Below are 262422 nucleotides of genomic sequence, written 5' to 3' on the forward strand. Positions count from 1 at the left end.
ACTTTAAAGTTTTAGTTCTATTTAGTTGGAGTCTGCTGTACCTTGGAAAGTCTGAAGTCATGTCTTTTAAGTGCTTTTTAGAGAAAGGAAGTGGTTTTGCTATTCTACATGTGTGGTTATATATAAAAAGTGTAACATTAGATATTTGATTGATTAACTGAATTTTCAACTTGATGAGCAGTCATAATGGGGTTTTGAAGCAACGAAGAGCCAAACTAGAAGAAAATCTTGCTGTGTTCCTCTTGGGAGAAACTAGGTCTGGTACATGCACAAGTTCTGTAGTGAGGGTTTGTCTGTGTGACTCAACAGAGAGAAATGTAATGGCTCAACCACCAACATTAAGGGAAAACCTTCCTCCTCTTTGATTTAAAAAATTTTAAAGTCAGAGTAGTCATCCATGTAAAGTTGCTCAAGAACATAAGGTAACCTTTTGAACTGATGCTGATTTTACATTTGTGGAGTGGAGAGAAAAATTATTCAGGGGGAAAACATTGCTGGTTTTCAAATTTTACATTTTACAAATATGACTCTGATGTCAGTGTAACATTTCTCAGGGTCTATGTTTCTACATTCTCTGCTGCCTTCAGAACTGAGAACTTTTCTTTTGTATGTTAGCCAGGGAAAGGTTTGTATTGCTTAAAAACCTCAGTAAACTACTGAGTGAGTGAGTGCTAGAAAAGAACTGTACTCCTATTTGGTAAACTTAAGAGTAGTAATTAGTAGGATAAAGCATCTGAATATTCTGTTAAATCACAGAATCTGGTAACAGAGTTAAGTTATTCCAGCTGGAGTGTATCAAATCTTTCATGTGGTCAACTCCACTACTTGAAATAAGAGCAGAAGGTCAAGTCATTAATTTGTAAATGCTTGTTAATAATTTTTACAACCTTGCACATAATTGAGATGCTTCAGAGCTCATTAAAACTAGCAACAAAAGGGCTGGAAAGAATTCTATCATCTTTCCATTGTCGGCAACATATAATTCAGTCGTGGTATAAAATTTGTAAATGAAGAATGAATTAGAAGAATTTCACAGTTTGCTCATGTAAAATTCTTCCCTGCTCCATTGTTCAGCAAAAGGCACTTGGCTGGAAGGAGTAGACATTTTCTGGTGGGTGGCTGCTTTGGAAAACCACGTGGTGTGGAGACAGTTAAGGTGTGGTGGAGGAAACACCTATGCTCAGAGGCAGCTCTTGGAAGTGGGTGGTGGTGGGAGAGAGTGTTGGAACAGCTGTACCCAGCACATCAGGCTGGGGTTTGCTCCACAGTCAGCAGCATGAGAGATCAAATAGACCTGCTGGCCACAGTCACAGTTCTGGGAGTCCTGGAGCAAGGTAAATGTCCTTTGTACAATGCCAGTATTCAGCTAATTATGTTAAACTTTGTGGGATGTGGTTGCTGTGTTTTTCTCGGAGCGTCTGTGGAGTGAAAGTCACTGTTTTTCTGCATGGTAAAATGATACAAATTTTTGGCTGTTCATGGCAGAAGTGTCATGCCTGAGCGTGGTCATTATTTAAGAGGGACTAAAATGATCTTCAAAGCCAGCAAATCAAACTTTTACACTGAAAGCAATTTCAATGTGATGTTATTACAGTAAGGTAGTTTGTGATTGAATTTTAGCGGGCAATTTGTAACTTGCAGAGGCTGGAGGTAGCCAAAATAAAGGCAGGTTAGTAAATGTGCTGATGAGGAGGTCAGTGTACAGACAGGTGTGGATATAGGAAAGAGCCTCGTGCACATGGGTGTTTCTCTGTGACCTTGTATGTTTGTATGCCACAGAGCAGAGTACAGTAATTTGGAAACTAATGCAAGTTCTGGTCAGAAATAGACACAGAGCTCTTCAAAGGATCTCAGTGACTTCTAATTTAAATAGATGCATTGTGTTTAGATCATTTAGAAGGAGCAGTGTTGTTGCCAAGCTCTGTTTATTTGTGGGTCCTTTGGGCAAAGTCTCTCCCCCTTGAGCATCAGGGGGAGATGCCTCCCCTGCCTGGGATGGGGACAGAGCCCCAGTTTTATTAAAAACTTCACCATTCTATAAGGAAAGGTTTGTGGGGCTTGTTATTACTGTATTAATTCACCATACAGCTATCACACCTCTGCTTGCAAACAGATGTGAATCTCTGAGCAGCATCATGTGCTTTTAGCCATCAGATAATAAATCTCTTAATACAAGCATTATTTAAAACAAAATATGCCACTTTAAGAATAGAGCTCAAGACTTCTGAATTTTCAGTAATTTCCACTCAATTTAGAGACATACAACTACAAACGGAAGAAACTTTTGTACTATGATTTTTTTTTGTTATTAAACTAAGTGGGGGTGAAGCGAGTGTTTAGCATGCAAAGACAAGACATGAAGAAAACTTGAAACTGAGTTACAGAAATGCTGCTGAGCCCTTTTCCATTAGGAAACCCTCAGTAACAAATCCCTAGATAGCAGTTTTGTCTCAAATATTTTTGTTTAATGAGAATTTCAAGTACTTTTTAAAGGTTGCGGCATTAAGCATTTTACTTTGATGGCTTACAAGCCAGGTGTGAAGCCAGCAGATGAATAGCTGACGTTAGCACCCTCCTATCTGTTCGATCAGATGAGGTATCCTGGTTTTATGATGTCTGTGTGGGAAACCAAGGAGCAATTGCAAAATACTGTGTGTTTCCTCTCCATCTAGTCCTATGAAATACGTGTGCCCTTGTCACTGGGGTTCAGAGCTGTGCTTTCTCTGCATGTTTTGAAAGGGCATTCTGTAGGTGAGTTACAGGTCTGGGATTCCCTCTGAGCAGGGGAGCACTGAAGCATGGATGTGGGCTATCCCTACAGACACTCCTCCATCACATCCTGGTGCAGATGTCATTTAATGGCTGACCTTGGTACAGCGTTGGTTGATTTTTATGTTTCCTTTTGAATTTTCTGGGAGCCTGCAGTTTCTGCATTCTTTCAAGTAACTTTCCCCTTTTTAATTTAGTCATTCGCAGTTTAGTGAAACCCTGAGTTTAGCACTCCGTAGATGTGTGCCCCAGCCTTGTGGTCAACATTGTACCACAGAGCAAAATTATTCTACTCCAGTTTTTTCCCCCACTCCTTTATTTTACAGCTTCAAAGGAAAAAAAAAAAAAAACAACTTACGCAATGTCACTGTCAGGCCCCAAAGGGCTTGTTTGCCACGTTCACTCAAATGTGGAAGATAGCAGCTATGATGTGATTTGACAAGTTTGTGGACATAATCAAATAGAGAATGAAGAATATTTCCACTGAGGAGCAAAGTTCAGGGAGAGCTGAGCCCCTAAGCCACATGAGAATCCACACAGGTGATTAACCTCGAGACATGAATCACAAAAGGAAATGCTTTGAAAGATTCTACAGAGTAGATTGAACTTTTTTTCTCTAAGAGTCCGTGCTCGTGTGGGTTTTTTCAACACCTCATTCTGGGAAGTGCTTTTGTGGACTGGTTCTTTATCCTCGGTTCTTCACCCTTACACCAGGTTTGGGGAACAGCCAGCTGTCCTCCAAAAGGCTCCTGCTCCTCTTGGGTTTTCTGTTACCCATCCCTATGTATCAGGGATCTGTGTAGGACTTCTCTGAATATTAGGCCCTGTGTAGAAGCAAGATGCTAAGTGTAGAGCTGATGGAGAGATTTGATGTAAAATTACTCTTACCCATCAGTCACAAGAATCCTACCTTTGGAAAGGTGCAGATGGCACAAAGCAGGATGAAGAGCATTGCTCAGTGCAGTTGGACTTATGCCACAGGCCAGATCTGCTCATGATGCTGTAACTTCAGGTCAGTCCATTTCTGGAGAGGAGACTGGGGTGAAACCCTGAGAGCATCAGGGAGGAGGAGAGGTTACCAGATGGGTCATGGTTTCATCTTACTCCCAGAGCTCTCCAGCAGCTGCTGAATTCCAGTTGTGTGTCACACCTCTCTGGATTCACAGAAGGAAGGCTATGTCCTGTCCTGCTGGACCTCTGCTGAAGGTGACACCCTCACCCATGATCAACCTGCTACAAATGAATCAAAGAGGGGGGAACATTCTTGTTTCCTCCCTCTCTGCTCTGTCAGCACGCCTTGTTTAGGGCTGGGTCACTGTGGAAGATACTAGAACATGCTTAATTGTTCTTATATATGTTCTGAAAGGAATGACTGTATTTATGTTAGTAAAACCTTGTGATACACAAGTCACATAGCATCAGATTATTTACATTTCTAATTCCCTTCTACATATGTTCTAATGCTTTTCTGCAGGCACATGTCTTGTCTTTAATCTTGGAACATCTGTCCCTACTTCCCTTCCCCTTCTCTATCCTGCTGTTCTTTGCTACAATAGGACAGTCCCCAAGGCAGGCCTTGCACCCCGGCTCCTTGTCTCTCTATGTAATGCTCTGGAAATGTTGCTTTGTGAGGACTTTGCTCACTCAAGTGCCTCAGTGACACCACCACAGCCACCAAAGTAATTGTTTTTATAATTTAGTTTTCTCCTTTATGAAAATAGGAGTTTTCAATAAAGGCAGCAGTGTAGCAGTGCACCTAAATAAAACAGAGCATCAGCAATTGCCTGTGGGAGTAGGAGCTTTAATAAATAGTGAAACATTCCAAATCTTCATGTTAGCAAGTTTTCATTGTTTTGGGGTGACTTTCCATGTCTTTTACACATGCACAAAGGACTGATGTAGCAGACACTGAGTCAGTGTCTTGGCTCAAATGTGGCACAGGCTGATAGCAGGCATGGGCAGCACCTCTGCTCCTTGAACTGCTGGAGCCCTGGGGCTGTCCTGCAGGAGTGAAGAGCAAGAAATAGTCACCCTCTTCCCCATTTCCTTTTATTGCCATGATTAAGAGCATCTCCAATTGACTTAATGGTATCCTAGTGCTTGACAGTTTGGATGCTGCTCTGTGACATGGGCCATACTTTGCAGCCACCCAATAGCAGAAAGTGTTGCACATCATTCCCATCAGACTGGCTGAGGGTGCACACGTACTCTAAACACAACGTACAAGATTCAGAAATAATTCTGTGACTCAGTGTGGACTTGGTAAGGTTTTATGGTGTGTTTGATCTGCTGGGGAGCAGCACTGAGGGCTCTGCTGGGTGTGAGATGATGCAAAGTGTCATCCAGCACTAGCACTCAGCTGGGATAACCAAACCTGAATTTAAAGCATGAGAGTGAAATAAATGGCACATTTATTACGGGTCATGTGTGACACCCCTGGACTACGGACCTAGATCATATCAGCTCTTTCAGTCTAACCACTTGCTTGATTCCAAGCCAGATGACACTTGGCTAAATAAACATTGCTGGTTACCATCCCTGTGTTCTGTTTTCAGCCTATTTTGCAATGCAGGTGATCTACGCCCGTCGCAAGTACAAGATTTCCCCTCCTGAAACAACAGGTCACCCTGAATTTGAGCGGACCTTCAGAGCTCAGTAAGATTTTGAATTTTTGTGGTGACTTTGTCTAGATAAGACTTAAGTCAACTGTTGGGAGAGACTGGTCTCCCTCAATCACCTTTCCACTTACTGCTATTGTTATTATTTTTTTTTTTCAATGCTTTGTGTGCAAAGGTCTGCATTTTGATTTTGTGCAAAGGTCTGCATTTTGATTTGAAGCACTTTGGCTGGGGTGTTTCTGTCCATCCATGATAATTCTCCTTCTGGCATTGTGAGGCAGCCAAATTACAAATTAGTGGCCGTATGGAGGAGGTGTAGAGCATTCACAATTAGAATCATTAAATTTAATATTACTATTGGCTCCAAATGGTGAAAGCAGCCAAAGCTTTATTAATAACCTGATATTTTCTTGTAATGTTTTGCTGTTGAATTGACGCAAAGGGCCTTGCTTGCAGAATGAGCCACAAGGGCATTTTAATTTTTTCCCTTTCAGAAGCCATTGTACTGTGAGAATCAGCACTCGTGGGCCCCTGCTGAGGGCTGTTTCTTTTTGCTCTGTTCCTATGGAGAGAGCAATGCTGGAGCTAAACTGGAAACGTTCACAGATCCCTTCAGCTTCCAGCAAGCACCAGATTCCATCTTTCATCTCAGTCGTTCTGTTTTGTGAGCGATTGAAAGGAATTGGCTGGAGCTGGTGTGAAGGGTAATTCCAGCCCGGCACTAAATCCCGAACAAAGCAGCTGCGTTCCCTTGCCAGCGCACAGGAAACGTTTGTGGAGTGACAAAAACACCAGCTCCAGTCCTTCTGTGAGGCCATGGAAGGCCAGCCTGCCTGGAGACATCAGCCTCTGCGAGCTGGGGAGCTGCTGATGTGGCTTTTAATTAAATACTTAACTATTAAATGTGTGTTGACCAAGTCATGCCATGGGCTGCGGCAGGGAAGGTGACCTCAGGGAACTTGGACTTAAGAAGGACTTGCTTCTTTGTGGGTTTTTCTTCTCTTTTCCCTGTGGAACAGTATACAAATGGATAATTTGATATATTGAAAAAAAAAATGGGAAAAAATGTTATTGATGCATTACTCACTTGAAACCTGGCAGCCTCCCCTCTCTGAGGCTCAAACTGCATTTACAGAATAAGGTTCTTCAGACGTTTTCCAGCTCCCAGTCTGGCTCCATTCTCCAAAGGTTTGTATATTTTTGGCCAACATTAAGATTAAATTGCTTTGGGAATGGTAAAATGTGGGAGAAGCAAAACCAATGTCTTTAATAACACAGCTCCTTCTCTTGCAGAAAATCTGTAATTTTGTCACTAAAGAAAAAAGGAGGAAAACCTGGCTGTAAATCTGATCACCTCCTGCTGAATTTTATCTGAGAGAAGGCTCCTTCTTGGTGTGTGACTTGTGTGACTCCCATATTTGGGCTGTTCCCACCCAAGGGGAAGAGAAAGCTCCCTAAATACTGACAAGAAGGCTCTCCCCCAGCAGCTGGTGGTGCAGCAGCTGTCTGGGATGGTTCTGTGTGTGGGATGGAGCCTGTTGAGGGTCCAGCAAATTTCCATCTCAGCCACAGCTTGTCAATCCAGGGCCATGTGAATGCAGGAGAGGTGAATGTGTTGTTTGGCTGCTTTTTTTCTCTACAATACAGATATTGGATGTTCTTGATCACAGAAAAGCCTCCTTTCCCTCAGCACAATGGTTCTCATCAGCTCTTTTAGCTTGCTCTGATGTGCGTTTCCAATTCCCTTCTCCAGCCTTGGTTATCCAGGCTCTGATGTACAAGGAGGCAGTTTTAACTCTCATCTCTGGTTCTCACCAGGGCAAACTGCTCAGAGTACTTCCCAATCTTCATTTCCCTCCTCTGGGTTGCTGGAATCTTCTTCCATCAAGGTAAGAGGGATGTGGGGGGGAACTCCAACCCAAACTATGTGAACAAACCAAAAAACCCCAGCCCCAGTTTAAATCCCATTGTGACTCAGGCATTCTCTCTGTGCCTGTGAGGCTCTTGTTCATGGAAAGCAAATTTCCCCTTTAGCTGGATTGAGAAGCCTCAACTCCAGCTGGGAGCAGCTGAGCCCATTCCTGCCTGGAGGAGGAAGCACTGGCAGCCCCTGCTCCTTTGCTGGAGCCTGGCTGTTCCTTCGTGCTGCTTCTCCTGGACAAGGTCAGGCTGTCCCAGGGTGCCAGGGTGGCAGCAGCTGAGGCAGAGCTATGTCAGAACAAGAAACCATAACCCAAACATTTACTCATCCATTGTCTATCCCTACCAAGGGGATTTGGCTGCTGCCACCATTTAGTTGTGAGGAGAAACCACGTAAGGGAGCATTGCCAACCCAAGTCCCAGGGCAACTCTGTGGGGCAGAGAAGTTCATCCCTCACAAAAAGGGAAGGAAGAAAACTCATTTAAGCTCACACAGTGGTTTAAAGCCAAATCACCCTGTGTTTGGTTTTCTGGCCGTGCCCCATCTGCTGGGAGGACTGTGCTGGAATGCAGCTCCAGCAGTGTCAGGGATGCTGAGCCCCACCAGAACTCAGCTCCCCTGTTCCCCCAGGTGTGACTGCAGCGTGTGGGCTCTTGTACCTCTACACCCGCCTCAGGTACTTCCAGGGCTACGCCGTGGCGGCACAGGGACGGTAAGGACCTGAGCGGGACCTTGGGCACCCAAACCAGCCCAGGGACCTGGGAGCAGGACGAGGCCCCTGGAACAGGTTTCCTCCTATGGGTGGAATCTGCAGGCAGATTTTCACCACCTCCTCCTCCTCCCCTCCTGCCCCCATGTGTTCATGGCTGTGCCACCTCTTCCCTGACTGTCCCAAAGGGGGTGGGGACACTCAGCCCTGCCAGAGTGCCTTGTGCCCCGGCTGGGCTGGCAGTGCCTGATGGTGCTTTCTCCCACCCAGGTTGGGACCACTGTATGCCAGTGCCTGGCTGCTCTGGGCGCTGCTGGGGCTGGCACTGGCTGGGCTCCTGACACACTTCCTGAGGCTCAGCTCCTCCACATGGATGAGAGCATTGGTGTGGCCTCTCCAGCTCCGTGGTGCCTGGTGAGAGGGGCCACAGCTCTCCTAAAACCCACTGTTTGCCCCCGGCACAGGGGAGCCAGTCATGTGGCACCATCAGAGAGAGAATATTTCCTTGGCTCTGCATTCCCTGCTGAAGGGAGATGGATGCTGGCACTCCTCTGGTCTTCAGAGATAATTTCCCTTCTAGAAAGCAAATGCTTTCCAGCCCCTGCCCCTGCTGAGGAGCTTCACTGCTGGGCTTTGTAGCACTGCCTGCTCTAAAATGCCTCTGGCTCTGCCTCGTGGAGCACAGATTGACCCACATGCTGTCATCTCTCCTTCTTACTGCTGTAATGATCTATGTTGAAGAATCATACCATGGATATGAAAAATAAATTCTTGTTCTCACTAGAAATCACCTGTGATTGTCAAAGGTGCTCAGAGACTGGTGTGAGAACATCTGAGTTGTGGACTGGGTTTCATAGGAAAAGCTGCTGTGATTAACTGAAAAGGATGGGTAAGCTTGCCTAAAACCACATCCAAATATTGGGAGAAAAGCCTGACCCTAGCCCAAGTACTAAAGTCTGTTTGGCATTGATTAAATGACCTTTACTTTACCCCAGCTTCACTTATCACCAACTGTGCCACAGGATTTTGCCCTCCCTGGATTCCACCCTCCACTGTGAACTTGGGGTTCCCAGGTGCCTAAAGCAGCCCTGCTGCAAGTGACTCTCACTACTGCACCAAAGGTTTAAATTTAGCTTTTATTACAGTGCACATTGTTTTATATATTTATATAGAGAGATGTACTTGAAAAATCAAATGTATCCAATAATAAAAAATACAGAACATTAAAGTAGTATAATGCATTCCAGTGTATAGCTGAAAGAACATTGGGATTTACACTAATCCCTACTATTTTTGAACTGGGCTACCTCTGCTTTTATTTTTTCCGTCCCCAAAAAACCCACATCAATCAATAACTGAATTAGTTATTTAGAAGACAGTTTCTGCACTCAATCTCAAGGCATGAAGACACTGGAGACTTCACCGTGAGTTAAGGGGCTGTGTTCAATGCTGGCAGGCACAGTGTGGCATATTTTATTTTTTTTGTTTTCCCTGCCATAATCATAGCTCCAACCCCTTTGGATTCGTTCCTCCTCTGCTGAAGGAGGGTCAGTCTTTGCCCTCACTTAATCCTCAGCTGTGGCCAGGACTGCTGCCTGGGAGAGGGCAAGGCAGACCTCGGGCCCTGCCGCCTCCATCCCAGCGCGCCGGTGGGGTCAGCTGGCAGGACTCAGTGCGACCTGCTCTGTCCCCAGACACAGCCAAAGATTGCCCTGTCTGCGGCTGAAGGTGCTTTTTGTCCCCACGCTGGCTAAAGCTCGTCCCGACCCCAAACTGTCCCGTGTCCGTGTGTCCCGAGCGGCAGCAGCACCCCGAGGGAGCGGAGCAAAGCCACCCCTCTGCGCAGGGGGTTGGGTTCTGCTTTCTGCTCCTCTTCTGGAGAAGCCGATGCCTGTCCTGGCCCCGCAGCCCCGCCGGGGAAGGCGCAGCAGCAGCTTTGCCGCGGTCTGCGGGCGAGTGCCGCCTCCGGCAGCCGGCCCTGCGCTGTCCTGCTCCGGGCAAGGCGCCGCGGGGAGGAGGGAGCGGGAGGGAGGGAGCAGGACCAGGGATCCACGAGTGTGTCCGTTCTGCCTCATGCCTGTTTCACTCCGCTTTTTTGATAAAAATCTGAAAGAAGAGAGGGATGGGATCAGAGCGATGAGCAGGGCAGGGGTGGGGAGGTGCTGAGGGAGCTCGGCTTACCTCGCTCAGGATGATCCACACCGGGGAGTCGGTCTGGATGGACAGCCTGATGGCCTCCAGTGGCCCAAAAGATGGGTCCACCTCACCCTCTGCGACGCCCTTGGAGAACGAGCCTGGTGGGGAGAGCATGTGGCTGACACAGGGATGGTCCTCTGGCATTGCCCCTCCACTTCCCCTCTCCCCCAGGGCACCACCAACAGCCCCAGCAGCCCCTGCCTGCGGCTCCCCAACACAGAACAGGCTAAAAACCAGCAGTGTGGATGGCAATACAGTGCAAAATGCTACATTTTGGAGAACACAAATCAGGTAAACGAAACAAAATGTACTCGGAGTCTTTGGTGACATATCACTGCTGTATGAAAGGGGACAGAGTGGCCTGACATGCTTTTTGGTTGTGGGTTTTTTTTTTTTTTTTTTTTTGAAAATGCAACTGGGAGAAACCAGCCAGCATGCAGAGGAATGAGAAAATGGCAAAACGCTGCATGTGTCAGGAAATCTTTCTTTTATTTGTCTACTTAAAAAAACCTGACATCTTAGCAGGGACACCAGGGCTGTATCACACACTGGCAGCTCTCTGGGGGCTGCAATTGCTCATTCTTGTCCAAGGGCAGGGCAAGCACTTAAACAAGCTCAGGTGGCAAGAGACGAAGTCTGACCAGCAAGTGGTGTGAGTACAGAGATGGCAAAACTGCCCGTGGTGGAGGTTTTTAACTCCAGGGTAAGCAAACAAATAATTAGCATCATTTGATCCTGGCTCTGAGCAGAGACTGGCAGAAATGCAGGACTGAAAATGATCTAAGGAAAACCTGGTCTGAGAGCGAGGGCAGTGGAAGAGAGGAGACAGTAACAAATCCTGTTCAACCTGGCTCCTGGCAAGCAGAAATTACTCTTTGCCAAGCAAACAGCTCTCAGGTTCTTGAATGACATGCAGGTGAGGACATGGGCTGTGTTATCAAAGCCAGCAGGCACTTTACCACCCCACACCCCCCACACCTATCTGGATGTAGCCATCCGCTGTCCTGTGGTATTTGACGACTGTGCCTCTTCCCTCCTGCAAGGCTTCCTTATCTGACTGTAGACTCTGCAGAAGGAGAGGAGTTTTGTGCAAGACCAGAGGCAAGAGTCACCCAAAAGCCCCAAGGAAAAGCAGCAACCCCAGAGCTGCCCTTGCCAGCAAACCCTGGCATCTCGTCCCACACCTGGCACCCTGAGACACATGCCCAAAACAAGAGGACAGGGGCAGTCCTCACGCTGCTGTTTCCACTGCACCATTCTGGCTTCATCCCCTCCTCTGCAGCCATCCCACCCACTGGAGCATCCCCAGGCAGGGATGGCTCACACAGCCGTGCTCAGCAAAGCACCCAGCTCCTGAGGTGGCATCACACCAGGCATGACCCTCTGGCTCCCTGCCAGCACCGGTAAGAGGCACTCAAATCTTGTACAGATTTTCATGATGCTCCTGAGAGCAGTTCCCTCCTCTCAAGCCTCTTTTGCTTCCCACTCCACCCTCACCTCAAATCTCAATCAAACACTTACGTCAAACGGCAGAACCTCCACGGTCGTGTTGAAGAGTTTGTCTTCTGGGTGCTCGATGTTCCCGCTGCGGAAGAAGAACCTGTGACAGAGAACAAACCCACAGAAAGGCACAGTGAGCGAGGGGGCACATGATGGCTTTCACCCCATCTGAATCATCCAACAGCTCAACCTAACGGGCACCTTCCCAAAGAGCCCACAGCACGATTTGGCAGGAGACTTTCTGTGCCAGATTAGCTAAACCATGGACTGCTCACAAGTGCAGCAAAGAACTCTGGCAAAGGTGGCCCCACTGAGAAAGGGTGAAATGATCCTTCCCCTGGAAGTGCACTGCTCCCTCCTCCTGGGCAGCCAAGCAGGAAACAGGCAAGAAATTTAAGTTGCCAGGAGAGCAGAAGTCAAGTGTCTCCACGTGCTCTGGGCTGTCCCCACACCCCTGCTGACCCCTCAAGCACTGGCCTTTCAATACGGAGTGGTTTGAAGAATCTGAATCGGATGAAGTCTCCAGCAGTGGGAGTGAAGGCCCAGAAGAAGTCCTCCCGCAGGTAAGCCTTCTCCAAGGTGAAGTGCTGGTAGGTTTTCAGGCTGGTGCTCACCTCAGCAGGAGGGTTGACGTGCTCTTTCCGCAGTGCCTGTTTTCCAAAGTCCTTGTCCTTGGTGGGCAGAAAGCAAAAGGGCAGAGAAGGGCCATGAGCTGCTCTGGCCCATGAGGAACCAAGGCCCCAGCTACAAGGCACTGCAAATTAAAATTTTGTGATTTGCAAGGCACAGAAGAATGAGAGATGGAAGTGATTTGGGCAAGGCACCAGGCAGAGGAATGTGTGATTGGATCCCAGGACACTGCTTGAGGAGAGGCAGCTCAGAGAAGTACCCCTGCTCTGTGCTCTGATCCAGCACACCAAGGAGCCTTTCATTGTCCAAATGTCCCTGAACACCTGTCCACGCCCCAGGAGCTCTGGAAAGAGTCTTTGCACTTGAGGAGAAAGCAGCTGGGAGGCTGACAATAGCATAAAATGACTGGATTACATGGCCTGACAGCACTGCACTGGGATACAAACTGGATTATACCATCCATTTCCCCGGGGATCACACAGAGAGCACAGCCCAGGGATGTCTGTCCATGGATTCTGTACTTGTGGAAAGCTGCATTTTGTTCATGTTTAAACACACATCAACAATTCCAGCTCTTATACAGGGGAGTTATAATTTGTCCATCACCAAATCCAAGGAACGTGAAGTGGAGCGGGAAGGAAGTCAGACCAAACCAGGAGTCATCTCTCCAAGGTTTTTCAGTACATTCTTCGAAGTCACTTGCCTGGACCATGGCCTGGCCCTCAGGATGGGTGGCCAGGACTGTTACCAAGGCTTATAATCTTGGAGTGACTCTTGGTGCATGTCACTGCCATTCTGAGGAGCAGGAGCTACCTGAGCTCACTGTAATTCAGAATAAAACACAACCACTTCACAGAAATCCAGCTGCCACCAGCTGCTGTCACTGATGTCCCCACCCAAAAGCAGCCAGTTCCCAGGTGCCTGCAGGCCAGGCCACCTGTAGCTTGGACAGAGAGCTGGTACCCACCTTCAGCTTCTGTATTTTCCCAGCTAAGGAGGAGTGGGTTCCCACGTGCTGGAAGAGCGAGGGCTTGAAGCGGATCCTCAGGTTTGCCTTCTGCCTGTCGCAGTGTTTCTGAAACGAGACAGCCTCACAGTGCCCCAGGCTCAAACCTCTGCAGGCCACTGTGGCCAAAGAGTGATGGACAAGGGCACAAGCAGTGACAGACAAGTCCTCCATCTCTGTGCCCTTCTGTGGTATTTAGGCTCTAATCTGGCAAGAGGGCTTTTAACCACGCTTTGGAGAAACCGGACTGTGACTCTCTGCCACTTGCCCCCCAGGCTCTGCTGGGCAGGGTCCAGGTGCCAAATTTCTCCTTGCCAAGTACAGCTAAGAACGCTGAGCAAATCCCCTCTGTGCTGTCAGGGAGGAACAGCCAGAGAACTGAGTTTCCTTTGCCCCTTGGCTTATTGGGAAAGCCTTTTTCCTACAACTCAGAGCTTGGGATCCCTGATGTCTGAAGGTACAATAATCCTGGGATGACTCAGAGCCAGGTGAACAGGTCCCAAGTGTGGGCTCTCTCTGGATGGGCAGTTCCCAGTTTGCTGGCAGGAGTTGTGAGCAGATGTACAGCACGTGCCATTGTCAGAGCTGCTGGGCTGTTTCACGCCTATCCACTACATAAATAAACTTGGAGATGCAACTGTGATCCTGGCAGTGATTTACCATGGAGTGGAGGGAGAGAGACGATGGAGAGGGAATAAAGGACAAAAGGGAAAATCACTGAGAGCGTGGGGAGATGAGAGCTCACATTTTAAAATAGCTCATTTCTCTCAGTTTGGGGGAGCAGGACAAAAATACAGGTTAAAAGCTGTATGAAGAGGGTATTTGTTATCCAACTTTGGCTTTTTCTAAGAAAAGAAATGCATGCACATCCCTAATGCCATCTGCTCTTGCAGCCTCCCACCCAGCAGAAATCCCACGGTGGCTGCCTGGAACAGACAGGGTGTCACACCAAGCCCCCACCATGGGCCAGGAGCTGGGAAATTCCAGGCATGACCCCTGCAAGCTGCAAAAGAGATAATCCCGTAATCCAGCACACGTTACATTAGAAAATTAAAACTAGCCATGCTAATGGGACAGACCCTACTCACTGCCAGCAACTCTGGATGTAACTCCATCATGGCTATCCCACTCTGGATGGGGAGAGGAGGAGGAAGGGGAATGAAGGCAGCTACAGCATCTCCTGATTTATCTTTCTCCCCTTTTCCTGCACTGCTAAAGAAATGTTTCCTGAAAGCAGCCTTGTCACAGACAAGCCAGGAGGGGGAATAGCTCATGGTGGTAAGAAGGTCATCCTTTCACCTAGGTCTACCCCAGATAAATCTAAAATTAGTTAAAAAAGAAAGAGCAGAATATACCCAGAGCAGGCAAAGCACTTACCAAAAGCTCAGGTCAAACAAACTTTCAATCAAAAAGACAAATCCTCCTCGCTACCATTTGATTTTGCACAGTGGGATTTACAAGAGAAAGTCATGTTTGAAAGGGCGCTGTGCAGAGTTAATCATGCAAACAGCAGGGGAAAGGAGCCAGAAATCCACATGGAAAGTAGGTTAATTTTTAAAAAGGCAACATGTTTAAGAGGTTTGTGATTTCCCCTGAGAAAACCTTGGTTCTATCAGGTAGGAAAAGATGAGCACAGATGAGTTAAGGAGAAGATGATCCAGCCTAGCAGGATCTGCATTTAATCAGTGCTCAAGCTTAGGATTTTGAAGGTGGGGGCACAGACAGCAGCATCATTCCCAGCTCCATCCCAGCATCCCACCCATCTGGCTTTACCCACAGCTGTGAGGACTGTGGGGCTGCCAGACAGTCCTGGGGACTGCTCTGTCACAGCTGAGCACATGGTCTGAACTGCCAGGAGGATTCAGTGGACTTCATCTGAGACTGGTCCTGCTGCACAAGGGGTACTGGAGCCAGTGCCACGTCCTCTGCCAGGGATCAGGCCAAATTAAACCACATCCTTGCCCCAATTCTGCAGAGCTCTGAGGATGGTCCATCCCCCCAGCACATAAATACAACACTAATTCCCAGAGTGACCACTTGCTCTGGCATTTATCACCACAACATGGTTGTCACTATGAAGTCTGTTCTTAGCCCCTGGCTCTGAGCTCTGCACAGTGACTCTGCTGCTTGTTCTCCACTGAGGAGGAGGGCAAGCAAGAGTTTGAGTAAATACAGTATGTTCAGAGAGAAGACAGGAGAGTATCTGGTGCTGAGCTCATCTTACATCTGCTGCCACAGACACTCCTCCTCTGCCCTTCCCACTCGCTTTAGCCCCTTGCTGCTGGAGTTCAAACTCAACCTCCACAGGGCACGGGGGCTTATGGCTCTGCAAAAGGAGTGGCAGCACAAAAGCTGAGCCCATTTCACCTCTCTGCACCCTCCTAGAACCCCTGACAAGGGCTTTGTGTGATCTGGCTTCATTCTGGCAGACTGTGCAAGGAGGGTTTGCTCTGGGGTGAGCTCTCTGGGCAGTCTCCATGTGTGCTCCAGGTGGGTACAGCACATGGACCCAGAGTCAAAGGGTTATTCTGGGGATAGTCAGTGAGTGGGAGACGGCTTCAGGGAGAGAAGCACACCGGAATGCAGAACAACACAGAAGAATGGGGAATGACTCCTGTCCTCGAGGACTGCAGGAGGAATACCCTATTAGTGCTTAGATGCAGAAATAATGCCTTTCCTGGCAGCTGCAGACTACAAAAGCCTGAACTCCCGGGTCTCCGCTTACACAATCCACAAGGACACCCTGCAGCACGCTCCACAGGGGTGGCACAGCTCGGTGCAAAGTCACTTAGCACCAGAGCTCACAGAAAGGATCCTCTGGAGGCACAGCCAAGCGTACATTTGCCCACACACAACAGAACATTTCCCTTCAACAGAGGTTGTTTACGTACTGCGTCTTTCTCAGGGTTGCAGACTTTCACCCAGAGGATGTGATCCAGCAGCCAGTCAATGGGTTTGTCCTTATAGAACATCAGGATGAACTCCACTATCAAGCTCAGATCCAGAGACTTGAACATTTTTCCTAGAGCACAAAGAGAGAGAGATGAGCTATGGTATGAAATGGTCTAGAATCAGAGCTGGGAAAGAAAAAATTGGGAGACTGGGCTGTGGAGGTTAGATGTGTCTGTCTGTAAAGGAAGCAACATGTGGCCCCTGTTTATGTACCAGCAGTGCTGACATTGCTAATACACTTCCGGATTTAATATTTGTTGCAGAATTAGAAAGCATTAGAGTCTCACAGGTCATAACAGTATCAAAAGGTCTAAAACTCTCCCATTCAGTAAAGAGAAACAAGATGAAAAATGCAGCCAGCTGCAGGAGAGACCATTTCCTGCCCTGAAAACTACAAGTTTTAAGCCAATCAAACCAGTATCCAAAATAACAGATCAAGCTGCTACTGCAACCATGTACTGCCATTCCCAAAATAGTTCTGGGCTGATGCAAACTTCCTTTTGCACACTCTTAGGCAAATCCAGATCCCATCCAGCCTAAAAGCTACTGGCCATATCTAAGCTGTTTGGCTGTTGGCTGGGCCACTCACCAGGTTTATTTTTATTTAAAGTGAGCATCAGCAGTACCAGCTGTGAGGATCTTTCTCCCCTGTGCAAACACAAGGGTCACTGCAAAAATAGGAGGGGATCAAGTCCAAGTATTTTACCATCTTGTGGGGACAATTTCTTGGGCCAAGAATGTAGTGCTGGCAAGAGCCAGCAGGCTCTTGTGCCTTGTGTCTGACAGGACTGGGGTGAGTTGGGGAGAACGTTACCAATGAACCCCAGCTGAGAGAACTCCAGGATCATCCACTCTTCAGAGGGCTGCTGCAAGGCAAAGTTCTTCATTGTGCTGAGATAGTTTGGTTTGGCCACAATATCATCCTCCAGCTGCAAGACAAAAGGGCACAGAGGCAATGTCCCATCCAGGTCCCAGCAACAGTCTCTCTGTGCACAGCAATCACACCATAGACCAGAGGAAAGCTTTGGCACAGACCCAGTTTATTCTGGAAGGTGCTCCAAGCACTTTTTTTCATTCAGTCTAACAGGTAAGAGGATCAAGGACTTCTGCCTTCCTTAAGTGGGAGGTTTCCAAGTCTTAAAGTATTTTAGAAACCCAGCTTTTGAACCTATGTGGTTAAAACCTGCTCCCACTCTGCTGCATCACGGAATTGGATATGCTCTTTGCTCTCTCTCAGCTGGTACAAGCCAGTACAGTGAACTCACAGGTACATCCACCTTCCCTCCAGCACCAGCACCAAACCCACCTGCACGTAATAAATGCCTTTGGACTGGGCATACATCATCAAAAAGCAGTAGTCCAGGTTCTGCTTTGTCCTCCACCTGCAAGAGACAAAGACAATGGGACTGTTGGTGTCTCTTGGGATAGTGGCTGCTCCAGGGAGCCTGCCCAGGCTGGGTTGGAGATGGGAAGGCACAGCCCTGGGAGGCAGAGGGGATGGTATATGGCCTCTCACTTTGGTCCCTGGTCAACTAAGAGTTACTGGAAATCTCAAGGACTTCCAAAATGAAGGTAATTTGAGTTAAAATGAGCTCCTCACTTTGTGATGGAAACACTACAGCATGAGACAAGCCTGGCAAAGCTGGTGTCAGTTCATGCCCCTGTCACCAAATCATGTCCCTCCAGCTCTTCGATAATTCAAGTTTAAAGTCCTCACCTGGCCCTGCAAAGGAGCTTTCCCTGCTGGAGTCAGTGAGGAACTTGCTATAGCTCTTTAATTCAGGGCTTGATTGTTTATAAGGTCACTCATTCTTACCTGACTCTTTCCTTGGGGTCTCCAAAGGATTCCCGCAGGTGGGAGAAATCAGGATAGAAATGTGGAGATGGGGAAATTACCTCCAGGAGACCTGAGTGTATTTCCTTCGGGAATCTGAGGGAGAAAAGCAGCACTAAACAAATACCTCCATGTCTGACACAACGTTTTGTTGACCAAACCACTAGGTAAACACTGAGCCACAGAACCAAACAAAAAACACAGCCTCTAAGGTATAACTCCCCTGGTATCTAGTGCACCTCTGGGCCTCATCAGAAGACATCAGCAGGGCTTGACACGGACTTTTTAAGTTATCTTCTCCCTCCCACAGTCTCTAATAGCCCAGGTACACGTGCTCCCCACCAGCGTCCCCCTCCCTCCTGCACACACACACTGGTCAGCTTTAAAGACCAGCCCTGAGCACCATGTACTCTTTACAGGATTACATGACCCACAAACTGGTTCAGCAAAGAAAGGACTTGGCACTACAGGCATTTAGAGATTTTCCAAATGCATCAGTAATTAATTTTGCCGAGGTTGCGCTATACAATTCTGCTAAGTTCCTTAAAACACTGCTGTGCTGTAGTTCAGAGAGTCAGCAGGAAATCTACCTAGTTCTCTTATGCTGATAAAATCAGCATCTACTTTTCTCATAATGTGGCTAAGAAACCTTTAAAGAGTTGAACTCCAACAGAAAATAATGCCACCCATCTGAAAAGCAGGCACCTACATCAGCAAGCAAGACCCTGGGACTGCTCTAACTGTGAGAGATAAGCAGGAAAACCAGTTATTTTTATATTGCCTTTTCGAGAACATTTGGTGCAAGGCTGATTTCCTTTGTTTGTGCAGAGCCTGGAGGACATGAGATGGGGCACAGGGAGACAAAGCAGTGACACTGCCAAAAACTTCTCACTTCTTTTTCCCTTCCTTATTCCTTCCTTGGGACTGGCAGGTCCTTCAGCTAACATTTTCAAATCTTCCCTTTTTCAGGCAGCAGTGAAACAGCAGCTTCTCACTGAGCTGCAAAACATTGCAGTAAAGCAGCAACAGCTTCCTCCCTCCTGTGAGAGAAGCCCAGCCTGCCCTGGCCCCACACCACCTCAATTCAATTTGGAAGAAAAATAATTTCAGTGACTTAGGGAGGGGCAGGAGGCACTGGAGAGGGGGATGATGAGAAATCAAATCATTAAGTCAATTAAAGTTTCAGGACTTCTACGCAGAGGCACTCTCTGCAGCAGCGCCCGGTAATTTCATCAGGATCCATCGGACAATCAGTCCATTATCCCCCGATAAGTGCGTCCTCCTGCCTGCAGGCACAAGGAGGGGAGCCCTGCCAGCTCCTGCACTGCAAGATGGAGGGCTCTGCTTCAGCTCTCCTGCAAGGGCCCGGGAGCACAGCTCTCCCCTGGCTGGTCCCAGCCCCTCTCCCATCATTGGCTCGGGGACAAGGGGCGCTGGCAGGATGTGCTGCCCTTTCTCTTCTCCTTCGTGCGGCGACTGCGATCCTTTGGAAAGGAGCAACCGCAGGAGCTGGACGGGAGTCACCGCCCCTTCTCTCACCACCTCTTCTCTCCCTTTGCCTCCGAGCTCTGGTGCCGTTAGCGCCTGGACCGGCTCATGGTTGATAATCCATCACCGGCTTCTGCTTCAACAGCACAGCCGAAGCTGCAAAAGCCACTGAGGCTCCAGGACATAAACAGCAGCCAGCACGAGAGACAAATGTAACTAGAGCCTGGAACAAGGGGGAAAACAAACAGGCTGGAGCAGGAAGAAAGATGGATCACGGATTTTAAAGCAAAATAAGGCAGGAGCGTTTGTGTGTGCTGACTACACTGCCCAGACTGCACGGAGTAAGTACAGGGCTGCAGCAGACACTGAAACAACTGCCAGGACTGCTGTAAATCTAAACAATCCATCTCCTCACAATGCCCCAGGGCAGAAGGAGCAAAACAGAACGAAATGACCATGTGTGTTAAATACTTAGAGCACAAAGCAGTCTCCTGGAAGCTACATACGGAATGCATTTTAGAACAAGCAGAAAGTGGAAGCAGCATCAGCAACGAGAGCGCAAAGTTTAAAAGGAGGAAACAACCCCAAGCAACATCAACAAAATAAAAAAGGGAAGCAGAAAAGTGTGTATTTTTTCCTTAATGAAGCCGTTCCCTGGCCTTGCTGTAGGCACAGGCCATACACTGAAGCCACTTGGAAGCGCTTACAAGTTTTTGATATTCTCTGCCACTCCGGCTGTGTACTGTGGATCTGTCTGAAAACAAAAGAAAAGCAGTGTTAGACCCTTCAGCCTCAGCCTGTGTCCCCCATCGCTCAGAAATCTTCTTCAACACACCCCAGGGTACTGTCAGCACATCTGTATTATCTTCATTCACCTTCATGTCTCCTTTTATCCAGCCCTCCTATGCTGACAGGCTCCCAGGAGCCCTCCTCTGTGGTCAGTGCTAAGCAAAGGCATCACACCCCAAAATCCATCCCAAAGGACACAAGATCCTGCACATCTTTCCCATGTGCTCTCCTGGCACTTCTGCCCCTGCCAGCACCAAGTGTTTGTACAAGTTTTAACCTCTGGGCTATTTATTTTTTCCCTACACATGCTGGCTTGCATCCAAGAGAATATTCTTGGCAGTGAATACTCTGTACCCTTTGGTGAAAAAGAAGGGTCTATTTATAAGTTTTTCATTCCAGGTTCATTTTGACACTTTTCTTCCTAAAGCCCCACTTTGTTCCCACAATCAATGTGGCAACCCAAAACATTTGGGAGACAAAGGTCACCAGCGCCGCTCGCCGCTGTCTGCGGGTGAGATAAGCCAAGCACAGGGACGGGCACCGGACAGAAACCGTCTGCACAGTGATGGGAAAACAAACCCCCAGAACAAAGGGCAGGGACCCACGAGCAAAATCTGTTCCTGTTTCCTGGTGGTGGCATGGATTTGGGCAGCCACACGGATCGTGAGGCTGCACGTCCTGGGTGGATCTGCCGATGCAGCATCACAGAAGCCGGGACCAGCTGCTGCTGCACTCGGTGCCGGGTGAGGTGAGAATGAGACACTGGGATGTGTGTCACAGGCTGAGCACAGCACTTCTGTGCTGGCACAGAGACAAGGGAGGGTTTTCTCGAGAGGAAAAGGTCCCTTTCCTAAACAGGGCTCAGAGTCCCAGTGCTGGACTGATTTCTTACCTCAGGGTGCCAAGAAAACAGCAATGGGAAAAACAAAAGCAGGAAAGATGCTCGTGGCTTTGGCAGGAACTATGCAGCTCCACTCCAAGTGTCTGAAACAGTGGGTTGGTGACAGCCGAGCCAGGCATCTCACCCCAGAGCCCCCCCCAGGCAGCCAAGGAAGCCCTTGCTCCCCCAGGCAGCCCAGCCACTGTAGATGACACCTGCAGTGGCCAGCAGTGACACTTGGGAATGAGCAGTCCCTATCCCAGAAAGGACATTCAGTTGCTGCACTTGTGCCGAGTCTTCAAATTACTCAGCATTTGCTTCAGGTTCATACCACCCTCTCCACTCTTTATCCCATGCCCATGGAGCTCTAACAAGTGCAGGTACATAGAGAAACACTTTGGGAAGAGGCAGAGCAGGCACAGCAGTGGCAGACATTTGCCCAGGAGGATGTTGTGCAGCTCCAAGACCAAACTTGGCCAAAGGAATTTGCAACAACTTTATTTGTTGTTCACTTTCCTCATCATAGCTATATCCTGAAAATCAGGAGCTGCCATCACAGCATGCACCTTATTTTCAAGTCAACTAAAGTAGTATTACTACAGTCCAAAACAGGAGCTGGTCTGGGTCAAGTTGCTTAAAACTTCTCAGGCTTCAACTTACCCACTGCAAAAACAGTCACCAAACTTGTCCTGGCTCCAAGGGAGCCAAATGACAGCCAGGACCAAACCCTGTCCTGGGCCCCATCTGTGCACACCTTCTCCCTGTACAAAATACCAGCCAGAGTCCTGAAGGCCAAATGCTACTCAAAATGTCAAATTATGGGTAAACAGGCAGCAAACCCGGACATTCATCTTTGTTCCGCTCCCAGTAACAGGCTACTGAGGTTTATCTTTCTCACCGGATTTCTGGAAATTAAGACAAATGCACTTCAGGCTCAAGAAAATAATCCTGAGAGGAAAGCCATGGAGAAAAATAACCATCTAAACCCATAGATAAAAGCAGCTCCTGCGGATTAATGTATCAAGGCTTTTTAGCCCTTGGATTCAGCAACTGACTCCGGGCTCCAGGCACCAATACAAAGACGCATATCAGTCTCAACCCCAAATTACCAACTCTGGTTCAAGAGGGGTTTAGTGCTGTGTTACAGCTATGTGGAGAAACAGAGCTGCTGCAGTTCATTTTGTGGATATCCATTCAAGCACCCTGCAGGAGGCATCATGACTTAGGTAAGCTGTGCCACACCGGTAGCTGCTAATGGGACACATTTGCCTGCTCGCATCCTGATCCTCTCTGGCCCAAGCAGCATTTCATTTTGGGCAAGACACACCTGCTGATCCTGCTGGATGGCAGCCCAAGGCCAGGCTTATCTACCCAGCAAGTGGCAGAGCTGGTGTCCGGGTGGACAGCATCCTGTTTGGCACCGAGTCTGGCAGACAGTGGGATGGGGGCCAGGGAAACAGGGCAAACTGGCAAAGCTCTGTCTTACCTCAGCAATGAGGACAACGATGACAGAGTCCTCCTTCTCCTGCTGAGTGAGCTCTGAGATGAGGGAGTTGAGGGTGTCGGTGAGGTAGGAATGCACCTCCCGCTTCACGCTGGGGATTCCCATCACGACGGACACTGTCCAGGGCCACAGAGAGATTTTAGAGAGGGGGCTGTGTTGGACACTTTTCTCTGCTCCCATGACCAACTCATGGTTCACTGGTCAGTGCCAGGCTCTGTCATTAAAAACCAGCAGTGAGCAGCAGGTTGGTGGGTTCCTGGGCTATGCAGGGTTCCCACACTCCTGTCCTCAGCCCAGTGCCAGCCAGCAGCACCTCAGTGTGCTGGGCTGGCAGAGCACCCATGGGCAGTCAGATATGCTCTGCTTTTTCTCCCTGAAAGAATGATCTCTAAGGAAACACCACAAATCCCTCCCCCTCCCAGGGGCCAACTTGTGAACAGCAATTTGAAGACCACCTCTTGTTCTCCAAACCCCTCCCATGGCCAAAAGCACTCCAGTTTAGTAGGTGCAAGTCAGGTCTTTGGCACTGGGCTGGGACTGGGGAGCAGGGGGAATCATCAAGTAACCAAAGTCCTGCTACTAATGGGATTTGTCTCCTTCAATTACAGTCTCCATGAAGCACCCTACAAATTATGCTTTCATCTGAAGCCCTTCCAGGCAGTCTAGAGCACTCTGGATATGGAAAGCGGCAAACAACATCTGGCAGAAGCATCAAGAACATTTTAGGGCCAGTCACGAGCACAGACAGCACTCCCCTGTAGACTTGCAGATGTGACATGGCTCACCCACCCCACATGTCACCATAACCAAGGAAGCTTGCATGATGCATGCAGCCCTTCCTCCAGTCCTGCTCATATCTGTGCCACAGCCAGGCCCGGAGGAAAGGGGAGGGACAGGCACCAAGGTGAGGAAGAGCACCAGAAGCAGCACTAATTCCCATTTACCTCCAGTGCGCCCCTGTCCCACATGCACGGCTGGCTGCAGACTGTTCTCCTTTGACAGCAAATGTGGCAAATGATGGAAGATGGTGGGAAGGTGCAGCACATTCTTGTTGGTGATATTCCACAGTTTTAACTTGGTTTCGTCTTAAAAAGGAAAAGGGAATCAATTGCAAGGCACGGTAGGTAGGAAGAGACTGCAAGGCAAGAAGCCTTTTTACAGCAGCCTGGCCACCCGAGACTACTGCTGGGTTATAAAAAATCAGGCCAACCTTTAACATGCTACCACAAACCCAATTAAAGTTCAGCAGGAGCCAGGAGGGCCTTAAAGAAGTCCCAAAATATTTGGGAAGGAGAGGGGAGAATGAAGATAAAATGAAGGTCAAATCAGATCTTTCTGTAGAGATCCAATTTTCTTCAACCGAGCAACTTAAAAAAATAAAAAGAACAAATAAATTGGTGAGGGGTGCTCAGCCAGCCTAACTCCTTCCTCCCCACCTCTCTTTGGATACCCATTTTCCATATGGGTTGAATACAGCCATAGGAAACAGAGTGTATGACTTGCAAGGGAGAAAAAAAAGCTTGTAAGCAAGCAAATTGGCAAATATCCTCGGCAGAGGCAAATCCGTGTTTAATGATGCTTATGCACCTCTAATTAAACGGGAGTTTAAGAGCTCCCAAGTCTCTCTGAACTCCACAATTTGCTCACGCTGGGGGAGAGAAGAGCAGGTCCTGTCCGCAGCCCTGTGCACACGCATACACACACACACACCTCTCTACCTCCTCATCAGAAACAGCTTCAACACAGCCCCAGATCCTCAACGCCTGTTTATTCACCAGATAAGCTGCTCCAGGTCCGGTTTATGTCCCGCAGGGCCTGCTTCTCTGACAGGGCTCTCTTGATCTCCTCCAGGACCAGGTTGAGCTCCTTGGAGCGCTTCAGGCTCTCCTGCTCGGCCGTGTGCAGCCGGTCCCGGAGCGCGAGGAATTCCCGCTGGTAGATGTCCACAATGTCACCTGAGGATGGAGAAGAGAGAGAACCTTAGTCCTCTGTGCTCAGAAGGGTTTCACTCATACCTCCCTTGCCTCCCCAGTCCTTAAATTATGGATTTAGGGAGCTGTGGTCCAGCACGCACCCGCTGGCGAAAGGGTTGTGGGGAGGGCAGTTTAAGTCCAGAACCACAATAATAAAGCTACTTCCATTTCTGTTCTTTCAGCTTGGGTTTCTGGGTCATGTAGAAATAGAATCATAGAACAGTTAGGGCTGGAAAAAACCTCTAAGATCATTGAGTCCAACCATTAACCCAGCAATGCCAAGTCCACCACTAAACCACGTTCCCAAGTGCCACATCTACACATCTTCTACATCTCCTCAAGGATGCTGATTCCACCGTTTCCCTGGGCAGCTTGTGTGAATGATTGGCAGATTTCTCCTGAAGGATATTTTCCTAATATCCATTCTATCCTTTTCTACAGGTTGAGCCTTCCCCAGCTCATTTGCCTTTCTTTTCTTTTGTCCTCATAAATACAACCGCCTCCTGGAGGATCCCGAGTGACGGAAAGAGAGATGTTGGCAAGGGGGAATGGTGCCCTGCAGTGAGACAAAGGTGCAGACAGCACCTCCTCCAGCTTTGGAAGAGAACCCCAAATTTTAACAGTCAAAAGAGATTTTGGGACTCTAACCTCTCCAAAACATGTCAGGATAAAGAAAATCACATGGCAACAACTGCCTGGATGCTTACATGAATTCAAATGTTTGGACGTACACCTTTAGGATGCATCATAAATGTATAAAAAACCCCTTCTGATAGGGTAAAAAAGCTTTTAGTTTTGGAACAACATCTTATCCCATGCTCTGTAAACAGAGCAATAAAACTATCAAGAGCTTTCAGTCAGAACTAACTATACAACAGCTGGGAGTGGAATCAGTGAGCCACTAATTAACTTTCCCAGGACATTTTTTTCCCATTATTAATGAAACTGCTCATTAAAAATATACTTTCATCTGCGGTTATTAATTTGTTTTCAGTAAGATACCCAAAGCAGATTTATCCACTGAATAGTATACTCTTAACCCAAACACAACTAGGAGAGTTAATGCTCAAAAGTACTCCACAACACAGGGCTAAATATAAATCAAAGCAATTGAAAAATATACATTGACTGCATTAAAAAAAACTTCTATTTTGGGGTCCTTGAAGAAAAAGCAAAAGGAATTTTGAAAATCAGACATATCCAGCTTCAGTGCACAGAGTTTCCAAGACAACAGTGCTTCCCAGTCCAGGTACTGGTAATGCTTTTGCCTAGAAAAAGTTTCCCCTATTCAGTCTTTCTCCCAAGAAAAACCTCCTTAAAGACTCAGTGCTTCAGCACAAGGGACACGCTCAAGCAGTCTGGCTCCTATTAACCTTTTGACATTATTTTCAAAGCCACAGCACACGGGGAGGGAACAGAGGAAGTTACACCCATTTGATGACTCCGTCCATCTGACAACACGTTATTCAGAGGAATTCAAGGGAGAGACATAAACAAGACCAGTCCTTCCTTTTTCCTGTGCGGTGCTGCTCGCTTTCCACTCCCATCAAAAAAACATTTTCAAATATGCAGAAAAACAAGTTAACACCCAGCTTTGAGAGCTGCCACAGGAATTCTCAGGAGATGTCAGGCTCTAAAAACTCGTCCCACGATGAGTGAGACCTTTACCTGCTGCTACCTCTCAGACATAGGAATACAGTTACATTCAGCTTCCCAATACTCCACATTATAGGTTTTCCTACTTGTGTCTATTACTGGCTGTACCTGGGAACACCAGCAAGGAATAAGTCTCACTTTCTGTTTTTGCACAACATGATGGTTTGTGCAAGGCTGGAAGCATTTGGCTCTTGGCATCCTGGGGGGTTACTATCCTGTGGATGCTATCAAAGCCAAATCACAGCTAAAGGCTGCCATTAGATCTTGTTCTGCAATACCTGGAGCAGAGTAAAGGCGAGGCTTTGCACTTAATGGCTTTTTCCAGAGCACTGCACTTCATTTGTGTCAGATTTAGAAGGGAAATGTCACTGATTATTCAGTCACTAATGACCTGCCCACCGAAGCCAAGAGCTGTACTTTCCTTAGACTGCAATGGCGATGTGCAGTCAACCATTTGCTGCTTTTCTGGTTAATGGTTGGAAGTGAAATTGTATTTGCTTCCAGCTCTCTTGTCATATGATGTCTTCGTAGGCTTTCCATTCTTTAATTAAAATTTCATTAAATTTAAAAGCTGATCGATCGTGACTGGCTCTGATGACAGCCTGAACAATCCTAGACAAAGCCCGAGATGGGTGTACAGTTTCCCATGAATTCCCAGTAATTTTGCACTTGTCGGCCTGCAATGACACGTGTCTGCAGATCTGTGTCCTCACAAAAACCCTCACCTCTCAGCCAGGGAGGGCTCTGAAAACCCACGAAGGGCAGCAGAGGATAAGGAGGGGGAATTGGCTCCCATCTCTACAAGCAAAGTTGGACAGAGAAGTGATTTGCTGCTAATTAGGCTGAACAAATTTTTCAGCTAGTGTCAGTTCAGCACAGACCCTTTACATACCTTTCAAACCAGCAGTACTCCCTATCTACATATTTATTGTATTCCCTCCCAGCTCAAGATAACAGAGCTCTTAAAATATCCCTAGACTCAAGCACTGCAGGACAAAAACTCCTAGCTATAGCTAAAAAAAAAAAACAAAAAAAAAAAACCAAACCAACCAACTTTTCCTAAGAGATAACACATTGCTTTGGGCTTAAAATATACTGATGTAAGAAAGAAAGTCAGCCTTAGGTGACAGGCTGCAGGACTGACCTGGGAGACCAAAACCCTCTCAATCTTGCAGCACACATGTGCAAAGAACTCATTTCTCACCTTGCCAGGGCCCATATTTGCACTCAATGGTTTTTCACAATCTGTTTTTAGAAGCAGGCTGGCTGTGAGGCTCCAAGTGGGAATCAGGCATCCTCATACAAGCCGGTGCTCAGCAGGGCAGGGAAGCAGCGCTGGGCACAGCCGAGTGCCAGTCACCATCTGTCCCTGCCATGCCCACTGCAGCAGCTCTGAGAGGGGATCCCTGGAGGGGGGAGCAGCCCCAGACTGAGGGACAGTGGCCACAGGAAGGGTCTGGCTGAGCATCACTCACTGACCAATGTCCCACACGGCTGTGCCTGGACACAGCTGCCAGGCTTTGTGTTTTTAGCTGAGAAGCCTGGGCTGGGTTTGCTGAGCAACACAAACCACTGGGGAAGCAAAAGGCAGGGATGGCTTGAACAGGCCCTTTCAGGAGTTGGACTTTGATGATCTTAGTGGGTGCCTTCAAAGCCAGAGCATTCTGTGACTTCTCAGCAGTTGGGATGCAGCAGCATGCAAGGGATGGGCACAGGCTGGTGGGGCTTACAGGCTGCTCCCCAGGAGCCTGTGGGTGTCCCAAAGAGCTGAGCTCCTGCAGCCTTCCCAAAGGATTTACCCATCTAAGACAGCAACCCCTCAGTAAAAAGTATTTCTCCATTATGGAGAATTCTGTGTCTTCATTCTTATTCAAGTGACTCTTAAGTGCAAACTGTGTTTGCTAGCAGAGGTGAGGGCTGGGACACCTGCATCCACATCCATTTTCAGTTTCTGAGTGAAATCAAAATAATCTGATCCTAAACCAGAAGACAGAAACAAAATCAGACCAGTGCCAATAAAATCTCCACCCTGAAATCTCACATAGTCATCCATAAACACACACACACACACACACACATATATATACACATATATATACATACACACACACATACATACTATCACACACAGTCAGGAATGTTGTAATTCTGTATTTTGCATTCATCTTTCCAATCACACTCCAACCTCCCAGAGAGTCTGCAGTGCATTTTAAACACGTCCATATTTCAGTTCCAATTACTTTTGGTTTTGTTCTGTGCTGATAACCTCTCCCAGCAGAGTGGACCCATGGCTAATGCCAGAGATTTCCCTCCAATTCAATCTTTTCAAAAGCAAACACACAGTCTTTGCTAGCTGGACTTGCTTATCATTAGGAAGACTTTCAAGAGACTTGGTTTAAAAACTAAAAACAACCCTCAAACCTCTAAACTGTTTATCTCTACAAAATCTTGGCTTCTAGAGCATAACTGCACCTTTTGACCGCTGCTGCACGAATTCCCAAAGCCAAAAGAGCAAGAAGAAGTGCAGTTCCCTTACAATGTAAATGAAGTTGGAGCAGAAAATTCATCTGCCTACAGAAAATGTCTCTGTAATGACTGTTCTCCCTTATTTTATTTAAAGCACCCCTTTAAGAAACAAATGCTTCCCCCTCTAGGACTTGCAAGGGCCTGGGGGGACTGCAGAGCACACAAACAACCCTCTCCATGCTGGAGCATCTGTGTTATCCAAAAATGCTAACAGGCAAGAACAGGAACCAGGCTGGTGAGCCACTGTCTCCACCCCAGCCAGGCACCCATGCTGGCCCCAGCTTCCCAGCAGCTCCTGGAGTTAGATGATGATTAGGGAATTTTATTTTTTTTTTTTTTTTTACATTTTGATGTTTAATGATTTATATAATGCTGGCACCGCTCCACGCATTACACTCTAGATTGCCCTGATTGAATCGCAACATTCATTAGGTCTTTTGCTAACAGAATTTCACTGGACCATTAAAATGGATAGAAGGAGTTACTGTGCCGTATCGGTGAATTAAATTCTGCTCGTGAGATGCACAAAAGGAACAGTCCTGCTTTACATGGAAATCTGGTGGCTGGTGCAGCACACAGGTGTGAGGCACTTTGCACACAGAGGTTGCAGCAACTCCACAATAACCTATTTATACCATTAACAGCAAAATGTTGCCCTTTGCTTATCTGACTTTAAAAAGTAGAAACCAGCTCTAGAGACTCACCATAAACAAATCCCCAAACCATCCCTCAAAAAAACACTGCAAAGAGACTCTTAAGTAGCAGTAAGAAAGGATAGTTTAGCATCCAAAATACCCAAATATCAGCCCCTCCTCATCCCCCCACCAAAGGCAGGATGATGATCGAGGAGTCTTTTCCTTCAGATCTAAGGAAACACAAACGGTGCTCCTGTGAAATAAAAAAGCTGAGAGACACATCACCTTCCCTTCTGTGAACCAGCAGGTCACTGCTCCCAGTTTCAGACTCATCTTTTAAAATCATAAATATTTTGGCAGAATGGGATATATGCAGCCACTGAGAACCTGATTTGCATTAAGGAACTGAGCACCAAGACACGCCAAGCAGCAATTCAAACACTGTCAAGGGTAGAGTTTGGTGAGTGGGTGGTATCTGGCAGGGTGGACCTCCCAAAAGGCTCCAGCAGTTGCAATATCCCTGTTGGGGGCTGATTCATCTGCACAGAAAGTGTGTTTCAGCAGTGCCATCACCACACAGCAAACACGGATGCTCTACTCAGTAAACATTATGCGACATTTAATTCTTCACTGTGTCCCAAACCACCTGGATACTCAGTCAAAGCAGACATTTTACAGCTGCTGCTTATAAGTACACCCCAAGATTATTTATTATAAGGTTTTAACATGATTTTTTAAAGCAATAAAAAATTTAAAGTAAAAAAAGTTTTTAAAGAAACTTTTCCAAGTTTTTTAAATTATATTATGTTGTAATTTATAGCTACCACCAAGGCAAAAAGTAACATGGAAAGTGGACTCTAGTACCACTAGAAAGCTGATGATTATTGGGAAAATAGCTGCAAGTGTGAAGACCTTCAGGCAGGACAGGGACTAGGGAAGGAGAGGCATGTGGGTTTCCCACTCAAAGCAATCAGGCTGGGTTAGGTGGTGCTGGCACTGGCATTTACAGGGAGGCCCAATCACCAGAGTCATGGAATGATTTGGGTTGGAAAGAACTTTAAAGTTCATCTCATTCCACTCCCCTGCCATGGGCAGGGACACTTTCCACTAGACCAGGCTGCTCCAAGGCCCATCCACCCTGGCCTCAGACACTGCCAGGGACGGGGCGTAATGGGCACTGGTGGTCAAAACAGCTGTCACAAACCAGCTATGGTTTAGTTCCTTGTGTTCATCCTCCGCCCTTTATTTACTCTTTATTTCAGTCCAGTCAGTACCTAGAGCATGTGCTATCCTGAACTGGGGCTGAATAATGTATTTTGATGCCCCCACCACCCCGATGCACCCCTCAGTGCCACCACTATGCTCCAACTTGGAGCCTGTGCTCAAGAACTGTCCTGAGTGGATGCAGAGCTGTTCTGGAGCACCAGAGTCTGCAGCATCTCAGAAAAACAGTTCCCACCCTCCACACCCAGCAAAAGGCACTGGTTGCCCAGGTGGGTGATGGCAGCAGGAAAGATTCTCCACAGTGGAGTGGAGGCTCCTGTGCTGCCCCTGCGTTGGCTGCTGGGTTTCAGCATCCCACGGCATCAGCATCACGTTGAGAGAACTCATCAGCCAGGGCAAGAGGCTTATTAAAAGTCAGCCTGTCTGAAAAAATGATCCTCAAATAAAGCAAGAGCTTTCCCCAGCTCCAGCCTGGTGTGTTGTTTTCTTTAATATGGCCATTTAATAAGAGCCTGTGGTATATTTAACAGCATTTCAACCTTCAGCAGCTTCGTGTAATGAGATAGAAATGCAATGCCTCTCTCCACTGACAGTCCCTCCCCAGGGAACACGGGCACCTTTAAGTCACTATTTCTTTTTGCAGCAGTAGGTGTTGATCATATTTCTGTTGCACATCTCCTCGCTGGAGTTCAATGTTGTCTCAGCACATACGTCATCAGAAGGAGAGAGGAAAATTCATATCCCCCGTGCCCTGTTATTCCAAAGTATGAGCTACTGTTTGCATGGGAGAGTCAGTTCAGACAACCTGCACTCAGATATTTCAAAAAATAACCTTTTTGGTTTGCTTCTAAAGTCCTAGGTAGTAAGTTTTCAGATATGGGGACGAGTAGATTTCCCATTATGGGGATGCTGAAACACAACACAGATGGTGAACATTACAGTTCCCCATTCCAAGGAGGAGAGCAAGTCACAGGGGTGCCTGTGCCCAAATCCAAAGGCTCCCCAGGGGGGATGCAGGCTCCAAAGCACGGATGTAGAAACTCAGAAATTGGGAATGTAAACAGCAATGCCCATCACCTCTGCCTAAAATGCCTTGGATCAGGGCAGAGGAGGCAGCAGAAGCTGTCAGACTGCTCTTGGGTACCTGCAGAGCAGGTTTGGGATCTCTTTCTGCAGCTCTGTGGGTGAATCACAGTGAAGGATACAAAGGGCTCCTGAATCCCCTGGGCTTCACCTGCCAAACAAAAGCAGTGGCAGGAGAGGAAATTCCCCGCAGGTATAAACCACCATCAGCTTCTGACAAAGGAACCAGTTCTTCTGATTTGCCCTGGGGTTTTATCAACCCATTCAAGGGATTTACAAGATTAAGAAATCAGATGGCAATTCATTTTGCTGCAAAAAAGCTAAGGAGGAAAGGGGAAGAGGGCAAATGCTGCCATTGATCTAAAGAGAAGAAAGATGGGATTAAACAGTGAATTTTCATCATAGTAAAAGGTTAACCATCCAGAGGAAGCCATAAGGATTGGTATTAAACTCACCAGCTAATAGATTTAGTGAGGATCTGGGGAAGGAGATGAATTTGTGAAGTAGTCAAATACAGAGTAGACATGGAGATAAACTCATCAAAGCCAGAAAAGAAGCAAATCATCAGGAGAAGTCAACCAAATGGCAAAGTGACACCAAAACTGATAGATAAAATTTAACTGGGGGGGAATCAAGGTATTTTTCACATGGTTCTTAATTAGCAATATTAACTAGGGAGGAAACCACAGCATCAGTGTCTGCAGCCCAATCTGCAGCAATCCAAGGAAAAAAGGGGGGATAGGGAGGGAGGCAAACAAGATATTAGTGTGGTTAGTGAACAGGATGGGGAATAATAGTATGAAGATTATAACATTATTAAAATGATGCTGCCTAATCCCAGAATAGTTTCTCCTCATCTGAAAAAGAGTATTAATATAGACTTAAAAGGGGCTTTTGAGAGGGTGATAAGAATGATCAAAGGCTTGGGAAAAAATCCTGCTCTGTGAGGAAAGAAAAAATATATGACATAATTCATCTTAGGATGGGTATGATAATAGGGCTTATGATGAAAAGCATAAATAATAGAGTGATATAATGAAAATATACCACAGGCTTCCGTTCTCCCTGTTTCAAAACACAGCACTAAGTAACCATTTAATTCAAATATTAATTTGAAACTGAAAAGGATCTCTCTTGCACAGACAAAGTGTATTATTTCTCTGAATTCACTTAGGAATTTAAACAATATCAAAGAGCTGGAAGGTGCTGAGCCCAAGGTCAGGTAAAACACTGTCCTGCCAGTGGTCCCTGGTCTCAGCTGGGTTGGGAGCCCCCTTTTCCTTGGGAGAAAGACCATGCATTTCTATGTCTCTCCTCACAACCTAGTTAGGAACACTGAAGCTTTTGTCTTCAAAGCAAAGCTAATTCATTAGCAATCTAATTATTTACCTGTGTAGCACCAATACAGCTTTCGAAGCATTTTTCTCTCAAATGGAAAGTGAAGGCTTTGTACTTGGTGGGTTTTTTAATAGCCTTATTTAACTGGGGAATAAAAACATGCTGAAAGTGAACAAAATAAAGCATTATAGAAATCATGAGTCATTAAACCTCGAAATAATTGCAGCTTGACAGGATTTTTTAAGTGAGGACATTACACAGCCAAACCTGGGCGAGGGGTGGAAAGGAAGGGGGGAAAAGGGGAATGGGAAAAGCTGGGAGCTTGTACATGTGGTCAATCCTACCAAGAAAACCTGTGTATGGTTTAAAAGGAGATGCATTTGCCTGATGCACTTTCCTTACATGGCATGGGCATGAGGAATGCTCTTGGATGCACCTAAGGGCAGCAGGAACAGCCTGGCAGTGGAGAGGGTGCTGTTCTCCTGCTCCGAACATGAACATGCAGAAACCTGCAGCAGCCTTGTCTGTGCATCCCTGGAGTCCAGGCACAGCTCTGGGCATTTACCATGCCACGGGCCATGTCACTTGTCATGCTGGATTGTGAACCACCACAATGCAGGAAAAGCCCAAATTGCATTTGCTTGGCTCTCACCAAACCCTCCAGACTGCATTTCTCTCCCTTTCACCTCGTTCTCACAACAAGCAGCAAAGCCAGTGAGTAAAATCTCATGAACCAAAACAACCCCAAAGGAACAGCTGATGGCTGGAGCTGCAGGACCATGTCCCCATGGGTGCTGGCAAGGCCCAGCTCTGGAGCTTTACAGGAGCAGAAAACCCTAAAGCAGAGCAAATGCCTTGCAGTCCAATAGGAAAATCCTTTCTATTATAACCTAATTAAGTTAATAGTGAAACAGAGACCTTGTTTCACTAACAAAAACCCCATAGCTCCCACACATCCTGCTCTGTGCTTAGTGCTAATGGCTCGCAAGTCCATCCAGGAGGAATCCCTCAAGAAGGGAAGTCAATCCTTGCAAAGGTCACTGTGTTAATCATCACACCCTTTCTCTAGCAGCAGCTGTCGGTAATTGCCTGTGAAGGAGTCGAAATGAAATTCTTGTTAATCCTTCTCCCAACATTACTAAAATCAAACACCATCATTATCTCCCCCACAAATGACCCTGAGCCACCAGCACTTCTCAGCTGATGGACAAGCTCAGCCCATCTCAGGAGAGATGTGGCACTGACGGGTGGAAAAAGCAGCTCCACTTTGCGAGTTGAAGGTGAGTTTATTGATTAGCAGCAGTAAGTGCTGGTGCCTTGTATTTCCCCACCTCCTGTACAATCGACCATTGCACTCATCATTCCACTAAAGTTACCACCAGACTCAGAGCAGCCGAGATCCTGGAACAGTGGGAATTTGTTTAATCAATAACATATGAAGCTTTTGGCAGGGCTGAGTGTATGAAAGAATTTTACAACAGTGAAATAAAGTATTGCTGTGTTATAAATCAGAGAACACATACGGAAAAGTTAGAGTGATGTACTAAGAGGGATATCAAGGAAATCACAGAAGTTCTGGCTGGAGTCCCTGGCTCCGCTGATGTTAATAGATGAGAACTTCAATGCAAGTCAGGTTTGAGTTCTTTTTCCAAAAGAGTAACTCATTTGCAATGCATGTGACTGTATTGGAGTGAAAGGATATTGAGAGCACTCCCCTCACTCCGCTGTTTATGTAAATTGCACATCTTGTCTACCTGCAGATCCACAGCCACCACCAGATTCCAATTTCCCGATTGTACCAACGCCTGATCAGACGCACAACCATGCTGTTGGGTAGAGCAGATTTTAAAATCACCACATACTGATCACAGGATGAGCTGATCTAAATTGCATTTTGTTTTAGTAGTCTTAAATAATTTGCAGAATGCTCAAAATAAAATGCATGCAGAACCTTTTAAAAATTACTCAGCATTAATATTTGAAATATTTATCCCCTGGGGTGCAGGCTTGTAACATGAGCACTTAATGGGGTACATTTTCTTTTCTCCAGAGAAAAAACAAGAGATTGCCATAAAATAGCACACTTAGGCCAACTATAGTTGTTCATGCTATCTGAGGGCTCTTGTTTCATTTCATATGCTAGGATAGTTGCTGGGAAGAAAAACGTATCACCAAAATAGTGGGAAGACCCACTTCTCCCTTTTGTCATTCACCAGCCAAGAAAACATGAGAAAGGGTTATTAAATAATGTCAACACCTTCTCCCACAAACCCAGACCAGCTGCTCTAGAATGCATAAAACCCACCCTTATTTCTTCCAGAAAACACGTCACTGGAAGTACAAAGACAGAATTCCCCCAATAGCAGCCTGAAGTAAATTACATTTTCATTATTTCCAAGCGCAGGGAGTAACCCAGAACCAGGTGGCCTTGGTTGCACACCCCACAACAGCCCAGCTGCAGAGCTGCCTGCCAGCCCTGCCAGCAGCAGCAGCAGCAGCATTATTCCAGCAGATCAGCTCTGCTGAGAGGCAACACAGATGCTGGTGATGGCACAGCACAAGGTGGGGGTTGCAGGACATTTCAAGGATAGAAAATAAACAGCTGGAGGGGAGGAGGATGCTGACTACACGGGTGTCCTACGGCTAAGACCTTTGGTTGCTTATTAAATGATGCCTGAAAGCTTCTCAACAAGCTGCTGCTCTGAAATGTTACTGGCATCTCCCTCTCCCGCGTGCCGAGCTCCAGGCAAGGTGTCACAAGTGGCTTTCAGCAAGCCAGGAGTGCCAAAATGCGCAGGGTGCTCCCTGAACCTCCTCAGAGGGCACCAAAACCCAGTCAGCCCCACAGTCCCATGGCCTGATCCAGATGGAAAATTTAGCATCCTTGCTGCAGGCTTAGTTTTGGGTCAGATCATCCTGCTGACCGAGCCAGTGATAAAAAGTAAGCACATGGGAAACCAGGATGCCCTTTTGGACAACAGCCTGAAAGGAGAACAGTTTAAATGTCTGTGAAACCACATCCCTGGAGGTTTTGCTTTCTTGCAATGTCAGGTTTACCTAAAAGCTTAAAGACAGTGCACCGAGCCTTATAGCCTACTGCTCACCACCTCCAAAAATAGGTGTGATTCCGGGAGCCTGGACCACAGGACCATGGTATTTATGCTTAATTTCACAACTATTCTTAAAAAGTGCTGCTGAGTCCTGGCAGAAGACACTTCACGCTCCCTGTGAGCAAAGGCACGCTGTTCACATCTCACATTCCCTTTGAACATGTCTATTTAAATGGATTTGGCTCTTCAGTACTTCACACACCGTTACCTTTATTGGTAGAAGCCACGTATAAGATAACCTAAATGCTATGGGCTACTGTGGATCAGTTTTCCAGACCTTCCACCCCGAGGGAAACTTTGTTAGAGAAATTTGATGTTTAGGTGCTGCAAGAGAATGCAAGATGGGCTGCCAGAAGCTGTGCCCAGCAAACAGCGCTAAGAGCCCACAGGGAGAGTTTTCCATGATTAAACAGCTGCATCTCACGCAGCCCAGAAAGCACCAGTGCAGCTGCACATCCTCCCAGCAGCACGTCAAGGATGACATCGGATCAGGCTGTCAGCTCAAGGAGGTGTGAGGGAAACACAAAAGAGGGCACAGAGGGCTGGAGAGGCCACGGCTGCTCAGCAAGGGCATAGGAGGGAGACGGCTTTTGCACAAGAATCACCCCAGCACAGCTGAGCAAAGCCACAGTTGGTACTGAAGGAGTTAAACTGCAGAAATCACAGCAAGCTGCACCAGTGGGTGTGAGGGACTGCAGGGGCTGACCTGGCTCACTGCAACCCGCCTGTCCCAGAGGTGCCAGGAGGTCAAAACTCAGGGGAAATCTCACCACGGGGGAGTGAGGCTCAGCAGGCGTGACTCACCCACGGAACCTGCCCTGGTGGTACCTGCAGCACCACTATGGAGAGCAACATCTGAGCCCTTGTTCCCTCTCTGCAAAGAGGTTTATTGGACTTCAGTGTCCAGGGAGGTAATTTCTGCACTGAGGTGCTTTAGGTACCCCTGATGCACTCGAAACAGTCTCTCAGGGGCCATGGAGGCTGCTCAGCACCTCCTGGAAAGCCTTGCTGATATATCCATCAAGCAAATCACCCTGGGTGAGTCCCCAGTTAATAACCTATCCTCACACCCAGCTTCCCAAAGCTTCCTGCACACGGATCAGCTTTGTTACGCAGGATCACTGCTGTGCATAGCTGAGAAAAATCTAATCCAATTTCTTTCTTCTTTAGGAATAAAACATCAAGCGTGGGCAGTCAGTCAGATACAGCAGCAGTGTGGAAGTAGTGGCAGCACAGCTGTGTTATCATTGCCAGCAAACCCATGGATGAGAGCTCAGTGGAGATGGGGGAGCTCCAGTGCTGGCATGGGCTGGGAGGAGTGGTTCAAGACACATAGCCTCTTTTGGGGAACTCATTATTTAGTTTTATGACCATGGAAAACCCCAAAATGTGTAAACTATAACATCATGACTTTGCATGTAGGTATTAATGACTACAAAGACACTCCTACAAGGTTCCCATGGCCATGTCCAAAGCCTGGTGAGAGCAGGGGCATTCTGACAGCCTTATAAATGCATACACTGGAAGAAATATCATATTAGCCCTACATTGCTGCAGACTGGAGCAGCCCCAGCAGAGCCACCCAGTGCTCTGCACCACCTCCCTGGCTTGGAGGGTTTTGCCAAGGTACACATCCTTGTACACCACCCAGAACTGGCTAAACCACTTTAAAAGCCATCTGTGGGGAATGCCACAGAGCGCTGCCTCAGCACTGCTGTGCCCCAGCAATGTCCCCTCTTGGGACCAAAACACACCCTCTGCCAAACCACCTCCAGTACCTCTGCAGCTCTGGCACTGCTCATTGGCAGCCTGGCCAGTGCACACACTGCAGCCAATTCCCTGGGCATGTTTTACTGAGGACAAGCCCAGAAACTCTCAGTGTGTGTGTTTGATATCAGATTTCAGGGAGGTGATGTTTCTAAAACCCTTCCCCAGCACAGATTTGGAAGGTATTGGACAAGCAGCCATCCAAGCACCCAGAAACAGGCAGGACGTTGAGTGCTAAGCCAGCCCTGCACACCTGACAAATAAATTCTTTAAGGTTAGACAGCAGACTATAAAATGAAGCTATAAGCACATATCACTGCACATGAAGGAAAATGGATTCTGCTGCTAATGCCCATAACTTCCCTACTGACAGTAATGGATGCCAACAAAAGAAGAGACATCCAAGAATGCCAAAACATGCGCTGTTTTTTTTTTTTTTTCTAAGCTTGTGTTGGGCATGCTACTTGAAATACAGAATGGCTGAATTCTATTTTCTCCCCAACCCTCAAGCCCATGTTTTAATACTGTCATTAAGCATTAGGGCAAGTTACCAGGTTTATAATGAATTCTCAGAAAAAATAATTGTGTCTTCAGAGCTGTGTTCCAGTTGTACACCAAGCTGTATTTCAGATTAAATAAAAAGAAACTCCTATGATGGGTAGCAAATAAGAAGTCAGACTAAATAACGCTGGAGGTCCTTCCCACCTTTGAAATAAAAAAAAAAACCCACATGTGTTATTTATGATCAGTGTACTACAGGGACTGGCTGATCCTCTGGAGCTGAAAAGGAAAAGCTGGATGATCTTCCAAAGGAGAAGGGAGAGGAAGGAAAAAAGCCAGTTAAGTTTCCCAGCCAGGGAAACAATTTATGGATAGGAGCATTTTCTTCAACTTCTTCAGCAAGGAGACCGTGCACACTCATCTTGCTGTTCAAAGGACATCTTGTGCGTATGAGCAAATTTGTCCAAACCGTTCTGGCTGTGGCCGCGGCAGCATGTTTAGTATACTATTTCCAGATGTGCCTCCATCCCTGTCAGTCCAGCTGCTGCCTCAAGCCAAGAGAGTTATATAAGCTGCAAAGCTTAATTGGATTATTTAGCCCAAATCTTTGGCCAAGAGGCAGCAGGGCTGGAGAGCCGGACAGGCAGCCTGGAGAGGAGCTGCACCCCCCTTGGCTTGGGGGGGGAAAGGGAGGAGCAGAACCCAGCAAATAAAGAGTTCATAAAGCAAGACTGGCCTCCCTGTCTCCCTCCAATTTCTCACACCTCCTTGTCCCTTTTGCAGAGGGGGTAGTAGCTGGTATTTTATTAGAGCCATGCTTTCCTACTATAACAACAATTAAAAAGGAATGCAAGAAGCATTTAGAAGACATGAGCATTTCCTCTCTGCACTAACAAGCATTTCCTGACTGTGCAGCTCCACAACATGGAATAACACATTTAGCAACCTTGTTTTCCCACAATAATATTTTTTCCCCAAACTTTGGCTGTTGTGGTGGTTTATTTTCCATTTAAGGGCATAATCCTGCTTGTGGGATAACCCATCCCAGCGGATCTTTGCAGATGTAATTATTAGGGCAAAGTCCTAAAAAAGAAAGTGTTGTGACTATTCTTGGGAAGAAATCAGGAAAGAGAAGAGAGGAAAGCTGAAGAGTTTCCAAATGCTGTAGCTACCAAAGTGTGCCAGAATGATTTTACTCCTTTTATTTTTAATAGAACTGGATAGTTAAATCAGAAGTTAACACCAGGATATAAACGGACACTAAACTCTGAGCAGGTTGCCTGCTCCATCGCTTAAACAAAAAGTACATGCATGCTTGACAGCCACTCAAACCATTGTCATGAGGCCCTGGACGGACTTTGTATGGCTTTACTACAAATAATAATAAAAAAAAGCAGCCTGGCATCTTTCTCTGCCACTGCTGACAACATTCCCACCACTCTCCACCAGGCAAAGTGCCACAGATGAATTCAACAGATTAAAACAACCAGAACAGTACAACAGGCAGGGATGTGCTCAGTCCTGCTGGAAACAGCTCCACAAACACTGCAAATCACACATAGAGGGAGGATGCCTCTCACTGCTCCAGCTCTGGTCCCCAAAGCATCATGCACACAAGAACCCCAAAATCCAGAGCATCACTGCTGGAATCCACACTGCAATTCCTGATGAATATTCCCATGAATGAGGAGCTGCAATTAACAGAGTCACAGTAAACAGCAGCAGTGACCAAAAAGCCCTTTAGAAGGGCTCTCTGCTACAATACCATGATTACTAGTTATGGAAATATTTCAAAGAAGGCAGACAAAGAGATTTCCACAGGGCACAGCGAGCCATCCAATTTGTGCTGTGCTTGGACTTCGTAAATCAAAATCCAAGCGACATTTACAGCACTCTAGCTGTTCCTTAAACTTTATTTTTCTTTACTGCGTGCATTTTGTGCCCTCAGTGAGCTGCAGCTAAAGCTCTGCGTGACTGATGGGAAGGAGAAAGTTGACTCAGGCTGACCGGGCAAAGCAGGCTCACCCCCCTTCCCCATTATCTGCATTAAGAGCTTCAACAAATTTGTGTAATACCCAGCATTAGAGAAATGGATTTCCAACCAGAAGAGCAGTTGGCAGGATTAAACAAGTAGAAAAGCACATGCACATAAAAAACCAGGAGGTCTGCACACGAGCTAATGGAGCAAACAGAAAATCACTGGGCATGCTCCCTGGGCTGGAGAATCACTTCCTTTACAACAGACAGTAGCGTCTCATTACAGGAGAAACAAATACAATAAAGATGAATATTCCATCTTCCCCTGGCTACATTTTAAGTGTTAAGCCAATACAAATTCTCGGGTTGTATTTCACAAAAATAGCTACTCAAAAAAAACCCTGCTGGCAGCGCAGCAGAGCAAATTTCATTTGAAAGATAAATCCTACATTTTTCGTAGGCAGATGTGAAAATATATCAGACTTTATCATAACAGCCCCTCCCAGAAGCTGAAAAAGCCACAGAGTAAATTTGCAACAAAAAATTGGCTTCCTTTCCCTCTTTGGCCTATATTACTTAACTCAACACAGACAAAATTACGAGCAAATCCAGTTAACTTCATCTGGTAACAGAGGCCACACACTCTCCCAGCACCACGGCGCTCTGCAAAGTCAGTATGGCACCAACCCGGCACTTGGGATCATCAGTGAAACACTTGGACGGTGGAAGTGCAGGGCTGCTCTAATTGCTGTCATCACAAAATGACCATTCAGCTCCACTCCTCCAGCGAGGCAAGACCGTACCAACCCTCGGCGAACAAACGCGGCCTTGTCGGGCTGGCTGGGCACGAAGGCGCCTGACACCGGCCAGCGGCTGCCAGGAGAAGGCTGCTGGCAAGTTCAGGAACGCTGCCAAATGCTGAGCTGGAGCAGGACACTCTAGCATCCTGGCTATTTCTGGCTGATAGAAGGGCAATATCAAGCTACCGCCACAGTTTAGTGAAAACTCCTACAAAGATGACATGTGAAATGATCTTAAAGCTGCTCTTCAGTGCAGGGTTGTAACTCTGAATCAACACCACCTTCCCTCTCGCTGCAAGAATATTCCACTGAAGAGTGATTATCCATCTCTTACCAGGATGGGGCAGGGAGCAAAGGAAGAAGCATCTTTAATCAATTAAATCCCAGCTTGGTCTGAGCGAACCAATCCCTGCAAAGAACATCCTATGGCTTCTCCCACAAAGCAAATGAAGTTCCCTACAGAAGGTGTTGAAAATGGAAGGCAGAGAGGCACTACCCAGGAGTGTGCTGGATGCTTAATCATTACAACCTGTGGTTCCATACAGGTCTGCATCTGCAGTGTTCACCTACTCCCATGGGAGGGGATGGAAGCTGGAATTACCCCAGGCAGTGGTAGCACCAGGAGTCTGAGCGTGACTTCCAGTCTTGTGCCTCTTGCAATCTCAAGAAGACCCTTCTGGATTCAAAATATTTTTAATTATGACTAAATAGTTCATTATGACTAGTAATTTTAGCTTTAATTAAACTATGAAGCAGACAATCACTTTTAAGCCAATAACTAGGAAAAAATAAACCAAAACCCATATATTTAAAAGAAATCTCGTCTGCTTGGCAAAGCTTTCCTGCTGCCTAAACCAGGATCAGTGATGACCTGAAGTGCAACAGAGCTGTGCAAGGGGGGCAGCTCCTTAGATTTGTAGTTTTGGCCAAACTGTGACTACAGACTGGAAATCCTGCTGGCCTAAAATCCCCTGGATTCAAGCACTGGAAGCAAAGCTGCACCAAGAAGCAGCTGTTTCTATGGACTAGCTTGGAAGATGAGCTTAAGCTTTTGAGATTGCTTATTTTTCTTAAGGTCAGTTTACATATATTTATTCCTTCTATAATCTCCCCCTGCCTTGCATCTCAACTTTGAATTATTCATCATCAGGTATCACATTCATTTGCATACTTTATGAGGTGCCAACCAAGTGATTAGTCATTCCATATTAGACTTTCCTAAACCATCTGTGCCAGGCCCTGCAGCAGCTTGGTTTTGGTTTTCTTTAATACTTGGGGGGGAAATAAAAGTTCAAGGGAAAAATACTGGATTAACTTTAAAACACAGAGTAAAATAGTCCATGTTTGTGGATAGCAAAGCTTTATTACTCTGCTAGAGCTGTGCTCCTCCAGGAAGGTGCAGATGATCATCTTCATTGTAATTTAACCAGTGATACAAATTGCAAGCAGCATTATTTCAAAGGCCTCTGTTTATTGATTAGAAAAAAAAGTCCTTCTACTCTTCCTGCTCCCTCCTTGAGTGGTGCTGATTGCACACAATAGAGAGCTATCACTTAAAGAGCCAATTAAGTCAACTTCTGAAAGGTAATTGAATAGCTGGAATTCTTAGTGCACTATTGTACTGCATTATCTTGATTGCAATGAAGGAAAAACAAAGCAGCCAGAGCAACAAAAATTAGAAAATGAGGCTCTGGCCATAGGTAGGAATACTGAAATGGATAGGCCCATTAATGGTGCCCACTTTTCCACCCCCCCTCCCTCCGAATATTTTCTTTCTGTGATTACTTCTAACTCTTGCTAGAAGTGTGAGAAAGCACAAAAAACTTGGTCTTGTTTATTTTCTGTCTTGGCAGGACTTTACAGGGGATGGGCTGAGCTGCTGACCAGGCACAGAGAATGTTGCTGGCTACAGCCACCCCAACACACCCCACCCCCGGGGGGACCCAACATCTGTACATCTGGGCATCCTGTACTCAACCAAAAGCTTTGATTAAACAACTTCCTGTGGCTTGGGCTATGAAGAAAACACTTTCTGTACAGATTTACCCACACCTGACAGAACTACCAAGAGATCTCTTTTCTGCGCTCCTGTCTGCCTTCAAAATACCCAGAGGACTTTAGATAACCTCTGGGGTTTCCATACCATGGCCTAACTGGGCTGAAGTGAGACTAAGATTTTGAAAGCTGTTGGGAAGAAGGACATTGTTTTAGCCCCTTAGAAAAAACAAGCTTACCCCCCCCCCCCCCCCAGTTATTGTAAGCCTACCAGCACTCGGAATTTATATCAAATAACTCATTTAAATGCAGTAAAAAAATGCATCATAATCTGAGAGAAGAATCCTCAGAACTTGAAGGCACTGTCTGTATATGGTCAAAATTCACCACTAATTTTTCAGCAATTACTCAAAGCACTCACAGCACTTGGGTTATAAAGCATTTGCACAGACACATGAAATAAAAGCTTTTTCCAAAGTAGGAAAAGAGGCGCCACAAAACATAAAATTCTCCTTCATTCTCCTGCTCTGACAGCAGCCTGTGGTGTGACCTTCCACCCCTGTCCCCTGGCCCTGGGTTTCCACGGCAGCACAATCAATCCACCCAAGCTCTGAGCACGCTAATGGCCAACTGCTGCTCTCCTCGAGCAGCTTTGGCACCAGCTGCCTCCCCACACGTGTATTTTGTCTTGCATTGGAGCCTTGCTGAAGAACATAGGGCTGAGCAGGGTGAGATGCTGCAGAGAGGATGCTCTCTCTGTCCTCCTGGCACACCTCGAGGTTCCTGCCCCGAGTCCCACAGACTTCCCAGCCCAGAACAAGGGTAGATCTCATGGAAAAACCCAATAAATGCCATTCCTCCAGTAGCAAGAGAAATGCAAACCCATCCTTCTGTAGACATGGCTTTTGTGTTTGAGGGGCTGCAGGAAGGATGCTCAGAGGGAGGTTCCAAAGGGATTTGTGCACCTGGCAGGTTGGGAACCTCTCCTGTGCCCTGACTGCCCACCTATGAAACAGGCTGAGTGACACCCAGCCAGCCTTGTAGAGGGCTTTGCTTTTCATCAATGCACTCCCCTGTCTAGGAGTCAGATGACTCCTACTCTCACCTACTCCACCCTCACCCTACTGCTGTGGGGCCTCAGGAGCCCTCACTCTGAACAGAGGCATCCATTCATCCACCAGGAATCTGGCAGTGCCATGTAGGCAACCTCTCAGTCACACACGGTACCAACGCTGGGCACTGTGCACCACAAGTATGACTTTAGCACACCCGCCCAAACTTCTGCCTCATTCATTTTTGTCAGTCTCTCCTCAGTTTGCAATTATCTCTGCAATTCCCACTGAAAGACAGGACACAATTTAAGGGACTTGAGCAATTTTTTCAAACTTGAATGGTCTCTACCCAAAGGAAGCCAGAAGGAAGTCCAAGCACTCAAACACACCCCAAGAGCCTCAGTCCTCAGACATGCTGTGAAGTGGGAGCTTTAGGTTTTCTTCATCAGCAGACTTGAAAGCCCATCAAATACAGTAGGGCACCAGCCTCTCCCTGGCCATTCTCTACTTGAGACTTGTTCCATCTTTTCAAAATTCCTTTCAGTTACACAATCAAAAAATTCCTTAAGGACTATATCTAGAACAGCTCTCAAAATTGTACTTTCCCTGAGAGTTCACATCTACTTATTGGATGGAGGAGCCAAGAGGACAGAACAGATATTTCATGGAGCAGCCATTGCACATAAATATTGCCCCTGACACACACGTGCTGTGAATACAATTGCATTGTCACATCAGTTACCCTCCAGAAGCTATGTTTGTAGAAGTCAAATAAATAAACGCAAGCTTGAAATAAAAAAATTATTTAAATTTCTAGCAAGCCACTTCACCTTATAACCATACTTTCCTGTGACACGTTGCACTGGTTGCTATTCTAATAACTCATTCATGTACCTGCATAGGTACAAAGGATGTGTACAAATCACATCTTGCAAAACAACTGTTGGCAAAGAGAGGGATTTGAGTATTCATTACTCACTGCTCAACAGTTACATACATTTTAATTCTGACCTCAAAACATAATTTGGACCATGGCAGATGTTTCCTACAGCACAAGCTGGCTTTGGATGAGATTTAATTCAGTTTGAACATGGCAGCAATGAAGAAAGGGATTTAAACATTTTCTGCTCGTTCTCCAAGCTTAATGCTGCAGAGTAAAAATGAGGTAGGACTAAATTGAATTGCCTCTCTCAGCCTGAGCTGGTCCAGACCAGCCAGGTGAGGCTGCACCTCCCTGTCACCTCTGTGACATCAGCCTATGTCAAAAAGAAATTAAATTATTTTAATGAGGTTCTGCTGAATGCACACTGGTGGAACCCAGAGAAGAATAACCTCTAGTTTTAAGCTGCTTAATTTCCATCAGAAGGGGACAAATTCCTCTGCAAACTCTTCCTCCTCTCCCCTTGTTACCCTGAGCAGCTCCCTCCTGCTATTCGACATCAATAAGTAGATCATTACTTCACCAGCAGCACTTAAAATCTTCTGTAAGGTAAGATCCAATTGCAGTTTTACATCCACATAGTTGCCCGCACTGAAGAGCCCTGAAATGCTCTTAACGAGTTGTGTGCACAGGGATCGGCTCTTCACACATCAGCGGAACAGGCTTGGGAAGCGACAGCTGCTTCCACAGTGCACAGGCAGTGGAGCAGTTTAAGGGGAAAAGAAATGGTATAAATAATTGAAATCACAGCAAGAAATGTAGGCAGAGCAGAGGGAAGGAGGGCAACTCCAAAGAAGCTGGCAGCAGGAGAAGAGATAAGGACTTCTCCTGGAAGCCAAACTAAACATCAGTGCATGTATAAAATCCACACCTTGTCGGTGTGCTACGCCACACACCAGCAGACTAAAAAATTTCTTGACCTTTTCTGCACTGGCTGGCAATGATCTGAATTCTACCCACCTACAAGCTCTCTTGTCAACATCTTCCCTTTCCTCCTCTCCATGAAATCCTGAAGTCTGATGTAAATGATCCCCACATACATCCCAGCACTGCAGTGACCTTGGTAACCAAACAATGCTGATGAGTCAATGAGGATGTCAAATTCTGCCACTGACAATCACCTCACCCACAGGGACCCACTCCTCCTGGTCCAGCCTTTCATGGTGAAGCTCTCTGAGAGGGTTCCCAGAGCACCCAGGACATTCAGAGCACACTAGAGAGGATTCTGGTCTCAGCTGGGGCCTCTGAGCACCATCAGGTCACCGTCAGGGGTACCTGCAGAAATTGCCACCTTTGGTTTACAGGCTTGCAGAACAACTAACCATTTTTCTGGACAACAGAAAAATGCTGAAAGTTCCAATCCCAGGAGGAAAACACCTCCTTTGATGACCACAGCTGCTACAAAGGGTTAAAGGCTGTAATTTTGCCTGACCTTTTATTATTACAGCAATATTCCTTGACCTGCATTTTAGAAATTATGAACAGACAGCACGACCCAGGCTAAGTGACCTGCCACTGTCTTGACAGATTTCCAAAGAGACATGAAATATCTGCCTTTCTGTGTGTGTGTGTCGTGCAAGTCACTTGAGAGCTGTGCAGACACCCAGAAAAAAAACACAGTTTCTCTCTGGGTAGCGCTCACCCAAGCAGGAGATGGCAGGAGATCATTTATAATGCTCTGTGGAGGTAACACTTGGCATAACAGCCCCAGGAAAAGCTCCATCACAACACTGGGTTGAAGAAAGGACACTTCAATTAGCAACTCAGCTAACCAGACATCTTTAACAGAGCAAGTAATGAGATTTCTTAATAAGTGGTTCATCTGAAGGGTGTGCAGTGATACCAAGACCCAGGTGAAAATGCTCATCAAGATCTCTGTGGAAGTCACGAGTGTGTAGGATGGATATCTTATTTTAAACAGCAATCAATTGATTTTAAGGAATCAGCTGTTGGACCTTGCCAGAGTCCTCTTGCAGAATGTCAGTATTTTTAGGCAAAAGCCTGTACCAGGCATCACTGTTCAGTCCTGCTCCTAGAGCCACAGGACACACAACTGTGATCAGCAGGTGAAGAAACCTCAATACTGAATCTTCTGTGTGTGCATTTAAATTTAAGAGCTGCTGTTCAAGAAGCATGTCACCAAAACCAAAAATGACCACATTTTTAAAACGTGACTCGTTTCCTAAAGAATCTTCCAGAGGCTGCAAGGATCCCAGGTATCCTTTTCTCTACACACAGCCCTGCTTGGCAAGTGCCTTACTGGGGTGTGCCCAGCTGCACATCAAACTTGTGCAGCCTACCTGTCCCAAATCCAGGCCTGGTATGGAAGGGCTGTGCTTCGCGTGCCTCTAAGGATATCCTCCAGCTGGGACAGGCAAGTGACAGCTCACGGTGGTGTGAACATCAAGAGCAATGTGTGGTGTTCACAGCAAAGAGACACACCACCCCCCTGGATTTCAGGACAGAACTGGCCCTTGTAAACTCTCTCTGCTACATGAGGGAGATTGGAAACCCAAGTCCACCTTGGACAGGACAGAATTTCTTCTTTGACTTCTCACTAAGAACAAGGAAGCCCTTCTGTATTTCTAAAGACAAATGAGCCTTAACAAGGCTGCCATGCCAACAAGTAAATATGGGAACCTTGTGGTTTCAGAGGGTCTGCTACTGAGAAGCTGCATTTGGGCACTCTCCAAATGAATGATGGGACTCTTTCCCTGACAAAAGAGCCATGAACAGCATCTGTCCTCTGGAGTGCAAAGGAATGGTGCCAACTGCCAATCCTCCTCTTCCAGCTGGAAGACAGCTCATGGGCAGCCGTCTTCAGCTGAGAGTCTGCAGATTGCTCCCATTGTGGGACACAGCCTGGCTCACCAAAAGATGCTGCAGCCAGCTCAGACATGCCTCAGTTCACTTGGGGAACACTTGATGTGAGGCTGCAGAGAAATGGCTCTCTGACAGCTGGAAAATGCACTGGCCTGAGCTGCTGGGAGATAATGAAGAATCAGCCACTTCCTAGAGGTGCTTTTCTGTCACCCACATTATTAGAGATGCGTTTGTGGCACCCTTTCCTCTGACCATGGGGTCTCAGAGTACAGTTTCTGTAACGCAAAGCTTTGAACACGGTTAACTGAGCCAACCCCATCTAAATGTCACGGTCTCAGTCACTACAAAACTGTTCTTTTCTCTTTCTGCCATCCTCCATTCCATCCATGGGGTGTCCATTAGATTCAAACACAAAGAGCCTACCACAAGAGCCTCATTAGCTGACTGTACAACTGGATTTGTTTTGTAGCACAGTGCCGTCCCCCACACTGCAAGGCAGAGATCTTGACGGGGGGGAGGAAAAATGGATCAATTAAAAAAATATCTTGCACACCTAAATGTTACATGCAGCTCTCCTGTCTGACTTAAAACAACAGCACTAACATCTGTAAAACAGGGAAAAAAAAACCCTAGGAAGTCTCTCAAAACAGTAGACCAAATTAAAGGAGAAAAAGATGAAGGAGGTTTCAAATCTGCCCTGGAGAGAATGTGTGTCACAGCTTTAACCTGCTGCGGGGAGGGGGAAAAAAGGAAACAGGGTAGCAGAGACCAGAAATCAGATTAATTATGACCAACCAGGTAGATAAAAGATAGATGATCACCAAGAGAGGATGGCTGTGTTGGAATCAACCAGCTTCTGAAAATGTCTAGTCAGCTTTAGCATTTGATACACATGAAATCAGTGTCCACACAAGAGTATTCTCCTGAAAGGATGGGATTTAATGCAGTCAAGATAATTATCTAGATCCTTCTTTATCCCATTAGTGGTTTTCATTCGCATCCTGGAACACCATAAGCGGATTGCTCAAGAATTATTTGCCATCCGCTGTTTCAAACCCAATTGGAATTATCTTTATACTTCGGTATGAAGAAAAGAGATTACATCCCTGCCAGGGCTTGCTGGAATGCCCTCTTTTCTGAGGCTCCCCTTATCATTCTTGTTCTATAAGGTGACAAAAAATAATTGTCATGGACATGATTTTGCCCTCTCTTCCTCTTCCTTCCCCACATATGTGTTTGGGAGGAGGAGGAGGAGACATTCTTCCCGTTGCATCCCCTGCAGAAGATGGATCACTGCACCTGCAGAGAGATGAAGCTCAGCGAGACTTAATCATCAAATTACCCAGGACAGGATCCAAAAACGCTCCCAGCTTCCTTTTGCACCACGATCCACTAATAAAAGAACAAGGATGAAACTGTTAAAACCAATTAAACATATCACTTGATGCATGAGCAGGAAGTGGGATTCAGTGCACTAGAGATCCCAGGGGCGTATGCCAAACGTCGCCTCTCGTGCTCTCTAGCAATCTGTGTCACTGTTCAAGCTCTGCTGGAGATCAGGCCAACGTCACTCAAACAGTCAACACAACCCCTTGCTTCAAGGCCTAAAATAACAAGAAGACAAAATTCCCCTCCCAGCCACTCTAACTGCCTGCCAGGCTTTTTATTAATGGAAGAATTACATCTCCATCCAGGTATGGCAAGGACACAGCTCCTCTCCTCGTGGGCAGCCATGACTTTGACCAGCAGCAAGGAAAGATGCCTGGATACCACAAAAACCATCCCTTCTCCTTAAGGAACGTGAAGGGGGTAGGTATTCAGACCTGACATGAACAGGAACACATGTATTTTTTAAAGAATCGTGCTTTATGGCTTTGTAATGAGATCTGTAGGAGAGGTATTTCTATAAACAAGTTATTAAAAGGAGGAGGAGGGACACAGTAATAGCAGGTGCCAGTTACTCAGCTCCCAGCAGAGACTTTTCAATTTCTCACCTTCCCCCAAAGCAAGATGTGCCTCTGTATGGCACCACATTCACTTGCAAGTGTGAGACCCTTTGGAATGTGGCTTCTCTCCCCCCCAGCAGAGCTCCACTGCCACCAGAGTGGGGCCTCCCCTCGCCCCACCAGCCCTGCACCAGAGCTGGGACCAACACACCATGAAATTCATTTGGAAACTGACTACAGTCAGATTTTTGTCTTCAGAATCCGGCCACTCCTCCCATCAAGAGGAACAGCGAATTCATGAGCTGACTGCAACTGCCAGGTTTGCATTTCTGCAAGTATCTGCTTAGTTTTGGGAACAAAACACCAGTAATGATTTTGTTATTTTAAGATGGTGGCATCATTTCAGACAGTAAATGTCCACCCTGGAGCTGTCAGAGGGACCCCATCCTTTAAAGCAAACACATCAAGGTAATGATTAATATTACAAAAGTAATTTGAGCCTCTAAAATAATTGTTTTCAAGATCAGCAAATAATTTCCAAGGCCTTCAGCAATCAATACCCAAGATAAATAGAAGATTCAATTGCAAAAGAAACAGAAGAAAGTACTTAATATTTGCCAAACACATGCCAAATATACTTTTTCATGGTAACCAAATACTTACAGTAAATAGATATTTTAGCTCACTGGAGAGACACTTTCAGAAACTAATAAATTAATCCAATAAAACAGACAGACAGGGTGGAACCAGACATTAACGAAACACAAACTGATCTATAAAGAGCCAACCCACAATCCATGTCCTAATTATGCTCATCCACCACTCTGACTACTTACCTCCCCCACCCAGGTCATCTCTTTAGCTCGTGGAAAATACATGTTTCATGTGGATTCACTGGCATGACAAAGTGGAGGATTTCAGCCATCAAATGACAAAGCTTGTGCTCAGCCAGAATTTGCATTTCCAGTTTTTCTCCTAAATACTTCTCGCTCCTCAAAGTTAGCAAAATAATCTCCTTTTAGACACAGCTTTCGCTTTTCCTTCAATTTAGTTGAAGCTCTGTATTTGAAGTGCAGGATGAGCTCCTGCTGCCCATCAGCACCAGCCACCCCACATGTGAAAACATCCTGTGGAAACATCCCCACGGCATATCCTCACTCTGGGGTCAGGATGGTTTGTCCTGGGGGCTGTGCCTGGCCTCACCACCACTCCAGGGACCCAGAGAGACTCAGAAAAACCCCTGAAACTCAGTACAAGGATCAGCACCATCTTCCTCCCAGGCAGTCTAAACCAGCTTCTACCCAAAATCATTGCTTGCTGTTAACGAAGCCACGCTATTAGGTAAGCATCTGGTAAAGTTCTTCAAAAGGGGTAACTTGAACTGGTCAAGATTAAGAGAGGGAAGACACGGGAAGATCTCCATCCTGGTCATTTTCTACAATATCAAAGGAAGAAGAAAGGGAGGAAACTGAGGGAAATAGAAGACAAAGAGAAAAGATATCAAAGCCAGCTCCAGAGAGCGCAATGAGAGATGGCACGAAAAAGGAATAGTTAAAACATGAAAGGCGAGATCAAATAAAAGTAAAAGATCACAGTCTGGGCACAGAGCAGAGTGGGGGGAGACCACCCCAACACTTCTGCCAGCATTAACTGAATAATTCATCTGACAGGTACTTGTCTGTGGTTGAGTATGAGAGCGCTCAACCACCACCAGATCCATCCATTCACCCATCAAAGGATGCAGACAAACACTGCTGTTGTTTTTCACGTAGGGACACACCTTGGGGACACTGCACAGCAGCTCTGCTCCCCTGACTATCTGTCTTTTGAGGAGGAATAAAAATATTTCGTTCTCCCTCAGAAATCTCCAGCTTCTGTATGAAGTTCTTGGTACAGGCAGGGCTGGCCTCACTACCACACTTTCATGTTTTCACTATACAAAATATATAGAGATCTTCAAGGAGTTAATTTCTCAGGACTGGAAGCATTTCTGTGATTATTTACAAGAGTTTCTGAAGGCTACACAGCCTTTTGGTACCACAGGCCTCCTCCCTAAGCCATGACATTCCTTAGAACACTGACAATACACAGAGGACTTACTGCCACATAAATACAAGCAGTAAGTGACAAAAAAGGGTCTCCAGGCTGAAACTTCCAGAAAGCTCTTGGCATCACAGCAAGAGAAGAAAAACCTAAGTGCTCTAAGGCAGACTTGAAAATGTGATCAGGATGGTCTAAAAACTCATTGATGAACAGGTATGGGCCAGGCAGCAGCACTGACATAAGCCAATACCTTGCTCTTCCCACAGTTCAGCATCCATCCCACTACCAACAACTCCTAAACCACCAGAGTGATGATTATAGCAAATGGACAAAGCAACAAAACTCATCATGAACATAAAAGACAGGTGGAGATGAATTTTTGCCCAGAAGCTTCTTTAAAGCCTAATGATTTACATTTTAACACTGCTGCTGTCCACTTTAATCTAAGCAGAAATTAAAATATCTTACATCAAAGACATTTTCGTGTGCATGTCTAGTCACTTCAAAATACAGATTAACCTTTAGGTAAGCATTTATCCTGTATGTAACAGGAGGGATGGTATATTTAAATACTGGCAAGGCAGGGGCAGGCAGGAGAGAAGACAGAGTTACAGAGCTGTCTCTGTGCATCAGAGATGCATCCATGCTAATGCACTGATCCTGGAGACTCAAATGTGACTTGACACCCGGACAAAAACAGAAGGAGAATTGGCCTGTGACACAATTAATGCAGAAAGAGATTCTTTAATACAGGAATCTGCCACTCCCAGACTTTCCTGCTTTGCAAGGGAAGCCTGACATAAGCTTGAAAATAAACCTAAGAAGGGCAGTGCTGAATAAAAAGCCCCCTATGCTGCAATTCAAATGGAAAAGGCAGAATTTTTTTTTCCCTCCATCAAAGACAACAATCCTCTGCCTGTATCAGGAAGCTGCTAAGCAGATACTTGATCAGCCCTCCCTGAAAAGCCTCTCCTCCTAACAATGCTAACCTGCCTACCTCCCCTGAAGCTCTTTGACTATTTTAATACTTTCCCCAATCCTTTAATTTGCTCAGTGAATTCTGCCACCCAATCTCCCAACCTCTTGATCTCTGTCTCATGAAAAAGAAAACTTGATCATTAGAATTGGCACAATAATGATATGGAAAATCTTCACCTAGAACATTAAGCGCCATCTCCAAGTATTTTTAGGCAGGTGGCTCAGCCTCAAAGGCTTCCTTCAAAGTCCTGGTGGCTGTGGATGCCTGTGGTGAGCCAGGCACCACAGTAGGGATATTTGTTTGTGTTTCTTTATACCACAAACAGAAAAATTGGTCCTTTGGTGACTGGTTTGGATTTTGTGAACAGGGAGAACCATGGATAATCCAAGCCTACCTGCAGTAACCTTGCTAAAGCAATTTTTCCAGCACTTAGTTTCTTCAAGGCTTTCTGGAGATGACTGGCAGCTTCACTTAAACTAGCCAGCTACAGATGTGTTTTACATTTAACACTAAGTGAATAATCAATGAACATTCAGGATATAAGCACAAATCAATGATTTGTTTTAGATGAATCAAAGGGAATCACAAATGAGTTTTGTTCTGCAACAGAAGTAAACCAAGAGAAGTACTTGATGTAACTGGGGTGGTGTGTGTTAACCTCCTCTGATTCCTCCTCTCCTATGTGCTGACACAGACTTTGCTGTAACAGAAGCATGGCAGTGTCCTCCAAACCCCTGTGACAAGAGATGCCACTGTCCCCAGAGAGCAGATGGGAACTGAAGCATGAAACCAGGCAGTTGATTCCAAGACTGGAAGGGACACAGCACAGCAAGGACAGGAATCCAAGTCTATGCTGAAGAACACAGGTTAGGAGAGAGCCCTTGTAACTTCAACTCCATCACACAACCACAGCGCTTAGTGTGGGAGCAGCAATGGGACACAGCAACTGCACACACAATACAGGTCAAGAGGCCCATTTAAAGGCCTTTAAAAAACTGCAAATAACTCAAAACAGATACACAGGTGACTCCAGACATTGAACAACTTATTTTAATAAATGCATTTCAACAGATTATACAGTGCCCCTCACTCTTGGAATGAATTTGTTCAAGTCACAGGAGAGGTAATTTAGCAAATGCTGCTGCATTCCAGCCACCAATTTCACACAGCGTCTGCTGAGCACCACCCAGGCCACGTAAAGTCTCTCAGAAATGCTCCTGCACATCTTTTTATTCACCATGCATTTTAATGACAGATTTCCAAACTTCATGGTTCCCTAGCCAGATCCTTGCCTGCACCTCCTCAGCCCTCAAAAGCACTTGCTGGGTCTCCTGCTGGCATCTCTCCTACTGGGAAACGTTTGCAAGGGTTGCCGTGAAGCAATCCCAGCTCAAACCAGGGCTTTCACTTGTATCCATTTCGCTGCAGGCAGTGCCCAAGACCTTAAAGAAACTACAAAAACCTGAAGTCAAGCTGGTGCAGGCAACAGAAATGAAAAAGCAGCGGGAACCCCCATGCCGCAGGACACGGCTCGTATTTAACAATATCAAGCTTTGACTCTGCTGCTTCCAGAGCGGATTAGTGTTCACGGCTTTTATGCACTATAGAAGAAGACTTTGTAAACACACTCAGAGGAACATCCCTCTGGGACAAAGTTTGCTTCCTACAAAGGACACCCCCAGCGAGCAGAGCATCCCGCCGTGCGCGGCACTGCGTGAGTGATATTTCCTTCCAGAGCCCTCCCTGCTGCTCCAGAGCAGCATCCACGCTGCAGCCAGTGCCCCACAGCCACCAAACCCAGCATCCTGCTCCTCACCACACTCACAAACCAAGGGAGAAACCCTGTGCTCAGACCTGCACCAAGACACCCAGCCAGGATGCATGTGGTGAGTCCTTCAAGGAGCTCTGCCCGCCTGTTCTGAAGCGCTTCCACAACATCCACAGGAAAAACAGTTCCCACAAGGTGAGCATCCAAAATATCACAGAGTCACAACTGATCTTAGGGGTGTGAATCCACCACGCAAACAGCAACCCCACTTTGCAGGCAAACCTTCAGGTACAGAGTTGACTGCAGCTGGGGTTTTACAATGGATGCCAGGAGCTGGCTGGCAGTGAGTCACTAGAAATCATTAAAAGCTGACAGAGAAAAAACTTGCCAGGGGAAGCCTGCACAGGCAACATGGGTACAGAGCCTGGTCTGAGCTACACAGCCATACTGAGGAGGGATCATGGCAACCTCTACACATAGCATTTCCAATGGGAGTCTTCTAAAAGGTTCAACACAAGATTTAAAATTTTCTGTCCAATTAAAAATCAAATCCCAACACTTAAACCCTAAATATCCTGCAGCATTTATGGCTCTGGCATAGGCTGCAAAAGGCAAAGAGAAGGGCTGCATAAACAGCACATGGCTGGTCAGTCAGTCAAGATAAAAACAAACATTATGGATGAGAACGGAACAGTTTTCACCACTGGAAATGAAAAAAACCACAACAATTTAATTGGTAGGTTAAATTGCTTGCCTTCATCCCATCTGTGTGTCCTGAGTCCCCTGGAGTCCCCACATTGGGCACATAACACCCGAACCTGCCTGCACCTTCCCGAAGCCTGATCCTCCACAGTTAAGCCCTACACGTCCAACAACTGACATCAGGTTACAAAAGAGCCTTCTGCATGGCAGTTCATGGTTTTGGGAAGTGAAACCATATTTAAATGTAAAATCAGCAAAGAGAGAACATCGGACTTTGGCCAAAACACCCACCACCATGAAGCGCAGCACGTGGCCCACCTCCGAACAGCCCGTGATGCTGGACACCGGCTGCCTGGGTGAGTGGCTGTGCTATTTGAGGCTGCCCTTCTCTTCCCACTCCAGCAGACTATTTCAAACCCTGTTTATAATTGGAAAGAGGCAGCATCTGTTTTTGCAGACCATGAGGTCAAAACTTTACTAATAACCACAGCACAGCAGAACACCATTAGCAGGTAAACAAGCCCTGAGCTGGTCTGGGAAAAGCAGCTCTAGACATGGTTTGTTCTGTTTTTTTTCTTTCAATGAATTGTTTTGTCCTCCCAACACAGAGTGGGAAGACAAGCAGACTCTGCAATGCCTTACATTTTAATATCATATTATTCCCCACTAGAGGCAAAGCAGACACTTTGCCAGACTTCCCCAGAACTCAACAACATCAGCAACTCAGGAGCACTGGGAATTGTCCCCAGTTACTCACAGGGGATGACTGATGTTACAGGACTGGCAAACACAAAGCCTATCTTTGAAAAATACAGGTATGGGAATAAGGAGGCAGGAATTTATAGAATAATCAGCTTAACTTCACTTGAAATGCTTAGAAGACAAGGAGAACTTCAGCAAGAGATAACCTCTGTTCATCAAGAACAAATCACATCAAATTTGTCATACTTCTTTCTGTGACAGGGTGTCAGGACTGCAGGAAGGGGAGAAGAAACAAAGATTTCAGAGATCTCTGACAGTGTCAGATGGGACATCCCCACAACATAGCCAGGGATGCAGGGACTGGCCTGAGCTGCCTGAAGGTAGGACCACCACTGCTGGGAAGACCACTTGTGAATGGGGCACTGCTCTTTGAGCACAGACTGGAGGGGCTCTACTGAAGCATTTTCCAGTGGAACCCATCCCAGATCCAACACCAATTGGTGTTTTCATCCACAAATTGGCTGATGGCAGAGAAAACAGGCTAACTGCCCTGGATGGCTACACCAAGCTGAGAGGGACTGCAAGCATGCAGGAGGGCAAAATCAGAATTCAAAACAATCCTGAAAATTTAGAAGATGCAGTCTGGAGGGGAAAAAAAAAAAAGGACACAGTTCAACAAGGACAAGCGTGAGGTAATGCAATTTGGTAAGAATAATTAACCAGGCAAACACAAGATAAGGAATGAAAAAGAGGACAACATCTGGAGAGGAATAGTTGAAGGGTTGATGGGATAAAAAAAATAAACATGAGTCACCTATGGCAAAAGTGAAAAGCACACACAGTGGGATGTATAAACAGGATCATTGTTTGTAAAAGGTATGAAGTAACACTTAGTCTTCTGAGCAAAAATACAGCAGCAACTTCAGCCCTTTATCCCAGGTTAAGCATGACTCCTCACCAAAGATGATGGTCCAGAAGAAAGCAACAAGAGCAACTACAGACCAAGAATATATGACCTAAAAAAGAGTGATCAAAGGAACCAGCGTGGTTTAATCTGCATTAGTAAGGGAAATGGGAGCAACTTCCAAATATCTACTGGCCTGCTGCAAAGAATGTCAGAAGGAACTTTTCTGCCTGTTCTCAACAGATGGAAAAAAAGAAGAGTAATCCTGAAAGCGAAGAAAAAGAAATTTCTGTACAGATCATAAGAAAAGCCTAATATGAGGGCTGCTAAATGTCAAACAGATTGTCTGGGGAGCTTAGGAGTCCCTGTCATGGAAGGTTTTTAAGAACGAACACGACAAACATCTGTCAGGAAGGGGTTGGTTATCAGCGATCCTGCGGAGGGCAGGAGATGGACTGAATGACCTCTCAAGGTCTTCTCCAGCTCCGTACTGAAAAACTGCCTGATACATAAATGACCACAATAGCTGGAAACCCGCTGTGCTGACACAGCCGTGCTGGCCCTGACCCGCTGTGGCCGTCGCCGAGTGCAGCGGACAATCCGCCGCTGCCAGAGGAAAACGCGCATCCCGGAGAGGGTCCTGCCGAGAAGGACAGGGACAGTGGTACCCGGGGTTGTTGTCCTGGCACTTGCATGAGCCACGGGGAAAAGCTGCTTGTTAAAAAATAAAAGTGTGTCAAAGGAAAACACAGCCCAGACAGCACAGACTGCCTAGTGGGGTTGGCCACCCCGCTTCTGGAAGCAGGAGGGGCTGCTCGGGGCCCACACAGCACTGCACGCTGCTTTTGCTTTATTTATGAGAGGAAGCTGCAAGCAAAGCCACTACTCAGTGGTAAACACAGAGCAGTTCTCAGAGCATTCCTCTGCCCCTGCACAGCTACTGTGGTCTAGCACTTCTGACTGAAAGCAATACATAACAACAACACCTGGGCTGCAAATTGCAAACATTTTGGCCAGTTAAAAATATCACCAGCAGAAGCAGAGCAATCCACTGATACAGAAGCAGCACCCCTGCATTGCAAATGCCCACCACACAAACCTCTGCAGGAGGCAGCTCTGGTGGGATTTAAACCACCTTAGCAGCACAACAGGAGAGCCTTCAGTGATGAATGAGGCAGAGGATTCCAAGCAGCCACCTGTCAGACACCTGCAGCTGCCAGGACAAAATGGCACATCCCAGGCACTCCCGGCCTGCTCCCAGCGAAGGGGCTGGGTGCATTCATGTCATCCTGCCCATCAGAGCCAAAAAACCTCCCTCAGGAGCTGCCCCAGCCCTGATGCCAGCCTTGCACTATGTGCAAGCTGCACCTTGTGATGGTGCATGGTGTGCCACAGGATTACAAATCCATCAAGTCACAGCTTACGCTCGGCAAAAGCTGCTTCTCACCTGTAGCAGGGAGAGATGCTTATATAGCAAGTGGGAGGAGAGAGTCAAGGCCTGGTTGGTCAGACCACACACCTTTAATGACCTCTAAAAGTGCAGGAACTGGAAGAGCTGAGCGATTACCACAGGTGTAGGAGGTTACACATTCATACACACTACAGAGACACAATTCAGAAATGACTGTCAGAATTGTCCTCCAGGTCAGAATAAGTCCAGTGCACTGCTTGAGTGAGAGACGGGGTGGAGAAAAGCAACTACTGTGTTGTCAGGAAAAACCAGCAGCAAGCATCTCTGTAACACCTGCACAGGATTCCTCTGCAGCCTCGGTGGGACAGGGCCCTGCACCTCTGCTCTGCAGCTGCCTACTCAGTGCAAAGCCAGCACCAATATTTGTGAGCTGAAGGCACAGCTGTCACACCTGTCCCACATCCACTGAAGTTACTGCACTCAGCATCGAGCCACAAGCAACACATGCAAGAGAAGGCAGAGATGCTCAGATCTCCCCTCACCAGTTTGCCCAAAGAACCCCCAGCATCTGGAAGCTCCCCTCAGTTGCTGGCACTACCACACTTTCACGCAGATTTAACCCACCTGGCTCTCATCGCCCATGAAGGTTCTGGCCATAAACACGGGGGTGCAAAGAAGCACATCACCAAAGCCAAGCCAAGCGCACCCCGACCTGGACAACAGCCCGCCCACCACCCCAGAGCCCTCCGTGGGCACCCTTGGCCACAGCGTGCCTCGGGAACGAGCAGAGACCCCCGGCTGGGATACCTCCTGCCCAGCCGGGCACGGGCAGTCGCTCCAGGGGTTCCACAGGTCACGGTCCCGTGGGGAGCAGGGGCGCACAGAATCCCGCCGAGTCCGCACCCGTGGGGCTCCAGCAGGACCCTGCCCTTAGGATCCCGCAGGTCCCGCAGGATGCTCACCGGGTCTGGATCCCAACGCACCCCCGGGGTCCAGCCGGGCCCGACTCGCGGAGTCCCCGCATCCCCTCCCCGGCGGCGGGGCGGCGGCCGGGCCCCCGCGGAGACGACCGAGCCCCTCTTACCTTTGTGCCCGCCGAAGGCGCCGTACCAGGAGAGCGAGAGCAGCGCGCACAGGCAGCCGAGCAGCAGCGTGAGCGCCGTGCCGCTGCGGAGCCTCATCGCCTCCTCGCCGGCGGGGGCGGCCGCATGTCCCGGGCGCGGCGCGGCCTCGGCGGCCCCGGCGGAGCGGAGCGAAGCGGGGAGCGCGGAGCCGAGAGCGGGAGCGGAGCGGGGCGCACCGCCCGCACCGCCCGCACGCAGCGCCCGCGCCGGGCCCGCCGGGCGGGCGGGGCGGGGCCGGGCGGGGCCGAGGGCGGCGCCGAAGGGCGGGGCGGCAGCGAGTGAGGGGCGCCCCCGTGCGGGGGAATGCGGGACTGCAGAGGGGCGGGGTGAATGAGTGTGAGTGTGTGAGAGTGGGAGTGAGTGTGAGTGTGTGAGTGAGTGAGTGAGTGTATGAGAGTGTGTGTGAGTGTGAGTGAGTGAGTGTGAGTGTGTGAGTGTGTGAGACTGTGTGTGTGAGAGTGAGTGAGTGAGTGAGTGTGAGTGTGTGAGAGTGAGTGTGAGTGTGTGTGAGTGAGTGAGTGTATGAGAGTGTGTGAGTGTGAGTGAGTGTGAGTGTGTGAGTGTGTGAGACTGTGTGTGTGAGAGTGAGTGAGTGAGTGTGAGTGTGTGAGAGTGAGTGTGAGAGTGAGTATGAGTGTGTGAGTGAGTGAGTGTATGAGAGTGAGTGTGAGTGTGTGAGTGTGTGAGACTGTGTGTGTGAGTGTGAGTGTGTGTGTGAGTGTAAGTGCATGTGTCTGTGTGTGTCTGCATGTCTCTGCATGTCTATGTATGTATGTGCACATATCTGCGTCTGTGAGCGTGTGACTGTGTGGGAGTGTGAGATTGTGTCTGAGATTGAGTGTGTGTCTGTGTGTGTGTATGCGTGCATGTGCACCTATGTGCGTGTGTGCAAGAGTGCAAGTTCATGGGTTACGTATACAAATGTACATACCTGTATCCTTGGCTTACTCCAATCGATGCACGCCTGCCTCCTCATGCCCATCCATATGTCCCTACAAAGCTACAGATGTATCTGTGGGTGCCTGCGTGGGTCTGTACACGTGTGTGTGTGCGTGGCTGTGTCCATATGTGTCGCTCTGTGTCCATATGTCTGTGTGTGTGTGTGTGTGAACGTGCAGCCAGGTCCATCTGCCTGTAGGCTGTGGGGGCGTGCACGTACCTGTGGCTGTGCCAGGGTGATGCACATCCCTGCACGTGGACCCCCGGGAATGGCCCAGTCCCTGCGGTGTCATCCAGGGGTGGGTGCCCCTGGATGGAGGTGTGTGCTCAGCCTCTGGGCACGGGGATGTCCCCATGTGTTGTAGATGTTGGTGTGTTTACTACACCCATGAGCACAGCTGGGGGTGCAGGATGAGGAGTCATGCAGTGCATCCTCACTGCCATGCCCACAGAAGTGTTTCATCTTGGTGAAGGAAACAGCATCCCAATGTTTATTGAAAGAAAATCAATGCCAGAAGAATATCACAAACAGAAGCTGCTGCCTGGAAGGACGTTATCCCTCTTCCAAAGGACTTGGCATTCAGGGGTTATGACCTCAAGCTGCTTGCCTGGGTGAAGGACAGAAGAAATCAGATTACAAAATTATTTTGCTTTTGTTTTCTTCTGTTAATGGGTCCAGCTTATTTCATTATAGACTACTGTGAGGTCAGGCTCCACAGGCATTTATTTGCCTTCATCATCTGAATTTGTTTCTGTGGGTGGGCATGAGGTCAGGCAGCTCAGGTGCCCTGCACATGGGTACCTAACTCCTGAACCAGCGAAAGCTGTCATCTCCCGTTCCCCAGAGCTCTTTTAGCAAGTAAATATTTCTCAGACATGTAAATATTGTAGGTCTGCCTTCCAGTGATCAAAGTCTGCTGCCTGAAATGTTCGGATCAATTAGGGTGCAATGAACAGCGAGGCGTGTGCCCGTGCCAGAGGCGGGGGTGGCGGTGCAGGGGCTCAGCAATGCTCGGATGCGGCCCCGGAGCCATCCCAGGTGGCAGGCAGGGAGGAGCTGGGGGCCAGCTGCCCTCCACGGACACATCTCCTTCCAGCAACGCTCCAGCACACATGGGAATTCTCCTGAAAAGGAAAATCTGCCAAATGGGTCCTCAGGCATGCTGTTTCCTTCTGGAGAGGTGACAGTGAAGGGAGCCCAGCACTCGGGAAGGTGCAGGGGCTGCCTCCAGGTGCTCTGGGTGCCTCGTTTATGAGAAAAAGCACCGGCCACCCATTTCTGCAGTTTTGCGTAACTGCATCCTTACAATATTCTTCAGTTCATTAAATAAAGCACGTTTTTCAAATCTTGAAATGGCCTCTGCCGGTGGTTAGAAAATCCGGGAAGGACATCGGCAGAGGGAGCCCTTTGGACGGCATCAAAGTTTCTGCCTCCCTCCTCTGCCAGGAGCCAGGTGGGAGCTACAGGGCCGAGCACAGAGCACAGCCCTGAGCAGGGAAATTCCCTGAGCACGGAAATGCCCTGGGCAGAACTCTCGGGAACGCTGAAAAAAACCCGCGGGGCGGGGCCTGGACCTGTGCACCCTGACCTGGATTTTACAAAGCAGTGCCCAAACAAACCCCCATCAAAACATGAGCCAGCAGCAGATCAACAAAAATTAATGGCAGCCCTCCCCAAAGGTGGCAGAGAAATAAGAGCTGCTGGTGGGGAAACGTTGTGCTCTATTAAATGTTGGCTCTTTATTTACAGAGGTGCAAAATGCTCCCACCACTCAGGATATCTGGTGTGTCTGCAGCAGAAGAGAAGAGAGGAGCATTAATAATTTCTCCAAGACAATTAATTAGACTCTTTCCCAAGGATAAAGTTTAATCTAATTTCTGCTTATACTTTGTCTTCATAAAAGTCTGAAGAAATTAATGAGCTTTATACCACCCTCTCATGATAAAAAACATTGGGTTCTCCTGGAAAAAATGAGGGACTAAGCCAAATTGAAGCACCTGCCATTTTTCTCTTAGACTTGCAAAGGTCTCTTTTATTCTTGAAGCCCATCCCTCTTTTCCCAGTTTTGTCTTTTATTCTGTTTTTAAAGTTTTGAGCAAATTTGGAGCAAATTTTGAGCTTTGGTCCTTTTGCAGAGCAAAGATTAAAACGTGAATTGCAGACCCAAAACCCTGGCAAATGGCAAATACAGAGAAAAGGGTTTTGTTATGGTGATCTCATGATCTTTGAACAGTTGATGTTGGCAATGCTGAGTGTGCTGCAGAAATGAGGGGCCTTCATGGGAAATGCTCCCACAGCAATCCACAGGTCCTGAGGCCATTACAAAAATTAGAAAGAGAAAACATTTATTAGGTCTAGGTATAAAATGTAATCCAGATTTATAGCTGATTTTTTCTAGTGCTCTAAAGAGCTTGGCTCTGGAGTTTGGCTCATCTTTAGGTTTGATCCTTCCCAGGCTGCTTTATGCAAGAAACAAAATAATTTCATTTTCTATGTGTTTTATAGGCTTCTGTGTTCAAACATCACTATGGCTTGTTTCACTGCAGTATAAATTTCCAAATCTCTTTAGCCATGAGAGGGAAAAATGACAACAGGGTGCTTTACCTTCAAAGTGTTGACATGTTGATGCTTTAATTCGGGGCAAAAGCTACAAGTCAGGTTCTCAAAGCAACACTAGCCCCGAGAAATTCACATAGGTTGCAAAAAACTCTTTCTCACCTCCAGGAACAATCCTTATGGAACTGCATGACACCCCTAGAGTGCTTGTACCTTGTGCCTGCTCTCCACCCATTCTTCCTATCTGCTCCTGTGTCTCAGTGAAAAAACTGCCAGAGTTTTCTGCCTTTAACAGTTTCATGCCACAGCTGCTGAGCCTGTGTAAACACCTGATGTGGCACAGCTAAACTTCAGGAAAGCTCAGCCTCAAAAATGAGACAGCAAAAAACTCGCTGCTCGGCTTTCTGCTCTGCCTGTGCCAATGAGGAAGGAGAGTTCTGCTTCCGAGGCATGAACAGGGTTTTCACTGGGCTAGAGGAGGAAAGAAGAGGTCATGGGACCGGGCTGAGTCACCAGTGTCTGTCCCGATGTATCTGGAGGATCCTGCACCTCTCCAGAAGCCTCTGGAAGGAGCATGTGGGATTGCCGTGTGTGGATGGGGCACTTGGTGCAGCCCAGAGAGCTGTGCGTGGTCCCTCCAGCACCACACACTGTCCTGCCAGAGCCAGGGGGACACAGGGGCCAAACCCTCCCCTCCTCACCAGGAGTGCTGGGACAGTGATGGGAGCCTCAGGCTGGAGCAATGATTTGGGGGAAAATTTCCTCATCAGCCTCTGCTGTGGTTTGCAAGCAAGGAAAAGATTGGACATTTCCCCTTCTCCACCCCACCTTCTTCTCCCCACCTTCTTACTGCAAACATAAGAAGTTTGGACAGAAGGAGTATTTCTGGTGATTATGCCCTCAGAACAAAACCCTCAACAAATATTGTTAAATATTTCCCAGCAGAAGTGGGTGTAGAGAGAAAGCAGAGCACTGAAGTGATGCTAATTGCTCCTTTTTAAGTCTTTCCTCTCTAACTTGAATTTTTAAACTCCAACACAATTTTTTCCCTGTTCTCTTTACTGTTCATTTGCTATATCCATCTGTGAAGCTGGTTGCTCAGCACTCAGGGCCAACAAGCCACTTTTTTGGGCAGGGGTTGCTGTGCTGCTATGGGATTCCTAAAGAATCATAAGAAAATATCCACACAGCCGCTGCTTCACGCTGAGAATACCAAAATCCAGATCCACTCACAAACAGAAGGAGAAGCTTCTCAAGTGGATCTGGGAATAGAGCACAGCTCCTCACATGGCTTCTCCAGGGGGCTGAGGAACCGGGCAGAGGCAGACCCCAGGCTGGAGGTAATGGGGGAGAGCGCGGTCTGAGCTGGAGAAGGGCTTGCTGCGAGGAAATCCCCGACCTCGAGGAGGAGGAGGAGACTCACTGAGTCACCCCCGTCCCGTGATCGGTGAGGTAAGCCAACAAAAGACCAGTGAAAGCCTGTTTGCCTTATGTTTTGTAAAAGTGCATGATGTCACACCCAGAAGGCTGAGCGTGACTCAGCATGTCCCACCAGAACTGGATTGAAGTGGACACAGAGGAAAACTCAGATTTCTGACTTTACTTTAGCTCATTGCTTGACAATTACAAATGCAACAATTAATTAGCTTGGAGACAGAACTGACATGAAGAGACACAGCAGCTTGAGGACACCCCCCACCCGGTGCCTCAAATGCCCCTCAAACACAAGGCAGGGATGGAGAAGGGAATAGGAACTGGAGCTGTCTGGGACAGCAGCAGCTTGGAACCTAAGGAATTAATGGGCTGGAGCTGGGTCTCAAAATACAGTCCCTGGCTTTATAGATGAGATTAAAGTGGCCCTCGGGGTCCTCAGAAACAGGATATGAGATGGGCATGCTGGAGGTGCTGCTTGGTGAGGCACATCCAACACTGGCAGAGTGTCCTGGGCTGCATGTCCTGCTTCTCCTGGTGCCACATCAGATTTTATGGAGAAAAAACATTATCCAACAATGTCATCAGCTTTCACTGACATTTTCAGACATAAGGATACGCACAGCAAACAGGCAAAAGGGAAGGTGAACACCATATGGCTTTGATGCCTGCCCAAACTTTTCAGTATTGGCTGCCGTAAAAGCTGCTGAATCATTTCCTACACAGCATCATCCATGCTTCCACCTGAGTCCGCTGGTGTTTGAACTTTAACCCACTGCTTTACAGTGGAAATATTAGCCATGTCATACCTAGAAATTGAATTTTCTAGAAAGCATTTTAACTTAAATGGGGCAAACTTTTCCACTGTAAATACTATTTTCCAGGAAAGGGTTGCAATTTCAGCATTGTGACACATATACCAAAAATGTCTCTGCATGAAAGGCCAAGTGTTTTAACATATATACTTTAGGTCAAAAAATAAACTACCTTCCCATCATGGAAATTAAAATTTATGCTTCTCTTGATTACAGAAAATGATAAATCATGACACAGTTTCTCCTAAGTTCTTAATATCTTAAACTAAGAAATACAGCACCAAGAGTCAGAGTGGTCAGGCCCTTGGGTGAGAGGAAATTAACACCAACAAGGAACCTAATAATCATTGATCCATCATTATTTAATTATGCTTGGACAGCACAGACGGTGTGTTCTGCCAGCTGAACCCTCCTGTGGCCGGATTAAGAGGCCTGTCAACTGTATCTGATCTGCAAAAAAATACTGCTGCCAACCAGCTTGGAAAGGCCACAGCACATCCTCCTTAATGTCAGTTGTGTTTACACCAGTGACCTTATTTTTAGTGCCCCCCCTCCTGAAACACGGGGTTCAGGGAAGAGTTATTTATTCCTGTCACGCCCGGCACGCAAACCCTCCGGTGGGTGCTGCACGAGCGGGGCTGGCGCGTGGCTCCCACCTCTGCTGCCCGGCCAAGCTGGCCCTGCTTGCCATGAGGGAGGGGACAGGCCGGAGCGGGATGGCCAAGCGCCGTGCTGGCACGTGGCCCGGTGGATCCTGGTGGCCTGCCGAGCGGTGTCGGGAGCAGTGCAGCCCAGCGCTGCCCCGTGGTGTGGTGTTTCCCCACCGGTGTGCCTCGGAGGCCACCCGGGAGGTTCTCACGTCGCGCTCACTCCCCGCCGCCCAGGCCCCGCTGGTGCTCAGACCACAACAACCCCGCGCCGCCAAACGCTCCTGGCACTGCCGCGGGGCGCAAACCCGGGGCCGAGCAGGGCAGGGAGCAGACACGGGCGTTTGCACGTATCCACAGGTTCTCCCGGCTGCAGGGAAACGTGCCCTGAGCGCTTTCCCGTCCGCGCTGGATGGGGACGGAGCAAGACCCGAACCAGGATCGGGACCGGGGGCGGGCCAGGGCCAGGGCAGAGGGAGCGTGGCCCCTTGGGGCGTGGCTTGTGCAGGGCGCTATAAAAGCGCGGCCGGCGGAGCCGCTGCCGCCGCCGCTCACTCCGCCCCGCGTGTTTCCGTGTGTCCCGGCTCCCGGCCTCAATTCCTGCTGCGCCACAGCCATGGCGGCGCTGACGGTGAAAGCCTACCTGCTGGGCAAGGAGGAGACGGCCCGCGAGATCCGCCGCTTCACCCTGCCGCCGCCCGCTCGCTACCGGGCCATCTACGACCGCGTCGCCGAGCTCTTCCAGGGGCTGCTGCGGGCCGGGCCGCCGCCCGCCTTCCGCATGCACTACAAGGGTGAGCGGGGCTGGGGCTGCTGCTGGGGCCGGGCCCGGGGGGTGTCCCGGGGGTGGCAGATCGCGGGGCGCGGGGCTCTGGGTGCCCCGTTACCCCCCGTGGCACCCGACCGGGCCCCTCATCCTGCGCTTCGCCCTTTCCAGATGAGGACGGGGACCTGATCGCTTTTTCCACCGACGAGGAGCTGGAGTTGGCGATGCCCTACGTGCGGGATGGCGTATTCCGTGTTTATATCAAAGGTACGGCCGCGCAGCTCCGGAGGGCACGGCGGGTCTCGGCTGAGCGCTTCCTGGCAGCGCTCCCAAAACGGGAGAAGCCAGCCCTGGCCCTTCCCCGTGTCCTCGAGGGCCTAATGGAAGCTGCGGCCTCTGCGGGGGAGGTTAAATAAAGGGCAGTGTAATATGACAGAACATGAATTTGAGGTGGGATAAACAAACCACAGATTTCCTCCTAGTCCTATCAGCTGGCCCAGTGCAAGGCTTTGTTGTCATTCTCGTTCCCTGGATACCCTAAACTAGCATTGGTATCCTAAATATTCACAACAACATGTTAGCCTTAATTCCACTTTCCCAGTGCATAGTTGCTCCTCAGTCCCTTGTGTTCAGGTAGGAGCCCTCAAAGCTTTATCTGCAGTCCATCTAATGAGCCACACCTGTTGTCCCCATTCCCATGTTATGCTTCCTGGCATCTGCATTCCTAACTCCTTCTCCAGAAACATTTTGTTCTTGCAGTGCTTGGGAAAGTAGGATGAGAAGCCAGATGAGGTGGTGCAGTACTAATCTAAAATAAGTATGCCAAGAGATATTTAGGATAAGGTAGGCTTGGTTTCAGGAGAAGGTATTTTGCAAAACCTCTTTGCACGTGGTTTAAGGTCTCTTACATGAGCCTGGCTTAGGTTTGACAGCCAGTGTAAAAATAAACTGACCTAGTAAGTCAACACTGCTCTGATGGGCAGTTTGTGCTTCCTCCTCTGCCTGACTTCCAGGCTGTAGATAGTAACCTGATCTTGATGCGAAGTTTCCTTTCCTTAACAGAGAAGAAGGAGTGCAAGCGGGAGCACCGCTCGCAGTGCAGCCAGGAGCCTCCCCGCAACATGGTGCACCCCAACGTCATCTGTGATGGCTGTGAGGGACCTGTGGTGGGGACCAGGTTCAAGTGCAGTGTCTGTCCAGACTATGACCTGTGCAGCACCTGTGAGGGGAAGGGCGTCCACAAGGAGCACAACATGGTGATGTTCCAAAGCCCACTGCTTAATCCGTTTGAGGTGAGCAATATCTATGGAAGGGAGCTGATGAGTGAGAGATTCCTCAAATTCAAGTTTAGGTGTTTCAGCTGCTCAGAACCCAGTGTCACATGAATGTCACCCTTTACAGTGGCTTCCCCGAGGACGCTGGCTCCGTAAAATGCGCCATGGTGTTCCACCTTTCCCGTGGATGCACTGCTGGGGGTATCCTGGGCCTGCAGCTCCCTGCCAGAACTCGGAGCAAGCTGAAGCCACTGCTGCAGCCCCCAGTGCACCTGCAGCAGAAGGTGAGAGGAGATGCCCTGGTAGACAAGGTGGTGGTGGAGCCTCAGACCAGCTGAGGTTCTGCAGCACAGGGAAGAGTCTGGGTGGGAGAACAAGGGAACAAATCTAATTTGCTTGAAATAATTGGCACCTTTCAGCACAAAGTGTTACTACTTTAAGGTGTGCTTGGGTCCGTGCAGTCAATGAGGATGCAGATAAAGTATCTGGAACCCAACCAAGCTGTTAGGTCAAGCATGTCACTATTCTACTCCAGATCTGCCTTTCAGCATGGCTGATGAGCCATAACAATGCTAATGCTGGCTTTCTGTTCCAGAGGTAGCTCAGTTAGTTTTTCTCTGTAGTGCTTTGTTCTGTAATGTATGTGAGTGACAGGGATGAGCACTAAGCTCGTGTGGGGACACACCCTCTGCAGGTGCCCTTTCCTTTGGAGCTTGTGTGTGCTAACAGAAATTGTTTTTCTAGAAGCTTCTACTAACAGCCAGCCTCAGGACCCCAATGTCACCTTCCTAAAGAATGTTGGGGAGAGTGTTGCAGCTTTTCTGAGTCCCCTGGGTAAGTGATGTGCAGTTTGTTACCAGTCCCTGAGACTGGCTTACAGGTCTGTTTAACAGGAGCAGCAGTCAGTTGTTGTGACTGGTCTTCATATTGCCTCCTGTGTCCTAAGCCTCAAAAGCTAGATTTACACTTGTATACTAATAATGCTTAGGCTTAGAACAGCCACTCAGTACCTTTTCTCTGAGAAAAAAATGAGGAAAGATTTCAGTAATGTGTCAGCACTTTAAGTCAGTGGTGACTCTGGATTTTGCCTGGTTTATGTGGACATAGATGTAACTTCTGCCCTGGCCCTTTAAGTATATGGCTTGTCTGTGTGGAGGAAGATGACTATTTGGTGCTTAGCTATTCTTTGTTAAAGAAGGCTTTGCATTTTAATTCCTGCATGCTACATGGCAGATTGTAGAATGACAGAAACCTTAAGAGTGTAGAGCAGGATTGATCCATTTAGGACTGCTTTGGAAAAAAACCTCTTAAGACTTTGTCTACCTCAAATGCTTTTCTAGGTATTGAAGTTGATATCGATGTGGAACATGGAGGACAGAGAAGCAAAGTGACTCCTACTTCTGCCAACCAAGAGAAGACCAGTGCTGAGGCAACCAGCAGTGCTCCAACCCAGAATGTTCAGACCAAAGCAGACTGGAGTAACACAGAGTCTGCTACACAAGTAAATGTCATTGCAGAACAGATGCAAGACATGGTGGTAGATCCTGTGCCCACACAAATGGAAGATGGCAGCTTCCACTCCCAGGTACAGGAACTACAACAGTAATTGAATGCAATCACTTAGAATGCACTGTGGGAATGAATATTAAGATGAGAGCAGATTAAGTGATACGCAGCACCTTTACAGATTTACAGCAAAGGTGCTGGGACTTCTTGTGGATGTAATTCTTTATATTAAAGGCAAATAGTGGGAGTGTGCATACTGCCTGGAAAGCACTACAGCACCTGGACCCTTTTTTTTTTTTTTATCCATTTTAGGAACACAGTGAGTCTAGCAGTTCATCAGGGGGTGAGGAGGACTGGACCCACTTATCGTCCAAAGAAGTGGATCCTTCCACAGGTGAACTGCAGTCTCTGCAAATGCCAGACACAGACGGTCCCTGCCCCTTGGATGTGCCTCGGGATCCTCCCCAGCCAGGACCTACAGGACTGCGAGAAGCTGCTCTCTACCCACACCTGCCCCCAGGTAGGAGAGTGTGAGCAGGTTTCATAGCTAAGAGTAACTTTGGCTTGGGAACTGCCAACTTGGCCTGACACAAGCCAAATTGGTCTAGAGGTGGTAGAAACCAAGGTTGTGTAAGTTAGAGCTAAACCTGTCCCTGACCTGGGCAGGTTTGGCAGCTCTTGCACCCTGTTAGAGATGATCAGGTGGTTCCTCTCTTGAATGTGGGCCACTAAGTCTTAACCACATGTCTGACCTTGGGCTAATATGCCATTTGAGCAACATGAAATAGGTGCTGTCCTCGATCATGTCCTTGCTGTGTACTGCTCAAGAGAGCCTTTTAATGCAGGACATGGACCAGTACATCCTGTGGCTTTAGGGCAGCACTTTTCCTGGTGGGAGCCAGTAACAGTATCCAAGGCCCCTCAACTGACATCAGCAGCACTGAGGCCCACAGCAAGGCCAGCTGAGCCTGACTAAGCACTTTCCTTAGCTCTGATTATGTATTGTTTATCTCAAACATCTGCACTCCGGGAGACACAGAAGAGCATGTCTTCTCTCAAAGAGTGCTGTTAAAGCCTTGCCTGCTTTTCCAATTACATGAAATAGCTGAACTCTATTCTTCTTTTCACAGAAGCTGACCCTCGCCTCATTGAGTCTCTGTCCCAGATGCTCTCCATGGGCTTCTCTGATGAGGGTGGATGGCTCACTCGGCTCCTGCAGACCAAGAACTGCGACATTGGGGCAGCACTAGATGCCATCCAGTATTCTAAGCAGCCACCTCACTTGTAGTAGTAACAAAAAGCACTTTTCTAGCTGAAAGCAGATAAAGCAGCATTGAGCTATTGTGGTTCATCATTCTTCCTACTCTGGGTTTCTGTCTCATGTTCTTAAGTGCTTGTAGAATGGAGGAGAAATAAATACTACTGCATGTCACGTGTCTGTGGAACATTTCAGTATCACAGCTACATCATTTATGGATGAGGCTGAAAACACAAAGCAGCCAGGACTGCCTTTCTGCACATACTTTGGTGTACACTTAGGCCTACACTTAGGAAGAGAAATCCAATGCCTTGCTGGCTCTGGAGCTTGCTTACAGCTCTGGAAGAAAGGGTTGCTATGGGAGATTTCAACAAAGATGTAGTTTGGGGAAAATAGCTGCAGTTCGTAAGGAGTCAATCACAGAATTTAATTGTACAGGCCAGGAATCCTTAAAGCCTGGGAGCTTTCTCTTCTCAAGCTGACCTACTTCCATTCCTATTTCTAGCTGCTGAGGTTGCTAGACAACCCTGTAACCTGAGAGCAACAGTCTCTTCTCCCTCCTTCCTTTCCCCACAAACAACCATCAAGCAAGTAAACAACTTTAATAGTGCAGTTCTCTATGGCTTTGAGCAAAACCACCTTTAGTTCAAAACTCTCTCAGTAAACAACATCTCAAATGCATTAAGAGCCAAGAAAGACATACCAAAGATGCCTGAACTTCAGAGATCATCATCAAACTCCTCACCTGTGCAGAAGAGTTGCTTACAAGAAATGTTGCTCAGCTTTGGCCCAGGGTAACTGTTAACAAGGGTGTTTGCCCTCCCCGTGGTACCCAAGCAGCAACTTCCTGCAGTTGTCTCTGCAGCAGATCCCACCCTTAGCACCTGGTTGTGAGATTCTCTGAGCACATCCTCAACTGAGCACCTGCTGCTGGGCAGTGTTGAGGGCAGATCCTCAGTGCTAACAACAGACTTTTTAAATTTAAAACCCATACCCTGAGACAGAGTTCTTACAGCCTGTCCTGAGCACCTACCAGCAGCTGTGCTGCCCAGCCCCACACCTCCACTGCCCTCCTGTTGTGCCATGGTCACTGCAGCAGCATTTTCACTAGAGCTGTCAGATAATGAGAGGAATTTTCCCCACTTGGATGGTTTGGTACAAGCAGTTGTGGGCTGTGTATTCTCCTCAGGCACTACAGTCTCACAGACAGCAGGAACCACGCTGCCTCCAGAACCAGCATCTCCATCATGTCCATCAGGCACTGCTACAAAGCATTTCTTACACTGTAAGAAAGGAGAGAACTTGGTTATAAATGCAGCATTGAAGCATTAAAGATGGCATTGGCTTTGCCTAAATAAAACCTTTCCGAGAGAAACCCCCAACATATTTTTTTTCATCCCCAGTCATTCATTGGCTTGCTTGGAGAAGAACAGAGAAAGACTCATAAAAATTCAAAATTATGATGATACAGAAGAGGTCAGGAGCATCTTCTATAGCTAAAATACCTCAGTGGTTTTAACTTTTTTGACTTGATAGACAAGTTGAGACACTCCACTTTCTTCTGCATGCTCTGGGACATCACTGGAGAGGAAGTGCTTCAGGTGTTTCCTGGCCAAGAAAACCATTCACAAAGAGGACAGATTAGATCCACCGTGATTCTTTTCACAGATCACCAGAGAGGTTCATAAAATGGATGGCTCTATATCCCCAAATCCCTGCTCAGCTCAGGTCATACACTGCAACATGCACCTTAGCTCAGATTTTAGAGCTGATCTCCCTCCCACACCTCCAAAGCAAGTGTCACCACTCGGGGGCAGGAATTGCAAAACCAAGTTCTCTCTGTACCTTTGTTCTCCCACAGTGTTCTTTCTCTGGGAACAGAACTGTTGCCTTTCCAGAGCTGCCTCCTCCTCATCTTCTTGATCCTCACTCTCCTGGTCCAGATATTTACTCCAGCGACTGCCTTCTGCCCTTCCCTCCTACAACACTGGAGAATTACTAAAACCAGCAAAACATGGGGGTTCTCATTTTTGGTACTGTTACACGTGTGCCGAATGCCTCAAATCACGAATCTGTTTAGGACACGCTCCTCTATCATGTTCCCAGGTTCAGTCCCCAGTGAAGCAGTTTCTGTGTACATCTCTTTCTTCTCTGCAGGAGCCTCTCTGATTTGATACACCATTTCAGCTGTCTGAACCACATAAAGGGATCACTGGTTTCACCCAGGACAGAATGGGTTTGTATTTACCTCAGTTTTGCAGGGATCTTACCTGCTGGACTGAACTGTCCTCATGCTGTGCTGCTCTATTTTTGCTGTCATTTACAGAGTCTTCGACACACCTAAAATAGAGGTTTAAACTACAATTTATAGAACACACTCCTGTCTGTTGATTTATAGGCTTCAAATCACCCAGTCATAGGAAAAAAAATAGAAATAGAAATAGAAATAGAAAGCATGGATAGGAACAGTGTACAGGAAACATATCAGAAAAAACAGGATCTACGGAAAACCTTATGCCAAATGAATGATTGCACAAATACTTCATTAAATATAGTTAGAGGCTCTAGTTAGAGCCCTCCTTGTTGCTATACAAAGTTCAAGTTTGATCTAAAGCCACTAATTATGAAATGATAAATTTTAATTGATCATAACGAGGGATATAACAGTGTTTGTTTGGTACAACAGTTTAAACTCACTCATTTTATCCCATGAAAGCAAGGAAAAGGGAAGTTGTTTCATAACATTTTGAATTTCACAATTCTTTGAGAATAAAAATAGCAACACTTTTTGAAAAAGTGAACAATGAGTTTTCTTCCCCAAGCTTAACTGTGTAGTCACAACCAAGTTACATAACTACCCTTGGCCGATCTCTGAAAATAACTTTGAGTAAAAAGGAGGCTGGACCAGTTCAAAACCACTTCAAGACTACATGATTTATAAACAGATTCAGAAGTGAAATAAACAGGAAGGTGCTACTCAGATTTTCCAGCCCAGCAGGAATTACACTGAAGTGTTTGCCCTGAACAAGTCTTTTATCACTATCAGCAGTGATTACTCAACAGATTCACAGTGTGAACCCCCTAAATGCCAACAGTTAGGCAGCAACTTCTTCAAATGGATGTTTTTTGAGGATGTAATTTGATGAGGACTGTAATCTGTAAAAGGGACATTGCCACAGTCAGCTCATCAAACAGTACGTAAGAAACACCAAATTAAAAAAAAAATCGAAAAACAACACAACAAACCCAAACCCTATTGTGTATATATTAATGAGTAAAGGCCTGACTCACACATGCTACTGATCACCTATAGTTATCTGAAAGAAATCCTTATCAAAAGAAACATGCTGGGACACTAAACCTCCAACAAAGAGCTTGTTCCTATGCAGTGAGGCCAAACCCAGCAGGGCCAAGGCTTCTCACCAGGCCAGAAAACCTTGCCAGAAAGCCTTGCCGTGACATGCTCAGGTTGGCCAAGAGGCACCCAGTGTGTGAAGATGCACATCAGCTGCAGCGCATCAAAAGCAATGAGCAGGTAAAGGTTAAACACCGTACCAAGATGTCCAACCAAGCGCCTCCTCTGCTTCACCCTGCAGCAGATTCAGCTTCTGGACGTGGCGCCTGCACTCCAGGCCCGAGCCCTGCCCATAAACCTGCACAGAATGAATGAGGACAAGGCTGAGGGAGCAGCCAGAGGGGCACAGCACGAGGTGAGGCGACAGCCCAGGTGTCACCGAGGGCCAGCACACGCGGCTGAGGGTGGAGGGCTGCCCTCACCTTCTGCACGGCCTGCCGCTGGCCGCACACGCTGCAGCTCCACCGCCCGCTGCGCTTGGCCTGGGAGGGCACAGAGGGGTCGGTCAGGGCCCGGAACCCACTGCTCCCGCCCCGTCCCGTCTCATCCCGTCCCGCCCCGTCCCCACCTGCTGCCCCTGGAAGCGGCGGCAGCGGCAACACCTCAGAACCCAGAACCGCTGCGCCATTGCGGTCACGTGACCCCCGCGGCCAGCCGCCAGCGCCCCTCAGCGGCGACACCGGGCAGCGACAGCGGGCGGCGACAGCGGGCGGCGACAGCGGGCGGCGACAGCGGGCAACGACACCGGGCAACGACACCGGGCAGCGACACCGGGCGGCGACAGCGGGCGGCGACACCGGGCGGCGACACCGGGCGGCGACAGCGGGCGGCGACAGCGGGCGGCGACAGCGGGCGGCGACACCGGGCAGCGACACCGGGCGGCGACAGCGGGCGGCGACACCGGGCGGCGACACCGGGCGGCGACACCGGGCGGCGACAGCGACATCGGGCAATGACACCGGGCAACGACAGCGGGCAACGACAACGGGCAGCGACAGCGACACCGGGCAACGACAGCGGGCAACGACAACGGGCAGCGACAGCGACACCGGGCAACGACAGCGGGCAACGACAGCGGCACCGGGCAGCGACAGCGACACCGCGCAGCTATCAAAAATAGGTTAGAAACTGTTGTAAAATGGTTGTTGTTAATAATTGTTAAGCACGTACTGTTACTTTGCTTACTGTAAAAGGGGTTAAAAGGGCAGTTATAAGAAATACGGTACTCAGCGTACCGTATTACACGTAAATAAAGTGCACCACCCCCCAGCGAAACGAGCCTGGACAGAACTGTAATGGGCCAAACAAGCGCCTTAAACCTTCATGCAAATGAAGGATCCAAACAGAAACCAATCCAGAGGGACAAAAAACAGATAAAAAGGGATATCTGACCCAGTGAACCAGCGCCGCTCCACCGGGAACATCGGGGACATCGCCGCTCAAGACAGAAGACCCAGTCCCGGCGCTGCAGCATCCTCGACAGCAACGCTCCTGCTCGAACCGCGGGCCCTCATGCTTTAGGCCTTTTTAAAATAATAAATGCTGAAATCACTTTTAGTGGTCCCGTTTTTAACACAGAGTAATAGAGAAAAGGGGGGAAAGAGGGGAAAAAAGGAGTATGGAAAAAAAAAAAAAGAAAAACAAGGGGGAAAAAGAGGCAGAAGGAGGGAAAAGGAGAAAGAAAAGAAACAGGAAAAAAGTAAAGGAAAAAAAGAAAAAGGAGAAAAGAAAAAATACAATATGAAGAATACTAAAAAAAAAAAAAAAAAGGAAAAATGAAAGAAAAAAGTTAGAAAAGTCAGAGTTGTTGGAGGGGTTTTTTTTCCCCCCACAGTTTTGGTGACACATTCTTTCTGGTAACTGGGTAAAGAACCAGCAATAGTCCATGAGCTCAGAGAGAAATAAAAGCCAAATAGCCTACAGAATTCTGATTCATTTATTGAATACATGACAGGTAAGACAGACACTGTAAAATCACATGTATTATTTGTACTTAAAAAAATTACAATAAATTACTGAATAATTAGTAAAAGCAGTTTTACTAACGGCTGCTCTCCAGTGATACAGGACAGAGGAGGCAGAGAAATAAGAAGTATGTACCAGCTGTGAATACAGACCAAAAATGTCATGAGGATGAATTAACACTGGGTAGCACACCAAGTAGTGTCAAATGGGAACATCCACATGTGTCCTTCCTACCTTTCGATCCCGAGTGCCAGCCAAAAGCTGGATCAAACCTTGCCTTCAGTGCAGGGTCTGCTCTGGCCGAGCAGCAGGTCTCTCGCCCTGCCCCTGGCAAGGCCACTGCCTCCCTGCTGAGATGAGTTTATCTGTAGTAACAGCACTACTTGTCCTCCCTTGGAGACCACACCCTGCTACCAGAAGGGCTACTCATAGTTTCCTCTGGGTTTAATTTCCAAGAGCACTCACTAAGTCTCCCAGTTATTTGGTCTCTAACTGGAATGAGCTCAGGTATTCCCATAAGGGGCTGATGGCAGAGTCACGCTGCTCTGTATTCTTCCCCTTTAGGTCAAACGCCCTTGGATGTGCAGTAGTTTCTAAGAGCATGTCCATTGCTAAACTCTCAAGAAAGGACACTGAGCAGCAGTGGGTGGCACAGTGCTCCTGCACAACTTCTGCCCCAAGCACTTGTGACTGCTGACTGATCAGATTATTCTTAGGGGTCCTCCTAAAGGGCCCCTAAGGTCCTCCTCTTAGGAGGTCCCCCTTAGGGGACCCATCACTAGCTAGGAAACACAGGGAATCAGCTCTAAATAGTGAATGTATCATCAGGGAAATCCAGCAGACCAGTGTGCCACTCCCCTGCAATGCTGAGGCTGATTCACTGACTTCTATTTTAGGAACTTATTCCCTCATTATAACCATCATGGGCCCACTGATTGACTCAGTATCATTTCTGCACTGAAGCCAAGGAGCTTGTGGCTTCCCAGACAAACTAAAAACAATAGCTTTTGAAGAAATAGAAAAGCAAATGCTAGAAAACCAGGTTTGCCTGCAAATTCCTGAATTGTGAAGGAGAAAGTGATCGTACACTATGAGAACACCAAATCACATGTGAAAGAAACCTGCAGGTCTGAGCAATGTCTGTACTTAGATCTTAAGAGTGCTGGGAGCAGTGGGGCACATTTGCTTTATAGCTGCTGAGTCACAGAACAGCTTACAAGAACGTACAAGATTATTTATAAGTCAGAGTCCTACAGCACTTGACTACACTGCATTAGCTCTCGGACTGGCAGCCAGAGGTGAGCATGGTTTCAAGCCAGGCTGCATCTGCTGTGCAAGTTACCCAGGAACCTAGAGCAAACAAGGGCAGGCAAGGAGCAGTTACTGTCTGAAATAAAACTTCATTGAAATAAAAGATAGCAAAAGGCAGACATGCATAATTTATGGTGGTAATTCTATATGTCAGGGGCTATTAGGTTCTAATGGCTCTCAAGAATGTAAATCTAATTCTCTCAGCCAGAGTAGCCAAAGAAACACCTACACAGTCACTGTCAGGAGTCCCTTATCAATTGCATTCTATTGTAATTGTGTAGTTACTGGTCTCTGAATATAAAAAAAAAAAAAACCCCAAACAGAAAATACCAAACCATCCTGCCATCTGCCACACTATCTTCCTGTTTTATCTCCCAAAGACAACTCCTGATTTCTTGAGTTCACCCTGACACAGAGGAAAGTTCATAGTCACTGGATGAACTGAACTGCCTCTCTACCTTCTTCTGATCCTTGATCTTTTGAAGAATGTTGACTTTTTTCTCAAAGTAGTTTACAAGGGCTGTTTCTGTCAGCATGGAGGCCAAGATCTGCTCGAAGGAGATGGACCAATCAGTGTCAATGGTGCTGCCATACCTGGCAGCTGCACTGCTGCCCTCACAGCCCACTAGCACCGTGTCGTCTGCGATGTCTTCGCACTGCAGGGAGCCCGTGCTGACCATGGAGTAGGAAGACATGGACATATCATCTTTGGTTTCATCATCTGATAGCAGCTGTAAAGGAGAGCCTTGTCCTTCCCCTGACCCATCTCCTAGAGTTTGGTTTTCCTGCTGGGTTTTTTCAGGCTGAGCATCAACGTTGGCTTTGTCCTCATGGTCAGCTTGGGGTTGCTGCTCTACTGCTGAATTCTGACTCTGTTCAGATGTTGGTGATTCCTCTTCACTCACAGGATCTTGGGTACTGTTTGCTTTGCAGTCCTCAGACTTCCTCGTGGGCTTGTTGGAGAATTTTTTTCCAACTTCCCCAATCCTCAGCAGCAGACTGGCCACAGTGGCGATGGCATGGTACAGCTCCTGCTCCACAGGGTCCTCACTGAACATGTTGTAAAGGGTCTTGCATAACTCTATGAACTGTTCCTTTAAAAGACAAAGACCAAATAATCATGTATCAGGCTGCAAAAAGTTGTCAGTGGCAGATGAAGCAACAGGCACCATCTCAAATGACTCGTTGCTTATTTGCCTCCCCACCAAGTGGCAACTTACTGCACTGATTCAGAACAGTCTGACACAGACGAACTCCCCCCTCTCTGTTGTGGCTAAATTGAGACACAGCTAGCAATTTAATAGTGCTGGGTTTTCTGCTGACAGATGAACAAAGTAGTCACATATTCACTAATACTAAAAAAACCTGCAGTTTTACTTCTATTCTGCTACTCTTCTGTGGTCAGCTTTTAAGCATTTCTGAACTGGTTTAAGTAGCACCCGTCAAGGAAATTAGAGACAGAAAAGATCACACCAGTCATCTGACTCTCTCTTCTGTAACCACATTCTTCACTCTCCACCAAGCAGCTGTAACTCGAAGCAATGCAAAACCAAAAAAGCTGAACAAGTTTCTGTGACTGATGGCATATTTGAAATATCTTGCTCTGGAGGGAAAACAGAGTGCACTTCTTACAGGAAAAACTGGTCTGTGAGGCTGAGTGAATCCATTACATTTGATTGGTTGATACAACGCAGTTTTTCCATACCTACTGCAGAATTCAACAGAAATGTGTGGAATTAGAGGTTCTAAAGCTCACCCACACCAGAACAGCAGGGAAAGCTGTGGACAAGGACTGAACATATTGGTACAATGGCTGCATATACTGCAGAATTCCACTAAGCTGCCAATGATCCAACTGGAAACATTCATACTCCTTTCTTACCTGGCTCATTTTGGGGAGATCTTTAATGGTTTCTTTCTTGTTCTCTTTTTCCTTGGCCCACATTCTTAGGTAGTATCTGTAGTCCTGTGGACTGGTACCTTTCTCCTCTGCAAGGCAAGAACAAGCCACTAGTCAGGTGGTATATGGTTTCACACTTAAAAAGTGAATGATGAGCCAACAAAAATCAGGCTTGAAGAAGGTGTTATTGACAGCCCAGGAAAGCATCTACCAGGAAGGCTGCATTGTTTTCTGCTGGTTTATCTGATGCAGCTCAGTAGAGCAAAAAATGTAACAGTGCTGCATCAGCTTGACTTGTCACAGACCAACTCTGTGAGTTGACAACTTACCCAACATGATTTACAAATGCTGTGATCTTGGTATGTAAAAAGTTGGAGCAGTAAAGCATAAGGGATGCTTATTTCCCAGCTCACCTCCTGCTTTACCTCTGTCCACAAGGGACACTTTGCAAGGTCTCCTTGATCAACATGAGACAACGAACAGGTCATAATATGAGAGAGATGAGATTAGAATGTGGTCTATTAATGATGAAATTACCTTTTTCTGGGCCATTCTCATTTCTTTTTCCTTTATCTTCTTGGGTTTCTAAAGAATTATGGAATTATAAAATAATTATTAGCTGATTTTCAGTAATACAACAAAGAACTTAAGACAACTCAATATACAAATTCAAATTATACAAGAGTACATTTAATAGAACTTAGATCTCACGCTCCCATAATCATGGTTAGAGGATTGAACAGAACAGATAAAGAGCCACACTCAAAAAGTGGATTGAAGAGCTGAGGCAGAGGGCAGAGATCTTAAAAGAACACGTGAAAACACAGATATAGAAGATAGAAAAGCAGTGTGATGGCTTAAAGACAAGGATGTTCAGTCATCCAAAGTAAAATACTGAATGCAAAAAACCCAAACCACTACTGAGCACATATGTGACTAATGCCTACACTCCTCATTATTCACTGCCTGAACTGACATTTTGGGAGCAATTTGCAGTCTAACTTCACGAACTTCACTTCTGATTTCCCCACACTGTCACTAGAGCAAATAGGAAGTCTTGCTTCAACTCAGACTGTTAAATCAGTCACCTAGCACCAAACTCCACAATTACCTCTTATACTTAGATTTTTTTTTTTGTTATCATTGTATTTGGTAAATGTTTAGCATGATTGACATACTTTGACCTCCTAGCTGACAATCCCTAATGTTGTATTTTAAGAAATGCAGTAAACTAGTCTACCAACAGTTCAACATTCAGTGGCATGCATCCTTATTCCTTTAAACTGGAAGACTGTGGAGTAGGCACAGGGATCACCTCCCCAGGCCAGCAAGTCTAGCACCCCTCCACTGTTCTGAGCATCTTTTTGACCACCAGTTTCTAGGATGAGATGAATTCCACTGAAAGAGGCTAGACAAAACCTATCTTGACCAAGGCTGAAACTCAATAGGCAGAATATACTGAAAGATATTTAATTACTTATAGCACTTTATTAATAGTGAGAGTGTCATGAATGAGGAGCAGCAGCAGCAATAATTTCAGGGTATTTACATCAGCACACTGGGCTGGTAGGTGGTATCAGCACCACAGCCATGCTCAATGCATGCACATAATCCATGGACTGACCTTGAGACTCACAGTGCAGGCAGATATCCAGCTCTGAGACAAAAGGAGATACTTGAGCAGCAGGAAAAAGGGTTGAGGGGACAATATCCCAGATAAAACAGAAGAAAAGGTCAGACATAGACAGACACAGAGAAGGAAACAAAAACAAGAAGAGAGACAATGAGACCTGCATGAAAAACCTAAATCATGGTGGGAGACAGGGGCTGGTAAAAGCACACTGCTCTTCCTCAGCAGTCTGTCCCCATGCTTCAGAGAATGCTGTATCCTGCATGGAATGGACATTGAGGAGTTTTAGCTCCAAACTTCTTCCCCATCATGCAACAAAGACAGTGAACTCAAACACACTGGCAATCCTAACACATGCCAGCACAAGACCATGCCTTGCACAAAATCACTGTTCAGAGCACATGGATCTATGTTGCAACTCCTGCCTAACTGAGAGGTAAAGGCAGCAGTGCTGCATTACCTTCTGTTGTCACATCCTCTGTGAAATAACTTGTGGCCTCCAAAGCAGACTCTGTCTCCTCTGAATTCAGAGCTGTATTCACAGAGAAACAAATGTTAAAATCTCTAATTGAACAGCAGTATGACCCACTTCATTAGCAAAACTCCTGAGGCACCCCATGTCAGTTGATGTCAGAGCAGCCTGTGTTCAAAAGCAGCAGTACACAGAAGCAGTCACTCACCAGGAGGCAGGTGCAGTTTGTACAGTACTTTGAGTTTTTCAGTGAGGTCACCATGGTACATCCCACCTGGAAAGAAAAATAAAGGTTAAGAAAAGTAGCACTTTAACGATAAAGAATCACCCTCTGCTCACAGGTTCAAACCAGAATGAATTCCCATACAATGACTGCTCAAAGGACCATGCAGAATCAACAATGAAATCCACACCAAAAAGGTGTATTTTGTCCAGCTTGAGGCTTCCTGCCACTCCCCCTCTCATGACAGTGAACACACCATTATCTCCTTTCAGTTCTCTTCTTGGAAAAGGACAGACACATTTTTTGCAGCATTCCATTTTCTCCAAAAACACCACTTACTCATTCCTGTCACAAACTCCTTGAAGTTGATTAGAGAATCCCTGTTCTCATCCAGGAGGCGGAAGAGCCGCCCTGCCAGCACAGGGGTGTGTGCCCCACAGGCCCAGGGGGTGAGGCTGATGAACAGCTCCTTGAACTGCTCCATGTCTATGCGATACTGCTCCAGGTAGGGCAAGCTCTGGTCCCGGCGGGCAGCGGCCGCACGGTTGTTCCCCCAGTAACAGCTCATCAGGTACTTGGCCTTTGGAGGGAAAGGATTAACAGGGCAGATGATGCTGCTCCACAGGAGTGGAGACTGTCACAGCTCAACAACAGCATTGAGGAAGCAAAGAACAGACATTTCAGGAAACACATTATCTGCCTTGTGACTCCTAGTGTTACTTTACTACAAAATAATATGCAATGAAGGAAGAGACAGATTTCAGGAAAAACACAAGGAATTATTTAAAGTTAAAAATACAAAACATGATTCCATGTTTTAACAAAATGTGACTCAGGCTTTAATGCAAAGGGAACATGCAGGTTTTAGAACTAAGCCTCTCTTTCTGAGTCTACAACAGAGCACAACCCACTTTGGTAAGTGCAGTTGGGTAGTGCCATTCTTTAAAAAATGTATATGCTGACAAATAGAGGCAAAGCCCTTAAGTAATCTTGTCAGAATTACAGATGAGGTCAATGGGAAACTTGGGAATAAAAACTGAGGTACAGTCAGTCCTAGCTCCCCATTCTCAGGGCTATGTTATATTCTCTTCCATTGACTCTACAGTTTCTTTCTGAGTATCATTCAAATACTGTGAATGTGGTTTGGCCACCTTTGGGAGAAAAAAATTTAAAATAATTCATCAGATAGTAACAGGGCCAGCCCTACTGGCACCATGTGTAACAGAATGCCACATCAGTTTCTGATAGGTCACATTAAGAATTAAAGCAAAGTCATTGCTTCCCATTCAACTTACTTTGCTGTTCGCACTGTGTGTGACAATATTTCTTCCTCACCCTCAAGGGAGGCTTCTTACCTTGAACACTACATACAGCTCTTCTAGTTCTTCCATAGAGAAACCAATGTCACCAGACACAGCTCGGACCTGTAGTTACAGATAAAACAAAGTGAACAATTTATTTCAAAAGTAGAAAAATCAAATACAACTCACTGAAAAATCTGTGTAACATAGAAGAGAAGAAAACAAGTGCAAGGAGGTATCACACAGAATGGGTCGAAAAACATCACCATTCTAATACCCCTGGAAACCAGTCTGCAGTCAAGCAGAAACTGCTGACATTTTCAGTAGTTTGCTGTGCTTATTTCCTGTTTGTGCAGACCTGGCTGAGCAGATTGTGTCACCCCTTCCTTTTGTTTTTATCTCCAGATGTTTGACTTGGATGCATTAAAGAGCAACACTGAAACACCCTGATGAGATTCTCCACCTAGGACATGGGAGATAATGGCAATAAATATGGACACTCCCCTTTGCCATGAACCCTTCAGCAAAATTCCCTAATGGACTCTCTAAATGGCAGTAGAATAATTATCTGCTAGCCAGCTTTTCTCAAAGATTCCAGGAAAGCAGTAAACAGACAGCACTATGCATGGGAGGTTATGTCAAAGCCTACAGGTGTTTTTCATCTCCCTCCATGCCAAACATCTCATTCAATCATTCTTTCAGTCACTTAAAACTTGGACTGCTACAGCACAAAGTTTCTCAATGCTCACAGCAAAACACTTTCCATGAAAGTGCCATTTGGTAGCTCATTCAATCTGGGAGTCACATACCACACTCTTCTTGGCTGTATCCTCCAGAGACTGGATCACTTTCAGCCTTTGCTTGAAACGCATTTGTTCAATGTCATCTGCCTTCAGATTGCCAAATTTCTACAAGAAAGGAAGCAGATCAGGTCAACATCATCTCCTGAAGAGAGAACAACCCATCTTCAATTACACACTCTTTAACAAGTGTACTATCCCCTCAGAGATGACCTAAACCCACTAGAAGACTTTTATGAGCAGCAAGATGAGAAAAAACTTGAGCTCTATTCCCTGTTCACTCCTGTCCTGCAAGAGGAGTAATTCAGAGTTCATGAGAAATCCAACATCAGAGGTCTCTACAGAAAAGTTGAAAAAGGATCTGTCAGGACTGACAGAAACACAGGCCCTGTACTGTGGCAGAGATAAGAGAACAGACAGATTGTCATTCCTTCCAGCCCTGTCATTTTTTTCCTCTAGGGCCCCCATGAGATTCAGCCAGAAACACCACAGTCAAGAAGCTTTTCGATGGACTAGGTCAGACAAGTAATATGAATTCAGTGATGCTCTTTTATAAAAAGAAACCAGGAACAAACAGAGATGGCAGATTTGAAGAAGTATACAAAACACCCAGGAAAATGACAGCTGCCTGACTGTAAACAGCCAGAAGGGATGGGGTGAAAAATGAGAAAAAGAGGGAATGGATCCCACATTTAGCAGAGAATAGCAGAAAAGAACTGCCAAACATCATTCAGAATCAAATTTCTTATGAGTTTGTTCTCAGTATGAATTGTGAGGAACACCTCTGTCAGTGCAGAGATATTTTAACAGCACTGGCCCCTGGGGTTCTGGTATTCCGGGGTCACCTTCCTATTACTATAATGTGGTTCACAGAACAGGATTCCTATGCATGTGAACTGGGATTCTTCCATGTTTCTGCAGAGTACTTCACAATTCTTACCCTGAATTTCCCTCCTTAACTCCTTAGCACTGAAAATCCTCAAATAGAATTAATAATAGAGACTTTTTTGACGAAGCAGGAAGAACTCTCTAGTCAGTAACTTCTTCCTTATTTGCACTCTTCATTTTAGTCCCTCTGGTGTTGGGCAGACTCTTTGTAATCTGCAACAGCCAACACTGTCAGGTTCTACTCATACCAAGCAAGTAGAACATTGGCTTCAGCCTGCACTCCTTAAGCACCTCAATCTATGCTCAGATTTTGGCTGCACAACATATAAAGTGGGATGTTAGTAGAGAATAAATCTCTTGGGCAAAATACAAAGCCAGAACTTTACCTCATATGTAGTTTTGATGAGTTCAAAGATGTCAATTTCAAGTGGGGGGTCATCTCCACTGGTCAACAGTGCATGCAAATGGGGAATAGGGGGAGAGACACTCTGTCTGTTAACTACATTGTCCAAATATCTGTGGACAAAAATGAGAACAGATGCAAGATTCCAGGATTAGTGTCCAGAAAAAGAAATAATACCCTAGATGCATTACTCCCATCTTCTTTGTATCACTAATCTAAACATGAAGAATTTAATTTTTCCCATCTAATCTGCAATGCTACTCTCAATGTACCTGGAGTTAAGTTGATTTTCACCCTATTTTGGGGTATTTGCTCTTTTAAAAGTAGGCTTCTAGTCATATGTTGAAGATCTTGCTGCACATAGGAGAGATTCCCATTTCAAACAAGAAAATCTTACATTTACTAGACTTGGGAGATATCTGCTTGATAATGTTTTAAGTTTCTAGAAAGTGATTCCTGTCAGAATCTGTTCTAAATAGTAAAGCAGAATTAATATACAAAATTCAAATAAATAACCTTTAAGAATTCAAATTCAAACTGAGATACAGGAATTCATTATGATGCAAAACAGCTCCAGAAGTATGGATTTCTCCATAACTGAGCCAACAATTAATTTCAGCTCTTGCAGAAAGCAATAGCAAAACTCTCTGGAGCAGGAGTTTAATCCTAGAGTGTTATCTGTGACCTGCTATTAGGTAGAAAGAGATGATGACCAAAAGGCCACTGTTACTATTCTGTTATAAATAAGAACAATTAATGGTACCTGCCCAAAATAGTCATGGCTTCACCTTCATCACAGCACTGTAGTAACTTCTCCATGTTGGCATCAAGTATGGCCAATGACACCTGCAGGATAAACTTGATTCCCTCGTAGAAAAAACAGTCGACAATGACCACGGCACTCTCAAAGGGCATCACACTCAGAAAGAGAGTGAGAAACCAGGAAAGGGATATGGTGGAGATCACTCCCAGGTCCTGCATCTTTTCTGACAGCTGTGGAAGATACTCTCGTGTAAGTTCTTCAAAGATGCCTTGGTCCACCAATGCACCTGAAACAGACAAACAAAACAATGGTAGAACTCAAAATGGTGGTGTCATTTACCAAGCTAACCAATTATTAAACAAAACAGTATGAGTTCACTAAATTTCATATAAATGAAATATATATATATATAAATATAAAATATCTTTTTCATATAAATTTCCTCTGAACATCATAACTAAAATTAAGACACTAATTTTTTACCCTGTTCTCAATAAAACCAATGAGACTATTTCTACATTGCAGAGCATGCAGACACAACCTCTCAACACAGAACCTTTCATTCATTTGTGCATTTGCCCTGAATGGAGGGGTGGAGGATTACTGATATTATGGTATTTACACCAGACTATAGTCTTTTATAAAAAACAACTTAAAAATCCCATGAAGTGATGCTTTCACTAACCTTCCCTGAGAGCCTGTTCCACAGATTTATCACCTCATTCAGATGGGGAAAACTAAAACCCAGTAATGTTCTAGATATTCCTCCTTACTGCTAATGATCCCTCCTGATACCAATTTTTGGTGACTTCATCTTCCTTGTTACTACAAGGTACAACTAGTACCTTGGAGGCCTGTAGTGTCTCCTCCTATGTCTCCATCACACCCCTGCCACTTTAAAAGGAACAGAGTTGCACTTCATTATCTTTAAAACGCATCACATTTAATTAATTCTGAACAACAAAATATTTCTGGGAGATGCTGACACAGCTGAAAATCCATAGTGCAGCAGGAATCTAACAAGGACTCACCTACTACTCTTGTGTTGTAGTAATCTGGCAACATCCGCTCGCACAAAGCCACCAGGAGCCAGAAAGCCTCTTCCTCATTGCAGTACAGCAACAGCACCGAGGTGACAATGTTCATGGCCTGGGAGCCAGCACAGCAAACACACAGGTACAGGAGAAAAACATGGAGGTCTTCATGAAAACTCCGCTATTACAGAATAGCTAAACTTAAAGCATGAATACAGCAAACTGTCACTAAGAGTCACATCTATTTCCAGCTTCTACTGGTATCTGAGTCAACAGATGACCTTAAGCCAATTTTTCTTCCTGTTTTCAGTTCCTCTGTTCATGAGGCAGCAAATAGTTTGATGACCTTTTGTCATGCACTTTCACTAAACAACGCGAACAAGAATAATTGTCAAAGTCTTCATAAAAATCTTTGTAAGAATTTGGCCATAACAGAACACCGTAATGAGAACCTGTAACATCACAGCAATACACAAAATGAACCTGAATTTCCAGCAAGTTGTCTCACAAATCAGCAAATGGCTACATTTTCAATAGGCTGTCCATGTGCAACACCACTTATTTGATATAACTGTTCCTTTTAATGAAACCAGACGATGTTTTTGCTGAACTGTGGAAAGCTCTGGCAGAAAAACGATTAAAGACTGACATTACACCTAACAGCACTGTGAAAAGTTTATTTAAATACTGTGTTCAAAGGATATTTAAGACATGATGCAGCATAACTTCTTTTCTACTTTCTCACCACTACACAGACAGCATAAAGGAAAAGCTTGAAGTTGAACAAAAAACTGCAGCAAAAGTCCAAGTCAATCATGGTCACTGTGTAGGACTAACTTTCCTACCTGACAGTACCCAATTGTTGGATTTCTGAATGCATAAGCTGTTAAGACTCTCCGGAGGGCAGCAATTCCCAATTCGTTTTGGAAGGCAGGATGTTCTGGCATAGAGCGGTGCAGATCTCTCTCAATTTCCTCTGTAGCAAGATTGTACCTTCCCATTGACTTTTCCACAAGATCTGCGTAGTAACCAGGATGAGTCACCATCTCATTCCAAGCCCCTGAAATGACAAACAAACATTGCTTTACCTCTGGTGCTTTGAAACACAGATTTTATTCCCAGTTTCAGAGATAAGGAAGCCGAGAAGCACTGCATGAGCTCATGAACTATAAATGGATGTGAAAATATAGCAACAAACTCATTGTTAAATCATGTTAGAGTTTAGGTCGCAACACTGAAACAGACAAAAGAGGCCAAACAGCTACTAGGATAATAAAGCAAGCTACCACAAAAGTATCATTCAGATGAAATTACCCTGCCATTAATTTCTTCTGAAATTAGCTAAAATTTGTATCTTTTCCTTTGAGATGTGCAGAAAGTTTATTCCTGCTGCCAAAATATGCAGCACAACATCCTACCTGAGAAAAGGAGCCACAGCTCTCCACGGAGATTCTCTGGGATTCCTTTCTGTACTAGCTCCCTCGTCTTGGCAGTGCGGTACATACACATCCCTCGCCCATATTCAAAGAAATGAATATTCCAAGACTCTTCCTTCATCTTCTCCTTTGCCTTCATAGGAACAAATATGGCTATTTGAGGAGATTATTGTATTTTTATGTTTGTAGGACAAGTGATTTCTGGGTATACTCAGGCCTGCACTTCACCGGAAAAATACATTGTGACATTTAAAACCTCTCTTCTTTCTGCTGAAGAACAGAGTGTATATATACTAATCTACCCTCTTCTGAATCAGTTATGACCTTGCTTGAAGTTGAGTCTTTACAACTACACCTTGCAAATCTCCACATAATGCAAGCAGAACCATGGATCACGATGATTAACCAGCAAGCAGAGATACAAGTTCTCTGCTTTCTTGCTCTGAAGAAAAGTTGTTCTTCACAGCCATGAATTCACATCCCAGAACACTGGTAACACTCATTTCTCAGCCTCTGGTCAAGTATCTCAGGCATGTCAGTATAGTGTAAGCTGACAATCAGGTTACCTCTATTCAGCACTACCACTTTGACACATACACAGCAGTGATACTGAGCAGAGATAAAATGCATTTCCATTCTAGAGCAGGCCAGGAAATCAGCAACCTACTGCAAACTATTTAAAGTTAATTGTTTTACATAAAAAATATTATTTACCCCTTTGGGTCCAGAGAGCTCCTCAGAATTCCTCCTGAAGAGTTTGAGCAGTCCCTGTGAGGCTGTTGGCACTTGCCCAGCACAGAAGCTGACGGGTCGATGGCTGAGAGCAGACGAGGGGCTGACAGCCAGGGGGCTGCTGGAAGGCAGCTCTGGAACCTCCTGGACAAGAGAACAGAAAATGCCTGAGCTCACACTCCCTCATCTGCTCATGGCCTAACAGAGACAGCACTGGCTGGTGACAAGCACTGCAAACACACTGTAAGAAGCATTGCTCTGAAAAGCTGATGAAGTTCCTCCCAGCTATTTCCTTAGTACCTCACTGCTGGGATCAGCCACATTCCACTTCCATTCCCTGTCAATGCTGCAGGGTTTCTTCGATGGTGTTCTCTGCAGGAAGTCAGAGATTCTCTGTACCAAGAAATCCCGGTCTTTCAGATTGGCGAAGAAGAAGGTCATTTTACTTTTAGTGCTGATGGACAGAGGGCTAGGCAAGACGCTGGAACTATCTGCTTTCTCAACTATTGTCACCTAGAACACAAAGACAAGGGCCATTTGGATCTGGCATGTTTTCCATTATCCATAAAGCACAGCACAAAAGACAGAAGGACACAAAAGAGACGAGAGCCCTGTAGTCTTAATATATAGTTAAGAAATCCCCACCTCCCTGAGAGGAATGATGAGATGACAGGCCTCCTCTGCCCTGCTGGCAAAACAAATGTAATTGTTGGAAACAAACATCTGGCCAGGAATATGCATCTTGTTGAATGGTGTCCACAAGGTGCAGTCTGTATGTCCATCCAGGCATTCATCCTTGGGCAACCGGAAAGTGGCACGGTAGCACTCATTTTTGGCTCGAGCATCCAGGTCTCTGGGGAAAAGTAAAGGGTACTGTCCTGAAGCTTTCTTACTCACTTGAAAAACCCACTCAAACACTAATGTCAAATGTTCATTCCAATCACAACCTTCAGACTGTGCTGTGTATTCTTAGTATTCCTTTCTCTAACTGAGATGCCACCCCTCCTCTGACTCCTCTTTCAGCCTTCAGATATGCCTCTCTGACAAGGTATGTTCTGCAATACAAAATAAAATATGCAAGTGCATCTGCAAAACTGAAATATTACATCAGATCCTGAAACTGCAGAGAATAGTCCCCAGTGGGAGGATTTATTACAATACAAATCTGTTTCTTTTTATAAATCTTTAACTTCAGACAAATGGGCTGGTGTGATTTTCTTCCTTCACTTTTTTTTTACATATGAACTTCAGCAGTTTCTAGTCAAAAATTCCTTCTGACAGTGCCTAGGAATGCATGAGAAAGACACGAGGATGTGTGTGAATTCAGCTCCAATTTGGGATGGGGAAAAAGAGCGAACAAGCAGAAGGCTAATGACTGAAGTAAGTGATGCAGCCCCTAGAGTAAGAAAACCCCAGTAGCACCTGGGATCTACAAAATAATGCAGATTTATTTTTACAATCTCCTATTACCTGTCTTCTTTTCTCACTGCTGGGAACATAATACCTTTTTAATGCAGAGATGTTCTTAAGAGGCCTCCTGGGCTTTGGGAGAGACTTGTCCTGTAGGAAGCTCTCATTATCCAGTAGCTGCCGCATCGCAATGTTGGCCAACTGCTCCATCAGCTTGAACGTCTCATTGATGTTGAGAAACATGGAAAAATAGAGTTCACTGTCCCTCGTGCTTACTTTAATGCACTCGGGGAACAACAGTGTAGCATTTTTTTCTAGCTGGGTTACATCCACCCACTGGATCACCAGTGTAACTAAGAAAAAGAATTAACAAATACTATTATCACAATTGAGGCAAAAGAAGAACCAAACAGAAATGAAGGTCAAGCAGCCTGCAAGCTCTCAATGGAGCAGCATTTTCCCCCTTCTTACACATGGACAGCTCGTTTCTTCACACTTTTACTGGGTTCTCCAAAAATACTTGGAAATAACCTTTGGGATTAACTAGACTAGAAATAATGCAGTTCCAAAAGGACTATCTCCCATCCAATAAATGCTTTCAACTACAATTACTCAAGTTTCCATTCTTTCTTTCCAGCAAATTAGCTTTGGACTCAGGAGTTCGGGCTTTGTAAATACTGGGTTCTGGCGGGGGTTCCAGATAAAACTCACCAATGTAAAAATACTGCTTGGTTCTCTAACCCAGTCTAACTTGTAAAAAGTAATCAAGATTGAGTAAAACAGATGTACAACTTGGGAAATGTTTTAAAAAATGACTCAGGCATTCAGTCTAAACAGCACTCAAGTGCCTATGAGAGCAAGAAGTGATTTATGTGCTGAGCCAGACAGAGCTCAAGGATTCCTAAAAGGAAAAAAAACCTGTCAGCTTAAAAAGGAGTTCACACAAAAGATCAACTGCATTGAAAAGATCATGGGAAATGATGGAAACACAACTTGTAGGCTCATAACTCACCCTCTTTTCCCAGCAGGAAGGAGTAGAAACAGAGGTGGTTGACAGTGAGGTACAGCCAGCCCTGCCTGGGGACACGTCCCTTCCAATAGCTGCAGGAATAGTAATTGACCAACTTCTCCACCTCAGGCATCCCAAACTGCTTCCGCATCTTCAGTTCAGCCTCTTTGAATTTACCTGGATCCTCTTCACTCTGGGGCTGCTCATTCTTGTTCTCCTCAGCAATAATGCCCTGAAAGGATGTGGGAGGAGAGAGGAGAAACAGAAGTGAAGGTGCCTGCTGACAGAAATAATGTACAAAGCAAAGGGTCACAGCAGCAATCCGGAAGACACAAAGGAACAGGACACAGCACTTATCCTGTCATGTCAGAAACAGCAAAGACATGCAGAAAGGGTAGTCAGATACTGTGGGAGTCTGGGATCAACTCCTGAACACATGCCACAAGCACTCATGTTTAATGTTTGACTGAGTCCCTCATGGCTGGCCTGGGAACACTTGGAACACCCTGCAGGAGAACTAAGGTCTCTTTTCACTTGCACACATGCTTCTTCAACTGGAAGAAGATCATCTGCCAGGAAGGGCAGAACTCTGCAGTCTGTCAGGTCTTGACTGGCCAGAAGGAAAAACAAATGACCACAATCTTTCTCACACACAGACACACTAATGGAAAATACTAAGAATCTGACAGGAGAGCTGAAAATGATGCAATTTTCTGGAGTTCAAGAAAGAATTGTATTTATAACAGGGTTTGTGGGCTGGGAATCTGAAGTGTGTTAACTGCAAAACCAGCAGACACCTGACTCCAAAGTCAGTGGAAGTTGGGGTGCCTTTCCTTTACAACCCAGGTGCCTTTCAGACCACTGGCAGGGCAAATACATTGCTTGCAAACTAGAATTCTCTCTCTTCCATTTGTTGTTAGATGAGCCCTTGTTAAACCATCCTCCCTGCATCAAAGGCATAACTGGCAATGATTTTAAAGAGGTATTACATTTGGATTAGTAGAACATCCTAAGCAGGCTGTTCCTTGAGATCTACAGCTCTTAACCCTTCTCCTTCAAATACATTTGTTCAGTATTTGCTCTGTGACCTGATGTTGACAATGCTGGATGCATTTTAAAATACTTTCATACCTACATATGACTGAAAAGGATAAAAAATTCTTACAACTACCTCCCCGTCCTTTTTCAGAATCAAGAAGTCCTTCAGGGAAACATGTCACTTACATGTATCTTGCCCTTGACAAAGGTGGTGATATCTTCTTCATTGTCAAAGATGGACAGAGTCTGCAGTAAGTTATTCTCCAGCCATTCCCAGTGCTTTGTGATCTCTTTACGAGATGATCCTAATTGAAGGGGAGAAAGATGATGCCAAGAGCAAAGAAAAAAAATTAGAACAAGGTCTTTTATCCTCGAAGTTCACAGCAGGAAACTAATAATTACTGAACAGTGACTGAATGAGAAATTGCACACAGCAACTGTGTACATGTCAAGGATATTTTATGTACACCAACATTATGTTTCGAATAAAATGTCTCCATTGTTACCAAGGATACTCCAAGGCACAGAATTATCAATTACAGGATGCTTTGACTGTGAAAAAACCCCACATGTTCAGCAACAACAGCAGTGGAATAAAGTCTGTGTCCTGTTTTGTTTCATGAGCTGCATCTCTTACCAAGTGACAGCAGCCAAATTGCTAAAATAAGCCTGGCCTCACTAACTGACATCTTTGTAAGAACAGTATTAGAATGACGTACATGAAGGAGTAAAAGTTTGTGATTCCTACAAGGAGGGTTTTAAGAACAAAGTGCTGAAGAGCTGAAGCTGCATGTGTGACCAGATTGCTGCCCACTAGTATTTACACACAGTGAACTGTAAATAAAATATTTGCTTTTTTCAACTAGAGAGCAGCACACATTTTATAAAATTAAAAGAATGCCAGTACTCTGACAGCAGAATGAGAACCAAGCATGACAAAAAAAAAATACTTTGGATGAAGACAACATATTTACTCCAGGACAATAATTTATCTAACGCCATTTGGGTGTTACCCAGCCCATCCCACTTCTACATGCTGCACTGTTTAAAAGTAACTGAGATACAGAGGGTATCAACTAAAATACTCCTGAAATTGAACAAAAATAACGTACTGAATATCAAGATACCATAAAATTACAGATCTGCACTAAATATTCTCCTTTTTTCTGTGCAGTTCCTGACCTGCCATTTTGTTTTCTGTCTTTCTTAATTCTCTGCCTCCACCCTCCTCAAAGGGGAACCTGAGTTTCTGTGAAACACAGCAACAGCTAAACCTCCCTGCAGAATTTAAGTAGCTCTGCAAGGGAGAATATTGTGTTGGTTGCCTGGGGAGAAGGTGGGAAGAGGAAAAACAAGACATCAGCCTCTGTGGGCCTAGCAAATGATTCCTTCATGATCAGATTTTGTGTCTCCACCACAAAGCGAGAAGTGAAGGTTCTTATTATAAACAAAGCTGGTCTAAGAAATATGTCTGGAGATATTTCCTCTTTAGCAAGCATTAGGACTTAAAGCTTTAATCAAAGTTCACCAACAGGCATCAGATGGTTGCATTATGATATTCTAAAACAGTAGTTATATTTCTCAAGTAAAAGAGGCCAAGGATCCTTGATGTTAAAAAAATACTATTCTAGTCCAGTTTACAGATCTATGTACACATCTATTCCAGGCCAGAAGTAATAGAAAGAACATAAACTGGACCAAGAGATTCCCCAAAGTGCCTCTGGTACCTTGAACAGTGTTACATGTTCCCATCTTGTGCCATGCTCCTGGTAAGCAGCAGCACAACACTCATCACCCCACCAAAACCAGCATGTGTTATTCTCTGCACAATCTCACTACAGCCTTGCAAATACAAGGTTCATCTTGGAAGAAAGAAAATTCCTAACATCTGCAGAAACAGAAGCTTTTGCAGGGATTCAAATTCCTTAATTACAGTTTAAACCACACTGAGTTTTGCCATTTCTGGAATCTTCCACTACACCATCAGAAGCTCTTGAGCTCTTGAGAAATGTCCTGAGCAGTCACGGGATACACTTATGTGGGATAACTGGTCATCTGAACCAAAAAGACAAAAGAATAACTCAAATCCAATCCCCAACAAGAGTCACATACCGCAGGCCACTGCCCAGTACACTTGAGAGTCCTGAGTCTGGTGCAGAATCCGGTACGGGGCAACTCTGGCACTGGAATCCAAAACCACGTCTAGAGTTCCCACAAGGAGACCTAGGAAACAAAGAGACAGAAATTACAGCAGTGTAATACCAAAACAAAGAACTGTGTTAAGCAAAAACACAGGATGAACACTGCAGAAAATGCTGATGTTCACAGCCTGTGAACAGCTGTGATGAAGAGCTGCAGCACTTGGTTCAGAAAATGGAGATACACATCCAGTCACTGGAGGTAAATTCCCTAAAAACCAACTGCAGCCTGTCCCACTGGTAATGGACAAAGTTTAGCTGGCAATTAACTGCTTCATTACAGTCCCACACCTTCATAGAAGAATTCCCTAATGAAAGTGACATGTGTTTTCCTCTGTGAGGTTTTTGCTTCTAATAGTGATTTTTAAGCCTACCAAGCCAAAAGACACAAGAGTCTTCAATGCTGTATTTTTCAGAATCACTAATGCCAAAAGTAGGTAACTTGTCCAAATGGAATCAGGTAGATCTAGAAAAACTGGTGCTCACAGGTTTCAAGGATGTTCCCAGAAGTACTTTTATTAAACAAAGATGTCAGCAACTCAAAATTTGGTAATACAGAAGTCAAAATATTTTTATATGATGTCAGGTAAGAGACACTTCCAGAGTAAATGTTAATGAACCAGACTTTGTAAAGCAAATCAATTTACTTCAATGAAGTCTTTATTTCAATTAGATAAAACAGATACAGAAGATGATGATTTGCTTTGTTATTCTAGACAATGCATTATGAGCATCTTTAATGCAAATTAACTTTGAAACACACTAATGATTAAAAGTTTTCTAGTGTTAGAACTTGGAGAGGGAGCATGGTTGCTCCTTGGGCTCTAACGTTGTGGGGGGTCCAGTTTCAATTCCCAGCTCTCATGGTTTGGGTAAGTCTGTAAACTGTACTCATCCACATCTCATTCCTTATCAAGAAACATGCCACTTCCTCTCCCTTATCTCTCCTGGCTATCTATGTAGCAATTAACAAATGAAGAACATATCACTGATTGTCCTTGCAGTGAAACATCACCCACAGCAAGCCCATGTGACAAACTTAAACCAAACACGTATATAACCAGCACAGCAGGATCTGTTTGGGCTCTGGGTTTCTTGTGAGTTTTAGGCAGGACATGGATTAAAAGTTAATTCTGAATCCATCCTACGACAATATTGAATGTGTCAAATATTGACACGCAGACCGGTAACGAGATGTTTAATAACTTGAGCCTGACAGCAACTCAAAAACCTTTCCAGCTCAGCTGAACATCCCACTCTAACTCTGAGATGTCACCGTGCAGCTGCACAGCTCCTTAAGGACACGAGGCTTTTAACCTGCAGGAGCTCTGAAGAAGACTGTCACCGAGCCACATTACCTCAAAAAGTAAACATAGCTCAAAGCTTCAACCCATCAGGAACACATCAGTTTAAATGCTACCAGAATAGCACCAGGCGTCGTTTCTTTTTGGAAAAAAATAGGAAATTGTAGAATACAAGTACAGGCCTATATGCAAAACTGCACAAGTTAGGTGACATCAATCAGAACAGCTCAAATTAATTTTGTACACTGCGAAAAGATGAAATATGCTAATGATGTTTATCAGCTGCACCACTCCTGTAATTAGTTTGTCTAAAAGGGCTAATACATGACAGTTGTTACGTGTAATTGACAAAAGTAAAATTCACATCTTTGTAATTCACATAATTGAAAGCATTCTGCACATAAATGGGGTTTTTAAGAGTGAGGGGATTTGCTGTTGTTAACATTGTGCTTTGGTGAAAGTCATGTTATTTTAGCAGTTTATGTCACAAACACGGCTGTCCCCCCACACAGCGGTATTTTCCACTGGGCTGCACCCACACAGCTTCACCCCCGGCCCATGTACAGCACAACTTCCATACGGCTACTAATTACAAACCACGTCTTACTGTCATCCTCTACATCTTGAAAAGGCACACAGACATACAAAATATGCAAATAAACCACCTTAATAATTCAAAGCAAGGCGATCAGGGCTGAGAAGCCATTTTTGACAAGAAGACGGTTCCAGGCACCCCGTCAGCCGTGTGTCCTCGCCGGCAGCAGCTCCCCGGGCCTGACCGCTGACAGCCCCGGCCGGGGGCGGACACCACGGCCGAGGGGCTCCGGGGTCACACACAGCGAGGAGCAGCGAGGAGACGGGCGGAACGCGCCTCTCTCCCCCCGCCGGGCCCTCCCAGCCCCCGCCCCGCGCTCACAGACCCCGGACCGGGCCGGAGCCTCGCCGCGGCCCCGCCGCGCCTCACCCGTGAGGCCGCCCCCTTTGCCGTGTCCCCGCCGGCGCTGGAGCAGGAAGAAGGGGTTGGCGCGCTCGGTGACCCACAGCGCGCCGGCCAGCAGCACCTCCTCGGGGCCCAGCCACATCGCGGCGGGGCTGCGGAGATGAGCGGCCCGCGGGGCTGGGCCGGCCCGGCCGGGGCGGGAGCGGCGCGGGGGGAGCGGCCGGGCCGGGTCACGGGGCCCGCACCGCGCCCGCCGCCACCGCGCCCTCTGGCGGCCCGGCCCCCTCACTGCCTCCGCAGCGCCCGGGTCGCGGGTTCGAGCCCCGGGTCCGGACGGCGCCGGTGCCGCCTCCCGGGACTGTCCGCGGTGGGCAGGCGGGGGTCACCGCCGCGCTCTGCAGAGCTCCTCTGCCTCCCGGTGGCACACTGTGGCATTGAAAAGACCTGACTTGAACGGCCCGAAGTTGTGTGTGGGAAGGGGGAGGGGGGTGTTTAGGTTGGATATTAGAAAAATATCCACCCCAGGGGGTGGTCGGGCACTGGAACAGCAGAGACCTGTCCAGCACTCCTGCCCAGTCTGGCGATGCTTCCATCTCCCCTCTGGGAATGTGAGAATTAATTTCCCCTTTTTGCTGTGAAGAACATGCTCTTCAGCATCCCAGCCTTGTGAATTCAGTGTGGGGGTCCTGCATCCCCCTCCTGGCAGCTGGTTCATTTCAGTCTTTGCTTTGCAGCTCTGGAGCCCACTCAAAGCTTGTGGCCCAGTCCAAGGATGATCTTTGCAGCACGCAGGACAGTGGGAGATGCAATTCCCTCTCGTCCCTTGGCTGCAGAGCAGCTTCCCAATAATTTAGTGAACCGCTATTCTTGTTTCAAAAACCGTTACAGAGCCTCCAGGCAAACTCTGAAATTGTTACAACAGCAGAAAACACTGACATCTACCATCTCTGTGCTTACTGCCCAGCTCCCAGGAAGGCGGGAATGCCATGGTTTTTTTAGGCTTTAAATCCTTTAACCCCGGATGATCTATCTTTGTTAGTGCAATGCCCTAATCCCAGCTGGAGGCTTGTACACTGCTCTAATATAAATACTTATTAGCTGGCTCAGCCTGCAGGGCTGTGCCTTCACCTCAATGGCATGGCTGTTTCTGGGGAGCAGCAGGGTGGTTTCTGAATGCTGGGTGTCCTGTGGGAAGGGTTTGAGTACTGGGGGAAGATGCTGAAGGATCATTCCCTGCTTAACTATTGATGTTCTTGCTCACTCTGTGCCATCTTTAAGGTGGCAAAAGCTGTGAGAAGGTGGATTAGTGTCTCCAGCATATACATAAGCCAAAAAAAAAAAAAAAAATTACATCAGAGTGGGAAAAATCCTCTCTGAAAATGGATCTGTTGACGATGTTGTTCCACACTACCCTCTAAGACAGATCTATAAGAAATGCTGGAGGGACTGGAGTCACTGGGTGATACTTTCATTCTCCCATATTTTCAGACACCAAACTCACAAACTCCGTATTTTTAAACTGCTTTTTATTGAAATGTAGTACATTAGCAAACCCTAACTAGTCGGTATACACTATGAACATACTGGCATATACCACGTAACTACAATACAGTGTTATATTACATCAAAACATGTCAACAAGTTCTGCTGCTGGCAAACCACACTTCCACAGGGGCTGGAAAGCTGTGGCTGAGGGGAGGGCACTGTGTGTCCCTGTGTCCCCGCAGTGTCCCCAGACCCCTGGCAGCTGCTGGCGTGTTCAGGTTACCTGGTCACACCGGTGTGACCCACCTGGCAGCAGGCCAGTTCAAACAGACTCTCCATTTTACACGCACGCAAATTGGGGTTTTTTTTGTTGTTGTTTGCTGCAGTCTCCTGTGCCCAAAGGCTGGGGAGTCCCCTCTCTGCTGAGATAAAATGATCCTGTTTTGGTGGAGTCAGTGCATAGTTAGCCACGGCCTTGAGCAGGTGATCCTGGACAGGCACGGTCATCCAGAGAAGCTTTTAGTATTTAACATCTACTTGCAAATTGCAGCAGGGCTGATGGGACAAGCAGAAGAGCGATGCTACCACTCCTTTTGCTCCAAAAGGTTATTCCCCTTTATAGGATAAGTGCAACAGACCTTACCAGTGCTGGCAGTCAAGCCTAGACATACAGGGTGGGAAGAGTCTGCCTGCTGATGTGGTGGCACAGGAAAGGCCTCTTGTTCATGTAGCACCTTCCAGCACAAGCAGAAAGCAACAGGCTGAGGCACTGCCTTGCTGGGACCTCATGAACCCGCACCAGGAGCTTTGCTTTGACAGCCCCAAACACTCTATTAAACGTTCCTGGCTTAACAGCAGCAAAGAACATGTTTACTTTCACGCCCAGACTTTCCTGTGCTGGAGCATGGGAGGGTTGCTGAGCTGTTTTCTGTATGATCCTCCCTCCCAGAGCAGCCCAGTCTGTGGGGAGGCTGCCGGCAGCTGCAGCTCCTACTGCCCGAGACAGTGTGAGGGTGTTACAGACACAGGCACGGGGCATCCACAGCAAATCTGATGATCTATGCCTTAACATAGCCCAGCAGAGCTGCTCTGCTGTGAATTAATGGCTCTTGTCCCCCCGAGGGGTTTGGGCAGCTGAAGAACATGTCAGAGCCAGGCAAAGGCGAGCCCTGGAGTATGTGAGAAGCAAAAAAAAAAAAAAGAAAAAAAAAAAAGGCAAATGGCACATAAATGCACACAGCTGAGCTCAGGGAAAAGAATAAAAACTCCTGGCTCCTGAGGGGCTTCTAGATACAAGTGGAGAAAGGAATAGCCCAGCAGGAGTGAGGGAGCCTTCACATACACGTCCATCTGATTTCTGGGCTGCAAACCCCCAGTCCCAGCTGTATGGCACTAGTTAATGTTACACCTCAGCCTTGCATTGAAATCAGTCTAAGCAGCTTGAACTTCAATAAAACACTATGTTGTTTTTATTTGTAGGAATATTAATACTTAACTCCTTAGGAAAGGGACTATTTTTGGGCAACAGTTTATACCACAGGTCCCCCACGCCCAGAGACCCTGGACATTATTGCAGTAAGAAATACAAAATATTCAGATGTTATTGCACAACCTACACATCCATTTCTGTCCATGTGAGCATCTCCATGAGGCTAATGGGCAGAAGAGCAGAAGGATGCTCTATTCAGGGATCCAGAGAACGAGCATCCCACAACAACAGCCCAGATCCCACACACTCTGCTTTGGCTGAGCACAGCCCACCAGGAACCTCTGTGCTCCCACAGACCATGACTGGTTTGGAGTGATGCATCCCCTTGGAGGGGCTGGCTGGCATGCTGATGGCACAGTGAGGTGATGGCACAGTGATGAAGATGCTGGAGAACAGGTGGACAGCAGTGCCTGCACAACAGGGACCTTCACCCAGCTCTCCAGAGGAGGAGGAAGCCAGTATTAACTGATGGAGTGGAAAGGTAGAGATTAGAATCAAGGGTGTCTGGGAATGTCGCAGGCTTTTAAAAAGACTAGGTTAATGAAAGGATCAATCAACTGACAGATAACAAGGTGTCAATTAGTAGTGCTTTGCAAAGGCTCTATGAGCAGATTTCATCCCCCCAAAAGCACTTTGCAAGCACCAGGTAAACCTGACACGCTCTTGTGAATTTGGGGTTTTTGGTCAACATCTCAGGACATCACTGGCTGGGGGTTACAGAGCATCATGGCTCTGCATCAGGAGCAAAATCCCACCTGGAATCCTACTCTTGTCACTGCTTCCCACAAGGAAGGAGTAGGGAGCACAGCTTTTTCTCTTAATTATTTCAAAGACAAGGGAAAAAAAGCAGAAATGAGCACCAGCATACTGAAGTACTGTCTATCTCTCCCCTGATTTCCCCCCAGTCTGTTTAGTTGGAACATCTTTCCCTCTCTCATTCCTTCCCTTGCTCACCAGTTTCCACCAAGTGTGCCAGAGCTGAGGCTGCCCTGCAGTGCAGCAAGTCTAGCAGGGAAAGGAAAAAGTGAAGATATCTTTAAATATAACAACACATATGCAAGCTGTCATGGCACATCACACTCTTCTGCACCGCTCAGGCTGGAAAATTAGGTCAAGTATGGCTGGGTAACACAGGGTGAAAAAGGAGCAAAAGCTTTACTTGGGAATTTGAAGGTGTTTCCTGAGGTCCCCGACCTTAGCTCTCCTGTCCTCCTCTCCCCACCCTGCAGGGCTGGCAGCAGCCCTATGGATCTTGCCTTTGCCCCACTGTGCCTTGGCTTCTGAGCTGCTGTGCTATTTCCTGTGCTGTAAAAAACAAATGACTATTAGCTAAGCAAAATAACAAATATTTTTAATAATTAAGTCAACTCACTTGCCAGTAATCAGGCTGCAGAGCTGCCTGAACTTCAGCTCAACCCTGGTGCCTTCATCCTTCAGCTCATGAACTGACTGTGGCACTACCTCAAATCTAAATTGGACTGAACAAGTCCTGGAGCCTCAGCATGACCCATGTTTCCTGCAGAATTCCCTCTGCTTTCCAGGAGCTGGTAAAAAGCTCTTGGCCCTCCCAAGCCTTTGCACTATTTTACATGAATGCGTTTGAAGAAAACAGATGTGTGAAAGTCTCATAACATAGTCCTAGACATGTTTATTAAACTGGTTTTGGTTTTTCTTTGGCTAATGCAGGATACCTGGCTATTCCTGTAGCATCCTCAGGTGCCAGGGCAAGCATCCTAGAGCAAAGGGACAATGCAGATTCCAACACATGAGCTCACTGGAGGGAGCAATGGTGAGGGTCGTTAGGTAAATTTTAACATGCTTCAAATGTAATAATTAATGTTGTGTATTATAGGTAAAAAGCACACTTACAATCTGGTTTCTCACTGGCAATTATCCTCTAAGAACACAAGCAAACCTTGATTTTACAAATGTCTTATGGGAACATGCAAAACTTTCATAGAAGTTTCAAGAAGCTGAGAAAGAGAAGGAAAGTGTTGGGGTTCAAATACTTTAGGAAAACACTTGGAGATAAAAGTTTTTTTTTTATATGTAGAAGTCATAAACTGAATGTTTTCCTGTTAAAAAAAAGCACTTTTTTTTAACCTTGAAAATGATTTTCCAAGTTACTGGCACTTACAGTGCCAGTAGGTTGCTGTATATTTTACTTCTGTGAAATGACTCAACCACACACAGCACCACTGCAGCAGAACAAGAACAACAATGCTCATCAAGCTTTTTTTATATACTGATTAATATTAAAAGGAAAACCTCAAACTTACCAACACAGCCCAGAAAAAATCACCCATGTTGCTGTGGTGCCTCCTCCCCATCCTAAATATGACTAACTGGGGAAGGCCTGCTCCAGCACGTCCTGGCACACACGTAGGGACCGATTGCTTGAACAAGCTTTTAATTTTTCCAGTGTTGCAAGATGTCCCAAATCCAGGATGTCAATTACAAATACCAGCTCCCCTATCCAAGATGCTACAGCACAAATCCATTTTTACATTGCTGTGCCAGACCCTGATCTCCACTGAGGCAAACCTGCCATCCCCCTGCTTAAAACCAAGATGTTCGGTTAGAAATAAGATTTAGCAAAATACAAATTATGTTAGTTATTATTTTGTCTTTGGGGGATTTGTGCTTTCTAATTTTTAATTTCCATGCCTCTTCTAGCCTTTCTGTATATTCTAGCACACAGGCTCAGTTGGAGCTGAGAAATCACCAGTTTTGGTTTCGTACTGAAACTGTGCCCCAGTGACATTCCCAGGGGCTTTAGGGGAAATCCCGATGTTGGGATGGGGCAGCCCCTATGAGAAGGATTTGCTTGGGGCATCAGCACCCCACACAGTGCTACAAGAGCCCGTCCTACCCAAAACGCCACCGGAGCAGCTCTGTGCTGGCTGGAAGACAACAAGACATGTTGGCATTTAACCAGGAACACCCAAGTATCTGGGTTTATCATAACCTGACTGCCCTCATGGATAAAAACAAGCCCCATAGCATCCTTGAGAGATGGTGATTTTCCTCTTGGGCATTTGTGTTCCCAAGGCGCCGCTCCCACGTGTCCCTTCTGATCTCACAGATGTAATTACGAAAACAGGGGCTGCTCAACCAGCCCTTCTGCCGCCCCCGAGTCCCGTACAGGTTCAGCTCAGCCAGGCTGGGCTGGGGAGCTGTGCCCAGGCCCGGGAGCAGCTCAGCTAGGCTGGGCTGGGGAGCTGTGCCCAGGCCCGGGAGCAGCTCAGCTAGGCTGGGATGGGGAGCTGTGCCCAGGCCCAGGAGCAGCTCAGCTAGGCTGGGATGGGGAGCTGTGCCTGGGCTCGCCGGTGGCGCCCGGAGCTGTCGCTGCCTGCCCCGCACCAGAGGAGAGATGCTGACCACCACCCGCTGCTGCCCCAGCCCCTGTGGCACTTCCTGTGACCTTCACTTCTGCTTTGTAGGAGAAAGTGGGTGTCAAAATTGTGCTCTTAAAAAAGTTTGGGGCTTCAGCGCATTTCCAGAGCGAGCTGAATGGCAATAAAAGTGCATTCGGTAAATATCAATGTGGGTATTATGAGAAAAAACCTCCCTACACTTCACGCCACCCACTCTTGAATTATCAGATTAAATAAAGCTGACACACAGCAACAAAAGTCAAAGCATGCTCGGCAAAGAGGCTCATTTCCTCATTTTACAGAGCTGGGTTTTTCTTTTTCTCTTCAACATCCATGTTAAATACACAGCTGAACCACACTTCAGAAAAGGATATATGTTAAGCAGACTACTATAAAATTAAAAACATTATAAAGGAGGGAAAATTCCCCTGCTTGTAGCAAAAGCGGGTGAAATTAAAGCATGGCAGGATAAGTCTTACCTTTCTTTTTGGCTTAACTGATTTCTCAAGATTCCTATACAGAGGGTGAAACTGTGTTTCACATTACAAGGACACAAATGAGTTTCTACACCTACAGTAACTTAGACTGCAATGGAGAAAAATCCAAACATTCATTAACAGCTATGCATTGTCCGGTAGGAAACGGTGGAGCAGAAGCACTTGCTCCTCCATGTCGGCTCATTTGAGGAACGCTGTGGATGACTTAGCTCCAGAGGTTCCTCTCTTGCTCTCCATTTCTGCATTGTTCTCTCAGAAACTTGCAAACAATATCCATTTCCCTACCACTTTTGTCACATGCTGGTAAAAACTGATTTTTCCTGCAGCGTGTCAAAGCAGTAGCTGCTTTCCTTTCTTCTCCTGCTTTCTGCATTCCTGTTATTGATGTCAGTGGGAAAGGGCACAGCTCAGAGAACGTATTTGTTAAATAACTGTTGCAGATCTCAACAGGAGAGTGGGATAAGAAGCTTACCTCTTTTCTTCTCTGTGTAATGCCAACATGCTGGCTTTTAAAAAACCTCAGTGAAAAATTTGGTGGATTTTTTACCCCCCATCCCCCCCCCAAAAAATTACATGAGAAAGAAAGCTAATTTGATTCCTGCATATTTCAAAAAGTCTAATGGTTCTTAGGTAGATCAAGTGCTGGTTCTGTGAATGTCCTCTCTACAGAAAGAGACTCACTTGACTTCAGCACACAGAAGGACCAAAAGTATATTCTGTGTATACCATTTTTCTCCTGCTTCAATCAAATTGGAGAAAAAAAAAATCCAAGCATCAATTCCTTGAAATCTTTCTGCAAATGCAGGTCCTCTCTGCAGCTTGAACATCAGACTGGCTCGCCACTGTCCGGGGTTAAGTGGGTTGTAGGAAACTCAATGCACTTATAAAGGTCCCTCCCAGAAGGGGCTGTTTCACAGTAAGGTTATGGATTGACCGAGATATATGAGTGCTTTTACCAGTCACTGGCCATCTCCTCTACAACCAGTTCCCTTTCTGACATTGCCCAACCATCTGGACAACTAAAAAATTGGAAACAGCAGATGCCTGCGTAAGAGACGCATTTGCAGTTCAGCACAAACTCTTAGGGCCACCGTAAAACCTCTCCTGCATCGCCGCGGCTGGGCCGACACAGCTCCCCATGCTGTTACTCAGCAATTTCCATCAGACAACCTTGCTTGTCACAGCGCTTTGTCACCTCAAAGATGCCACCCTCAGAATCCACCACAGCTGGTCTTCGTCTGTGCAAACGAGAAGGCGGGTTCGTGTTCTGGAAAAAGCAGCTCTTCTTCAGACAAAGGAGATCCATGGAAAGAGTACACAACAATAGGAATGAGAAATGAAAAAAACGGAAAAAGGGCCAGGAAGGAGCATGGATTCCTTTCAGGTTTTGTTCTCGTCGTACATGTCCAAGGCAGGCTCGATGGTTGAGAACTCGCTCTCGTAGACCAGGCTTCGAGGGGACAGAGAGTTACGATGGAAGAAGTGACTGCCTGCAAGAGGTAGAACAAAACCACATTAGCAACACACATGAACAATGGAAGAACTGAGTAAAGCATCCTCATACCTGTGTGATGGATGCAAACACAGTACACATGGAAAAAACAGCCACCCTTCAACACAAAGCAGTAACAACCATATGAAACATTTCCCCTCTGTTCCAGTGCTCCCCAGCCAATTTAAAGCAACTGCTTTCCATATGCATGAACAGTCACACCTCAAATGGCTCTTTCAGATAAAAGAGGTCAAGTCTGAGCAAGGCTGGGGCAGGCCAGAGTTTTGCACTTGGTGCTGGCTGTTGATCTACAGCCTTGTAAAGCAGGGATGTGCTTCCTCAGCAGACCCTGAAATCTCCAAACCACTGTGCCCTGCACCAGCACCAAGTGCTTCAGCTCAGGGTCAAAAGGAAGGAGCAGGCAGAGCGAGGCGTTCCCCAGGGATCATCCCACCGATGCTGCTGGAAGCTTGACTTCCTCCAGAGCTCAGCAAACTCCATCCACATGAGTCACCTTCTAGAAACAGCCACCTATGGATTTCCTTGCACGTAACCAAGGAGACCCAACCCTCCTTTCACTGGCAATAACCAAAACAGGCACCCTGTGGCTGTTGATAAACTGGGGAGTGGAAGTCCTTTTTTTTCCTTGGTGGCCTGGCATTCCCATGGCTCTCTGAATCCACAGATGTGTTTTTGCAAGGAGCCCAGCCCTTCTGCTGTACAAATGATTCTCTCTGAAAGCATCTATCATCAGATCAGGCCCTTGGCCAAAACGCTTCATTACCTGGTTTCTTGATCCCAGCGGGAATTAGCTGGGAGCAAGGCTCCTTAGATTACAACAGCTACATGAGCCAAACTGGAGGCAACTGAAAAACTTCCAAGTACATCAAAAAGACATGCAACAAACAAAGGTGCCTCCAGTTTCAGGCATCAGTGAAGCAAGATGCTTACGGAATTGTAGTTTTAGCCCTGGTAGATTTTAGCTGCTTAAATCCCCTTTTCTTAGCCAAATTTTGAACCCAGCCTATCCCATTCTGAAATAAAGACTTAACAGAAGACATAAGAAAATAAGAATTCAGCTGCTACTGTCCAAAATGCCTTTTCTCCTTTCCCACTCACCCAAGACACAGATTTTGTGTCCTTTGCTAACAACTGCCCAGCAGGAAAATGGAGTCAGGCAATGGATCTGCTCCTCTTTCACAAGCAGAAGTCAATGTACATACTCATTCCACCATTTGCAATGAGAATGGGAAGTTGTCATAAGCAAATTAATTTTTGATCTTGTAGTTAACTGAAATTAGTGGTTACACTGCAGTGGATTGTTGAATCTGCCAGAAGCATGTATCCAGGTACTTGGGACAAGTGGGCTGTCTTGGAATATACTTCCAGAAGCAGTTTGTGGGGAATGATAAACACTCATTTTCTGGATCTGAACCATCCCCCAGATTTACAGGTTTCTAAAACTGGGCAATGATTAAAATAAAAGCAAATAAATAAATAAATAAATAGATAAATAAAGGTTGAGTGTTTAAGGAAACATAAAGCTGGAACTGTGACTTCCAGATTATCATGGTCTGTCTCCAACAGCTGGACTTGATGACCTTAGAGATCTTTTCCAACCTTAATGATTCTATGATTCAAGCAAAAAAACCTCAAACCCTGAACCTGCTTTGAAATTATACCAGATAAAACTGATTTCAAGACTGTGTCAGGCTCATTTACTTTTTGATGAGTGAGTCTCATTTTGCAGTTGAAATAAGCTGTGAATATTGGATATTTCATCCCTCCTTCCTTCACCTGCTGCAATGTTACACCAGTGCTCAAACAAATCAAAGGGATTCAAAAACTTGGTGCTGCTTTTGTTTTTGTTACACAGAAATCCAACGTGGGATTAGGAGGCAGACAGCCCAGGCTGTCATTTCCTCTGTGTGCACCCAGACTTCCACTCTAGCAGGCTGGAGGGAGAGATTTAATCAACAGGCAGAGCAGGTCATCTGACAACAAGTATTTTATATAAATCTGGAAATAGACAGTGTATACCAAGCACCTCTAAAATTCTTTACTATGACGTTTTTGTCCTTCTTGGCAAAGGAAATTTAAACCACCCACTTCCAGGAAGGCTGCATGTTTCCATACAGATAGATATCTCTTGGCTTCCGTACCATTTTTGAGACACATCGCTCATTCTTTTCCTAATTGTCTCCTCTCCCATCCAGTGCAGCCAGCCCAGAGCTGAGACTCCAGCTGCTGCTCAGTGTTTTCCACTACTCAATCTTCAGGTGCTCCATTAACCAGGTCAGGAGCATCGCCCACAGCTTATGGCTGGAGCAGCAGGGCACAGTGACCCAGCCATGTTCCTCTTAATGCAGAAAATTGCTACTGTTTGTTTAAAAATGTGGTGTTGGTCCAGCTGATTTATTTACTGAATAAATGTTTTTAAGGACAAGTGAAAACATCCGCAGTTCCAAATTCAGCTTATGAATCTGTTCTTCCTATTTTGCATTTACCAAGAAAGATCAAGATTTATTCCTTAGGTACAGAAAACAAATGGGAAGGCTGCATGCAGTTTCAATACATGAAGATGAATCCTTCAGTGCCCTCTGCCACTATTCTTCATTATATGCTTTAAAAGAACTTTTCAGATAATTTGCATTGAGTGTGAAAATAAACATACTACCCTGGAACTGATCTTTATACCTACCACAGGATGCCACCGAAGTGAGGACAAGACCAAGGCCAAAACCTCAAGAGGCACAGCACTGCAGGCGCCTCAGGATTAAGTATCACCTGGTGTTCCCTCTCCATCTGAAACTATCTTAATGCCCTTAGTCATGAATCAGGGCCATCTTCTACCACAAGCTGCAGTCCCTTCCACAGTTCCTCCAGCAAAGACTTCTTAATGTGGAAATCTAACCAGAGCACTCCCTACCTTAATCTGTTTTCGACACCCTCTCAGTTAAGGAACAGAGTGAAACTATTTCATAGAGCATCCTTTCCTCAAAGCCAGCTTAGCAGGAAGACTTTAAAGCAATTGCATGAACAGTCACACCTCAAATGGCTCTTTCAGATAAAAGAGGTTAAGTCTGAGCAAGGCTGGGGCAGGCTGGAGATCTGCACTCGATGCTGGCTGTTGATCTACAGCCTTGTAAAGCAGGGATGTGCTTCCTCAGAAGACCCAGAAAGACTTGGTTACCATCGTGTAGAAATGGTGGGATGACTGGCACAACTGGAGTGCTTCAACAGATGGCTAAAAACTCTTCAGAAGGGCCAGGCAAGGAAGAAGACTCCTTGGGGTAGCCCTGTGGGGCTCACAGAGCCACTTCCCATAATTTACCAGCAATCCCAGCCACCTGGGGAGGTCCCAGCTGAGTGGAAGTCAGCAGATGTGACACCCAGCTACAAGAAGGGCTGGAAGGGTGGTCTGGGAAACTGCAGGGCTGTCAGCCTGACCTTGGTGCCAGGGAAGGCCATGGAACAGATCATTTTAGTGCCATCACATGGGACATCCAGGACAAGCAGGGGGTCAGACCCAGCCAGGGTGGGTTTAGGAAAAACAGGTCCTCTTGACCAACCTGGTCTTCTGTGACAAGGTGACCCACTCAGTGGATGAAGGAAAGGCCATGGATGTGTCTACCTGTACTTTGGAAAAGTCTGACACTGCGTCCCACAGCACTCTCTTGGAAACTGGCTGCCATGGCCTGGACAGGTGCACAGTACATGGGGTAAGAACAGGCTGGATGGCTCAGCCCAGAGAGCGATGGGCAATGGAGTTACATCCACAGGGCCCAGAAATGTTTAGTGTCTTTATCAATGATCTGGATGAGGGGATTGAGTGCATCCTCAGTCAGTTTGCAGCCAACACGAAATTGGGTTGATCTTCTGGAGGGCAGGAAGGCTCCACAGATGGATCTGGATAGGCTGGATCAAGGTATTTAAAAGATACAGATGTGGCACTTGGGGACATGGTTTAGTGGTGGGCTTGGCAGTGCTGGGTTAATGATTGGATTTGATGATCTTAGGGGGCTTTTCCAGCCTAAGTGGTTCTATGATTTTATGAAAAACTTTGGGGATTTCCTCTGTCTATCCAGAGTAAAAAAAAAAAAAAAGGGTTTCTGGGATGATGTAGAGCCCATCTTTGAACATATTTATTTCATTAACAGGTAAACATGCACTGATTGCCTGACCTCTAAGTAACCTATGAAAAGTTGTACCGTTATTAACACTTTGTTGAGACAATTGTTAGAGGCTCAAAAGAAAAACTAGAAAATATGATGCTGAGTTATTGAAATCTTCCATGGAGGAAATGCATTAAAAAGTCCTGTCAACCCTTTTGGTCCAAGTATCACTCGACTTCTCCTTCTGCTGCTGTTCAGAAGAAGAAACATGAACTGGAACTATTATGGTGCCTTTTGCATCTGGGTCATGCAGTCCCTGCCCAGCAGCATTAAATAGCACTTATGGAATTTTGCTTCAGGAGACAAGCACAAACTTATCAGTTTTACTACTGCTGTTGAGAGATGAGTGAAGAAAACATGTATCATAGCTTGTTCCCTAAATCATGCTCTAACCACATTCCTCCATTTTTGGCAACAACACTCAGTTGACACATGCTGTACGTTACAGCCCTCAAACACAGTATGTTTGGGGTTTTTTTCCTTCTCATGAGTAAGTCCAATGGGGTTTTCCAGTCTTTCAAAATGCACTTACTGGTCTATCGATTTGTTTCCATATTTCTTTCAGAATTTCACAAGGACACACTAAAGAAGAATTCTATTAAATGCACTGAAGCTATCACATTCTTCACTGCTTATTATAAAAGCTGCCTTCTCAGCTGAAGCCTGATGGACAAATAAGAATTAAGAAACCATTTTAATGTAGCATCTGGCTGGGTTCCTAAAGTCTAAAATTGCCTATACATAAAAATAAAATTAAATTAAATCCTCTAGTTCCCAGTACATAAAAAAATTAAATCTTACAGCAAAATTGCTTCTGTTCATTTAATTAAATTAGAAAGCATTCACTTTCTACATCTTAATCTGAGAACAACAAAAACAACCAAACACAGAACAGTTTTTAACTTCTGTCAATTACTTTTTCCTTCCCAACTTGTTACCTTCAATTACCCATCTCGTTAAGTCAAGCATTAGCATTTGGCTGCAACTCAGGCCCGTGTGTTTTAACTGACTGTTGTGAAATTACTCACACGGGGCTTGCATAACTTGCATGAAACCGCCAGAGTGAGGACAGTGAGGGGAGATGTTTTCCCTCTGTCTCCTCACCAGAACAGAAGCCATGGCAAGAAAGGACATGCTTGCACAGAGTTTCTACATTAAAGAGCGTTATCAATCTTCTATAATCTGAATTTGAACCAAAACTAACCCCTGCCCCTGATCTGAAAGGAGGCTTCACACATGGCAGTGGGGGAAATGCTGCATTTTCACTTGTTATTTGGAAGGAAGAAGTGGTTTAGAGCAGCTTCACTTTTATCAAAAGGAGGGTGGGGTGAAAGTAAAAGACAGGAAAGGTTTATGATTTGTGTTTTGAGACCACAGCATTGCAAATTTCCAGCAATGCCTGGCCTCAAGGCAAAAATCATACTGCAGTGCTCCCAGGGTGACTGGGAGTGTTACAGGAGGAGAAACTGAGAAAATGTTCTTATTTCAAATTAATTCTCAGCTGGAGTCAAGGTAAGTCCATTATAGCAGAATTGACAGCTTGACCCAGCTTTTTTCCCTAACAAGGTGATGTCAAATAATTACTAACAACACTTTTTAGTCACCTCAGTGGCAGTTGAGTCACTTGACTGGCATCATAACAAGGGCACTGCATGTGATTTCCACTACTTAGCTTGTGTCCCAAATGAATGGAGAAAAATAGAGATCTGCAAAGATTAAATCATTCAAAGGAAATAAAGCACCTTATTAAATTTACAAAATGCTCTCAGACTTGAGTACCAACACAGAAAGCCCAAGAAAAATGAAATTCTCACAGAGTAAGATTTCATTATTAAAGTTTTTTTTATTTCTTCACTTTTTCTTTAATACAAAGCTTTGGCATCAGCAAATTTTATGAAAAAATAGAATGTACTAAATAATTGCTTGTGCTGCATGATCGATAAATGATGCATAAAAATAGGTGTCTCTCTCCAAGGCAATCGGCCGGAAAGCGTTTCTTCAATAGCATTCTGCTCTGCAGGGCAGAAGAAAAAGGAACAAAATATTTATGTTAAAGTTAATACTGCCAATACTAAAAAAAAAAAAAAAAAAATTATCCTGTAAAAGTAAGTTAGTGAAAAATGACTTATTATAAAAAGCCAGAGCATTAAGAGATGTCTGTATTTGTCACATCATTCCTGCAGGACAGCCAGTGCTCTGAGCACTTTTAAGCTTTTGAGGACACTCCATCTGCTACTGAAAACTTTCTCTAAGTGGTGCTATCCAACATTTGGGCTTTTTGGGCTTAAACCCACACTTACAAAGTGTGTGTTTTCTGACTATTCCCTAGGAAGCAAGGCAAATTGTGCTGCTTCTGTTCCTTTCAAACACTGCCTAGAACTTTTTATACTGATGCTGTAAGGGTATTTTGAGACCAAGAGAAAGCAGCTGGTTCCTTATTTTATCACTGAGACAATGCTTACTTTTATCACAACTATTTAAAAATGCATGTGTGTGTATTTATACATACACACAAATACACATATACACAGCTAAATATGCATATACTTACAACTCCAGAACTAATGCTCTAAATAACTATGTTTAAGCTATGTTGTGGGAAGGACATAGTAAAGAAAAGGTACAGGATATGTTTTTAGGTGAGTTTTAAAGCAGAATTTCCGGTCTGTTACTTGCATCAGCATTTTACATGGCCTCATTCTTGCTACTGTTGTTTTTCAATAAGAAAACCCCCTCAGATTCTCCTTGAAACACTACCATAAGAAAGCCAGGGATGTCAGCATTGCTTTTTACATGGAGAGCAGCATAAAAAGCAGGTATGCTGTTTAATAGAAAAAGCAATGAGAAGGAGCTGCCATATATCTGGCATGATATTCAGCACAGGAAATTCTTTGTCTGGCACTGAGAAGGTGTCAGTGAAACAATAAATTTTAGCATTAGTGTCACTTTAAGTGTCTAAAATGAGTAGTCGAACCCAGCAGCACTTGTGGAGGCTGCTCAGATCCCAAAGGATTCAGATGAAGAGCTGCTGAGGTTAAAGGCCACAGCCAAGAACCTCAGTTACATAAATAAGGGATTTTTGAAGCTCTGGTTGCTGAGTTGTGAGTTTTCTCAAGTCTGTCTCAAGCACACACTTGATGTGCTTGCACTTCAATTCCTATCACTGAGAACTGAGCTCTCCTTGTATCAGCACACCCTTCGTTTCTACTGAGGGAACATCACTGTGAAAACACTTTGCTGGAGGCCCGAAGTCCCTGCCAATGTGCAGCAGCTTCTCCTTGCAGTAAAAACAGTCCCAGATGCCACTGAGCAACAAAAAGAAGAGTTGCAAGGAAAGGCAGAAATGCAGCTGCTATCAGTGCCCACATCTGGATGAGACTTCATGGGCTCCTGCTCCTCCTCCTTCCCAAGGACTTGCAAGTGCCCAGCAATGCAGACATTCCTGTTCTGCAGCTCATCTTCCCCCATGCTTTCCCAAGCTACTTTTCCAGGCAGATTAAAGATTAACTATGTTCAGCTGCAGCTCTGTCACCAAGCTGTTGATTGATGGCTGCAACTTCAAGATTTTGACAAATGGAAAAAAAAAAAGCAGTAGACTTGATAGGGCTTTTTGAAGTTTTAAAGTTTTCTTCATGAAGCCCTTTTGGAATCAGCATATGAAAAGAGGAAGAAGATTTGCAAATTAGTGGTAATCAAAAATCCCTGATGACCAATATTACAGACCCCCCTGAAGATCATTAGCTTGAGATTGCCTAAAATTTTACACTGGAGACTCTTTGATGACTCAAATTTTACACTGGAGACTGTTACACATGTTTCCATCTTATTGAGGACACCTTATACTTCCAAATAGAAAAAGAAAAAAAAAAAAAGAGAAAGAAAAAAAATTCCAAACCCCTTCTCTTATCTCAAAGAAAAAAAAAACCCAAACAAAATGTTTATAAAGCTCCATTTCCCAGCTGCATTTCTTTGGATCTCACCCCACTTCTGGAAGAGAGATCAGCACTTTAATGGAAACTCAGCTGTGTCAAGATGTTCTGAGACAAAGAAAGATGTTGACACTTTGCCTTCCCAAATAAAAAATTAAATTAAGATTAAACATATATCCTGAGCCCAAATATTCTGTACACATACATGAAAATAACTAGATGTACCTAGTTAATAGATCTGCAAAATACATTTATCCTTGGCCACACACAAATTTATTAAAAAAAGACTGAAAGTCATCTGTTAGGGTAATTTCTTGTCCAGCCTGCCTGAAGGGAGGCTGGAGGTTTCCACATAGGTTAAGAAAGCATGGAAACAAGCATCCCTTCATTTAAGAGAGAAGGAACAGTACTGCATTCATTGCTTTCATCTCTCCCTCATCTAAGAGGAAAAAGGTAGATTTCCATTTAAACACCTTTTTTCCCCCCCTTTGCTGAAAGTGTGCAAACTAGGAATACAGGATTATTTTTTTAATATTAAATTTGACTATAATATTGAGGTGAAAACTATAAAAGGTAACTGCAGGTACTAAGTTTTGGCTCTGGCAGGTGACTTTTGAACATAGGAATTTAATGGCAGAAATCTAATGTTTACCTAGAACAATTATCAAAAACTGACCATAAAATATTCTCTGTTTTCCCCTTTTCATGTCTCCACTTAGCAAAGAGATTTCCTCAGACAACCCAGCTAAACATAAATTAAGAGGGACTTTATGTGTTACCCTGAAACCTGCTGTTAACAGTAACACTCGTGTTTGAGAAAAGCAGGAAATGAATTTGATTCCTTGAGAACTACATATTCCCCCTTCTGTTGGTATTTATTCCCAATGTTGTCCATGACACACACCCACCAGAAACGCAGAGAAACATCTGAGTATTTACTTACTCATTAGCATTCAAGCTAGCTGTGGCTTTGATGATCATGTAGCAGAGTGTAAGGGCACTGAGGAGGCCAAAACTGGCAATAATAAACCACTCTTCTGTTGACAAAGGAAAGGGAGGAAATCACTCGTGGGAGAAAGCGATGCCAATATTTCCCTCAAACACCACTGGCGGAAGGCAAGAGGCTTCTAAGCCATGACTGGCCCCAGGAGGTGAAGCAGAAGGAGGTTAAGCCACAGAGTTACTGACGGGAGAAGGCTAGCAAAGAAGAAGTGGAGAGAGGTGCAGAAAAAAAGCACGGCACAAACAGTATTTCCTGTCTGAGCCCAAGGGTTAGTGATAAAGAAGTTACTTAACAATGTAAAGTGAAATGCAGGATCAAGGGAAAATGTAATGAAAACTCTGTCCACCCCCAAGTCAGAAAGATGACTGTCAGGTTGGGTTAGGTCTGGTGAGATGCAGCTCTTTCACACAAGCACACCCAAAGTACTGTCACACTTCAACTGTGTCTTTGCCCCCTCCCTCCTGAATTTATGTTATAGGGTTATTTAAAATCCAACAAAAATCAGGATGGATTACTCAACAGTAAAACATAACTACAGTTTTCTACTTAAGAGACAGATATACTCATGGAAAAATAATTTCAATACTAGGGTAGACGTATACACATATTAAATAAAAAGTAATACAAAGAAGTCCATTAAAGAATGTTCACTATTCAAAATTCGCCCCAGGATCAACCTAACATACAGTAACAGTGCAGAATACAAACACTGTTGTTGAATAGCTTTTGGTTTATCTCTGATGCATCAAAGAATGCATGTGTCACCCATAAAATACAAACATTTCAAGAGCCCTTTCTAAAGCTTTATTTTATAAACATTGTCAGAATGAACTGTTGGTGATTATTTCTTGTTTTACCCTGGCATCCCATCTGTACATAAGCAGCAGTACAGCTGGGAGGAGACAGTAAAAAACACCTTCTGAAAAGGCAATTAGTAAAAAATGAAAACTACAGTTTTCCCACCCATGGCAAGGCAGCAGCACAGCAACGGATCTGTTCTTGTTCAACACAACTGAGTGCAAGGTGAACCAGAGGCTGAACACTGGATGGCAAAGTGACTTACAGGGTTTGAGGAGAATCCAGATTTTTTATGTGGATTTTCCCATCTCAGATCAGGACATTTCTAGATATGGACTATGTTTTTATGACGTGAGGATTTTGTTTTTTTTTTATGAGACATTTACTTTGCTACAGCATCTAAAGAAACACTTTTATGAACTGCATTGCTTTCACTGCCTTGTATACATGTATCAGTGGCAACCAGTGTCACTAAGTTCAAAATCTAGATCACAGATGCACATAAACAAAATACAAGGAGAAAATTAGACTGTTGTACTGCATGGATTCTATTTTTCAATTCAGACAGAAAAACAACCATTCATGCATCAAGTTGAGACTGTACAGCATATGGAAAACTGATGCAATTCCACATAATCTGTATTTATTATAGTGCTATTGTACATTAAAAACCCTAGGTAAACTCCAGTAACTGGAAATTTTCCATGCTACTCTTATGGATAAGAGCTTTCAAGCAGTGCAGGAACAGTTTTTTGATGTTATAAAACACTTGGACAATACTCAAATGTTGGCACATCAAATGCTTCCTTAAGTCACAAATTTTGTAAGAAAAAACACCTGCTAAGTGACGTCAGAATTCCAGTAGCAATGTTCTCAGGGGAAAAAATGTCTGCAGAAATAGCTATCAGCTAAAATATTTATATTTATATCAATTATTGCACGTAAAGTATCCTGAAGAGATAAATACCAGTTTTGGCAATCCAGCTTCTTGTGCTGGTTACCGAATTCAGGAAGGTTATTTTGGTGCCATTTCAGTTCATCCAGGGTTCTTTGTATGCGGATCTAAATGGATATACCATTAATAATGGAAGTGTTGGCACTGTCATACCTAGAGTTATTGGTTCCAATAAGGAGCATATGCCTCTTGCAGAGACACTGAGGTCACCTTTGTCCCTGCAGGGACATCCATCACCAGGGCCCTGCAGCACAGAGGGACACACACACACCACGGAAGCCGTAGACGGTACCGGGAGCCGAAGGACACTTACTTGTCACTGCGATGTTGATCTCTCCTGACCTTGGTGTCAGCTCCCCGTCCTGTGGCAGCTGTGACATGCCCGAGGTGCGCAGGGGCTCCAGGCTGAGGGAGCTGTCGGTGCCGAAGTCGCCGAGCGCCGAGCGCCTGCTGGCCGGCTGCCCCCGCGTCAGCCTCTCCATGTCAAAGGCGACGTTATCTGTGCACGGCACGTTGGGCTGGTGAAAAACACAGCTCCACGTTACACCGGGGAATGTTCCGCGTGCAGCACTCCCACACGTTGAATGGAACCACACACACGCACTTTGCTCAGCCCTTGTGGCCGTCCCGAGGTCACACAGGTGAGAAACACATGAATGAACAACTTCTTCCTCTTAAAGAGGAGAAGGAAGAAGCAGAAAAAAGGATGAAGATACAAGGAAGGGACTCAAGTACACCTGTATCATAACCTATGCCGGTATGGTTTAGCACAACCATGACAAACTCTGAATTATGCATCCTCTTCTAAAAACCCAGGGATGTTATTAACTGCAAAAAGGTCATCCACAAAATATCTGCTACTATTTCTTAGGAAATGTGCAAATTTGTGACTGACACAGCTAAAAATGGAGGCCTGATTATTCTCACTGTCTTGAATCAAAAGCCACTTTACACAGTCTCTCCATATGTTCTTCTCTTACTTTGAAAAGAGCATCACTCTCACTTTGTAATTTTTTCCTCATACAGGAAAGATTAAAAAAATCTGCATTGAGGTTTCACCGCTTTCCCTTTGTGAACCGGTCAATGAAAGCAGTCCTCAGGGATCCCGTAAGACATGAACTGCTTGAGGAAAACTCACTGGCCTTGGCTAGGGTGAGGCTTTTAATGTGCAAATTTAAGAATGCCTACAGGAAACCACAAGAACAAGAGATTCAGAGAGTAAACTTAACAAGAAGTGTTGACTGGATTTGAGAAAAAGGAAGATTACAGAGAATCTAACATACTTCTGGTAGATACTCACCATAAATGCAAAAATAACAATATATTCTCAACTACTGACCAGGTAAAGAAGGAAAATCATCAAATTGGCACCAAAGAAATTTGTCAAACCCCCCAAATATTTTCTGAGTAAGGGTACGGGAACACCCTTCCCCTTCTCTCCCCTACAATTATTCTTTCTATTTTGGGTCTCAGACATGGGAGGAAGAGGAAGAGTTCACAACCACGCAACTTACCACAATTCCCAGTGCCTTCAGAATGTTCAGTTTACACATTGGACACGTACAGTGCTCACTGAGCCATGGATCCACACAGACTTTGTGGAACACGTGCCTAGAAGAACAGAGAAGGCATATACATAATTTGCAAACAATTCTATTTAATACAATAAAAACTACTTAAACTTTTGGATAAATTTTTTTTCTTATTTAAAAACACATACAATTCTTAGAATTGCCAGTATTCTGTGCTAATTGCAATAATTAAAAAAATAAATTTAAAATATTGCTTGTTGTTGTCTTTCTTTATTAATAGTTCAATTAGGAGGAAACACTTGCAGATTTTTGTTCCCCCCTCACTCCTCTCCCCCTTTTATTGTGGATAGGAATAGTAGATGCAAGGTAGAAGAACTGAGGTAATGCCATTTCTACCACAACCTTGTCTCAGTTTTGATGCAGAATCTGAGCATAAACTTGGTAGGAAGAGCACAGACCCATCAGCTGTCAATTTTGTTCACAAGTTAGTGGAACCAACCCAAACACACTCCTGTTTGACTTTGAAAAGGCTTTTATAATCATCATATTGAAGTAAAAAGAAGGCTTTCCCTGCCATCAGTATTTCTTGATATCAAGAAGGAAAACACGTCCATCACCATACGGTTGTCATAAAAATAAAAGGAAAGGCAAACTGGGCTTTCAGAGATGGAAAGGCAAATTGGGCTCCTACTTGCAAAGCAGGGAACTCTGCAATAAGCAACAGTCTGAATTGCCTCCTACATTGCATTCAAAATCTTAGTCACGTACATGGACATAAATGTAAATGTTGGGATTGATATAAACCAGTATAACAAGGAAGGACTATGCAGAGACCAAAACAAGATATAGAAATTAAAGGAAGTAAAGGAAATGCCCTCTTTGGTTTTCAAAAGGCAAAGAACTTTTCAGAGCATATTCATGGCAGGATGGGTATCACAAGACTGTCTACCCAATATAGCTTTAGCAAATACTCCAAATAACGCAGTCTGAGTAACTGCCTATGTTAATTCCTATGATAAGAGCCCTGATCCTTCATTTCCAGTGGTGTTGACTGCAGAGCAAGAAACCAGTAAGAGCAGGCACACCCAAACACGACAGACTGGTGATCATGACAAAGATCAGCAATTACAAGGCCTGCTTAGTCAGCGAAGAGCTGTGCTCTGGAGCCAGCAGGGAAAGGGGCAGGGGCAGAACAAGCAGGTCTTGGCATCTATTTGAGGCATGAGCAGAGTCTGGAAGAGGTGGCCATGCATGCCCCAAGGCAGCACAAAGCTGAGATACTCTCTCTGTTCCCTCCTTGCTCAGGTTACACTTGTGCTCTGTGTCTGAGAAAGCTCATCATGGAATCTGGGAGTTCTTTGCTCCCTATCCCTTGAGATTTTAAAACCAGAGACCAAATGAGGCATGTTACCAGATAATTCTCTCTTAAATCTCTGGAAAGCAACCTGAAAGGCATTCTGAAACTATTAAACATGGCAAAAGACAGTATATAATTATATAACAGTCTGTCTACTCAGGCTGGTGGAGGGACTAAAGAATATCAACATAATGAAGTTCTAAGCAGCTACAGCTGTATGTCCTACCTGTACTAACTAAAGATGCAGAATTTGGGTTTAAAATAGTTAACAGAAGATGGACAAGCAGCAAAATAATTTTGTGCTTATCTCTATCCCAGATAAGGCAGAATAGAAACTTAAAGGACCTCAGTTAGCCACTTGGCTGGACTGTGTCCTCTAGCAAGCTGGCAGTCACAAAAAACAGGGTATGTCCAGGGCCTTCTGTTTAAATCATCACCCAAAATAGACTCACTTCTATTATTATTAAGTCTTAATGTAGTCCCTTTATCACTCACAAAACTACAGGAAACAATGTTTAGAAACTCTGGGTGATACATAATGGTTTGAAATATTCTGAAACATACAGAGATGCTATTTTTCTATGTTAGGCAAATTATGACTTTTATTTGCTTATGTTTGAAGCCTCTGAAGTGTGTTTTTGAAAGTAGAACAAACCTGAAAATCTAGTATTTTGGGCAAGAGCAGACATCAAGACTCCACAGAAGTATGAAAACAGCTTTATTACATCATTATTGGCTAATCAGTGCTGTAGAAGCACTCAGATCAAGTGAAGCAGGCGACTGATATAGATGCCAACATGAATCCACTAAATATTATGAGTTATTTTAAAAAGTCATTAGCACTTTGATATATTTATATACACAGCCCAATTGTTTTTATGACCTCCTAATTCCTTGCTTTTAGTTCCTAAATCTTCAAGGATGTTTATTAATGTGTTTCAAAGAAGTGCAGTTCTCCAAAGGTTATTGATTTAGAAAGCATGGCTCTGCCTACTACTTACACAGTTTCTCTACCTCTTAAAAAGTTTGCTGATAGCATCATTGTGGCTCAGGCTCTGTCTGGATTTCTCTGTTTGCAAGAGTTAAAAAGCAGTTATACAGCAATGACGACAGCAAACAAGAATTATTTCAAAACCTCACCCTGACCAAGTAAGCCCTTACAATTTCTGCTCCCATAAAACCTCCTCCATCTTCCCACTTCTGTATTTGGTATTCCAAGACCATAAATGTGACGAGTTCTTGGTCACGACAGCTGATGACATTCCCCAGGAGCCAGGAGTCAGGTGTGACACAGCCTCGGGCTGGAGGGAGCAGGGCCAGCAGCCAGGCTGGCAGCGCTGACGGAGTCTCCCACGCGGGCACAACTCCAGGCAGGTGACCTGCAGGTATTTTTCCACTCTGTCAGCACACTCCATCCAGCTGCCCTCCAGCTGGTAATAAACACCCTAACACCGACTCTTGTACAACGGGGATTCTTTGCAGCATTCCACAGGGGAGAAAGTGACTTGGGGATCTCTTTTGGTGGTATAAGGCCTCCAAATTCACACATCACAGAAGGAGAAGGGTTGAATGATTTACAAGTGCTGTTTCCCTAGAGCTCACTACCCTTCCCTGCTCTCAGTGCAGCATCCCACCAAAGGGACCTTTGCTGCTGCAAAGCAGGTTCTTTGGCTACTGCTGGAGGCAGATGCTCGCCTGGCCCTGGGGTCCAGGGCACTGCAGGAAGCAGAAAGGATGCCATCAAGACTCTATGTTAATTTGGTCTTAAAAAGGTAGCTATTTGCAGCAGCACAGAATTAAATATAAAAATCTGAAAATCCAGTTTAGTCAATTTTGTCACTTTCCTCCTTCTTGACCAAGACAGGAATTAAAACTTTGGCTCAAAAGCCATTTATTTTATAGTATTCGCTACTCTGTTAATGATTTTCCTATCTTGTTAATTCCTTCTTTCCTTGGCCATCTTTCTGCCCTTTCCAACGTCATTTTCTGTTCTTCTCTAACCTGTCACTTTGCTCTCCCCTTCCCTTATCTCTCACTAATCCTTCACACTACCCACTCCTGGTCCCTTTTCACCTAGTGCCTTGTTCAGCCCCTAGGTGCATTCTGTGATGGCAGAATAAAGTTATCTGAATAAGGAAAATGGTCCATGAGGTTTGTCTTTTGCTAGGATCCCTCTGACATTTGCTTCCTCTACTCACTTTTCACTTACATAATGACATTCACAAAAGATACATTCCTCAGGCTTGGAAGCCTAAAACAGATGGCTGCTTGTCCCTCTGTGCACTAAAGCTCTAAGTATGTCCATAGGCTGCTGGAACTGAACGCCTCTCTCTGAAGCACAAAATGAACTTCTGCAAACAACGCAGTTGAACTTCTACCACTTCACTTTAGTTTATTTTTAAGTTGGCCACAATTTCCCGCGTACCACAAAACTTTATATCACAAATGTGGTGTTTCACTACAGAATTTTAGGTGAAACTTGCTCAGCTGCTGGTAGATTTTGCCTGCTGTGTGTCTGCCCAGATCAGATTCCTCTGCTGAAGCATGGTGTGACAGACCATACTTAACTGCAGAGAACAACTGTGCTACTAAAGGGAAAGGCTACTTTTAAATTGATGAAAGCAGCAAAGATGTCACATGTCAGTGATTCCTACTGTCTAATGATTACAACAGGCACAGTGAGAACTTCTAGCCTTTTATTTGCTTCCTCTTGGTCAAGTAATTTTCTCCATGGTTTCCTTGCAATTTATTTTCTCATTTGGCTTAGAAACTCTCTTGAAGGCTTTGTTTTATTGTCTGTGTGCTGTTTTTTTCTTTTTTTTTCTTTAACTAACACTGCATGCTGCACTAAAATAGAAGGTTTAAATATGAGGAAGCAGAAAGGAGTTAAACTTCCATAACAAGATTTGGGGAGAATCATCTCAGGTAACGAAGACTGAAAAATCTCACATGGAATCTGAGATTTATTGGGCCCATCTTTGAAGGTAGTAGTTGGCTTTTCATCTACAAATATAAAAATGTCTTGTGGAAAGCATCCATCCTAGCCTAGATGGTTTTGCACTTAACTTAAAAGCTGGGCTGCAGCAAATGAAAAGTGAGATGTAAAAAAGAAGTAGAAAGCGAACATAAAAGTTGCCATACAGCCTTTGGCAGGAATGTAATCTGAGCCTTCGCTGACCTTACATTCTTGTGAAAAACAGAACAGAAAATGATCTACACAAGAGCCTTGATCTCTCCTTTACATGGGAAACTGCACCGGGGCAGGTTGTGCTGAGGTGGCAGCCAGGTGCACCTGCATGCAGCTCCCTGAACAGCTGTAACTACCCCGAGAGCCCAGAGCCTCCTGTCTGCAGGGCTGCAGCTCAACAAGGGTGTCTGAAGAAAAAGGACTTTTCTTTTTTTTTTTAAATTAAAAAACTAAATCAATGATCACCTTGTTCAAATGGTCTGTATTGTATCTGTGGATATCAGCAACATATCCACTGCTTGCAAAGGGGCAGTTGTTTAACTAAGAAGTTGGCTTTTAATCCCAACTCTGCCTTGTGCTCAGTGGGAACAGCTGTTTTCCTATCAGGGAAAGAGTCATTCTCTCTTCACTGGCAAGGACCTCCTCCTGGCCTTTGTTCTGTACCAAGAGAAAGGCACAGAAGAGTGGGACTTGTGACCTTTCATTCCACGTCCTTGAGCCTCACAGCAGAACAGCACAAGAGAAACTTTCTTAAGAGGCAGTTCACAAAACAATCATCTCAGTGGTCCAAAACTGGTAGGCAATTTCCAGAAGTTCCTCCTCTAATTTCTGAATAACCTTCTGCATAACATATCAAAAGAGCAGGGCTTAATTCACCTATACAAGCTTCACATGAGATTGGAATAAATGGTGTAACTCTGAAATATTTACTTTACACTTGGGAGTACATTTTTTCAGGGCAAGAGGACATCAACTTTAAGTAAAAATGACTGAACTGTAAAAAAGAAATGCACATACATCCACATGACCAAAGGCTCACAAATCTTTCCAATCTAAGCTCTTCTATTCCTAAATATTTTAATGAGAGTTTCCAAATAATCAATTGTAGGGCATTTTAGCTAAACAACACTGAGAATCTAAAACAGGTCATTGTTTCCTGCTCTCCAAGAGGTAAGAACACAGAGAACAGTAAACTGAATTAAATTTTTGGCTACAGAAGTATAATGCACACATATTTTTATCAGTAAGATAAAAATAAAATAAGAAAATAAAAAGAAAATAATACTGTTTTCCTTCTATGATTATGGAAATACTCTGCACATTAGAAGATATTCAAGCTATTCAGAACAGCCTGCAGGAGGATTTAGAAGACCAATAATGAGCTCTTATGTGCTGCTGCTGCCTGACTGGAGATCAACTCCAACACATGACTTTGCTGCTTCTAGAGTATCATGCAGAACCATTTATGTACCAAGCACAAGCCAAGTTATTGGATCTTGCTGCATATGTACAACCTAATTTACACGTGGGTTTTGTGCCTGGAGATGAGCAAAAAGCTTTGCATTTCAGAGCACAAGGGAAAGATGTCCTTGATAATGCTTAATGCCACCAAAATGTATGATTCATCAAAATCAGCCACCGGGGGAAAAGTATTTAAAAGCATCTCTCAAAGAGAAAATGTCCCAAAACAACTCAAGAATGGAATTGGAATGGAAGCAAACTAAAAACCTGTAAATGTCAACACAATGCTATAAAAGGGAAGGAAGGTGCAGTAATGCAGAATCACCAGCAAGTACAAATCTTCAGACACAAGCCAAGATCACACTGCATTGAAGAGACCAAAGACAGATGACAGCACAGTGGCTGACTACTGTCAGGAAGTATGAAGGTTGCAAAGACTGCATTTCCATTCCCTACATTTTCAAAAAACAGCAGCTAGTTGTTGCACATCTACAGTACAGAATGCTGCTGCTGTACCTGGCTCATTATACTGAAGTTTTTTGAGTCTGCCCATCACTTGGTCCTTAAACCTGCACCCCTCCATGTCACTGAAATCTCAATAGCTCTATTACCAATATCTTTAATATAATTCTGTTTAATCCCCATTGTCCTAACAGTGCCAACACCCACCTTCACACCTTCTGGCACCATAGTCTAAAATAAAGTGCCTGTAATTAGGACTGGAAACATCCAACAAATGCATTTGTGAATTACAATGCACCTATTACATGAAATGAAGCAAAAGAGAAGAGTTTCCAAACAAAGCAACTTTATTATCTTACTTGCATGGCAAAATGCGAACAACATCATTCTGCTTGTAACTCTCAATGCAGACAGCACAATGATCAAAGTCTGGGTCTGTTTCCTAAAATGAACAGAATGAGAATTCAAGTCAAGAGTTGAGGCTATGACAAATGTCAAAGTAGTTGTGACTAGAACATGAACTGCACTGTGCCAAGTGGCTGTTACTAAGATATAAACCCAGTGGCTGGATTATTATATTCCACCATAAGCAAGAAAAGCATTCATACATGCAAAACTCCCCCTTCTTGGAGCTGGTAAATCATCATTTAATACATAAGCTAAGGCCTAAGATGATTCTAATGTTCAGTGAAATCATAATAAAATATAGTGGAGATTTTCCTAGATTTCCTTTTTTTTACTTCCAGCTTAGAGCTAACATTTCTATTTTATTCTTTTGTTGTTGTTGTTTGTTTGTTTGTTTTTGTTTTATTTTCTTTGGCAGAATAAGAATTCTGGAGCTCATTTTTACAGCCTGAGCACATTTTACTTAGTGCAGAGTAGTCCCATATTTATGTCTGTTGCTTACTTTTTTGATGATGAATTATCATCATTCTTATTGAGACATGAATATGAGGATCACTGATTGACCAGCTCCTCTATTTTCCAGAAGTTATCATTTTTTAAAATTATATTTTTAAATATGATATTTTAAAATGTCAAATGAAAAAGGAGGGCCTTCATTTGTATATAGACATGGCATCAACAATACATATTTAAAATGTTTGGGCCTGTGACACAAAACAGGCTGTGCCTTCTCTTAGTTCAACTTCATTATTCTTTTTGAAGCCAACCAGCTACAAGCCAGACACCAAGACAGGGACCAGAGCAAGGCCACAGCTACTCCAGGTCAGCACCAGCCAGGGCTGCACACAGAGAATCCTGAGGAAGAATTCAGCTCCTCTGAGGAAGAAAAGGTTTTTCCCACTCTGTTCACCTTCATGTGCACCTCATGCTGTCTGTACTGCAACCTACATAGCACTTGCCAGTTCTGAATTTATGCTGTCAAGACAACAGCATTGTTTTACATGGAAAGGTTCCTCTAATTTGTATGTTCTCCCATTTCAGAAAAGATTTAGTGCAGTGGGCTGTTTTGAAATAGAACTACATAGGGAGGGAGGAAGAACAGAAAGACATTTTCTCTGCCTTCTCTCTGGAAGCAAATTTTCCTATGACTTCCTAATCTCCCACTGCTGATACTGTTGATAAGAAAGAAAAAAGGAATCACAATAAAAAGGCCCTAAGAAATAATATTTTAAAAATCAAATTATAGCCAGAATTCCCCTGCCTTTTGAAAATTAAAGCAAAAAAATTAAGCAAGATTAAATGACTGTTTTTTCCTTCCAGAGTCAAAAATAAAGCAATACTGCTCTCAAAAGTAGAAAAAGCTTAGGACATAACACACCATGTATTTTAGTCTGTATACTAGCAAGAAATATTCTTGGAGTAACTTTGACTGAAACACCTCTTTAAGCTCCCCCTTAACTTACTGAATAATCATATTTTACTTAAGAGGTTATCTTCAATTACCTGTCTTTTAAATTTATTTTTCCTTTACAGAACTTACATATGATAAGGTTCTAAGCTTTAAAATTCCACATAAACAATGCCAGTCCTATCTACTTGTGCCAGAACACCCTCCCAGTCAGCCAGCACACAAAACCACCCTCAGTCACAGCTGCCAGATGGAGTGCAAATAGTATTTAAGCAGGAAAACCTTCTTTGAAATATACAGCACACATCAATACTAACAGTTACACAAAATATTGTGCCACAGGACAAAGTAAGCCTCCAACAAGGAAGGCAAAGTCATAAATCAGAAACATAAAGAAAATACTGAGATTGTTTCCCCAGAAAAAAATTAAACATGATGCTCAAGTTTATCATGTCGAAATCTTATTATTATACCTTATCACCCTTCTTTACTGTCCTGGTTGTCAATTTACCAATGGCTTTCTTGGCAGCATCTCCAAGACGACGCTAATAAAGTGATAAAGAAGAGAACACAAATTAACCCTGATAAACAAGCTTCATTAGTGTCCTTTACAATGACTTATTTGGACTCAATAATACCACTGCAATACACACTATGGCAGCAGGCCAACACATAAGACAAAATGCAAACACAAAAAAGCACAGAGATTTGTTGAGAAGGAAAAATAGTCAACAGTTGAATCCTCAAATGCTCTCCACAAGCATGGGCATAAAATTCATGGACTGTACAGAAGTCCACAGAAATGAATCAACATTGATGTGCAAAACTAATCAAACCCAGGTTGCAGGACAAAAGCTGAAGCAATGTCCCCTCCCAATGATTTCCATTATATTCTGCTCATACTGGTTTTTATTTAGTGTGCTGTAATATACTGCTTGTTCTCTTATGCTTGAATTATTTTTATATTTCCACTCTGAGCAGGCTGATCTTATTCTGAGATGCAAAAGATCCTCCCAGTGTAACCTAGTTTCTCTCTTGCTATTACCCAAAACCACCAGGATCTCATAAAAGAAAAAATGATGGGTCATGAAATCTAAATAAGCCAATAGAGACTTAAATAAAGCTGAAATTAATACTGGTTTGAAGGTAACCTCAATTTGAATGCAGAGGGTGAGGGTTTTTTTTTTTTTGCTGTTTATGCTGCTTTATGACCATCACAGCTGGATGGAAGGAGGCTTTTCTGACATCCAAGTGCTGATTCCTGTTGAAATGCCCAGTTCCCAGCCAGTAAAGAACAGCTGTTTGTCACTGTTTTCCCACTGGGGTCCCAGAGATGGGCACCGAATGAAACAAAGATCCTGTCATCTTCCTTCAGGGACATGAGACATCAGATTTGGTTTACAACTGACTTAAAAAACAGAAGTGATGTATTTTCTCTGTCCCCTCCAACCTGTACTAAGTACTCTGCCTTGAAAGAGATAGGCTGCTTCTCAGAATGCAGCTCTCAAAACTTCTCCTGCAGTCTGCAATATATGTGTGGGGTTTTGTGCCCACCTTCTATAAAACTGAAACCCAAATCCTTCATAAGGTGTATTCCCTGTACCACATATTTCCTCACATGCAAACAGCAATTAAAGTTGCTTTTATTTACAGAACACAACAACCTCAGAAGTCTGTGTCACAAGTGAGTGTACCACTTATTCTAGAATTACATACGCACTTTTCTTCCTTGTGATTTTCAGAGAACAGCAGCTCTTATTCGATATTTTTTAGAACAAGGATTTGAAAAAAATTAGATAAACAGTCCCAGCTACTGAAGTACACCCATGTAGGAAGCACAGCATCAGAAGCAGACCTGGGATGGGAAATTATATGCTTGCTAAAGTCAGAAATCTCACCCTAACTTCAGTATGCAAGAATTTGGTCAATTTAAGCCGATCTAAACCCTGGAACAAGCATATTGGCCTGAGCACTTAATGACACAGAACACACTGGGCACACTGCTGGAATAGATAACCACTGCATAACCAAAAGTGTGATTACTAAGAGAGGAATGAGGCTGAAATGGCATTTATCTTATATGCTCAACTGCGATGGCAAAGTAAATGTGGTTAGTATCTATATTTCGTTCTACTGCATGTGATTGTATATGCACTACAAGAAATTTTAAAGATTATTTTCCCATTGAAAGCATAATATTTCTGCAGAACTCTTCCAACATATTGAAGTTCTTTTACGTAAATAGATTTGCTAAATAATAACTTCCATCTCTTCCATTTAAGAGGTCAACCTCTTCCATTTTCTAATTTTAACAAATACTCTTTCATGCTAACACTGGAAATGCTCAGGATTTGCTATTTTGCTAAGTTAGGGCACAGGCACACAGCATATGCTTGCTTTTAAAACCCACAACTGTCTGGATGGAAAAGGTCATTTCCACATGCAAAAGAGTTTCACACCTCCGGCAGAAGCACGCAAGAATAACGATGTGAAACACCAATATCTACTTGTGTTATCTACAAAACACAGCAAATTTTTGATGGCTTTGATTTAAAAAACAGAAAAGCTTGTGCCTTGACATAACTTAAAAACAAGATCATAGCCTAAACCAAGGCTATTTCATCACTAACAGTACAGTCTTTGTGAAAGCTCTCAAAGCTCTTTAAAAATAAGCTGTAGCTGTCGCCACCTTCTTATTAAAGTTTAATAAGCTCGGCTTTTTAAACCACATAAAATTTTTATCAAGTTTCTCCTGACCTTTGTAAAAATCTAAAGAAAGAAAAAAGGTCATAAGAGCTCTTTCCCAATGGAGCAACTGTTTTGAAACGTGGACATTTGGAAGGAGCCTAAAGCCATGTAGGGGATAGAGAAGGCACAATTTAGTATTCCACAGACATTCATTAAGTTATAGTTATATTTAAACTTTCACCATCCCAAGGGACCACACTAAGTACCGGCTACAGTGTGGTCATTTAAGAATGACATCCTTAAGAAAATCTACAGGATGCCCATGGGACCTGCAGTATCAGACACTATTTATAGCAACTGAAAAGGAAATCCTGTGCCACAGCCGAGGTTTTGTAAGTTTGAATTTATTTTAGGTCTGACAGAACACGACAAAACTGGCCCACAGTCAGCTGCTGGGTTATCAGCTGTAGTTTGGGGGAAAGGGGTGACAGCGACTAGAGGTCAGGAGGTTTCTAAGTTAGCCTTGACAAAGAGACAGGGCAAAGAGTGCACTGTGGATTTCTTGAGGTTTAGTGACCCTTCACAATAAAAGCCAAGGCACACTATGGGGGGTCATTAAGTCCACACTAGTAAAACATTTACTTCTAAAATTTATCTGTGTTTGCGTTGACAACTTGAATTAGTCTAGATCTCTGAGTATGGCCATACATAACTCAGTTCTTAAACAAATTAAGAGTTGAAAAAGAATGTAAGAGAGGCATATTGGACAAAGTTTTGGTTAAAATATATGACCAGGAGAATTAGGCACTCCTTACCAAGGGTGATCTTAAATAAAGTTGAAAGTTAACACAGACCACTAAGGAGCTCTACACCTTAGTTTTCTTACCCTAACATTGGTAACAGATTATGGTTTGGGAATACTTTTGTACAATTTTTGAATTACCTTAATTATTACAGAACATATCCTTAAGAGCATGGAGAGAATTTGTAACATTTGCTCAGTGTTCCTCTACATTACACAAGTTGATTCACAATTTAACTTTCCTCCTCATTCCCAACATACATCCAGTATGTATTACTCAGCCAACACAGAATCCATCTTACTTTTGGACTTACACAAACCAAAACTCAAGTATTTTGCTTCAGTTCTTTTCCTTCCTGTCATGTCTAGGATCTATACCAGTGCTGCTCAGGATGAAAACACTTTGCTATATAAAAATCCTTGTCTGGCAACATGCCCTGCCTTGGAACAAAGAGGTTCTGAACACCAGTTTGATGGGCATTCCTTATTTTTTCCTCTGTTGACTATTGTATACAGAACATATTATCTCCATATCATAAGAGAAGAGACCCCTTACCTGATTCCTGTCACGTGCACTTGTGTACCTGATCTTCTGGATGAAGTAAAATATTAACCATGCTGAAGAAATGATCATCAAAACAATGAATGATATTGACACAAAGACTAGAGAGCCCCGACTGAAGTTCTTCGGAGGAACACGGGACCCCACTGCTATGGCCATCAGGACAGAGATATTCTTTTCCAAGTAATTCAAGATCTCCTTAACCTTCGATTCTGTAATCATGACAGCAACAATGTCTCCAGTTCCTATAAAAAGGGGAAAAAAGTTTAATTTCTATTTAAAATTAACATGGCATGATGCTCACAAGATTTTCCAAATGCAAAGCCATTTGACAACTCAGGTTTTAATCTAAGCCATCTATGATACATGAAACATGCTACTGGGCATTCTACTTATGCCTTGTCCTTCAAACCCAGATTTTCAAATTAGGGCATTAACATTTGCCCTAAACTCTCTGCAGCTCCACACACAGTAACAGATCTCTACTGCTAGTACACAGTACTTCCCACATTGTAATTATTCAGACTGTGTGCAGTCTGAACAAGCTTTCAAAAGTACATTTGTTCCAGATCTGAAGCCGTGAATACCTAAACAGGCAACTCTCAAAAAAACATTTAGGAGATAAGTGAGAATACTGCTCGAGTGCCCTTAGCATAGGCAGTGCTGTGGATGTTGCTGGGGAGAGTTATGCAAGTTCCCCTGCATGGTTATGTGGCTGCAAAGTAGAAGAGAATTGAAAAAACTTGGCAGAAGTTTGGCTGCTGATTTTATCACCCATACAAAGACACGCTTGATAGGATCGCAAAGAGGCTGTCAGCTTCATCAGCTCCATTTTCAATGTGTAGCCCATCTGTTTTCATAGTGTCTTGCCTCTAGACTATTTCCTGTCCCAAAGGGAAAATTATTGGTACAAGGATAATAACAAAACCATAAGCCTTGCTGAAAAAGAACAAAATCACCTATAGAGCAGAGAGATCACCTATGTTTGAAAGCAAAGACCTCATTAAAAAAAGAGCATCTTGAACACACGGTAATTCTAAGTTAAAAGAAAGAAAAGTTTCAGAAAAACCAAAGCCAGAAAGAAAAAAAACCTTGTGAAGTTTCATTCTTATTCATCCAGACTTATTTGCTTCCAATACTAAAAACCCTTTCAAGACCTATTTTCAAAATGCTTGCAAAATCTGTTCATCTGCTTGTTCCATCTGCTTGCTCCAACTCACATTCCCTCAGAGAAGAACTGTATAAGGCAAACGACTTCAGCACCAAAATTCTGGATTTAAGCTACAGAGAACCTAGTGACAGTAGAGAACATGAGGTCCTATTTTAACACAAGGCATTTGTTCCAAGTCTTTTAATCACAGCCTAATTTTTAAGAAGCTACTGTATCCACAAAATTATGTTCAAGAGCCAAAAGAGCAGCACCTTTGAAACCCTGGGCACAATAATTCAGGGTGACAGCTGTATAATTTTCCAAAATGGGGACTTATTATAGAGTTGTGCAAGAGCCTTAAATGTTCCCTTGTTACTCTTTATTATTTATTTACCGTCACTATCATCAGTTTTCCCATTAAGTTCACTAACATTAGTGATGTGGATTGTGCTGACAGAACTACTCAAAAGAATCAAAACTGATAATCTCAGAAATTAAAATTTGCACAATAATTAAAAAAAAAAAATTCCACAGCCCTCAAATTGCTTTCCTCAAGAAATTTCAACTTTTCTTTATTTAAAATTGAAATCGCAAAGTCATTCAGGCCTTGTCCTGCTACCACGGGACTGGATAGGAAAAGAAAGTTCAGTGTTTCCTTCTGAATATTTTTGAAACAGTGCCACAGTAATTCAAAAGCTTTGAGTAGCAATGAAAACTCAACACAATGTATTTAATCTCTAGTATAGCACAAACTCACACAAGATCAATTTTAATCCAGCTCTCAAGAGAAACTTCAGTACCAAGTTTGGTTTCATGCAAAAATAACCAAGATATTTAATAGACAGCAAAATCTCAGAGTAAAAGTCCATCACTAGCTTTATTTTCATGGACATCTAACCAGATTCCTATTTGTCCAGTTGGGAAGACAGTTCCTGCCCAGACTTGCAGTGCATTTTTACAGCACAAGAGATACCCTTTCTGCAAGACCCTGTATTTAGATGCAGCACATGCTCCTGCAACCCCAAATCCTGCAGTTCAGATAGTGCAAGATCAATCAAGAGCAGATAATTTTTATTGCTTGATATTTTCCCCAGACTTCACTTCTGCTCTTCATATCTAGTTCAGACAGGGAAGAAAAGCAGGGAAGGGTACAGGAAGACTGTATTCCCCAGAGCACATTCTGCTAAGCTTCCCCAGTAGGAATTTATTTGCACTGAGAAATTATGTTAGTATCAAAATATCAAGCTAAAGCACTCAGTGTAATATTCTAACATGATTTATAGTTATCTGCAAAGCAAATACGACAAAGATCTTCTGATACTAGTCCAGTTCTATCTGAATCCAAAGCTGAAGCCTCTACCTATTCCCTGCTGCCCAGGGAATGTGACAAAGCTGACAATCTGTCACGCGTTTTATATAAAGCCCAGCACAATGGGAACCTCTGGCATCACTGCAAAGTGATTTGCATTCCAAATGACTCAACTGGGAACAGCCAAAGTGCTACTGCTGCTTCTGACCCCGCCAGAGCCAAGGAGAACTGCAGAAAAGAAAAATAAATTATGTCTGTTTAACATACTGAAGCTCAGTGGAAACTGGGACTTGGTTCATCCGTATTTTTGTCAGGGGCATCACCCTAAATAATTTTAGCAAGAACTCCCTGTTTGAGAACAATTGGGGGCAGGAGGAGACAGTGACTCATTTATTTTAAGCACCTTGAAACCTTGTATTTCTGAAACTTTAGCAGAAAAAAATCCTCAGGTGAAGACAGAAAGACTAAGAGTGTTTGTGAAACTCAGAATATGGTCTTACTCCATGATCTTACAAAAAGCAATATTCTCCTCAGCCAAGAACACAGTGTCCAGAGCAAAGAATCTGGATTGCTTACTAAAGCCAATGAACTACACATGGAACCACAGATGACAAGCTAGGACAGACGGTAGGCATAAGATAAATATTGATGTTTGTAAACATAAATCATTTAATTGCTATCATCCAAGCCCAGGCATCCATTTCTAGCTTGCAATTTTACCATGCGCATGTTTAATCAGAATAGTTATACAACTCTGTGTATGAAAAGGGATGAAGTTGTGACTAATCATTAAATCTGTGTAATGTTACATTGTGAGAGCAGAAGACAGAAGAAATTAAGAGCTTAGAAAACAGTAAAAACAAGACTATGGGATAAACAGCAACATCTAGGAGTTTCCTGTAGAGCTCATAAGGAAACTGCTTTGCTCTCACTGACCTATTCACATTCCCTAGCAATTCTAAAAGAGCATGCTCAGAAAGTCAATAAAAAGTAATCTCAAAGAAATGTTACAAGTGTCATCACAGGCAAATATTTGTGGTGCTTTTGTTGTGTTGGGATTTTTTGTAGGTTTTTTTATTGTCTTTGTTGTTGCTAATTCTTGACTACCAAATATTTATCTGAAGCTCAAAATATGGTTAACTATGTCCAGGATACCAGGCTGAAGCTGAAGACAGGTATGGTTCAAAGAGCAGACTTTGGACACCTTCAACCCAGCTAGCATCCACTGGGGGTTGCAGGGAATGCAGCCTGGCAAAATGCAACTGCCAATCAGGGCTGCAATGCTTCAACCACCTTCTTGCAGATGGGGAGGGCAAAACCTTAGATCCTACCTCGAGTGTGGAATGTGTCAGACCACCTGTAAGAGGCACTGAACTACTGTTACTTGATGCAACAAGGTTTGCAGAGAACTGAGAATTAAGTCAGATACTCATAACAAAGGTCAGTGATTTGCTAATGGCTGGTATTTTAAGCTGAAGTCCTTGCAATAAGTCTCTGATAGTGGCTGCTGATGCTGCAGACACAGCATGAAGCACACAGACTGCACTCATCTCATGCTTGTGAAAGAATACTGTCCTCTCTTTAAATAGCAGAGAAAATTTAACTGCAACCGAGTCCTTTCATCACTTCTTTCTGAAAAACCTAAACATAGCACATTTACCTGAGTAATTCTGCTGGTGAAAATTTCAGAGTACTTCCTTAGAAAACACAAATTCCCCATTCCCTGATAAAGGTAAAGATTGGTCCAGATAGTCACTTAAAAGATGGATTCAGACAGTGAAATGCACTGCCTTTCTGAGTGCAGCAATAGGATATCATCATGATAATGTAATTGGAAATAAAACTGTCCATCCTCAAAAGCCAGACTTCCCTATTCTTCTATTACTTCTCTATTCTTCGATTAAAATCCTGTAGCTGTATGCTAAGCATTTCTGAATGCATTGTATCAGAAATAAAAAGACAGCAACACCTACTATTCAGTACCCAGGAAAGGGATCAATCCTATTACTGTGAGCGACAGATTTCTTGGAATAACATCAACTAACAGTGAAACAACTCCAACAGAATTTGGGATCCCAGAAAATGACAAAGAAAGCAGGAAAGCAATAATGAAAGCTATAGCTGTATATGAAATTTTGAGATACCAATTGTGAGCTCTATGAAAACACCAGAAGACATCTGAGCTGCATGAGGGCAGAGGTGGAAGCAAGGATCTCCTCTACAAGGGAAGGGATTCAGCCACAGAGGATAATCCATGGAACCTGTGAGGTAAAGGATAATGGAAGGGCATATTGACCTGTATGCAAAGCTGTGCTGCTAGAAAAAGTAGGCTTGGGGAGAACTGTTTTTAAATACAAATTCCATGGCACAACAGTGGGGAAACCCACACATTTATCAGGTACCTTAACATTTTTGTCTGATGCAAAAGAAAGAAATTCTATGTGAAGAATAACTCCTACATTCTAAACAGGTTTATGGCAAAGCAGACACCAAGAGGACGAGCCTTGGCATATCTTCAGAGTCATTAAAACCGGTCTAGCTGCACATATTTTTATTTTGATCTAATCAGAAAGTAAACAAGAGCACATCCAAGCTGTCAACACATGAGCATTCTCAAGAGTAGAATATGTTGTTTGAGATGTCCCAAATCAAATACTTCTGAAAACAGAAAAAGACCATAATATTTGACAGTTATTGCATTCTAAACAAGACAAGAATTTAATGCCAAGAATATAGATTAATTTTAAAATGAGACTAGTAGCATTTTAAAATATTTGTCTTTCTGTTGCCTTAATAATATTGAAAATGTTGACTTATTCCCTGTATGTAGACGTTTAGTTTAGGATGCCTATTTTATGTAGTGTCAGACACCAAAACAGATTTTACAAAATTACCATGAGAAAAATCATGAAGTGCACCAGCATATGAAACTATTACACAAAAGTCAGGCTTTCACAGGGTGCCTCAGTTAAACACAACTGGTGGAACAACCTTCTATCCCAAAACACTGAGCAGGTATTTTCAGAAATCACAAGTCTCTTTGCTGCACAAACCTATGCAAAACAACCTAAATAAAAAAGCTTCTGAAATTAAAACTTGAATTCTCTCTACTCAAGAGGACAAAGAAGTAGGTATTTCAAGTTCAGTGAGGAAAAGGCTTCTATAAAAATACTCTTAATGTGAATCTGAAGAACACTCAAAACTCTTCTTTGTAGCAAAAAGAACTTCAACAGATTTCACTCTGTCAGGTAAAGAGAGGGTCCTGCTCTGTGCCCTCTAAACATGATTACACACACTTCAGTGTTCTGCAATGTGCCAGACACTGCTGTACTGCAGACATGATGGACCATCACAAAGTCCTGCTCCTTTAAGAAGTGCAGGCATTGATTGAGGCATATGATTAGAAAACCAGAAACAGCAAGAGCAGCTTTTCAAAGATGGGTGTGACACAATTAAATTCAAAACAAATATTAAAGCTTAATCAGATTCTTGTTGTGCTAGCCTGTAGTACATTAAATTCATAAGTGATAAACAATAAACTTATAAGCACATCCTCCTTCATTAAACAAGAAACAATTCCTCAGTATAATGTCCTTGCTGTATTTTTGATCAGCTTTATAATCTACTCTAACCAAGAGTTCCTAAAAGGAGAACCAAATAGCATAATCAATTGAGAAAACAGTTGGGCTGTATTTAGATGACAACTGCTGACATATTTCATAATCCAATTGCTCTATTCTGACACTCAGGGAAAGGTTTCTTAAGGAGGAATTTGCATGCAATCAAAACAGGTAGTCACAGCCACATCCTGATTCATTCACAAGTCCAAATCCTGCTGATACACGTGAGCTGGGGAGCTACGCCCCTGGATTTCCTCAAGCTTGTCAAGGTCAAGCTGTCTCTCTCCTCCACCCAACCCACTCTAGAAGACCAACGCTCACAGTCTCTCAAAGATCCAGCACAACATCAGTATGTACAAAAGGCATTGGGCTTTGCCTTCTCTGCAGATCATTTCCTCCTCACCCGCCTCACCCAAGGAGCTCCTCTGTCTTCCATCCCAAGTCATATATGATACTAAGCACTGCTAGAAAAATTAAGATCCTCTATAAAGATACAAGATGCACCCACTTCTTTATTGTTAGAGTCCCTCAAGTTCCAGAATCTTTGCCCAGTCTTTAAATATGTTACTTCAATGCTTCTGATGGGCAGCAGGAGGACAGACCCATGGCTGGGCCAAGAAGGGGAAGAGACTTTATAAATCCCTGGAATTTGAACTGCAGCAGAGTTCCCCTAGAATAGTAGGGACATTGGGTTCAGGGACTTGGGGCTTCTTGTGCTCCCTTCCTTTGAATCACCTCGATAATTCCACATATATCACATATTCCCTTTTTGTGGAAGGACTTTTATCTTTTGGAAATTACATTAATATATATATCTTTTAAGCATGTGACCTTTGGGTTCTTTACACTAGGAAAAACCAAGCCTAGACACAAGAAAAGCAGACAGATGTTGCACTGACTTTACAGACATTTCACACTCTCTTAGCAATGCTTCCCTACATCTGCTTGCACTACAGTCTTATCTTTTTTAAAGGAAACTGACATTCTACCTAAATAATGCCGGAAGAATAAAAAAACCTTGCTCAAAGAAATGTATTACTTGATCGTCCCCTTTCCACAATCCATGCACAGATTTTTTTTTTCATTTACTCACATTTTTACATGGCATTTAACCATGTTTGTGGCAAGTAAACTGATTCGCAGTCTCTTTCAAGGCATAAATATTTGTATTGTTAAGGTATTAGTATGCTAACAAAGTAGACCAAATTTTATATTCAAATCTTGAACAAATGTAAATTCATAAAAAGCTGCAGGATCACTTTAAGTTTTGACTAGGGAAATGGGGTAATCCTAACACATTACACACCACTGAAAAAAAATGTGTCACAGTTTAACACATTTCTGAAATATCTATGTCCACCTATCTTCAGAAGATATTTTTGCTGATTTGAAAACAGCTTTTCTTCACTTTCTATACTTCTGAACAATGTCCAAAACCTGTTACAGTGTTACATTCTTGATTCCTCAATAATATTAATGCAGTATAGACCTCACTGACCCATTCATCAATTAAGACACACTTGGATTTTGATAATTGTCTCTTGCATTCCACAGTGTGACCAGGTGCTAGCAGATGGCTTACATTATACCATTTCTGGATAGCAGTTTGTATTCCCACTAATGGATGGTGCAGCTTAAAAACCCTGGGATTTCTAAAAAAGGGCAATTTGTTATGCTCATGTATTTTCTTCTATAGACTTCTGTACCAATCTCTCAATCTGGACATGGACAGTCATTCCAAAAACAAATCAGCAAAGCATCAAAGAGAAATGGCAAGAGAGCCTTACCCAAGGACACCACAAAATACTTTGAGAGATTTATAAATAGCATATTCATAGATTAATATCATAAATTTGGTTCTACTGAGTCCACAGATATGGGGAATTACTCTGTACTGGAGCTCAGACTTTGGATAAGAAGAAGAATGTAATTACTTACAGTCACTAACAGTCCCGTGGGCCTTTTCACAGACACAGAACTAATTACCCTTTCAGATGGCTGAGTTAAAATGAGCCTGACTGCTGTTATTTCAGTTGTGGATGAGGCATGTATGACACAGAAACACTGGTAAGCAGTTCTGCAAGGCACCAAGGCTATGATGGCTCTGTAAAGGGGTTTCCCTGGATTGCCTTGAAGAGACAAGTGCTTCCTTATGGTCCAGAATCAGCACATCAAACACTCCTCTCCACGTCTCTAAGTGCCAGACATCTCCATCTACTGTGTGACTGATTGATACACCTCCAAGGAACGTAGTGGGAAACAGGATCAACAATAAAACTGTTGACACTCGTCCTCCATATTTTCAATTAGCAAACATAAACAAAAAAATGATCAAATATATGTAAACAATGCTTAGACTGTTATAAATTACTTTGCCTTTTATAAAGGCTTCAGCTTTAATGACTCAGCTCTGTCCTTTTCATTAATAGTCTAAGATAAATCACTAATAACACACTTTAATAATAATAATATCGTAGTAGACAATAAAATCAGTTTGGACCTGTGGATTAAAAGTAGATCTCAGTAATCCAGGGCAAGTTCTGCAGTAGATTTGGTGTAGAGCTAAAATATTCGTCAGCACACAAATTTGTGCAAGATAATCTGCAGTGCACCTCGCCAGAGCTTTCATGCATCAGTTCAGCTGAGAGTTACATAAAGAGACATTTGTGAGAAAAAGGCAAGCAGCAGAGTTAAGAGATGAGGTGCTCAGGGATCACTGCCACGACAGAGGACAGTGGCACCTCGACTGCTGGCTCTTTTGTACCCACTCGGAATGAGGGCAAGAACGTGGAATAGCCATTAGGTGGCAACAACTTCAAATTGCTTCCTGTCCCTCCTGCCTCTGACCCACTGACCTAAAACAATCCACAGAACATACAGGCAGATTTAGCACAGTTCAAAGCAAGTACAGCCCTTGCTTCCCACGCCAGTGTGCTTTTTAAGTGAACAGAGGGCCATGAAAAATCCTTCCTTTGGAAGGAAGCTGTTTCTGGGAGCCCATGTTGGGACAGCTCTTGCGCAGTGCCATGGCAGGGGAACGTCACCTGTGCACATCATGGAACAGAGACACCTTCCTCCAGAAGATTAATGAGGTGTTTCTTTAGAAGAGCAGTGGAGACTGATCTTGATGACATGTCTGCATCTTGGTTCAAAAGACCTTAAAAGATTTACCTGTAGCAGGTACATCTTCTAAAAAACAGTGTTATATTAGGAGCTGTTTATATACTTCTGGAAATTTTTTAGGTGCTGATAAACCATGGTTACTGGAATCCAGCAACTTCATTTTGACAATGTCTTTTATATGTGTTTCTCTTTTTCTGTCTATATTTTTTCCATAAGTTCTTAGAATGAAATTTGAACTTTAGAGGCTTGTTTGGCATATATTCTTCTCTATAAATCAAAATAAAAGTCTAGATTTTAAGACAGAAATTCAGTATCATAAAACTGTAGAATGGCTTGGAAGGGACCTTAAAAATTACCCAGTTCCAACCTCCCTGGTTGTACTATTTTGTAAGTACTATTTTGTACTTAACAGGATTGTCTCCACCACACAAACAAACAAACAAACCAAAAAAAAAAGAATTATGTTATTTAACCTGAATTTTCTTCCTTTTCCCATAACTGCTTATAAAGGAGACAGCTACTACATATTTTCTTCACCACAGAGGCTCTTTTTTACATTAGACAGTATCAGTTTTGCTTTAACAGAAGCAGCAAGCAAAACCACTCATAAAACTGCCTTCCTGCCAGTGACATCATAGTCTAACACAACCTATGCTGGGAAAGGTGTCCTTTGCTTAGGCTGATAGAAGACATCTACAGGATTGTGCAAAATAAGTATACACTGACATATACAAGGATATGCACACAGAAAAGAAAACAACGTTGCCAATAACATCAACAGAAGTACAGGTATTTATAAAAAAAAGCTGACCAATTCTTGAAGGTCATTACCTACTTTAAAACTCAAAGGTGAAAATGAAAGGGCAGAGGCTTGGTTGACTGTGACACAAGAGAAAGCAAATTCTGCTATTAGCAGCAGAAACTGTTCATTTGACACAGAGATGATAGACTGATTCCAGAGTGACAGTTGTTATCCAGCCACCAGAAGGAATTGCCATTCTGCTAAGTAACATTTTGAGTACGAACAAATTTCCATAAGAATAAAATTTTCAAATGTGTATTCAAGCGTAAAATAGCTTGGATAAAATATTAATCCTACAGGTGAAAAGTGCTTCCTAAGCTCTTTTCACAGAGAATCACCTCTCTGCAGGTGGGCAACATACAAAAATCTGTGTAATGTGTTATTTATTTTCACTACAGACACTGTCTAAGCAGGCAATTGGAATTCATGCAAATATCCAAGCAGGAAAGCTTGCAGCTCATAGTATGCATTATAAGCAGCTGCTGCTTTCCTCTCTGTTTTACCAAGAAGACAGAACATTTCTAAAGCTTAATATGCAGCAGTACAAAGATTATGCTACAGTAATATAAAGTAACACAAGGTCTAGGTTCCCCTTGGTCTTTGGAAAGAAAATATAGAATCATTAACTTGGCCATCAACACAGCTGCAGAATTGTTTTGTGAAGACTGCATTTTTAAAGAAAAGAGAAATACTGCATAGCAATAGACATCATATGGAGCTAACACCAACTTGGTGGCTCACCTCCATCCTCACCAATTCCAACACATTAACTTAATCAGTGCAGAACTGCTCTCAAATACACAGGGTCAGCTGCTCCCAAACTTTAGTGAGAGAAAATACTAAAGAGAAGTGATGCAGTGCACTGGAATATCTAATTAGCAGATCACACAGAATCAATTAGGTTGGAAGAGACCTCTGAGATGACATGGCTGCTCACCATCCAAAAAGCACACAAGCAGTGCTATAGTTGAAAAGGCAGAAAAAGGAAGACCAGATAATAGCTTGAATGTGTGCAAATCTTCTTTACACAGTATTAGAAAAGACTCATCCCATAAGCACAGGTTCAGGAATCCATCTCCCTCCTGGAATAACGCTCAAGAAGGGAATGCTGGATTCCAAACCCTCCCTGTGCTGAGGCTAACAGCAAAGGACTAGTCTACATCTCAGTTACACACAGTTACAGTTCCTCCATCAGCCCACCAGGAAGTTATTTGCAGGAAGCTCTGCAAAGTGATTGTGAGGAAATCCCTCACATGTCCATAACACAACCAAAACAAAGGCTGTGGAGCAACATTTCTCTTCATTACAGGTGCTACTTCAGTTTTAGAAAATTACTTTTAGCCTGTCACATATTTTGAACACTTCAAGTTCAACATTAGTTTTGATATAGAGCCTTCAGCCCAAACCAGGGCAGATTCCAGAATATACTGAGCACATGCACCTAAAACCCAATATTTCAAATTCACAAAGCTAAAATATGCATCATCTCCACTAACTGCATTTTTTTTAAAGCTTACCATAAGAAAGAGTAAATATTTGGAACTCAACATACTGAAGACAGTATTGGTCTTTTTCCCAAATATCAACTACCCAAACAGCTGCCTGGCTACCGTACAAGACACTCTTCTACCTACAGCAGTTCTCAAATTTTACATCTTAGATGTATTTCAAGAAACCAGAACTCCTGGGCCTATTGATCAAGTTTCAAAGGCAACGCACTGATCTTCTGAGCTGAAACAGGGAGTGAACAAGGATTTCCTAATAAAAGACAGACCTCCATCTTACTGCTGTAAAGGAACTGCCAATCTACAGAGCGTTATGAGAAAAAAGGTATTAAATTTTTAATCAAACTCATTATATGATTTAACATGTAATAGAGCCAACACTGCTAAAGCTGTATTAGTAGTAGTAGCTTTTTTCCTGACACACTGAGGTATTCCAGACCACAGAAAAACTACAAACATTGCTAAACAGAGCATGTTTATATAAATATTCTTAGAGGTAGTTCAAAGAGTCTAGAGCTGAAAGTTTAAGAGGGCACTACAACTGTAGAGAGAAAAATGGGGGATATTAAAAAAAAAAAAAAAAAAAAAAAAAAGGGGGAAGGTGGCAAAAAATGTTTCATTAGAATATGGGACTTCTCACGTGCAGATTGCTTATAAAAATGTCTAAGGAAGATACCTGAGATAAAAATCAATTGTCAACAGGCTTTCAGTTGCTACACAGAGGTCAAAACCTCCCTGCAAAATTCCTGTGGTATAGAGAGTTGGAAAGGTCAAACCCCTCTAACATTTTCCTTGTTAAAAGAAGAAAAAAAAACAACCATAGCATTTCTTTAGCAAAGGAATTCAATTCTAATTGTGTGACAATATGCAGAGCAATAATTAAGAAATTCTAGTTTCCAAGCAACCCCCTATGCTAAAAGAGATTGAAATTATCCTAAAGAAAAAAAAACTCAGCCAGCAGCACTACCACCAAATATAGAGATATGCCTTTTCTGATTAAGCTAAATAGTTCCAAAAGGAGAAAACCTTCTGGAAAATAAAACAGGTAGATATCAGAATTGCAAAAATAATTTTTAACCAAGGAAAATGTTTATATATGAGGCTTCTAGCAACAAAAGTAAGTCACACAGAACAGTAAAATTTTACACATAAGCTGCTGTAAAACAAGAGAACTCTCTATAAAAATAGATTTCCAGTATTATTCTAGACAATTTACAGAGGCAACTGCCCTCCAAATCATCGTTTTGTTGATTCCTGTATTGCACTCAGACTTCCACTGTAGAAAGATAACCCTCTGTAAACTGTCATTAAAAATGCATGCAGGCTCAGATCCCAAAATACAGCTGTTAACATTTGAAGGTCCCCACCAGAACAGTGAGCTGAAGACATGCTGTTACAGAATTCTTCAGGTTCAGATGCTTTGTAAAATTCTAGATCTTCCATTATATCTGTATGTTAGCTTCTCTTCTGCAGAAAGGTTTGAAAGACTGCTCCTCAGATCTTCCTCACTCTTAATACACCCACATCCCCACTGCAGAGCAAAGTGTTCCTCATTGGATAAATGTATGCTAAAGGAAAATAACTTTGCAGAATTATTGGCTTATTTCACTATATTGCATATATGTAAATATCATTAGTAAATGGCTACTTCCAATACCATCTGTCCAATGCCAAGGGCTCTTTAGCAATAGTTTCTATGGCAAAAGCATTATAGTGGAGGAGATTCCATTTTATTTACCTTGGTGAGTCATGGTGACAGGTTCTTCACTGGATACATTGTTGTAAATGACCACAGCTGTGGCATTATGTGAAGCTGCCCGCAGTATTTTCTCTTTAAATGTACAATTTCCTCTCTGCAGTAAAGCAATCCACTGCTTGGTGTTTGGTGGGACCTGGAAACGTGTTCGAGGGTCACAGCCCAGACGATCTGCAACTGAAATGGGAAACAAATTTACACAGATGCCAATTTCTTCTAACAGGCAAAACAAAGAAAAAGAAAATCCTAATTCCAAGCTGCTGAAGTACTTAAATGTTATGCACTAGGAAGCCACTATTCTCTTACGAAGAAGGTCTAAAGATAACCGTATTCTTATGAAAAAAAGATTTTAAAAAAAGAGGTCTCATGCATTGAAAGCTGTGACTATATGCCCAAGAATTAGGCTCACTAACACAAGCCTATTTTTAACTCCAGTGCAGCTAGAATAATGAATTCACATTCAAATCAATACCTGCCTAGAGGCTGAAAAACATTAGAATATGGTTCATCTGCTATGGGCATTTACAAAACAGCTGTTTATCAGTCATTCTGGGGAATACAAGTCTTTTTTTTTCTTGCTAATGCAGCCACAAATATCACTGCAGTGGGAAGTAAAACTAAACAAAGCAGGTTATGAAAACAAGATTTCAGAGTTATCTGCCATGTGCAGGCTACTGTAAAAAAGGACATTAAAAGCTGATCTTGTAAAACCCCAGCAGCCAACATCAGCTTTTTACATATGCACATTTTGTCTACAAGGAAATGTATTTGAATTCATAGAGAAACAAATGGGTTTGCAAACACAACGCACTCATCAGGTACAGATGGTATAAAGGAAGAGTAACAGAAATGGCAAATGCCAGATGTCTGAATTCAAGAGTGTGCAAAGCTCTTTTGTCCCTTCTGATGGTGTAACATATCCTGGAACAACCCAAAGCCACAGAGCTGTGTACAAAAGGCACAAAACCCAAGGCAGAAGTGACTTCCCAGCAGCGGAAACTGATAAAAGACAGATCTGTTTGCACAACTGGAAACACAGTTTAATCTGATACACTGGTCATATCATTAAAGGATTTTAATTTAGAGCCAACAACAGTTTATAATGCAAATATATTTATCCTTTTGAATGCCAAGAGTATAATAATCTCTGGCTACTAAAAATAGTTGGGATAAACAGTGATTTTTTTCAAGACATAAAAAACCAATCTATTTGTATAATAGCTCAGAAAAATTACAGTTCTGCAATATAAGAGAAAATCAAATGAAGTCTCCCATATTTTTTTTTCCTTTTCAAGAAGTGAGTTTAGCACAACTATGAGATTTCAGCAAAAAAACCTACCACCAAAAAATATCCAGTTTAATATATTAGCTGGAAACAAAAGTCTTTTTAAGCACTCTCAGTTTAACATAGCTGAGGTTAAAATCTGTAACAAAGGAGATTCAAAGAGCTAAAGATGTTTTCTGAAACAAAGAAAATCTTCTGCTTGCCTAAGGAAAGCTAGTGCAGATGAATCTATACCGTGGCAGACGTACAGGAAGTCATTGCATCTCTTAATTTGGACAAGAAGTGCCTCTCCCTGTTCCCCTGGAAGGAGGGTGGGGAGCCAGATACCAGCACATCCTTTTCACAATTGTTTTTCAAACCTGTATTAGACATCTCAGATGTGGAGGACTATTTGCTGTATTTTATACAGGCATCAGGGAAGATCTGAAATACAGCTGCCTGAAGCCAAGTTTTATACAGCGTTTTCTTCCATTACCCTGACATCATTACTTGAATCCCTGTGGAAATTGCTAGCTAGCACTGATCCACACGTGTTTTGCAGCACTGGTGATGGCCATCACAAACATCAACAATTACAGAAGAGCATGTTCATGCCCGCTGCACTTTTGCAGCTTGTCTCTGTAATCTTAAACTTGAGAACAGTATGTATTTTTGAAAGGAATTAGTCCTTTTTGAAAATGAAGAATCACAACACAGCACATGTGCCACCAACCTTTTTGCCCTCTGTTAAGATAAAAGCTGTTTAATGCACGATTCCCCCTTGTTCTGAACGTCTCCACTCAAAAACATGGCAGGGGGAAAGCACCAGCAGACTGTGACAGGAAGTTTCTCAAGCCTTGAAAGCTAAAAATCCCATCCTTCTCCCATGAAATCATACTCAAGAATCTCAGCTATGATACATCTGTTGGAAAATACCATTTTCTAAATGGCTACAATTCTAGAGAATCCTCTCAACAGCCAAAAATAACTCTGAAAGTAGACACTACAGCAAACATAAATTTACCTAAAGTTTATGGATTAAAAACAGTAATCCTACAGATTATGTACTGTTTCCTTCAGTACAATCATGATCAAAACTAAAATATGAAGTAAAAACAAAAATGGCCACAAGAACAAGGTAATGGGTTATTACAGTGAATAACCATAAAAGCAACAAAGAGCACCTTGAATGAGGAAGAAGCATTCTCCAAATTCATGCAGGCACCATGAAATTTTTATGCTTGAAAATTTTTAGCTTAAAAAGCAACAGAGAAAGCAGTAAGAGATAACAGAAACTGCATTGGTGGAAAAAGTAGTACAAAATTTTCTACCACAGTGGAGATCAAAGTCTCTCTCAGCTGTGGACAGAGCTATGAAATGTTACTAGATAAAGAAAAAGAATTAGGAAACAAGATATTAAGAGATTAAAGCTTTCCAGATATAGACCAACAAACACCACTCAAATGCTTACAGTATGTTATCCCTGATGAGGTGTATTCAGTATATTCTGATGAAAATTTAACAGCTGACATTAGCTCAGTACTATTTAAGTAAAACAAAAACACTGAGGAAAATCTGGTTGGTTTACATAAATCTGAACTGTCTGCAAGTCACTTGAGATTTAATAAAAAGTCACGACCCACTTTTGTTTGCATTAGCATTCTATTACACCACACAAATGTTAAGTAATCTTTTTACTTTTAACTAAATAAAATTCAGAAACACTAGTGAAAAATGCGGGGTGCTCTGCTTGTCTTTTCAATAGAGTGAAGATACTCTGAAAAGCGTGGAGGTCTTAAAATCACAGTCACTCTTCTAGAATAGAGAGATGGTTACAATGAAACATCTCCTGTACAGCTCAGGTGTCAGGGATATCAGTGGGCACTGAAGGGACACACATGAACAGGGGCAGCCAGAATCACCTCTGACACTCTCCACTGCCCTGCCATCTATGATCTGCTATGCAAAGTTCATCTAGAATCAACAACTCACGGGTTGCAAGCATTACCTGGATGATCACAGAATTGTTTGGGTTGGAAAAGACCTCTAAGATCATCGAGTCCCTGGGCAGTCTGGTTCAGTGCTTGACAATCCTTTTAGTGATGAAATTTTTCCTAATATTGAATCTAACTCCCTCCAGGCACAGCTTGAGGCAGTTTCCTCCTCCTATGCCACTTGCTACCTGGGAGAAAAGGCTGAACGCCACCCAGCTCCACCCTCCTGTCAGGGAGTTTTAGACAGCAAGAAGGTCCTCCCTGAGCCTCCTTTTCTCCAGATCCCTCAATCTCTCCTCATCAAACCTGTGCTTCAGCCCTTTCCCCAGCTCCTTTGTCCTTCTCTGGACATGGTCCGCTATCTCAATGTCTTTCTTGTGGTGAGAGGCCCAAAACAGATGTTACTTGCAAGAATGAAAAGCATCTTCATATTAAATTATTCTAAAACAAATCACATGACCAGAGAAAGATATAATCAGAAGCCACTCATGGAAGTTCAGAAGGTATGAGCATACAGAAAGCCATTTAAGTAAGTTTCCCTATAGGTGTACTAACTCTTCTGGCTTATATTTGAAATATAAGCTATTTACCCTGCCTGTCTCTGTGTTTATCTATGCATCATGTGTTGGCAAAACCCCCATTTTTCTGGTTTAGGAGGTTTAGAAGTGGCAGCCCGCTGGGTTAAAGAGCTATGTACAATGTTGTTGTAAATATCTCCCTTCCTACTAAGTCCCAACACCACAGAAGACCCTCTTTACAGAAGAATCAGCTGTGATTTAAGTACCCACCATTAGGCTCATGTTTGTTTTCTGCTTTAGGAGAGCTTCAGTTTCCTTTTGCAGAATACACAGGGCTGCTCAATTTGTGTAACTGTTTTTCTTTGAGCATTTTTTATAATTCAAGACCCCTTTCTGCTGAAGGACTAAGGTTTGTGACAGCATTTTAGGGATTCGTGGGGAAAAAATAGTTAATGATGCAACAGATTCAACCAACGTTTCTCAACTACTGAAGAAGCAGTGGCAAACTCACATCAGCACAGCAACAGTACCTTCCTTTTTCAATTGTCTGACCATGTTTTAGCCTTCTCCCTATAGGAGGGGGAGCCATTTTGTGGAGCAAAAAATGAAACAAAAAGGGCAGTTCCCAGCAGCTTTGTCACAAGTGCACACCTGTCTGAATGCAGACTGTCCCCTAGTTCTGAACTGTGCCCGGGTTTGCTCTTTCTCATGCTGTGTTCCTGCTGCTCTTGCATCGCTTTGAGCACAACTGTGACACACCCCCTTCAGCCAGGGTTGCTGCACTGGCTGTTATCAGACTTTGTCCCCTTTTTCACAGAAATATCCCACTCTGTGTACATTAACCATTTTATTCTATGCAGGACTTTTTTCTCTCTTTTTTTTTTTTTTCCTCTAAAGGTCAGATATCTTGCTATTGATTTCATCTTTGCTAATACTGTCATCTGTAAAGCCAGCACCAGTTGCCAGAGCTGGTCTGTATCAGCTACACATACAGAAATCATTTTAAAGTCTGACCTTCAATTGCTGTAATACAATAGCTGGAGAGACACCACTAGTATTTTGAGGGACAGCAGATCAAGAGGCTTGCTGGGAAGGAAACCACAGAGGAACACAGGAAGGTGCAGTGCCATGCACGCTGTACCCCAAAGCATTCCCTCCCTACAGCTCTGCTGCCCAGGTAGGTGCTAAGTAGAACACCTGACTGGTAAAACAAGACAGCTTTGTGCAACACATTAATTATAATCCTGTGATAAAATTTCGAGAAAAGGAATTCAGCTGGGAAATTCATAGAGGCAGCTCAGCAGTGCTGATAGATTATTTCAAGGAATGGTACTAGCTATTTTCTATCCCATTAGCGCTTAATACGTGCAATGGACATATTTTCTTTCCATGCATTACTACTTGTGCTATTATCAATACAGCCCTTATTCAGGCCAGTCATAATTTCTACTTTATAAGGTGGTGCCAATGAATCAATGAGTTATGTACAGCAACATTTTCTTTTCAACAGCTCTTTCAGGTAATTGCTTTGACTAAAGCTGGCTTTAGCATGAAAAGAAACTCTTTGAACAAGAGGTAATCTGGTTTCAGGGAGGAGGTTAAACAAAAGAAAATCACTGAAGCTTAGGAGACTCCTGTAATAGTTCAGATTTAATCTTGTTAGCTGAGTAAGTATTCTACAATTATGGCTATATACTCCAATATATAACCTCCACTTTTGCTATCAATTAATGACTACCAATTACACTGAACACAAAGATCAATGATGAAGGACAGAAGCATGGCACAAGATCCTTCTTCCCCTACTCTACTGATACATTTGCTTGTTGCATTTTCAATAGCCTTACTGGTTTGGATTCTGGGCCAGAATTTCTGTCTGAATGCTGCCTAAAGCTCCGCAGTTACCAGGAAACTGGCATTTCAAACCTTCTGCAGCTAAAACTTGTTCACACAACATGTTTATGAAGTGCCAGATGCTACAGAATGCTGTAGTTACAGCTCTATGCACAAGATATACCTCCTTCCTAACACTGAGCCAATATTGTTTCTTCCACACTTTCACCTTTTTCTAACATATGTTTTTCCTCACATTCTCAGTCTCCTTGCCAAGCCCCAGCCCTTACAGCCCTTCAGGAGAGCTCTCCTTTCTGTGAGCCCTTTCTCCAAAGCAGCTTTCATACAACCACCACCTCCATACAAGCCCTTTAAACTCCATCTGCTTCCACCTCTCCTCACCTGCTCGTTCCTGACCTACTGGCTCAGTGAATTTTAACATTTCAAGTTTGACTCTGCTGCTATTTCTCTTCCTATCAGCTCTATCACCAGTCCTGGTCATCCTGCCTGCTTTCCAAGCTAGTCAAGGTGCACAAAACCTCACCTCCCAGCAAGTGCTGCAAGGGGACTCTTCAGAGCACACAAGACTAAATTTCCAGTCCTCACACAGGACTCCAAAAGCAATAACCCAGATTCAACAGCCACAAAAAGTCCTGTTCCCCATGGAGAAAGTTTTTGCGGGAACTAAACCACAAAACACTGCAGTTTCTACCAAGAACCATTAAGGTGAGTATTCAGTGGCTTTGAGCTTGGTTTGCCATGGCAAGGGGAATGTGCCTGATACCTAAAGGTCTGCACCACAACTGGTGTCAGGCACCCAATACCAAAGAGTAAAAGCACACGTCATTGGAGTGGCACAGGGCTGAACACTCGCATGGTGCATGTACAGATATCCAGGAGCACCCAGGCAGCTGCTGTGAGAGGACTGGGCTGAAATTACCTGGAAGTGTTCAAGACCAGGTTGGAAAAGGCTTCAACCAACCTGGTCTAGGAGAATGTCCCTTCCCAAGGGAGGGGGCTTGGAACTAGAGAATCTTTAAGGTCCTTTCCAACCCAAACCACTCTATGATTCTATGAAAATGTCTGGCTGCACAAAGTCACAAATAACAGAGTAAAGGACTGAGAAGTAAGGGACTGAGGTTCTGGAACCACACTGAATTAATACTATCAGAAAATCTGCATCAGGCTGTGAAGACTCATTTGACTTCTATCCTTCCATGCACAACAAGAGGAGCTTGCTTTTTTTTTTTTTTTTTTTTAAAGAACGGAAGAGAGATTAATAAAGAAACTATGCTGCTATCGTGCATTTAATGTGCTTGGAAAAATATGCCCACACAGCTGCTGAATGTACACCCAGCAACCAACTGTGACCAAGAGCTCACTGGAGCTGCACTTTCACAAGTCACATTCACAGGCGGTCATGCCAGTTACTGCCACCCCACTCCCAGGGGAACACTGCCTTTGAAAGCCCCTATCAATTTCATACAAGCTCTATAAAAAGAACACAGAAAGAGTTTTAATACATGTATTAACACGACAAGGTTTAATTCCATTAAAGAAATCCTGCTAAAGAAACAGGAGAAGTGATTGACTATCATGCTGCACTGAGATTTAAAGGATGGGTGACCACATGGAGCTGGCATCTTCAAAAAGCAGCACATAAAATATTAGGCATATTCAAGAATAGAAGTAAAAAAACATCACAGAACACATAAAATTACAAGCTGTGTGTGGTCAGCAGCAGATCATGGGCCCTAAATCTTGAATTAGTAAGCTCATTTATTTCCCTGCAGGCAATGAGTAAGGGATGTGATAAGATGCCCCATTCCTGGAAGCATTCAAGGCCAGGCTGAAGGGGGCTTTGGGCAGCCTGGTCTAGTGGAAAGCATCCCTGCCCATGGCAGGGGGGTTGGAACTTTATGATCTTCAAAGTCCATTCCAAACCAAACCATTCTGTGATTCTATGATTCTTCACAAAGCATGCAAAAATGTGAAATTAAGGACACTTCAGCTCTAAAACAGTCCATGCCATCAAGGTGCTAACAGATCACCCACATCTGCGAAAATTTCAAAGATAGCCCATAAATGGGTGAATGCTTGACATCACAGCAGTTTCAAATTCAAGGCACCTTCAAATAAAGCTGCTAACAATTGTAGAGTCCTTTTCTTCTGAGGATACATGAAAACTGGGGTACAGCATTTACTGTTCTAAGAGCAGTGGCTGGCAGCTACTCATGTTTGGAGCTATTAGAGAAAATTTTCCAAATGAGTTCACCAGCAATATTAACAGGCTGATTAAAAAAACATGAAAACAATTACTTTCAGTAAGACTGCATCATCTTTTATCAAATCTGAATATAAAAAAGCAGATGTTCAAGAACCACTTAACTAAAAGCATAAATATTCCAATCTTTCTTACTACAGGAAACATTTTTAAACCACAGGCACATCAGCAAAATTCAAATGTAATGTCAGTATATAACAATCTACACAGAACAATTCAGAGTATGTAAGAGTAAGGAAGACAACTGCTGTTGTGCTTGCTTTAAGTTGTCTGTTATGAAACAGAAGGGAAAACTGTATTTCCACCAAAATTGATAACAAAATTTTAACAACTGCACTATGTCAAACCATGTCAGGTCTGACATTTTCACACTTCCTGCAGTGCTTTCTTAAGAAAGTCATTCATCATAGTACTTAGCAGTAGGTATAAAAATACTGTTTATAGACTGTTCATAATTTTATTTAGCTCTTCTCATTATCAGCTGCCTGTGAAAATGCTGTCAAAGCCTCCCTCAGTGTTTAAACTGCACCTTAGTGAAGGCGTATCAAAAGAAAGCAGAAAAAGTTACAGAGGCAGATTAAAAGAAATTAGTATCAAAAGTCTTTCCTGACAAATAACATAGCTCAAAAAAAAATAAAGTGCTTTGATACCTTGCATGTATTAAAAGGCAGTATTTTAAGACCCATTAAAATACTACTTGCAGTAACAGTGTTTAGATGCCTATAACTTTCAGGACAGACTCCTAATTTCAAGGGGGTTGTGTGAGGATGTGAGGAATATCAAGAAGCAGAAGAACGACTGCAACATATTTAATGTTAGCTGATAGACAGGATTTGAAGTAAAAATAAAAATCATTTTAGAGCAGACCTCCTCAACAATTTCTGCTTCCTCACCCTTCCACCCCAAAATCTACCCCCATTAATATATTCTAGTTATATTTTACAGAGCTAATGAAACTGAGGTCCAGCGAGACTGGAAAGCACCTGCTGATGCACAGTCTGATCCATGTGGACCAGAAGCTTACAGAGGCTGCCCAGCAGAATGCATTTGCTCTGAAGAAGCATCAAAGTATTTTCCTGATCTTAAGATTTGGCAAATTCTCGAAAGCTTCTAATAATACAGTAGTTTTGTGCTGTCAATTCTTCTAAAACACTCTTAGTATTCACCACTTAGATTCTAGTTTTAACTGACTACGGTATTTCACTTAATACATTATTCAGATGTTTACTGTCCAGGAGGCAGGTTGGGACCACTGTATTCCATCAAGTGGTCCATTTCTTAAAGATGGCAGTTTAGATAATGTCAAGATGGTTTTCAAAATAAGATACTATTAAAACTACATCATTATTACTGAAGATACCAGTTTCACTTCAGGCAAAATTCACGACCTGACTCTCAGCTGTTCAAATTAGTGTTCTCTATAAACCCCAGCATTTATCAAAAGAACTGATGGACAAACAGCTTCGCTTAATTAAAAGAAAACTTATTTGGACATTCTATCCAGTGTTCAGTACTGCAAGCAAGAGCATTTTGGGCTGGCTGTAAGAGCAACAGCTTGGTAGCTTTCATCCTTCCAAGTCTTGATGGGCAGCCTAAATAGTGTTTTTAAGAACTGCACACTGAGAAACTGTGACTTCATGCAGTTGCCAAAGCTATCCAGATACAGAGTGAGATGGCCATGCAGCTGTTCTGAGATTCAAGGCAATGCTGTACCCAAATACTGTCAACTATTGCTAGCCTCTCTGTAATTCGTTAAGGAGTAACACCTTCGCCGCTCAGTACACCCAATCTACTGGGATCAATGCTGGAAAACACATTATGCTTTGCTGAGCCGTTTTTCAAGCCAACACTCTCAGATCATGGATTTATTTTATTTTCCTCTGGGCAAGCTCTTCCTCCTCGTTTGTCAGAGCGCTCTAGGAAAGCCTGCCCAGCCCAGGCAAGGACCAACCACCCGGCAGCGAGCGAGGGAAGCGTTACCTCCGTTGATAGGGACGGGAGCGACCAGCAGCCCCTTGACCTCCACCTTCGGGGAGTCCTGCCCGTAGCGGCCACGGTCGATCCGCAGCAGCGTGGGGCCGCCGCGCTCGGGGCTCAGCACCGTCACGTTGATGAGCGCGGTGTAGTACGCCTGGCTGGCGTTGTCGGCGCCGGCCGGCCGGACCCGGCCGTGCCACAGCAGCAGCGGCAGCAGCAGCAGCACGGAGGAGCCGCCGTTCCAGTGCCGGCGAGCCCACCGCCAGTTCATCTTCGACTCCGGGCGAGCCGACGGCCGTCACCGGTTGCCTCCGCCGCTCCCCCCCGGCAGCGTCGAGCCCCGCACGCCCGGGTGTGTCCTATCCCATCTGACAGCCCGGGAGCGGAGAGAGACCAAAAGCAGGCGGAGCGGGGAGGAGAGCTCGGGCTCATGCCATGGGAGGAGCCAGGGGAGTCATGGCAGGTCCCAGCCGAGTCCGATCCGCCGCCGCAGCTCCCAGGGGAGGCTGCTCGGGGAAAGCCGAGCCCCGCCGGTCCCTCAGAGCGCCGCGCTCATACCGCCCGCCCGCCGCCGCGGGGGAGCTCCGGCCGGGCGAGGCGAGGGGAGGAGGCGGGGGCGGTGCCGCGGCCCCCTCCCCGCGCAGCCCCTCGCCAGCCCAGGGGATGCTGCGGGCAGAAGCCGCCGCTGCCGCCTCAGTCGCGCTCGCGAACAGCCGCGGGGCTCGCCTCGGACTCGGCCCGCCGCGCCGCCTCGGTTCGCCTCGGGGCTCGTCGCCGCCTTAGTGCGGCAGGCGGCGCAGCTCAGTGCCCAGCCCGGCGTCCTCAGCTGGCAGCCGTCGCTTCATGCCCGGTTCGCCCCGAGGGCGGCGGGCCCCCCGCACCGTCCCGCGGCTCCGCCACCGGCTCCGCGCCCGCGCCTCGACTGCAGCCCCGCGCTCTGCGCAGGCGCGGCACGCCCCGCCCCGCGCCACGAGGGCGAGAGGCGGAGCTCGGGTACGGACCACGCCCTCTGGAGGCGGGGCCTGTCCCGAAAGGGCGGGGCAATCGCGAATGATGTCATTGTGGGCGTGGTCGGCGGGTGGGACGGGGAGCGGGGCGGCTGCGATGGCACCGTCGGGAATTGCATCACAGCGTCCCAAAACCACCGCTGGAAAAGACCGCTGAGCTCATCGAGTCCAGCCTGTGACAAAAAGCACCTGTCAATTAGACCATGGCACTGAGTGCCACATACAGTCTTTCCTTAAACACCTACAGGGACGGTGACTCCACCAACTCCTTGGGCAGTCTGTTCCAATATCTAATCACCTTTCTGTGAAGAAAGTCTTCCTAATGTCCAACCTAAACCTTCCCTGGTGCAGCTTAAGATGTTGGGACACATACACATACAGGCTCCCATGGCTGCTCAGCATCTTTTCAGAAAAATATTTCCAGTTCAGCAGTGCTGATCACCAAAAATATACAAAGAAAGAGTTTTAAAGCATGACAGAAATAGGGGGTGAAAGAATTGTATGTGTGAAAACCAGGTGGGATGTGTTCAGTCTGTCCAAGTAGAACTGAATGGGCTTTTGGGGCAGGAACAGCACAGCCTCTCTGCTGTCAGGTTTCGGTCATTCCTACCCTATTTGTCGTTACTTGCTTCTGACGAACTAAAATGGGAAATTGTACAAACACTCAAATATTGTTAATAAATATCAATCCCAGGAAACACCGTGAAAGAGGGTTTGATGAATGATCAACTAACATAGTTTTAAGGATTTCAGTCTCTTGGGAGATTAACAAAATACTGTAATGGCCTCCTTGGATTTTGAAAGACAAAGTAACTGCAAATTAGTTACAGCAAAGAGAACAATTACTGCAGGATTGTGAGTTAGGATATTTTCTAAGTTTCTGAAAAAATGGCTGTGGAGCTGTTCTTTTGAGATATGGTCTCCTTGGTGACCTCCCCAGCTGCATGGGAAGGCCCTCAGATAATTTTGGTGTTTAACCTATGCATCTTATTAACCTGTTTTCTTCTGGGAACTTTTGTATTTTATTCATTTGTGATGCACCTGGTCACACACACATGTAAGATAACACTATTGAAGCACAGCCTGGTTATTTCATTGAGATGTAAGTAGTTTTATCCCGCCCTTGGAGAGACCTGTTCCTTTTCCAAGGAAGGCAGCATGCTTGGAAACCTGCACCTCAGAGCAGAAGGGATGTACGGACTCTGCTAAAGGCATGTGTGGCTCTGTAAAATCCTCTGAAAAGATGTTTCTGCAAAGCTCTGTAGAAATGTCAGTACAATCCAGGAAATGATTCTGAAGCAGCAACTGAATGTTGTGCTTACATTTAATTTTGCCCTTCTTGGTACATGCTGGATGAGGAACCACATGCTATTGACTGCCTCCTCATTTCACCCAAACTTTCACCCCAGCCACAGAGAGAGAGCTGTGGCTGACACACTGCAGTGTGCAGAACATGTTTTGGAGCTGTTCTTGCTTTGACTTCGCAGCACTAAGAGCTCTGCATCATTCTGATGCAAACTCATGTGCTTTATTGCCGAAATGTCCTCAGAAGGGGCCAAGAAGTCCCGGGAGGCTGAGGATTTTTTGCTATCACTGTGCTAACCCTCAGAGAAGGATCTCAAAGCACTTTTGAAAAGCACTGAGGATTTATTCACTGGCCACATTAGAAGCAGAACAAGGAGCCCAGCCAGAGCATCCCCAGTTCTTTGCTAACTGCATGAAATGGCCCCGTCGAGTTTCCTGTGGGCTGTGTTTCTGATGGAGAGAGGTGCTCCAATGCCTGTGTGAAGGCTGCCTCCTTGGTTCCCCATCCCCATCCCATCCCCATCCCAGCTCACACGGCTGGGAGGTTGTTCCTCACCTTCTTCCCAGCCTGTCCTATGGATGGGCTGGAAAGAAGGCAAAGAGCAGCCAAGGGGGACTGCTCATGGCCCCTTGAAGAGGAGCAGCCAAGCACTGCTCCAGGAGGTACCAAAATAGGATATTTCATCAGCAAAACAGCTTCAATCTCCTCATTCCCCATATGGGCAGGCCCCTGGATGGGGAAAGGAAAATTCAAAGGTCCTTTTGGATGCTTTCACCCCATGGTGGAGCTGGATGAAGGGATGATGATGGAGAGGAGCGGAGATGTCCCCCTTCTGTCCCCTCAGCTGTGTCTCTGCCACTGTCGGCTCCTCAGGGACATTATTTTAGTCAGACAAATGACTAAAAACGTGCTGATGCCTTCACAGGTCCGCCCAGGGGTAACGAGGGAGCTGTGCCTGAGCTTTCCTTGAACTCCTGCTGATTTTCTTTTTTAGGGGAATGCTCACGAATCCACTCGTGTCCCATTTCACAGCGAACACCTCGTTCAGCCGTGCTGCCGCCGCCGCCCCGGGCCCGGCGGTGACACGGCCACAGCCGCGCCGCCATCTTCCCGCGGGGCCCGCGGCCGCCGGGGGCAGGGCGCCACCTGCGGGCCGGCGGCGGCACCGCCGGGGCCTCGCGCGGGGCGGGGGTCGCGGCCGTGAGGAGAAGGGCAGCGGCAGGGAGTTTGGTGCCGTGATGACAACGGGGTCCGGCCCGGGCGGCCGGTGCCATGAGGAGGACGGACCGAGGCGAGGTTGGGTGCCATTAGAAGGACAGGGGCTCTGGGCGGGGTGGGAGTGTTGATGCGCCGAGAAGGGGGGTTTGTGGGGGTTTGGTACTGTGAGGAGAAGGGGAGTCCGGGGGGTGTTGTTGCCTTGAGAAAGAGCGTCCAGGAGGGGTTTGATTCCCTGAGGAGAAGGGGGGTCCGGGGGTCTCTGGCTCCCCATGTGTAGTGAATGAGGACGGGAAGGCTGGAGACCTCCAGGGCTGAGACCCCCATGGCCGAGGTGACAGGAAAGGGTGGTGGATCCGGGGCACAGGGCTGGGTGCTGTGTTTGCGTCTGCCAGCGAGCTTCACCAAAGAGAATCTGACTTCACCATGAGAAAAGACAGACTATCATGCTGGATGGAAACGCCACAAGATCCATCCAGCTGTTTCCTAGAAGATGCAGGGAAATGCAAACGGATGCAAAACTAAAAATCATAAACCCAAAATGTGCTGATGGCTTGGGCCGGGGCTGGGCTGCCCCAGGGGCAGAGGTGGCCCCAGGAACCAGAGAGCAGCTGCCAGTTATGACTTTATTCATTTTCACATTTAGATATTACAACAAAACTCTTAATGACAAAGGATAACAAGTACTATAGGAGAAGAGGAGAGGAAGCGGTGTTCTAACTGGTTTGATATATAACCGTGAACTTCCAGAGACAGGACTCAACGTGAGTTACAATCACTCACATAACGCTCACTGGTAGGAAAACTCACGTGCAAATACCCACACACTCACCCACAGCACACTCACACACACACAGACCATGCTTTGTACTCACACACAACCCCTGTTTTAGCCTACTTGCTTCAAAGGCAGCCCACTGAAACATTGAATGCTGCTACAGCAACAACAGGTACCAGGTTAAAATATTGCAATATAAATGTAGTGTTACTTGATACACAGGTTTTTCCTCAGAGACACACGTGTATTTGCAAGTAGGGGACCCAACGCTTTGTTTTCAGGAGGGAGGAATGTCCTCTCAACATCAACACTTTGTAAAGAAAAGTGAGACTCAGCACAGAGAGGAAGCAGCCATTTTAAAGGAAGGTGATGATGATAAATATCTTAACTTCAATGTTGAGTTCCAGTAAGAAGCCCAAACAAAACAAAACAGAGAGTGCATTTTGAACAGAGCAGGCACAAATATCAAAACCTGGGTTTTAAACATTGAAATACACTCTTGCTGTTGTGGAAAGATAGACAACACTCTCACATCTTAAAACCAAAACAGACCAGCTTCACTTCATGCTTATCTGGAGACTGTAAAAATAAAAAGCCAGAAATAATTCAAGAGAATGAGAAGGATTATCAGGTTTGCACATCTAATTTTAGTATACCTTTAGTATACCAAAAGTACAATTGTCTCAACAGCTCTTCAATATCCCACACTACAGTTGTTCTTCATCAGCAGGAGTGTCTGAAGAGGAGCCAGATTTTGCTCCTATCAGGCTGCATTGTTCATGCAATACTGTTGACACAGACACAATAGGATCTGATTCCACCCCCCATCTAGATGGTGCAAGAGAGAGAAAATAAACTTCTGTGGAGTTGAATGGTCAAAAATCAGATGACACAGAAGAGCTTTCCCCAGGGTGACACAGGGGATCATTAACAATGGTTTTAACAATATAACCCTTCTCCGCAAGGATGTTTGTGAGCAATTTACAGCTAAACCTAGAGAAAAAGTGCAGCTGTACAGGATGTCCATGCTGACAACCAGCCTGGCACTAAGATGCCTCTGTCCCCTTTCTGCTGAGGAATCCTGCCATGCCCAGCAAATGTCATTCTTTGCTGGCACATACCTATCCCTTACATATGGACAGGGACTAACAGCTACTTTGAAATTCTGGTTTTTAACTATTATTTTGTTCTTGGGCCCTCTCTCAGATGGGGCTGTTTCCAGGCAGAGAACTATTCATGGAGTACTGGAAACAAGAGAGTCTGGGCCCTGTGGATGCGCATCACTCTGTGAGCAGCCTGAATTTAGCTCAGCTGGTCACCTTCTACCCCTGTCAATGCCAGTCATGAGCAGCACGAGTCACATGCAACCTTCCTTCTGCCAAGGGAACCACCAGTTCAAAAAGCAGGGCAAGATGAGGGCAGGAGAATTTGATCTGGCCTACACCCTGTTGGCTGTCCTACTTCCTTGTCCTGGCTCTCCAGCAGCTCCTGCCAGAGGATTCTTACTGAGTCGTAACAATTACTTAAAGATGCTTAAATTCCTGGCAGCTTCAGGGGACACCAGTAGAAGTCAGGGATTTCATTATCATACGCAGTTTCCAATTACACATCCTGAGCCAGTTTGGCTCAAGCTGGTCTGGTTTTGTGCCTCTTTTTTGCCATGGAAATTGCAGCCATGTCATCCTTCTGACACAAAAAGGGAGTGGAACATTGAACGAGCTGCACAAGCTTAGAGAACCTGAATGACAAGCATGCTTTTCCCATGTGCTAAATAAATCTCCCCATTACACTTGTGTGGAGAACTATAATTAAGACTTGGCAACATCATCCATAAGGACTCACAGGCTTACGTCGGGAAACGCGTAAAACCCTCTGCTGGAAAAGAAATACAGTTTGGGAAAGCTGTACATCTGACAGGAAACACAGTTTTACAAGTCCAAACCCTTGGCTCTGTGACAGAGGTGTGGCCCACAAGCAGTAATTCCCTGGTGCTCAGATGCTCTGGTGCACAGAGCTCTGCCAGCCATGGGCATGTGGGAGAAGAGATGATGACAAGCTCTTCGAACGAGCCTTTTCATCCAGACTCCTGAGGCGATGATGTAACCGTGCTCTGTGGCTGAGCTCTTGGTTTGGGAGCAGGATGGAAAGAAGTAGGTGGGAAGTGGTGAGGCAGCAGTACAGAAATCTATAGAGAGGGGCTGCGGAGGTTCCCCAGAGCTCTGAATTCACGTAGTATCTCTTAAAAATAAAAGACCAAAGTGAGGAGATGTTTCCTCAGCAAATGACTGTTTCTTAATCCTCTGGAGTCAAGTATGCTCTGCTGGAAGCTCTGCAAAAGAAACTGGAGAGGAGCCCGCTGGGCAGAGAGTGCCTCCTTTGAGTCAGGGAACCTGGGAGACAGGAAAAGTCATGGTGCAAACTGTCCATCCAGGAGAATCAGGGCTTGAACCCCGGCAAGGTGTTGGGCTCCATGTGTTCAGTGATGTCAATACACAAGGGGATGCAACCCAGAGCACCTTATTGCTGAAGCACTGTTCCTTCCATTGTTTCCAAAATGCTTTGCAGCAGCTTGAAAATAAACATTTCACTCCCTGCCCTTTTGATCTTTTTCCTCCCAGCAAACTCTATGTTTAGCAGCCAGCTCAAATTAACCTAGCTTTGCTTTAATTTCTCACTTGAGCAACAAATGACCTCAGCACCATTCTGGGAGAAGGGGAAGGCAAGAGCAGCAGACCTGTGAGTAACCTGCTCCCAGCAGAGATCATAAAAGGACCTGTTTTGCACACAGCCTGCAAAAAAATTGCTGTTTATCTCACCAGGAGCACTTTAGCCATCCGCTGATGACCTACTCAGCACTAGCTGTGTTGAGATGGCTAAAATAATCCTAGTGATAAGGCAGATTGGCAGGTTTCCCCCAGCAGATATGAGAGGGGTGTGGGTGAGATGGAGAGGCTGACACCTGCTCAGGATGAGCAGCATGCATGAACATTTACAAAGATCCCTCGGGATCTCTCTGTACACCTCTTTAAAACGTCCTGCTCTTGCTGCTAATACCACTAGGGATTTCTTCCCTTTGATTCTGCTCCACAGCTCAGCAGCTGACATCATGATGAGGGGAGGAGGAAGCAATCCAAGGAAAAACATTCAGGCTGCACACCAGGAAGAAACTTGAGACTAAGACAGATCTATTTATATCTGACCTGAAATGGGCTTTCTGAATGGGAAACTGATCTGAGTGGAGGCTGGATGTTAGGCAGAAGGTGCCATAGTGCTGAACACAGGCACCCACTCTCGGGCAGAATGTATCTGTCTGAGGTGCAGGAATAAAAGAAATATGAGGAATCAGTGATGTGCTCTCTCCGGTCGTGGCACAGGGAAGCTGCAGCTGGAGGTGCTGCACAGTTCATGCTGTGGTTCCAAGGACATTGGTGTTCCGCATCCTTTTGGGATAGGTTCCCGGTTGGGTTTGGGCATAGGTTGAAGGAGAAGCTCTGAGTGACCCTGATGATGTGCCTGGAGGGCCTTGGCAGTAGCCTCCAGGGCCTGGTGCCATTAGTACTGCTCGGAGAAGAAGGAAGCGTGGAGAGTGGGGGGACTGGCCCCCTCTCCAGGCGGGGTGCAGCTGCCATCCTCAGAGTGTTCCGACAGCTCCCCGTATTCACTGTTGTAAAAAGTCTGGCCTCCAACTTGGGACCCATATGACGGCCGACATCTGCCCCGCAGGTCCGACTGTTCCCCTGACAGCTCCATGGTTCGACTGGGCCCTTTACTGCTGTGAGGGAGAGAAACACAGAATTAACCTTGGCACTCCAAGAAAGCCTCTGTCCTACTTAGAGAGGTCCCAGCTTCAGCAAATCTCATCTTCTAATGCATACAGCAGAGACAGGGTCAGGAATGGACTTGCACCTCCATTTCAAAGCACAAACCCAGGACTTGCTCCAAATCTAAGCACAGCCTGTTTGTTTTGTGACAAATCTGCACATAGGCTGGCACACTTACTTCAGCTCTCCTAGATACCGCTGGGATATCTTCTAGATACAGGGAAGTGTTGGGACCCCAATGAGTAGGGAGAGACAAGAGACATTGCCTTAATTGCTTCTAGACCTGGCAGGAATAACAGAAATTGATACAAACCAACTGCCAGGATGGGGGAAAGGAAACAAAAGAAGATGACGAAGATGTGGGCAGAAGTCATATGTCCCATCTCAGTGCCTGCCAATACCAGGTGACTGTCAAGAAATCACAAGAGCAGAGGCAGGGACACACTCAAGAATTTTAAGATTAGTGTTTTCCAGGAGACAGGACGCCAGGTGTAGGAGACAACAGGAACATACCTTAGGGAAAAGAGGACAAGGACAAGAAGCAGGAGACTGTTTGATACAAGAGCAGAAAGGCCACAGGGCTATGGCTAAGAGAAAAGACAATGACCAGTCCAGTGTGATGTTGGGAGGCAGAGGAGGTGAGGAAGAGGCTTGGGACTGGCCTTGTCTACGTATGAGGTGACATGGCTTGCTCAACACACTGTCACAGAGACAAGGTTTCAGCTTGCTCTGGCAGAGATGAGTTGTACAGGTTCTCCAGTTTCAAAGCCTGGATCAAGGACATAACCATCCATAACATCCTCAGCTCTGAGAGTGCCAGCTCAACCTGCCAGACTCCATGCCAGCATGAGGGGATTCCTAAGGCCTGTCCCATCTTTGCACCACCACATCAGGGCCTGTACCCCATGGGTCAGGGCGGAGGGAGGAGGGTGGCAGCTACATAGTTTCTGCCCATCCCATCTGCCACTGCTTGAGCACATGACACATTTCTCCAGAAAATGTCAATAAGCATTAACAGTCTCATTAACACCATCACTCCACTGCGCCTCATTATCTTAACAGGCACATTCTCATTGATGGGCACAGTTTATATTTTTAAACCCTAGAAAACAGCAGGCTTGTCTGTTCTTCCTGTGTTTTGCCTCTCATTAAGGAGTACATGGACTTATCTGGCTCAGGGCCCACAGCTGAAAGTTCCAAGCAGCGCTGCCTGTGGGGAGATACCAGGAGCTGCCTCCTGGTCTCACTGCATTTGGCAGCAGGGAGGCCTCAGTGGCTAGGCTTAAGGAGTACCTGAATCCACCTTCTTTTCTGTGTCGGTTTTCTATCCTCTCAAATTCCTCAGATGCCAGAACCATCCCACTGTCTGTCTGATTGTCCTGGAAGGAAGCAACAGGAGTTATCAGTAACGTCCCTGTCGACTGATCAGAGTGGGAAGGGAGGAGAAATCATTCAGGAGATGAGATCCTGTGTATGTGTGATGGGGAAGAAGGGGTAGGAGCACTTTACCAGCATGCTCCATAGCTTTGCTGTATCTGATTTTCTTAGGTACCTTCTTAAAAGCAGCATGTAAAAAGGTAAGATTTGTGTGCTTAGTTCAGTGTCATTTTTGGGGAATAAAAAAAGAGTGCTCCCTGTCTGGAAGATGTATTACCATCAAATCTGTGAGAGGTGATATTTTCCTATGAGACTAAAGCTATGACTTCAGTTCTGCTGCTAGAGGAGATATCAGTACCAGGCCAGTTCAGAGAGACCTGGAGGGTCCCTACTGCACACTGCCATATGGACCAAGGTACAGGAGCTGCAGATAAACACTCTGGGTTCACCTAGTCCTGGAAGGATTTCAGTGTGCTTAATCAGGCTGTGTTGACAGATTTGAGAGGGTGAAGAGCAGGCTCTTCTCTGAGGTACTTTATAGTCCCCCCATTTGCATATCTAACCTCCCTGTTTCCCACTAAGGCAGTCTGAACCATGCTGAAGAGAAACCCCTGTGTGCCAGATGAAGAAATGAATGTGCATAGGACTAGATGGACCAAACAGGAATGACACACAGACTGACATAAGATAGGAGTGATCTTCCTTCCACAGTCTTAACAGTAAAGGTGTCAGAAAAGACTGCCCCCTGCTCAAATCCACTCAGATGCTACTCACCGGGTGTGCCTTGTACATTGTGTGTGTCATGGGAAACTCTTCAAATGTCTTTATCCTGGATGGACACCTGATCTGATTTCCTCCCGTCAAACAACCCGGGAATGAGACACAGTTGTAGTATCTGCCAACAGAAGCACACAGTATTCAGTAAAGGCAAGAGTCAATGTCCTGTATGAACAGGACCTGAACTCATCCTCCTCACTGTGCAACCAAAGTATGCAGGGAGGAGGATGACCCAAATGGTGGTTTTGGGGAGGGTAATGGGGTCACCTTAGACCTCTTAACTCCATACTACTTCTGCAGTGGAGACTAGACTGACTGAATCAGGCTCCAATAACCTCTCCACATGGGATAAGCAAAAAATGTCATATAGATCCCAGGCATCACATTACCATAGTTCACCAGAGAGGAGAGGCCTGAGACTAATTGTTTGAGTCAGTTAGGAACAGATAGGATGAAGCTCCTTACATGATACTCTGGAAACATAGCTGGAGGAGAAGAAGGAATGTGATAGGCTTACAAATCAGCACTTCCTTATGAGCAAAATAAAGTAATTCTGCTTTTATAAGCAAGAATCAATGGCCTAAATTCTTGGATCACACCTTATCACCTGGGATTTTCCAAACATCTGGGTTCTCCCCATATCCCTCAGGCTCCCTTGCAGGTCAGGCTGCTCACTGCCTGCTGGGCTCTCTCTGCCCTTTTCAGAGGGGATTTACCTTGCTGCTAGGCTGTGGCAGCGTATCCTCATGTCAAAGTCCTCTTCATCTGAGTTCTGCTGGGCAGAGGAAGGCACCTGGGAGAAACCATCATCTTCTGAGCTGTGAGAGTCGTTCAGCGGGATGTAATCTTTCCCTTCCTGGTAGGAAGAACAGTAAATGGCCTTACAAGAAGGGGAGGACTTTCCCACAAGAAAAGGCTCCACAGGCAGAAGCTGTCAGTGCTGGGAAGGAAAATTTCTGGTTTGTAAATTTTATTTCTCTAGCACAAAGTATCTGGCTGGAGATTTCTGTGACCTTTGTGTTAAGTAGCTGTGAGTGATGCATGGAGGTGTGTGTGAGCTGGAAAACAACTGCCCATAATAATCCCATAATTCTCCAGTTTACATGGACAGAGTACTGTGCTCCAGGGCAATGTCATTTGTGGCTTAGTCATGCCTGTGCTGGGAACCAGTGCTGAAAGGTTAAAGTCAGGAACGTCAGGATGAGACAATACTCAAGCATTTAGCTATAATTTTCTGAAAGGGAACATCAAGAAAAAGTTAAAATCGGAGCTGCATGCTCATCACAGTTAAATGTCCTGGTGAGTTACCACATAGAAGTGATTAGTAATACGTTCAAAGAAATCTGTATTACTGACTGCTGTAATGTAACAGTTGTTTGCTTCACATGGCCCTGACATTTTCATCTGAGGACAGAGTTTCAGAAACTCTGGTCAAGTCCTGGTTTTCATTATGCTGGTGTGTGGGAGGCAGGAGTGCCAGGGCCTTGACTCAGCTGAAGAATTTCAAATAATCATCTGGGGATTAGGATGGAAGTTACTAGAATGACGACTGAGAGGGCTGCTGCCCTGCAAGGAGCAGAGTTTTATGAGAATGCAGCTAAAAGGCTGTTGCAGAAATGAGTTCTCTAACAGCTCTGGGAAATAGACCTCTGACCCAGGAATCTCTGTGCTATTGGTGGCCTACACAAATGTATTGCATTGACCATGGAGTCAGCTGAGGGCACAGTGAGGGAGCTGGTGATGACAAAAGAAAGAGCTGTCTGGAGCAGAGCAGGGACACAGAGAGGTTTTCACAGAGAGGTTTTCACCTGTTGGACATTTTCCTGAAGAAGGTTCCCCAGTATCTCCACAAGGTCGGAGAAAGTTGGTCTCTCCTTTGGATCACCGTGCCAGCAGCTCAGCATTATACGGTAGCTGCCAAGAAGAGATGCTGGTTTTACACCACAGAAATCCCCTCCTGCTCCACTCCACAGCTCCCACCCACATGATGCCCACTGGGACTGCCAGTTCCTGCACTGTGAAGAAAAGCTTGCCTCCCCCCTCCCCCAGCACAGGGACTTACTGGCAGGGTGCTGGTTTGTTATCCACTTATTATAACAGGGAACAAGGAGCTAATTCAGACCCCTCTGATGCCCTTCAGAGCAGGAAAGCACAGTGCTCACTTACAGACCCATCCCAGTATGGGCATGCAAGGACACTTAGAGAGCTCTGATCAGAACCCATCTGCCTTGCTCTCCAGGCAATGGCCTAGAGCAAAGGATGTGTTGGCTCATCCCCTACCCTGGCTAAAGGTCTGCACCCCACAGAGGGGCCTGTTCTGCTCTATGCTGGGATCTGGTAGGTTTCTGCCCTCCCACTGAGGCCTCTGCTCTGACCAATGCTGGAATCCTTGAGGTTTCTGACTCACATTTCTGCTGTAGCATACTCTGGGGCTCTCATCCTGGTGCCATCTTTGAGCCTCTGGCAGAACTCCTCATTGATCTGGACTCCAGGATATGGAGATGCCCCTAAAGAAGGTTCAGAGAAGGGTGGGAACATGAAATGTGCCATCAGAAACCAGTCCTTTTGAGACTGCCCTTTTGAGACTGCCCTTCATCCCAGAACACTGAGAGGTGTGGTCACTACTCATACACAGCCCAATCCTTGGTGCTGCCTGAGTCAGGCTTCTCTGCCTCAGAGAGCTGGAGCCCCTCTGCATGCCTGTGTCCCCATCACTCTGTTCATGGGTCGATATGGCCTCCATATTTTTTTTGCCTACATCCATATCGCTTCCCATCAGTCCTTAGATGTGCTTCAGAATGTCTGTCCTGCACAGACTCACCCACAAACTGCTACGTGGGTAGAAGTTTCTCCCTCAGCAGCACGAGACCAGCATTAGCACTCACCTAGTGAAAAGATTTCCCAGAGAAGGACCCCAAAAGACCAGACATCACTTTGGGTAGTGTAGACCTTGTCGAAGATGCTTTCTGGAGCCATCCACTTCAGTGGGAGACGGGCCTGCAGGAGGGAGAGGCAAGGCACAAATGTTCAGTTTGGAACATGTCCCAGGACAGCCCTTCTTGTAGCGAAGGGATGGGATGGATGAAAGGAAACCAGAGCCAGTAGCTCTGCTCCTCTCTCCATGGAGGAATTGGTTTGTCAGAGAGAGGGACGGAGACACTGAAAAGGGGTTGAAAGAGTATAAGGAGGAGTAAGTTAATGACAGGCTGAGGGGTAGAAGGAAGGAGACAGAAATCTGCTGGTGGAGGAGGACAGGACATGTGTCATTGGTCCAATGGCTTCTGGTCCCAGCCATGCAAGTAATTCCATTCCTGCTTTTTCATCTCTTCATCAAGGGGGCCTAATCTGTAAAGGGTTTGAGAAAATGGCACTCACACTGCCTTTCCTGACATAGTCGGGGTCCTTGTAGATGTCCCTGGCCAGGCCAAAGTCACAGATCTTCACCACGTTGTTTTCTGACAGCAGGATATTGCGAGCTGCCAGGTCTCTGTGGATGCACTGAGGGCACACAAAGAGGAAGGAGCAAAATAAGAGGGAAAGAAACCACAACCAGAAAGTGTACAACACCTCCCTTCCCCCATAAGCCTGAGCTTATGTAATGGAGGAATGGTGGAAATGGGAAGAAGCTAAAGATAAAAATTTCAAAAAGGCTGGTTAAGGAGAGGTTGAAATGCAAGAGAACTAATTCCCCAGCTTTGTGCACATACATCTGTCTCAGATTTCCTGAGGAGTGTGAAGTAGATCACTGAATCTCTCTGTGTGTCACCTGAAAGGTGGCTGTCATCAGGTCTCTCTCATCAGGCATGCACAAAAGATCAGATGAGCAAAGGAAAGGCTGAACTCACCTTTCGGGATGCCAGGAATTCCATGCCACGTGCTACCTGGAAGCTGTAGCAGATGAGGTCTTCCATTGTTAAGGGACTTTGCCACAAGTCATCCACTGTTCAGAAGTAACAGAAAATTATTAGAAAATTGGCAGTCTGTTGTCCTCTTTGCCTCTCTCTGGGACTGCAGGATACAGCCAGTTTCTCAGTGAAACACAGTTAGCCCTCAGTCCTAACTGGAGTAATCAGCTCCACTCTAAGATTTTCTGCTTAGGTGCCAGAAGGCACAAGGCAGGAACCTACTCAAGTGTGAGGAGAGAGTCCAGCCTCCAGCATATGTCAGTGAGACAGTTGTGGGGAACAAGACTGGAAGGGGCTTTGAAGGTCAGCTCATTATTTCTATCCTAGGGAGGACTCAACAAGATCCCCCTCAGTTGTCCTTTCTTCAGGCTAAAATACCTAAAGGGATTTAATTCTCCCTTCTGGGTTTCTGGTGTCAATAGACACCAGAAGGCACAACAGATGATACAATAGCCCTGTTCAGGGAATTGCCATGCAACAGTGATCATTTCCAAGGCTGGGTCCCCGCTCCCCACTGATATTCCCTGCCCATTCCCCAGGTTAGCCAAGTCTAGCACAGGTTTGGTGGTCCAGGTGGGGAGCTGCTGCCAAGGCTGGAGTGTTACCTTCCTGGATGGGCAGTGCTCTGCGGCTCTTGTGCAGCAGGAAGCGCTGGAAGATGGCACCGTCACTGGTCCCAGAGCGGCTCCTCCTGTCTGCTCTCACTGCCTCCACGATGGACTGCACCTGAATACGCAGCCTGGGAGACTTCTCCTGGCAAGGGACCAAACCAAAACCCTCAGCAGGCAGCTCACACTGTAACCCCTGCACCCATGAGCTGCACAGTCTCTTCCTGTTCTTAAACTCTAATTCTGGCCTGGAAGCATCTATCATTGCAGAAAGAAGGATAGAGCCTATCTTTGTCACATTGTCAGATCATGCATTAGGCTGCATGTCTTCCTTCCCTAGACATGGGACAGGTCCCTAGGACCAAAGGAAGCTCCTCACCCTGTAAGGACTGAATCCTTCCCTCTTGGTCCGCAGGTAGTTGGAGAGGTTTCCATACTTGCAGAACTCAACAATAACCATGAGTGGACCTGGTGAGAAGAGACCTAAGGTTAAGGCAAGAGGTAAGGGCTGGAGCTGGTCAGAATTTGCCACAACTCGTGTTATGTACAGCCCTGCTGAGCTGTGACATCTGCTCTAAGTGCACACACACATACTAATAACTTCCCCACAGGTCCCTGTGATCACACATGTGGCCAGCAAAAAGACACAAGGGACAAGCTGTGATTTTTGGGAGCAGGCACAGCCTGCTGCCCTGGGATATTTACCATTGGGTTTGGTACAGGCACCCAGCAAATTCACCACGTTGAGGTGATTCCCAATGTGAATGAGGATCTTCAGCTCTGACATCAGTGCCTTGTGCTCGCTTGCAGTAGCTCCCTCTGGAAACACACAGACCATGTCATGACACCTCCTCAGAGCTTTTCACTCCCCCTCACCACCCTTCTCTAGCAGCATGTTAATGTGAATCTTGCTGAGGAGGCTGTGACCTCAAAGCCTCAGTACATTTTGTTATTGCATGTTCCCACATGAAATGTTGAGCCTTGTCTGGAGATTCCAGGATTTCTGCTGTAACACACAGGGTGCTCTCTGTAAGTGCAGAGACCCAGAGCAAAGAACAACACAATCTGTGCCCAACAGATTTTTCTTTATGATAGTTGTGCAGTGAAAAACATCACTTGAGACTTTCATTGGGATGCACCCGTTTGAATCTCTGCCCTTTTGGCCCCCAAACAGAGATAACGAGCCATGAAACAATTTGAAAGAAAATTAGAAACAAAAAATATCTGATTATTTTTATCACAATTGAAGATAGGAGCTGTCTCAACTCAAACCCAGATATCTTTTGATGATTTCTCTTCAATAGCAACAGTGTCATGCTCCTGCCATCTCTCTGTACTGCATCTTCTCTCAAGTGTCCAATTCACATCAATTCTTGACCCTCTGTTTTACACCCAGGGTGTGTTCTCTGGTTTTGTGTTCCTTTTTCATACTGCTCAGCCTCCCCATACACATTTTGTCTTACTTGAGAGTTTGTAAATTTAGACTGAGAGACAGAAGCATCCTCTTGAGCTGCAGCTGATGGGCCAGGTGAGAGCCTTGCCTCAAAAATCTGTAAAGCAACCTTGCACACCAGGCTCCCCTCTGCTGTGCAGATGAGCTCTACACTTACAGGAGTAAATACTTTTCAGATGAGCCATGACATGATTTCCATGTACAGGCTACTTCTGGCCTGCCTCAGAGACTGCCTCAGTGTTTTGTTTGGTGCCAAATTACAGAATAATGCTTTGGATGCCTGTTTGAAAGCATGGCTATAAAAGTTTAAAATCTCACTCTGGATAGACCAGCCTTTGGGTGCAAAGCCAATTAAGCCCTCAGAGCTGGATAAGAGCTGCAACCTGCTTCCTTATCCACCCCTGGATCTGGCCCATAAACACAAAATATAGGCACATTTGAAAGAAGGCAACTGGGAGCAACACTTCTTTCAGTGGCATGCCAAAGAGGGACCCTGGATTCTTGTTAGTCCTTTGAGACAAATTTCATTCTTTGCCTCTGCAGACAGCTAAATTTCCTTGAAAGCTGAGTTCCCCAAGTCCTTGCTGTCTGTTCTACCACTTCAGCCTCCAAGTGCAGCTGAATGAAGCCAAAGAGGACCAACTGTGTTGAGGCCAAGAAGCCATTAATTAAAAGGCAGGAATTTACAGGGTGAATGTTCCGTGGCAGGTGCCTCATTAATTGCTGTCTACACACATTGCATGTTTTGCTTCACTGTTCACATACCTTTCAGCATTTTGACTGCTACAGTCTCACAGCTGTTACTTTTATTGATCCCAAATGCAGATGCTTCCACCACCTTCCCAAAGGCACCATGACCCAGGACTTTACCTATGGACAAGGAGAATAAGTGTGAAAAAAGGCAGGTGCAGAAAAGGCAGAATAGAATGAAGGAAAACAAAAATCCCAACAGGAAATCATGGGAAGAAGAAAGAAAAAACATCATAAAGGAAAAGGAAGGTATGGAACATGTGCCCTTTCAAGTGGCTGCTTGCTGTGTCGGTGAGAATAAGAGAAAGGACGATAGGAGGAACTGAGACAGAACTGGCATGGACAAAGCAGAGGAAGGAAATGGCCATGCAAAAGTGAGGGGCTGTTTGTTGCCCTCGAGCAACAAGTTGTTGTGTGTGGGAAAGGTAATTGACTCCTTGCAGCACAGCAGCCAGGACTAATGTCACTGCTCTGTGCCTCAAAGGTAGTCTGCTGCCCTTTAAACTCTGCCAGACAGAGGGAACAGGCTGCAGGTAGGTGTCTCAGCATGAGGACAAAAATGTATGCAATCCTGGTCTTGAACTTGGGGTACCTGCTGTAAACTGGGCTGTTCTGTCCAGACTCCCACTTGGAAAATATGGGATGTGTTTTAAACCGTGCCCAGGGGTCTTCTGTTTTCAGTAATACCTGTGTGGGTACGCTAAGGGAGTCTGGGATAACAGTTGGCTCAGACCTGTCTACAGTCAGACCTAAAGAGATTTCCCAGGCACAGCTGGGCTTTTGGGACAGCCTGGAGAAGAGGATAGGAAGCCTGAGGCAGAGAGAAAGCATTCAATGCACAGAGGTGTGTTAAGAAATCGGGAGGGTGAGTTTGTAGGGCTGGTGGGAAGCCCTGGCTGCAGCGTGCAGTGGGAGGGAGGGGGTCTGGCTCACCCAAGCGCAGGCGGTCTCGTGGGAACTCCCACTTGCTGGAATCATAGGGCAGGTACTCGCACTGCTCCTCCAAGGGCACCTCGCCAGGGTCCATGATGATGGACAGGTAGCCTGTCTTGATGTCTGCGTGGGCCGGCTAAAGGAACCAGCCAACACAAAGGGTGAGGAGGTGCCCTCCTTGCCTTGGGTGCTGACTCCCAGATGGGATTTGGATTCTTTGCCTGCCTTGACCTGCTACCCCGCCAAGCAAAGGCCATTCCCCGTCACCTCCTTTACCACAGCCCTTACTCACCCTGTCCTTGACAGTGAGAGCACTGGAAGCATCACTCATTGACCTCCTTTCAGCAGGTGCTGTCATGGAGCCCCACATCAAGCACTGATGCTGTCCCAAGCTCTGATATGCCACCCTCCCTGCCTGGGGCAGTGACAGTCACATACCCTTTTGATGTTGCAGAAGATGAGAATAAGTAAGATCCAGAAGAAAACAGCAATAACGCCAGTGCCAATCAGGATGACAATCTCTACATTGGTCCTGTCATCAGAGCCTGTGGGATGGAAGGGCAATCAGAGATTCCCATTCTCTTTAGAGATCCTCATTCTATGCTCCAGCTCAGCCATTCCTTATGGCCTGCATCAGGATGTGGGGTGACTGGTGACATGTTTGCCTGAGCTAAGCATGCTCTGGACTGCAGATCCTCCTGTGAGAGCACCATGCCACCAGCAAGGCCAAGGGGCTTTCACTGCCTCCCACTGTCACAGGGAAGAGACATGGGAGCTTGGCCATAACTCTTATTCCACCCCTTTACGTCCCCAGGGGTGTTGTGGCTGCTGGTACCTTCCACGGAGACACTGGCTGAGGAGTTCACACAGCCCTTAGCGTTGCAGACACTGCACAGGTAGAGCCCAGCATCCTCCTCTCTCACCCTCTGAATGCTCAGCCTCTGGTTGAAGTCTGCCAGGTCAATCCCTGTAAGGCACAGAGGGTTGTCATGGTCACTCACAGGGAAGGAAGATTAGTACACTGGTCTCAGGCTCAAAATAAGGCAGAATTACATCACACCAGCTGGTAAAGGCTCTTCTCTTAATGGCCCCAGAAAAACCCTGGAGAGTCCTTCCCCAGGCAGTGTACAGAGGGTACAAATCCCCCACTGAACATGCTGAACAGGGACAGTGCCCAGGCAATCCAGCTGGTGTGTCAAGTTCTGCTTCAGCTTCAGAACCCATTCCTTTCCCTCTGCAATGTGCCTGGATCCTTCACATGTTCCTTCCATAAGATCTGGGTCAGTCCCTGCGTAATCAGAGATGCCAGGCACTGGGCTGAGAGTAAGAACATGAATGATTTCTCTCTCACTGCTCTCCAGCTGAATGTGCACAAGCACAGTGTTGAGCCAGGCCCTAGGGCATAGATTTGGCCAGTGAGACTGCATCAAATTAGGACAGAATGTGATTAAAACCAGGCTCTGGCTGATTCAGAGAACGGGTGCCTTTATCTGGGGACAGCAAGTCCCAGAACCCAGCAGTGTTCAGCTCTCCAGCTGCTGGACATACTGCCCTGCCTGTGATCCACCCCCAGCCCACTGTACCTGACACTTCTTCCACCAGTTTCTCGTCTTTGTACCAGCTGATTTCAGGAACGTGGTTGCCGTCCACCTTACAGCGCATCTCTATGGAGTCGCTGACGTTCACCCAAATGTCTGTCAGGTTCTGCTTGAGGCGGGGGATCTCCAGGGCTGGAGGAGCAGCACAAAGAGGAGGAGGGGAAAACGGGAAACTGATTGATCAAAAGAATATCTGTGTTCCTGGGGGCCTTTGGGTCTCTGACCCCTGCTGAAGGGTGTCTTGAGAACCCAGGTGCCCTGCCTTTGCCACCTTGAGTTTAGCTTGCTTGTGTGGCTTCCCCTGGGGATGGCCTGGGAAGCTGATGGCAGCAAGAGCACCAGCTCTCCTCTGTCACTCCCGCCCTGTGGACCCTCACCCTGCACAGAGATGTATTTCTTGTGGCAGTGTTTCTCCCGAGTCTTCCTGTTCTGCACCTCACACACATAATCTCCCTCCTCATCCAGGGAGATGTTGGGGATGGTGAGCAGCAAGGTTGCATCATTGGAGTTGGGCTGGAAGCGCAGGTCCCCCTGCATCTTGGTGGCATAGTGGTGGACATTCTTACAGTCCAGCACGAGGGGGTTGCCCTCTTCATCGTGGAGCTTGGAGAGGTTCAGCCGATACCACTGCAGGTTCTCATAGGTGTAGTTGTCCGCATTGCAGCTCAGCTGTAGGTCCTGCCCCTCTATGGGCTCTTCCGAGGGCTGGGACTCAATCTCGAACCCGTCTGGAATGGCTTTCAGGAAGGAAATGAACATGTGAATGAGTTTTCATGGCTGAGCTGCCAGACACAATGAAATTGTCTCCTTGGGCTCAGCTCTCAGAGATCCGCCTGTCCTTATCCAGGGTAAAGGAAACCACTGTAGACCAGAACTGTGACATGCAAACTGCTGGCAATCACAGCTTAATTCCAGTGAGTGCTACAGGACATGCTCAAGTCCCAGGTGAAATTAATATGGGGTCACAAATGAAACAAGCCAGGGAGGTCTGAATTAGGCTGTTACTGCTCCCATTTGTACACATGCCCACCTTCACACCTGCAGGCAGTGACACAGCAGCCTGGACAATAACACAGAGAGCATTACTGAAGCAGTGACTGAAGTGACTGTCTTCTGGCTTCACAAAAGCTGGTAGCTCTGACAGCACAGGTACCACAGGGCCATGAGCTTCTGGGCTGGGAATTCTATTGTGGAATTCTCATTCCATAGGATAAGCTTTTGCTGTGCCCTTGCTGGGCTCCCTGTCTCAGCAGACAGGGACAGGCTCCTGCCGGGACAGGGTACCACTGGCAGGAGGCTCACGCAGCCCCCTGTGGGCCATGACTCCAGCTCACACCGCGGGGCTCTGGTTCCTACAAACTCAGCTTCCTCCCATCACCAAAATCCCGTGGGATCACTGCCGGGGGCTGGGGCCAGCGGGACCTGGCCTGGGATAGGTCGGGCGGTGCCACTAGAGGATGCTCTTGGACCAGGCACATCCCCAGCCCAGGGAGCTGCCTGGGCCTGAGCCAGCGGGATGTCCCCAGCCCAAGACCCGCCCAGGACCTGCCAGGTCTGCTTCAGGACCTAGGCACAGGCAGTGCTGGCTCATTCCCAAGTCTGTCTGCCACTCTGCCTGTGCTATCTGCTGCCAGGGCTTCAGGCTTTTGCCACCCAGCAGATCTCTGGGCTAGCCCTGCTTTCCTGCTGGCTTTCCAGTTGCTGTTGAAGATCCTAACTGTGAATGGCAGGACCTGACAGCTCTAAGGACCTGCCTATTTCAAGCAGAGAGCTTGGCTGGTGCAGGTGGGGGGGATTTTACAGTACTCACTGGTCACGTAGAAGTAGATCAGCCGCTCGTCTCGACCCACTTTATTAGAGGCAATACACTTGTACATGGCTGAGACATTGGCCTCCTGGATGGCCAGTTTGCTGACGGTCTGATGGGAGAAGAGAACATAAGGAAGAGTTAGAAAGAGCAACAGGGAAGAGAAGTAGGATTGCTGCTGCTCTCTGGCAGGTAGCAAAGCCCCCACCAGCTGTTGTTTTTATGTGAAAACAGGCCCTTATCCTACAGCCTTTTGTGCATTTCAAGCTTTATCTGTTGGCTCTACCAATAATAACATGATTTTATTCCCAATCTCTGCATCTTCTTACAGAGCCCAGTCAGCATAGATGCCTCTCCATGGGAGCAAACTTCTTGTTAAGCCCCTCGGGTCACAATGGGGACAGTGCTCAGCAAGGGGGACAGTAACAGGATGCAGGGCTGAGGGGATGGTTAAGCTCCTGCCAAGCTTTATTTATAACAGTGGGAAGAAAGGGAAAGGACACCAGGGCTTTGATTCCCTGAGCCCTCTGCAGTTAAGTGACTATTTAGTATCCCACAGGGTTCAGTGGAATTTATAGGTGCTTACAGACCTGCAAGCACTCCTTTTATTCACAAGGAGAAATCAAACCTGTGAAAATATCCCAGCTCTCATCCCTTCAGGAAGAGCTGTCATCTTTCATTGAATTCCAAGCGTACATAGACACGGTCCTAAAAGCTTCCTCCTCTCTCCCTCCAGCACGACATAACTGAGATTGGGCAGAAAGCCAGGCTGCCATCCTGGGAGCATGGACCCAGGGGATGCTGTCCCCAAATTAGCCAAGAAAAGCAGCTGGGGAATAAGGCTGCTCGTCTCCTCCTCCTGGCTCACACAGCACATGTGTGAGCTACCAAAAGTGTTACAAGCACTCCCCTTAGAGGAGACTTGCAGTTTGAGGCTCCAGTTTAAATGACAAGTTAAAAAATCCCTCTAATGAGATGGTGTTTGAAATGCAAAATTAACGTGGTCCTACAGGGAAATTTCTTTCCCTTTGCATCCCATAAGCCTATAGACTTTGGGAAGCATTTCCGTTCTGAGGGGCAATGTATTGAGGTTGTGTTAACCAGAAGGAACAGTCATTCATTCAGTGCATACTCAACACAGCTGAAGTGACTTTATTACTGGTACTTTTGTCCATTGCCTTTTCCGTTTCTTGGGGTTATTCATACAACCAGAGTGACCCTATTGCTGGCACTTTTGTGTGCTGCCTTTCCTGTTTCTTGGTGATTTTCCTTCTAATCTGTAGTGTTATGTTTGAGTTGGGGTTTCTTGATCTGACATCATCCTGCTGCCTGCAGTGCATTACTGTGCACTGCATATCCTGTGGCTCGTTCTGGCGTTTACAGATGGAATAAAAACCAGGAGGATGGCAAGAGAAGACAGGCAGAAAGGGCAAGGAGAGAGAGAGAAAGCAGATTTTAGGATGTAGCATCCCACTGTGAATGGAACAGCTCTTTTCTCCCAAAACTCTTACACATCTGTGGGGATGCACAACCTAAGTTGAAGCTCCAGGAGAGTTACAACCAAAGAAATGGAATGAGAAGGACACAGCTGAGGAATAGAAGGAAGAAAATAGGGAAAATAGGGGAAGATCAGAAAGGACCAGTACAAGTGTCAAACCTGTAGTGGTACACAAGAGCTTCTTACCCAAGAGCTCCTACTACCCCTGCTTGCATCCCTGGGAAACATAAATCCCTCAACCTCCCTTCAGCTGCTCTGGGAGGAGAATCATCTGCCCTTGCCACTCTTTTGGCAGAGTGATGAACTCCGGGCCAGGCCAGGGGACGGGAAGTGCCTTTAGAGGTGTGTAGGAAAACAGGAAGTGACTTTCGGAAACAGGGGCCCATTTGTTTGTTCTGCATCCCTCTGTGAGCGGCTGGTGCCCGACACCAGTGGGGACAGGAACCTCGTCATGGCACAGACCTGACACTCGTGGCTACCCAGGAGACAGAAAGAAGCAGGCAGCAAGCAGGTCACACACTGCAGTGAGGGAGAGATGTTCCTTCCAGAGAGGAAATGCTGGGATGGAGAAGTGGCTTTGTGGAGAACACATTGCTCCTACTCACAAAGCTGCAGCAGACAGATGCCAGCTCCTCCAAATCACCCTCACCCCACCAGGATGGGGACAGCTGGATGAAATGCCCCACCAGACACATGCACCTTCCCAAGGCCAGAGATTTCCTAGTGAGCTTGTGACTCCTGCTCTCTTGCCCAGGATGCTCTGCAGGGCTTGGTTTTTACAGAACAGCTCCTGCAAAATGCTCAGAAATGGCCATGGGAGCCCCCATAGCACCTGTCCCACGTCTTCCCTAGCTGGATGCCCTGTGTTCAGTAGCAATCCATGAAATCCCTCCTGTGCAGCCAGCCCCAGTGGGGGCCTCTCTGGACACAGGGTAATTTCTCAAAGATGACAGCTCTCCCTCGCCCTGGGGCTGCCTGGTACTGTGGAGCCCCAGGGCTGGGAACAGCCACTGATGGTTTACTTTGGAAGCAGAGGTGTGAAGCCCTCCCCAAATCTGTCTCTGCCAGGCCCCTTTCCAGGAAACTTTTCCTGGCTGATTGCAAAGGAGTCCTGTGCCTGTCTCCAGCTCCCAGTCCGAGGATGGGTTTGGAATACAGCCTCACCTTGTTCCGCCCCTCCACGAACTCCACCCAGGTGTCAATGCTCTCGATGGGGTTCACGGCGTCCTGCTGTGACACATCTTTCCAGTCCTTGCACTCGGGCATCCGGTCCCGCTGATGGCGCCTTGCTGCCCGGTGCCTGCTATTGCTAATCCAGCAGCCAGGGACGAGCAGGGGAAAGAGGAGAGAGACAGAGAGAAGGTTAGCTGGGAAAAAGACAGCAAAAGCAGCTTTGTGTCAGAGAACTGATGGCCCCGTCCTATAACTCTGCAAAATTTCCTGGGTCTTTCAGTTACACAATTCTGATGTGCTTTATAAGGGTGCCTTGCAACCACCAGTGAGGCAAAAATTTGTAGATGTGAAAACTGAGGCAGGGAACAGATACAGGTGTCCCAAGCAGTGTCTTCACCCGCAGGCCTGGGGCTTCATCTTTCCTTGCTAAGGGTGGAGAAAGACAGGATGATTCATGTGTGCCTAGGGCAACTCTTTATGTCATTTTGCTCAGCACCAAGACCCTAAAGCCCTGCTGGGACTGAGAGTCAAGGGTGTCACTGACTGTCTGGTGCTAGCCTGGGGAGCAGATGGTGCAATACCCAAAGGCGTAGCACCCAGTGGCGCTCCTGCTGCCCCCACTTCAACAAAAGCCAGGAGAGAGACCTCCCCAGGTAGAGGTGCTGCTGGTGTCTCACAGAGGAATGATGGTACCTCTTCAGGCTGAGACAGGTGGGTGGGGAGAAGTGGCCAAATCTGTCAGGGACCTGTGATGCTGCTGCCTGAAGGGTGCTTTTGAAATGCAGGTTGGGGTGGAAGATGTGAGGGTGGGTTGGGATAGAAGGGAGAGGCTTTGGGTGACAGGGAAGCAGAGGGGAGCTGAGGGCCCAGGAGCTGTAGCAAAGGTGTGTGCTGGCAGTGTGGGGCAGAGCACTTGGCGGAGCAAACACTCTGGTGAGCTGTGTAAACAACAGGAAGCTAGAAAGAAGCCTCCTGCATCCTCTGGAGCTGTGCTAGGCAGAAATATGGTGGCCTTGGGAGACAGTGCTCATAATTCACGGGCCCCTCTGCTTCCTGACAGGCCACAGTGCACTTTCATGCAATGGAAAACTCTGTCATCCCTGGCTTGGCAAAAGCCTGCACAGGGCTGTGGGACCAGGCTTCCCTCAGGCACCCTGATGTCCTCTGCCCTGACTGCTCTGGCTACAACTCCCCAGCATCCCTTTTCCTTCTTCTGGTGAGACTGTCATTAAAAAATGCCACTGCAGCCCTGCCTGATGCTGCCTCAGCTTCCCAGGGCACAGGCAGTGGGCATGCACCCTTCCTGACTACCTATTGCCCTGCTGGCAAATCATCCCAGCAGCTGGCAGAGATCTGGCACTTCCCCAGGATTCAGCAATTCTTCCCCACAAGCAGCAGCTGCCTATGAGCACTTTTGCTTCCCAGGAGAAGAAAAAGGACAGAAAAACCACAAGGACCTCAGGGCAGGAATGGTGTGAGCCCCAGCTGCTCTCTTGGGGTCTTACCAAGGGGCTGTGACAATTTCTCCTGCAATCTGCCTCAGTTTCCCCATTAGCACAGTGATCAGTGGTTTCATTGCAGGTCCTGTGAGGGGTGGCTGGGCCATGGACATCCACTGACAGAGGCAGGTGGCTGAGGATGCAGAGGATGCTGTGGAAGCTGTTGGTGTCTGGGACCAGCCAGCCTGGGCAAAACTCCCACACGGACAACAAGTGTCTCCATTCTGTCTTCCCACAAGGTGCCATGTTGTGGGTGGGAGAGCAAAACCGAGACACGGCTGGGGGCACAGCCATGGTCACAAGAAGCCCATAACACCACGATGGTGGCCTGACAAGACACAAGTGTTGGAAGAAATGGCACTTACAGGCTGCGTCGGGAGAACATCCGACAGGGCATCCACGGCCTCCACTGCCACTGGATCACCTCTGGTGCTGGGATGCCATAGACAGTGCAGGTGAGGGCCTGGGGGCTCCTCTTGGAGTAGATGCTTGGGGAAGAGGCTTCTTTCTCATGGATGCGTGGAGGAACTGCAAGGATCAGAGTGACTTTGTGAGCAGCTGCAGGCTCAGGCACTGCATCCCCAGGCCTGGCACAGCCCTCCCCAGGCCCATTTATGGACAGCCTGGGCACTACAGCTCTCTGGCTCTCAGGGCAACTCAGGCTTGCAAGGCACAGCAGGTCATACTTAAGCAGATTCAAGTGACATCGTTTCTCTTTTCTCTGGTGAGTGGAACTGTCTGGATACTACAGGGCTCAAAGCACAGGGCCACAGAGCCTGCTGGAGACACATCTCCAGGCAGCAGTGTCCTTCCAGCACTTTTTTAGCTGGCATCTGTTTCCTGCATGACTGGGACCACTTTCTGCTGTGGGAAAACTCCATAGGGGCTTCCCACCCAGAGGAACTACTCCAGATCAAACTTCACCTGTGTGGCAGCTGCCCTGCTCTTAAGTCCACATCAGTCAGGGTCACCCTCAGCAGCATCTCCAACTGCAATCAGGAAGTGGCCCCTGAGCAATGATATAAACTGCCCAAAGTGAGGGAGCCAGGAATAAAATTGCGCCATGGGGGAGGAAGAGGTCATGTAGGTACTAACAGCTTTAGGACAGCAATGGGGACTTGGTCTTGGAGCAGCCCAAAGGCTGGGGCCATGGGCTCAGCACTCTCCCCCCAGCTCCAGCCCCAGCCCCTCCTTACCATTGACAATTAATTGGAGGCTGATGTGCTTCTCCAGCCCCGCCAGCCTGTTCCGCAGAACCAGCGTGTATGTCCCAGCGTGCTGCTCCGACACATCCTTGATCTGCATTGAAGATTGAGATTGCTTGGGAATTAGCTTTCCATCCTTGTACCTGCGGGGAGGCAGAGAGAAAATGCAGCCATGGGGAGGAAGTGTCCCACTGGCAGCTGGGCAAAGGGTTTGCTGATGTCCACAAGAGTGCAGAGTGCCTCTTGCTAGCACTGAGGACCTCTCTGGAGAGACCCATGGGCCTGCCCTGGACCCAGGTTATGGGTCTGCACATTGTGTCGTATGGATGTGTGTGGAGTTGGGGGTGTTGTAGCTCTGCCTGAGCAGTGAGTGGGTGCAAAGCTCCCATCTCCAGTCAGCTCTGATGGAAGTGCAGCATGATGAGGTGCACAACCCATCCCACTACCTTGTTCCTCTGGGCAGCTGTGATCGCCACAGCAGAGGGACAAGAGGGACAGCTCCTGTGGGAACTCCACTTGGCCCCTCCAGCCGTGCAGAGCTGCCAAGCCAGGCTGTGCAATTGAGAGCCAGGACATGGGAGAAGTGGCTCCCATGGGCAGAAAGAAGTGACATTTGTGACAATCTTGGTGGCAGAGGGACCTAGCAAGGAAGCCAGGCTAGTTTTCCCCATTTGACAGAGGAAAGGAGAAAAGGAGAAAGTGGCTCAAGCTAAGAAAGGTGAGTTACCACTGGAAGTCTGGTGGGGGGTAGGCCACGACTTTCACTGGCAGCTTCACGGCTTCGTCTCCTGCAGTGGCTTCTATCACTGGGCCCTTCCTCCACTCCACGGTGATGAAAGGTTTTTCTGCAAGGAAAAAAGGGACCATGGAGGAGAACTCAAAGAGACAGGGTGTCACAAAGCTCTGCTGCTCTCCACAGGGCCTGACAGCAAGGACCAAGGACAGGGCTGGGTGTCATGACAGCGCAGCTGAAGATCTGCCTCTGTCTCCCTCTTGGGAACATTGGGAATGCAGGAAGGCTGGGCTGCCCTTTGGCTTTCTGCTGCCAAGAAACAACCACCCAAAGCAGGTAGTGCCTTGTGCACCTGCAGCTGGTGCCCCTCAGGCCAGCCATGCCACAGGGGCACTGCATTTGCCATAGGGCTGCAAGGTATGTGTCCTGCCATTCCACTGCATTTGGGCCAATTTGGTGTTGGCATCTCTCTCCCTCCCTTTTGGGACCTTGCTGAATGTGACTCTGCTCCCAGCATGATGCTGGCACACAGGAGGGCTGAGGGGCTGGAGAAGGGCTGGGTTTCACTAAAGCAGAGTGGAGGGAGGTTCAGGAGCCACTCTGCCCAGCCAGTCTGGGGTTGACTCTGCTGCAGCTGGGCCCTGGCTGTGGCTCTGCAGGGCTCTGGCAGATGCTGTACCGTGCACAATGACATCAGTGCTCTCCTCCAGCATCTGGGCATCACTGGTGGCAGTGCATGTGTACTTTCCCAGGTCCTGCTGGCTGACATTGTGGAGGGTCAGGATACTGGAGAGCTCTGTTTGTGTCTGCAGGGACCGGCGCTCAGACTCGATCACTGCTCGCTGCGTCTGTGGGAGATGACAGAGAGAAGGGGATGAAAGACAGCAATGGGATGAGGCTGTGTGGATGGGCCCTTCACAGCTGTGATTCCTGATGCTCGGTGCTTGCCTCTACCTGGACAGGTTTCTGCAAAACTGACTGCCATCCTCAGAGATGGAAGGGCACATGTTGTGTACTGACTGCCTGAGGCTGGGCTTAGATCTTAGCATGGTTTGCTCTTGTAAGCCCAGGAACCAGGCTGGGAGCCCCATGAACTGAGTGATGTTCTCAAGGGACTCCCCTGTCACACTAATCAAAAAAGCCTGAGGGTACAAGAGGGGGAAAACACAGTGGGGAAGGGACCATCTTACAGGCTTTTGGTAACAAGGGCTCTATGATTAGAGTAGTTCCTTTTAAACCAATCACATTTGCTCTAGATTTGCACTGGTGAAAGTGAAGTCCATGTTTTCTCAAGAGCCCCAGAGCAGTAACACCTCAGCAAGGAGGGAGCTTTCTGCCAGGAAAAGGGGTCTTCATTCTGTCTGCCTTCTGCTGCAGGAGAAAAAAAAATGGGAGAACACTCTGACCAAGATGTCCAGGGCACAGCATGGTTAGGATTATGAAGCAGAGCCCTGCCAATGATGTGAAGAGGAACAATGAAGGGTCAGGAGGGGGTGACTCAGAGGGTAACAGTTCAGTGCACGGGGAGCTGCTCAGCTTGCTGGTACCTGTTTGCCAGGGTAAGTCCAGTGGAAGCCGACGGCAGAGTTGAACTCAGCCCACACTGTGCAGTTCAAGACCAGCTTCTCTCCTACTAGCAGCTCCATGGCTTTCTTGGGATACAGCTGGATGTCATACAGTTCACTCCCTGATGCAGAAGAGGGAATGAAAAGAGATTTCTGATCTAGTTAACTCTTTGACTCAGGCTGTGCAGTTACAGGAGGTTTGGGAATCCTGCTGCATGGTGTACCTCTCCAATACACAGTGGAAGAGATATAAGCACCATGCAGAGTCTGTGTAGCTAGAGAGGACCATAACAATCCCATGAGCCACACTGATGGATTTCAGAGGCACCCAAACTGCTCCCCTGAACCTTCCCAAATATTCACCTGCTATATGGATGATGAAGAAATTGGATTTGAAGACCTTCTTGTCGATTACAGTCTCACAGTGGACATACAATAAGTCCCTGATCAAGTGTGTGGGTACCTGCATTCCCTTCTTGCTGTCCCAGAAAGTGCTTTTCCCGTCAGGGTGGATGAAGAAATTTTGCTGGAAATATCAAAATTTTGCCAACTGAAATCAGAGGGTAACAACATTCCCACTCCACCCCTCCCAGGCTTTATGCTGGCTAACACATCCCTTTTGTGGGAAGAAATGATGCAGCATCATGCTGTGCTGGCCTCCTGCCCTCTCCCCCTGAGGGTTTGCCATCTAGGAATCGTGGCCTCCCCTCTACCCCAAGTAGCTGCATCCTGCACCATTAGCCTCCCCGTCTGCAGAGTGGGCCAGAGACTTCCAGGAATGGAAATTTCTAGAGATAGCTGAGGAAACTGATGCTGATGTCCCAAACATCAGCCCTCTGGGATGAGTGCTGACCTTGAGTAGTGTCCTTCCCGGGCAAGGGAAAGGCCCCTGGCCCCCAGAGTGTCCCTGAAGGCCTTTGTACAATAGTAACACTCATCCTGGAAGGATGTATTTGCATTGTAAAAAAAAAAAAAAAAAAAAAAAAAAAAAAAAAAAAAAAAAAAAAAAAGGGGAAAAAAAGGCAAAAGCAAAAGCAGACTGATAAGAGAGTTGTTTTTAGCCATGAGCCCCGGGGCTGCAGCCTCCTCCCTTGTGGGGATGCCGACCACATAGAGGGGTATAGATCACAGAGATGAGGCAAACGGGATGCTCTGGGGAAATGGATTTAAAACAAAGTCTCGTTTTGTTTCATAGAGCTCCAGGGAAGAGAAACAAGGTTGGCAGGAAACCTGTGGGATCTGCCCAAGGGAACTGGACAACACAGCTTCAACCAGCAAATAAAACGAGGAAGCCAGTGGCTTGTACTTTCCATGGAAAATGTATCCCATGCATTTTCCTTTCCTGGCAGTGCCTGTCATACTTCCACTCAGGCAATTACAAATGCAGAACAAATGCAATACATCTCGGTGCAGTATCCCAGCAGCCGAGCTCTCACCGAGGTCAGTGTGACGTTAAGATCTGGGATGGACACGAGACATGGTACCCAAGTGTTCTCCTTGTTGCTGATGAGGAGGGTCTCTGGCTTGTTGATAAATGGCTGTTCAAAATCTGTAGGAAAGATACAAGGAGAACAACTACTAAAAAAGAAGAAAAAAACTGGGAAAAGGCAACAACCAGTAGAAAAGGAGGCTTTCTGAATTTCCTTAACAAAGCACTCACAGCACAAGCTTTTCAGAGGGAGTGTTGAGCTGTTCAGCCCCATCTGCCACATGTGACAGTCAGAGGAGACACCTGGAGCTCGGGAATGCAAAGCCAGCCGGCTCCTCTGCACTAAACACGGTACCAGTGCAGCGACACTTGTGTGACATTTGGGCAGTGCGGGAAATGACCTCCCCTTTCCTGGAGCCCTCAAGGTCTCTGCCTGAGCCTGACCCTTTGTGAAACCAGTGCGTCGTGTCCTGGGCTCGGCGCCTGCCCAGCTGGTGGCTGTGTCCCCCAGCGCGGGGCTGGTGGGGCTCTGCTGCCCCGGTGCCGCGGCGGCAGCGCGACCTTCCCTGGCGAGGAAGTGATCCGCAGCGCAGTGGTATGCAGATGTCATCCTGCAGCCAGCCCGGCCGGCAGATAAACACATGAGCTGAGCTTTCCAGGGCTGCCACCCCACTGCCGCCCAACTGCTGCAAGCACAAATATTGACAGGAAGAGCAAAACCACCCAGAAATAAGCATTATGAAATGACTTAGCAAGGCCAGGGATGTTACACAAACTCTGTGCAGAGACAGTGTACAATCAGCAGTGACCCAGGCTGAGTAAAGGGGATGAAGACAAAATTGGAAGAGACAAAGAATTGTGAGACTGCTTGGTGGCCTCAGTGACAGATGATTTATTCTCTACTATCAGCCCCTGCCTGCCCTTTTCCACAGATTTAATGCCTCACAGGATGCTCTGAATAGAGACTGGTTCCTAGTGTCTTGAAGGCATGGTGTTGCCAGCATCTCTCCTCTGTAAATGTCCATCCAGCACATGGTTATGATGGGTTTATTCATGGAAATTGTCCCCTGGGTGAAGGGGGCTTTATAAGGGGGGGATTGGGTCTCCATCTGGGAGACACTGGGCTGCCACAGAGTCCTGCTAGGGGAGATTTTACAGCTTTTGGTACACTGGAATCAGACCAAATGATCCCAGTGGCCTACCTTTAGTTTTATTCACCTGTGTTTCAGCTAAATAACTGATTTCAAGGGAGTGTAGCATGAGCACAACCATTTGTCCTGAGATTCTTTCCCTCTGATACCCAGCCCCTAAAGAGACTCATCTAAAGGGACAAGTCAAAGATGAATTTAGAAATGATCCTCACTTGGGGATTCTGTTGTTCAAATCACATTGGGCTCAACCCAATCCAATGCAGTGCTCCCACTGTTAAGTGCATAAACCTTTAATTTTTGATCTCTAAAGCTGCTGCTTCAGTGATACCCATGCTGCAAAGGCCTCTCCTCTGTGTGAAGCACTTTTTCTACAGAGAAGGTGAAACAATCCACACTCAAGAAACTTAGGAAAACATGGATTGCCCAGAGAGTTCTTATATTTATTTCCTGGGTTGTTTTTTTTTTTTTGCTGCCACAGGATTGCTGACTTCTGAAACCACAGATTTGTTTCTCAGTGTGAACTTGTTCCTCATTCCTCTCCCAAACCTTGGGCATGTGAGAAGGAGAAGCTGCACAGCTGCCAGAGGTGAGAGACTATGAGGTCCCCTTCAAGCTCAGATGGCAGCCAAGAACTGATTTACTGGGCTGGTCCTGCTGCCAATGAGCTTGTGATTCATGCAGTAACTCCCCTCTCTGACAACATCACAAATTTCCTTAAGACTGCCTTAATGCGTCGGATGGGAATAATTTAGCATCTTCTTCATTAATACATGCTAAGCTTTATGAGATGTGGGCTGAACGTAGCCTATCCTACCCTGATGAGGCTTTCTGTGTCTACAGAGCTATCTGTAGTTGTAATAAAATACACACTTAACCAGACACATGGGAAGGAGATACATGCATGGAGAGTTCATTTGACCAGTGAATTGCAGGTAAAATACAGAAGAATCCATTTTTCCAGGCAAGCACAGATATTCTGCTCCTGGCAATTTCACCAAGCCCTTAACATGAGAAATGAGCTTGATGGATAAACCTGTGGTCTGATCATCCTGTCTCCAAATATCCCCAACACTTACATCAGCCCTTCCAAGCTCTCCAGGGACAGTCTCACATTGCAGCCCAGTTCAGCAGGAACAGGCTTTATCTGAATGTTCTGCAATGGCTGTGCTTACCACATGCCTGAGTTTTCCTGACATGTCCCTTCTCTTGCCTGAAAGCCTGTCCTGTCTGGAAAGGCAGGCAGATTCTGAGGTTTTCTAGATGCTTGATAACCATAAGAGGGGACAGCTTGATGGGACTGAGTATGAACATGTGCTATGCAGCCATGTGCACAGCAGTGCTGCGAGCTGTTGGCAGGATCTGTTGCACACACGCCATCCACAGGCACTGTGAGTCCCACGGGCCCTGACAGTGTGGGATTTATTGCCCCTGCCCTGCACCCTGTGCACTCTCTGGTAAACAGGAGAGCAGCTCCTGAGCTGCAGAGAGGCTGGAGGTGAGAGAAAGTGGATCAAGGAGCAAAGTGACATTTGCTGGATCATAAAGAAAATCAGTTCTTGCAAAAGCACTCCCAGCATGTAAGCTTGTGGGATTGTACTCATTTTCAGTGTATTTAAGAAGCTCTCTGCCTCCATCCTAATACAACCCTCTAGAGTGTCTGAACACCCCTGTCCAACTCACAGATGTCTGAAATCCAGGCAGGCTGTGTCCTGTTTTAGGGTGGGCAGCATAGCCCATGGAAAGAGGAAGCAATTGCCCAAACAGGCTTCAATTCCTCTCCAACAGCTGTCCAGCTTTTCTGATTTGCCCCTGCATTTTTCTCTGCATAGCTGCAGAGGCAAAATTGGCTTTGCCCTGGGACTTCTGAAAAATGCATCTTATATGTCATGACCTGCCTGGCTCATGACAACTGCACCAACTAATAAATGGGGGTGGAAAGAGAAATAGCTCAGCCAACTGTTTCCAGGGGACAGAGTTCATTTATCTTGCTGGAGCCTGCTGTGAGCAGTGGGGGAGACAATGGAGGAGGAACCCCTGGGACACGGAGATGCTGAGTATTGGCCCCACAGCCACTCCCTAAGCTGAGGTTCCAGCCCCAAGCCTGGTGAACATCTCTCCTCTGTTAAAATACACCTCATAACCCTGCCTGCATGGCAGCCCCTGGACAGTGTGGAGAGGAGCATCTCGATCTATCACTGTGGAGCAACTCAGGCCAGCAGGTCTGGGAACAGGCTGCACATGGAGTGGTTGTACCACTCATCCTCTCCCTGTCAGTCTCAGCTTTATGAAACACTACTAACCCTGCCACCAGCACCTCAGGGAGCCCCAGGCTGCCCAGTAGATAACTCCTGTGCTTTATTTAGTGATGGAGCATCTCTGAGGCCAGGCTCTCACTCCTTGAATTCCTGCATTCCAGCCCGGCTGGAGCGATGCCCCCAGGATGGGACATAATTGAATCCCAGGCGCTGCCGCCATGGACGGATATTGGTCCCCTGCGCTTCCAGGGAACCAGCCCTGGGCCCCCTCCCCGGGGCTGCAGCAGCCACGCTCTGCCCTGGAAGGCACATTGAGATGTTTCATCTTTCAGATACTATGTTGGTGCAGGGGCTGCCCCGAGGCCCCAGCCTGCAGGTGCACAGCTCTTACCTCTCACAAACACGTAGGTGCTGACTGCTGTGGTGCCCTCGATTTTGGCATCAATGTACTTGTAGTAGCAGCGGTAGTAACCTGTGTGGTTCGCCTGCGCCTCCGTCAGCACCAGCACTTTGCAGTACGGCTTCGTGCCGGTCCCCTCGCAGTCTTCTTCTTGGATTGCCCGGCCGCTGCTGGGAGCTGCTGAGGCCACCAGCTCACTCTCCTCCTTCCCAGCAGGATCCACCTTGCCCCCTGGCCACGACCACTCCAAAGGGTGCTGGCCTCTAGAAACGGGCAAAAAGCAGCATTAGCTTTGGGCTGAGCACGGTGAACGCGGTGGTTTAATTGCTCTGTGTGACTCTCTGCACACCTGCACGTGGCCCAGCCAGACACCACTGTGGGGCTGAGGCATGGAGAAATGGCCATTCTCCAAGGGAAAAAACAGGCACAAGGAAATGGCAACCAGATCCCCTAAGTGCTGGGCAAGCAAAGGCTCATGCCCTTCCCCAGGCCACCTCTCTTGGCCACGCGAAACTGTAAGATATCAGCCCAGTCAGAAGCAAGCCCCTCTGTCCCATGGCACTGTCCTACTGGTATGAATGCCAGGACAGGGAAACACACAGGGCCCTGAGGGAAAGGTTCTATTTATTTTCTATTCCCTCTCATTATTAAAAGGGTCCAGAGCTATTAGGGAAACACATGGATGTGATGATTTCCCTTGGCTCAGTGTAGCTGCTGGCTGGGGCTCATTGTGTGATGAATGGAGTGGGAAGAAGAATGGGGGAAGGAGAGCAGACTGGAAAGAAAGCGAGAAAGAGAAAAGCAGGAGGGAGTCAGGGATAAAAGACAGCAAGGGGAAAACAAGAGGAGGCTCAGCTGACTGCCTTCTGGCCAGCTGCCAGCTGTTTCCTTCCTGGCTGCTGTGGGAGGGGGTTCCCCTTGCTCTGCACAGTACCCTGCAGCCCCTCAAAACCTCTGCTGCCCTGGGGCTGCCACCCCTTCCCACCTCTGCAGAGACACTGAGCTGCAGACACCTCTCTGATGGCATGGCCACAAAGCCTGTTCACCAGCAGCCCAAAGACAGACAGAAAAGTCCAGGAACTCAAGAAAGCCCCGGACAGAACACGCCCGTGTGTATTTATATATAGCTGAGGATCTCCAGAGCGGGAGCTTGCATGTGCACACACGTGCCACCGTAGCTTGTTATAACTGCACTTGTTTACTATAAACAAAACAAGCTTTTATTCCACACTGGAAGTTTCCTTCTGTGAAATCAGAGCCCCTTTCAGAGGAAGGCCTAGCCCCCACTTGAAAGTTTGCCAAATAGCTGAAAGTCACTTAAGTACATGCAAAAAAAAAAAAAAAAAAAAAACGGGGGGGGGGGGGGGGGGGGAAAGAAGCCATCATAAGAGGCAGCTGTGGGGTAAAAATGGCCTTTTGTCAGCACCATCAGCTCTATGAGGGGAAACTGGGTTCATCTATTATGCAAGTTGAGAATAGATTTGTTGGCACATGCAGCTCCTCTGCCAGGGTAGCTCCGTGGGCAGATACTTTTAAGCACAGGCAGACTGTGGCCATCACTAGACAGGCGAGGAGGAAGAGAGACAAGGTGCCATTGGAGGGCACAATGGCTCAGATGCAATGAGGACAGGATTTATGTCCAAGCATGGGGAAAGACCTGCCCCTTTGTGTTTGTCTTCAGCTGATTTATCTTCCGTGGATAGAGCAGACTTTGCTCTCTTCCAGCTTGCTGCAGATTAGTTTGGAGAGAGTGTGATGCACTCTTCCCGTGTTGCCAAGCACAAGGGCTCTGGAGGTAGTGACAAGCCCCTGGGGACAGCCACACAGCCCCTCTTACCCAGCTCAAACTTCTGCTTTCACTAAAAATGCCATCAATGCCTGAGGCAGGACTGTAAGTACAGGTCTGGCAGCTTGTGTTCATGAAGCAGAGGCAAGCTTCTCCCAAGTACCAGAGTATCATGAACACTTCAATAAAAATAAGAACTGAATTTTGAGTTTTTCCCATCCTATTCATGACACAGAAAATAACAGTGAAACTGATCACTAAACCAGGAACACCTGATGGCCTCTGCCATAGCTGTTGCTGCTGTGTCCACAGCCCCACTGCACTGGCACAGACCATCGGGCTGTCCCTGCTTTCATCCCAGAGCTGAGAGCTTCAGACCAGGCATTTTTGGCACTCCACTTGTAGGAGGGTAATTGTGAAAATCTCCAGCGTTTCCGCTTTCTGTTTGTTTACCTACTGGGATTTTCACACATTATCAGATCTGCTTGTTCCATTAACCATCAAGGCCTGCAGTAGCTGAGTGACACATATTTATATAAACATGGACGGACCAGTGCACACAGACATACCAGCCAGCCCGTGGGCAGCTCAACCCAGGCATTCCTTTCAGATGTGCTTTCATTTCCTTTCATATGTCCATACATTTGGTGGGGATGCAGAAGGTGTGGGCAATACTGAGTCCAAGTTAGTGTCACTGATGTGTTAAGAGGACCAGAAGAAGGCAGGAATGAGGGCAGGCCAGACTCACGTGGATTTATTTCTGAATCGACCTTTGGGGAAGGGTCCAAGCAGCAGTTTTGGACAGTTCCCTCTCTCCTATCTATCACCTTCCAAGATTTATTCCCAAGTTGTTTTCTTTCAGCTCGGTGATAATGTGCCTCTTGGCGATGGAGCCTGCTGATGCCAGCTGGAAAAAAATGCACTGTAGTCTTCTCCACAGCTGTTTTCCCTCAATCTTTTCAGGATAGATGCTCTTCAAGGGAGATGTTGCAACTGGCACCCCTCTTCTTCAATCCGCTTTGAAACTCCCATGCGTGGTATGATGGGCAAAGCTGGTTGTGGCTTTGTGGCTTTGCTGGGATAAACCAGATTCCCCTCAGCACCACGGAGGATGTTCACAGCAGCCACACATGAGTAGGAGAGAGCAGCAGGTGTTGTGTGTTCCTGGACACTGCTCCAGAGCACTGGCTGTGGGGCTTTACATTATCCTCAGGCTCCTTCAGTCCTGCCACAGTGCTCATTTCCTCCACGGGAGCCAAGAGGGCTCCGGGGTCAAATATTTCCTCTCTGCCACAGATGGGTTTGCACATCTGCGAGTCAGCTCTGGGAACAGGTCACTGGGCAGCAAAGGATATCCCTGCCCTTCTTTTTCTTGGTTTGCTCCCCACCTGTGTGCCAAGCACCTGCAGGATGGGATGGGATGGGATGGGATGGGATGGGATGGGATGGGATGGGATGGGATGGGATGGGATGGGATGGGATGGGATGGGATGGGATGGGATGGGATGATCCCTCCAGAGGTTTCTGCTGTTGTGCAGCTGGCTCCTGTGGGATTTGTTCCAATGCTCATGAGCTGGAACAGCACAAGCTCTCTGCTTTCCCCCCACACAGGCTGCTGAGGGCATGAATGCAGAGATTCACAATATTCTTTCCTTCCTTCTAGGAATGGGAGCTAATAAAAGCTGTACTGTCCATTTGGGCATCAGTCCCTTCCCCCTGTTCTGCCACATGCTTGGATCAAAACATCCCTGGGGCTCTCAGCCAGCCCTGGCACAACCTCTATTTTGGGGAATGCTCCTGCACTGGTCCCCTGCTCTGTCTGGGCTTCTCAAGGGTGCCTTGTGCTGTGTGACAAGGGAACAGGACTGCATGTGATGGCATTTGCAAAAGCAGAGCCCCAGCATCTGGTGGCTCCTTGTGTGTTGTGCCTTTGTGTATCTGTTAAGCATGCCCAGCTCCAGAGGCATTGCTTGTCCCATGGCCTGGCACGAGCTCTGGTCACCGATGAGGCTTGGTGGGCTGTGGAGCAGGAGCAGGGCAGCAGAGCTGGGGATGTCTGAGATCCAGGCTGCTGCGAGGGAGCCTGAGAGCACAGTTGGCTGCATGGCTCTCACGCTTGGTGGGTGAAGCTTGAAGGGTCTCCAGGGAGTCTCACGCGGGGGTTTTGAGCTCATCTTTCAGCTGAAGCACTGCTTCAAGCAAGCCTGTACTCCTGGCTCCAGGGCAGCTCGAAGAGCAGCCAGAGGACATTGCTCTCAAGGGAAGACCAGGGTCAAACTGAAGTCACCTCCAACACGATGCTCAGCAGGAAATCCCTGAATCCTGGATTTGATTCTGTATTTGTTTCTGCCCTACCCTGCCCCACCACCCTCTCCTTTGCCTGTTCTCTTGGTGGTCTGCATGTTTTTCCCTTCAGCTCCCATTAACACAAGCCAGGTCTTCCCAGGGTGGGCCATGGTCCAGAGAAGAGGTTGGAGAAGCAGCTGGGTGTAATTAGAGATCCAGGGACCAGGAAAGATTTACTCTTCATTCAAATGAATAAGTGTCCTGCAGTCAAAGTCCTCTCCTCAAGACAGACAAACACAGGACTGAGAACTCAGAAGGAAAAGGGGAATGCTCTGAGCCATGCAGGAGATACTGAGATTTATCTATCTGCAGATGGTGTGAAGGACAGTGCACAGCCCCAAGGAGCACATCTGGGACAGCAGGATGCAGAGGCAAAGAGCAGCCAAAGAGCAATATGGGCAGAGGGTACGTGGGTTTTAGTGCTGTTTGCAGATGGTCCTGTGCTCTTCAGCTGGCCAGTTCAGTCTTTCACAGCTGCAGAAGACTCTTTTACCACACCTCTAACTTCAGTATGTCCTTTAAACTTGGATCAACCTATAGACAACAGTCTTGAAAGTGCTTTCTGTGTCCTTTTCTGGACTCCTGTTGAGAAAGGGTCTGCCCTGATTCTAAGCTCATTCAGAATTTCCTCACCGAATCTCACCTCTTCAAGGTTTAATAGAGAGTGTCAGTTCCCACATCCCTCTGTGAAGAAAAGTTCCACGGCAGAGCACTGGGATCCCCGAACTCCCTTCTCTTCCTCTAGGCTCCCACAGTGGCTCTATGGCTGACCACAGCCCCCCCCAGACAGTCATGGACAGATCTCCAACTCGCACATTTCCTACATCTCAGCACTCATGGTGGCTCCTCAAGTCACCAGATGAAATCAAGCCCACAACCACTCAGGTTCCCAGACTGAATGAAAGCAGTTCAGTAATTAATATCAACAACCTTTCCTCTGTCCTTCTCCCTTGGTTATGAACTGATTCACAAAGGAAAAGCAATGCCATCTGTTCCAGGAAAAGTTAAATTTGTTTGTGACAAGACATGAACACAATGCCAGCCAAGTGTTTGCAGTAATTACTTTGTGGTTATATATAACACTGAGAAACACCCATTTGAGGCCCACGCTGAATTTAGATCCCCATTGGACACAGCATTCAGATCCCAAGCATGGATATGTTTTCAGCTGCTGAAGGGAAACTCCAGGAAAATTGACCTTTGGCAATTCTCCCACTTGTTTATGGGTTTTGTTTATTTTGGTGTTTTTTAATTTTTGTGGGTTTTTTTGTTTGTTTGTTTGTTTGTTTGTTTTTCTGCTTTCTGAGACAGGAGATAGTCCAGAAAACGTGCACAGCCAAGTGTCCCAGCACAGAGAAATCAGTTCAGACACACCACCTTCTCAGAGCCACAGTGTCCAAAACAACCAGAGGTTCTCCATCTCCTCTCACAGTTATTCACCTGGCCTGGCTGGGGCTTCTTTTCACCCACATATATAAAGGGAGAGCATTAAGTCCCATCTTCCTGGAAAAGTTGGAGGCCTCTCATAGCCACCACTAATTGCAGCCTTGCCTTCTCCCAGGGATATTTCTCAGTGTCCCCCAAATGTCCCACTAGATTTAGAAACCAGAACTTCAAACTCAGTGGCCCCAATGAGGTGAGAATAAGGAACGTGAGAAAAAGACAAGTACAGTCGGGAAGACCAATTTCCTTGAAGAGCTTACAGCAAAGCTATCAAATCACACGAAATGTTTCTCTATCTTTCTTCTCCCCTGAGAGACTAGAGCAGAGGTTATCACTGAATCCTCTGAGATGTCTTTTGCTTCTTTTTCAATTAATTAGATTAATTCACACTTGGGGGTTGTAGCCAGACATGCTAATTTGCTGGAGTACTGCAGCCAAGGTGTCCCTGGTGGGCTCTCCTTGCCTGGTCCTCCAACCCTTACCAGGTAAGAACAGACAGAGCCACACTTGCTGGTGCCTACCTGCAGGTGATGGTCAGCGTGTCCTTGGCGTTGATGACGTGCTCCTCCTTGGTGATGCTCAGAGTAGGAGGGGTCATAGAATAGCTGCTCACCAGATCTGTGGAGAGAAAGGAGAGAGGGGATGATGCAGAGATCCACGAGCCTGGGCCCAGCACTGTGGGCAGCAGGTATCCTGGAGCCATGAGCCCAGAGAGAGGCAAAGGCTTCAGAAGCCAACATCTCCTTGGGGTCTGCTCCTGCAAGGTAGCTGATGCTGGCTCAGTGGGACACAAGAGATTTGCCTGCAGCCCTCCTGGCTCCAGAGAGCAGCTTCTCAGCTCTTGGGCCAGGGCCAGACAGCCCCTGGGCTTTGATAGACAGCCTAGCACGGATGAGGATCAGAAAAAGAATGGAACACCAGAAACTGGGGAATTCAACTGTAGCCATTCCTCACCAGGTGAATGATATTGGGCTTGCTTGGACTAGGGCTCTGAAATGATCCCCTCTGCTAACCGGAGGGAGTCTGGCACAAGATTTTTCCATACACAGGTAGCTTTCTGTAATCAGGAGGACAAATCAGGGATGCCTAGGTACCACAGGTGTGTTTGTACTGAGATGCTCTCCAGAGCCAAGAGGCATTCATGGAATGCCCTTCTCCTGTGGTGCACTCTCAGGTGCAGTCACCTGACTAGGAGCAACCTTAGTGGATTGCAGCAGCCCCCTTCCCTGGACCACCGGACAGGCCTTCTAGGAGTGAAATTATCCAGGCTCAGGGACAGGCAGTTAAACTTTATCATGCTCTTCTTCCAGCTTTTTTCAGGGAGAGTCCCACTTTTTGTGTCTTTGCATCTTTGGCATGCCAGACATGCACCCTAAGTGAGCTCCTCATGGACAAAACATCTCGAAGTACCGGTTACCCTCAGAGACTACTGTTGTTTTTCATCAGCACAGCGTTGCCAACTGTCATTACTTCATGATCTTTATCTTAAAACTCCAGCTTCTGGAGATGTGAGATAATTCAAAAGAAGTCTTGTTGACTGCAAAAACAAGCAAACTAACTAGACAGAAATAGAGAGGGGGAAAAATGTTATGGAATGTGAGGCTGTGACTCAGGTAGGTGCTAAATGCTAAGGAAGTAAAGAATGCAAAAATATGCTTCTAGCTTGACTTTCTACAAAAACATGAGTTTTTTTGCAACTGTGTTCTGTGTACGTCTGTTTCCTTCCCTTGTAACATTCAAATCCAGGTATCAGAGAGATCTGGCAGGGTTGGAGAGGTTTCAGGGATGTGGTGTCTCCACGTGTTTCACAAGCAGCTGTAACATCTTTCCTCTAGAACTGTGACCTGAGGACTACAGGTTGAGAGCCTCAGGATGAGAGGAAATGGTCTTAGGTTGCACCGGGGGGGTTAATATTGGATATTAGGAAAAATTTCTACACCAAGAGGGGAGTCAGGCATTGGAACAGGCTTCCAGGGTAGTGCTAGAGCCACCATCCCTGGAAGAATTCAAAACACATGTGCATGTGGCCCTTGGGGACATAATTTAGTGGTGAACACAGTGGTGCTGGGTTAATGGCTGGACATGACGATTTTAGAAGTCTTTTCCAACTTTAATCATCCAATGATTCTAGGAGTGTTTCTCCATGGGGAACCCTGACCCAGGAGACAACAAATGGCCACCAGCTTCTCAGACACAGGGGTGACACGGAGATTCAGGCTGGTGGAGAAGCCACAGTGCCACCGGGAGAGGCTGCTGGGAGGACACAGCGGTGAGGGACGTGCAGAGAGGCACCGCCAGCACTGCCAGGCCCGGCCTGCCGGCCTTGTTCTCCCCAATTGTTCTCCACTTCCTTCCCGCCTGCGCGCGGCTCTGAGGTGGTGTCCCCATGGCTGCCCCCATGGCAACAGCAGGGTGACAGCCATCTCCCCCCGCCATCTCCCCCCTCCCCTCCACTTGCCCACACGAAGGAGCGTCAGCCCAGGGGCAGTCCTGGCCCACCTCCTGTGTGCGTGCCCCGCCGCCACGGCCTGTCCTAAAGACACCTCTCCCTCAACAACAACAGCAGCAGCAGCCACCAGTTGTCACTCAACACACGGGTCGCTGTGGTCCCTGGGGCTGCGTGGTGCTCGGCCACCACGGAGGACACCCCGCCTTGCGCCCCCAACCTCCCCTTTCCCGAAGGAGGGGACGTCAGATGTCACACAGAAAAAATGTGCCCTGGGGCTGTGAAAATAAATGACCACATTTTTTGTAAAATCCCTTCAAAATGTAACAAGGTTTATTAAAAAAAGGAGGCGGGGGAAGGAATCTGTCTGCTAAGCTGCATTTCCTATTAATGCCGGACACACTTATCCCAGTGCAAACACTGCTCTCCAGATGGCCACAGCTTCCCTGTCCATCGTCCCAGGGAGCTGCTGGGGGTGCCTGTCCCCCCCACAGTGCTCAGCCCAAAATGCAGAAGATAATGGCTTGCATAGGGCTGGCTGGGGACAGCAAACACTCTCATCCTGTCTGTGCTCTGGGGCAGCGAGCAGAAAGGTAATCCCCAAAACCCTGGCATGGCCAGCTCCAGGGCTGGCTGCAACAGGCACTGCATTAGGTCTTAAAACTGGCATGGTCCCTCTGCTTGAACCACTAAATAAGTGCCAAGGTGGTAGAAGTCTCTTGGCCAATGCTGTGCCCCACCGCCGGGGCTGGGGGGAGCAGGACGGCGGCAGAAATAACCCCCTGCCTCCCTTCACGTGCTGCCTGGTGACCTGTTAGCAAACAACACCAGGGGGTGGAGGGGAAGAAAGGAAAAGTACGATCTGTGCAGGTTGGGGCTGTGGGATTCCTGCAGATGCATCCTGTCCGTGGCCCTCCGTGAGTACAACAGGAAAAGGAACCACTGCTCACTCCGAAAGCACCGTGGCGCAGGGCTGGGGACACTCCTGCTGCTGGCAGCACTGCTGGGCCAGCTCTTGTGGCTATCCAGCCTCTTCACCAGCCTGAATTGCTGGGAACTTTGGGGACTCCCTGCACTGGCTCATGCTGGGGACCCACTACTCACATTGATGCCTGGCATCTTGGGATGCCGATGCCCAGAGCCACCCATGGCATCCAGGACAGGCAAAGGGATGCACAGACATGTTCCCAGCCTGCAAAATCATCTTCAAAGCCATCAGCTTTCCCTGCAAAAATTCTCTATCACTCTGTGCTTGCCAGATGGATCCACCCCATTGCTGGCCTTGCCCTTTCCCTCCCCAAGGGAGCGTGTGCCCTGCCATGGCTCTCTCCTGTGCTTTGCTCTCCCCAGCCCTGAACTTGGTGCTGGGTTTGACCATTAAATCTCTGCTAGCCGACACACAGATGGTTTGTGTCTCTGGCAAATCCCAGGGTGCGAGGGAGATGTCTCCAGAGCATGGAGTGTCTCCTCTCCTCTGAGTCCCTCCTTCCCCACCTCCAACCCCTGTGATGCTTTATCTCCTTGGCTCTCCAAGCAGCTCCCGCTTTCTCCCGCACACCCAATTGTGCCCTTGCACAGGGAGAGCATTAATGTAATTAAAAAGGCATGCAGCAGCTCTGGCTTTGTTTTTTCAAGATGGTTGCAGCTTTTTTCAAGCAAGTTGGCAGCAGGATATTAAAATAAACAGAGGGGGATTGATGGGATGTGGTGAGAGGAAGCAGGATCCCACAACCAGTCACACCTTGTCTATTTCCAGAGAATCACATTTCCCAGCAGTTTTCTTTGCCTTGATCTTGCAGTGCATGGCTCTGAAAGGGGCCAGGCTGCACTGAGGGCCTTCTCCTTATCACTGGTGGCTGCTTTATTTTCAGGCCCCTGGACCTCTTTCTGCACCCTGACACCACTGCTGCTCTCAGTTGCATCCTGCATTCAGGGCTCTCCCTACCTGGTGGGGAAGCCACGTTCACCCTGGAAAGTGCTATCCACCCCAGGGCATCTCGCAGCCTGACCTCTTCTCTCCACCTTTAGGCATGTGGGAAAGCCCCACACGAGGGCTGCAGATGTTTAATCCCTGCAGAGCAGCATCAGTGCCAGAGCCAGCACTGCCACAGCGTGGCTTTGGGAACAGAGCAAAGGCTGTGTGTAGGACAAGGTGTGCATGGTATGGTACAGTATGGCACAACATAGCTCCTGCTCTCCATCTGCTTCCACTCACAGGAAGCCCTGCACCGGATCCTCCCCCAAGCCCCCACACCCCACCTCAGCCCCTCTCTGCTTCCCCTTCCCTCCCTCTCTGCTGAGTCGGCCCCGCTGACTGATTAACAGGGCGCCTTTCCGGAGAGGGATTTTGTTCACACTCTGTCCTTCTCGCTGACTTCCTTCCCCGGCGCTGGGCTGCATTGCTGTGGTCACAGCCACCACATGTCCCCAGCTAACCGGCCCAGCTCATGCTCCTGCCACCACACCTTGGGGTCCTGTGCAAGAGCTGCAAGAAAACATGCACAAGGCAAAGCTGCTCCAGGTGAGGCCTGTCTCCCTGCACCTTGCCCAGCCCAGCCTGCTCATCCCAGTGCTGTACTGGGGCAAAAGATAGGCTGGAAGGGAAAAGAGTGTCCTTTCCCCCAGCAAAGTTCCCCTGACCCTGCTATCACCCCACCTCTACTTTGCTGTTTTCAGACAAAAAACTCCCATTCAATGAGCATCTGTCCAATGAAGCAATGCAGGAACTCAAGATTTGGACACTTTCTAAAGAAAATTTTGTTAGCACCAGTTACTATGTGAGAAAAGCTTTGCTCCTCAACAGCCAACAGTAAAATTCTGGTATCTTTCTGGCCAAGAGGGACTATTCAAAAGAGCAGCAGTAGTTAGCACTGGGGCAGAGGGAGGAGAAGCTTTGCTCTGCTCTTTCTGCAGACTTCTTCTCCTGCTTTCCAAGCTGGACTTGTCTGAATCAGCAGCATTTTCTGGCAAAACTGCACGTGCCCCACAGGAACTAACTCTGTCACCTCAGGTGCCATTTCCCCCCCTGCTCCAGTCACAATTCCCCACTTGCCCTGTGCTGGTATAACTCACTGCCCTTGTGCTGGAGGACCTGTGCTTGACCACAGACATGTGGGAAGTCCACGTGCTGGAGGCAGAGCCGGGCCAAATTCCCACCTACAGGGCTGAAGTTCCCCCATAGAGCAACTTGTTCTCATGCACGGGGCAAGCATCCAACTGTGGGTTGGAGCGACGAAGCGTGAGTGTCACGTCACACAAGGAGCAGGCAGCTGGCAGAGCAGCAGGGGAAATTTGAAGTAGGGCTGTCAGCTCCTCCTCTTCCTCCTCCCAGTGCTCTCCAGCAGGGAGGAAGGCTTGTTTTGCAGAGAGGTGAGATATCACATGAGGCTGAGAAATAAATGTCAGGCTCCAGCTGATGTAGGGATGAAACACTGGGCATCTTTTCTCCAAACTCACAGCGGGCAAAGCGAACCCCAAACATTGTTGGGAACTGACACCAAAATAGAACAGATTCTGCCCAGCAGCCTGTGCCCAAGGACTGCCAGGGCAGGGTGACAACCACCCAGACCCATAGTGAAGATGGGAGGAAAACAGAGATGGAAACAGGCTAATGAACAAATGAAGAAAGATAATGATAGAAAACTGAAAATCACCTCCAAACGATGCATGTGCACAAGGACAAAGAGAGCAGACACCTTCTTTTATGGGTTCATGGAAGACGTTCCCTGTCCCATAACTCAGGGTTGACCCTCAATTCAGACCTGCCTCAGAAGGGTTAAACAGGGGCCTGTGCTTCTCAGTGCAGGAGCAGCCTCTCTGATCCTGCCTTCTCACAGTGGGCAGTGCCAATAGCCAGGCATTAGTCCTTTGGTCTACACATTTTTGTCCATGGACCTCAAAGCCCTGCAACAACACCAAATCAAAGTGGGGTGGATTTGTATCCTCACCAGTTTGTGGGGACGTTCCCAAAGCATCAGATGTTCCATTGCTTCAGTTAGGACATGTGTCCTTTCTCAGGGGACAGAAAGGAAAAATAACTATAGAAACTCGGTCAATACAAACACAGAGGTGACCATCATTATTGGGTATCTGATCCTTCCTGTCCACCACCAGTAGTGTGAGACATCATCTTTGCCCCAAAACACCTGTGGGCAAGTTGGTGTGTGGAGATGGGAGCCCCCTGAGCAGGAGCCAACAGGAGGGCTGAGGAAGGGGCTGCCAGAGGACCACCAGAGCTGGTGGAAATGCTTTTCTTAGGGAGATACTCTAAGCATCCTGTGTATGCAGCGATGCTGGGTGAGGAGGAAGGACATGTGTCCAAACAGACAAGGTGTTTGGAGATTGAAGGAACAGGACTTTCCTCCAGCTCAGCATCTGCAACCAGGGGAGACCCCAGCCAAAGCATCCCCCTGCCTGGCAGCCAAGTGGGGAGTGGGATGAGGTGGGCAGAGAAATAAGCAGCACATTACATGGCAGCAGCATGGTCACACCACCATGGCAGAAGCCACAGCCAGAGCATCATGCCCTGAGGCTGGGCATTCCCTGCTTCCCCAGCCCCTGGCACTCCACAGCTGCACACCCAGTGCCTGTGGCTCTGGCCAAACAGGCCTCAGTCCAAAAATCTGCTTGGCCTCAGTGCATACATCCCAACAAGTCTCTTTAGCCTCTCATGGCTGATAAACTTTAATTATTTGGTTATTTTCTGGTATCTCGTAACCACCTGCACTAATGGGTAATGAGGTGAAAAAAGGCACAAGGTCTCTGGGCTCCTTGAACATTCCATCTTCCAAGGTGGGTGTTCATCAGGGAAGAGAAACAGAGCAGCTCAAAAGCAGAAGCCACTTTCAAGACATGGGCTGTCCTGAGGAGCAAAGTTACCCGTGTATCCCTGGTCCCTTGGTGCCTTCAGGCAGGGATTTATATCAGGGTATTTCCGAGCCAGCTGCCCTGGGCGGCAGAGCACGGCTACACCCAATGCCTGACCATGCTCTCACCTGTTTTTAGTCTCTGCTCTGCCCCAGGGTCCTGCCACCACGTCATCCCAAAGCATCCCAAAGAGGGGTCAGCGAGCGCCTGTCTGGGAGTGTTTATCTGTCTGCCGCTCTCCCTCGGCAGGAAGCACTATCTCACCATCGCCCTGCTCGCTCCAGCCCGGTTTCCTGCTCCATCCTGCCAGGTTTACCCTGCTTTTTCCTCCTCCCCTCCCCCTGCCCCACGGCTGTCAGGCCATGTTTGCATTTCTGTCTCCTGCCGTCTTTCCTCTCCCTACCCGTGTGCCCCCCCGCGCTCGCTCCCTGCTCCATCCTCCCCGGGAGGCTCCGTCCTGAGCCAAAGTTAGCCCGTGTCAGGTAGCCACATGTCCGGCCGGGGGCAGCGGGTCAGCCGGGGCCACCCTGCAGATCTCCTCCAGGATCTCTGCTGTCAGCAGCCTCCCCGGGCCCCAGGGGAGCGCCTGTTTGCTGCCCTCGCTCCAGCCAGGGATGCTCCGGCACATCAGAGCGCTGGTTTCCCCTCGGTGGCCGCCGGCCCACCCTTTCTGCTGCGGGCCAGGGCTGGCCAGACGCTGCTTTGTTTGGTCCTCCATTCCCTGGATCGCTCCGCGTTTGTTGGCTGCCTGCTCCTGCCCGGAGAATCCTTTTCCTGCCTTTGAGATAGAGGATGCTCGAGCCATCTGTGTGTTTTATTTCCTTGTAGAAACTAACAAGCCAAGGATTGCTTCCTCTCCCTGACATTTCAGAGGGCAGCTCCGGCTCAGCGGGATGCGCAGGGAGGGGAGGGGGAGCCCAGCGCCTTCAGACAGGAACAGGACCTATTCTGTCCGCAGGATTCACTCCCTAAGGGGCAGAAATCCTCAGACCTACCCAAATGCCTGTGGCAGCTCCCACTCTGCCACTGCCGTGGCTCTGCAGGAGTGCTGGGTGAGCTGTCCTGCTTGGCATACATAACCAGCCCTCTTCCAGTGGCCCCTATTAACTGCACTGCTAAACCCTTGCAAAACTCAATTAAAATTATCCTCCCACATCTTAAGGACTGTCAGGTTGCTTCTCTTCCTGTTTTAATTTATGTCTTTCAAAGTCTCGCCCTGCTCACATTCTCTGCCCCAGCAGGGTGTGATTAACGTGGTGTAGAAGGAGCAGAGGGATCGGGTGGCTTTAGGGACTGGTATCAGCAATTAACACCGTTCGTTACATCTCTGACTCAAAGAGATGCAAAGGATGGTCCATAGCTTGTGTGAAATGAGCGTTGGTCCAATTCCAGTACTTGGCATAAGGTATTGCCAGCACTAATGCATGGCCAGGATGGGCTAAGGACATCCCCTGGGGGCCCTGGGATCTCTGGGCAAGTGTCTTGGGAAAGGCTTGTACTGCTGCTCCCTCCAGTTCATCTCTTTGGGATTGCTCAGGAGTTGCCTGACCATTGGGGGATTCAGAGGTTAAATCTACCCTGTGACTACCCAGGTGCAACCCCAGGGGCTTTGCTGGGCTGAGGTACCTCTGGCAGCAGTGGGTACAAACCCATGGAATCCTCTTGGGTCATTGAGAAGAAATGGCAGCCCATCAGTGATTAAAGGGAAACGATGGAATGAAATTACAATCCACTGCTTCTTACACTGTACCTGACGGAGTTACGAGGCAGATGACCAAGTACCTCTTCATGCAACTCAACTAAATTGTGGATTTTTCCACTGTGGGATACCCACAGTGAGATTCCCAAAGAGAAATAAGCTCCCAGAAGACAAGTCACTACCAGGTCTTACACACCATGATCCAGGGATCTCTAAGCCCCCCACTGCCATAACAGAGTGGGTACATCCAGGATCTTCCTGTCCGTGCCAGGGCATCATCATCCCCTTTCCCAGAGCTCCAGCTGCCCATGCTGAGGCTGCTGGCAGTCCAGGCAAAGCCGAGACCAATTTCAGCCCCTGGGCAGAGGCTTCCACCCACAGACCTAGACTTTGCTGCATGAACATAGGGGAATGGGAAAGCCTGAGAGCTGGAGAGAGACCCTTAGATTCAACATCATCAACTACAGCTCCATCATGAGCCATTCCCAGAGGCTCAGGTGAACTCCTGCTGAAGCAAACTGCAGGTGTGCTGTTGGGGCAAGATGGAGTTCAAGCCATGTGAAGCCTCAGCATCCAACTCTTGCTGGGAGATGAGGAGGCAGAAGGCAGCTGACTGGGAAGTCAGACAGAGCCCGAGGGTCAGCACTGAGCACGGAGAGAAAAGGGCAGTAGCATTTGGAAAGAAAAAAACAAGTCACAGGTTTGCTTTTTCCTTGATGTGTGTGGGCTTAATTGCTGGCCTTTGAAGTTTAACTCTTCCCAAGAGTGTTAGCTTATGGACAGACTGAGCAGGACACTGAAAAAGCCCTGTACACCATTCAGGGCAGGCTTCCCCCATGTGAGCAAAGCCTGGGGTGTCCTGCCTGCCTCCTGCCCAGCCTGCTGTGCCAGACTGACTGTGATGGGCTTTTTCAGGGGTCTGCAAGCCCTGCAGCTGTGCTGGGAGACAATGTACCAAGTGGAAAAGACCTGCTTATCCATCTTCATGTCCCTGGAGTCTGCATCCAGATGTTTGCTACTTAGCTGTGAACTGAAATCAACTCAGAGCCCTCAAACCAAACAGCTGCCCTGGAGCTGGCAGTGCCTGTTCTCTGCAGCACAACCCACCCTCAAGTTGATCTCCAGCTGTGAGGCGCAAGAGAAGCTGATTGATAAACAGGGTAAGTGGGGAAAAATAGTTTTGCAATTAGATTATTATCTTGGCCTTGGAAAACCTGCATTCAACTCCCCATCTGCTCTAGGCTTCCTGGAAGGCTGTCATACAGCTTCCATGTACCTCCATCCCTGCCTGAGCCACCGAGGGTAGGGCAGCAGAAACTGGGCTGCTCTGGCTTGGAAAAATGTATACTGGTGCAAGAAATGAGGAATCCTTATTCCTTCTAATTAATAAAATTAATTTAGCCCAGAGTCAATGCAACATGAAAAAGCTACATTAGATGAGGATGGGCGTAGAAAGTAGGAAACACAAGCAAAATGCAGGAGGAATTTAAACTTCCTGATTATCAAAGAGGGGGCTTCAAGCACTGAGTATAATCTAAAAATAATAAAAAAGCAAAGACAAGAGTGATCAGGAGCATAGAGAGAGTTGCTGCCTGGGGAGCATGAACCCTGCTCCCTGCGCAGCCTCTCCGTGCACACCTGCACATGCACACATGAGCATCAGCACGACCCTGGGTGGGGTGGGCACGAGGGGAGCCAGGAAGATCACAGGCACACACTCTTCAAAGGGGAATTAGTCATCAGAGGTAGCGGCAGAGGAAGGAAGGCTCAGGTACAAGGTCAGACACAAGCAGTGAGGGCTGACGGAGGAGTTCTGAGCGCTCGCTGCAGATCTAAGAGCCCTCGGTGTGAGCAGGACGGGAGGTAGGATCCCTGGGGTAAATGCACCTACAGCACGTAGGAGATAAGGAATTTCCACCCTCCACTGCTCAGCTCAGCTCGGCTTTCTGCCATTCCTGAAAGCAGCCGGAGCTGCCCAAACCCAGAGCCTTCCCTGACGTGGTTAATGAAATCTTACTGTGTTCTCTGCAGAATCCCCAGGAGGGATGGGCTCTAAAGAGCATAGCAAAGCTCTCCCCCCGCACAGGATTTTGCTGGGCTGCACCTCAGCCCTGGGTCAGTGATCCCATCTGCTCCTTGCTGGGCAAAGAGACTTGAAGATGCAGAGACTCAGGGCAGTGGAAGAAAGCCTGGCCCTGTGGGGCTGTCCAGGGCGTTGATGGCAAGTCACAGATGCACACGCTCTCAGTTTCTCTTGGCACAGAGCTGTGACCACAAGCCAGGACCCACTGCAGCAGGAGATGATAATCATAATCTCGAGAGCCAAAGTGTATTGGGGCATTCGCGTCACTTGAGATTAGCTGGCTGTTTAACATCTGCACAGATTTCTCTCTCCACCTCCACATAACACCCCTTGTGCAGCTATGAAACTAACTTAATTCCCTTCCAAGAAAGGCTGAGTTGGAAATGTCACACTTTGTATATCACAGCACAATTCCTACAATGAAAGGCCCAGCCTAAATGGCAGTTGAGGACTCTGGCACTCTTTGAAGGCCAATGAGCTAAACCTCCTTCTTCTGCTTTTTAAAAATAGCTTACAAACAGAGTGACCAAGTTCCACAAACACGCAGTTACTCTCTGTTAGTGCGCAGAGGTTGACTGTTCTTTTCCTGCTCCAAGGTGCTTCCCTTGCCACGCAGCGCAGTGGGAAGAGCACGCAAGCGGACGCGCTGGGAAGGAAGCGTTTACACATGCTAATGACTTCCAGCCAAGGAGCACAAGTACCAACAGGGAAACGGCGCTAAAGAAACAACACGCCACTTCCCAGGCTCTCCCTGTTTGGCCACCATAAGGTACTTGATGCTCAGAGCCGTGGGGCAAGGCTGGTGATGGCCTCTCCAGTCCCCTGGGAATTCAAGGTGTGGATGAAGGAAAGACCCATTGGCTTGGTCCACAAATGCAGGAGAAGCCATTTGGGAATAGGGGTGTTTTGGCACCATACTGGACTAAAGGGGCCAGGACAGACACTGGCCCTTCCCCACTCCCACAGATGTGCGTCTGGAGGCCAGAGTCCTTCTAAGTGCCATTCAGGTTAATTTCATCATACACATCTCTCTTTATGTGAGAACAGGTTTCCTAAGTTCATGTGGGGTCCTGTTTATTTTTCTTTTTTTTTTTTTAATCACTATTGTATTAAGAAGTGTTTTTCTTTTGGCAAAGGTTACGGTGGGGCCAACACTGTGCGAAGTCTCCTGCCTTCTATCACCACTAAAACCTCTGAGCCAGAGCTCAGCCCAGCCACGTCGCTTATCTTCAATGAAGGCAGGCTTGGATTTCCCCCTCCATATAAAAAATAGATCCCAGCACTCCCCCTCTCCCCCAGTGCATTCTTTCAAATGCCACCCACTCCTTGTTATTGCTGGGAGGCTGGAGAGCCAGGGATTAACTGCCTCAGGCTTCATCAAGCTTTATTTGTCTAAGCAGCCAAGGGTGAGGAACAGCCATAAATATTGTGAAATGCTGAACGTTGTGGAGGGGCATCATTGGCCAACACAGGCACCTTGGCAGCAGGGATTTCATCTTGGGCTGGACACAATTCTCGTGTGACTGACGTCATTGGAAGGGTCCTGTTTCCCTACAATACAGGGGTTTCGAGGAACATCAAACTCCATCCTCATGTTTAAACTGTGGATACCACACTACACCCAGTGCAGCACTAACAGTGGTGCCTCTATCAGTCCTTGTAGCACAGGAGTAAGCAAAATGGTCAGGAAAATCCCACTTCAACACTGTCACCCAAGGGGACACATCTTGGGTCTGAGCCTGCCTGTCCAAAGCAGGGCACTACGGGATGTGCTGCAACTGCCCTTCCCTTGCTCACTGTGCTGTCATGGCACAGAGAGGAGATGAAAAACCAGAATACACTGGTTCTTACAGCCCGGGATCTGCCAAGTCTGACAGTTTGGCAACAGCCAACAAGCCCTGTGAGGAGGCACCAGGCCCAGATGCACACTCTTAACTAAATTGCTTCACAAGGCATCACCAGGTAACTCCTTTTGGAGGCAAGCCATTTTCTTCCCCTGTGCTTCATCCCAGCACAAGGACTTGCCCAGCGGTGAGTGATCTCCTTGGTGTGGATGTGTGCCTCTCCTGTGGGAGCATCCCACTCTGCAGCTGGCTGCCACACTCTCAGACATGCTGTTAAACCTCTGCCCTTTGCTTCCCGAGGGCCAGGGCTGCAGTGTGGGGAAGGGATTGATGGCCACTCAGACCCAGTTATGCCCCTCTGGGGACTCTGCTCGGGCTGGGACGATGCAGGGTGTGAGTGATGGATTTCTGTGGGCGCTGGATGCCGTCACCTCTGCTGGGTGCCATTTCGCTTGCTGCCATCACTCTGAGCTGGCAGTTTCCAAATCTGAGTATAATCCACCATTCGTGCCCAGCATTCCTGCCTCAGTAAATGTCAAGATTTACTGTCATTATGGAAACTACTGGCTTGACCTGCACTTATGTCAGTATTTATTTTTTTAGGTCACTACATCTAACATCCATCTCAGTAGACACCAGTACTTCAGAAATGGGGAAAACAAGTTACAGATGGAGAGGTAAGCCTGGAGCCAAACCTCACTGTCAGCACACACATGTGTCTGTGCAGACACATACTTGGTGCCCCCAATCAATTTGGGAAATTAGTGGAGGAATTTCCAGGCTCTGCTACATGGCCCTGTGCTTTTTTATTTTGGAATAAATAAAACCAGTAAACCTTTTACAGATTTCCCTGCTACATGGAGAGCTCAACTGCCTCTGTAACTCAGAAGGATGATGGAGGACCCCAAAACCCTCCATGGGTCTCATGAGTCTTGTGATGGTGCAGACAGACCTTCATAAACCTGTGGAGCCACTGCTCAGCTCAGGGTACCTCGCTGTGCCCTGCAAGGTTTGCCAAGCCCTGACTTGCCCTGCCAGCAGCTGGCATGGAGAACCTGCTGCAGGATGGAGAAGGACCCAGAGAGGAAGGGGACAGTGACCAGGGGAAGCTGCCAGAGGCACTGCTCACTGGCTACCACCAGCTGCTCAGCAAAGCCACCGTGAGCTTGCAAATTCTTTATAAACTTCCCATGTGACACAATTACTCGGGCCAGATTCTGAAGCTTTTCCTTCTCTCTTTACTCAGACCAAGCTCCACTGAAGTCACTGAGACATTGGCCTAAATACAACTGAAGGAGTTCAGGATTTGGCCCAGTAATAAAAACTTCCTTCCTTTGTCTGCTGCTCACTCCACATGATCCCACTGCCTCCCAGTCTCCTCCTGGCCTCGTCTCCCAAGGCTGGGGCTGTCAGTTGTTTTGATATTGCTCTTTCATTTTACCCTCAGCCAGACCATGCCAGTCCCCTCATGCAGCTGTGAGCTGCTGAGGTGGAGGGAGCTGGGTTGGCCAGTGAGGAAGAGGGGGAAATTGTGGGGTTAAATAGAACCTGGCTGAGGCACAGAGCCAGTCTTGGGAACGTGGATATATGCAGACACCCTGCAGGCTAGGAGCTGGCTCCACCATCACCTCCCCAATTCCTTCAACGCCTCCTTGAGGACAGGCTGGTGCATCTCCAAAAAAGCCTTTCTCCCCTTTGCTGAGCGTAGAGCAAATGCCTTGGGCTTTACACCAAACTTTTATGTGAGGGAATGGGTGAGATGACTCCTGCCCAGGAAAGTGCAGCAGGAAGTTAACTCATCTCGCTGCAATGACACATGCTAGAAAGTGACACCATAAGAAACACATATAACTTTAAACAAATAACTTGCAAAAAATGAATTTTGCTGCTTTTTTTGCCTCAAAACAGCCAGGAGGATGCAAATCCCTGTCATTCCCCAAGGGTATCTCATTCTCAGCATGACCATCTGAACATGCACTGGGGTTTGGAGCAGGAGCTCCTGCTTCCTTGCCATGTCCACCAGCCTTGCACACACCTGTGTCGCAGACAGAGCAACACACACGGTCAGATACAGCAATTCCCTTTGCACCAGTCTCCCTGCCTGCGCTGCTTGGTGACAGAAAGCAACCACAAAAGGGATTTGAACTCAGCTGAAGCGAGAAGCATTTGGTCCTGAGGTACCACCATGGTTTGATGATCTAAACCTCAGTCTTGCAACTCATGGATGCTCATGTGGGTGATCTGGTCAGACAGCAGATGGCTGAGAGAGAACCAACACAACCCCTGTGAATTCCTGCTGAGGTTTTGCATCTTGCAGTGAGATTTTTAGCATTCCTCAGCCAAGACTCAAACAGAGGCTCACTTTGGAGTGTGCAGCTCTAACCACCCTAGGGAACACAGAACTCTAAGCAGCAGAGGAATGGTGGTCTCGAGGTGCTGTGGCACAGCCTTTGCACAGGTCTGTGGGAGCCCTGTGCCATCCAGTCTTGGCTGAACCAGCTCACCACGTCCTGCATCCCAATGCAAAACACAGCAATGCCAACCTGGGCATTCCACAGACTGAGAGTACAATGCCCTGGCCAGTGGCAAGGGCTGCTGTGCTTAGGGCTTGCTTTTGAGTAAATACAGTCTTGCTGTACATTCTGCCCTTTTAAAGTACATTAATTGCCATGGAAACAGTGCTGTTACTAGTATGGCAGCAGCCTGGTGGCCCCCACAGATGCAAGGCAAAAATCAATGGATACATTGACATACAAGCTGTGTTTCAGGACTTTTTGTGGTTTTTAAGGCTGATCACCATGGCCACATATGAGAGAATGGCTCAGACACTAAAAGATGCCATCTTTCATGGAGAAAAAGCTGGGGACAAAACATGGAGGAACATCTCCTTTGCTGTGTTCGTCTGCTTATGCAGCACACTTGTATGGGATCTGCTCCCAGTACTGATGTGTGTGCTCAACTTGTGGCACTGGTCATCACTCCCAGCTCCTGTTGGAGCATCCCAGCCCTGGCTGTCCTTCACATCCTCATTCCCAGTGACTACAAAGTACCTGGTCTCAGACTTTGGCAGGGTGGATTTGCTCCATGCCTCCCCTCTGCCCATCCATGGCCCTTTCCACCAGCTCAGATGCCTCACCAAAAAGAAGGAAAAATAGTCAATATTACAGATGCATAGACACACACCATCACTTCTTGTCTTGAGAGTCTTTTTAGTAGCACTGAGAAGGTTTGTACACAGAGCAGCATAAAGGGAAAGGCTGTGAGTGCCTTCCCACCCTGCCTGGCCGTCCCCGAGAACCCGGAGCAAAGGGCAGCCCTGGCTGTCCCCTCCCAGCCAGGGCAGCGCTGCCCCGTTCCCTGCCGTGCCGCCCATCATAAAGGGGTCCCTGAACTGTTATCAGGCAGTGACAGTTTCCGCCATCAGATTCCTCCTGTCCGTCAGGAAAGCTAAATAAGGAACATCGTTCAGGCGGCTGCAGGAAGAGGGGAAATGCAGGGACATCCGGCCCAGCTGCCAATTTTTCCTTTCCCATGAACCACCACTGACCTCCGCCAAGGGAGAACCTGGACACCCAGCCTGGCATTGGCACTGCTCCTCTTTGCTTAACCCTTCCCTGGGGGATACCCTGGCCCCCAGAGCCTGCTGAGGAGGTGGTCTCGCCAGGCAGGGCAGTGTGGCCGTGGTGGGACAGAGCCTGGGTGCTGTGTCACTGTTGCTGGCACCGCAGGCCACGGCGGGCAGACTCGGTGCACTGGCTGGCATTTTCCCAGCCAACTGGAGCCACGGCCAGGAAAATGCTTAACCCCTCCACACCTGCACATGGGTGGGCAGCTACACCTCACACAGAGACAACGGGTCCCAGAACCATCAGTGAGCTGCTCCATCGCTTCCCTCTTTGCAAGCATCGACACCAGGAGCTTATTCTTTCACCAATTCCTCTGAAACACAACTGGGGTTTTCCAGGCTCTGGCAGGAATTGCCCTGGGCTGGCTGCTGCAGACAGGTAAAATTTCATTTCATTTCATTTTTCTCTCTACTCACTCCAGGGCTGTGCCCATCAGTAACAGGGACCAGGACAGTCTGCAATCGACTTGCTCCTTTCCGTGGTCCTTCCTGTGAACAGCCCTGGGGTCCTTGCTGTCTTTCATTGCCTAGATCCCGAGTAGGGGAGCAGCAGCTGCCCAGTTACTATGTGCTCAGATACAGGAGACTATAGCACTTAAGTCTGCCTTCCCCCATCACCATGTCTTCCTTGTTTGCCCAGAGAGAGCCTTTTCCTGACCCCCCAAACCGATCCTCCCTCATTAGCACATGACGTCCGTCCCACGGCACCTCCAGGTTTGGCTGCAGAGGCTGTGCGAGGGATCCTCGCCCTGGAAGGAGGGGGCAGAAACACAGCAAGAAAAACAATTCACTTGTGGGAGAACTTGTAAGGTGAAATACAAGTCACTGGCTGAAACCTGTTTCTGCTACCTCAGCAGGGAAACGACTCCAGGAGAGACTCCAAGACTCCCCACTTAATATCCTCAGCTTATAAAACTTAGTGGGAGTTTCAGCACTGGCTGCTGCAGGGCCAGGTTTTTCACCCTCCTTCTGCTGAACTTGCACCTAGAGATGGAGTGATTTGCTCAACAAAAGGAGCGGCCACACTGGGCTCAGGGCTTGTGCCTCCTCGCCGACTTGACCACAGGCCACCTCCGCTTCCACTATTCTGCCTTAACAATGAGGCACCGCAGATGGGCAATAATGCTGTGCCGAAAACATCAGAACTGTTCTGACCAAAGAGAAAAAGCCCTCCTGGGACCTGGCTAACCCCCTCTTTTAACAACGTGAAATAAGAAACAAAGGTCTGGGATAGCCAGAGGCAATAAAACCCCTGGAATTCATTTAACCAGTCACTAGATGCCAGTGCAGCTGCAGCAGTATTTCTTTTCCTAATGAAGGACAAAAGCTCTGGCCCAGGGCAAGACTCAGCTCTGGTCTCCCCGGAAAACCGTGGCATGCACCAGGAGGTCATGATCCCTCCACAGTACACAGCAGGAGTGGGACATGTACCTGGCTGCTGCCCCTCGCCCAGCTGGAGATTTGCAGGAGCTGCAGGGGAAGCTGGGGCAGGTCAAGGCAAAACACGGCCCTGGGCACCTCTGGCTAACAGTCCAAGGTGGGAAAGGAGAGCTTTCAGCTTGAACTAACCACCCGTGGATTTTCTCCTTGCAAACCCATGTACTTTTCCATGCACAACTGCCCGTGGACTCAAAGGCAAACATCTCACCCCCACAAGGCTCTGTGAAGGTGAGCTCCACTGCTGCTCAGCAGTGTGCAACAAGCCACCAGCCTCCCACCATGCTCCCAACATGGGAATCCACCAGGAGCTGCCTTCTCCAGGCAAGCTGTGATTTTGCAGGCCTCAGGCACTATGCCCCAGCCTGTCTATCCCAGCGGAAGAGCCCTGCAGCTTTAGTCATTCCTCACACGGAAACCACCCCACCTTCCCTGGGCAGTGGAGCCTGTGGGCTCCCACCATCACAGGGCTTTCTGCTTCTCCCTGCACCTGCAGGACCTCCCCATCACCTCCAGCTTGTTGCAGCTTTCCCCACCCCCCCACCTGGTTTAAATGCACAGCCCCCCCAAACTGTGAGTGAGGAGTCTCCTGCCCTGCACCAATTTTTCTGGGGCTGTTTCAGTCGAGCAGGCTGAATGCAAAGTCACCTCTGCTGTGCCAGCTGGATTGGCTGAGGAGAAAGTGGGTGAGAAAGGTGCTATCCCCAGCGCTCACCTTGCTCCCCAAAGCTGCTGAGAGCTGGGCAGACCTGGGGAGCCACCAAGAACCCCTTCCTGCTCTGCAAGGCAACCTCCTGAGTGTGGTGGATGTCCCCTACGGTTTTGGAGAAACTGCTCACTGGCCACGGTTCCCTCCCTCCTGCTGCCATTCCCGTGGGATCCCGCTCTCCCCTTCTTTCTCCAGGAACTGCCTCGGGATGCCGGGAACAGCCTGTTCCCTCCTGGCTGGCTGGGAGCACCTGCCCTTCCCACGCCTGCCCCGGAAAACACCGCAACAACGCGGGGCCAAGAGAAACCCTGGGGACAGTGATCCTGCATGGAGCAAGCCCATGGGAGAGAGGCAGCAGAGTGGAACGGGATACACCGGAGGAAACCCCATCCACCCTGCCTGCACTGGCTGGGGACATTGTGCTGCTGGAGGAGTGTCCCTCTGACCAGACGTCAATTTGAGCTCAGTGACGCCCTGGTGGGTGTTTGTGCAGGCAGTGAGCTGCAGTCTCACATGCCCAAGCCAAATCCCAGGGCGGTAGTTGCAGCTCACGCATCTGAAATCATCCTTAAGCAGACAGCAGGGCACAGGAGCTGTGGCTGTCCCCTCCCTGGCAGCCCTCAGGGACCACAGGCTGCAAACACCCACTCCCCTTGGAGGCCCTGGCTCATCGCTGTGGTTGAGCCTGGTGGGTTTGCTGTGCAGGGCTGTTGAATGAAAGGGTGTTGCTGAAATGGCCCATGTTTATTACTTGCAATAAAGCAACTGCTTCAAATCCCAGCTGCACAGGCAACTGTTGCTGCTGGCACGGTCAGCGCGGGGCTGTCCGAGCGCCCGGCCGCGAGTCCTGTGTGATCCGAGAGGGGAGCACAGCGGCAGCCAAGGCAATCGGCTCAGGTCCTACACAAGCACGGGCCCTTCCCTCACACAATGGCCACATGCCCTTGGAAGGGGCTAGCCAGTGTCCCCAGAGGGATTGCTTGGCTGTGGGGGGCTCAGCACTGCTCTGTGTCTGGAAGATGGTGGCTCAGGGAGCACATGGTCTCATCACCATTCACAAAGGGTTACCTTGAGAGGCCAAGATGATCTAGAATGCTGGGGCTGAACCTCTGCCTGTTCCCCCAATCTCACTGCCTGCACAGGGCAGCTCCCCAGCTCCACTCCATCCTGGGAGCACCATGGAGCTGGAATGTGTAAGAGCTTTGTGCTCTTACACACAGCAGTCACTAACGCTGGCCCATTTAAACAGGCACCAGAACAGTGGTGCCAGAACAGACCTTTCATGATCCTGAGATGATTATTTCATCCTTCACAGGTGGAACAGTCTCACACACACATCTCTGCTTCCAAGGGGAGCAAATATTTGCAGCCCATTGGGATTATGGTTAATGAGAAATTTGTGGGTCCTTTATGCACTGACAAATTGTACTCATTGATAGAATGGAAGGAGGGGAAGCAAATCCCCATGGTACCATCCCCCAGTTGAGCTCCACATCGCCCTTCATCGCTGCACTAATCAGGCAGCACCGAGAGCTTCAAAGCTCTGCTCAGCCCTGTGCCGACAAGGCCACACAGCTGCGCTGGCCAGAGTCTCCCAGGCACTGCTCCTGCACCTCCAGGAGATGAAAGAACCCGGGAGCAGCTACACTGTGCTTTACAAATTGCTAACAAGACAGCTTTGCACAGTTGCTCCCGCTGCAGTGCCACCAGCAGCAGGTTCCTTTCTGCCCAGCTTCCTTGAGCATTCCCTGAGCTCCAGCCACCCGTTGTGTCCTTTGGCCCCATGACACCAGAGACATCAGCAGCTTTTTGGGCAGAGCAGGTTGACAGTGACACTGGTGGTGATACTATTTGTGCCACACCTGCAGCTCTCCCATGAGCTCACTTCAACGATAGCAGCAAATGCCACTGGTGATAGCGAGTCACTGAGCTGATGCTACAGAAAATTCTATTTATGTTCCCAAAATTCATCCCTACATTGCAAGCTTCCGCCATTAGTAACTTTCAGTCTTGTTCTGATCTGGGCTATAAATGCAAGAAAGAATTCTTCTAGGGGTATCTGGTGGGGTCCCCACTGTCCCCACTGCCCTGGCAGTGCCCACCCAGTTCTGCCCTGTCTCATGGGCTTTGCTTGCTAGAAGGGCATTGCAGCTCCATCACTGCCGTGGTTCTGCACTCTCTGCCCAACAGCCTTTTGCCACAGAAGTGCTATGGGAAGGGAAAGCATTTCACTGGGATCTGCCCAGAGTTGGAACAGGCAGGCTGGACAGCCTTGCATGGACCCCCGCCTCCTCGCGCCTTCCTCCCCGGCACACACAAATTAATGACTCCGTGCGTGAAAAAATAAATAAACACAGCCGGGACTGGCCTCCAGGCTGCCCTCCAGCCGGGCGCGTCCCCGCGCAGCGGCATCCCTCCCGCGAGGGTCCTGTGGGGATTCTCCCCGCTCGCAGCGAGACATCCGCGGCACGAGCACGGCGTGGGCTCCCTGCGGCCCCGGACCCCAGGGGACCGCGGCTGGGTCCTCCCGTCGCGTCGCTGCGGGTACGCTGTCACCGCCGTCGGGGACACCCGGGCGGGCACCGCGGCGCGTCCTGGTTGGGGATGGGGCGGGCAGCGCCGGTGGGAGACGGGGCACCCTAGGGCGGACGGAGCCGGTCCCCGTCGGGGTTTGGGATCGCCGGGACCGGGAGCGTCGTTCCCCTCCGGGGATGCGGAGCCCGGGACGAGCAGCGCCAGGGAACGGCGCATCCCCGTCCTGGGTGAGGGACGCCGCGGCGGGCAGTGCGGGTCCCTGCGGGGTCTGGAGGACACGCGGGCGGAGGCGCCGAGTCCCGTCCCGTCCCGCCGGAGCAGCCCCGTCCCCAGCGCGCCCGCAGGTGCGGAGCGGGCATCAGAGCGGGCAGGGCAGCCCGCGGCCCCGGCAGCTCACCTGCCTCCGAGACAATGCCGAGCCAGAGCCAGAGGGGCAGCGTGCAAACTCTCCTCATCTCCGGGGCTGCCGGCAGGTCCGTGCGATGCGGAGCGGTGCGAGCGCCCCGCGCCCGAGCTCTGCTCCCGCCGCGCCCCAGCTGCGGCGACGCGCGGCGGCGGCGGGCGGGGAGCACCGGGGCCGCTTCCTTTTCCTCCGCCCGCCCGGGCCGCCCGCCGCCCTCCGCCGAGCCTCGGGGCGCCGGGCGGGCGGGGCGGGACGGGGAGGGGCGGGCGGGGAGGCAGAGGGGGCTGGGGGGGAGCGCACCTGCAGCTCCGGGCACCGACGGGGAATCCGCGCTCACCGCACCAGCGGGGGTGCGCGCATCCCTTCGCACCTGGGTGTCTCCACCTGTGTGTGTGGGTCTTCATCCCCTACATCAGGGGGGCAAGTGTATTCCCCACCCATGTGCGTGGCTCTGCATCATCCCTGACCCATGGGCACATGAGCACCCCCACACCTGCGTGTATTTTCACACCTGTGTGCACCCTTGCCCTTGTGAGAGACTGCCCGTACATCGCCTGTTTCTTGTCTGTGCCTGGGTGCACATCTCGGCCTCTCGGAGCAGAGGGAATGCACACAAACACGCTCTCAGCAACAGCACACACGCACCTCATGCGATGGAACACACCTGCCTGCACACACCCCTTCATGCCTGTGCACCCCCTCAGCTCCACACCTCACACCTGTAGGCACACACCCAGGCACGCAGTCCTGCACACACCCCTTGAGCCTCCCTCCTCCCGCACTCCCTGGGGCACACAGAGACACGCACGCACTTGGGTGTGCTCGCACTTGCACCCTTATTCAGCGGCGCTGCAGTAGGGTCCCCCACTCGCGCCGTCCATGCGTGCACAGTGCCAGCAGCGTGGAACAGCCACGTTGTCCCTCGGCACCGCTCGGGGCGGCACCCGCACGGTTCTCTGGCAGGTACACACCAAACGAGCGGTGCCGCCCCGCTGGTGCCAGCGGCGCTGCCCCCACAGCGCTGCCGCTGCCAGCGACAGCGGCTCTGGCTCGGAGCGAACTGGCTGCGAATGCGGCACAGACGGAGGCGATGGGCGATGGCAGAGCTCTGGGAGCGCGGTGCACAGCCCTGGCCAGCTGCCTGTGCACCCAACGAGCGCTGAACGGATAAATTAACACGGCCCCGAGCTGTGCCCCAGAGGATTATTAATTAGGCTCACTTGTAGGCAGTGGAGAAAGAGCCTGAATGAAAGCCATGTGCTCATGGCTTCAAAAAGGCAGGAAAACTTCTGGTGCACTCAACTGCTCACGTTGCCAAACCCAGAGAAGAAATCACCCTGTCCCTCTCCTGGAATCCTCAGAGGGACTCTAAGTCACAGAATTTATTTTACCCGATTAGTGAGTTTTAAACCCAGAGAGTGCCAACTCCATCACGCTTCAGCACACTCATCTTGGATCACCTCCCTCCTGCATCTCAGCAGAGCAGAAAGTGGCCATGTCCCTTTACCCCAGGTGGGTGTCCAAGCCCCTGCAAGTTTGAAGAGAGACTTCCAAAACTTGCCATGATAAGGGAGAGCTGGAATGTCACAGAGGGGTGGCACTGCCCAGCACTAAGGAGTGAAGAGCTGAAGTTACGGGAACAGACCCCTCCCCGGTGACGGGGGCTGCGATCAGAGACGGTGCAGCCACGCAGTGTCCCCAGGCTGGGGACAGCATCGGGGTCAGTGCCCTTGAGAGGGGAGCGGTGAGGTGCTGAGGGGTGGACAGTGATAGGGGAATGAATCATATGGCACCACTGAGCTGCTGGCCGAAGTGCAGAGTGCCTGGAGAATCTGAGTGCGAGAGGAACAAAGGGTCTGAGCCGGGGTTGAAGGGACAGGCATCTTCTGGCACCCCAAAAGTCAAGGGATTTTGGCATCCTCCACCCGCCGCAGTCCGAACGTGGCACGGTGCAGGCGGCGGTGGCCGGGACCGGCCCGTCCATGCTGCCATCTAATGGCAGTAATGGCAGGACACCGGGGAGGGCTCGCCCCGCCACGGCGGGGAATTTTCCATCACAAACGCAGGGCGACTGTGGGACCGATGGGACCTTTCCATTGTTGCGGCCCTGGGAAACAAAAGGATCTGGTTTTAAAATCTTGTCCCCATTCCAGCACGTGGGGGGGACCCGAGGAAGCAAAGGCTTCCCCAAAGCACTGGATAAAGACATACACAGATCACAGAAGGCTGCCAAGGCAGGAGCTGCTGGACGCTGCCCAGCCCTAGCCTAACTAGGGAAAAGGGACACTGGGGTAGCTCTTGGAACACCCAGGGACAAAGCAATGAGGTAACCCACAAGAAGAATACAGCCTGGACCTGGGAGAAGATGGTGAGAGCTGGTCCTGGCAGGTGCAGAGTCTGGATGCTGGGGTGAGAGGTGCTTTAACCCCATCATGTCCACTCTCCCATCCCCATCCCCTTCTGCCTGAACCCAGGCCAAGCTCATGTAGTCACTGCATTCATGCCTATGGCTCCTGCTCCACGGTGCTCTGGTTTGTCAGAGAAATGTGTTTTTCAGGCAGCATCTAGACCGCATATCCTCACTGGGCTAACACTGCATGTGTGGCAGCCCAGAGCAGCATTTTCCCTGTATGTAGGAGCTGCTCTGCCTCCCCAGCCCTGTCTCACCAGCAGGGCCAGGTGAGGACATTATACCCCAAAATGTGGCTCTGCCTGGGAGCAGCGTGCCACAGTCACCACGCACAGCCCGGTAGGAGAAAAAAGGACATGCTCGGGACAAGCAGGTTTGGCTGCTCTCCAGCTCGGCCTTAGGCACGGGGAGGGTGTGGAAGGTGGCAGCAGTGGCAGTGGCACACACTGGCAGCCTGTGCCATCACGCTGGCCCACGTGGCACAGGGCACACGGCAGCGCTGGGCAGCGGGAGCTGGCAGACAGCAAAGCCTGGCTGTGCTCACCCTGCTGCTGCCCGGCAGATCCGCGTCCCGTCACACCTCGGGGACGCTGCCTGCTGCTGCCCAGCCGGACCTGGCTGCAGTTTGCGGCACGCTGGGGAGCTGATGGGTTTCAGCTTTCCCCAGTGTAACTCCCTGCTGTGATCAAGCCAGCCTCGCCTTCCCAGAGGCTCCCTTGCAGGGAGTAACACAGCCCTGCTCGCAGCACCATTTCCAAGCCAACAGCTCTTCTCCACTCTTATTGCAGCTGAGGCTGCAACCAGAGGAGGGGATGAGAGCTGGGAGAGGAGGCCGAGTCCAGCTTATGGGCTCAGCATTCACTGGCTAAAGGCTAGACCAAGGCCAGGAGGGAGCACAAACCCCCAGCATCCCCTCCACACACAACCCCTGAGCGAGGCTGCACAGAGCAGAGGCTTCCCAGGCAGTGGGAGCAGCCCTGGCCTGTGCTCAGTGCTCCTGCACAGGACACATCTGCCTGAACCCTGCACAGGACATCCTTGCCTCTGGCTTCCTCTGCTGCCCTGGCACAGGCATTAGGCACCCCCAGCCCTGGCACACTGCAGCAGAGGTGTGCAGGAGAGGCAATGGCCCTTGTGGCACCACGGGGGAACAGGGCCCCTCTGCCATCCCCACTGGGCAGGCAGATGGCCAGTGAAGGCCTTGCTTTGGTAAGTGTCCCTGTGCCCATTTGTGGGAGTTGGAATGCCTCACACCTGGCCCTTCCCATGCCACAGAATGCTGAGCCTCTGCTGGAGGTGTCTGGCTCCAGCCAGCACTGGGGACTATGCAGTACTGGGGACCTTTGGCCTCTGCTTTGAGCTTAGAATGGATTTGAGTGGGAAAAACATGACATTTCCACCCACCCCAGGCACTGCCCACCCACCAGGCTTGGAGCCATCCCAGCACCTCTGCTGACTTGTGAGGCAGAGACACTTCCAGCACCTCCTGGTCACAAACCACAGTGGCCAAACCCCCTTGACTTGCCCCCCCAGGGACCCTGCCTGCCCTCCTGCAGGTGCAGCACTGCCAGCAGGGCCACAGGGGGCTGACAGGAAAAGAGCCACATTCTTGCTGAATTTGGAAAGAACTGGGACTCGGCATTTTTCACATGTGCAGATCCTTAAGACCCAGCCAGCCAGACATGGCCAAATCTTAAAACGTGGTAGCCCAAGATCAGGGCTAGGCTCAGAGGCTCTCTCCCTTGTTCTCAAAGAGCAAACGGTGAAAAGCCACTGCAAGATGTGCAGGGAGTGCTCCAAGGAACCATACGGGAGCAGCGGCTCTTTTGAGCCTCCTGTGCTGCAGGCACAGAAGAGCCAGGGCTGGAGCAGGGCTCTGGGGGGCTGCTCGGTGCCCCCAGGCTGTGCCACACCCCAGAGCAGCCGATCCCCCCAGCACACAAGCCCCGAGCAGGCCCAGCAGGCACCAGTGGCTTTCTAATGAGCTTTAATAGCGACCGAGGAGACGGAGCCGCGCTGCAGCCCCTGGGCTGCGCACCGGGCTCCCTCTGCTGCCGGCCCGGAGCCCAGCCCCGGGAAGCTCCTCCAGCAGAGGATGGATGCCATGGTCGGGATGTGGGGTTGAGAGGCCCCCGATGGTGCCCCGGGACCGCTGCCCTTCCCCACGGAGCTTATGGGCGGGAGCACAGAGAGGCAGGAGGTGCCAGCAAGTCACAGCCCGCTCCCCCGCAGCCCCGTGGCTGCTGTTATTGCACCGTGCCGTGCTCAGGAAAGGCAGGTTCTTCTTCTAGGGGTGCCAGGAACCCCTGTGAATGCCTTGTGGCAACCACAGCCATGGCACAGGGAAGGGAGGGCAGACAGGACCTGGGAAGAGACTCATCCCCTCCTTCCTCCCAAAACTGAAACCGAAAGAGCTCCTCCAACTCCCCTCAGGCTTGTGTGTGCAGAACTGGCCCCGGGTGCAGCCCCGGGCAGGAGCCAGGCCGGTGTCCCCAGCACACCCTCGTCCCTCACAGGGCCAGGTGACAGAGGCGCATGGGCTCCACGTTGTCCCTCCCGTCACTGAAGCAGGTGCTGAAGAAGGGGCAGTATCTCTCTGCAGAGACCTGGTGGAAGGTGAAGAGGTGGGACATGTCCCCAGCATCAAAGAAGGCGACGGTGCCCTCCTGGCAGTCCAGGAAGACGCCCACTTTCCGTGGGGGCTGGCGGGGAGTCAGGCGCACCCAGGGGCTGGCAGTGGCCCAGTACTCTGTCCTGTTCCGCAGGCGCAGCGTCCAGTAGCCATTCTCTGGGCACAGCTTGACCTTGGCTGCCCGGTCCACAGCCTCAGCAGCCACCCCCAGGTCCCACTTGGTTTTGCTGCCCACCCAGACCTCCCAGTAGTGCCGGCCGCTGTCAAAGGCCTGCGAGCCCAGGACGTTGACGCACTGACGGAAGCGCCGAGGGCTGATGGGGACAGGCTGGGCTTGATTCCTCTCTGTCACTGCTGTCAGGTCCCTGGAGAGGACCAGGTTGGGGTGGGCTGACTCAGGGTCAAAGGTGAGTGGGGCAGGAGCTGCAGAGACATCAAGCATGACATTTTAGCAGCTGTACGCTCCCTCTGCAGAGCATCCCTGGCCCACCACACCCACCCCTCACAGCGATGCGCTCACCAGGGCAGATGGAGCGCAGCATCTGCCTCCAGAAGATGTACTGCAAGGGACCACCGTGGCTGTCCCTGTAGTGCTGCAGGTCCAGGGCAGGCTGGGTCTCAACACGCACCGAGGGCCTGGGGCGGAGAGAGGCAGGCAGGGTCAATTCCTCTGCTGAGCCACTGCCAGTGCAGGCAGGAAAAGCACGGGCAGGGCTGCAGGACAGTGCTGCATGTGGCAGATTTGGTAAAGACAGGACACAAATGTCTCTGCTTGCTCTGCCTGATGCAGCTCTGTCCCCAGTGCAGTGAGTGGCTCAGGGCAGAGGTGGCCAAGACAGAGGCAGCAGCACTGCTTGTGGAGCAGTGACTCCTGGCAAACCCACACCCAGCACACCCAACAGGATTCCTGCACGGCTGAACAGGCCGGGCCTGTGGAGTCAGGCTGCATCCCAGGGAGGGAGGGGACAGGGACACACATCCCTATGGCAGTTCTGGCCCTCAACTACTCCCAGCCTCAGACAAACCTGCACCTCAGGGTCACTTCTGCAGCCTCATGAGTTGTAAGAAGCTGAGGAGGGGCTAGAAGCACCCAAAGTCTGTTCCCTCTTGCAGCACGCATGGCTCTTGCACCCATTCCAATCCACTGACTCCTCTACCCACTCTTCCAGCCATGCCAACACATGGGATGCTCCCTGGGAAGAGCATCCAGTGTATGCTGGGGACCAGCCTCCACCTTGCACAGCACCATCAACTTCCTGAGCCATTTGTGATGCTTTTAAAACTTGAGATAAAGTGCGTCTCCCATGTGGTCCCAGCCAGGGACTAAGATAAGCTCCTGAAAAGCAAATCAGCTTCTTTCATGCCAGACACGTACCTGATATCCAGGCTCTCCACCTGCAGTGAGAAGCAGAGAGAATTAGCAGTCACTCTAATTCATGCTGCTGCACAAATAAGTTCCTTGTCCTGCTTCCTGCTGCCACACAGCACAGAGAGAGGAAACCAAGCTAGCAGGAACTGCAGCCTGGGGAAAACTGCTTGGGCACTTGGATGGAGAATGAGGAAGGCTCCCAGGACCCACTACATCTGATGTCACTGTATCCCTTGTGGCTAAAGTCTCCAGACTCCAAGGGATTAGGTAGATAATCCAGAGGGATGGCAGGGAGAACGACTTTGGGGTACAGCCTGGTGCTCTCATTTAAGACTCCCCATCCCAGTCTGAGATCCTGAAATATCTCTCAGCCTCCTGCCAGAGTCAGCAAAGCATCTCACCTCCAGCAGTGACACATCTTCCATCTTGCTCAGGGTCTGCTTGATGTGCTCGATGTCCCTCTGCAGCACTGCCATCCCCTCTTCCAGCTGGCCAACGTGCCTGTGCAGCTGGGCCAGTGACTGCTCCTCCTTCTCACCCAGCTCTGCCAGCACAGCTCTCTCCTCTTCCTCCAGGATCTGATGAAGGCGAGCAAACTCAGCCCGAATCTTGAAGTTCAGCTCCCGAGACACTTTCTGAGCAGAGGGAAGAGGCAGAAGGTGAGTCTAACAGCTAGAACACACAAGTAGGTGCACAGGATGGCTGTGCCTGTTACTCTGCTTACAGAGCCCTGGAAATTTGAGGTTTAGACATAGCAATTACTTTTTGGATGGAGAACAGGACACAAGGACAACCTTCAAGGCTGCAGAGCTAAAAGGGAAAAAACAACAAACCCAAAAAGCCAGCTCCACCAAAGGCCTGGTCACTGTAACTAGAAATCCCCACACACAGCCACAGCCTCTCCCACACACCAGCAGGAATTTGCCTGTGGGCAAGACTGGAGCTCTTTAAATTTTGTGGAGCTGCAGACTCAGCTGTTCAGGTTAGCTTGCATTTATTTCACATCATTCCAGGCCCTGAGCAGAACTGCCTGACGGGCAAGCTGCACAAACTAATCTCTGTCATTAAGGCTGATAAAATCCCATTCAGCTCTATCTAGAGGTCACTTTTTTCCAGTTGTTTACTTGCCAGCCAACCTTGCTGTGTTCTCAGTGCCTTCCTGCCTGTTTACAAGAGACAGCCAATGACTTTTTGTTTTCCTTAAATCTTTAAGCTTTTAATCTCCAAGTGCAACCTTAGCCCTCATTACTTTCTCGTGGAGTGCTTCCTGAAGTGCACATCCCTTTCTCCTGACAGGAAACCCATCTCCCTCAGAGATCTGAAGCTTCACCAGCCTCCTCTTGCTCCAGCAGGTGTTTGTGCTGACACACCAGAACCACAGAGGAGGTGCAGGGCCTCTGTGTTCACATCAGCTATTTGCTCCTTTACTCTTGAGACACCTCTTGGCTCTTGCACAGCAACAGGAAAACAAAAAGTCATTTTTGTTTTTTGACGTGCTTATTTGCTAATACTTCTTCATTAATCTCAGAGGTCTATTCCACATCTGGCAAGAGGACAGAGGTTTGAAATGGAGCAGGCTGGGGGGTCAGAGGCTCCAGTCAGAAGACAGGGGTTTCTACTCTCGGTTTTATCTCATCTTTGAACTACTTCCATTTTCCTTTAACTCCCCTTCCTCGGTTTTAATGCTTTTATGCCACTCAAGAAAGCAGCACAGTCAGCCTGAGGTTGTTCTCACTTCACAGATCTGTACCAAGAGCCTCCATGGGCTTGTACTATCAAACCCATGGACAGCACACAGGCTCCTCATTCACCTCAGAGCTTTGCAGTGAATCCCAACACTGTCCTTGTGACAAGGCCACCACCCTTGCAGTGCCAACCTTGCCAGTGGCAAGGTTGTTCCTTCAGCTTTGCTGCCATCCCTTCTGACATGAGAGGACTTTAGAGCTGCCAAGAGTTAAATGCTCTCCCAAAGAGGCAGCACTGCAGGGCCAGAGCAGGCTGCCCACAGCTCTCACCACTCACCATGTCTCAGCTCTGCTGCACCAATGCACTTTGTAAACATTGCATTAATGAGTGCTGATGCTCCTCCCAGAACCTCTGCTGAATATCCAGCAGTGATGAGCTTGGGCCTACATGCAAGGGAGTTTGTGTAGATCCCCACTGTTACTCATCTAGATTTTTACAGGAAGCTGAGCTAGACCTCAGCTGAAGACACACACATCCTCTGTGAACACTGCCCCAGGAGCTGCCTGAAGAGCAGCTCCCACAGGGTGCTACCGTCAGGCTGCAGATGTCCTCCTGCACCACACGCTTCCTCTGCAGCAAGTTCTCCATCTCCTTCTGACGAGCTTGCAAAGCATCTTCCAGGTGCTTCTGCAGGAACAAGGAAAAGAAGATAAGGAGGCCGTTTCAGCACTCTGCTCTGATTCAGGAGCAGTCCCAAATCCTACGGTCAGCATCAGAAGGAGAATACAACAGGATTTCATATAAAGGCTGTAAGGAGAAGCAAGCACCTGATGCACAGCCTTGAGAATTAAGCATCTGTGCATGTGATTAATCCAATTGATTTTTAAGACTGGGAGCTCCAGCCTGGGATATCTGTTTGCACAAGCTTTAAATGCTGCATGTTGTGAAGGGACTGTCCCCTCAAGCAGAGCACCTGGCACAAGCAGCCCTCACGTCCCCCCCTCACTTGGGAGCCATGTTCTTAAACGAAAAATGACAAAGCTGTGGTTGGAATCAGACACAGCAGTGAGGGAAACAAATGCAAAAGAAAAGTGTTCAAAAGACAGACGGCTGTAAGGAAATAGGGAGGGGAAAGAGACACAAATGTCAGTGCACTTGGGTGAGATAAGGCTTCAGACGGGGGGAACTGCCTGTGGGAGAAGGAGCGGTGGCTGCACCGGGCTCATGTGGCACCTGTCCCCTTCTCCCCAGCCTGGCAGAAGCCACTCACCTGCATCTTCTGCTGGTGCTCCTCGGAGCCGCAGCGCCGCACCTTCTCCACCAGCCCCGAGAGCAGGTAGTGCGTGCGGAAAGCGCGGCTGGGGAACTTGCGGCGGCACTGCGGGCAGGAGGGGACGTGGGCGCAGCTGTCCCAGTACTCCTGGATGCAGCCCTTGCAGAAGTGGTGCATGCAGTCCAGCATGACGGGCTCGCTGAACAGCTCGAAGCAGATGGCACAGGTCAGCTCCTCCCGCAGGCTCCGGTCCCGGCTCCTGCCGGCCATCCCTGCGGGCACACAGCTGCCACCCTGAGCTTCCTGCCACCGCCACACGCGAATCCCCATTCCTCTGGAGGGCCGAACTTCTGCCGGTCTGGGGCAGGCACAGGGCCTGTCCAGCTGCTACACGGGGTGTGTGCAGGGCTGGAAAGCCCCGAATTCCAGAACAGCCCTGGCCAAAGGTCACTCCCTTTGGAGTAACAACTTTCAATTTCCGGTCACTTCACCAAAACTCAGAGCTCTGACAGGGCCCGGCCTTGTGTCCCCACCGGGCCGCAGCGCAGCGGTCACCCGGCCCGAGGGCTGCCAGCACCCACCCGCATCCCGAGGGGTTCCCGGGCCGATGCCGTGTGCGGTACCCCTCCGGCTCGAGTCCCGCGGCGCGCACCGCCCGCTCCTCTGGGCGCAGCCCGGCCTCCCGCCATCCCAGGGACCCCACCGTGCTGAAACGGCTTAGAGTAAGGTAGTTGAGTTTAGTTTAGTTTAGTTTAGTTTAGTTTAGTTTAGTTTAGTTCGGTCCGGTCCGGTCCGGTCTAACCTAGTCTAGTTCACTCGAGTCCAGTCCAGCTCTGTCCAGTCCCGTCCCGTTGCTCTCTCACCTCCGACACCCCGAACTCGGGGCCGCGGCCACGCCACGCCCCTCCGCGGACTGACGCCCGCCCTGACCAATCACGACGCGCACACGCCACACGCCCGCCAGCTCATTGGGTGAGATCCGCGGAGGGGGCGGGGCAGGGTCCCGGCATGTGATGCGGTCACGTGCGAGCGCGCCGGGCCAGGTGCGGGGGCTGCACGCGCCGCCCGCGGGAAGGCGCGTGCGAGGCTGGGCTGGGCTGGGCTGGGCTGGGCTGGGCTGGGCTGGACTGGACTGGACTGGACTGGACTATCCCGGACTGTCCCTGCACTGTCCCTTTGCTGCCCGTATCCCGCCGCCCCGTTACTGCCCCTGCACCTCCCCTGCACTGGCCTTGCACTGTCCTGCACTGCCCCTGCACCGCCCTGCGCTGCACAGCTCTGCTGCTGCGTTCAGTAAAGAGCACAGAAATGAGCTCCAGGCCAAAGCCTCCCTCTCCCCTGCTCACGGTGCCTTCAGGACACAGCTCTGGCCAAGGCTTTGGAGTCACCTCAGAAATCATGAGGGCTGCGGGCTTGTTAGTGGAAGAAGGAAGGGTTTTCATCCTTGTGTGGTCGCCTGATGATGAACCCTGCGATGTTGTGGGAAGTGGCAGACACTGGTGGACATGTGAGAAAAATCACAAGAACTTTCAATACTGGAAGTAAAAGCAAATAAAACTGAAAGGAGAGGGGACACAGGGACTCACAAGAGCTGCACAGACCACCTGTCTCCTTCCTAACCACCATTAGAACCAGAGCATACCCCCAAAAGGCTGATGTGCCAGGCACTGTCCAGCTACTGCCCTCCTCCTCCTGGTGCTCTGTTTGCTCATTACAGCAGCGCAATTAGTGCAGGAAGTATTTCTGCCCATCTTCATTTGCTTGTCTGAGGGATTTTCCCAGGCTTTCTCTCACGCTGTGCGTGCTTGGTCACTGGCATGTGGCCACAGGCAGCCCTGCCTGCAGCATTGGCCTCCGCCTTGTCCCCAGCAGCCCCTCGGGCTGTCACGCTCAGCCACAGCCACATGCTGATGTTTGGACTTGGAACATCACTGCATGCAAGAGGAGCAATCAGTCCTGGGGGATGTTGGCCATGGGCAAGCGAGGTACACCCCTTGGCCTCTGGTTGGCCAAACAAGTGACATCCATGGACACCAACAAGGTCAGGCCGTGGCCAAATGGGCTGGCAGCTCCCACACAGTTATTGTGGGGGCTCAGAACTGCTCCAGCTCTCTGAGCAAGGTAGGTGTTGGCTGCACCCTCCTGCTCCAGTACCCATGGTGGCTCTGGGACAGGGATGCTCAGTCCCCACTGCTCACTGGGCACTGGGGGACAAGAACACATTGAGCAGGGATTATTTCCAGCAGAGTGAACCTGCTCCCATTGCTGCCCTCTTATCCTTTCTACTGCACAACACAGAAGAGTGCCCCTGGAAACGTCGCTAGGATAATGACACTGGGATCCAGGGATGCCTGAACATCTCCTCTCAGCTGTGACTTCATGCAGCAAAACCTCAGTCCCCACATTTAGATCTCTGTGCTTGCACTAGGCTGGCTCTCACCCTGTGAACATGCCAGGGCCGAACGGGAGCAATGCCAATGCCAGCCCATTGCCGTGGGACTGCAGCTGATGTTGCCTCCCACCCTCCTGCCACGTGCCAGCAATCCTGAGAAACAGCTGGCTTTGAACTCGTGGATTTTGGATGGGACCTGAATCATCTGCTTAGGTGCATCCTTTTGAGAGGGAAATGGCTTTGTCATCTGTGTCCTCCTGGCTTTTGCCACTGTTCTTCCAGCATCCTGGCTTTGCCACCGTTCCTCCAGGAGACCTTATAAACTATGCACAGACACACAGACAAGACTCCAGCACAGGACACACAGCCTGGGGTGAACCAGGATGCTGCTCCCTCACCTGTTGCAGCACCATGATCCTTTATTTGTGAGGCTCTGCAGAGAGGTAAAAGCATCAATAATTGCTTTTTAGCAGAGATCTGGACTGTGCTGTGGAAGGCTATGCTCCCCCAGCAGCCCAAGCCAACCGTGCTGGGAGGTGTCCCTGTGGATCAGGATCTGTGCTGTGGTCAGAGCTCATCTCTCCCTGTTATGGAGCCCAGGAGGTGACAGCGTCCCAGGGACACCTGTAGGCCCATTGTTTGGAGAGGCTGTAGCTGGATAACTGAAGCTTCACCCTGAAACAGCAGAATTTGGGATAGCTCAGCTGATATTGAACTTCTCCATTAGCTCCCCTTTCAGCCCCAGCTGCAGGCTAGTCCTGGTCTCTCTGTGCAGTGTGAACAGCAGGAGCATTCCCCTGGCATGGCACCAGGCTGGGCAGTGCCAGCACATACCCTGCCCAGGACTGGGGCTATGGGAGGCTGCTCTCTTGGAAGAGATGCTCTGCACCAGGGCGTGGAGCTGCCAGCTTGGGTTCAGCTGCTGCAGGACATCCTTCAGCACCCAGCGCAGTCCTGGACCCCTGATGTAAAGGCTTTCCCGTATAACTCCCCTTGCTGCCAACAGAACCTGTCACTCATGCAAAATTGCTTATTTCCATCTTTGCAGGTTTGAGCTGCAAATGCAGATTTCGGAGCCAAAGGAGGAGTGGCACCATTTTACCATGCGCTGCACTAATCCATCAATCCAAGAAGAAAGTTCTAATGCAGATGGGAATGTCCTTGTCATGGCCATTTCACGTTCTGGGACATCAGCTACAAGGTCTAAAACTGGCAGTGAGTGGCAGTCATTTCCCAATGAACACGTCTCCCTTCTGGGGATTGAAAACACACACCCGAGCGTCCCCCGGTCGCGGATTCCTGTTTAAGTGCTCCTGGCATCTCCTTCCTTTCAGCACTCACTTCAGTTGGCAATGTAATGTTTTTCTTTCTTTTTTTAGCATATCCCTCTCGGGAGGCTCCAAGCTCTGGGCTGGGACCTGAGAACGCTGTGTTTGGAGAATTTGATTATGCACTGGGGAGGTGAAGGATAAGATGGATTGAGAAGGGTTTGGCTCAAACCACATGGATGGAGTCCAAAACTCTTCACCGTCCTCTGTTCCATGCAGTAAATATGTATTCTTGGAGATGGTGTCAGAGGAACTGTTTGGCCTTGCTGGAGGAGGGGGATGAAGTGGGAAGTGCAGCGGGTCCAGCTGCTGGGGAGCTTCCCTGGGTGTCAGTGAAACATGAGGGGAAGGGGAAGCAACCCCTGATCCCAGTGTCAGTCCCTTGTGTCAGCTCTCCAGATGTAGGCAGGGAAATTCCATAGGGGACAATAAGCTTTGCATTTTGATTTCCCTGTTTCACATTGGTTTGAGTGCAAATACACTCTGAGGACTTTGATTCCTTTGGATCCCACTCTCCTGGAGGATCCTGTGGCTCTCCCTGAGCAGTGCCCAGCTGTGGGGCAGGAGAGGGACAGAGGGGTAAATTGGGGTTGATCTTTTCCATGTGCTGACCTGGACAAGCCCCAGGCGAAGAACTCTATTGGGGTGAGCATGGGGTAGCTTGAAGCCAGCCCTTCCCACTGCCCTTGGCATCACTGGTCAGGAAGGAGTGGGGTGCTGCTGGTCCAGGAGAAATCCCCAGACTCCCCATGTCCCCAGAAGCAGGCTGCATCCTGGGAAGCTTTGCTTCTGTGGGCTCCTGCCAGCTCTTTCCTGCACTGAGACCAGGAGGGGAAAGAAGTGGAAAGGGATTGCTGTAAACAGAAAGAAAAGAGCGAAAGAAAAAGGGAGGAGGTAAATCAAAGTAATAGCACCATCACTGCTAATGGATATTACAGTTCCCTCCGTGACCTCAGCTGCAGGGATGTGATTTAGAGGCCTCGGTTAGAAAGGCAAGCAGGAAATGAAGCAATGCTCTGAGATACGGTATCTTTGGATAAATAGCTGCAGGAGGAAGGTGACCAGAGGTGGCCATTATTTGCCAATATTTTCTTCCCAGTCTCAAATGATATTGCTGTTTCGCTAAAGCCAGAGCCTTCAAGGCTTTGGAGCCTCTGAAGTTGTCTGACTGTGAACTGGCAGCCATGGTCCAGGTAAAAGCCCTGTAGAGATGGTGTTGAGCAGGTTCAAACCATCCTAAACACACCACAAAAGGACCCAGGTGAAGTGAGGGCAGGAGTCTGAAGGCTTGTGTCATTTTTCCCCCTCATGTATCCAGGAGAAGGGTTGGGGATCAGCATGGACAAATCCATCTCCTACTACATGGAGGGAGGGAAATAAGGTCTGACACAGGCAAAGGAGGATGAATATGGCCTAATCATGGTTTGTTTTGATTTGTTTGTTTGTTTTTCCCCAGGAATGGTCAAATAACTCAATCCCAGGGTATCAGTTTCATGTGCTACCGAACTTTTCAGCCCAGTCTCCCTCTCCAGGGAGGGAGCAGGCCTGTCAGGCAGTCTGTCCTCCCCTGTGAGATTCCCCATGCCACCCCTCTGGGCAGCCAGGAATCCATCATGTTTGCATTCCACCAGCATCCTTCAGCTCCCCACACCCAGGCGCCAAAACCAGGAGATTTTTGCAAATATTAACATTTCTGGCTGCCACTTGTTTGCCTGTTTACTCTGAGCTGTGTGTGAAACCTCTCTGATACTCCACACACAGCATGGGCTTGGCCAGAACAGCTTTGTCCTCTCAGCCTTCCACATGGGTTGTGTGTCAGCCCCCAGCCAACCTGCTGGTCACTGCGTGCAGGATGCCTGGAATGCTCTTCTCTTTCACTTGGATCTCTGGTTCAGGGTGCTGAGTGTTCATAGATGTGCTAAGCTACCCCTTCAGAGCTTGAAGCATTTGTAGGTTTTGATTTTTAATGTTTGTTTTTTTTTTTGTTTCTGACCTCAGCTCTCTATAGGAGGGGTGTGGGAAAGGTCTTCATGACTTCATCTTACAAAAACAGGCTGGGCAGTCTTGGCTGCTCAGGATGCTGGAGTCTTGTCCATTAGCATCCACATTCCAGGGTCAGAACACAGTAGCCATGAAATCCATGCCTGTGGTCACATCACATACCCAGATTGCTTTCTCCTGGCTGGGCTTAGGCTGTTTGCTGCATTCATTACTTGCATTAAAGACATCTGCAGAGCCGAGTTCTCTCCCTGATGTCACATGTGAAAGTCTTCAGTCTATTCAGTGGAAATGGAGAGAATTCATTTACCATCACATAGCTTTCAAAAGCCAATTCTGCAGAAGATTCCACAAGAACAGTATTTCTCAGTACAGCATTTCACACACAGCACAGGTTATTTGGTATAAATGTCCTCCCTTGCTATTCATTTCACACTTTGCTATCTGAGAAAGATGCAGATGTGCTCCAAAATCTCATTCATCTTGGAGAAACTCAGACTCCACACTGCCTGCAGCTCAGCAACCTCAGCCTGGAGGCACCTCCTGCGCTCCCAGGAGGATTTAAAAGCAGCTCTTTACTTCTCCCCCTTCCACTTTCTTACAGCCACACACGGAAAGCTGGAGCCTGAGAATCACCAAAGTGGTCACCAGAAACAAAATGAAAGAAAATCAGTTGCCGTTGAGCAAAATAACCATCTCCCTTAAAGAAAATAATTAAAGTGGCTGTACCTTTGTTAAAAAACCTGAAAGATCCTCAAAAAGATTTTCCTTCTGGATCTGTCACCATAACAACGAATGTTTGCAAAGGATGCAATGGGGAGGGAGCAGGGAGAGATGTGCCCTTGGTAAGCACAGAGTGCCCTGCCTGGCCACACAGCCGATGGCCACAGGTGATGCCAAGGATGAGGGGCAGGTCAAGCCAGCGTAGTCCTGGAAATATTGCACAAACCTGAGCTGTTCCTAGTCAGGTGAGGTGAGGTTGTGGCAGTGCTTGGTTGGGCAGCTCACTGCCACTCAAACCCTGTGTCAGAGCTGCCCTGAACTGTCCTGGGGCCAGGGCTGCTGTGGGAGCCAGGCTGAAGGTGAGGCCAGGGGCAGGAGGTGTCCTTCAGGAGGCTGCAGCTCCTGCCTCTGGTTTTGGCAGTACAGTAAATACTGAGAGTGATGATCTTACCACAGGGATGAATTGATCCTTTTCAACATCCTGCCTTTTGCTTCCCATCCAAGGCTCACAAACTGATTTAACTGTAATAGGAGATAAGGAGGCTCCTTCTGGAGCTGAGGTACTGCTTTGCCCAGACAGTTGTCAAAAGAGGGAATAACCCATCCTGGAGACACAGCACCAGGGCCCCTGCTACCTTTCCCCTTTCTCCAGCTACATGGGCTGGCTGTGCTCCTCTGCTTTACTCTGCAAAATAACAATGCACACTCTCTGGTCCTCCCTCTTCTGCCCAGAGTGAATGTCACCCTGAAGGAGTGTGGTTTTCCCCACGGGAAGCTGAGCACTATGAGCTGCACCATTCGAAGGCACTGAGTGCTCCCAGAGGTAATGCTGTGCAAAGCCATATTTCCCCTGATACCTTAAATATCTTAAATGCCTGGGGAGAAATAAGTCTCTTCTCTCTTCAGCACGAAATGACTTTTAAAGTAGATTTGCAGGCTCCAGACTCACCTCCCTTGTGTCTGGTGTGAGCTCTTCAGCGAAGGCAGAGAGGAAACTGCTCCTCAAATAATAAATTGCAGGCACGCGCTCCCCTGAGCAGTTGTTTGGAAAGTGTCCCATATGCCTTGTGCCAAATTTGCTGGCCAGGGAAGCTCAATGGTATTAGCATGTTCCAGTTAATTAGGGCTGTGAGTCGTCCTTTTCATCGCCTGAAGAGCTGGGAGAAAGACAAACCCAGAGCACTGCCTTTATAAGGCTTTGTGCATTTCAGCACGGTCTCCACTCAGCTTGTGCATGCTCTGCTCATACCCTGGGGACACAGCTCTTCCCCACGGGGCACTCAGTGTCATACCTATCTCTCAGTGTCAGACACTGGCTTGTGAGTCATGTTTCTGGGGAGCACAGAGCCAAATGGATTTTCAGCCAAATCCCTGGGTTTGTATCAGGAGTGGATCTGACCCTCCTGTGCTCACACACTGCTGCCAGCCCAGCACTGCTGAGCTGAGCAGGGCATGGGTAACCTGCTCCCTGCTCACAGCTGATGTGGGTCCCCACAGGACCAGAAAAGATGGAACAAGGCAGTGAAGAAGCAAACGTGATCCTGCTGCTGCTATGATGCTGCTGAGACCTGGATACCTGGTGCCTTTTGGCAACACCAAGCCCATAGAAGACAAGCCATGCTCTGAATTTTCCAGCCACTTGCATCACTTTCAGTCTTGACACTTTGGAAGAGTTTATGCTGAGGCTGCCATCAGCCCAGCCAGCTCTGCCTATTCTCATCACGCAATTCAGCATTTATAGTGCTGTTTGTCATCTCAGGAGCAACAGCCTGGGCAAAAATTTCTTTGTGGAACTGTGCAGCAGAAGTATCCAGTCTGGGAGAGCAAGACCCTGATGACAGAACACGCTGCCTAAATGAGATGGGCAACTTAGAAAGAAATCCCATAGGGCAAAGTGGGAAAGCAGCTGCCACTGCTGCACATCCAAGCACCAGGTCCTCTCCTCCAGGGCTGAGTTTGCCAGAGTGAAGCATTTTTATAACCATTTTTATGTACAGAGAACTGAGATACATCAAATGATTTGCCCAAAGGCAGACAGGGAGTCTGTGAGAGATGGGAGAAACACATTCCAACCCAAAAACTCATCCATGTTTCTGTTTTACCCATACAACTGCTGGTCTACATTGTATTGTATTTTTGCAGTCCCGGCTCTGAAGAGCTTATCTGACTGCAATTATCCTCTTATGCAGAAGCTGTTTTCTACCTGGCTCAGTACACAAACAACAAGCAATCCTCTAATAAATTAACAAAGCTTTGAGTGCAGTGACTTGCAGAAATGGCAGCTAAATGCAGGGGCCAGTTCTGGGCTCAGCAGTGCTGATGTCTGCCTGGAGAAACTGCCTAGAGTCCTTCTGTCCTGATGTGAGGATGATCAAGGGGATTTTGTGTGTCAGAGTGAGATCCAGGGGTGGGAAGGGGATGAAAGGGGTAAACCCTCCTAGGCATTAATTGTCTTAATCAAAGCAGCCCTGTGGGTTTTCTCCTGGTGGGGCAGGAGCTGAAGTGTGGTGATGTGTTCAGCAGGACAAATCCCATTAATCTTTTTCCATATGATTATCTCCTTCCTGACTCACTGACCCTCATCCTGCAGACACACTCAGCATCCCTGACTTCTGCCTGCCCTGAAGGTGAGCATAGCTGTGGCAGACCCAGGCCAGTCCCAGGCCAGCCCACAGTTCATCTCCCCTCCTGCTTCTCCAGTGCCTCTCACTGGCACTCACTATCAGTGTCAGATTGCTCAGGTATTTTAGCCAAACCTTGTCCTTGATGGTGTCCCTGCTCCTTCACAAATTCCAGGAATGTTCACACAGGAACAAAAAGCTGTTACGAAATGAGAATCTGTTTTTAAATTCAGAGAAGGTACAGACAGCTTGCCATCCGCCCTCCCACCCCTGTGTCTCTTTGTGGCTAATTTAGTTCCCAAATGCATCAGACTCCCAAATCCACTGCATCCGTGAACTCTGGGGTTCAAATGGAAAAGGGGCTTTTGTGTTATCAAAATTTGCTGATACTTTGGAGGCTGCTCAGGAAAACACAGGCACGACACCTCAGGAAGAAGCAGTGGAAATATTTTGGTTACATGCAGGTGGAATTAAACAGATGTTTAAAAAATGAAAAGCTGCTTTTTAAAGTATGTCACTGTTGCTGCTCCAGATGAAGCAGGATGAACCAGAGCATCTGGAAGCCTTGGTAACAGTTTTCTTAGAGATTCCTCCCAGGGAGTGAACAGATAATCCACCTTCCTTTTCTGACAGAAGTTAAGCTACAGCAGATGGCTTACAGCTGCAAGGTGGTCAGACTGAGAACCTGCCTGCTCATGGAGGCAGAGCAGATTACAGGCCAAAAGACAGCCTTCTTCTCTGCCCCATTTCTCAGCCTTTTGACATCATTTTTGCTCCCTGGAGTACAAAATCCATTGTTGTATTTCTCAGAAGCACGGGTGAGCAGACTCGCTTTTGCCTAATAAAAGCCCAACCACTGGGAAAGGCTTTTGAGCTGCAAAGATCCTTTGAATGATCCCATCATGTCTGGAAGGACGCGAGGCTCCTGGGACCCCCGTGCAGGTGTTTGTGGGAATGCAGCCTGTGTGTGAAAATACTCCAGACTTGAGGTTACAACAGTGCCTGCAGTGGGTCCTGGCATCTCTGCTCAGGGCTGCACAGCCTTCCACACCCCAGGACAATGCAAGGCACCATCTTTGTATTCCCCCATCCTCCTCCTTCAGAGTGTTGCTGGTTGGGGCTTGGAAGACCCTCAGCTGCTTTGGGATCTGTAAGCTGTGTGGGGAGGTTGTTTTGTACCTTGGTGTTCAGGCTGCTGCAGTTTGTACCATGACTGCTCCTCTGAACCCACCAGGAGTGAGAGGGGCCTGGCACTGCAGCCCCCAGGTGTCCCTTCCCTGTGGAGAAGCCAAGGCTATGCTGCACCCGCTGCTGGCTGTAATTCTGTTGTAGCTGGGTGAGATTAGGCAGACTGGCAGGCAGCCCATGTCTGTGGCACTGTGAGAAGAGCCTGACTCCCAGGGACAGGGCTGGGGAGCACCCAGGGACTGGGGACCAAACTCCAGACTGGTGGATGCCATTTGGGATGACAGTCCAGGTGTGCTGAGAGCTCAACTGCACCTTTTTGCACTGCTCTGTCTTGTCAAAGAGCTGAGGTGATGTTTTGGAGCACAGCAGGTTTTGGTGTTCCACTGGACCCCTTAGATGTGGGAAAGGACATCCTGGGGACTTGCACTGACTAATCCATGATTTAAGAGTTTGCATTTGCTATCATCCAGCAAAGACCATGTGCCAAAAATGACTGGAATTCACCCCATGGTTCTGATGAAGGTTCACAGCTTCAGACTGCACAAATTTCTCTCCTGTCAATCACTGCCTTCTCCCCAGGCATCTTATTTCAACCCTGGGAAGAGAAGAGTGGGGAGTGGTAGCAAAGGAATCTGGGGAGCAAGCAAGAAAAATCTCACACAGAAGGGAAAGGAGGAAAAAATAATCTTGAGCTGAAATCAACCATCCACTGCTGAGGAGCCTGGAGAGGAGGAGTATCCATCCACAGGGAACAGGGGGAGCAGCGTGCTCCACTCACGGCTGCTCTTCACCTCTCTCTGCAACCAGTGGCAGACAGCAATGGCTCTTTCCAAGCAGTTTTGTCTTGTCTTGCTTCCCTCCACTTCCAGCTTTCCTGAGCAGCTAAATCAACAGCCTTAGGGAAAATGAAGGGGGAGAAGACATGAAACTCCCACAAAAATCCAGTTAGCACAGCTGGTGGATTTCATGCCTAGTCCTTTCCTTTCTGAAGGGGAGATAGAGAGAGGAGGGGGAAGGATGGGACTTATGTGGACTCTTGTCCAAGTCTTGGGTTCAAGTGTCACTTTCCATGTGATTTCAGGAATGTTCTCATTCTTCTCTTTCTGCTGAGCTATTAGAGTGATTTCTTTTTCCTGGTGTATTGTGAATTTTTGGTGCAAAGGGGTGCTTGAAAAGCCTCCCTGCTTCCCTTCTCACAAAGAAAAGGAGACCAAAGTTCACTGTGGGGGTAAAGAGCAAGATTTCTCTGATAAAATTCCAGCTGTAGGTACTCAAAGCCAAGGAGAGGTGTCCTTCCCCTCAGCCTGTGGGAGCTTCTCCTAGCCCAGGCGAGCTGCAAATTCACCCATTGCCTGAGTTGGAAATCCTGTGCTAAGAATACACGACTTCTCCTTGAGGGCAAAATCTTTGAACATGGGGCTTATCTGCACTTATCTGCTTCCCTGTGTTGCCTTTAGAGGGCTTTCCTGGGCTCTAGCAAGCTTGGATTTTGCAGATTTGGACGTGAGGATGCTGCTTTTCTGTCTCTCTCTCTTTCTTGCTTCAGGTGTGTAGACAGCGCTGAGTATCCTAAAATTGAAAGTCTCTGGAGCAGACCAAGGCACTGCCAAGTGGCTAAAACTTTTCAGCATTACTTCTGTTGTTATCTCAGGAGTCCCTGAAGTCCTGTCCCAAAGCTGCAGATTGCTCTGAGCACTGTGAAAATATGGAGACAGAGGAGGGTGGAGGGAGGCCTGCGAAAGCTCTGCTGAGCTGCAGGACCTGCAGACCTCTTGCTGCAGAGGAGATCCCCCACTGGACATGACTGTGCCAGTCCCAATGAGTTCAAAGCTTGAGGAGATGGGACAGCTGTGGAGTGAGGGCAGATAACACATGCCCAGGTCTGTGGTATGGACGGGGAGCCTGCAGAGCTCCAGCTCCCAGCACTTCTCCCTGGAGAGGAAACTGGATGTGGTGGAAAAGCTTCTCTCTGCTCGATGCAAGAAGCCCCTCAGTGGCTGAACACTGTATAAACAGCAGCAGCAGGCTCCCTCCCCCTTTCCATTGCTGTTTGTTAAACACACGCTCTCTGCCTTTCTCTCATTCAGGAGCGAAGACAGCATCCAGCTCCGTGAGACGGGGCTGTCAGTCACCCTGCCAGAGGGGCTCTCCGGGTGCTCAGGGAGGGGATCCAAAGCTACTCCTGGCGATGAAACACTGTCCAGCAGCCCAGATCCTCACCTGACTTCCTCTCTTCTCCGAGGACAGTTGCAGAAAAGTGCTTTTCACTCCTTTGCCACAGGTTGACTTCCAGAGAGTGGAGAGGACCAAGCGCTCCGTCCTGGCCAGCGATGAGACAGTGACTGGAGGTGAGCAGCTCAGCTCCTGGAGGAGGAGGAAGCTCTGACCTTTGCAGGTGGGTCAGGGAGGGCTCATTTGAGCAGCAGGGCTGAGATGGGGCCAGGTCTTGTCCATGCCACATTGTTTAGGCAAAAAAAGGTCCAAGCATCTTTGGGAAACTGGATTTGGGGAGTGACAGCCCTGAGAGCTGGAATAGAGAAAGGAAACGAGATACTGACAGGAGAGTTTTGAAAGGTCCCTGAGCAGAAGCAGGGAGTGTGGGAAGCAGGATGCTGAGTGAGAGCAGTCAGGAGAGCAGGTTGCTCCAGGGTGCTGCAGAACCCGGGCACATCCTGCTCCAGAGGGGCAGGTGAGGGGCTGAGGTGCGTGCTGTCTGAGAAATCCTGATCTCTCCTGCAGTCTGCCTCCTCGTGGCTTGGTACAAACCTCTGTCAGCTCCTCCGTGCTGGGACTGCACACGCTGCTGGCACTCAGCTGTCTGCCACAGATCAGCATCCTCGGAGAGGGAGATGCAAAGGGGGATATGGGATACAGCAGGAAAATCAGTGCTTGCTTCTTCTCAGCACCCATTGCATCTTTAGTCCTTGATCAGAGAAATCCTCTTATAGTCCTGCTGCAGGTGCATTTCACCTACAGAGTTTCTGGTCTGTCCCAAAGCAGGATACTGCGTTTTCTCCCTGTTTGTTCTGTCAGTGAGTTGTTATTTCCCTCTGTTCCACTGTCTCACCTATCCCAGACTCCATACATTTCAGGAGGTAACAGATTCCCCAGGTTAACCAGGATCCATCCACCACACTGTCTCTTCCTTTCTGCAGCCCCAGCAACTGGTGTGTCTCCATCACAGTGTCACCCAATGATCCCTATGTTCCAGCCAGCCTTGCTCTGATCCCATGGCACATCCCACAGGGCAGAGGGCCCTGCACTGCTCCCCCCTGCTTTCTGTAGGATAAATTCCCATGACAAAGCATCTATCCCTGCCAAACAGATCTCTTCTCACCACCTCCATTTTCATCCTGTCCTGAGCTGGGTGATTACAGCATCTTCATTGCCTTGTCCCCTTCAGAGTCTTCTATGGCTCCAGCCTAGGCTGGGACATGAAAATATTTAGTGTGAGGAACCACAAGAACTCCCTGATTGTATCTCCTTGTCCTTGCACTTTGTCTCCCAGTGTCAGTTCTGTGCTGGGGTCCCCCAGCAGCAGTTCTGGGTGGCAATGAGTATCTGATGCCATGAGGTTTCTGCACCAGTTGCAGATAGATGACTTAAAAAGCTACAGAAAATGGTGGGCTGGTTAGGGGGTCTTCCCTTTTGCTGGAGTATCATAGCAAGGCAATCACCCCTTCACTGGAGATGGAAGGAGCTGGGATAATTTCTATCTGTTCTTTGGCTTCAGGAAATCATCCAGAGCTTCTGTTTGTCCTGAAACCTGCCCATTGCACAGAGAAGACAAAATTAGTTCCCCTCCATCAGTCACATTTTGCATTTTCATGCAGTTCCTGATATCTATGTTCAGGTTTTATGCTGAGATGCAGAGTCCTCTCTGTGGTGAATACAGGAGGCTGGAGTTAGAAAACTTGGGCTCTGCCCAAGCCCTGCCTTGGATGTGCTGTGTGGTCTCTGGCAGGCTGGTTAACCTCCATATCCCCATTTATTGTGTTCTCCCTTAAGTGCTGTGCTGTGGGGTGCAGGGACACTGAACACTGCTGCCTCTTGAGTGTTGGAAGGGAACATGAAGGTGGTAGAAGGTGACTTGTCCCAGGGTGACCACCAGCTCCTCACGACGAGGAATGGTCTCAGCCCCTGTGTCATGGACGTCTGTCTGGACATGGGTCTGGGGATGAGATGAGTCAGTGCTCCTGACTGGGCTGCTGGAGCTTAAGGGATGTGGTGTAGTTGAGCTGCTTTGGAGGAAGGACAAGCATGGAATAAATCAGTGAGCCAAGCCATGGAAGTATCCATCAGCCTCAGCCCTCACAGAGCTGTAGAAAGTTTGTCATTAACCGAAGAGCAGAGACTGGCCCAAGTCCTTTCACTCCCTCCTTTTGGTGCCATGGACTCCAGTCTCAATACTTGGACAAAAAGAGAAATTCTAATTAACAAGCTCTGTTTTCTCCAGCTCTTTGACCACCCTTCCAGCCTTGCTTTCTGAACCCTGCCAGGCTTTACAGATAGCTCTTCCAGGTCTGGATGTGCCTCTTCCAGTCTGGCTGAATGCCTGGGGCTGCAGCAGGGGCATGGAGGGAGCTGGGGTGCCCCAGGAAGCAGAGGTGGATGAGTCCCAGGGCACCTGGTCTGGGCCCTCAGTAGGAATGGAGCTGTCACTTTGGCCACTGTCCCAGTCATTGACAGCAGTGTGCTGAGTGAAGGGCTCCCCTGTGCTTCCCCACTTCCTGAAGGCTGAAGCCTGCTGGCACAGGGAACAGCTCTGTCTCACTGGGAGCCATCCCTGGGTCCCAGCCCTGCCTCAGGCTGAACCTCAGCTGGAGCAGAGGGTGAGGGTTAGGGTTATCTTGATACAGGCAGCACTCTGTTTCTGCATCCCTTCCTGACAACTCAGCACAGAGGAAAGGACCTAGATAGCACTTCTGCCTCCTCCTGGTCTGTCCTGCTGCTTTCTTGTCCCAAAAACAGTTGGCTCTCAGCTCCAAAGATTTTTTTCATCTAGTCTGGCAGGCCTGTTAGGCATGGGGCCTGACAGCAGCCTACACATATGCCAGTACTTCCATTACTTGCTGGAACAGACCTCAGTCCACTCCTAGCAGCATCCCAGAGACCTCCAGGCAGCCCCTGGAGTGGGAGCATTTATTATAATCATTTTGTCTCTTAATTAAAATGTCTTAATTGATTTGTAATAGTTCCCCTTTGGAGAAAAAACAAAACAAACAAAATCAAATAGTGACTCCATTAAGGCCATTTTGTTAGGAAGCAAAGCAGCTCCAACAGCCATGATGTTCCTGGCTCCTCTCAGATGGTGGGTAGCTGCCAGTCTCCAGCAAAAGGAAATAGGCTGAGATGTGAGCGCAGGATCTGGCAGCCAGTTGGTGGATGAGATGGAGAAAAAGAGAAGGAATGTCCACTGGCCTGGTGCCAGGAGTTGGTACTGAAGATAAATGGAACAGGCAAGCCACAGAAGAGGCGATAACAAGTGATAAAGTAATGCTGGACAATCCAGAAGGTTTAAATCCCAGATGAGTGGCAAGCAGGGAAAGTACAGTCACTGAAAGTGTCCCTAGCACTTGATCTGTTTCCTTGGCTGACCTTGCTCTCCTGGCAGTGGGGTTTGCTCCGGGCCAGCTGCAGCACTGCAGCACAGGTATCTGCCAAAGGGGCTGCGGCTGTGCCACCTTCCCAGGGCCCTGCCTGTTCCCCTGCACCCACTGTATGGCATGGCTTTGAGCTCCTCTCTCCTGTCTTAGAAGCTGGAGCTTCCCCTTGGTTTTTCCAAGGCGGGGGCAGGGGTGTTGTGGAGGTCTGAGATCACCCTTAAACAAACCCTGGTCCTAGCAGATCCACCCATTTTTTCCTCTGCTTCCTACCCTCCTAGCAGTAGCTACATGTGTCCACTATCTCACAGAGTCTGAGCCCAACAGCTTCATTTACAGGAACCACTGGCACAAATCAGTCTGCAGGGTGAAACGTTAGGCAGGCAACTGGACAGGGAGAGGGAAAGAGAAAGGGCGCCAGCAGGGATGGTTTTACTGCAGACAGCTTTTCTGCTGGGCCTCAGCAGGGCCCTGGCTTTGCAACCGGCCAGGCAGACTCCTGGGAGCAGCTCCTGGTGGGGAATCATAACCCTTGCTCTGAGGAGGGATGACAGCACAATTTTAGTTTAGGTTGAAATGCAATTGCAAAGTATTCTCCCTTGCCAAGGACAGGCTGTCCTTAAACCTTTGGCTTGTATGGGACTTGCAGGAAGCCCACCAGCACCCAGTCAGCAGTGCTCACATCTTTACTGGGACAAACCCAGTTCCTTCCTTGAGGATCCTGAGAAGATATCCAGCAGTCTGCCTCGAATTTCCACTTCATTTAAGCCCTTTGCCTCCCTCCCTTAGTGAAAGGGCATTTTCCCCCCTCTCTGCAGGTCAGAGAAACCACAATGTTTTGCTGACCTCCCTGCTTGGGCAGTGACGACTTTCACTCACTTTTAAGTCTGCAGTTGGAGTGGGGCCCCACTCACAGAGCTGAGGAGAGGGGATATGTGAGGGGCCATGTCCACCCCTCTCCACACAGCCCACAGCAATTCTGAGCCACGGAGGCTGAGCAGGAGCCAGTAACAGAGCTGGCTTTTCTCCTGCCGTGTTTGGATTCAATGAACACCCTGCTGTGACAACACTGCTGTTCCAGTGGCACCTAATGCCAGCCAGGGCTTCCAGGCTGCGTCAGCTCTGGCCCCTCGGGCTCCCTGCTCCCACAGCCATCCCACACAGGCTCTTGAGCCACACGTGGCAGGAGGCTGATGCATGCTGGGGCTCTGGCTCTCGGCCTGTCTGTGCCTGGATGCTCAGCAGCAGCTCCATGGGAGGCTTGTTCACAGCTTCAGTTTATGCCCTGCCCAGGCATGTCCCTGTAGGAGCTCCCTCCTCTGCTAAGCCAGTGGATGCTTGGGTGTCACCAACACTGAGAGGACAGAGAGGTTCTTTTAGGGATCATGGGCAGAATGAAGATGGCACTCGATCATGGTGACAGTTAAAGCTTTGTTTCTTTATCAGGGTATTATGATTAATATAGAACTGAATTTATGATTGAAACAGCACAGGATTTCTACAAGCAGAATCAACATAGTACAATCTACAAATGGCAAAATTCAGAATTTATTAATAATTTATGATTTCTAATCACCTAAGTAACACAGAATTTATAATACAACTTATAATTTATAATCACCTGGACCCTCTTCAGATTGGGCCAAATCCTAATACATGGTTTGTTTTATCATTGTAACAATCATAATCTAGATGCAAAAATCCTATAAAGGAATATGAGCCACTCACTGAATCCTTGGAGAAAGTAGAGGATGTGGAGTGTCTCCTGGCCACAGGGTTCATGGGCCTCACTGTCCAGTAGCTCCCTACTTAGGACTTGTAACTGTGCTCTCTGTGCTGTCAAACTTCCCTCTTCTGTGATGGGGACACACCATCTCCTGCCTGGCTGGGTGCCTGTGACTTTCAAAGCCACCAAGGCGGGCAACAGTTGCCAGATGCGTGGGAACCCTGAGACTGGCAGGGGAAGGAAGAAGAAAACTGGTTTGTCTAGTTGCTTCACAGGACCTTGAGGGCCTGGTAATGGGGGCCAGGGAATGACTATGCCACACACTTGATCACAGAGAATGGCTCATTAAATGGCATTAGTTGTGCTACCCACATTACTGGGAGGGAGAGCAGACAGTACTGGGTGGATTGGGTGGTAGCATCACTAGCAGGAGCAGTGGCAGAGACTTATGCAGAGGCAGAGGGACAGATATTTTCACCTTGAGAGGTGAGAAATAAGAAACAGAAAAAACCTGGTGCACAATCTGGAAATAAATAAACTGTTACAGGGAGGTGGAGAACACCGCCTTAACTTTGAGAGTGCCTTGTTTCTCTCCTTTCCTAGTTCTTAAGGTGTTAGGGAATTTTTGTAGGGAAGTAAATCTCATAAAAAATGACCGCAATGTGTGCTCTCACTTCTGTTATGTCTGTGTTCCAGACCCCCTTCTCCTCCTTATGGAAAGTGTCAGGCCAGGCATGGGACCATTGGAGGGAGCCAACAGCACATTCACTGTGGAGAAGATAGCATTAGAGGAGAACCTGCCACATGGCTGGCATGCCAAGGACTTTGTCACTCCTACCCAGGATCTCTCTGGGTCCCGCAGTGTCATGATGGACAGCACCAAGATCCTGGGGGTCCAGGTCATCCTGATTGCTGCCTACTCCCTCATCATTCTGCTGGGGTTCATCGGAAACTCACTGGTCATCTACATCATAGTGAAGTACAAGACCATGAGGACTGTCACCAACTTCTTCATAGCTAACCTGGCCCTGGCAGACCTGATGGTGGACACACTCTGTCTGCCTTTCACCCTAGTGTACACCCTGCTGGACGAGTGGAAGTTTGGAGCTGTCCTTTGTCACCTGGTTCCTTATGCTCAAGCTCTGAGTGTCCATGTGTCCACTCTCACCCTGACTGTGATTGCCCTGGATAGGTACCGCTGCATTGTTTTCCACCTGGACAGCAGGATTTCCAAGAGGCTCAGTTTCACCATCATAGCTGTCATGTGGCTGGCAGCAGCTGTCCTAGCAGGGCCTCTGGCCATCTTCAGGGAGTACCGATACGAGGAAATCCCGTCCATTAACCTCAAAATGGCAGTTTGCTCAGAAAAATGGCCCTCTGCTAACAACAGAGATGCCACCATCTACAGTCTGTCCATGCTCCTCCTGCAGTATGTTCTTCCTCTTGCAATTATTTGTTATGCCTACACCAGGATCTGGTTCAAGCTGAAAAACCATGTCAGCCCCACTTCTAGGAATGAAAACCAGTGCCGGAGGAGGAAGACAACCAAAATGCTCGTGATGGTAGTTGTGGTATTCGCAGTCTGTTGGCTCCCCTTCCACATATTCCAGCTTGCCATCGATCTTGATCTGGTTCTTATTTTCCATGAGTACAAACTCCTGTACACTGTCTTCCATGTCGGGGCCATGTGCTCTACATTTGTCAACCCCCTGCTCTATGGATGGATGAACAAGAACTACAGGAATGGCTTCCTTATGTTCTTCCGTTGCCAGAACAAGCCCGAAAGCATCCACACTGAAGGCTCAGTTAGAGGGAGGTCTTACATCTTCAGGGCCAACACCCTAAATGGGAGCTTCAAACAGACTCCTGGCGATGGAGCACTACCCACAGAGGTTTAGAGATGGGACATCCACCTCCAGGACTGAAGCTGGCTGGGCCCACAGACATTCTTGGGTGAATGCCTTTTTTTGACAGAACATTGTGCTGCCAATTATAGCTACAGCAGCCATGTAGAAATACGAAATACCCCCTGTATCTCTCAAAACAATAAATGTGGTGTATTTTTGTCTGACCAAATAAATTAATTTTTCCTTTCACTGCATTCAAGTTATGCATGGAGACACAAAAAAAATAACACACAGAGAAGGCTTTCATTTAGACAGAAAAATACACCCTTCTTGCTATTTCCATTTGCCAAAGTGGGTTGCTCAACCTTTTACCCCCTGACACATTACACATTACAAATGTGGAGCTGATATTGTGTGTGATTGTTCATCTGTCTCCTACCCAAAAGCCTTAATGATCCATCTTTAGCTAATGCCTCCAAGGGGAGGGAGACCTGCACTCTGTTCTGCAAACACCTGCTTGTCAGTGCCATCACTCCTCTGACCTGGGGAGAGAGTGGGCTGGCACGGATTGCAGCTGGGCAATCCATGATTTCTTGCCCAACATTTGCATAAATCTGCATTTGCAACCCACAGGTTGTGCTCAAGACCTCTGAAAGCCCAGGAGGTGGCAGTGGCACTACTCACCACAGTCTCCTTTACAAGTGCAGAAGCAGGACTTTGGGAATGCCTCATTAGCCAGGGCTTGTGTGCCAGCACCCTTTAATTAGCAGGGAGGAGAGCAGGAAGGGAGGTAGATAGGTTCAGTTTCAGTCCTGTCGATCAGCTGCCCCAGATCTTTCCTTTCCTAAGGGATTGTCAAGGGCAAGCAGCTAAAGATGTGCTTCCTGCCATGCAATAACTTGACAAATGCCAACATGACCAGAGAGGCAAAAAACTGCCAATTAAGCCTTTCTCCAAGGCACTCAGAGGGTTTAAAGCTTCCCCTTGCTGAGGCTGAAAGTAATATGGGTCTGTATATGGCTGCTTCATTTCAGAAGACAGATGTGACCTGCTTGCATGGTTTTCACAGATTTGGTGTCCTCTGGCAGAAGACATGAAGACTAAGGAAGATGTATTCTTTCAAACCAAACTCTGTATTCTCCTTCTGAAGGCTTGTGTCAGCTGGGGAGTGTATTTTTAGCTCTGCCATCAAAGGAGTCTTGATTGTTACTGTGATCTTGGTGTCATCTCTAAAAGTCAGTGTTCATCAGATTGGAAAGTAACTCCCAGATGCAAGAAAGAGACTCAACAGATCTCCTCATTAAAAATAAAATTAAAAGAAAAATTTTGACTTGTAGGTCTTCATGATGCAAGGGCAAGAGGTAAGAGGACCTGCAGTACTGAGTACACAGGCCTGGATCAGGCTGCTGGGCTGTCACATCTGGGTCCTCAAGAGATCAATTGCCAAAGGGCTTATTTGAAATTCTGCCTTCTCTCTAGCTTGACCTGCCTCTGGCCTTTGTTCTCCAGCTCAGCTTCTAACTGCCACAGTAGATTTTAAGCTCTTTGTTTATTTCTGCTTTCTAATCCTCTGCTCCATTTTCCTAAATAGGTATAAGAAAGTTGTTTCTGGTTCCTTCCCAAGAGACATCAGTGCCAGGGAGGGGCTGCAGACCACACTTCACACTTGGAAGCATGGGCGTGTTAGTGCCCAATAACCTCCTCAGCACCTGACCCTGCAGATCACAGCCTGGCCTTCTATCCAGGGAGATTCAGGATCTACAAAGATCCTGCCAGGAAGTCACTGGTGTTCCAGTAAGCAGGTCATCTGCTTCCTGACAGGCCAAGACATGATGGGAGAACCAAGTCCCAATCTAACCTTCCTCATGTGAGTGCTGTGGAGTGGCAGTGGGAGTTTACTGTTTCATCCTGATGGAAGGGGGAGGATGTTCTCCTCCACAACACTGGCACATTCTGTCCCTACTTAATGAGCTGATCATTTCTACAACCCATCCTCCTGAGGAACTCTCCCCACCTTTCCATCAAGCTCCAAAATACAAGGAAATGTTTATGTTTTAAAAGTAGCTCAAATGAGTGGAAAGAATTCAACTATTACCAATAAACACTTCAGAAAGTGATTTAACACTCAATAATATAAGTCAGAGTAAAATAACAAATTTAGCAGTGCAAACTTGGAAGCCAATCATGCTGCCAGGCAAGATGGATGAGGAGCTAAATTGCTCTTCTGGAGGCCTTGCCAAAGGTTTTGTCCTGTGACACCACACACAGTATCTAACTGCAGAGCAAGGCAGATAATGACATTATGAATGACTGTTTAATTTTGAGCCCAGACTTTTAAACTAAATATGGATAAATAAATAAACAGATCCAAGTTCTTAAAAAATAAATACTGGCAGTGGCATGTACAGGGCAGAGGGATTTTTATGCTGGAGCAAACTGAGAAGGAGAAACTATTTACTTGAAAGGTAACAGCAAAGTTCTTGTTTGCTCTGTTTAATACACTTGTGCAGCTTCACTGATAGATTTGTGCCAGTGAGCTCGCTGTTTTTTCCTTGCCATTGGAAAAAGTTACAACCTTCCACACCCACTGCTGGCAAGGAAATCAGCTCTTAGTTGTGTATACTATGTGTATTCCTGTGGAAAACGATGATGCCTCTATTGAGGGAAAGGGGCCTTAGTGTCAGTACCAAACAGAAAAAAGAGAAGGTGGGGAGCAAGGAAGCAAAGCTGCTTAACAAAGGGTGGTCAGAGTAGATAAAGAGTATGTTTTGACTATTGTGACTGCATAGAAGACAAGAATTAATCTGTTTCCATGAAACAGAAATCTCTTGGAGATGAAGGTTCCCCAAATATTAACACCCTGCTAAAGATGGCCTTACTGCCATGATCAGCTCCATGAAACCAAAGACCAGCAGCTTTTTTAGCTTTTGAACTATTTAGAGCTCAGGACAGGGTATGACCCTGCTCTGTGGGTGTCAAGGGCATATCCTTTAGTAGTTACAGAAAATCTTGGAGTCATCTTCCCACTGCTTGTTCCTTGCCAAAGGCACATCTGTGACTGCCTGGCCAGTGACTCTCCTCTCTGCAGAGCTGGCCCTGGTGTCACTGACATGTGACAGAACAGCTCCTGTCACTGGCACAACAGCTGCCAGGGTTGAGGTATTTCATTACAGAGCTAGAAACACTGTGACAGAAATGAAATGAACAAGTGTTTCATCAAAGCTTATCTGGAAGACAGTGCTGTACCTGGTGGCCAAACGAATTTCCTTTAGGGCTCTTCCTGATTCTGCTGACGTCCTTCTCAATATGCTGCTTCTCTGAACTGACCTGAGAATATTTCACAGATTTTTGGAGGGAGATTCTGAATTCCTTTAGAAGCATCCTATTTCTTATGCTAGGACGCTCCTTCTGGTCACATCATACAAATCTTGTATTATAAAATGTGCCACTGCACAGTTCTTAATTGCCTAGAAAACGATTAACTTTGAATAGACACAACAGGTGGCAATGCCTCTAGCATTCCATGCAACCACTCCTCACATGCCAGTCAAATCCAAGAACAGCTGAGATGTGACAACTTCTTAGTTTAAAACCAGCAGCATCAAAACTGTTGTTCCCTAGAACAGGATGCTCTAAGAGCTCTTGAGAACCAGTCTCTTATCAAACTTCCAGCCTTGACAAAACACATCAAAATTTGCAGAGCACATGCTGTCCTTTGGACACAGGAGCCTTTCTAAGCACTAGAAATTTTGCCTCTAAAAGACTTAGCTTCTTCTGAAAATCCCTTCCCATTTAATTTCCAAAGCATACACGTCTGTAACAATGTAATGCACATACAGAGAGCAAAGGTTTGGGCTTTTTACTTTTCCTTGTCTTAAGGCAACATATTCAGCTGGCACTGCAATCAATGCAGGGAGAGCTGTGTCCTTTGGTCAGGGTTCTCTCAGAATCAAAAATGTGACATGCTCCTGCATTTGTCTGGGCTTCATCCTGCTCCTAGAAAGGCCAGATTCAGCCTCTCATGCCTCTCTGCCTTCTCTCTCCCATTCTCCGTGGAAGCCCAAGCAAACAATGTCAAATGGCACATGTTTTATTCAACATACCAACAAATGTATCAGCAGAAACACTGCTCTGAGCTTTGCACAGAGGCTCTATAGGGAAATACACCCTAGTCCAGGAAAGAGGCCTTTCCTCTAACATATGTTAATATGCTGGAGGAGCTGGAGCCAGTTCTGTTCTGCTGAAGGAGGTCTCAGACAGTTCAGCCTTTCCCTTGGTATCAGGTGTTAATCTTATCATTGTTACAGCTAACATGGTCCAAAACCAAATTAGCCTTTGGGCAGAAGCTGGGGAGTTGGCACTGTCTTCTCATACCTTTGTCTTTCAGTTGTGTTATTGTGTGATTCCACCAGGGTCTCTGAATGTGCTGGGTTTTAAATAAGGCCCCATAATCAGCTACTCCAGTGAAAATCAGGAATTATTGCAATAATCTGGAAAAAAAGAAAGGATTCTGGGTTCATATGGGTAAGCAGAATTTGGTCTCTTGCATTTGAAAAAAACAGAGCTTTGTTTTCCTTTCAGTTTTCCCTTATCTAGCTTGGGATTCTTCAAATGCCAAAAATAATATTGCATATTACTGCCAGAACATTTATCTTCATTTCGAGCTCATTTCAGAGACAGGACTTGTTCAGGAGAGCCTGGGAGGGGACAAAGGCTAGGGCTTTAAAGCTCATCCTTATCTCTAGTCTCAGTGTTTTTTAAGTTAAAAAACAAATCAGAAAAAGACAAAGTCACTCACGTCAAGGGAGGTACCAATTTATCTTCAGACAACACAACCTCTATTTAATTTTCCATCCAGACACCCCATCACCCTTTGCCATAGTGTTGTACATACACAGGGATGAATGAGGATGGGGGAGAAAAGCATTTTTCTGCTGCTAATAGCAATACTTTAGTGTCACTCATGATTTATAGCCAGCAAAAAAATGCTTTTTCTGCTCTGTGTTCTGTTCACTGTAATGAGTTCAGAAGGAATAGTGCAGATGTCTCATGGAGCTCACAGGAGGAAATCTTCATTAGTCCAGTCCTCTCCAGTGTGGTAGCAAGGACTGGGAACATTAGAGGAGAAACCCTCTTGTTTATAACTAGCTTATTGTAGTGCACAGACATGGAGTTGTCACTGTGTCGCTCTGCTAATGTGTCACAAACTTTCAGACACTGCTCATCTTCAAGATTCACAAGCAGCTCAGTCACATGGTGCTTCTTGCTGGTGTGTGGAAGGAAGAAGGAAATTAGGGTACAGAAAAAGATTTCAAGATATTCAGGAAAAGATGAACCCTTGGATGAAATCTGGAGGTTATGTGGTTCTTTATGCAACCTGGGCTAGATTGTTGGCTCTACTGGGAGCAGGATCAAAGGGGAATGAACTCTGTCATGGTGCAGGAAGAACAGAGCCTCTATCAAATCAGAGACAAGTAAGAAACAACAGCAAACCTGGATCCATCATGTCCAGTACTCTGTTGCAGATTGAGGCAATAAAAGATGCTATTTAGGGAAAGCACACTTGCTTGGCCACTTTAGTGGTCCATTCCCCTCATTCCTCTAACAACAGCCAAATTGTTGTATCAGCTGTGTTAAAGTGGACATCCCTGCCTAGGGCATTTAGTGTCCATGTCTAGACTTTTTGATTGTGATTTTGTCTAATTGCTGCCTGACTCTGACAATTCTGTCTACTTCCCAGGGCAGCCAGTTCCAGAAGTTCACTTGCACAGTGTGAATAAGCACTTCCTTTTATCTGTTAAAACCATTAGATTCAGCAAATGCCGGCTGGTTCCAGGACTTCCTGAAAAGCAGCTGAACCAGAGCTTACCTAGGGCCTTCTTCCTTTTAAAAATCTTGGTGCTGTCCTCATTTTTCAACGTTCTTCTCTCCTGGTTCAATTCATGTCTCCCAAGACAGTTTCTTCATACCTCATCATCCTGTGGACCTCCTTTAGTTCCACAAATACTACAATGAGCTGAACTTTGCTCCCAGTTCCTGTGAAGGAGAGGGATCCTTCAGTTTTGTTCTGATCTTGCTTGGGATCGAGTGCTTTTCAGTAGGTGAGGAGGACGGACACCTCTTGAATAAAATGTTGGGCTGCCTCTCTCTGGCTGCAGTGTTGCTGTATTAATGAAATCTCATTACACTGGTCACTGAGTCAGTTCAGTGAATCGTGAAATGCATCCCCAGTTTTATTTTTGAAGATGAGACAAAAGGGCAGTCAGATCCCTTCCTCACCCTGAACTCTCTATCCAATAGATTTATTCAGGGGCAAGACTGGAGTCTAAATGATCCTGATAGTGAACAAGTGTCATAGATCACAGCTTCATCTGTCCATTCCATGAAACTGAGAAATGAGGAATTATGCATTTCAGGAAAAGAGTGATGAGGTTTTGTTACTTGGCAACTGTAGCTCCCACATATTTTGGAAAAAATTGAGAACATCCTGTACCTCAGAGAAATCAACCAGCTTAGGTGAGGAGGAAGGGAGCTGGCAGAAGATCTCCAAAACTTCGAGCTGGAAAGATCTCGTGGGGCTTGTGGAAGCAAAAATTGCTTTATGTCTTCATGCTCCTCAGCTTGTCTCCTCCACGTGACTGTCTGCATCAGTTTCTGGGCTCTTCATGGTGAAATAATCCATTGTTCTGCCATTTCTGTCTCGCAGAAGCATTTCACAGCCATCTGAATGGGCTCTAATCCACCTGCCAGCTGCAATCAGCACACAGCATGGCTGCACTCCTGTCAGCCAAGATTTGAGTGCCAGAAACAAAAACCTTCAAAAGAGGAATCAGCAAGAGATCTGCATGTGAAAACTGCGGAGGGGGCAACCAAACCTGAGGGCTGGTGAATGTACACACAGGGATAGCAAACCCAGGCAACAAGGCCAGAGTAAAGTTTGACTTGCCCTCTGCAGTGGCAGTTGACTTCAGACAAGAATTCAGACATGTTTATTAAAATAATAATAATAAGGGCTTCAGTTGCTGGGAGCCAATCTCCAAGGTTGAGCTCAGCAGACAGCTGCGTTGCTGGACATCAGATAATGCATTCAGCATTTTTGGTTCAGTTTTGTTACAGACAACTTTGCTGTGTGAAATCCCATTTCTCTTTCCTAGCTTGCATATAAGAATCCAGTAGTTTCAAAGAGCAGATCTTAAGTCTCCAAGACAGCCCTGCAGTAACCAATTAAGTAAAAGTGAGATAACAAAATGACCATGGCAAGAACTGATTGAAACGGTCTGTTGCTTCAAGGAATGAGATTGTTGCAGTGGCAAAGATGTCTTATTGCAGTCTTTGTGAAGTCTGCCTGGCACTGCAGTCTGTTCTGTGAAATTCCAGTTGGCTTCATGTAAAATCAATGACAGTTGGGTTGTTAATACCCAGTAGTTCATTTGGAATCCTGTTTTTTATTAATTACGTCATTAAAAGGACATGAGCTAATCTCACTGCAACCCAAGCAGCTGAAACAGCCTGGCAGGAGCCTGTGTCTGAGACACAGATATCAAAGCACTGCTCACAGGTCTCACAGAGAATGGGGAGAGGTTCTGGAGTATTTTCATCATGTGCATAGTATAACAAAAGATCATAGGAAATAAATGTGAGGGAGATGGAACTTCTTTGGCTAAACCATTCCTGATCACAGGGTGTCTCACCTCTTCCAGGGCTCCTCTGATGGTGGTTTCATCTGCTCCCCACACAGTCTAATGTGAGCCCTTCCTAACTGTAACCAATAAATCTCACTTACTGCAACCTATCACTTCTTGTCTCCTGGCAGACACAGATAATAGTTTATTACCTTCTATACTGCACTTTTACCTATTTGAAGGGTATTATCATGTATCTCTTCCACTTCCCCCAGACTAAATCAAGTCTTCTTTTTTTTCTGTACCTCCTTGCAGGGTGCACTTGCTGTACCTCTGGTTGCTCTTGCCACTGTCCTCTGGACTCTCTGTGCTCAACAACCAGAAGTCAGTGGCCAGAGGCCAGGCAGTGTGCTGCCACGATGAGCACAGAGCAGGTGACGTGCAGGTACTACGTGCAGAGAGTGTGTTGGGAGGCAAACAAGTTTCTGCTCTCACATGATTTGCCTACAAGCAAATCCTCCACCATCTTCAAGTACTACCAGAAGGGACAGTGTGCCTGCAGTGCTTGGTACAGGTGTGATCAGATGAGGGTCACAGCCCCGGGTGAGCCACAGCCACCATACCGTCCCTGGCAGTCCCTCACAGGCCCCAGTGTGGTCCCACCACCACACGGAGCACAGAGTAAGAGGAGGCTCAGGGACAGAAATCTGTGTGGCTTGAGTGAAGAGCAGCAGAAGTCCAGTGCCCTCATAGTTGTGCTGTGCTGCAGCAACCAAAATATCAATCTGGAAGTGAAGCCCCATTACCACTTGGAAGCAATTTGCAGTGGACTGGGAGCTCCTGTGGTGACAAGGAGCAGTTGTGTCCATACATGGTGGAGGGAATGTGGCACTTGGGAGAGTGCTGCCTGTAGCTCCAGGAGGCCATGGGTGAGATATGTGGGCAGCAAGTGCTTCAGCCTTTCAACCAAGAACAGAGGAAGGCTCACAAGATTATGTGCATAGCAACATTTGAACTTGGTACGGAAAAGGCCTTTGCTTTCCAGGCCAGTCAAGTCAAGGTGTGCAGCATCTGTGTGGAAGTGCTGTGTGAGAAACCACCAGCCTCTGAGAGGAGGTTTGGGATCCTTTCCAATTGCAACCACACGTACTTCTTGTCCTGCATCTGGCAGTGGAGATGTACCAAGTAGTTCAAGAAATCCATCATTGAGTCTTGTCCAGAGTGCCGAGTAATATTCAAGTTTGTCATTCCCAGTGTGTACTGGGTAGAAAAGCAGAAGAAAAATGAGCTGATTAAGGAGTTTAAGCAGAGTAGGGAAAAAGCCCTGCAAGTACTTTGAAAAAGGGAAAGGAATGTGCCAGTTTGGGTGAAAGTGTATTTGGAAGGAAGTTTTGCAGGGAACAAAAGGGCTGAAGGAGATAACAAGGTCCTGCAGAAATGCTAGGTTCTCTGAGCAACTGCTCTGTATGCTGGAATGCACAATTGGGAACTACTCTTCTCCAAACACAGTGACTGCCTCTACACTATGGCAGGAGACCAGGCTCTTTGTTTCACTGTCAGCTGAGTTATTTCCATGTTCTGACTCATCCACGGCTGTTTCCACACCAGTGAAAGCAGCAGCATTTGCAGCATTGTTCAAGCCCTCACAGGTGAAAACAATTATGAGGCAAAAGTTTCCCTACAAGTTGCACCAGTCATACCGAATTTTTCACTTTTCCCTTTGTGGATGTTGCCTCATGTGTGCAGCTCTGGGTACGTTCACAGCATGACCATGGTTCACTAGGACAGAAGGACACAAGTGACAGGAGGCCACAGTGATCATGTCCAAACCTGCCTTTCCTCAGGAACCTGGTACCTCACAAATTGTCTCTGAGTCAACGTCAGGACTATTTCTTGTGCTGTCTTCATCTTCCTGCACTCCCCATCCCTGTTGTGAGTGCAGCAGTCACTTCCTTCTCACTGTCCTGTGTAGCTCCTGTTCAGGCAACCTTTAATTGCTACTTCTTCCACCTTCCCTTGAAGAACAGCACTTACATTATATTTCCTTGTGGATAGAAAGAATAATTCTTTTCAGTTAATTCTCTCTTCCAGTTTTGTTAAATCCCTGATATGTTGATCTTAGACTGCTGAGCCTTGCTTTATTCTTCTAGGAGACAGGACAAGTGCAGCACCCAGAGGCTTGTAAATCCTGTCATCTGTGCTGCTGCAGCAAAAAGCATTGTCATTGAACGCATCTTACAATGATTGTGTTGCCATCAGCTGGGGATCTAGGAGGCAGATCTTATTGGAAAGTGCTGCTAAATACTCAGAGAAAAGCAAATCTTGAATTCTCAGGGGTAAATATTTATTCCAGACACTCAAAAAAGTAATGATTTGTGAATCAAGGCATGGGAGGGTTTTTAGTGGTGACAGTGCCTGGAATTTTTCAGCAGCTCTTTTTTTCTCTTGTTGGGACTTCTCATTAACAAGCACTAATGGTCATGGTAGCAGCTTCATGAGCTTCTGTCAAACAGAAGAGCTGGGGCAGAAATTCTTTGTGCCCTCCAGTGCACTCATTACAGTTTTGTCTCTTCAAGTTCTGCTTCAAGTCAAGGATTCCCCTTGCATCCTTACGGGGCCATTCCACAGATGAATGAGCAGCTGCTTTCTGATTCTCAGCACATATTTCCCCTTTGTTACAGTTCTCATCAGGTCTGGTCACACTCCCACGTATTCTGATATTTCTGTTATCCTGCATCATCTTAGGAGAAATAAATTAATAAACTCCCTTGCATGCACACCTTTCCCTGTGTCCACTTAAAAACCAGTCCTGTGGCAAAAATTCTTCAGTTCTGCTTTCAGATAACTGATGATCTATGAAAGCAAGTTACAAATGAAGTTCCTAAACAGAATTTAATAGAACATTGTTGTTACAGTGACTGTAACGCAGTGCAGTTTTGAATGTTTTCAATCCAGAGTTACAAGGGTGTGCACTCTTATCAGTCTATTTGATTATAAAATCCCTATCTCTGTTGTACTGTAGGCATTGGGGTAGCTCAATTTGCTGGTTAATAAACTCTCTTGGATGTCTATAGCTCTTTTATAACATTTAGGACTTCTTGAGTTTCATGGTTACCACAGTGTTATATAGAGCTCATTCCTTCTATTCACAGGTCATTGTGCTAATAAATATGAGTTAGATGCCTTTGGGCATTAATTAACAGGTGCATCCCTACAGCGTGACAAGGAAATTATTTTGGCTGTGACTTTCCAACAGTATATTATCAGAGGGGATTGTATGAACAAGTCAGTGCTTGTTGGAAGGAAGCATGGGTATGGGACTTCATTCCTGGCTGTCATCCTACTTCATAGTCCACAAAACCTCTGTAAGACAGTGGATCTCTGAAGGCTGGAGGCAGCTTGCCTGTGTGTCTCTGTGCAAACTGTTCTACTGAATGTCTGTTCAGGGACCCTCCAGAGTGATGAATATGTCAAGTCACTCCAAGGTATTACATGAAAAGAGACCCTGGCACCAAGTTCTTCTTGCCAGAGACTTGCAGACATTTAGAAATGCTGTCATGCAAGCCAAGATACAACTCCAAGTTCTTTTAATTCCTGCAATGATCAGACAACTGCTGAATGTGATAAGGCAAGGATTTCAGCTCAAAATGGACTAGGGAACAGGGAGGGGAGAGGAGAGAGACAGTAGGCAGATACCACATAGGAGGTGCAGATGTTAAAGCTTTGATGTTCTCTCCTTCAGCAGAAAGAGTGGAGCTGAGATAAGCAGCACTGTGTTGAGTAATGGCATTATCTTGCTCAAAACACCAGGAGATGCAATTGTTGTGAATGTCACTGTGTGAGAGTACTTGATTGTCCAGTCAGTTTGCTCTGCTTGAAACCAGATTAATATCTGAAACCAGGATTGCACCTTTTATACTTGACAGTTGGAGCTGGTTATTGTTTTCAAACAAAATGGTTTGAATACCACTGGAGTGGTATTCCAGTACTTGTCCCAGGGCAGTAGTGTGGTGTAATCCAGCAGCTCCCACTGAAGAAGAAGCTGGACCATTTCTCTCCTGGCTGTGCTCTGACTGTACAGCCATGGTGCAACATTGTCAGCATCCCAGACATACCACAGGCATGACACTGGACAGCACACCTGAGCCTTCTTGTTTTCATGTACATGGCAGAGCAGAATGAGCAAGACTCTGGAGGGATTCAGAGGTGTTCTGTATATCCCAGAAAAGCTCTAGTGGTATATGAGCTCTTTCCAATGTAGCACTAAATGTTTCACATCTCTCCTGTTGCTCATTGCATCTCCAGGGGAAGATATGAGTGCAAGGAGTGGCTTGTTCTGGTAGCTATCTCTAAAAAATATGTATTTAATTATCTTGTAGGAAGAAAGATTGATAAAACAGTCTCACTGCTCTGGGACCAGAAATCAGTGGAATTTATTATGGATCCCAGATCTTGGGATCCTGTTCATTTTGCATTCTGAGATCAGCTTTGAGAAGACTCTGCTGTCTCCTACCCAGTAAAGCTCTTCCATTATTGTAACAACCATCTGTGCTGTGCCAGGAGAGAAGCTGTTGGCTCTTGCTTTCACCTCTGGCACTCTTCTGCCCTTTGCTGCCACAGTGAAAAGTGTGTCTATAACTTCTGTCAGCCTTTTGAGGAAGCTTTTATTGGGCAGGGGTGAGGACCAGCACTGCTGGGAGGGGGTGAGGCTCAGCCTTCCTGAGGAACCTTATCCTGTTCTCCCAGAGGTCCCTGCTGCTGCAGCTACACAGTGACCAAATCCCTGCCTGTGCCGGGTAATGTACAGCTGTGTGTGTGATGTGTGGGAATCCTGTCTGCACTGTAGGGCAGAGAGAGACTTCAGATAGTGTCAGCCAGATGACTTGAAGATTTCCTTTCCTTGTTGGCTCAACATTCCTGAGAAAAAATTAAGTTATAGTACCCACACCATAACTAAGGTGGTCACCCTGTGGTCCTGCTGTTTCGGTGACAGCTGTGGGGCAGCTGTGCTGGAAGATGGAGTTTCACAGTGACAGGAATAGACATTTCTCTCAATCCAGTTCACTGCTCTTGGTTGAAAATATTTTAGGGCACCCCAAAAATCATGCCTGACTGTTATGAATTTGCAGGGATGCTGAACAGTGAGTGACCCTACTGGGTTTGGGAGATATCCATCTTCAGGTATTCTTTTTCATTATATCTTCAGGTATTCTTTATACCTCAGTTTTTTAATCATTCAGGTGGGAAGTGAGCAGCAGCATTTACCTGCCTCCCATCACATATGTATATAACTGTTGTTATGGAGGCTTCACTGCTGCTGCTGGCAAAGTCTCAGATCAGAGCTGCACCCTCAAGTGCCAGAGCTTTGGGTAGCTTTTCCTTCACAAATCACATAGATCAAGTCAGGCTTGTCATAGTGAACAGGATTAACACAAAGAACACTCTAATTCTACCTGGTTATGCCTTCATAAGGGGCAGCTCCTTATTAATGAATGGATTTCCCATTCAGTGAAACACATTTCTGTACTTGACAAGTTGTAAAGGGATCTGAGCAAACACACTGCATTGGGAGCAACAAAAAACACCCAACATGGATCAAAAGCATCAATATGCTCATAAAAGGAAGGAGAGATTTATCCTGATTCATTTCAGGAAGATGTCATGAGTGTGCCACAGACAGACCATGCTCACGGCTCCACAGGGGTTTGTGCAAGTATCCAGAGAACACAACTTGGAAACTGTGGGAGAAAACTCAGAATCTGTTTCTTGAGGCAAGACTATTTTTCTGGCTCACTGGGGAGAGCTCCAGCTTAATCAGGGATAATGACACGATATTCCTGATGTTCCTGAGGAAAGAAATTAGTAGGACCGAAATGTTTACTTCAAGAAAATATATTCTGGATCCTATGAAGAGTCAGACTTCATCAAGTCTTTGCCTTCAATAGCCGCCAGCACTGTATTCAATCCTCTCTAATACACTCTTAGGGTGACACAGGGTGTTTAGGAGCTTGTCCTGGTTTTTAGACAGTGATGAATTTATTCTTTAGATGGGAAGTTGTTCGGCTCCTGTGGTTTTTTTATCTTGACACAGTTTTTTAGATGGGTGCATTATCCATGGGTGCATTATCCATGGGAAATTTCAGTGGGTTTTGGATACTTGCAGATAGCCCACACTGCTCTGTGATCCACTGGCAGTAAAGCAGGAGGTATTTCTTCCTCTGAGCTTTGAATGGTTATATTTCCATTTCACTTTCCAAATCTGAACGAAATTAGAATTTCCAATTTCAAAAGCTCTTCCCTTTCCTTTATCAGCAATAAAAAAGAAATGGGAATGCTTGCCTGGCCTGTTCTGCACTGTTCATTATTTTACACAAATGTATCACTAGGTTTCTCTTCTTCATAAAGTCTCTACAGACAGGCTTTTAAACTGTGCTTCTTCTGATAGCTTTCATTATTTTCAACACCTAACATATAATACTTTTATGTCTCATTTAGTAGAAAACTGTAAAGATCAAATTTCTGTTTAAAATATGAAGCCTTGCTAACAGGTTTTTTTTTTTTTTGAAACAACTAAAATAAAGAAATCATATGAATCATTGCTTCTCTTCTATTACTTAGGAAAAAATAAATTTCTAGAAAATGTTTTCTGTAACCTTTTTGAAAGAAAAATATTTCACTGACTGTAAAATATGTGCTTGTTTGCCTGCTGAGGACAAGATTGGTTGGATGGTGACTCAGGAGCCAAAGCAATTTCAAAGAAGAGAGGTGGGTCCTGTTTTATAAACAAAGAAATCCCAAGTGCCGTGTGTGGCTAGAACTGTCTCACAGAGAAATTGAAATTTTTATGATCCTAGAAGATTAAATGAGAGATTGGTGCAATAACTCTATTGGTTTAATGTATGCTTTGTTTTGGATAACAAAATAAGAGATCTTTTGCTGCCTAAATTGAATGTAACACTTTTGGTCCCTTTTCTTGTTGATTTTGTGCTGTGAGTTCAGTAACAACCCAAGTTTTGTTTTGTTACTCCCACCCCCCAAAACCTGTGCATATAACCAGAAACACTGAAAATGTTAACATTTCTGAGATCCTTAATGTTTATTCTTGCAAAGAGCTCCCAAACAGACCAGAATTCATCAGAAATACAACAAATCCCTTTGTTGCTTTTCCACTGGTGCCATTTTAAAAATAGTAACATCTTTATTGCAGCACTTCTGAGGGAAGGGGGCTCCTTTACCCTTCAACAGTCAGACAGATGCTCATTCTGTGTCTCCAGTCCTTTGGCTGCTGCTCTCACACCGTGCAGTTACTGTCAGCACAAAGCCCATGGATGGCACGATGACATGGGAGCTGTAGCAGATGTCTGCATAGAAAGAGAGACAGGTTCAGTGTGGTTTTACTCTCAGAAGAAAGAAAGTGCTCACAGTCACCAGTGCAGTGTCAGAGCAAATCTCGGGAAGTTTAAAACAGCTTGGAAGGACTCATGGAAACTGTCCCTGGTGACTACAGCTGACAGCAGCTCCCCCTGGCTACTCCTAAATCCCCTACTACTCCCCCTTTGCCACAGCAGGTCCCATGGGGGTTTAAGCTCTGCACCTCCACGGGGAAGATGATCCTCTCCCAGCCCTTGGCAGTGTTCTTCTCCTTGCTGCCACGCTGTCTCAATCTCATTTGGCTTTTGTTTCAGGGGATGGAGTCATGAAAGCCTGCTGGAAGCTGATGCTGTTCGAGGTGACACACAGAGATGATGTCAAATCACACTCTGAGAGGACACCTCTACATCGTGGTCACTGAACTGGAGCAGGGCTGGAGCCTTGGAAGGCTTGCAGGTGGGGGAGCTGGAGCTGGACGAACTGTTACTGAATAGCTGAATAATCTGTTACAATTTCTCGTCTTTTTAAGCAGGCTCTGAAGTCAACTCTTCAGAAGTAAAGGCTGGTACCTGCTGCAGTTCTGTGTGCCTGCCTGTCTTTTGAACTCCTTCAAAGAGGCCCTTGTACTTTGTCAGGAAAATGAAGAGGGAGATCCCTGTGTAATCTCCACCAATACCTTTTATTTCCCGAGGTAATGATGCACGAAGTGTCCTGGGGAGAGAGCGCCCTTCCCCTCCTGACACAGCAGGGGCTCCTTTGTAACCCTCCTCGGGCTCACAACAGACACCCCCGACACAGCTGCTTCCCCTGCTCCTCAAAGTGCTATCACCGTGTAGTTAAAATAATTTACACATTGTTAATGTAATTTTTTTCTGAGATAAAGCCATGTAAATGTCCATGGAAGAGCCAAAATGGCCAGTTTAGGAAAGAATTTGAGTTTCTAATGCCATCGACAGCATGCAAGTTGTCAGAACTCCTCCATGAACAATGAGAGAAACATGGCTGCTTTCCTTCAAGCGTTTTTCTCTTAAATTATTACTTTCAGTTGTTCATTTATCCTGTAAAGTCAACCAGCCATTTTGTTCAAAATATTTGGCTAGGCAGTAATTCCAAGAAAATTCTAGTGGTCATGTATTGATCTGAATAAAAGTATGGGGCTTTGGAAATGTAGAGGGGTTGGATGGAGTGTTTGATGCAGAACAGACAGCTTGCCTCCAATTATCACAAATAAACACTCACAGAGCACAGAAACGACTGCAGGACTTCAGGAGAATAAATAACCATTTGCAGATTGAATACTGGCTGTAGTATCACTGCTTTGTGGGCTTTATTAATGACTGGCTGGGTGAGAGGAGCCCTTTTTCTGCTCCTCCACAATCAGAGGAGGCACGAGATAGATGTGGTTTACATTCATCTAAAGTTAGAAGTCGTGATGTAAATCGCAGAAATAGACATGAATACAGAAAAAAATCAGAAATGTGTAATTTGAAAAATGTGTTCAAGCAATAGCTGCACGATATCCTGCTTCCCAAAAGGTTCAGAGGAAGAGGGTTATGGGTAGAGAGCCTAATAGGGCTGTTTGTTTCCTGAGGAGCAAAGCACTAAGTTTTAACATTCATGAAAACTGAGAAAACCATTACTTTGTCGTGTATGGAAACTTTTAGCCTTCAAAATTCAGAGACAAATGCTGATAAAGAAATGCTGGGATCCAGAGGTCCTGAGAATACTTGGAGTGGCTGCAGTACCTGGGGTGATTCCCTGTTTCCCAACAGAGATATCTGGCAACTCTCATGACACAGCAGCAACAGTGCTGGCCCTTACACCCGGCACTGAGCTTCCCAGCTCACTGAGCTGGATTTCCAGCTGGATTGCTGCTTGTCACTCCACCTGCCTCATCACCGGGACTGGGAAGCTGGACTGAATTCACAGAATCACTGGGTTGGAAGAGACCTCCAAGATCATTGAGTCCAACCCAGCCCCAACACTCAACTAAACCATGGCACCCAGTGCCACATTCAGTCTTTTTGTAAAACGCATCCAGGGATGTGTCCCTGGATCTCCACCACCTCCCCGGGCAGACCATTCCAGAACTTCATCACCCTTTCTGTCAAAAACTTTTTCCTAATATCCAACCTATATTTCCCTTGGTGCAGCTTGAGACTGTGTCCTCTGGTTCTGTCAGTGCTGCCTGGAGAAAGAGCCCAACCCCACCTGAGCACAGCCACCTTCCAGGAGCTGCAGAGAGTGATAAGGTCACCCCTGAGTCTCCTTTTCTCCAGGCTGAGCACCCCCAGCTCCCTCAGCTGTTCCTCACAGGGTTTGTGTTCCAAGCCCCTCATCATCCCTTGTTGCCCCTCAAGGGTCTCAACGTCCTTCCCAAACTGAGGGCCCAGAACTGGACACAGCACTCGAGGTGTGGCCTCACCAGTGCTGAGTACAGGAGAAGGATGACCTCCCTGCTCCTGCTGGCCTGACTGGCTCCACTGCTGACTGCAATGGGCTGACTCTGGGCCCCTCAGTTCAGGAAGGACATTGAGGGGCTGGAGCGTGTCTGGAAAAGGGAAGAGCACAAGTCCAGGAGCAACTGAGGGAGCTGGGTGTGTTTAGTGCAGAGCAAAGGAGGCTTGGGGGTGACCTTACCTCTGCAAGTCCTTGACAGGAGGGTGTGTACCCAGGTAACCCTTGGAAATGATGAAACGTTCCTAATTAATTATTTTCATTAACTTTTTCAATTTATTAAAAAAATATATATATTATATATTATATATTATATGTGTATTATATATAAGATATAAATTTATATATATTAAATATAGGTATGACAGTGACATAACCAGCAACACAATGAGAGGACTTAGTCTTAAGCTGTCCCAGGGGAGGTATAGGTTGAACAATAAGAGGAATATCTTCACAAATTTAACTATTAATTCTTTTAACCCTTTTCTAGCTTTCATTTTTAAGTATATTGTTTCTGCCTTAGCAGTCAGGTTTCAGTTGTATTCTTACTGGTTCTGCTGCTTTTGATTTCCCTGGAAAACGATTTCATTAATAGCTGAGAGCTTGTACTAGCCTTTATTCATTACTATGGCACTTCTTTTACCAGTAGGAGTATTATATTCTGACTCATATTCCCCTAGTAATCCATGCTGAACAAGTTTTTTTCACAATAAAAGGTGATTAGACACTGGAATGGGCTGCTCAAGGAGGTGGAGTCACCATCCTCAGAGGCATTTAAGGGAAGACTGGACATGGCACGCATGGTCTGTTTGACACGGTGGCGTTGGGTTATAGGTTGGACTCGATGATTTCAGAGGTCTGTTCCAACCTAAATGATTCTGATTGCTGGGATGACATCACAGGAGCACTGCTTTGCCCCGGCGGTGCTGCTCTCCACCAGGGGAAGGGCCAGGCCTGGACCGCTGCTCCAAGGAGCGCAGGAGACAGCGCACGCACTGATGAAGCAAGGAAGTTGACGCTGTTCCTGCAGAACGCACTGCCGCGGCCCGAGCTCTTTACTAACTAAGGGCTAATTAAGCACTAACTAAGCGCTAATGAAGCACTAATTGCGCCGCGCTGCCCGAGCCCTGCCCCGCGCCGCCCCCGCGCGCCGCCGCCCTCACGAGAAACGGCGGGAACGGGGCACGTGCGCGCCGCCTCCTCGCCGCGCACGCGCAGGAGTGACCCCTGCCGGCCGCCGTCCCGCCCCGCCGTGCCCCGGACGCCGTCGCCGCGGTCACTTCCGGCGGCGGCCCCGGCGCGGAGGCCCCGGTGCAGCCCCGCTCCGCCCGGGCCCGGCCCGCAGCCGGCCCAGCATGCCGGGGCGGCCCGCCCCGCTCAGCCCGCCCGCACCGCACCGCCCGCACGCACGCTCCCCCCTGCGCGGCCGGCCCCTGGCCCCGGCGCTGCCTCCTCCACGCCGCCGCGCCCCGGCGGGAACGTGACCACAGCTCGCCGCCCGTCCGCCCGCGCGGCCGCGGAGCCGTCCGGTGAGTGGCGACACGTTTAGCAGGACCGGAGGGAGCCGCGCCGCTCCTCTTGGCCTCGGGCGGTGTGGAGGGGACGGGGCTCGGGGCCCGAGGCTCGCCCGGGATCACCGGCTGCGCGGGGC

The 262422-nt window shown here is 47.2% G+C and overlaps 10 protein-coding genes, 1 long non-coding RNA gene and 1 pseudogene across 23 annotated transcripts in view; 6 read left to right on the forward strand and 6 right to left on the reverse strand.

The window, feature by feature from the left end:
- The first annotated feature begins 1169 nt into the window (after nucleotides 1-1169).
- On the forward strand, nucleotides 1170-8800 carry LOC128795621 (leukotriene C4 synthase-like). 2 transcript variants are annotated; one of them, XM_053956582.1, is made up of 5 exons: nucleotides 1170-1334; nucleotides 5325-5424; nucleotides 7206-7276; nucleotides 7939-8020; nucleotides 8482-8800. In XM_053956582.1, the coding sequence occupies exons 1-5, from the start codon at nucleotides 1277-1279 to the stop codon at nucleotides 8654-8656; spliced, it is 486 nt and encodes a 161-aa protein (XP_053812557.1). In that variant the 5' UTR covers nucleotides 1170-1276; the 3' UTR covers nucleotides 8657-8800. The 2 variants fall into 2 exon arrangements, with proteins under 2 accessions (XP_053812557.1, XP_053812558.1); XM_053956583.1 differs by having other exon boundaries at nucleotides 8288-8568.
- Nucleotides 8801-9139: 339 nt separating this feature from the next.
- MGAT4B (alpha-1,3-mannosyl-glycoprotein 4-beta-N-acetylglucosaminyltransferase B) lies at nucleotides 9140-59952 on the reverse strand. Its single transcript, XM_053956581.1, has 15 exons — nucleotides 59736-59952; nucleotides 24572-24751; nucleotides 23741-23881; nucleotides 22779-22912; nucleotides 20331-20377; nucleotides 18118-18231; nucleotides 17608-17683; nucleotides 17116-17230; nucleotides 16241-16371; nucleotides 13311-13418; nucleotides 12191-12384; nucleotides 11735-11813; nucleotides 11192-11279; nucleotides 10199-10311; nucleotides 9140-10123 (listed from the first exon to the last, which is right to left on the reverse strand). Exons 1-15 carry the CDS (start codon nucleotides 59830-59832, stop codon nucleotides 10100-10102), a joined length of 1641 nt encoding a protein of 546 aa, XP_053812556.1. The 5' UTR covers nucleotides 59833-59952; the 3' UTR covers nucleotides 9140-10099.
- A 6737-nt stretch (nucleotides 59953-66689) lies between these two features.
- Nucleotides 66690-71142, forward strand: SQSTM1 (sequestosome 1). 2 transcript variants are annotated; one of them, XM_053956595.1, is made up of 8 exons: nucleotides 66690-66958; nucleotides 67102-67197; nucleotides 67993-68222; nucleotides 68332-68488; nucleotides 68949-69038; nucleotides 69545-69789; nucleotides 70023-70230; nucleotides 70841-71142. In XM_053956595.1, the coding sequence occupies exons 1-8, from the start codon at nucleotides 66781-66783 to the stop codon at nucleotides 70996-70998; spliced, it is 1362 nt and encodes a 453-aa protein (XP_053812570.1). In that variant the 5' UTR covers nucleotides 66690-66780; the 3' UTR covers nucleotides 70999-71142. The 2 variants fall into 2 exon arrangements, with proteins under 2 accessions (XP_053812570.1, XP_053812571.1); XM_053956596.1 differs by lacking the exon at nucleotides 68949-69038.
- A 23-nt stretch (nucleotides 71143-71165) lies between these two features.
- Nucleotides 71166-75435, reverse strand: MRNIP (MRN complex interacting protein). Its single transcript, XM_053956597.1, has 7 exons — nucleotides 74892-75435; nucleotides 74746-74805; nucleotides 74524-74621; nucleotides 73239-73308; nucleotides 72814-72947; nucleotides 72474-72576; nucleotides 71166-72251 (listed from the first exon to the last, which is right to left on the reverse strand). Exons 1-7 carry the CDS (start codon nucleotides 74949-74951, stop codon nucleotides 71688-71690), a joined length of 1089 nt encoding a protein of 362 aa, XP_053812572.1. The 5' UTR covers nucleotides 74952-75435; the 3' UTR covers nucleotides 71166-71687.
- Nucleotides 75436-76241: 806 nt separating this feature from the next.
- Nucleotides 76242-97268, reverse strand: TBC1D9B (TBC1 domain family member 9B). Of its 3 annotated transcripts, none has more exons than XM_053956511.1 (22): nucleotides 97105-97268; nucleotides 94751-94861; nucleotides 92825-92943; nucleotides 91604-91832; nucleotides 90686-90944; nucleotides 89827-90034; nucleotides 89482-89694; nucleotides 89164-89325; nucleotides 88432-88582; nucleotides 87859-88073; nucleotides 87011-87128; nucleotides 85980-86265; nucleotides 85200-85329; nucleotides 83935-84033; nucleotides 83180-83248; nucleotides 82164-82404; nucleotides 81810-81875; nucleotides 81590-81661; nucleotides 81124-81156; nucleotides 80037-80084; nucleotides 79482-79588; nucleotides 76242-78693 (listed from the first exon to the last, which is right to left on the reverse strand). In XM_053956511.1, exons 1-22 carry the CDS (start codon nucleotides 97220-97222, stop codon nucleotides 78001-78003), a joined length of 3747 nt encoding a protein of 1248 aa, XP_053812486.1. In that variant the 5' UTR covers nucleotides 97223-97268; the 3' UTR covers nucleotides 76242-78000. The 3 variants fall into 3 exon arrangements, with proteins under 3 accessions (XP_053812486.1, XP_053812485.1, XP_053812487.1); XM_053956510.1 differs by having other exon boundaries at nucleotides 81124-81174; XM_053956512.1 differs by lacking the exon at nucleotides 81124-81156.
- Nucleotides 97269-98589: 1321 nt separating this feature from the next.
- RNF130 (ring finger protein 130) lies at nucleotides 98590-154000 on the reverse strand. Of its 3 annotated transcripts, none has more exons than XM_053956352.1 (9): nucleotides 153420-154000; nucleotides 153064-153354; nucleotides 143173-143367; nucleotides 129920-130170; nucleotides 126347-126418; nucleotides 124420-124502; nucleotides 117795-117891; nucleotides 116594-116798; nucleotides 98590-105418 (listed from the first exon to the last, which is right to left on the reverse strand). In XM_053956352.1, exons 1-9 carry the CDS (start codon nucleotides 153490-153492, stop codon nucleotides 105309-105311), a joined length of 1377 nt encoding a protein of 458 aa, XP_053812327.1. In that variant the 5' UTR covers nucleotides 153493-154000; the 3' UTR covers nucleotides 98590-105308. The 3 variants fall into 3 exon arrangements, with proteins under 3 accessions (XP_053812327.1, XP_053812326.1, XP_053812328.1); XM_053956351.1 differs by lacking the exon at nucleotides 98590-105418 and adding exons at nucleotides 111419-111609; nucleotides 114468-114561 and having other exon boundaries at nucleotides 153064-153989; XM_053956353.1 differs by lacking the exon at nucleotides 98590-105418 and adding an exon at nucleotides 111419-111609 and having other exon boundaries at nucleotides 153064-153996.
- A 2611-nt stretch (nucleotides 154001-156611) lies between these two features.
- On the forward strand, nucleotides 156612-170192 carry LOC128795607 (uncharacterized). The gene is made up of 3 exons (XR_008433595.1): nucleotides 156612-156669; nucleotides 168270-168355; nucleotides 170133-170192. It is a non-coding gene; the product is annotated as an uncharacterized LOC128795607 (long non-coding RNA).
- FLT4 (fms related receptor tyrosine kinase 4) lies at nucleotides 157201-214622 on the reverse strand. Of its 5 annotated transcripts, XM_053956539.1 has the most exons (30): nucleotides 214520-214622; nucleotides 193400-193496; nucleotides 187295-187566; nucleotides 183505-183617; nucleotides 182432-182594; nucleotides 182051-182190; nucleotides 181183-181351; nucleotides 180498-180615; nucleotides 179762-179913; nucleotides 178931-179093; nucleotides 177058-177202; nucleotides 174399-174507; nucleotides 172966-173325; nucleotides 172574-172720; nucleotides 171826-171957; nucleotides 171429-171535; nucleotides 170991-171126; nucleotides 170073-170177; nucleotides 168560-168673; nucleotides 168234-168322; nucleotides 167852-167999; nucleotides 167187-167281; nucleotides 166717-166839; nucleotides 166227-166338; nucleotides 165749-165848; nucleotides 165150-165255; nucleotides 164058-164197; nucleotides 163339-163459; nucleotides 162481-162566; nucleotides 157201-161138 (listed from the first exon to the last, which is right to left on the reverse strand). In XM_053956539.1, exons 1-30 carry the CDS (start codon nucleotides 214575-214577, stop codon nucleotides 160919-160921), a joined length of 4140 nt encoding a protein of 1379 aa, XP_053812514.1. In that variant the 5' UTR covers nucleotides 214578-214622; the 3' UTR covers nucleotides 157201-160918. The 5 variants fall into 5 exon arrangements, with proteins under 5 accessions (XP_053812514.1, XP_053812512.1, XP_053812511.1 ...); XM_053956537.1 differs by lacking the exon at nucleotides 214520-214622 and having other exon boundaries at nucleotides 193400-194486; XM_053956536.1 differs by lacking the exons at nucleotides 187295-187566; nucleotides 193400-193496; nucleotides 214520-214622 and having other exon boundaries at nucleotides 157201-161135; nucleotides 183505-184450.
- Nucleotides 214623-218905: 4283 nt separating this feature from the next.
- On the reverse strand, nucleotides 218906-224849 carry LOC128795802 (zinc-binding protein A33-like). Its single transcript, XM_053956861.1, has 7 exons — nucleotides 224698-224849; nucleotides 223893-224167; nucleotides 223214-223309; nucleotides 221338-221571; nucleotides 220943-220962; nucleotides 220088-220203; nucleotides 218906-219990 (listed from the first exon to the last, which is right to left on the reverse strand). The coding sequence occupies exons 2-7, from the start codon at nucleotides 224163-224165 to the stop codon at nucleotides 219446-219448; spliced, it is 1284 nt and encodes a 427-aa protein (XP_053812836.1). The 5' UTR covers nucleotides 224166-224167; nucleotides 224698-224849; the 3' UTR covers nucleotides 218906-219445.
- An 11615-nt stretch (nucleotides 224850-236464) lies between these two features.
- Nucleotides 236465-243525, forward strand: LOC128795721 (neuropeptide Y receptor type 2-like). Its single transcript, XM_053956736.1, has 2 exons — nucleotides 236465-236540; nucleotides 242171-243525. The coding sequence occupies exon 2, from the start codon at nucleotides 242188-242190 to the stop codon at nucleotides 243370-243372; it is 1185 nt and encodes a 394-aa protein (XP_053812711.1). The 5' UTR covers nucleotides 236465-236540; nucleotides 242171-242187; the 3' UTR covers nucleotides 243373-243525.
- A 7837-nt stretch (nucleotides 243526-251362) lies between these two features.
- On the forward strand, nucleotides 251363-253187 carry LOC128795865 (E3 ubiquitin-protein ligase makorin-2-like; annotated as a pseudogene).
- Nucleotides 253188-262235: 9048 nt separating this feature from the next.
- Nucleotides 262236-262422, forward strand: part of HMGXB3 (HMG-box containing 3) — a 19391-nt gene continuing 19204 nt past the window's right edge. For all 3 annotated transcript variants that reach the window (XM_053956412.1, XM_053956414.1, XM_053956415.1), the window contains exon 1: nucleotides 262236-262300. The gene's annotated coding sequence lies outside the window, so the exon portion shown is untranslated. The remainder of the gene's footprint in view (nucleotides 262301-262422) is intronic.

Source organism: Vidua chalybeata, chromosome 15, assembly GCF_026979565.1.
Source record: "Vidua chalybeata isolate OUT-0048 chromosome 15, bVidCha1 merged haplotype, whole genome shotgun sequence".
NCBI classification, from domain to species: Eukaryota; Metazoa; Chordata; class Aves; order Passeriformes; family Viduidae; genus Vidua; species Vidua chalybeata.

Coding starts and splice junctions, on each gene's coding strand:
- RNF130 (XM_053956352.1), bottom strand. CDS start 153,492: ATGAGCCCGAGCTCTCCTCCCCGCTCCGCCTGCTTTTGGTCTCTCTCC. Junction 153,355..153,419: donor CGGGCTGTCAGATGGGATAG/GACACACCCGGG, acceptor ACCGGTGACGGC/CGTCGGCTCGCCCGGAGTCG. Junction 105,419..116,593: donor GATCAACATCGCAGTGACAA/GTAAGTGTCCTT, acceptor TACCTCTTGCAG/GCAGTCACTTCTTCCATCGT.
- MRNIP (XM_053956597.1), bottom strand. CDS start 74,951: ATGGCGCAGCGGTTCTGGGTTCTGAGGTGTTGCCGCTGCCGCCGCTTC. Junction 73,309..74,523: donor GCGCTTGGTTGGACATCTTG/GTACGGTGTTTA, acceptor CCTCTATTTTAG/GTGTGTCGAAGACTCTGTAA. Junction 72,577..72,813: donor AACACTGTGGGAGAACAAAG/GTACAGAGAGAA, acceptor TTTCTTGGCCAG/GAAACACCTGAAGCACTTCC.
- LOC128795802 (XM_053956861.1), bottom strand. CDS start 224,165: ATGGCCGGCAGGAGCCGGGACCGGAGCCTGCGGGAGGAGCTGACCTGT. Junction 220,204..220,942: donor GTGGAGAGCCTGGATATCAG/GTACGTGTCTGG, acceptor TCTCCGCCCCAG/GCCCTCGGTGCGTGTTGAGA. Junction 219,991..220,087: donor GCTGCGCTCCATCTGCCCTG/GTGAGCGCATCG, acceptor ATGTCTCTGCAG/CTCCTGCCCCACTCACCTTT.
- LOC128795621 (XM_053956582.1), top strand. CDS start 1,277: ATGAGAGATCAAATAGACCTGCTGGCCACAGTCACAGTTCTGGGAGTC. Junction 7,277..7,938: donor TGGAATCTTCTTCCATCAAG/GTAAGAGGGATG, acceptor CTGTTCCCCCAG/GTGTGACTGCAGCGTGTGGG. Junction 8,021..8,481: donor GCCGTGGCGGCACAGGGACG/GTAAGGACCTGA, acceptor CCCCCGGCACAG/GGGAGCCAGTCATGTGGCAC.
- TBC1D9B (XM_053956510.1), bottom strand. CDS start 97,222: ATGTGGCTGGGCCCCGAGGAGGTGCTGCTGGCCGGCGCGCTGTGGGTC. Junction 88,074..88,431: donor GCTGTGGCTCCTTTTCTCAG/GTAGGATGTTGT, acceptor TTGTCATTTCAG/GGGCTTGGAATGAGATGGTG. Junction 80,085..81,123: donor CCTGCACTGTGAGTCTCAAG/GTCAGTCCATGG, acceptor ATAATTCTTTAG/AAACCCAAGAAGATAAAGGA.
- LOC128795721 (XM_053956736.1), top strand. CDS start 242,188: ATGGAAAGTGTCAGGCCAGGCATGGGACCATTGGAGGGAGCCAACAGC.
- FLT4 (XM_053956535.1), bottom strand. CDS start 184,140: ATGTGTTTATCTGCCGGCCGGGCTGGCTGCAGGATGACATCTGCATAC. Junction 179,914..180,497: donor CCCCCACCAGACTTCCAGTG/GTAACTCACCTT, acceptor GCCTCCCCGCAG/GTACAAGGATGGAAAGCTAA. Junction 171,958..172,573: donor ACTGGTGGAAGAAGTGTCAG/GTACAGTGGGCT, acceptor TGTGCCTTACAG/GGATTGACCTGGCAGACTTC.
- MGAT4B (XM_053956581.1), bottom strand. CDS start 59,832: ATGAGGCTCCGCAGCGGCACGGCGCTCACGCTGCTGCTCGGCTGCCTG. Junction 16,372..17,115: donor CTCTCAGCTGGGGTTCATTG/GTAACGTTCTCC, acceptor TTTGTGCTCTAG/GAAAAATGTTCAAGTCTCTG. Junction 10,312..11,191: donor GGATGGCTACATCCAGATAG/GTGTGGGGGGTG, acceptor TCTCCCCACCAG/GCTCGTTCTCCAAGGGCGTC.
- SQSTM1 (XM_053956595.1), top strand. CDS start 66,781: ATGGCGGCGCTGACGGTGAAAGCCTACCTGCTGGGCAAGGAGGAGACG. Junction 66,959..67,101: donor CTTCCGCATGCACTACAAGG/GTGAGCGGGGCT, acceptor CGCCCTTTCCAG/ATGAGGACGGGGACCTGATC. Junction 70,231..70,840: donor CTACCCACACCTGCCCCCAG/GTAGGAGAGTGT, acceptor TTCTTTTCACAG/AAGCTGACCCTCGCCTCATT.